Here is a 243,793-nt window from a genome sequence, read left to right on the forward strand (position 1 = left end):
CGTGCCACTGCATTCTAGCCTGGACGACAGAGCAATACCCTATCTCAAAAATATATATATATATATATAAAAAATACTTTTGAAAATAAGGAATCAACAGAATATATGAATTGATACAAGAATCACATCAGGATTGCCCTTCTTAGCAGCCAAATATTGGCTATGGCTTCCTTGTTTATTTGTTTTTAAAATTATAGCAGCTGGGCTCTACCACATGCCCCCAAAGCAACCTCTTCAAAACCCAGATGCTGAAAAAGACCTCAGAAGAGATATGAGGAAATTTGACAAAATGTTACAGTTGTTCTAGGTAGGTGTCGTTACATGAGTCTGTGATTTTTTTTCTGTACTTTTGCATATTTGAAAGATTTCATCATTAAAAATAAATATAAATTAGAAAAATTTATATAAATAAAAAATAAATATAAATTAGAAAAATAAAAAATGAAAAATAAATATAAATATAGATAAGATGCAAAATGGGGCCAGGAGTGGTGGCTCACTCCTGTAATCCCATCACTTTGAGAGGCCAAGGCGAGTGGATTGCTTGAGGTCAGGAGTTCGAGACCAGCCCAGACAACATGATGAAACCCCATCCCTACCAAAAAAAGTACAAAAATTAGCCAGCGTGGTGGTGCGTGCCTGTAGTTCCAGCTACTTGGGAGGCTGAGGCAGGAGGATCACCTGAGCCCAGGAAGTGGAGGTTGCAGTGAGCCGAGATCATGCCACTGCCCTCCAGCCTGGGTGACCGAATAAGACTCGATCTCAAAAAAAAAAAAAAAAAAAAAAATGTAAAATGGCCACCTCAGAACCTGGCCCGGAAGAGGTCTGCAGAACACCCTGGTTCCTCTCCCACCCCCTCCAGAGCTCCTCCAACGAAACCTCAGAGCAGGCACCATCCCTCACCTGTCACCACCTACCGTGGTTATTGTTTTTACCTGTTGCCAGACTTGCCCACTATCATTGCTGAAACTGTCAAGCTATTGTTGGAATCATTGGTCATTTTCATCCTTCTCTGTAGACAGTGGAGCAGATCGCCTCCATCAAGGGATGAAACTCTGGACGTAGGAACAGAGGAGCAGCAGCAGCAGCCTCCGCCCAGGAGCTCAGGCCGTGGCTGTCTCGGCTGGCATGGTGCTCTCTGGTGCTGCTGCTATTTCTACTGCAACCACCACCGTTCTGATGCAGGGCCTCCCAGGCATTCTTGGCCCCTGGGCTTCTTTATGTCAGAAATGTAAGATGTGCCTGATCACCATTCTGTGGGGATATTCTTGTAAAATAAAAATGTCTAAATGTGGAAAGAGGGGAAATCTGGAACTCTGCAGTCAGCAATGCCTATTAGTCTATTAGCAGCCTCTGACCTGGTTCTTCCAGGTGGACGCCCTGGGCTGATAATTCCCAGGACTGTGGGAGCCCAGGGTGGGGTAGGGGGAGAGCAGAAGGGAGGTGCTGAGAAACTCCTCTATTACCAGCTTTGGAAGGATTGGCTTGACTTTTTTCCTAGCCTACGAACAATCCTGCCTCACTTTTTGTTGTCTGCTGGTGGACAATCCAAGACCCCAAACCTAAGATGCCAAGATCCCAGTAGGTGCGATTGTTCTGCTTCAATTCAGGGCTTTTGAATGTTGGGTCCCTGTTGTACTCTTCTGATGCCCTGGGTTTTATTGAGAACTATCCCTCGATAACTCCTCATCCTCCTCCTTCTTCCCTCCTCCTCCTCCTCTTCTTCTCCTCCTTTTTTTCTTCCTCTTCCAGTCTCCTCATTCTTCATGCTCTGATTATCAGTCCCAACCATGCATTGAGTTCCCACAAATTTCTTGAGCTTCCCTGAGAGCTAAAGAGACTTGACAACTTCCCTGCCCATGAAAGAGCTTCTCATTTAGTTGGGACAACAAGAAACCACACGAAACGTTGAAGAGCACCCATTGAGCCTGTGGGTGTGCAATGCGAGCTGTGTACTAACTCACCAGAATAGTCAGAGCCTCCTTCAACAGCCTGGGAGAAACGTGTCCACTGAGCACCCCCTAACCAGCAAGAACTCAGCTGGGGCTGCACAAAGGTTAAATCTTCAAAGGTCAGGGTGGTACTGGGGGTTTTTAATGATGTGAGAATTCTGCCCTCATTGGCCTCTCAATTGCTTGTACTTTTTCAGAGCTAGAACCCAGATGGGATGCTATGAGGTTAAGGACATGATTCTAAGGAGGGCCTAAGACATGCTGTCTTGCAGAGGTCCAGAAATCAATAATCATCTCCAGGATACCCACCTCGCTCTGACAGAGGGATGCACAGGGTGAGCAGGGCCCTGGATTCACACCCTCAGGAAACCCAAAGGACTCCATCAGCCAAGTATTGTTCTGGAGTAGCGAAATGAGCCCTCTTTCCCAGTCCTATTTCCACTCGGGTTCCAATGAGCCGTATTAGAATAGGAGGGAGTCGTTTTAACATGACTCAGGATATAATTTATTGACTGATTCCCTTAGTGTTTCTCCCCAGAAGATTAAGGCTATAGAGCTGTTTAAGATATTGTTAGGCAATTCTTCCTTTTAAATATCAGGTACCTTCCATATTTTAGGATCCTGACTTTTTTGTTTGTTTGTTTATCTAAATTATTGCCACAAACAAGACCTAGATTCTTATTTTCATTCAAAAAGCAAAAAGACCTGTATTTGCCCTCTACAAATACACACTTTTTCCATGTTCAACAAAGAATATTTACTGCTCAATATTAAATAACACTTAAAAGTTATGGGTGCTAGCAATGACAGGGTAAGAGGGTGATGAGAAGGGTGAAATGGGAATAATGAAAGACCAGAAAGAAATATTATGAGAAAAACAACCTCTCTCCAAAATAGTGTCACAGCCACATGGACAGCCTTCAAGAGGCAGACAAATTACAGAGTCCGTGCAGCAATTCATGAGAATAAAATGACTGAATATTGCATAGGAGATGGATCACACTTAAAGTTTATGAACTTCCTAATTTGGGGGAAAAACAAGCTAGTTTCTGATACATTTTTAAAAGGTTTATGTTAGTTTAGAATCAATGTGAAGCTTTCCCTGTTAGTAATATTTTACTTATTTCAATTTTCAGTGGTTGGAAATGCTCTCTGTCGATAAGATTTACAAAATATGTAGCCCGATTTTATAATACATAATCCTCTCATTCACTAAAAAAAAAAAAAAAATGAAGCCGGTATGGTGGTTCACGCCTGTAATCCCAGCACTTTGGGAGGCCGAGGTGGGCGATCAGGAGGTCTGGAGATCGAGACCATCCTGGCCAACATGGTGAAATCCAGTCTCTACTGAAAACACAAAAAATTAGCCGGGCGCGGTGGCACACGCCTGTAGTCCCAGCTACTCGGGAGGCTGAGGCAGAGGAATCGCTTGAGCCTGGGAGGCAGAGATTGCAGTGAGCCAAGATCAGCCTGGCGACAGAGCAAGACTCTGTCTCAAAAAAAAAAGGAGTAAAATCAATATAGGAGGTAGCACCAATCATCTTTGACAAACACAGAGAAATGTGTAATAATTACCTATGAAGGAATGCTTAAAATGGTCAGGAGTTCTTAGGAATTAATCTAACAGATGTCCTGATATTTCGGGTATTTGGCCCCAAATCTGCTAGGTTCAGCCCATGTGAGAATAAGCATAGGCTAGGGACGCGTAGAGACAGCGACAGCGGCCCCTTCCTTGCTTCAAAAGGTTTGAGGGTGTTTTCCACCAATTTTAGGTTAGTGCAGATTTTTTTTTAATTTAGTGCAAATTCTTGTAAATATATGTAAGGCAACAAAACAAGAAAATGAAAGGACTGATCAAAAGCAAGTGACAGAAACTAATCCGTATTTAAATGAAGCATTGCATAATCAACTCTCAGAATGAAAGTACTTCCATTTCTCATCACAAGGTGGCGATAGCACCCCGCTCATTTACTACAAATGCACCCAAGGCCCTGGGAATTTGCAAATACTCGTTAAAACAGTGAGAGTATATATTGTGGATGTGTGACACCTTTTCCCTGTGCAGGTCAAGATTTCTTCAATGAAATGGAATTAATTGTGTAAATATTTACTGAATGCTACGCTACAGGAAGCCCAAGGATTCTTGGTTTTGATATAGACCTGACGGGGTTACCTCGACACATATTTTAGTCTTCTAAACCAAGATAGACTCTTGAGTGGGTTCCTAGCATAGTCTCAGACTATATTGGCTTGGATATAACTCCAATAAGACATGGTCTTGGAATTTTCCAAGATGCAGATAGTCTAAAATTGGCTTCCTTGTGACAAATTACCACAAATGGTAGGGATTCTTTAAGGCCAGTTGGAGTGGCCTGGGTACCAGCCTCATTTTCTCCATCTTTGTGCCCCCGATGGCAGAATTGCAGGTGACCTGGCTTAAAGTGGACATCCCACCATCACATCACCTCCACGCATCCTGTCCCTACTCTGACCCCTCGGAAGAGATATCTTCTCTGACCTGCAAGTGGCCATGACACTTTGAGACTTTTGGCTGAGGAAACTGGCAAAACCCACCCACTGCTGAAGCCAAGTCCCCTTCCATTTTTCTTAAAAAGTACATTTTGGCCTGGCAAGGTGGCTCACGCCTGTAATCATAACACTTTGGGAGGCCGAGGCAGGCAGATCACGAGGTCAGATGTTTGATACCAGCCTGGTCAATATGGCAAAACCCCGTCTCTACTAAAAATACAAAAAAATTAGTCAGGCATGGTGGTGCGTGTCTGTAATCTCAGCTGCTCGGGAGGCTGAGACAGGAGAATCACTTGAACCTTGGAGGTGGAAGTTGCAGTGAGCCGAGACCGTGCCAGTGTGCTCCAGCCTGGGTGACAGAGGAAGACTCCGTCTCAAAAAATAAAATAAAATAATTTTTAAAATTTAAGATAAATAAATAAATGAAAAGTACATTTTAATGTAAGGCAATTAATTTGAGTCCATTTGAACAAATGGAGAATAAACATCAGAATGGAGTATCATTAAGAGTATACACTTCTTTTAGCTTAATGAAATTTTGTGTGTACATATATTTCATTCATTAGAAACATATTCTTTCATTCTTCTCTCCATTCGGATGAATGCATAGTCCACTTTGCACCCACCCTCTCACTAAGCTCATCCTCTCTATGATGCTATGTTCTTTTAACCACCCCATGCCACCTGCATTAAAAATGTTTTCTGGCCGGGTACAGTGGCTCACGCCTGTCATCCCAGCACTTTGGGAGGCCAAGGCGGGCAGATCACCTGAGGTCAGGAGGTCGAGACCAGCCTGGCCAACATGGTGAAACCCCATCTCTACAATAAAGACACAAAAAATTAGCCAGATATGGTGGTGCACACCTACTGTAGTCCCAGCTACTCAGGAGGCTGAGGCAGGAGAATTGCTCGAACCCAAGAGGTTCAAGTGAGCCAAGATCGTACCACTACACTCCAGCCTGGGTGACAGAGCCAGACTCCATCTCAAAAAAAAAAAAAATCTGTTTCCTTTTGGTTCTCAAGAGACAGACTGTCTAGGCTGGTACTCCTAATTTAGAAATTTACCAACAGAATGCTGTTGGGCAAGTTGAAACAGCACAACTCCGAGGGGCGTGTGGGATGAACTGGGTTCACAGGTGCACAGCACGTGGCACAAGACCAGGCACAAAACACTTTTTCTGGGCGTGTTGGCCGGTCCTATTCTGATTGTTCTATATGTCAGGCAGCAGTTTCCCCACTTGTATTGTGTCTTTTCATTCTGATGCTTTGACATCTAGGACCTTGCTGACTCTAGAGAAACTGCCTGAATCAAGCTAGTCAATTTCTAGAAATAGTAAAGGACTCACCTGCAAGTGCACATTTCAGATGCCAAGCAACTGCCCCAGAGCCCACACCCAGCCACCTCCTTTAGTATCTCTCATAGGACCCTCAGGCTCAGGCCACTATTCCCCTGCCCTAATCACCCCAGGGCCAAATACCAGACAACCAGACACAGTCCCTCCACCCTAGAGCTCACTGGAATTATTCAAACTAACCAATCCTGAGCCTGCTTAGCCGGCCCCGCCAGGGAAACCAGGATAAAGGTTCTTGCCCACTAGTCCCCTCACCCCTTCTGCCTCCTGACTTGTCCTGGTGCTCCCCCATGTGGCCCTAAATGGTGTGGCATGGCCCCTCCACCCGGAGCTGTGAGCAATAACTATCTTTACAATGGCAGTCTGGCAGTTGTCTCCTGATCTGTTGGCCTCACCATAATTAAGTTATATATAATTGAATCATAATATAATCATGAATAATATTCATAATTGAATAATAAAATCTACATTTTAAAACATCATTTTAATAATGTTCAAGACAATTTTGAAATATTGATATTTTCAACATGATTAGAATAAATTTATACCCATAGATATGATTGCCAACTATCATGCATAGAATTATTATTTAACATCTGTTATGAGCTAAACATTCTACTGTGTAATTTAGAGAATATAAGAATTTTTAAAATAATCTTTAGTCTTCATCACCCCTCATCACTCCTTAGAGGAATCAGGTACACGTACAACATAGCATGGATTATAAGACAAACTGTGATCATTGCCATTAGAGAGATACAAGGAAATATGAGAGGATAGGAAAAGGAGAGATTAATTCTAGGAAGAGATTTCCATTGTGGATATAATCCAACATTTTTAGGCTGAGTGCAGTAGCTCACACCTGTAATCCCAGCACTTTGGGAGGCCAAGGAGGGCAGATCACTTGAGGTCAGGAGTTCGAGACCAGCCTAGCCAACATGGTGAAATGCTGTCCCTACTAAAAATACAAAAATTAGCCAGGCGTGGTGGTGCATGCCTGCAATCCCAGCTACTTTGGGAGGCTAAGGTAAGAGAATCGCTTGAACCTGGGAGGCAGGGGATCCAGTGAGCCCAGATGGCACCATTGCACTCCAGCCCAGGCAACAAGAGCAAAACTCTCCCCAAAAAAAGAAGAAGAAGAAGGAGAAGGAGAAGGAGAAGGAGAATCCAACATTTTTATTTCCTTTTATATGTTCTACATTTCTTTATTCAGTGTTAATTTGGAGATTTATAAAGACTTAAAAATCACTTTTTTAAAACTAGTACATTCTTGATTAATTCAAGTAAATCATTGCCACCTGACAAGCTATGTAGCCTCCTATAGAACAAATTATGAATCTTTACTGAACACAATTCCTTCTAAGAGTGAAATGAAACACAAGAACTTGTTATAGTTGGAGAGCTCAATTATATACGTGGGCAACTTACATTCTGTTGCCAACTAACTTGGCCTCGTGACAATCTAGTAGGTTGCAAGTTCGCTTGGCATAAAGTTTAACTAGGAAGGAAAATTAGCAAAAGTATTTAGAAATTTTTTATCCTTCTATAATACAGTTTGCTTCTGTGGATTATTGCTTTTCCACTTAAAGATAATTTTTATGATCAATAAATATAACACAAACAAGAATCCACTTAACACTAACATCGGTTAGACATCAGCATGTCCCTGTGATGTACGTGAGTCATCTTACATAAAAATGACTGCAGTGATTTTTAACAAAGGATTTCTAGGTAGTCCCACTAAGACTGGGACTTGAGGCTCATATGCAATGATAGGTGCCTTTCTTGCCTTTTCTCAGTTGCTGTCTTCACCTCTTTTGGGTACAAATGGCCTTGATAAGGCCAGTGTTTTCTACCACTGGCCCTTCCCACCATGTCTGTGCAAACGCCCTCATGGCCTCTGGTTAGCCTATATGGCATCCTTGCGTAAATTGGAAAAAGGAAACATTCCTCTGCTGTGCTCAACTGCCCTCTCTGAAAAATTATCTTAACTAACATGAATCCAAAACTGCGAAAACAATGAAGGTAGTTCCTCAAGTGTGCACACCCAACATGTACAACTATATGATAGGGCCCTGGTTGCGTGTGCAAAAGAGAAATGTACCTTCCTGTCTATCCCAAGGGACACTGGATATCTGTATCCATGGCTGTTTGACAAAATGCTAGTGTTTTACAATTAATAATAGAGAACCAAAGTTTACAGTTTTTATCAATTAATATTCCAGGTTACTCCAATCATAACCCTACTTCCCACCACTTGCATTCTGATCACCTTAGCTCTAAATTAGAGCTAAAGGATACAGTTTATGCTGGCAGAATGAAAACATCCCTGAACCCCAATCCCTAATGGTGACCTGGGATTGACGTACAGAATTGTGAATTTTGTTTTTATGTCCCTTTTCCTCATCCTTCTAACTGTGGATGCATCTTTATTAAGAAAAGGATAAGAGGCCAGGTGCATTGGTTCACACCTATAATCCCAGCAGTTTGGGTGGCCAAGGTTGGTGGATTGCTTGAGTCCAGGAGTTTGAGATCAGCCTGGCCAACATGGCAAAACCACATCTCTACTAATACAAAAATTAGCCTGGCATGGTGGTGCACACCTGTAGTCCCAGCTATTCAGGAGACTAAGACAGGAGGATCAATTGAGCTCAGAGGTTGCACCACTGCACTCCATCCTGGGTCATAAAGTGAGACCCTGCCTCAAAAATGGAAGGAAGGAAGGAAGGAAGGAAGGAAGGAAGGAAGGAAGGAAGGAAGGAAGGAAGGAAAAAGGAAGGAGAAGGAAGGAAGGGGAGAAAGAAAGAACTAAAGAAGAAAGAAATGGAAGGAAGGAAGGAAGGAAGGAAGGAAGGAAGGAAGGAAGGAAGGAAGAAAGAAAGAGGGAAAAAGAAAGAGGAGGAGGAGGAGAAGAGGAAGAAGGAGGAGGAGGATGGAAGGAGGGAAGGAAGGAAGGAAGGAAGGAAGGAGAAGGAAAGAAAGAAGGAAAGAAAGAAGGAAAGAAAGAAAGAAAGAAAGAGAGAGAGAGAGAGAAAGAAAGAAAGAAAGGAAGGAAGGAAGGAAGGAAGGAAGATATGGAAAGATTAAAAAGTAAAGTAGACCATCTACATTTACATTTTTACATTTTTTGGAGTGAAAAATCACGCTGAGAACATTTCTGTGGGTGTCAGTGGAAGTTAATTATCACCAAATCAAACCAATAAGGTAAATAATAAGTATATTACTACAAAAAAATCAAATAAGGTTTACATGGGTTTATTCTTCAATGCTACCTTGTCTTAGTCCATTTTCTGTTGCTATAACAGAATACCTGAGACTAGGTCATTTATAAAGAAAGGAGGTTTATTTAGCTCATGGTTCTGAAGCCTGAGAAGTTCAATAATGGGAGACAGCATCTGATGGCTTCTGGTGAGGGCCTCATGCTGTATCAAAAGATGGCGGAGAAATAAAGGGGAACTGGATATGTGAAAATAGGGAAAAACACAAGAAGCAAACTCATGTTATGACAACTCGCTCTTGAAAGAACTCATGTATTCCCTTGAGAACTAACCCAGTCTCACGAGAAAGACATTAATCCATCTTAAGGACCCACCTCCCACTTAAAGGCACTACCTGCCAACACTGCTACATTGAGACTAGGCCTTAACCTGAGTTTTGTTGGGAACAAACCATATTCAATCCATGGCATTAGGTATGGTAGGTACAAATAGGTATATTCCTTAATATGTATTATGGAGTCAAAATAATAAGGTTTAAAATGATGTATCAGATACATATTCACATTCTCTTAAAAAATGAATTTTCAGATCTTTTATACTATTGAATCACATACTTACGACATGTGTTTATCATGCCTTGCCCTCACCAAATACACACACACACACACACGCTTATCCACAAACACTACACACTATGTAATTGGGTGGGAGTCAAGGGTGTCAACCTGTGGGTGTGCCTATGAACGTAAGTTCACCCTGGGAACATCGTCTCCATGTGTTTATGTGAAAAGATTTGAGAATTACAGTGTATGAGTTTCCCACGGCTGCTATAAAAAAATTACTACAAATTGAGTGACTTAAAACAACATCAATTTATTATCTTACAGTTCTGGAGGCCAGAGTCCAACATGGATCAGACAGGGCTAAAATCAGGACGTTGGCCAGCCTAGCTCCTCCTCGAGGCTCTAGGGAAGATGTGTTTCCTTGGCTTTTCTGCCTTCTAGAAGCCACCTGCATTCCTTGGTTCATGATTCCATCCTCACATCCCACCACCCTCTTCCCCTTCGGTAGTCAAATCTCCCTCTGCCTCCCTCTGTAAATTCATTTACACTGCAGGATCATCCAGAATAATCTCCGCATCTCAATACCTTTAATTTGATCACATCTGCAAAATACCTTCTGCCACGTAAAGTAATATTCACTGATCCGGGGATTAGGAACTAGGCTTTCTGTGGTGCCAGTGCTCAGCTGGCCACATATGGCAACGTCAAAAAGAGGCAGGAATCAGTGAGTCAGACAGCCTGGGCTCCACTTACTAGTTGTGCATGATTTACACTCTCTTTGCTTCAGTTTCCTCATTTAACCAATGAGGAATAGTATCATACTACCTCCCTTGTAGGGTTGTAAGAATTAAATGAGTTAATAAATGTAAAAATCTTAGAATCTGAACTGTACACTTTAAAAAATCTTGTTTCCTCAGACATACCGAGTGCCCATCATGATCATTATTATTCTACCAAAGAATTGCACATCCCAAAGACAGACACAGACACACACAACCCAGGCTCATTTTGTCTTTTTATTTTTCTACCCTTGGTTCCAGGCCCACAGCCAATGGGCGCTGGCTCTCCTCTGTGTTTTCCAAGCCCAGTGCTTAAAATGCCCAGAACCCTCCAATTCTCCCTATGGCAACCCCTCACTGAGTGCCAGGGACCTTGGTTCAGCTCCTGTCACACTAAGCAAAAGGTCCTGTTGCCATGGCCATTTGGCAGCTGAGAGTGAGATCTTGGACCAATTCCTTTTTCCCCATCCTGCTCCTGTGATGTGATTTCTCCCCCATCAGGCTCAAGCCTTCCTTCGCCCCTCCTCTGCATTACAAAATCACCATCCAGAGACACATATTCCTTTTTTCCTTCAGTGTTTCTCACGGAACAGACTTGTACCACGCAGTCACTGCCAGCTCCCAAGTCATCCATCTGAGAGCAGGTGACCTCACCACGTCTTTCTGCAACTCTGACTCAGGGATAACTAAACAGAAACTACAGAGCTATTGGCAGGGCACGGTGGCTCACACCTGTAATCCCAGCACTTTGGGAGGTGGAGGCAGGCGGATCACGAGGTCAGGAGATCAAGACCATCCTGGCTAACACAGTGAAACCCCATCTCTGCTAAAAATACAAAAAGTTAGCCGGGCGAGGTGGCGGGCGCCTGTGGTCCCAGCTACTTGGGAGGCTGAGGCAGAAGAGTGGTGTGAACCCGGAAGGCGGAGCTTGCCGTGAGATCCGCCACTGCACTCCAGCTGGGCAACAGAGTGAGACTCCATCTCAAAAAAAGAAAAAGAGAAAGAAACTACAGAGCATCAATTGAAAAAATAAAGCCTTTGCCTTTGTGTGAAAACTGAGGCTCTAGCACTTCTTTCTTATTATGTTTAAAACGTGGCCTTCATCTCCTCTTCCTGGGTACCCTCCTTTTCATGCCACTTGGGCAAGAAAACTGGTCATGGCCTCATATGACAGCTGAAAGGATAGAGAGTATAAATTTATTTCATCACGTACCTTTCTATTTTCATCCACTTCTGTAGGCTTTCTGCAGAAGCAACCCAACAAAACCTAACACAGGCACAGGAACTTAGAATCTTAATGTTACCACGATATAGAAACATGCTGGTCTGTAGTGTAACTGAATGGTGCCCCACCATATTGAATTCAAGTGCTGATAAAGAGTGCACTTTTTAGACTTCATCAAAACTGCCCAGGACACTGATATCCTTTTGCCTTTTTCTTAAATGATGCTCACAGCAAAAGGGAAAAATTTTCCTTATGACACTGACTTCAGCTGCCTCACTGGACTATCTCTTCTTTCTACGCAAGCTGCAATATTCACAAAGTCAAATTATGCATTAAATTCAGACTCGCCCAGACTTTCATGGGTGTGACTGAAAGCAAACTCTGGCCCACATCAGTGTGGTCAAAACAGATGAGTAACCATCGAAGGAGGTGATATGCTCACTAATTATGTATCTTGTGGATCTGATCCCAATCTGGCTTTTGTTCCTTAGGTTTTCATTCCTATGGCAGGCTTTTTTAGGGCAACATTTACAAAAAAGACGCTTATGTTTTTACACTTTTGCACTTGGGAAACATTTTTGTGGTGTCTGCAGTGCCCCTTTAAAGCTTGCTCATTTAGCATAGCAACGTACGATGTAATTGAAACCTGTTTCTCTGGAGTACACCTACTGCTTTCTTCAAACACGGGAGAACCGTTCTCTTGCAGAAAGCTCCCAGAATCCATTTAAATCCCTGTGATTGCAAACCAGGCCAATATTTCCTCAGTGAGCTACTTGCTAGCAGGCAATCAAGACAGACTTCAGGGGAGGCTGGCTGGAAACCTTCCATGTACACAGGGTGGACACACGTGAACCCTCAAAGCGGTGGGGCATCAGTGCTGTCGTTTAATTATCTCTGAGGCTGTGAAGTGTCTCACTAGAAATTATTCCATTAATACTTCTTCCTAGTAGGTGTTTCAGACTGATGAGGCAGCGGCTTAGGTGGTAGAACATGGTAACTCTGATTTTTTGAAGGACTAGGTGGAAGGCAGTCAAACACAAGTTTTAGTCTCTTACTTTTCAATTTATTAGAACCACTTTACTGTCTCTATGAAGGCTTCTTTTCCTGCCTCACTTGTTCTGGGCCAATTTAAGAAAATTAAAAATTTGGCAAAGTGATTGACTTGAAAAAGAAGAGTTCGAGTAAAAACATACTTAAAGGTTCTGGCCACACGGAGTTCAATGCTTGGTAGCTTACCCTGTAATTTGATATGAGAAAAATATTGGGAGGAACGGGAGAAAGCTAAAATTATTTACAGCTGGAATTCAAATAAAACCAAACCTATGTAATGTGTGGGCTGTATTTATACTTGTCTTTATCTCTTATTAATAACCAAGTCAGCATGTAGCATAATACTTGGCACATACTTTTATTGCTGTGAATTATGAGGCAGAAATGATTACCTAGAATTATGAAAAACAGGCCTCGGGGAGTGCATATTAAAACCAGGGATCCATATGCATGTACATACATACCCAGCACTGACACAATAGGTTAAGAGCAGCACCAAATTTATGGATAAAGTGCTAAGGGGCCACAATCCAAGGAAATCCAGTCTTTCATTTCTTCTTTCCCTGGTTCAGGCACTGTTTTATGTCCTATGGATACAGTTATGGAGATGATGGACAGATCCTAGCTCTGATGGAGTGAAAAAGAGAGGAGAGTTGGGTGGGGAGAGAGAGAAAGAGAGCAAGCAGGGGAGTGGGCACAGAGACGGTGACACATAATACAAATAAATGACTGAACCAGAAAAGATTATCTAAGAGTTCTGTTGTAAGTTGATGGTAGCCCCCCAAAAGGTTATGTCCACACCCTAACCCCCAGAACCTGTGAATGTGATCTTATTTGGAAAAAGAGTTTTTGCAGATGTTATTAAATTAAGGATCTTGAGATGAGTTCATCCTGGATCATCTGAGTGAGCCCAAAACCAAATGACAAGTGTCCTTATAAGTGACACAGAGAAGATACAAAGAAGAGAAGGCGATGTGAAGGCGGGGCAGAGATTTAAGGCCTGGAGCCTCCAGAAGTTGGAAGAGACAGGGGAGTCTTTCTTTGGGTCCCATGAAGGCAGGAGGGCCTGGCAGCACCTTAGTTTTGGACTTCTGACCTCCAGAACTATGACAGAATAACTTTAACTTTCTGCTGTTTTAAGCCATGAAGTTCACGGTCACTTGTTACAACAGCTCTAGAAAACTAATACAGGTTTTAAAGAAAACAAAACAGATCTCACAAGGTCAAAAGGCATGGAAACATGAGCAAAGTCCACATCCAAGGACCCTGATGTGGCTTGGCTGTGTCCCCATCCAAATCTCATCTCAAATTGTAATCCCTATAATGCCCACGTGTAGAAGGAAGGACCCAGTGGGAAGGGACTGGATCATGGGGTTCCCCCAGGCTGTTCTCCTGATAGTGAGTGAGTTCTCACAAGAGCTGATGGTTTTATAAGGGTCTAGCATTTCTCCTGTTTTCTCTTCTCTCTCCTGCCACCATGTAAAGAAGGTCCTTGCTTCCCCTTCGCCTTCCGCCATGATTGTAAGTTTCCTGAGGCCTCCCCAGCCAGGCAGAACTGTGAGTCAATTAAACTTCCTTTGTTTATAAATTACCCAGTCTCAAGTATTTCTTTATTGTAGTGTGAAAATGGACTAATACAGACCCCCTCACAGGGGACATGCAAAGTGCATTCCTCTCCTACTGCCAGGTACAGTTTTGGCCAGAAGTGGATGCCTGCTTTTGCCGTCTCCTCTCACGTCTGTCCCTTTCCTGCTCAGGGTCCTTCCCTGTTGCTCTGAGGGGGCTGGCTCCCTTCCTCTGGTCCCCTCATCTCTATTCCAACAAATGGACCTAGAGCCACGGTCCCACCAATCAGAGAGCCCTGCCATGCAGACCACCCAATTGGCCCAGGAATGGGTGTGTGACTCACGCCAGGCCAATCAGAGTTCTCCCTGGGGATTTTCTCCTGGAGCCCTCTGAAAAGACATAGTCTTCCCACTTCAGGGCTGAGCTGGTGGGATGTGGCTCTGGGGATGTGATCCCCCGACAACAGCCTTTTTAGCTACATGACCAATAACTTTCCTTCTCTCCCTTTTTGTTTAAGTAATCCATTCTCAGTCACTCTTGTTTATAAATGAAAGAGCCCTACACTAATTTGAAGCTCTGTCCTGGTAACCTAGGTCAGACCACATGTGGCCTGCAGGATTTGTCTTGTGTAGCCTGGACAAAAGTTAACAGGAGGACCTACTTCTCCAAAGGGACCCTGCCTCCATCTTTGTGACCCCTCCTGCTTCCTTCTTAGCCTGCTGAAGGAGTAGGAGCCAGGCCCCTTACTGTCAAAGCTATGGGAAAGGAGAAAGGAGCAAATCAAAAGGAAAAGAGTAAAAGAATCAAAGCCAACAGAACATCCAGGAGACATGGAACCCCCAAACAATTTTTCAGATCTTTATCTCCCTGAAAATTCAATTTCTTAACATTGTGCCCCAATTTTGTACTTGGCCATAACCCAATCAGTGCTGCACCTGTATCAGCCTCCGTTATTTGCTGTAAGAGCAGAACTGATTCTGGCTGATTCAGGCTGACAATGAATTTATCAGAAGGCTGGAGAACTGGGCTCAGAAAACACACGAGAACTTTGGCAGAATCACAAGCAAAATCAGGCCCAGAATCAGGTGGGTCCAAAGCCTCTGCCACCCACACAGTCAAAGACTGGACTTCACTTCTTCCTTTGACCAGAGCAAGGCTAACCACGTCCCCTCCCCACCCAAAAGAAATCTGCCCCATTCTTGTGTGTGAGCATCAAAACTCCAGGTAAGACTAGCTGACTGGCCAAGTGTAAGTCGTGAGCCCAAGTCAGGGGAGATGGGGATGGGACATCTTTCAGGTGAGCTCTGCCTCCCACCAAGACTCCTATGGCGCAACTTTCTAAGCATTAATTAACTTTTAAATATCTACTATGCCTTCTCTTGGGGTGAAGTGGAGGGGGAAGAAAGGGTTTGGCGATTCTGCCTCAGTATTTTAGATAGTGTTACAACAGTGCCCTCTAATGACAGACTTTTGATAGGGTGAAAAGCAAGGTAAATAGATACACACTCCCTAAAAAGTCCTGCTGAAATTCAGTCCTTCTTAATTCTGTGATTTAGATCATTGCACAAAGCAAGAGAAGATTCCCAAATGCAACTGCAATCCCGTGAGAGGAACATAAAGGAACCATGACTTTTAATGGGTGTTAGCTTGAATCAACCACCGTCAGTGCCTGCAGGAACTCAAACAGCCCTATGTCATGAGAGTGACAGCATCATTTCTGCTGTGACCCTTGAGCATCGTTTGACCCAAGAGAAAAACTGCTCCTTAGAAGCCCCCACATCCCCAGATCCCCTCATTTCAGCTGCACCCAGGGCTCCTGCAGTGATCCTGGCTGGTGGAGCCCCGTGAAGCCTGAATGAGCTCTGGGATCTGGCTCACAGGACATGCCTGTGGGACCAACAGAGGAGGCCCCAACCTTGGGAGTGAGCTTCAGATAGAGCACAACAGCACAAACCATGAAAGACACGTGCAGTGGTGCTTGTACACTAATAAGGATGAGATGAGAAAGAAGCCACTGCTGCTGTAATAGCTCTGCATCCAACAGGCAAACTAGGAAAAGTATGTACCTGAGAAAAGCAGAGAGGGCTCTCTGGAGTGGGCCCAGAACTTGGGATACAAACATGAATGATACAGTTCATGTCTGCTACGGTCTGAATGTTTTTGTGCACCACCCCCCTACAGAGTTCATATGTTGAAGCCTAACCCCCAATATGACGATACGATGATATTTGGAGGTAGGACCTTTGGGAGGTGATGGGGTCTTGAGTGTGGGGTCCTCATAATGGAAGTTGTGCCTTTAATAGAAGAGGCACCAGAGAATTGGCTCCCTCTGTCTCCCTCCACCACATGAAGACACAGTGAGAATGTGGCCATTTGCAGGCCAAGAAGAAAGTCCCCACCAGAACTGGACCATACTGGCAGCCTAAACGCAGATGTCCAGCCTCCAGAACCATAAGAAATAAATTGCTGCCCAGTCTATGGTTTTCTGTGATAGCAGCCTGACATGGTTTGGCTGTGTCCCTATGCAAATCTCACCTTGAATTGTGGCTCCTATAATTCCCATGTGGGAGGGTCCTGGAGGGAGGTGATTGAATCACGGGGGTAGGTCTTTCCACTGCTGTTCACGTGATATTGAATAACTGTCACGAGATCTGATGGTTTTATAAAGGGGAGTTCCCCTGCACAAGCTCTCTTGCCTGCCACCATGTAAGACGTGATTTTGCTCCTCATTCACCTTCCGTTCTGATTGTGAGATCTTCCCAGCCATGTGGAACTGTAAGTCCATTAAACCTCTTTTCTCTATAAATTACCCAGTCTCAGGTATATCTTTACTAGCAGTGTGAAAACAGGCTAATACACAGCCCAGACTCACTAAGACTATCTCTTACTTTCTGGCTTCCAGAGAATGGAAGTTTCTTCCACATTCCTATTCCTTGCTGTGCATTTGTTGAACAAACTATTTGTAAAAGCAGCTACTCTGGTCCTGACACTGGGCTAGGGCTTGGGTGCCAGGGTTGTTCTAATAAGGTGTCAGCTGGTCAAGCCCCTGCAACAGGGATTTTAGCCTGAAACTCCATGACAACAAGGAGCCCACCAGGCAGGTCTGGGCAGAAAGCTCCAGGCAGATGGAACAAGTAGAGCATGCTAGAGGAGCAGAAAGGAAACCAGGGTGGCGCCAGTTGTGTGTGTGCACAGTGTGGAGGCAGCATGGACCATGTGAGGCTCAGGTCACTCTTCTTGCACCCCTCTTCCTAATAGATTGAAGCCAGGCTGTTAGGCTAGTGGTCAGAGACACAGACTCTAGCCTAATAGCCTGGCTTCGAATCCTAACAGTGCCCATGACTCATTGTGCAGTCCAGGATTAGGCTCTAGACCTCTTTCTGTGCCTCAGTTTTCTCAACTGTAAAGTTTGGATCATCATAGCACCTACCCCACAGGACTTTTGTGAAGACCAAAATGTTCAAGAGGGTGCCTCGCATGTGGGAAGTACCAGACAGCTCTGTCATCAGTATCAACTCTAATTCAGTATTATTGTCTCTCCCTAGAATTATTGTCCTCAACATAAACAGACACTTTTCAAAAGAAAACATACATGCAGCCAACAATCATATGAAAAAAAGCTCAACATCATTGATCATTAGAGAAATGCAAATCAAAACTGCGATGAGATACCGTCTCATACCAGTCGGAATGGCTATCATTAAAAAGTTAGAAAATAACAGATGCTGGCAAGGTTGTGGAGAAAAAAGAACGTTTATACACCGTTAGTGAGAGTGTAAATTAGTTCAACCATTGTGGAAGATGGTGTGGAAAGTCCTCAAAGACCTAAAGAAAGAAATACCATTTGACCCAGCAATCCCATTACTGGGTATATACTCAAAAGAATATAAATCATTCTATTACAAAGACACACACACACGTAGGTTCATTGCAGCACTATTCTCAATAACAAAGACATGGGCTCAACCTAAATGCCCATCAATGACAGACTGAATAAAGAAAATGTGATACATATACACCATGGAATGCTATGCAGCCATATAAAAGAATGAGATCTTTTCCTTTGTAATGACATGCATGGTGCTGGAGGTCATTATCCTTAGCAAACCAATGCAGGAAGAGAAAACCAAATGCTGCATGTTCTCACTTATAATTGAGAGTTAAATGATGAGAACACATGGACACATAGAGGGGAACAACAGACACGGAGGCATATCAGAGGGTGAAGTGTGCGAGGAGGGAGAGGATCAGGAAAAATAACTAATGGGTACCAGGCTTAATACCTGGCGTGACGAAATAATCATACAACCAACCCCCACGACACAAGTTTACCCATAAAACAAACCTGCACATGTATCCCCAAATTAAAAGTTAAAAAAAAGAAACTCAGTTAAGAGCAGCTTTTTGCTTGACAATGCAGATGTTTATGTAAGAAAGGCCTAAGTTGCATTTTTGACATACGGAAGAAATTTTGTATATGACAAAATTATTTTGAGCTATAATCAATGAAACTGATTATGATAATATTCAGAAGTGAATGTCTAAAAACAAATAAAAAGTAATAGTGTCCAAGAAAGAAATAGACAATGAATATTTATTTTATTAAATTTTGAATATGTAGTCATACCAATTAAAGATAAAAAATAAGTAACAAAGTACAAAAGAAAAAAAAGAATTATTGTTCTCAAAAGACTCACCTCAGAAACATCTCTGGCACAACTGGGATTTGTGAAAACAATACGTTTCATCTTCCAACAAGAAAGACCTTGTGTCTCCAATAACCCGGCTAGGTTCTCTGGAATAACAAGACTTTTAAAATAATTATATTAGAAAATAAATTTTGATGAAACCAAGTTTTTAGTAACATACATCCTAATTATGTGGCCTGGGGACCATAAGCACCTGGGGGCCATAAGCACCTTTTCCTCTTACCTGCTACAGTGAATTTTAAACATTGCAAATTGTGAGAAATGTTTAAGAAACATCTCAAACCTCAGGTAAGGGTTTAGTAGATGCAAAACGAGGGAGCTGTGGATGCAGAGATCAGCTTGTTTCTAAGTGATGTGGGTTTCGTTGACTCAGAGCAGAGTCCTGAAAATGAACTGGAAACCGGGGAGAATTTCCTCAGAGACCTCTTCTTTCTCATTCTCTGAGCTTAGCCGAGGAGGCCCATTTAGAAGTTGCAGCTGCGTCTCAGTCCCTTGAGAGAATCCTGGGAGATACAGAAAAGAAAAGGTATTTTAAAACAGAGCAAAGAATAAAGAGAGGATCAAATTGAAGCACAAAAAGAAGGGAGAAAAAGAGGGAGGGAAGGGAAAAGAAATAAAAAGGGAAGAAAAGGGAAGAGAAAGAAACAGAGAGAAAGGGAAAGATCAATCCATGATGGCTTAGAGAAGATAATAGGAAGTCACACAGTAGTGAGTTGTTTCTGGAACTTCTGAATACATTTTGTAACATGCACATGTAATTGAGGAGCTTTTAATCAACAGAAAATGCAGTGAGTGCTTGTGGCTCTGTTCTTCTGTTTTATGTTTCCCTTCCCCTTTCTCCATCTTTCTCTGGGAGGGAAGAAAGGGGCCTTTCCACCGGCACCTCTTCCATGCGTAGCTGGAGTGACCGAGCAGGTTGTTGAAGGGGCAATGGAAAGACCAAGGCTGTCTTACAAAGTTCCCGTCGAGCAGAAGGCACATGGCGGCTGCTGCTGAGGCTCCAGCTTCACCTGCCTTTGTAAACCAAGGTGTGTCCGTCTCTTCCTATCGTCTCCTGCTCCACCCTCAGATCTCGCATCCCTTGCTCTACTTCCATTAACAGACTAATATGTTTGCAAGCTTCCAAATGTTACCATCTCTGCTAACGTTTAGCAATGAACAAATAATACCTGCAAAGAGTGTGGAATATTATTAATAAGATTAAAAATAGCCAAACAACTGCAATGCAACTGGTTTTTAATATGCCTATACAGGCATACCTTGTTTTATTGTGTTTGCTTCATTGTTCTTTGCAGATACTGGTTTGTTTGTTTTTTAATTTTACAAATTGAAGGTCTGTGGCAACCCTGCACCAAGTGATCTATTGGCACCATTTTTCCAACAGCATGGGCTCGCTTCATGTCTCTGGGTCACATGTCAGTAATTATCACAATAGTCCATACTTTTTTATTAGTATTATATCTGTTATGGTGATCTGTCATCAGTGGTCTTTGATGTTACTATTGTAATTATTTGGAGACATAGCAAATAGCGCCCATATCCATCAATGTCATATGTGTTGTAACGGCTCCACTGAACAGCCATTCCCATCTCTCTCCCTCTCCTCAGCCCTTCCTACTCCTTGAGACACAACAATGTTGAAATTAGGCCAGTTAATAACCCTTGGGAGTCAATGGCTCCCAAGTGTTCAAGTGAAAGAAAGTGTTGCACCTCTCTCACTTAAATTAAAAGCTAGAGGCCATGCACGGTGGCTCATGCCTGTAATCCCAGCAGTTTGGGAGGCTGAGGTGGACGGATCACCTGAGGTCAGGAGTTTGAGATCAGCCCAGCCAACATGGCAGAACCCTGTTTCTACTGAAAAAAAAAACTACAAAAATTAGCCAGGCGTGATGGTAAGCACCTGTAATCCCAGCTACTCGGAAGGCTGAGGCAGGAGAATCGCTTGAACCCGGGAGGCGGAGGCTGCAGTGAGCAACTCCAGCCTGGGTGACAGAGCAAGAGACTCTGTCTCAAAAACAAACGAATAAATAAATAAATAGCTAGAAACGGTGCATCTTAGTAAAGATGGCATGTCAAAAGCTGAAATAAGCAAGGTTTCCTGCACCACACGGCCAAGTTGTGAATGCAAAAAAAAAAAAAAAAAGTTCTTAAAGAAGATAAAAAGTATGACTCCTGGGAACACATGAGTGATAAGGAAGCCAGACAGCCATATTGCTATGTGGAGAAAGTTTGAATGGTCTGAGTAAAAGATCAAACCAGCTACAACATCGCCTTAAGCCAAAACCTAATCCAGAACAAGGTCCTAACTCTCTTCAATTCTGTGGAGGCCGAGAGAGGTGAGGAGGCTGCAGAAGGAAAGTTTGAAGCTAACAGTGGTTGGCTTGTGAGTTTGAAAGAAGGAAGCTGTGCCCATAACATAAAAGTACAAGGTGAAGCAGCAAGAGCTAATGTACAATCTGCAGCAAGTTGTCTGTAAAATCTAGCTAAGATCGTTAATAAAGGTGGCCACACTAAACAAAATATTTTCAATGTACATGAAACAGCCTTTCACTGGAAGAAGATGCCATCTAGGACTTATATAGAGGAAAAGTCAATGCTTGGCTTCAAAGCTTCAAAGGACAGGTTGACTCTCTCTTGTTAGGGGCCAATGCAGCTGGTGACTTAAAGTCTAAAGCAATGCCCACATACCATTTTGCAAATCCTAGGATCCTGAAGAAGTATGCTAAATCTACACAGTCTGTTCTCTATAAATGGAACAAGAAAGCCTGGATGACAGCACATCTGTTTGCAGTGTGATTTACTGAATATTTTAAGCCCACTGTTGAGACCCATTGCTCAGGAAAAAAAAAAAAAAGTTCCTTTCAAAATATTACTGTTAATTGACAATGCACTTGGTCACTCAGGAGCTCTGATGGAGATGTACAAAGAGATAAATGTTGTTTTCGTGCCTATTAACACAACATCCGTTCTAGCCCATGGATCAAGGAGTCATTTCTACTTTCAAGTCTCAGGATTTTAAAAATCTAGTTTGTAAGGCTATAGCTGCCATAGATAGTGATTCCTCTGATAGATTTGAGAACAGTAAATTGAAAACCTTCTGGAAGGGATTCACTATGCCAGATGCCATTAAGAACATTTGTGATTCATGAGAGGAAGTCAAAATAGCAACTTGAACAGGAGTTTGGAAGAAACTGATTCCAGCCCTCAAGATTGACTTTGAGGGGTTCAAGACTTCAGTGAAGGAAGTAACTGCAGACTTGAAAGTAGAACTGACTCTTTGAACCGTGGGCTAAAATGAATGTTATGTTAGCAGCATGAAAACAACAGTCATCTCCTTGTACATCTCCATCAGAGCTCTTGGGTGACCAAGAGCATTGCCAATTAGCAGAAGAACTGCAAGAGAACTAGAATTAGAAGTGGAGCCTGAAGATGTGACTGAATTGCTTCAGTGTCATAATAAGACTTGAACAGATAAGGGGTTGCTTTTTGTGGATAAGCAAAGAAAGTGGTTTCTTTAGATGGAAATTACTCTTGATGAAGATACTGTGAACATTGTTGAAATGACAACAAAGGACTTGGAATATTCCATAAACTTAGTTGATGAAGCAACAGCAGGGTTTAAGAGGATTGACTTCAATTTTGAGAGAAGTTCTACTGTGGGCAAAAGGTTACCAAACAGCATCACATGCTACAGAGAAATCTTTCATGAAAGGAAGAGTCCTGATGTAGCAAACTTCATTGTTGTGTTATTTTAAGAAATTGCCACAGCCACCCCAGTCTTCAGCAACCACCACCCTGATCAGTCAGAAGCCATCAACATCAAGGCAAGACCCTCCACCAGCAAAAGGATTATGACTCGTTGAAGGCTCAGATGATCATTAGCAATTTTTAGCAATAAAATATTTTTAATTAAAGTATGTACATTGGTTTTTTCAGACATAATGCTATTGCACACTTAATAGGCTACTGTATATTGTAACCATAACTTTTATATGCACTGGGAAACCAAAACATTTATGGGACTTGCTTTATTGCAGCAGTCTAGGACTGAACTCACAATAGATATGGATTTTATTTATAGAAAAGTAAAGTATTCTGATCATCAGAAGGTTTTCAGATTTAAAAAGTGACACATTATACCTTTTTAGGGAATACTGTATAATTTAATTAAGATTAATTTGATACATTGGATTGAGCTAGTTCATAGATTATCCCTGTTGTATATAATCTCTATTGAACTTTGGGATGCATTTGATTATTTGTTATAAATAATTTTATTCTTAGCTATAGAAACATAAAGTAAATGGCACATGTTGTACAAATCTCAGAAAGGTGAATTTATTTTTATTGCCTCGTTGATTTCACTAAAACTTGTTTCAAAAAAAGCCCTTTGTTCTCATGACATTTTTAAACTGTGGGTCCGAAGGACCAATGGTATTAATAATACACTATATTATATAATATACAAAATAATACAATAATCATGAAAAACTCACATGTTTATAATGCTTCATGAAATCCATATGCTTTCATATACATCATCTTGATTTCCCTAACAATCTTTTGTTACAGGTGATAAAGCAACAGAGGACCAAGGAGCCTGACATGCTCAAGGTCACATCAATAGTAAATTTAAAAAGTGAAACCAAAATCTGGGCCTCCCCCGCCTAGTCCACTAGTATTTCCATCCCATCATGTTGTAAATTGAATTCCTATATTGAGTAGTGTGATGGTTAATATTGAGGATCAACTTGATTGGATTGAAGGTTGCAAAGTATTGTTCCTGGGTGTGTCTGTGAAGGTGTTACCAAGGGAAATTAACATTTGAGTCAGTGGACTGAGTGGACTGGGAGACGCTGACCCACCCTGAGTCTGGTGGGCACCATCTAATCAGCTGCCAGTGTGGCTAAAATAGAGCAGGCAGAAGAACGTGGAAGGACTAGACTGGCTGAGTCTTCCGGTCTTCATCATCCTCCCGTGCTGGATGCCTCCTGCCCTTGAACATCAGACTCCAAGTTCTTCAGCTTTGGGGTCTTGGACTTACACCAGTGATTTGCCAGGGGTTCTAGGGCCTTCGGCCACAGACCGAAGGCTGCTCTGTCGGCTTCCTTACTTTTGAGGTTTTGGGACTTGGACTGGCTTCCTTGCTCCTAAGCTTGCAGATAGCCTATTGTGGGACTTCACCTTGTGATTGTGAGTCAATTCTCCTTAATAAACTCCCTTTCATATATACATCTATCCTATTAGTTGTGTTCCTCTAGGGAAGCCTGAATAATACAAGTAGGATAGAATAGATGACATTTTAAGGGTATATTATTTTACAAGTCAATTTTGTAAAGTGCCTGATTCACATTTCTCAATATTCTTTATAATTTTCAGGTATTATATTAAGAAAATTTAGATAACATCAAAAAAAGTGGGAAGTAAATTTCAAAACTTCTTCCTGCTGTGCTTATTCAAAGTTGAGTAGTGCAACTTCCTTTTCTTTTTTTTTTTTAAACTCTTATTATAGAAAGCTATACCAAAGTTAAACTCTTCATCCCATTTTCTAAAATCAAATTGTAGTCTAGGAGAGAGAGAGAGAAAATGGGAATGAGAATATGTTGATGTTTTAAGGACAAAAAATATCAACTGAGGAGTCTTGTCTTTGTCCATTTACAACTCTCCTCCATTTCTATCCCTTTTGCCGAGAAGAGCACCCAAAATCAGCCTAGACTCACTTTTGCAAGATTTGACTTTAGGGCTGAACTCATCTCTGTCTCCAGTTAGGTGTAGTAAGTATCCAAGTCTCCAAAAGATCCAGCTAAATCAACATTTATACTCTTATGTAACATCTGTTCTGAGAGTGAAGTTCATGCAACTGAATAACCTTATAAATGAACTGAAACACAGGACTCAGGTTTTTTAAAAACTGTGTGTACAGACATAACCAAAAAATTCTGCATATGGGCAACTGAGAATTTGTCCATTGCAATTATAATTGCAATTCACAATATGCCCAGTCTCCATCTGCAGGTTGCAAATGCTTATTACACCATTATGTGGCAAGTGTGGGCCTCAACTGTGGAAAAAGTTTTTGGAGGAAGGTATTTGGAATTCAATATCTTTTTAAGAGTTGGTAGAATGAATTTATTATAGTGGTGAAACCATAAATACTTTTTTGGGTTTCATGGCCCCTGAATGTATATGTACCATATACACCATGTCTTATTCAAATATAGGCATTCAAAAAATGTTTATTGGATGAACATATATAAATGAATGAATGAGTGTGTTTTGTAAAGGAATCTGGGAGTCAAAATGTGGCCAGAAGAACCCAAGTCCTGCTCCAGTGACCAGATTAACCAGTCCAATTTTCCCACTGTGCTCAACGTTCCTCTTTGGTTTGTAGCAAGAACCACTGTCCTCTTTGACATAGTGCAGAAACAAATGAGAAGCAGATGAGCAGGAAAACCCTAGAGCCTAGCGTTCATTTTTAACCTGATTTTCTGGCTTCCAGTATTTTGGCTCATTAAACAGGAAAACAAAATTAACTGTTTATAATTTTCAAAACTCTTTGCATTTTCACTCTTTCCAGATACAAACAACTTCAAAGGCAAAATCACAAGAGGGTATGTGGTGAACAAGGCCTAGTTACCAAAAGAGGTCACATGAAAATTAAAAAGCATTGAAGGATAAATAGCAGTCCATATTGTCCAGGGGGATGAGCTATGCAACCTAAGTAAAAATTAAAACCAAATTACAGACACTAATTAGTGTTGTATAACATACCGATTCATTTGCATACAATGCAATTATCCTGATAGGTGCTGGATTCAACACATCCAGCTGGGTTAGTGCATCTCCAGGGAACAAAGGCATTCGGTTTTTTCCCTGTGTGTTGGCTGTGTTCTCTTATGACTGTGATTGCAAATAAACAATCATTCCCAGCACCTTTAGACTTTGAACATTTGAAACACAATCAATACAGATTGTGCATGGGGAGCATTCAGACCCTCTCAGATGAACAACTAACAGGTTGATTCTGGGTCCGTACTCCATTTCTAGAACATTCTATCTGATCTTGTGTTTTAGAAAACCACATTTATTTTATGCTATATAAAGAATTCTTCTTCGTCTTCTTCTTTTTCTTCACCCTGAACTTGCAGATGAAAGAGACATTTTGAAATTGTCTTCCTGGTACCAAGGTCCCTTTGGCCAGCAAGTGGCAAAGGAGAGACTCTTTCCTTAAGGACACTGTTGTTTTTGGAGGTAGCCACCCCCAAGGAAGAGGCTGGCAAGCAGAATGGTGGCTGGCTGGTCTGCAAATCCCTTGGAAATCCACCAAAATAAATCTGCGTGGGTTCAGAATTTATGATGGTGAACCCAGTGTCAACATTCGTCTCGGCCTCAAGCTTCTGAAAGTTGTTTTCCCGGTTGAGGACCTTCATTCTGGCCCCGGATTCAAGGTGATGAGAAGACAGGTGTAGGTGGGAACCCATAGCTGGGTTGCTGGTCTGGAATGACCGGCCAGGGCTTTTCCACAAAGTGCCACCACAGCTCTCTGATGTGGGGCTCCCAGTGGGTTCAGGAAGCTCCAGAGAACGCCCCTGGGACCTCTTGCCCTGGTTCCTCTGGATCCTGGGTTCTAAGGTCCTCTTTGCAGAGATAGAAGTCAGCCCGGAGCCCAGGGGAAGCATGCCAGCTCCCAAGGTGCCATTCTTAACACCAAGTTCTGGATTCAGCTGGACCTACAGAAAAAGAAAAGGAGGAACATACAAAACACAATTTCCATTAACTAAGTGCCAAGAGCTGACTATGCCTCATTCACCCTCTGCCATGCCATGTCCATAGCAGACTTTCAGTAAATTTGGTTGAATTGAACAGAAGTGATAAGTACAATATAATTATGAGGTATCTAATCAGCCCCAGTTCCAAATACCTCTCTCTGAGACTCCCTAAATTAAGTTTTTGATAAGGTTAAGACTTTGGGAATCAAATGGTCAATTGACAACACCACATTTCTGGTACAGCAAGTTGTTCAAACAATGCAGACATTCACACATGTCATTTAGTGACCTCACTGGATGTTGTTAATGATGTATTTATTAGCAACCATGCAAAAAAAGAAATTTAAAACGCCACCAAAACATGTGGTTAAAGTTAAGGATTGAAGTAAGAATTCAATCTTCCAAAGCTGGTGATCCTTCTAATAAAAATATGTATCTTGGGCCATTCTAAGACATGGGACCACTCCAGGCAGGCTAAAAATTTGGCAGCAATGTCCTTTAAATTCTTGGGGCACCATTTATTTAGATTAGAGGACTGGTATTGTGGGAGAAAACAAAAAGGGGGCACATCTTATATGGAACTTCAGGTGTTTTTAATTCTTAGCAATTCCACTCTGGTTACAAACTTACAGACCCCACTCAGCAAAACCCTCACCCCACAGTTGACTGCATTCTCCCTCCACAGAATGGAGTTCACTGACCTCCCCTTTAAGACTTTGACCCTTGGGAGCCTTGCATCCTAGTCCATGCACAACACTCTTCCCAAGAAGATTTCTGGAAAAAGTCCATTTTTTCCATTTTAATAACAGCCCTTGGAAATTGGTATCCAGGATCCATCCCTACCTGGCCCAGCCCTTAATCAGATATCAAGAAGAATGATACGGAAGAACTTGAAATAAATACTACTAACTGAAAGACGCCCATCTGGGCTCATGCCTGGAATCCTAGCCCTTTGGGAAGCTGAGGTGGGAGGATTACTTGAGGCCAGGAAATCAAGACCAGCTTGGACAACTAGCAAAAAATAAAAACATTAGCCAGATGTGTGGTGCACACTTATAGTCTATTCAGAAGGCAGAAGCTATTCAGAAGGCAGAACAAGGAGGATCCCTTGAGCCCAGGAGTTCAAGGTTAAATTGAGTTATGACTGTACCACTGCACTCCAGCCTGGGTGACAGAGAGAGACCATATGATGCCAACTATACGACACTCTGGAAAAGGCAAAACTATGAAGAAAGTAAAAAGATCAACCAGGGGTGGGGAGAGGGAGGGTTGAATAGGTGGGGCATGGAGGACTTTAGGGCAGTGAAACTACTCTGCATGATACTGTAATGGTGGATGCACATCCTTATACATTTGTCCAAACCCACAGAATGTATGACACCGAGAATGAACCCTAATGTACCCTATGGGCTTTGGGTGATGGTGATGTGTCATTGTAGGTTCCCCAGTTGTAACACGTGTACCACTCTGATAAGGGATGTTGACAGGAAAGGATGCTCTTTTGGGAGGGAAGGTGGTATATGGGAACTCTCTGTTCTTTCTGCTTAATTCTGCTGTGAACCTACCACTGCTGTAAAAAAAAATGAAGTCTATTTCAAGGGAGAAAAAAAAATGATACATATTTATCTTACGAGGCAAGAAGGCAGAAATCAGGGCAGTGAGAAAACAGGTCTAGAAATTAGTAAATTCTCTCTTTCTCCCTCTCTCTCTCTCATACACACACACACACACACACACACACAGAACGTATTCGTTGTACAGATGACGCACATGTACATTCTCTCAATTTTCTGATAGAAATGATGAGATGCCTATTACCAAACTGCAAAAACAAACACAAAAAAACAAGGGCTTCCATTGATTCTTTTAGAATAGAAGTTGGCAAATATTTTCGGCAGGGAGCCAGACAGTAAATATCTGAGGGTTTGCCGGCCATATGGTCTTTATCCCAACTACCCAACTCTGCCGCAGAGCAGCCATAGACAATATATAAATGAATGGCTGTGTTCAGTAAAACTCTATGTATGAACCCTGAAATTTGAATCTCATATCTTTTTATGTGTCATGAATTTTTTTTCCAATCATGTAAAAATAGAAAACTATTTTTAGTTCCCGGGCCACAGTTGACCAAGCCCTATTCTAGATCAATGATTCTCTCTCTCTCTCTCTTTTTATATGTGTGTGTATATATATATATATATAGAGAGAGAGAGAGAGAGAGAGAGAGTTTCACTGGAGTGCAATGGCGCAATCTCAGCTCGCTGAAACCTCCACCTCCCAGGTTCAAGTGATTTTCCTGCCTCAGCCTCCCGAGTAGCCAGGATTACAGGCATGCTCCACCACGCCCAGCTACATTTTGTATTTTTAATAGAGATGAGGTTTCTCCATGTTGGTCAGGCTGGTCTCAAACTCCCAACCTCAAGTGATCCACCTGCCTTGGCTGGGATTAACTGGTAGTCCAAAAAATGAAACAATCTAATTAGAGCAGCCCTGGTTGAAGTGCAGAGGGTAGCCTCTGCCTACTGGACCCCCTCTCTAGTTTCCTAGGGCTTCCCAGAACCAGCTTGAACACTACTATTCTAGAATATCTAAATTCAACCCCTGGGCCAAGCCAGTTCATTAGAGAGCCACACACACCTGAAACCCCCATCCCAGATGTGTTTGTACTGAACCACAGCTGAGTGTGGTGCCCCAGAGTGTGTTGAAGAGAGCTTCCGCCAGCATCAGAAACTCTCTCTAGGGGGCGATACTGTTGAAGGGATGCCCACTGCACTGCGGCACGTGACCTTATGCAAACCCATAGGAGAAATTTCTGTTCCCAAACTTTGCTGCACAAGGGAACGTCCTGGAATCATTAAAAAACAATGAAACCTGCTCCCAGCCCACGACCTCCTGATTTCATCAGTTCAGAGTACGCCTGGCTATCACAGTTGATAAATCTTCCCAGGTAATTCTAATGTGCAACAAAGTTTGGAAACTACTGCTATGGAGCCAGAAAAGCTAGGCTTCGAGTAGTCAGTTACCTTGCAGTTGCTGTGAGTCTGTTTCTTATCACATACAGCCGAACTTCTCCTCCACATTTCTGAAAAACTCTTTGCCTAATTTCATTTAGCTATCTCTCTCTATATTTCCCTTTGCTCTAATTCCACACCCCCGCCCTCCCTCCCTTCCTTTCTTCCTTCTCTCCTTCCTTCCTCCTTCCCTTCCTTTCCTTTCTTTTCTTTTCAACTGTTTGTGTTTTTTTTAAAAAAGTTTTATTATAAAAGTAGTAATTTATCACCATAAAAATAATTTCATTGTACCAATGAGTAAAATAAAAAGTAAAGCCTTCTCCCCACCCCAACCTCAAATCACCCCCAAATTCTCACTGTCCAATGAAAACTATTTGCTTATCCTTTCAAAATCAGGAGGAAAAAATTCTATCTCCGAAATGTCAGCTGGGGTTTCCCTTCCCCTGGAGAACAAACTCCCTCAGTCATTCAAAGGGCCAACTACCATCATTGCCTCTTGGAGAATCATTTGACACTGTCCTTGTATCATAATGTACCTTTTTATTTGACCCAATGACATCTTTTTCTTCTAGAAATGGAAACTGGCATGGATATTTCCATACTCAGAAATGGTTCAGGGTTGATATTAGATTATCCAATCTGGAGAAAGAAATCAATAACTTTGACTCTGGGGCTTGTATTTCATTCTCTAGCAACTGTGAACAGGGAGAGAAGCCTAAGTAATCTCCCTCTTGCCACCTAAATCAATGTCAGATCACAATGAAATTGGTCCTGAAGCCCCAACCAGTGCTGAGACATCTCAGGGCAGCCAGGAAGCGCCCTCCTGGGCCAGCCCAGCTCACCCCTCCACTCACCTCTGTCACTCAGTCCCACAGCCCCTCCACTGGGCCTTCTCCACCTGCAAATGTCCCATCTTTGAAAGATTCTATTTAAGCCGGGCATTCTGAGGCCACAAGCTCCAGCACTCAATTCCCCATCACATCCACTCTTCAACATCAACATTCCCAATCCCCAGCTTCTCCCTGTCAACCCCACCCATCCGCACTGCCTTTCAGAGCCAATCTGAGTCCAAAGACTATCACTTCAACCATTTCTTCGCCAATACCTCCAATTCCCCTCGCTATTCCCATTCTGTCACAGACTCCCACAAAATCTCCCCACCTTTCATCCATCTACCTGCCCACATTTTCTGAACATGTGCTCAGGATGCCACAGAAACGCATGTGTCTGTGAAATGGTTGCCCCATGATGGTGTGGTTTCCAGCCTCTCCCAGGCTATCTGCCAGTCTGCCTGCTTCTTTCGTCACTTCTCTCCATTTAACCAGCAGCTGTTAAAACCTTCAGAACTGTCCTGAAACCTTCAGCGGCACCATCGCCCCCGCTCTGTCTCATCAGGTGGTCTCACCATCTAGATTACCAAGAAAGCAGATGCTGTCACCAGTTAGCAACACTCTCGTTGCTATCGCGAAACTTACCTGCAGCTTCACCATTCTCTCTAGGTGAAAGTGACCGGTCCCTGGGCCAAGATTCCCATCACCTCCCACCTTCTTGGTGACCCCGACTTATCAATTATTCATTTTTCCCACTTTCTTATCTTGGATGTTTAATCTCTCTCCCTCTCCTCTTTCTCTTTCTCTGCCTATTCCTTTCCAACAGCAATTAAACTTGCTCAAGTCTCCTGTCTTGAAAAACACATTCTTTCCACCCTCTCTTTCCCTCCAGGTTTCTCTCTCCTCCCCTTCACTGTCAAACCTCTATAGGAAATTTGTGTACAGTCATGTTTTTCTACAAACCTCCCCTTATTTTCTCTACTCATGCCACTGACAAGATAAAATCTAAGCTCTTGGATGTGGCCTGCCTCACCCTTTACTGTCTGACTCTTCTTACACCACGCTGGTAATTTTCTCCTACCACTCCACTGAAATTGCTCTTGCCAAGATCATCTACAATCAGCCCACTTGTCCTTCATTTTTCTTGAGTTCTTGGTAGAACTTGACATTGAAGTCTGTACTCTTCGTCCTAAAGTCTTTTTCTTCAGCTTCTTTGCCAACAAATTCCACTGGATTTTCTCCTGCCTTTCCCTCCGTCCCTTCTCCATTTCCATTAAGGGAGCCTCTTCCCTTGTTGGTTCATTTAATGTTTTCGTTCTTCAGAACTGGCCTGGTTCCTCTTTTCTTCTCACTTTACCTGCCCCAGGGCAATCTCATGGGCATCTAGGCCTTCAGTTATCATCTAAATGATGAAGGCTCCCAAAAGTGTAACTACACCTCAGATCTGTCCCATAAGCTTCATCTGTCTCTTAAGCTTCATACCTATCTATCCAACTGCCTTCCAGCCACCAATCCCTCAAACAAAACCTGCCCCAAATCATCTGCACCATGAACTCATCTCCCTCTCACACCAAGTCTGTTCTGCTTTCTCTTTTTCCTATCTTAAAAGATGGCACCATTAGCTCCCACATGACCCAAGCAAGAGCATCGGTCACCCTTCTCCATACCCCAGGTACAACCAGCCACCCATCCCCATGGACACTTCCTCTTATAGATCGCTGACATTCCACTCACTCACTCTGCTCCCACTGGCATTCACCCTGGAGCAAGCCGTCATCAACTCTTGTCTGAATTACAGCAGTGGCCATCCAGTGGAAGTCCCCACAGATGCTGTCACCTCCCACAAATCCATTCTCCGCTCCCCTACCAGAGGATTGGATTACACCGTCATCCTGCCTCAATGACGCCCTACTCTTCTGAAGATAAATATCTAAGCCCTTGGATGTGGCCTGCCTCACCCTTTACTGTCTGCCTCTTCTTACACCACACTGGTAATTCACCACTTTCTCCCTTTCAGCCTCCACCTGCTGAAATTGAACATGATTTGCCCTTTCCTATGCCAGGGTTTATATATATTATTCCTTCTATGTGGGATGTGCCTCCTCTAGCCCTTTTTCCTGAAACTTCCTCTCATTGTTAGCTCCAAGCTTGCACAGCATTGAGAAGGAAGCCTTCTCAATATCACTAAATCTGATTTAGGTGTCACTAAATATCCACTCTGCCACTTATTAGCAGTAGGATTTTAGACCACTTACTTAATATTTCTGTCCTTCAGTTTCCTTATATGGAAAAGAAGATAAATAAGTGCCAACATCGTAGAGTTGTGGAGATTAAATGATAGCCGTGCCATGCGTGCATTTGTTATTATCATCATCATTAGTATTATTACTAGCTCTCACAGCACAGTTTGAACTTCTCGTATTTGAGTACTAGCCACACCATTTTGTACTTGGCTATTTACTCCTGTGTATCTTCCCATAGACTTTGCAATCTGGAATAGCAGGGTTGTATACACCTTCTTTGTTATCATGTCCAGTGCCTACCTGAGTGCCTAATATTCAATAAGTAATCACTAAATATCTGTTATATAAATAAACAAACTTAATGCTTAACAAAATATGAATTTTTGCACATAGAAACGAATGAGAATGTAGCATCTATAAACTAGGCCCCAAATTATTCTATATTAGGTGGACATAAAGTCTTAAGAAAATTCATAATGATTTTTATTACTATGGCTAGACAATTGCACAATCTTCTTAAGAGAGGAGAATGTCCACTTTTTTTAAAGAGAAGTCTAAGATCCTTAAAGCATAGGGCAAAAGTGAGTGTAACATTATTAACATAGAAATGCAGATGTTTGGCATTGGAATGAAGAATTTCCAGGAGAAACATCATGCTGAGTGAATGAGATGAATCCCTTCAGGGAGAATTAAGCTCTTGCCAAAAAACAAATTGAAATGCATTTGTAGGAATTCTGATCATTTAGAGATCATCTTTCTAAGAAATACTTGTAAAATGTTACAGATTGAGAGCTAGGTTCTTCAAGTTCAAGGAACATCAGCATTATGTGATTAACAGAAAGATTGTCACTCATTTATAATTCTAAACTCTTGAAAAACAAGAGAAAGTACATCATTGAAAAATGATTAAGCTGTTAAGGGGCAGACTCCTATCATGAAGGGAAAACAATGTTTCTTTTATAAGTGATTCCAAGAAGATATAGCAAGAGAGGATTTCTTCAACACTGGGGAAAAAAATGACTTCGTGGAAACAATTTAGGTAGATAATAAGAAACCTCTAAATAGTGTCAGGCTCACTTTAGAGTTGAAACCAGACTTTTGCAATTAACTGATCCTTGGAAAGGTACTTATTTTCATCAATTGGCCAAAACCACCAATGGCAACGTGCTCTCCTGTAATAGCAGGACCCTCCTGAGCAATGCCTCTTTCACAGCAACATAAAGTATTGAGCAAGGGTGTAGAAGTGGGAGTGTGTGTGTTTGGGGTGGGGGTATGCTGCGGGTGGGGCTGGAGAATGGGAGGGGAATGAGAGAAACTAAGAGGGAGTTAACAGAGCCTGAGAGTGTACAGCTGAGAGACTCAGAAATGAAAACACAGAGCCCTCAAGAAATGCTAGAGAAGAAGAAAATAAATTACTTACTTGCAGAGCCACTATGTTCTTTTATTCTAAATGGCTAATAAAGAAAATAGAAACGAATACAGCTAAATATCTGTTGATAAAACAAAATGAAACACACACTTGCTTATGCCAAACCAGTTTCTGTATATACCTTCTTTAAAGAGATAAACTGATTTCTGAAAACAAGTAGTCAGTCAGTCAACAAGTATTTCAGAAGCAGCTGTCTGCCAAGTACTCTACTGGAAAGAAACATGCGTAATAAAATACTGAAAAGAGAAGGAGAGTCATAAAGTCCCACATTATAAAATACAAGAAAGGGAAAATATATAATCAGTTATGTGTTGCAAATATTTAGGTATGCAATGTTCTACTCAGGAATGGGAATTAATGTGCCCTTGAGCTTCGTGGGAGGTTTCAAAGAGGAAGTGGAGTTTGATCAGAGCCTTGAAATTGGATAATTGAAGATTAAATGAAAGGCATCGTTGGCTAAGGAGTAGCTCAAGTAACGCACGGATACAGATATACATAGCAGGGAATAGTATTCAGCCATAAAAGTAAATGAAATTGTAATAAATGCTACAGCACTGATTAACCTTAAAAACATTGTGGTAAGTGAAGTCAAACACAAAGAGACAAATATTGTATGATTTCATTTATATGAGGTACCAAGAATAGGCAAACTCAGAGACAGAAAGTAGAATCGAGGTTACCAAGGGTGCGGGAGAACGGTGAGTTTGATTTAACGGGTACAGAATTTCTGTTTGGGATGACGAGAAAGTTCTGGAAATGGATAGTGGTGATGGTCACACAACACTGTGAATGTGCTTAATGCCACTGAATTGTACCCTCGAAAAACAGTTAAGATGGTAAAAGTATTGTTATGTGTATTTTACCACAATTTTTTAAAAGAAAGAAGGCTTCCTAAATTTTTTTAAAAGGTGAAAATGGTAAGTTTTTGTCTCACATATTTTACCACAATACATAAAATATAGAAAGCAAAGGTGTGGGAGTGAGCCCAGAGCTCTGGAGGGAAGAGGAGGGTAAGAAGGCTGGGATGGTGAAGAAGTGAGGTGGCAAAGGGAGATCCTTTTTTTTTATTTTATTTTTTGAGACGGAGTCTCGCTCTGTTGCCCAGGTTGGAGTGCCATGGCACGATCTTGGCTTACTGCAGCCTCCACCTCCCAGGCTCAATGAATTATCTGCCTCAGCCTCCCGTGTAGCTGGGATTACAGGCAGGCGCCAACACACCCAGCCTAATTTTTATATTTTTTAGTAGAGATGGGGTTTCACCATGTTGGCCAGGCTGGTCTTGGACTGCTGGCATCAAGTGATCTGCCTGCCTTGGCCTCCCAGAGTGCTGGGATTACAGGCGTGAGCCACCACAACTGGCCTGCAAAGGGAGATTCTAGTAGAGGTCTGATGTGAAGGTCTTTAAAGCCAGGCAGGGGCGTTTTAATTTGATTTTCTCACCTTTTGTTATTGAACTGAGAAGGAACATAAATTTGGCAGTCATTTCAACATGTATTTTGATAGCGCTGTGCAGGAGGAAACAGAATGCCTGCAGCCAAGGCGAAGAGCTAATGCTGTCATAATAATTTGCGTTTGAAGCAACGTGGGCTTAAAGCAGGAAGGCAGGAAGCAGAAATGACTCCCAAGGAAAATTAGAACAGCTGGGGACTGATTGGATGTGGGGGTTCTGAGAAAAAAACGAGGCTTTAAAAACAACTGGTGTTTCAAAATCTGGCCAAATGGGAGAAGAATGAACGGAGCTGGAGAAGTCGGGGGTGGGGAGAGGAGGGCTGCAGATGATGACTTGGTTTTGCCTGGATTCAGTTTGGGATGGGGATGAGACATTATGTTTAAATGGTCTTACAGGGAGTAGGAAAGAGGCTAAAACCTCAAGAGACAGAGGAAATTCAAGTACAGGATTAAGTTGAACGAAAGTGATAACCAAATCCACAGGGTGATTCTTATTTCATAACCTCAGTGGGGAGATCTTTGGTGCAGGGCAGTGGTCCTCATTTGGGGTGATTTTTGTCTCCCAAGGGACATTTGGCAAAGTCTAGAAACATTTTTGGTTGTCACAACTCAGGGGTGAGTGGGCCAGTGTTACTGACATCCGACTGATAGAGATCAGGGCTGCCACTAAACATTCTGCAACGCACCAGACACCCCACACAACAAAGAATTATCTCATCCAAAATATGTCAACAGTGTCAAGGTTGAGAAAACATGATTCAGAGAGAGGAAGAAACAATTGAGTCTTTGAACACACACACACACACACACACACACACACACACAGAGAGAGAGAGAGAGAGAGAGAGAAAAGGAATAGTCAGAGAAAATAAACCCCTTAATTAAAAGAACTGGGTTATGGCAGCCCACAGAGGAGAAGATTTCAAGACGGCAGGAGTGGCCCACATGTACCAGTGCTACTGATGTCTTGTCCTCAAGCACTGCTGGCCCTCCAGAGAGCAGATTCATCAACTGCTAGAGGAAGGCTCAGCGTGCAGAATGGCAGAGGGAGAAGCACCATCAGTTTGCAGCAGAAGGGGGCAAAAACAGACAGCTCAACTGAGAAGCCAGGCATAGAAAGAAGGCAAGATATCAGAGCCATCGAGCCAAGGAAAATCTGCTTGTTTGAGTTTGAAGGAGATGACGAGGGCCTCTGGTAACAGAGAAGAGAGACTGAAAATGCCTGAGTTCATCGAGTGAGCAAACAAATGGGAGAGCAAGGTCCACAAAGAGGAGAAACCACACAGGAAGGAATCCCACCAGCGGGCGTGAACATACACCACTCGGACGTTTACCAATTAAATCAGTTGGAGGAAAGATTCCCCCGATACTTGTCAACAAACTTATTTTTAATTGGAAGCTGGAAAAGAGCCTCTAATGAAAAGGAAACACTTGGCAGGGTACGGTGGCTCATGCCTGTAACCCTAGCACTTTGGGAGGCCGAAGTGGGCGGATCACGAGGTCAGGAGTTCGAGACCAGCCTGGCCAAGATGGTGAAACTCCATCTCTACTAAAAATACAAAAATTAGCTGGGCATGGTGCCACACACCTGTAGTCCCAGCTACTGGGGAGGAGGTCGGGGCAGGAGGATAGCTTGAACCCAGGAGGCAGAGGTTGCAAGGAGCCGAGATTATGCCACTACACTCCAGCCCAGGTGACAAGAGCAAGACTCTGTCTCAAAAAAAAGAAACAAGGACAGAGAGAGAGAGAGAGGGAGAGGAAGGGAGGGAGGGAGGGAGGAAAGGAAAGAAGGTACATTTGTTGGTAATCTTGCAATTTTAAAAAATGCTGTTTGCAACCTTATCCAGTGGGTTATTCTTATTAAAATCTTGCTAAGATATGAAACGGAAAGTGCCGTCAGAGAAACTAACTGTCATTAAACTTGGTAAGAGGAAAAAGTATCAAGTGTCGCTACAATGTTAGAAATGAAAGAAGCTGATGATCTAAAACAGGCTGAATTATCTTGTTTTGAAAGATCAATTCTAGGTGCTATATTCGTTAAAACTGTAATGGAAATCAAAACACTATATATTAACAACTATTCTTTTTAAAAGAAAACAAAAATTATGTAAGCGTTAAAAGCTTGAACTTTGGAGACAGAGAGACCTGAGTTTGAAACCTGACTTTATCCTTGCTTCCTGGTTGACTATAGGCAAGTTGTTTAAACTTTCTAAACCTCGATTTCCTATCTTTAAAGTGGAGATATTTATAATGAAACAACACAACACAGTGGCTGGTATATAAGTGTTCATTAACTGTTATATATAATATCATATTAGATTATCTGTTGTCCTTAGGTAGATTATGAAAAGCTATACACAGCACTTAAAAGATTGATAATTGTGTCAAATATTTTTGGAACTTTTTTTAGCAACCTGAGTTTCAGAATCTGAGACAATTCTCAGGATAGAGAGGTAACATATGTTGTACTCTTAAAATATAATATTAAAATATCTTCAACTATGTACCATATTCAATACAATTAATGCTAAGTATCTTTTGACTGTTTCCAAAAATTGAACTGAATTCTACCCTTAAGAGATGAGGATCTGGGCCTGGCACGGTGGCTCACATGCCTGTTATCACAGTACTTTGAGGCCAAGGCAGGAAGGCTGCTTGAGGCCAGGAGTTCAAGTTCAGCCTGGGCAACATAGCAAGACTCCCATCTCTATAAAACATTAAAAAATTATCTGGGGACTGAAATGAGAAGATCACTGGAACCCAAGAGTTTAAAGCAGTGAGCTATGATCATGCCACTAATTCTCCAACGTGGGTGATAGGATCGGACCCTCTCTCTAAAAAAGCAAAGAAAAAAGATGAGATAGGCCAGGCATGGTGGCTCACACCTGTAATCCCAGCACTTAGGATGCTGAGGCTGGTGGATCACTTGAGCTCAGGAGTTTGAGACCAGCCTAGGTAACATGGCAAAACCCAGTCTCTATAAAAAATACAAAAATTAGCTGGGCATGATGGTGCACATCTGTAGTCCCAGCTACTCTGGAGACTGAGGCAGGAGGATAGCTTGAGCCCAGGAGAGGGAGGTTGCAATAAGCCGAGATTGCACTACTGCAATAAGCCGAGATTGCACTACTGCACTTCAGTCTGGGCAACAGACCAAGACTCTGTCTCCAAAAAAAAAAAAAAAAGACAGATGAGATAAGAGATAAAGTTTTGTCACCAGTAAGGCTATACACAGTATAGTTACAGAAGCTTCAAGATGCAGGAGACCTTAGAAATGACTTAGGCCAGGGCAGTCCAATAAACTAGTCACCAACCACATAAGGCCATTTAAATTGTTAAAATATAATAAAATTAATAATTCTGTTCATCAGTCTCACCAGCCATATTTCTAATGCTCAGTAACCACATGTGGTGAATGGCCACCACACTGAATAGCACGGATATAGAATATTTTCATCATCACAGAAAGTCCTATGATGAACAATACATTCATCTAGAGAAATGGGTCTCAGTTGAGAAATGGGTCTCCATTGAGAGCGTATGTATTAAACCAAATCTTTCAAAATCACATGATTTTCTCCCACATGGCTGTCTTGGAGAGTTGCGTGGATTCTAGCTCAGGTGCTGATTGCAGGGGATCCAGAGGTGAGGCCCCAGGACTGCAAGAAGGCTACACAGGTATGAGTTTCAGCTCATCCATATGATTAAGTCGGGAAAAGCTTCCAGAATGGATAGCCGGCAACTAACATGTGTTGTCGAGATGGCACACCGCAGATTGTACTGATGTTGTACTCTTGTGCTATTACTGATCTGTCCTGCCCAGGTCGCAAGAATAGGACACCACCCTATTCTAAAACCTCCCTAGCTTCCAGGAAGGTTTTATCTTTTAATTTATAAAGTTTTGCTACTGAACATCAAACAATGGGGGTGGGAGGCGAGATGTGTGTGACCTTTCCCATCTAGTCAACTTGGGAAGCAGTCACCCTTATCAAGGAAAGAAGACCTGGAAAGGACCTCAGAGAGGAAGAGAGAAAACCATCCTCCTTCACCGTGTGAGTTTGGTCTGGAGCACCTCCAGGAGAAGGGAGTAGAGAAGACTTGGAGGAGACCTGGAAGGGACCTCAAGGCCATACCTTGCCTGGGAGCTCTGAGAATAACGACATCTAGAGGTGCTTATAAGTTATTCTTCTGGACTAGAATTCTTTGGGAGGTTTTTCCCCACCTCAAGATCTTGTTGAAATGACAGCTTGGTCTTAGCAGTGTTTGGGGATGGTTCCATAAGCCCAGAGTGGTGGCAGTAGCAGTTACTGGTGGAGGACACAGGGCCTGCAGCAGGTGCCAACATCTCAAGGCGCAATGGCAACACACAAGCAACTGGGGGCCCGGTGAGGAGACCAGGACAGAACCTGAAGGCTCTGCTCTAGCACACCTGAGAAGCCACATCTTAGGGACTGCAAGCCACCAAGCGACATTGACTTCCATGACACCATGATCTCCTCACCCTCCTGGTTTCTTCTCAGCGTCTCGCTCTGGTTCTTCTTCCCTCTCCTCCGGAAGTGCACACATTTTCCAGGCACTGTCTTTACCTCTTCTCCCTCTACACTCTCTTCCTTGGTAATGTCGATCCTTCCCAGGGCTTCAGCCACCAACCCCACCTGTGCACATAGCCCATGCCCCATCCTGAGTTCCAGCCCTCAGAGACCACCTGACCATGGATTCTTTTCATCTGAAAGACCTGCAAGCACTTCAAGCCCAATGCGTCCAGACTCATCATCACCTTCCTCTTCTTCACCCTCCGTGTCCAATTACTGCCAAATTCAGTCAAGTCTACCCATGAAATTTAACCTCTTATTTCTATTATGAGTTCCCTATTTCAAAACTGCACCTGCTTTGACTGGAAAATGGAAGTCCCCTCTGAAGAGGTCAGCCAAGCCCCCTTCCAGCGTGTCCTATTTGATGCTAACAGGATTATGGTCCTAAATTACGTATTATAGGTATGAGTATGTCTGCCCCTTCTCTAAACACCATAATAAATGGATTTCTTCAAATCCCATTTTGTGTCCTCCTGCACCCATTTTCAGTGGACCAAAAATTTTCTAAACTCCTTTGAACTCTCCAGCCCTACACTTCGCTATAGCCCATTCGATCATCCCCCAAGTCACACGTCCTCCATGTTACTTGACATCCTCGGTCAATTTCACCTTCTCCTTCCCTACACACAAGGTGGGTGGCTGCAGCTCTACACTGCATTTCCTGCAGGCTGCCTGGTACTGCAGGTGCTTGCAGGAGGGTCCAGCTCCTCATTAGACCACCAGGGCAGTGGGATCCCACACAGAGCACCCACCCAAAGGCTAACAAGGGCATGGCTTTCACATCTCCCACGGGGCCATGAAATATAGACCTTGCTGGAGCATTTCAAGGGGCTTTGAGGGAGGTTTATCATTTCATTTATAAAGTTTGCCTACTGCACATCAAACAGAATGAGAAGGTCATCAATGCTAACCAAGTGACCTAGAATTCAGAGTCTGCCAGAGCCCAACACCAAAGTCATGGGCTCTCCCCTTGGATTGCCCATGCCAGGGGGTGGCCAGGAGATGAATGCTTCAGCAGGTGAATCAGGGAAGAGGAACCATAATGTGAAAAATTGAAAAAAAAAATCTATAAAAAGTATAAAAAACGCAACTTTGGACATGGGGCTCAGCTGTGGAAAGCTGAAAGCCTGCAGTAACTGACTAGAGATACTGCATGTGGTTGATTTGACAAAATAGCTTATTTGACTGAGGGCACAGTTTAAGTTGCAGGAGGTTTTATAAAAGAGCGGGACATCATCACCCATGCTACCTTCCCTCAGAACACGCTGACACTGTCCCTACCACCAGAGGCAAAAGCACAGGGAGAAAAGCAGAGGGACTGTTTGAACGAATAAAGGGAAGGTTGAACCCACTATCATTTTGCACCCACTAAGAACTGAGATAGCAGAATTAAAACTGCCAAAGGAAAAACAGTGTCCGGCCCAGAGCAGGAACTCAACAAAGTTCTGAGGAATGAATAAACATGGACTTGCCTTCTCATGTATTCATACATTCATTTACTGAGCATCTATTTGATACCCTCATATCACTCTCATCAAAACCATCCATTCTAGCCTCTAAGAGGCATCAGACGGTCTGCAATGGCAAGAGGTCACGTGGAAAATGCATTGCTCATGGGTGTGCTGGCGGAGACAGCCGACAGCCTCTCATATGCACAGATGACAATTGCACCACAGTTACATGGTCTCCAGGAGCTTCTACTTCACCAAGCACCTCCATGTACATTCTCTCATTTGACCCTCATAACACAAATAATCCATGTCAGTTCCATTCATAGGATCCATCAGTGACTGCTCATTACACCAAGGATGGAATAGAAGCTACTTAGCCTGGGTTCATTCATAGAAGGATGTTTTTGCCTACCATGTGTCAGACACTGACCTTAGGTTGTGGGTTCACAGGAGCGAGCCCAAAAGGTCCCCCCGCTCTCGGCGCTTACTTTCCAGTGGCTAACCATGTTCCCGCTGATCCAGTCTCAGGCCACCTGCCCATCCCCTTCCCCTGATTCCCCCTCCCTTCACTCCAGCCACATGAAACCTCAGGAAGTTTGCTGAGCATGGCCTGCTAAGCAGCACCATACCAACACCGTCACCCACAGTCACCTGTTTGGGACACCCTTGCTCCTTTCTCCAACTGGCTAATTCCTCCTGGGCCATCCAGCTCAGGCAGATCTGGGCATCGCTCCTCAGGAAAGCTTTCTCACCGCCCCCTCCTCGGCCTAGCTCCCCTCACACTCAGGCCTCCTGCTCACACGCCTCCATCCTGGCCATGTGGAGGGATGGTCTGCAGAGAGGTTAGTTTGTGGTTATGGTTCTTCCTTTAGTAGGTATTATTTTCTTGCTTTTTCTGAACATCAGCCATTTGGGGCCACTCTATATTTGTCTCCTCTGCCCTGATCTCTGGAGACCCACAACCTTCCCTAAGAGTCCCACAGAACACCACACAGCATCTAGGGGTAGAAGGCAGAGCCTTTGCCTCAGGGCTAAACGGATCCATATAATCTCACTTTCCTGCATGTAATAATTGATTTAGAGAAGAGAATCTGATCCAAGTTGCTCCAACTGAAGTCCAGACATTTTGATGGGCCATGGTGGGGCAAGGCATTGGGAGCCCACATGGAGGATGTAGCCCTCAGAGCTGCTGGCAGCCAACTGGCAACCCTGGGGGATGCCTGTCTGAGGATAGGGCCAAGACAGCGGTAGCAGAGCTGGGATCTGGATCCTGAGCACACAGTGTAAGGCCTGGACTACTCACTTAAAGAAGTCAGACTTGCTACCCAGCCCCTCTCCCCAGGACCCAAGGAAATTTAGGCTGGATTTTCTTTTCTTTTCTTTTCATTTTGAAACAGAGTGATATGGTTTGGCTGTGTCCTCACCCAAATTTCATCTTGAATTGTAACTGCCACAATTCCCATGTGTCATGGGAGGAACCCAGTGGGAGGTGACTGAATTATGGGGGCAGGTCTTTCCTATGTTGTTCTCATGATAGTGAATGAGTCTCACGGGATCTGCTGGTTTTAAAGACGGGAGTTCTCCGCCCAAGCCCTCTCTTTGCCTACCACTATCCACGTAAGATGTGACTTGCTCCTCCTTGCCTTCCACCATGATTTTGAGGCCTCCCCAGCCACGTGGAACTGTGAGTCCATTAAACCTCTTTCTTTTGTAAATTGCCCAATCACAGGTATGTCTTTATCAGCAGCGTGAAAACAAACTAATACAGTAAATTAGTATCAGTAGAGTGAGGCATTGCTGAACATATACCTGAAAATGTGGAAGCGACTTTGAAACTGGGTAATAGGCAGAGGCTGGAACAGTTTGAAGGGCTCAGAAGAAGACAGGAAAATGTGGGAAAGTTTGGAACTTCCTAGAGATTTGTTCAATGACTTTGACAAAAATGCTGATAGTGATACGAACAATAAGGTCCAGGCTGAGGTGGTCTTAGATGGAGATGAGGAGCTTATTGGGAACTGGAATAAAGGTGACTCTTGTTATGTTTTAGTAAAGAGACTGGCAGCATTTTGCCCCTGCCCTGGAGATTTGTGGAACTTTGAACTTGAGGGAAATATTTTAGGGTATCTGGCAGAAGAAATTTCTAAGCAGCAAAGCATTCAACAGGTGACTTGGGTGCTATTTAAGGCATGAGTGAATGAGTAAATGAATTCACTTATAGTAAATGAGTCTCCCAATATCTGATGGTTTTAAAAATGGGAGTTTTCTGCACAAGCTCTCTCTTTGCCTGCCACCATCCATGTAAGATGTGACTGTTCCTCCTTGCCTTCTACATGATTATGAGGCTTCCCAAGCCACGTGGAACTGAGAGTCCAATTAAACCTCTTTCTTTTGTAAATTTCCCAGTCTCAGGCATGTCTTTCTCAGCACTGTGAAACAAACTAATACACAGAGTCTTGCTCTGTCATCTAGGCTGGAGTCCACTGGCACAATCTCGGCTCACTGCAACCTCTGCCTCCCTGGTTCAAGCAATTCTCCTGCCTCAGCCTCCCAAGTAGCTGGGACTACAGGTGCACACCATCATGCCCAGCTAGTTTTTGTATTTTCAGCAGACAGGGGGATTTGCCATGTTGGCCAGGCTGGTCTCAAGCTCCTGGCCTCAAGTGATCCACACACCTCAGCCTCCCAAAGTGCTGGGATTACAGGCCCGAGCCAACACACCCAGGAATTTACTATCCTGAAAAATTCACTCCATTCGAAGAGTGAAAAGCTACCTGGGAGCTACAATGTGTTGTCTTTGGATTAAGGCCGAGCCTCTGCACACTTTCCTCAGGCACTTTTATTATATGACACCAGAAGCAGAATTTTCCAGAAGGCAATCTCCCACTCTGTTTGCAAAAGCTTAGACTCATTGACTTAACAAGAGGAGATCAAAGCATGTTTTGGAGTGAGGCAGCAGAAGTCCCTGAGGTTTGGAGGTCAGGACAAAGGTGATGTATAAGGCGGCTATCAAGAGTGAGAGGCAGCTGGGCTTGGTAGCTCATGCCTATAATCCCAGCACTTTGGGAGGCTGAGGCAGGTGGTCACTCAAGGCCAGATGTTTGAGACCAGCCTGGGCAACATAGTCAAATCCCATCTCTACTAAAAATACAAAAATTAGCTGGGTGTGTTGGTAGGCACCTGTAGTCCCAAGCACTCGGGAACGCTGAGGCACAAGAATTGCTTGAATCCAGGAGGCAGAGGTTGCAGTGAGCTGAGATCACGCCATTGCACTCCAGCCTGAGCAACACAGTGAGACTCTGTCTCAGAAACAAAAGAGTGAGGGGCTGATGCCTGAGAAGTGGCCAGGCTCCTGGGACAATCCAGAGAGCAAGAGGGCTCTCTTCATGCAACTCATGGAGTTTGTCTTTATCCAAAAAACTCTTCTACCCTCCCCAAATATGACTCAACTTTCCAAAGTAACTAAGTTGTTTAAATTGTGGTTCCAAAGCAAAAATGTCAGTCAGCCTTAAAGACAAGAATGATTAAAATCATGTCCCTTGCTGCGCACGAACATTAAATTTTTGTTTGACAATGAGGTTGATTTTAAGTACTAGAGAGTCGCTAAAACTGAAAGAAATTTTAGGTGCCTTGGAAATTACGGGGTTTTATAATAGGCAACTAACAGAAACAGTGCCTATCTACCTTATGTGAACAAGAAGGTGAATAATTTAGAAATCATTTAATGTAGAATCAGTATGATTTATATTTTATTAACAAGTCAAAGTGATGACAACAAAATTAACCAAATGGAAAGACATCTCATCTTGTAGTCTCTTATTACTTTATCCAGTAGGCCTTAAGGAGCTTCTGACCATTTCTTAAGGACAGAAGCCACAGGATATTTTGCTGTGAACATCACATTCATCCCCCTGTATGCACATTTACACACATGCACTGGACTGCAGCAGCTGACCACATGAACTTTCAGGGCGGATAGATACTTCCTGTCTTGGGCAAATAACTGACCCCCTGGAGAGTTCAGTTTTCTTATCTCCAAAATGGGAAAAATAGTTACTTTGTAGGTTGTTATAAGCTTTAAATAAAATTATCAATTTAAAATCCTTAGTATAGGGCATAATGGGAACAATAGTAGCTAAAATTGAGTTATTGGCACTATCTTAATTATGTACTTTATGAGTGTCAGGTCATTTACTGTAAATGAGAGAGGAAGATGCTAATTATCTGGTGCCTTTATTGTGCTAATGAAGAAACTGAGGCCCACAGTCATACAGCTACTAAGCGCCCAGGCTCACATACCATGAAAGGCAATGCATGGCAGCTATCGTGACTAAATACACACTTGCTATGTTAGGTTTTCAAGGATGGTTACAAAGGAAGGCTTTAATTTCAAGATTTTTTAAAGAAAGCATTCTGTCTAACTTGGTATGTGGTAAAATTTGACAGTGATGCAAGATGCTTAAAAATTAAGTCAATACGAGTTGATGGGTATAGCAAACCAACATGGCACATGTATACCTATGTAACAAACCTGCGTTGCGCACATTTACCCCAGAACTTCAAGTATAATAATAAAAAATAAAAATTAAGTCAATAGCACTGCAAACTTAACATCCTTAAACAAGCTCGGCCAACATAGTAAGATCTCGTCTCTAGAAATAAAATAAAATAGCCAGATATGGCGGCACGTGCCTGTAGTCCCAGCTAATCAGGAGGCTAAGACAGGAGGATCATTTGAACCCAGAAGGTGGAGACCTCAGGGAGCTATGACGGCACCACTGCACTCCAGTCTGGGCAACAGAGGAAGACTCCCATCTCTAAAAAATAAAAAAATTAAAAATTAAAAAAAAGTCTGTAAGCATAAGTATGACTTCAACTTCCTTCGGTCAGATGAGAAGAGCTTATGACATTCTTGAGCCCAAAGAGTAAGCAAAGGATATGGGTATAGTTAACAGGCATTTAAACAGCAAGCCTGAGAAAGGAGGCTGATTCTTTGTAAAGATTCTGATCTTTATAGTAGAATCCTGTCTGATTCTACTATAAAGTACCTGTGTCAGCTGCGAATTCATGGAATCTGAACTTTCTTATCTGTCGGATGAGATTTTACGAGATTAGTGATTCTCAACCCTGTTACAGATTAGAGTCATCCAAGAAGCTGTAAAAAAAGTTACCCAGGCTTGGATGCTCCCAGAGATTTGGATCAAACTGGCCTGGGGTGGGAATTTTAAAAAGCCCCTAAGGGACTCTAATGTGCAACCAAGTCTGAGAACCACTAGCTTAGGCCCATTCCAATGTAAAATTACACAGCTCCATGAGCCTCTACAAGATCTAAGATGAAACAGGAATACCTGAAGCAGAATCTTGTTGCCATCGTAATCCTGAGTCTGCCACCTCGTGCTGCTGATGGGAATGCATGGATTGGGTAGCAGAGGCACTAACTGGCCGATCTCTCGAACCTTAAACTGCAGCACCGAAGACTCTTTAGGGTCCACTGACATTCCCGGGGGCAGCTGCTTCAGGGAGAGCTGCAGAGCAAAGCTCTTGGTGGCATACAGCACGAAGAAACAAAAATTGTTCTTTTGCAAGGTGGCTTCTCTCTGCAGGATCATCTCATAGAGTCTGATGGCGTCTTCATAGTTATCAAAACTGCAGTAGAGCGTCACCCTCAGGATCTCGGAGCCACAGTGCACCTGCCTCACCCCCCAGATGGGCATCTGGCTGTCCAGGCTGTAGAACTCCTGGTTGGCAAAAAGGTAGGGACACAGCCTTCCCCAAGTGTCCTGGGTGGGGTAGCACTGCCATGGCGAATGCTGGAGAGAGTCCAGGACGCGAAATAGCCGATCCTCTCCCAGGCTTTTGTGCAGGAAAAGCAACACGGACATCCCTGGAAACCGGTGCCGCTTGGAATGGGACTTTTCACAGTATTTCACAGGACTAGCCCGTTCAGACACCTGAAAGAGCCGGACCTCTGGGCAAATGCAATCCAGGAGCTGGTCCAGAGTCCTCTGCAGAAGCGAACCGTGCCCAGAGTTGGCAAGAAGATGGACAGTCATGGCCAGAGGCCCCTGTGTCTCATCCATGGAGGAACTGCCTGAGGATGACAAAGACAGCGTGTGTAGAAGGCCCACTGTTCAACTTCTGAAATGAACGAAGGAGCAGCCCAGCCTTCAGCCCACCCGAAAACCTTCAGCTGCAGCGGCTACTTCTGAGCAGAGCTCTTAACCAGACTAACACGTGCTCCTGGCCACCCCTGGACTTGCCGCAAGAGAAGCTCACACAAGCTCGGGTTCATCAGCCTCTGCTCCACACAGCAGCAGTGGAGTCACGTCATCCAGCTTGTGCATAATGTAACTGCTTGTATTTAGCCTTTTCAGGCGTTCCCCAGGGTTTCTGTATGACCTAAAAACCTATAATCCTGAGAAACACCCAAATGGGCGGCTCTTACAGACACTTAGTAAAGGAAGTGACCAGGCAAAAAGGAACATGAGTTGGCTCTGTTGGGCTGATAGCAATCTGTTTAGTTGAAAAGACATCCATTTTATCAACCCACAACGGGTTCTCATTTCCTACTTACGGTTTACAGTAGCCTGCTCCACCAATCTGAACACAATGACTTCTTGAAAACAATTCTCAAAACTTGACCCCTTGCCAGTTTTTTTTTTTTCCTTTGTCTCTTTATTTCGTTTTGTTTCTGAACATTTTCTGCTAGGGCATGAAGAGAAGATTTTATCTAAATAATTTTGACTTCACTGAAAATTATTTGCTGTACTGAAAATTCTGAGTGTACTAAAAAGACATTGAGAAAATTAGTCTTCCTTTATTCATGCAAATTCTTTAGAAACAGTGAGAGCTTTCCAATAATTGCTCATATAATTATAATAATAATTATAATTAACAATTATAATTTTAACTTTTAGTGTCTATTGAGGATCTACTATGTACCAGTCATAAACTGTTCTAATTCTTAAAGTAAATTTTTTTTTGTAGATGGAGTCTTGCTCTGTTGCCCAGGCTGGAGTGCAGTGGTGTGATCTAGGCTCACTGCAACCTCCACCTCCCAGGTTCAAGAGATCCTCCTGCCTCAGCCTCCCCAGTACCTGGGACTGCAGATGCCCTATCACTCCCAGCTGATTTTTTTTGTATTTTTAGTAGAGACTGGGTTTTGCTATGTTGGTCAGACTGGTCTCGAACTCCTGACCTCAGGTGATCTGCCCACGTTGGCCTCCCAAAGTGCTGAGATTACAGGTGTGAGTCACCACACCTGGCCCTTAATGTAAATTAATTTAATCTTGCAACAAACCTATGAAGAAGAGATTACTAGCCCCAAATTACTGATGAAGAAACTGGGGCATAGAAAGGCTAAGTAACTTGCCCAAGGTCACACAGCTAAGCAGTAGCTGAGGGAAGATTTGAACCCAGGAACCTGCTGCACTGCCTCTCTGGGGCCTTGAAGTCCCAGCCTGGGTTTTCTTCCTCTTGTAAGGAAAATACAAAAGCAAGTTCTGGTTAAGGATCTAGATTTGCAGACTCTTGAGCTGTTGAATCTTAAATGGAATATCTTCAATGAGAATGTTGTCAAGCTCTAAACAACACTCACCCTAAATGTGTTCTAAATATTGATTTAAAAATTATTTGTGGCCACGCATAGTGGCTCATGCCTGTAATCCCAGCACTTTGGGAGGCCGAGGCGGGTGGGTCACCTGACATCAGGGGTTTGAGACCAGCCTGGGCAATGGCAAAACTCCGTCTCTACTAAAAATACAAAAATTAGCCAGGCACAGCAGAGCGTGCCTGTAGTCCCAGCTACTCAGGAGGCTGAGGCACAAGAATTACTTGAATCCGGGAAGTGGAGGTTGCAGATGGCACTACTGCACTCCAGCCTGGGTGACAGGCAAGACTCTGTCTCAGAAAATAAAAAATAATAAAAATAAATAAATAAATAAATTTTTTAAAAATCATTTGCTCTCCTGATAGCTGTGCTCCTCAACAGGTATGAACAAGCACTTTTTCTGAACACAATTCTTCTTAAAAGAGGCAATTGGACCAGGCGAAGTGGCTCACAACTGTAATTTCAACACTTTGGGAGGCCAAAGCAAGACAATCGCTTGAGCCCAGGAGTTCCAGGCTGCACTGACCTAAGTTCGTGCCACTGCACTCCAGCCTGGACAACAGAGCAAGATCCTGTCTCAAAGAAAAAAAAATGTGCTTTAAAAAGGCTTGTAAAAAATTAAAAGAGGCAATTTGTGAATCCTTATAATGAAACATAGTGTGACAATTAAAAAACACTTTTCTGATGAAAAAATAACACCTTTTACTTTCTATATCTGGATTCCTTTAATACTATAATAACCTAATTTAAAGTAAAATATTATTATCCAAGAAAAGGAGTTATTTCTATTCAGATTCACTATCTAAATCTAACCTACAATTCTAATCATTTGTGTCTCGTAATTCCTATACTTTTTGCATGAGAAAAATACATAAACACAATTTATAACAGAAGAATTGTTTTCCAGTTATCGTGAGCAGCTCAGTAATTAAATTCATCTTGTTTCAACTTTTCAAAAAATCATTAGATTTTTTTTTTTTTTTGGCATTACAGATCTCAAGCTTTTTAAGAAAACTCAACGGCAGTCATGTCATGCATGGGCATTGGAAGCAGATAACCTTCTCGTCTCTCAGCGTGAACACTCTCCCTTCCGCAGCCCTCCCATTCACAGAGCTGACTGTCCATTCGACAAAACTATAGTTTTTGAAATAGGCTTTGAAATTCTGGAAATAACTCTAAAGATTTGAGGAGAAACATTGTTCCCCTGAGACCACAATATTAACTCACAACATTTTGTACAAGGCAAGTGTTAAAGCTCTTACATAGGAAAAGATTTTGTTTCTTGATATTATCTTCCATTTAATGCTGAAAACATACTTTTTTCCCCATGAGGTTGTCATTTCTTTCAGGACTGAAAAGATTTCATTAATCTGTTGGCAGCCAAAGTGCCAACAAATCCAGGGGCAGGAGGCCAGGGAAGAGGGGGACCGGCTTCATTTCGGACTGTCTGTCTCTGTGATTACTTCCCCAGGAACAACATGAAATACTGACCTTCCCCAAATCATCTCCACCTTCGGTCGTGGCCTTCCACCCACCACAAATGTCAGATTCTCAGCTGTGCACCACAACACTGTTTTAGCATGGTGCTTCTGTTGCAGGCATAGACGAAAATACTAAGAGAAATCATCAGCTTTGACTCTCAGCACCCGGACAGCTGTCACTCCAATTCTTTACCTTATTTTTCTTAAACTTGGCAATGATGTCCAGGTTTCTGCAGTTACCAGCTCCTGGATGGCAGATGGTTGGTCCACTCCTTACAGCAAATGGAGAGGCTGGTGATGAGTCGTGCAAGCAAACCTAGAAAATCTGAGGCTCTGTTGGAACCCATAGAAATCCTCAGGGATTTGTCCCTTCTACAAGATACAATGGGATGCATTATAACCTCGAGATTCCCACCCACCCCCAACCCAGGAAAACTCTGAGAAAGAATTTCTTTCCATCTTTAATTTCTAAAATATGCTTACCTCACATGTCGAGAGCCAGGCGTTGCACCAGGAGCGGAAGATAGAATCATCAACATCCCCCACTTTGGAGGGGCACCCTAAATGATGTGGTCAGTGCCATGATAAAGGGCACTGCAGGATGCATGGAGACCCCATGGGGAGACACTGAGTTAGACAAGGGGACCAGGACTGTCACCCACTGGTGCAACTGCAAGCAGTTCAAGGTGGCTGGAGTGGAGGTTCAATGAAGAGGAGGGTGGAAGGAAGCCAGGAGCCTGATCAGGAAGGGCCTTGCAGGCCACTTTATTCGAATATGACCAGAACCACCTAAAAGTCAGCATGAAAAGGGAAGTGATGCTTTGAGGAAGCCACAGGTCCAGCGAGATATGCAAAGTCAAAGGGCAGGTTTGTTGGCTGGTTGGATGCGGGCAGAAAACCACAGTGGCTAGTCCAGGAGGCATTCCAGGGTGGTACTTGCAGATGTTTGGATGAGGCTGTCCGTCACCAAATAAGGAATACTGGAAAGGAAGGCAGTTGGGAGTGAGGATGAGGAGTGCAGGGCAGTTGTGTTGTGCGTGGATGCCCGTGGGACAGCCAGAGTTGAGATGCCCAGTGGCCTTTTCACTGCAGCTTTGAAGGGAGCAGTAAACCAGAAAATAGGAATTGGGGAACCGCTAGTATTCAGGCAGCCATGGGAAAGGATGTGACTACCCAGAAAGAGAAAACACAACAAGGACAGAAGAAGGAAGAGGATGGGATTCCAGGAGTACCCAGTTTAAGAGACAAGCAACGTTTAAGTGGCACCCAGGGCAAAATGGTGAGTGGAGTGTGTTATGAGGACTTCAGAACGTGGCCTTGGCTGGGCAGACAGCATCATTTAGTGTTTCAGGCTAACATTTGTGACTCATTCCCCCTTCTCAATTAGGCAAACTCAAAGAAGCAGCTGTCACCAAGCGAACCTCAGAGCCATTCAAGCCTCTGTTTTCCTTGTTCCCAAACAACCTTAACTCTGGTTCTTTGTGTGATGCTCAATTGCTAACCAGGGGCGAGGCATTCTAGAACCTGGGGCACTACTTGGAGAAAAGGTGTGGAGAAGGGACCACATGGTGCTTATTTTTTTAACCCCTGACTGCAGCCTCTAACCCTGAACCTACAGCACAGGCACTAAATGGATCTGTCATGAATGAAGGAATCTTGGCATCTCTTAAGTGATCAGAATCCCAGGGAGGCTGAGAGACTTTCCCAACACCACACAATTGGTTATTGGCAGAGCCTGGATTTCTGGGGTTTAAACCATGCTCCCTCACCACTCCTAAGGGGACAATACCATGTAGCTATTCAGGTAGAGACATTTAGGCTCAGGACACATAAAAAGGAAAACCAAGATCCAAGGAGTAGGGATTATTCTCAGAGCCCTAACATTATTCCTGTCCCATGCTCTAGATGCCTCTTGTCTTAGTCCATTTTTATACTGCTATGAAGACATACCTAAGACGGGTAATTTATAAAGAAAAAGAGGTTTAATTGACTCCCAGTTCCACATGGCTGGGGAGGCCTCACAATCATGGTGGAAGGTGAAGGAGGAGTAAAGGCATGTCTTACATGGTGGCAGGCAAGAGAGCATGTGCAGGGGAACTGCCGTTTATGAAACCATCAGATCTCGTGAGACTTACTTACTATCAAGAGAGCAGCATAGGTAAAACCCACCCCTGTGATTCAGTTACCTCCCACTGGGTCTCTCCCACAACACGTGGGGACTACAGGAGTTACAATTCAAGATGAGATTTGGGTGGGGACATGGCTAAATCATATCACTTCTGGTTAATGTGTGCTTCCCTATGATGGGCACTCCTAAGCCAGTGCCATCCTTGTGCTCAGCCCTTCCTCCACCACACACACATACACACACACGCACACCAAAGGCCTTTGGGTCAGAGCTCCGGGCTTCTCCTGGGAGTTTTGGCAGAAAAAGCACCAGGCAAACAATGGAGAGCTGTGCACTCCCACGGGCTCCGGGCTCCTTCTAGGGCAGAGGTGGGGAAGGAGGAAGTGGCCACAGTAAGTGCCTTTTTCGTGCTGCCGTGGCTCTTAGCTGAAAGCTTCTCTCCTGGTTTCCCAGAGGACGCCTCCTGCCCAGCCCCAAACAATGCTATCAGGTTCCTCTTAAATTGCCATCTGTTTCCCCCTTTTCCAGGACAATGCAGCCCAGTCTCAGCCTGTGAGCTGATACCCTCTGTTTTCACAGGTGCACACAAAGAAGGCATGTTTCCTCCTCACCCTTTGTTGTGGTCTTCTGCAGTGACTTTGTTTCCCGAGCTCTGGTCAGTTATAGTTCTCAGCTAAGGCAGAGAAGTCACGTGGAACACGCCATGAGTCAGAGGGCTGGCCGTTCCACCTGGTTCTGCTGCTCACCCAGTGAGGACCTGAGATTCCTAAATTCTTGGGTTTGGTTTTATCATTTGTTGAAGACAAGTAGCAATGGTGGTAAGTAACCTGACTTTCTCAACAGAGAGGACCAAAGGAGTTAAATACCCCAAGTGCCCAAGTGCTCTACTACTGTAGACATCCCAACATGAAAGACTTTACATTTCATATTGTTTTAACTCCTCAAATGAAATCCAGTAAGTGCCATAGGGAATAGATAAAGTAGTGTACATTATTTTAATGAAATACTATGCATCTGTAAAAACAACAACAACAACAAAAGCAGCAAGGCGCAGTGGCTCACGCCTATAACCCCAGCACTTTGGGAGGCCAAGGTGGGCAGATCACCTGAGGTCAGGAGTTGGAGACCAGCCTGGCCAACACGGCGAAACCCCATCTCTGCTAAAAATGCAAAAATTAGCTGGGCAAAGTGGTGGGCGCCTGTAATCCCAGTTACATGGGAAGCCGACAAAGGAGAATTGCTTGAACCTGAAAGGCAGAGGTTGCAGTGAGCCAAGATCACACCACTGTACTCCAGCCTGGATGACAGAGCAAGACTCCATCTCAAAAACAACAACAATAGCAAAACCACTGAAAGACGCTGAGCACGGTGGCTCCTGCCTATGATCCCAGAAAGTTGAGAGTCCAAAGCAGGAGGATTGCTTGAGCCCAAGAACTCAAAAACAGCCTGGGCAACATGGTGAGACCCTTGTCTCTTCAAAAAAAAATTTTTTTAATTTTAAATTAGCTAGATAGGGTGGAACACACCTGTGGTCTTAGCTACTTGAGAGACTGAGGTGTGAGGATCACTTGAGCCCAGGAGGTTGAAGCTGCAGGAGCCATGATTGCACCATAGCACTTCAATCTGGGCAACAGAATTAGACCCCATCTCTAAAAAAAGGAAAGAAAAAAAACTTTGGAGATGTAGGGGAGTGAAAAATTACTTCCCTCTACCCTTATAGGTTCTTTGGCTAGGCTAAAATTAAATTGACGTGAGACAGATTAACGAAGAAAAACCATATTTAAATATGTATGTGTACATGGAAGTCCCACAAAATATGAGGCTCAAAGAACAGTATGAGACTTTCAGATAATTAAAGCTTCTGTAGCATTGTGAGCTACAGAAAGGAACAGAAGCTTGGTGCATCTGGGTAGTGGTGAAGGCACAAGTTATGGGAGGGTGAGAGGAGGAAATGTCTGGTGAATAAAGGTTGTCTTGCTATGCCCTATGGTTAACAATAATTTGTTGTATATTTCAAAATAGCTGGAAGAGAATATTTGGAATGTTCTCAATACAAAGAAATGATAAATGTTTGAGGTGATGGCTATCCCAGTTACCCTGATTTGATCATTACACATTTTATGCATGTATCAAAATATCGTGTGTACGCCATAAATACATACAATTATTATGTATCCATTTTTCAAGTAAATTAATTAATTAAAAGTCTCCCAGGTGATAAAAGCTGTCTCAGAGCAGCCCTCTTACTGATACAGATACTTTTACCTAGGGAGACTTCCTTAATAGATGTAAATTTCTTCTATAGGACAGCTTTTCAGAGCTACTCCTGTGTCTGCAGTTTCTCAGAATAACCAGCTCAAAATATGCCAAAGAAGTATATTTTGGGGTGGCATATTCTAGTCTCCTAAGTCATATTTTGGAGTGATGTGTTCTCAGCCTCAACAGAACTAGATTTGGCAACAGCTAATAAGGTTGAAGATTTACATAACCTGTACTTCAGCACTTGCCCTCCCAAGCATAATCTCTGGAGAAATTCTGTGAACATGCACAAAAGAAGACAGATTCAAACTGTTTGTAGCTGCATTGATTGAAATACCAAAAAAATAAAAACCAAGGAGGCAGGGGTGAGGAGAGAGGACTCTCTAAAGGCATACTAGACAAGGCACAGTGACTCACATCTGTAATCCTAGCACTTTGGGGGATCAGGGCAAGTGACTCACTTAGCCCAGGAGTTTGAGACCAGCCTGGACAACATGGCAAAACCCTGCCTCTACAAAAAAAACAAAAAATTAGCCGGGCGCGGTAGTCCGTGCCTGCAGTCCCAGCTACCTGGGAGACTGAAGTGGGAGAATCACCTGAGCCCATGCCCAGGAGATCAAGGCTGCATTGAGTTATGATCATGCCACTGCACTCAAGCCCAGGCCGCAGAGGGAGATCCTGTCTCAAAAAAAAAAAATTAAAATTAAAAAATTAATGTGCACCAATAGAAAAATAGATCATCAATTATATGATATTCTTACAGTAACACATTTATGTTAAGGAAAATAAACGCTCTCCATTTTAGTTTGAATGAAACTTGCAAACACAATGTTGAGTGAAATAAGCAAGTTGCAGAAAGTGCATACAGAATTATACCACTGATATAAAATTTGGAAATATGAAAAAACCCTCCAATGGTTATAGATATAAACCTCAGTAATCAAAGAATAAAGAAAAACCTGGGGATGAGAAACACCAAATTCAAGTCGAGGGTTGCCTCATGTGTGTGCAGGGGAATAAGACAAGTGCATTGATAATACTTCTTTATTAAGAGGGGTAGTAAGTACAGAAGTGCTCATTATATGATCTTTTAGACCTCTTTGTTATGCACAGACCTCAAAAGATGGCTTCATCGCAGTGTTAAATGAAACAAAAGCACATATAGCATATGATTCTATTTTCCTATAAGAACTATATATGTGCATATGTATATGTGTGTATGATTGGTAAACATAGAAAAAAAGCCTGGAAGAATATAAGCCAAACTTGTATTCATAGGATATCAATAGTGACTACCTCTGGGAGATAAAAATCACAGGGTCTAAGAGCAGGTTCATTTCTTACTTCCTATATTTCTGCATTATTATCACAGATAAACTTATCACAGATAAATTTCACATCTAATAAACACCATGTATTAGAGGTGTAATTAAATAATAAATAATACATGAACCAATTTGAATAACACATGAACTATAGCCTTCAAACCCCAATTCTAATGTTTCTTAACGACTACTACGTAGTTCAGAAACTGGGCTAGATGCAGCAGATATCATGATTAACAAAAATTGATACAGCCCTGGTTCTCATGGTGCTTATATTCTGGTGGGAAAGTCAGATATTAATCAAATACTTTAACAATTAAATGTAACATGGCACCTGTAATAAATACTAAACAAATGGTACATAAGATTTGACCTATTCATGGAGGTCAGAGACCATCTTAGCAGAAGCTTGAGCTGTGCTCTTTGAAGAGGAGCAGGAGTTAACTGGGAGAATTGGGCCAAAATTGGCCTATGCAAAGGCCCTGTGGCAGGTGGGAGCATGGTGGAATGAAGGGCTGGTTTACCTGACTGGTGGTACCATGTGCTAAGATAGGAATTTCTGCAAGAACAAGTTTGGCTAGGGTGTTGGCAAAAAGGCGTTTGATGGAGGAGCCTCTGGAAAAATGCCATGTGATTCAGAATGCTCCCAGAAACCCAAAGAAGCAGCAAATCCAGATAATTACTGGACAGACGATAAGAACAGTGGCTAATACTGATTGAACACTTAACTTTGTGCCAGGTATTGTTTTAAACACTGATACATACTAACTAATTTAATCCTCACCACAACCTTATGAGGTAAGTACTATCATTATGCCCATTTTACAGATAAGAAAACTGAGAAACAAGTGGAAAAAATGGGAGAATAGAAGTTTTCATCATATGACATCTAGATATGTAATGCCAAAAGAATCTCTAATTATTGTAGTAGAAAAAAGAATGAATATATATTTTTAAAAATATACACTTTTTTAAAATTTTACAAAAAATGGGATTCACTGAACTGGGGAAAACAGCTGTGTGCTCCTGGAGGGCTAAGATCACATCTGTGCAACTAACCATTGGCACAATGCCTAGCACCTAGTGGGTACTTCACAAATGTGTGCAACCGTAAAGTGGGAGCTGAATATATGTGGCGAATTTTCTGCTTGAAGCATTACATGACCCCTAGTTCCCTGATAGAAAAATGTTAGCTCTTTGTCCACGATTTGACTCGTAAGTCAACCATCATTAATCAGCAATAGCAATCCTCCCTCATGAGAAGTTTAAGAAATGATCCCTCCTGAAACAAACAAAAGAAAATAACAAAAACAGAAATCCTTCCAAGGGTGTGCAAGAGAAATTACAAATGTTGTTATAAATGTTCACTTTGCTTTTAGACAAGCGCCTTTCCAAATTCAGGACTTGCATTTATGAAGTGACACATATATAAATTGGTAAGGATGACGCCAACTGACTTCGAACCATAAACAATTTTTAAACACTTAAGGTGCACCTTTAAAAATAAGCTAGAGAGGGGCTAATTCCACACCTCGCTATTTGCCAAAGATAATGCTCCGTCAAAAAGTCTGGCTTTAATTACCATGTAGATTACAAATAGAGATGGACAGTCTCATGGCAAGAAACAAAGCTTCTTATGCCAACCTGTAAATCATTAAAGCCTGTTCCACGTAAAGCTGACTAGTCAATCCAACCGAAACCAGCGTGCCTGGACGGGTCGGTTGGCCCTGCAGAGCCCGGGGCTTTGCTGTGCTCCGTCAGCTGTTCTTCTTCTACTCCTAATGGACCTCCATTCCCACTTTATATTTATATCCCAGCTGCTTGAAAAGGCCACGGCTGTGCCGACCAGACAGCAAAAATAGAAGAGGAGGAAATAACCATTCACATTAATAACCAATCCATTTTTAAAGCCTGAAACAGGAATTTTGGGTCTATTCCGCTTCATGAAAGAATTTTTATAAGACACAAACTGAGACTGTGGTTTCTATGGCTGCCTGGTACAAATATCTTGTGGCTGAATTTTCCTCCAAATATGAATCATTTTGAAAAGCTTTCTAAAGTTATCTGTGGTATCTATTCCGTGGGATAATATATGAGAAAAATGGGGGCAGCTCTTGAATTACACACAGTCTAAATATAAACAATAATATTGCTCAAATACACAACTTTAAAAGCTGAGTTTGAACAGTGGGAAGAGAACTGGTCTGGGTGGGAAGAGGACCCGAGCTGGAATCCTCACTGTGTTATGCACAAGGCCAAGTGGCTTTGCTCACTCCCAAAACAGGCCAGTCAGCTCGTGGTGATTAGTGAGATAATGAGCTTGCATGTCCCTGGCACAGGGTCTATGCCTGATAATGCCTTCCTTTCCTTAGCGTAGGCAATGTGTGTACTGAATTTCAGTGATTTCATTTGGTACTACCGTATGTGCTTGCTCCATGTTTTTAATCCAACCAGTTCTAAGCGACTTTATGAGAACACACATTTTAACATAAATGCATTTGGATTTACTGTTCTTAAGTAGAAAGCTGAGTAGTTTCTATGTAAGGGAAATCTAAAGCCTATGGGATAGAAATTATCTGTTCAGCAAAGTCCTACTTGAAGATTAAGAACAGGGACCTATTTTTTTTTGTGGGGGGGGGGTGGGAGGGATGGAGTCTCCCTCTGTCACCAGGCTGGAGTTCAGTGGCATGATCTCAGCTCACTACAACCTCTGCCTCCTGGGTTCAAGCGATTCTCCTGCCTCAGCCTCCCCAGCAGCTGGGATTACAGGTATACACCACCATGCCTGGCTAATTTTTGTATTTTTAGTAAAAAATGGGGTTTTGCTATGTTAGCCAGGCTGGTCTCGAACTCCTGACCTCAGGTGATTCACCCACCTCAGCCTCCCGAAGTGCTGGGAATACAGGTGTGAGCCACCATGCCCAGCGAAGAACAGGCAGGGACTTCCTGACTCATGGCTCCTTAACCATTACAGAGACTCCCTACACACAGAAAGACAAGAGCTTGTCAGAAGAAGCTACTAATGGGAGGAGGGAAGAGACAAAATGAAAAAATTGTAGTTGCTATTAATGTCTTAAGTCATCAAGCTCAACAGCTGTATGGGATCTTAGAAGTCTAGTCCAGGGCCAGGTGCAGTGCGGCACATACCTGTAATCCTAGCGCTTTGGGAGGCCAAGGTAGGTAGATCACTTAAGCTCAGGAGTTGGAGACCATCCTGGGCAACATGGTGAAACCCTGTCTCTAAAAATTACAAAAATTAGCCAGGCATGGTGGCACGCAACTGTAATTCCTGCTACTCAGGAGGCTGAGGTGGGGGGATCGCTTGAATCCGGGAGGCGAAGGTTGCAGTGAGCTGAGATCGTGCCACTGCACTCCAGCCTGGGCGAGAGAGTAAGACCCTGTCTCAAAACAAAAACAAACCTCCCCACCACCCCGCAAAAATAACACAACAAACAAACAAAAAAAGAAGTCTAGTCCAATTTCCTGACCTTTTAGATTGAGAATGTAAGACAAAGGAAAATAGATCGCCTCAGCTCACCCGAGTTTAATATGGTTTTAACTGTAACTAGAAAACAGTCTAATTGAGGCACTTTAGTCCAAAGATTAAAAAAAAGAAAAAATTCAACCCATACTAGTTAACCAGTGGGTGTCATTTTTTAAATATTTCATGTAGGAGTTATACATAGAGTGAGAAAGACAGGGTCCCGCTCTGTTGCCCAGGCTGAGTGCAGTGGCATAATCTTAGCTCCCTGCAGCTTTGATTTCCTGGACTCAAGCGATCCTCCTGCCTCCGCCTCCCAAGTAGCTAGGACTACAGGCAGGTGCTACCATGCTCAGTTAATTTTTTTTTTAATTTTTAGTTTTTGTAGAAATTGAGTCTTACTCTGTTGCCCAGACTGGTCTCAAACTCCTGAACTCTGGCTATCCTCCCACCTCAGCCTCCCAAATTGCTGGGATTACAGGCATGAGCCACCATACCTGGTCACATTATTTTAACAGCAATTTTCTTTCATTATGAATGAAGAACGCTTGCCCCAGTGCATGGCCCTGGAAAATTTAAAGTTATTGGAGAGAATACTAGCACTAATTTGCCATTCTGTCATGGGGGCTTTCTTTTCCATATAAGAATAGGGTAGAGAAGCAGACCAGATATAACCCACTGAAAGGTAAATTCAGGAAACATCTTCCCACTTAATACATTCTTCTTACCGGGGAGATAACTTATACAGCTGGGAGGGAATTGCATACCTAAAAGCACCAGGGTGTAAAGATTGCTGGCTGTCTGCAAAGTGAACTGAGAATGAAGAACAGGTAGAAGGAAATCACAGTGGGCATTCGAAGGAACTGGGCACCAAATCAGTGAAAAGTGCCCATTGACTCAGATTCATGGAACTAATCAAAGGGAGTTTGCCACGGAACTATCACATGTAGAACGGTACCCAAGTCAAGGTCAGGGCTTTTATTTATCTATTTATTCATTCATTCTATTTTGAGATGGAGTCTCCCTCTGTCACCCAGGCTGGAGTGCACTGGTGTGATCTCGGCTCATTGCAACCTCTGCCCCCCAGGTTCAAGCAATTCTCCTGCATCAGCCTCCCAAGTAGCCAACACTACAGGCACGCACCACCACACCTGGCTAACTTTTGTATTTTTAGTAGAAATGGGTTTTTGCCATGTTAGCCAGGCTGGTCTCGAACTCCTGACCTCAGGTGATCCGCCCACCTCAGCCTCCCAAACTGCAGGGATTACAGGCGTGAACCACCATGCCCGGCCAGGGTTTTTATTTTGTTTTACATTTTCTCTGTTCTTGGGTTTGGGTTTCAATAAACCCTAGGTTAAAATGATCAATTATGTAATAAAGATACCAAATTTTATTGAGATGGCAAGACTAGTGTGCCCATTGTTGATTTCATGCTTAACAATTAATAAAATAAGGCTAAGTGTTACAGAATAGCTAGCCAGATTTCCTTGTTAAGTCAGTGATGTGGAGAGAGAGGGAAGGGCCTAGTCTAGGTTAAAGGAGACTTAAGAGCTATAATAACCAAACACAATGTGTGGACCTTGACTGGATCTGGTTCAAATAAGCCAACTGTAAATGACATTTAGGGACAACTGGAGAAACTTGAAAATAAAATGAGTATTAAATGCTACTAAGGAATTACTACTAATTTTGTTAGATGTGATGATGGTATTGTAGGTGGGTAGGAAAACGGTCTTACTTTTCAGTGATGCATAGTCAGTATTTAGGGAAGAAATACCATGATATCTATGATAACTTTAAGAAAAATAGTAGATTAAATAAATTAGCTAATTAGAGTCTACTATGCTCATTGGCCATCCAAAGCAAACAGACCTTGAGATTTCATTAAGGAAAAGAGCAGCCATTATTTGACATCCCTTGAATTGCTTTACCATGTCCATTTACTCTTATAGGAAGTGGTGAAACTCTGTAGTACCGTGGAAGCTATATTTCTTAAAAGAAATGAAACACTTTACATTTGAGTATTAGGATCATTTGAAAGTAGAGATTACTAATTTCATGAATGTATATTTTTATAGCATTGCTGTTAATTTTTAAAATGTCTCCAGACGGTCGCGATGGCTCATGCCTATAATTCCAGCAATTTGGGAGGCCAAGGCAGCCGGATCACAAGGTCAAGAGTTCAAGACCAGCCTGGCCAATGTGGTGAAACCCTGTCTCTACTAAAAATACAAAAATTAGCCATGTGTGGTGGTGCACGCCTGTAGTCCCAGCTACTTGGGAGGCTGAGGCAGGAGAATCACTTGAACCTGGGAGGTGAAGGTTGCAGCGATCCGAGACCCCGGGTGACAGAGCGAGACTCCATCTCAAAAAAAAAAAAAAAAAAAAAACGAAAGAAAGAAAAAGAAAAAGAAAAAAATATCTCCAACAATACTTGGTTTTGGCTGTGTGATGGTGTCAAACAATAAAGCAGTAATAGTAAGCATGATGGGAGAAAACATGAAGGAAAAACAGCCACAGTTAGGTTCTCCCAATAAATTACTTTTTAAAGTGTTAAAGACATGATCAGAAAATCCTTTCTTAGCTTCCTTTTCTCCACTCATAGGTTATGCCAGCTATGGATTCTCCTCTGGACGGGCTGGAAGGTGGAGACACAGTCAGATGTGGTTTTGAAAGGGCAGGCATCATTGTCCCTGATCTCATCAATGAACATTTTCTGACTGCTTGCGATGCAGTGAGAGCCATGCCCGAAGCAAGCTACGGACTATTGGACAGGAGGCGTATTTGCAACTGCCACCCCCAGGGCTTCCTGCAGGCACTCAACACCTTGCCTGTCCTCCCTCTGTAAGCACAGACTGTGTCCTCTTTGTGTTCACCCGAAGTATTAGCTGATACCTGGCATTTGCAAGGTAAAGCCACGGTTAATTTATGAGGCATATTTTCAACTCTCTGTTAACTAAAAAGAAAGTCATCATATTCAAAACGGTCATGATGAAAACTCATCGCCGGGAGGAGAGCCACGGGGAAGGTAAGTTTGGGCTGCTCCATTTTCTCCCCTTGACCCTGCTCCTCTCATGACAAACAGCCTCAAGTTTTGAAAAAGCTGGTGAGGGTTGGGAGAATTATCCATTTGGCATGGATAGAATTGTTTTTCTGGGCTTCAGGGAATGGTGCCCTCATTAGCACCACATTCTTGTCAAAAGAGCTAACACCACTGCTCTCCACACTACCATTTATATTAATTTTATCTCTGATTTTACAGAAGGATACTCAGAAAACACCTTTAAAAGATTTCCTTAAATAGCCTAATCATAATATCAACAAACACGCTTTTAAAAAAATCTTAAAAACAATAGTCCATTTGCCTAGTAATTAGTTAACACCCAAGCATGCCTTCAAAGGAAAGCATGACACAAGCATTGTGAGATTCCTATCTCTGTGATCAATGCAGGCTCCTGAACAACAGGAAATACAGTGTTAAAGGAATTTAACTCTACTGGAACTGCAGCTTTGAAGATAGAAGTATTTATGCCAGGCTTTGTTGTTCTGGATTTACTGACTTGTCCCTAGTCACCACATAGGCTCTTAAGGGGTCTAAGAAGAAACTTCCAACCTACAGGGACATATTGGATTCCATGATCTCCAGAATATATAATTCTACACTAAAGCTTTTTGTCTATAAACACACACACACACACACACACACATACATACACACACACAAGACTTTGGTGTTTGTTTGCTTGCTTGTTTTTTTGAGATAGGGTCTCACTCTCTCACCCAGGCTGGAGGACAGTGGCACAGTCGTGGCTCACTGCAGCCTTGACCTCTCAGGCTCAAGTGATCCTCCCACCTCAGCCTCCCAAGAACTGGGGCCTCAAGTCCACCACCACACCAGGCTAATTTTTTAAAAAATCTTTTGTAGAGACGAGGTCCCACTGTGTTACTCAGGCTAGTCTGGAACTCCTGGGCTCAAGTGCTCTTCCCACCTTGGCTTCCCAAAGTGCAAGGATTACAGGCATGAGCCACCACGCTTGGCTCTGACATTGTTTACCTTGTTATTAATGCACTGTATTTCACCACAATCAAACCTGTGAAAAATTCCTCCCTGTGTTCAGTCAACATAATTTTGAAATTAAATACTTTAAGACACAGATGGAAAAGCCAAAAATACTTATTTGACTCACACTAGTAATCATCTACCTCATTAAGAATAAAAATGACTACTTTTCCAGAAAAACCTATCATCCTATTGTAATTTCAGTTGTTCATTTGCTTTCAGGTTGAAAAATACATATCTTATGCCGAGCACGGTGGCCCATCCCTCTAATCCCAACACTTTGGGAGGCCAAGGCAGGTGGATCACCTGAGGTCGGGAGTTTGAGACCAGCCTGGCCAACATGGAGAAACCGCGTCTTTACTAAAAATACAAAATGTAGCTGGGTGTGGTGGTGCATGCCTGTAATTCCAGCTACTCGGGAGGCTGAGGCAGGAGAATCACTTGAACCCGGGAGGCAGAGGTCACAGTGAGCCAAGATAGAGCCATTGCACTCCAGCCTGGGCAACAAGAGCAAAACTCCGTCTCAAAAAAATAAATAAATAAAAAATATATATATATATGTGTGTGTGCGTGTGTGTATATGTGTGTGTGTGTGTGTGTGTGTATCTTAAATGTCAATGATATTTTCCATTGATATCTTCCATAGATGCTCACCCAGTGGCCTAAATCTGACAGGATGTGTAGCCATGACTGTAGAATTCACAAAGCTTGAAATCCTGTTTTCAGGCTCAACACACTACATTTTCTAGGTCTTGACACTGTTTCCTTTCATCTCTTTTAATCATGCCCTAAATTCCTCTGGCACCATGGGACCAGCCAAAATGCAGGTATCTATTCAAAAAATTTAACTTTGCACTGATGCAAAGGAATGCTCTGGAAATTTAAATTAACCCATTGCCTCCACTTCTCTCTCCAACTTAAAGCTCAGGAAACCAGAACCAAATACTAACATTTCTCTCCAAAAAAAGTAAGGAAATAAAAGTGCAGGAAGCTTAGGATAATATTGTCACAGTGCGAATCTGTAAAAGTAGAAAAAAAATGCCTAAATTTCAAATATGAAAATAATAAGTTAGAATGTATCCATACACTAGGAGAACAGTGAAATAAATTATGGCATTATCTTTTTTTGTGTAGGGAGGATGCAGGAAAGAGATTCTTACTCTGTCGCCCAGGTTGGAGTGCAGTGGCACAATCTCTGCTCACTGTAACCTCCCGCTCCTGCGTTCAAGGGATTCTCCTGCCTCAGCCTCCCAAGTAGCTGGGTTTACAGGCGTGCACCACCACACCCAGCTAATTTTTTATTTTTAGTAGAGACAAGATTTTGCCATGTTGGCCATGCTGGGCTCGAACTCCTGACCTCAAGTGATCTGCCTGCCTCAGCTTCCCAAAATGCTGGGATTACAGATGTGAGCCACCTCTCATGGCCAACATTATCATTTTAGAAGCTACTTTCTAATACTACCCACTGATGTAAAACTGCTTATGTTAATGTTAAATTTTAAAAGTAAGGATATAGTTTGAGCGTGGTGGCTCATGCCTATAATCCCAGCACTTTGGGAGGCTGAGGCAGGTGGATCATGAGGTCAGGAGATCGAGACCATCCTGGCTAACACGGTGAAACCCTGTCTCTACTAAAAGTACAAAAAATTAGCCAGGCGTGGTGGCGGGTGCTTGTAATCCCAGCTACAGGAGGTTGAGGCAGGAGAATGGCGTGAACCTGGGAGGCAGAGCTTGCAGTGAGCCAAGATTGCACCACTGCACTTCAGCCTGGGTGACAGAAAAAAAAAAAAGGTAAGGATATAATATTTCATACATAGTATATTTCTAATTTTGGTAAGGAAATCTATAGGAAGAACAGTTAGAAAAAAAACGGTGAATCTCTGAATAATGGAATAACTATGATGTTTTTCATTTTTATCTTTTTGTGTTTTCCAAATTATCTGAAATGTACATTTAGAACTTTTATAAAAATAAAACAATATTGTTTTAAAATAAAGTTGTCTAAGCTGGGCATGGTAGTGTGCACCTGTAGTTCCAGCTACTTAGGCGGCTGAGGCAGGAGGATTGCTTGAGCCTAGGAGTTTGAATCCAGCCTGAGCAAGAAGTGAGACCCCATCTGTATAAAAAATTTAAAAATAAAAATATAAAGTAGCCTAACTGCAGTACCTCCCTCTTTTATCCTGCATAAAAATGTCAGGTAAAATGAGTCCAAATGAATTCAGAGTTCATTTGTGAAAACAAAATGTTTAGATTTTGCAGTAGTTCGTGCATTCGTTTTATAATAGATTGCAAAATTTCAAAGCAAATAAAACATAAAATAAAACTGTACATATCCATGATATATATGTACATATCAAAGGCAGAATCTTAACTGTACATGTGCGCACGCACGCACACACACACACACACACACACCAGCAACGTTTTACCAAACACGATACCCTGTGTTAATTCGAATTTTAGCAAGCTCTTGCATGCAACTTTTTGAAAGCTCCCTTCAAAACTGATATCCCCATTTTCTGGGACCCTAAAGCATATTTATTTTTCTTTCTTTCTTTTTATCAATAACGATGAATTGAGCAGATTATAGGCCAAGCACTACACTAGTGAACAGGAATACATTAACAAATAAAGCAGAGATGATCTCTGCATTTGCTCTTGCTCTCACTAGAATGTAAGTATCAATGAACACTACGCTAGTACTCATTACAACTCACAACAGTTCTGTTAAGGAAAAGAACCGAGTGGGGCTCTGGTATACATGAGATGTCAGTAAAGACTTCTCTGAAAGATGAGGAAGAACCAGCCATAGGAATAGATTCTAGGCAGCTGGGGCAGCATACACAATGTCCTGGGACAGAAAGGCATTTGCTGTGTTTCGGGAACTGCTAGGAATACAGTGTAGCTGAGGCAGGGTAACTGATAGGAGAATGATATGGGGTGGGTGGGGTTACAAAGGAGGTTGGCAGGAGTCACAGCAGGCAATGGCTTCTGCAGGCTGTGGTAAAGGGTTAGATTTGCTGCAGCAGAAGCCAATGGATGATTGCAAATGTTTAAAAAACATTTTTTTTTAACTAAATATAGATTCACAGGAAGTTGCCAAGTTAGTACACAGATTTCTGTGTACCCTTCATCCAGCTTCCCCCAGTGGTGTCATCTTACATATATACACACACACACACACACACATATTGTACTATACATATATTGTACTATATATATGTGTGTGTGTATATAGTATATATAGTATAGTATATATACACACACACATATATATAGTACAATATATGTATATATTGTATTTGATATATACTACATATATATTGTATCTTATATCAAAATCAGGAGATTCACATTGGTGTAATACTATTAACTAGATACAGGTCTCATTCAGCTTTTTTTTTTTTTTTTTGAGATGGAGTCTCACTCTGTCACCCAGGCTGGAATGCAGTGGCGCCATCTCAGTTCACTGCAAGCTCCACCTCCCGGATTCATGCCATTCTCCCATCTCAGCCTCCCAAGTAGCTGGGACTACAGGTGCCCGCCACCACGCCTGGCTAATTTTGTTTTTGTATTTTTAGTAGAGAAGGGGTTCGCATTAGCCAGGATGGTCTTGATATTCTGACCTTGTGATCCGCCCTTCTTGGCCTCCCAAAGTGCTGGGATTACAGGTGTGAGCCACCGCACCCGGCCTCAGCTTTTACTAATGTTTACATGCATTCATTCATTTGTATACATGTATATAGTTTTATGCAATTTTATCCCTTGTATGGATTCTAGCAAAGAATTCTAAATGAGTGATATAATCTGATTAATGTTTTTGACATCAACTGCTAAGAGGAGAATGGGTTGTGTCAGAAGACCAGTTAAGAGGCTGCTACTTTAATGCCGTGAGGGCCAATAGTGGTTCAATCTAGCGTTAAGGCAGCAGAGATGGTGAAAATAAATGGAATTATTTGGGAGATAGAAGAGGTGGAGCCCGTAAGGCTTGGGGTAAACTTGATGTGAGAGATGAGAGAAGGGAAGAAATGAAAATGCTCACAGGTTTCTGGCTTGCACAGCTTAAACAGCCAGGTGGGTAGTGATGTTTACTGGGAGGATGCTACTTGGTCAACGAGAAGGTTTGGTGGAGGGTGTCTTGAACGTATAAATTTGAGATGCAGATGAAAGAACATTGGGTGGAAGATACACATTTGAGAGTCAACAGCATAAAGACACTATTCAAAGCCAACAAAAGGCCTTGTGCGAGGTCACCAACAGGGTAAGTATAAAGAGAGGAGACAAGCCAGAGCAGAGTGCTGAGCAACTCAATATCGTAAATAACACATGCTCTTCTGGTCTCTCATTTGCTGGTCATTGCATCAATAATCTCCTTAGAGAGACTATAAACCTCAAGCTGCAGAGATCTTGCCTTATAATCCTGCTCTGTTCTTGACAATGCCTGGCATGGTTCTGTGCACATGAGGAATGCTCAATGAATTCACTTCTGTTCAGTAAATATTTGCTAATCATGACCAATTACACTAGGGGAACGAGGAAGACCACTGGTTAATTGGTTCAACAGAGTTACTCCCAACTTCCACCTGTATTAAAATAATGAAGTGAATGGAGTCAGATTAGACATTTTCCTCTCTTCTGATATTGATTTGACTGTATAAAAAAGAGGTCAGGCCAGGCACAGTAACTAATGCCTGTCATACCAGCACTTTGGGAGGCCAAAGTGGGAGGATTCCTTGAGCCTAGGAGTTTGAAACCAGCCTGGGCAATACAGCAAGACTCCATCTCTACAAAAAATATTTTTTTTTAATTAGCTAGGTCTGGGCACAGTGTCTCACACCTATAATCCCAGCACTTTGGGAGGCTGAGGTGGATGGATCACTTGAGGCCAGGAGTTTGAGACCAGCCTTGCCAACATGGTGAAAACCCATCTCTACTAAAAATACAAAAATTAGTCAGGCATGGTGGTGCATGCCTGTAATCCCAGCTACTCAAGAGGCTGAGGCATGAGAATCGCTTGAACCTGGGAGGCGGAGGTTGCAGTGAGCCAAGATCATGCCACTGTACTCCAGCCTGGGTGACAGAGCAAGACTCCATCTCCCGCCCCCCCAAAAATTAGCTGGGCATGGTACCACACATTTGTGGTCCCAGCTACTTGGGAGGCTGAGGTGAAAGGATCACTTGAGCCCAGGAGGTCAAGGCTGCAGTGAGCCATGATCACGCCACTGTACTCCAGCCTGAGTGACAGAGCAAGACTCTATCTCAAAACAAAACAAAACAAAAGATGTTAATTTAGAATGTTTCACATTTTCTTCTCAATACTGACACCAGCCACCTCTAACAATGTTTTCTAAAGTCTTAATATCTTATTGAAGAAGACACACAAAAAATGGAGAGACATTCCATGCATTAATTCTGGCATTAATTCTTCTGATCCATAAATCAGAAGAAATAATATTATTAAAATGACCATGATAACTAAAGCAATCTAAACATTGAATACAATTCCTATTAAAATTCCAATGACACTCTTCGCAGAAATAGAAAAAATAATCCTAAAATTTCTATGAAACTAGAAAAGACCATGAAGAGTCAAAACAACACTGAGCAAAAAGAGCAAAGCTGAAGACATCACACTATCTGACTTCAAAATATATTAATAATACAAAGCTATAGTAAGCAATGCAGCACGGTATTGGTATTAAAACAAATACAGAGACCAATGGAACAGAATAGAGAACTCAAGAATAAGTCCACATATTTACAGCCAAATGATTTTTCAACAAAAGCACCAAGAACAAACACTGGGGAAAGGGCAGTATCTTCAATGAAAGGTGCTAGGAAACTGGATATTCATATGCAGAAGAATGAAATTAGATCCCTATCTCCCACCATATTTAAAAATGGACTCAACATGGATTAAAGACTTAAGTGTAAAACCCAAAACTGTAAAACTACTAGAAGAAAACACTTTAGGACCTTGGCTTAGGCAAAGATTTTATGGGTCAGGCTTCAAAAGCACAGGCAACAAAAACTAAAATAAACAAATAGGACTATATCAAACTAAAAATATTCTGCACAACAAAGACGAGAATCAACAGAGTAAAGAGACAACCTGATGGATGGGAGAAAAGTTGTGCAAACTATTCATCCGACAAGGAACCAACATTCAGAATATACAAGGAACTCAACTCAACAGCAAAAAACACAAATAACCCTATTTTTAAATGGGCAAAGGATCTGAACAGACGTTTCTCAAAAGAAGGAAGACCAATGGCCAATAGGTACATAAACAATGCTCAACATCACTAATCATCAGGGAAATGCAAATCAAAACCACAATGAGATATCATCTTACCCCAGTTAGACTGGCTATCATCAAAAAGACAAAAAATAACAAATCCTGGCAAGGATATGGAGAAAAGAGAACTCTTATACACTGTTGATGGGAATGTAAATTAGTACAGCCATTATGGAAAACAGTATGGAGATTTCTCCAAAAAAAAAAAAAACTAAAAATAGAACTACCGTACTATCTAGCAATCCCACTACTGGGTATTTATCCAAAGGAAGGGAAATCAGTATATAAAAGATAAATCCACACCCCCATGTTTATTGCAGCTCTAGTCACAATTGTCAAGAGATGGAATCAACCTAAATGTCCATCAACAGATGAATGGATAAAGAGAATGTGGTGTATATACACAACAGAATACAAGCCAGCAATAAAAAAGAATAAAATCCTGTCATCTTCAGCAATATCAATAAATCTGGAGGCTATTATGTTAAGTGAAATAAGTCAGGCACAGAAAGATAAATACCACATGTTTTCACTCATGTGGGAGCTGAAAAAAATTAAACTCATAGAAGTAAAGAGTAGAATTGTGGTTATTTGAGACTGAGAAGGATGGAGGAAGGGGAGGATAGAAAGAGATTGGTTAATGGATACCAAGTTACAGCCTGATGGGAAAAATACGTTCTAGTGTTCCGTAGCACTGTAGGGTGAATACGATTAACAATAATTTACTATATATTTTCAAAAAGCTAAAAGACAAGAATTTGAATGCTCACAACACAAATGATAAATGTTAGAGGTGATGCATATGCTAATTATCTTTATTTGATCATTACACATTGTATATATGTACCGAAATATCACTCTATCACATAAATATGTACAATTATTATGTGTCAACTAAAAATAAAAGGAAAAAAGAACACAATTATTAAAATCACATTTTCGGCCGGGCACGGTGGCTCACACCTGAAATCCCAGCACTTTGGGAGTGCTGGGAGGTGATCTGAGGCAAGGCGGATCACCTGAGATCAGGAGTTCAAGACCAGCCTGGCCAGCATGGCAAAACTCCATCTTTACTAAAAACACAAAAAAAATTACCCGGGCATGGTGGCACACACCTGTAGTGCCAGCTACTCGGGAGGCTGAAGCAGGAGAATCATTTGAACCCAGGAGGCGGAGGTTGCAGTGAGCCAAGACTGCACCACTGCACTCCAGCCTGGGTGACGGAGTAAGACTCCATCTCAAAAATAAATTAATTAATTTAATTACATCACATTTTCTTCATAAAAATATGTATTTTTTATGAAAAAGAAGTCATAATTTTAAGAGTAATATTCCTCATTTTATTTGTTCATATTCAATGACATTGCTGCACAAATGGAAATTTTGATGTTTGGGGGAAGAAAGTACAAATTTCCTAGAATTACCATATGCCAAAATGACAGTTGTTTATTAAATACTTTTGAGAGTTTTTGGAAACTATTAAATACAGGATGTTGTGGGTATACTATAATTCTTAAATGATAATGGCAAAACAACTTATTGATTAATCAAATATTTCAGATACTGTGGAAACAATTGCCAGTATGTTGGGTGATATGGTTTGGCTTTGTCCCCACCCAAATCTCATCTTGAATTCCCGCATGTTGTGGGAGGGACCCCGTGGGAGGTAACTGAATTAGGGGGGCAGGTCTTTCCCATGCTGGTCTTGTGATAGTGACTAAGTCTCATGAGAGCTGATGGTTTTAAAAACAGGAGTTTCCCTGCACAAGCTCTCTCTCTCTCTCTTTGCCTGCTCCCATCCATGTACAATATGACTTGCTCCTCCTTGCCTTCCACCATGATTGTGAGGCCTCCCCAGTCACATGGAACTGTAAGTCCATTAAACCTCTTTTGTAAATTGCCCAGTCTCGGGTATGTCTTTATCAGCAGCATGAAAACAGACTAATAACATTGGTTTCAAATATCACCACTGTGAGAAATTATCTAATATATCAAAAACAAGAAAAATATATTTTATATTTCATAGAGTGCCCTTTGAATCTTCTGTCTGATAGCATGGGCTGTGTGATGGGTGCTATAGCTTGAAACTGAATACACAGTGAGAAGGCATGAGGGTGGTGTGAGTGGCTCCTTGCTATGAACCTGAAAAACCTTTTGTTGGATGAATGGACTAGAGAAACTTCTCATTCTTCAGAGATTTCAGAATTTTTGTCCCTTTTCAAAATATCTGTAATTGCATTTGCTTCTTTTTTCTGACTTACAAATCAATACCATAATTTTATGTATTAATTCAGCGACTAGTTATTGGGTACTATTATGTGCCAGGCATGGTTCTAGAGACACAAAAACAAAAATCCTTGTTTTCTCCCCATTCTAGTGGGGTACTCAGAAAATAAACAAAATGCATCTCATGAAGGAATTCAGGAATAAAATCTGAATGCAGAACAGAGACATACAGTTGTGATGGTGCTAAAGACCAGAGCCAAAGCATAACCCATGCTTTGTGGAATCTAGCATCCAAATCAGTTTGGTTAGACCTGTGGAATGACCATGTCTCCCCTCCCCATCAAAATTCATATGTTGAAGCCCTGATCCTCAATGTGGTTGTATTTGGAGATGGGGCCTCTAAGGAAGTAATTATGGTTAAATGAGGTTGATATGGTTTGGTTTTGTGTCCCCACCCAAATCTCACCTCAAATTGTAATCCCTATGTGTTGCAGGAGGGGTCTGGCGGGAGGCAATTGGATCACAGGGGTGGATCCCCACCTTGCTGTTCTCATGATAGTGAGATCTCATGGTTTAAAAGTGTGTGGTACTTCCTCCTTCTCTGTCTCTCTCTCCTGCTTTGCCATAGTAACACATGCTTGCTTCCCCTTTGCCTTACGCCATGATAAGTTTCCTGAGGCCTCCCAGCCATGCTTCCTATACAGCCTGCAGAACCGTGAGTCAACTAAACCTGTTTTCTTCATAATTTATCCAATCTCAGATCGTTCTTTATAGCAATGTGAGAACAGATCAATATAAAGGTCATAAGGGTGAGCCCCTGATCTAGTAGGATTCATGTCCTTATAAAAAGAAACAACAGAGAGCTCTTTGTCACTCTGTTTATCATATGAACATACAGAAAGAAGGCAGCCCTCTGCAAGCCAAGAAGAGAGCCTCACCCGAGCCCCACCATGCTGGCACCCTGACCTTGGACTTCTAGCCTCCAGAACTGTGAGAAAATACATTTCTGTTGTTTACACTACCCACTCTGTCGTAATTTGTTATGGCAGCCTGGAGAGACTAACACATTTAGTAAGCCAGATAAACCCTGGACCATCACCTACTGCAATGGTCTTTAATAACTACTTTCTGGTGTTTTAGTTTTATGGCTATTTGACAGGTAATATCAGAGCAACTAAGTCTGATTTGGGGAGAAAAAAAAAACGATGCGTTATTTACATCTTACATTCTCCATTCTACTCTTTTATAATAATTTATCCTCTACCCCCTTCCAAACAGGTTTGCAACATCCTTAATATTAAAGTTATAAATTGAAATAATGATGACATGGAATGAAAGGAGAAACCAAAAGCAAGAAAAGGTGGAAACATGTTCAAGGTGGAAGAACTAACACAGTCATTTGTGTTGAGCCTCTTGATGGCCAAGCAACATTTAAGGAAGTGAGAACCAGATTGACCATCCTAGAACCAATCTGGGGACTTAGGTGCCATGTGTCATGTGTGATCCGTGCAGGGCCAGCAAAGCCACAGCTGGTGGTCAGCAGATGAAAACTATTCCCCACAGATGCCATTCCCCCAGAGAATGTCTGCATGATAATTTTCCACTTCCATCTAACTTAGCTTCCTGTTCATTGTAAGACCTGAATAAATGCTTTTTCCTCATATTAATTTTTACAAATGAAGGAATGAGATTTCAGAGCTACCCAAATCAGAATTTGAAAACAATACTCTTTTGGGTGTTCTTGGGAGGCAGGAAGCATACTAAAACCACCCGAAGGCACCATATGAAAGGTTACACAAAGATCACCACTGGTCACTATCTTCAGGATCTATGGTGAATTTGGGAACCTAGCCACCTATCTCCACGCTCTAATTTTGCTCTAATTCTGTAGCGAGTTCATCAAACTGTCCTGCTTTCAGCCAGCTATCTAGGACCAAGTCATAATGTAAGGATCTGGGGAGGAATTAGGTGCTGATAAGAAGCGTGCTGTGTGGGCACTTTGTTTAGGAGTGCAGTCTGGCTCTGATGGCAGTTTTATCCTATCTCACTTCCAGCACATTCATTCATTCATGTATTCATTCATTCATTCTCCCTCTCTCTTTTCTTTTTTTTTTTTTTTTTGAGATGGAGTCTCACTCTGTTGCCCAAGCCGGAGTGCAGTGGCGCGATCTCGGCTCATTGCAAGCTCCGCCTCCCCGGTTCACGCCATTCTCCTGCCTCAGCCTCCGGAGTAGCTGGGACTACAGGCGCCCGCCACCAGGCCCGGCTAATTTTTTGTATTTTTTTTTAGTAGAGACGGGATTTCACCGTGTTGGCCAGGATGATCTCGATCTCCTGACCTCGTGATCCACCCACCTCGGCCTCCCAAAGTGCTGGGATTACAGGCATGAGCCACCGCACCTGGCCCCATTCTCTCTTTGTATACAATGCCTACACATAGTCACACCCTCACACATACATATACACAACACAGGCACACACACATACCCACACACACTCACACACACATACAATACACAGGCACATAAACACGTCTCTTTTACCCTGAAGAAAGCAGACAGAGCCCTTCTAAGTGGTCTCCAGGTCAGAGCCCAGTTTCACATTGCTGACATGCACTTGACTGCTGGGAATGCCCTGGAAAAATCTGACAGAATTTCCTTCACAAGTGTCATGAAATGCCATGTAGGGCAGGTTGAGGTTCTGGGAGAGGAAGTTCTTGATGTGCCAAGTGTGGCGTTAGTCACTGTCAGTCCTCTGGGCCCTGGAGCTGGGCAAAGATGCCTAAGGGGCTTTGTAGTGCCTCAGTGATACCCTGGGCTGGATCTCCTCGGGGGCTCCTCGTGTCTCATTCCAGTTCACAGCCAGAGGTGCAGCTAAGTTTGCCTGACCCCGGCCCCAGCATGGCCTTATTTCCCCATTTCTCTCAGCCCCACTCCCTTGGCCTGACTGTGCTGGAGGCTTCCACCTGTTCTTCCCGATCACTCTGCACCCTTCTCCTCCCTGGTCTGTGCCAAGACTGGCCTCTTGCCCTTTGGCTTCTGCTTGAGTTTGGCCAGTGAGGAGCTACTGCAGGACTACAAGAGCAGGAAACTATTTCTCAGTCTCCCTCCCTTCCTGCAAGGTCATCTCAGGCTGATCAACTCCGCAGGTCCCAACTCCTTGTGTCCCCCTTCCAGGATCCCATGGCTGCCTCTCCCCTCACCCTTCCAGAACTAAGTGCTGCCATAGCACCTCCTGGTTCCTTGCCCTGATGTCTTGCATTATTCCTTGTCGTTTCCCTACACCCTGCTCACACCATCAAAACTTGTCACTTAACTCACCTCAAACCACCCAATTTGGAAGTGCCATCTGTTTCCTGATGGAACCTTGGCCCACAAGAGATCATACACAGCCTCAGGAGGTGGACACACCTGAAACTGCCATTCACTAACAAGGGACCTCGGGCAAGTCATCCTTTTAAGACTTTCTCTCTCTCTCTCTCACTCTCAACAGTCTCATTTTGTTGCCCAGGCTGCAATTCAGTGGCACAATCACAGTGACAGAGGCAGGAGGCAGAGAAATCCTAGACTCATAGGAGCAGGTCCCTGGTGAAATCCCACCTTCAAGCCAAAAACAGCCTGAAACCCATGGATCAGAGTGAGAACTTATATTCCTGTTTACCCACGCTCTCCCAGTTGATTCTTTCTGAATAATGCCTTTTAGCCAATTAAATGTTGCCTTTTCCAATACTACCTATGGTCTGCCCCACCCCCATCCTGTGCCTATAAAGACCCCATACTCAGTTGGTAGAGGGGAGATGGCTTGACTTTGGGGCAGAGACCACCTGACTTTGGGGGAAGATGACCTGCCCTTCTCATCTCCTGTCCAGCTCCCTTCTCTGCCAAGAGCTGTTTTCATCCCTCAATAAAATTCTCTGCCCTCATCATTCTTCAATTGTCAAGCATGACCTCATTCTTCTTGGACACTGGACAAGAGCTCAGGACGCACTGAGTGCAGGTACCCAGAAAGGCTGTTACACTGGTACTTTGCCCTCACCGGCAGGGGGCAACCACTCCATGCAATGGGTCAGGGGCCAACTGAGCTGCAAACACACTGCCATCCGCTGAGCTGTGCACGGCAGAACTAAAATAACTAATTAGCATACTAACACCTACTCTGGGGCTTCGGGGTTGTGAGCACCCTTGCCTGGGTGTCGCTGCATTCTGCTTGAGGAGACACACCTGGTCTGGCCCTGAGCCCTGCATGGAGCTTGCTCCTGTTTCAGCAGAGTGACCAGCAGGGTCCTATACTCGCTTGCTCATGTGCTCCTTCCTGCAAGGGGCTGAGCATGGCAGGCCAAGTAGACAGGGTGCCCCTGCTGGGAGTCCAGCAAAAGGGCTGAGAAAAATCCTGCATCTATAACTCACTGCTGTCTTGACCTCCTGGGATCCTCCTGCCTCAGCCTCTGAAGTACCTGGGACTACAGGAACGCATCACTCCACCGGTTATTTTTATTTGTAGTAGAGGTGAGGTCTCAGTACATTGCCCAAGCTGGTCTTGATCTCCTGGTCTCAAGCAATCTTCCCAACTAGGCCTGCATGCCCAGCCAGACTGTTTTCTAATTGATACAACACAGATGCTAATAGTATGCACTCAGAAGGTTGCTATGAGGACTAACACATTCATCTGAGAGGCCCAGCACCATGAGGGGCACACAGGAATGCTCAATAAACAGCAGTTATCTGGGGGAGCAGCTGCCCTCCAGTCAGCATCTAGTTCCCACTTTCCCCATCACCCACTGCTCTTCATCACCACCTGCCCAACACTAACAAGCAATTAGTTAGTTCACGCCTCAGCCTCCCCAGTAGCTGGGACTACAGGCAGCCACCACTACGCCTGGTTAATTTTTTGTATTTTTAGTAGAGATGGGGTTTCACCGTGTGAGCCAGGATGGTCTCGATCTCCTGACCTTGTGATCCACCCACCTCAGCCTCCCAGAGTGCTGGGATTACAGGCATGAGCCACCGTGCCCAGCCCTGCCTGGGAACATTTCTACAGGGACTCTGCTAGCTCCTCAAATGATGAGGTTCAGGACACGCTACTCCAGAATATTTTAAATGAAGGAATATGAGAAAATGCAGAAGAAGGAAGGTCTTCTGATCTTCCCCAGACCTTCTCTCCTGAAGCAAGTCATACAACCCTCATGTGAGGGGTGCCTTTCCTGTACCAGAGGAAAGGTACATCCTTATCTCTGAAGATGAAGGGGCACAGAGAAGCATCTGGACAGGCGGGCCTTACTTAGTTTCCCCCAGTTAATTACCGTTAGATCACAATCTTTGTCTTCTCTTATTTCTCCATGACTATCCACTCTTTATCAAACCTACTATAGAAAACACTCTGGCACTTTGGGAGGTCAAGGCAGATCGTTTGAGCTCAAGATTTTGAGACCAACCTGAGCAACATGGTAAATCCCTCTCCCCACAAAAAACAGAAAAATTAGCCGGGTATGGTGATACATGCTTGTAGTCCCAGTTACTTGGCAGGCTGAGGTGGATCACCTGAGCCCCGAGCCAGGGGAGATTGAGGCTGCAGAGAAACATGACTGTGTCATGACTGTGCAACTGTACTCCAGCCTGAGCAACACAGTGAGACCCTGTCTCAAACAAACAAACAAACAAACACTGGCTTAACTGTTTCTTCAGGTCTTCACTTCCTTATGTAAAACTTACGTTGAATAAATTTGTATGCTTTTCTCTTGTTAATCAGTCATTTGTTTTAGGAGCCGTAGGCCATGAAATTAGGATGAAAAGATATTTTCCTCCCTTATAATCCCTAGACACCATTTCCAGTCACTTGGAGATTCTTTCTTCCCCTCTTGTCTCCAGCAGCCATTCCCCCGTGGATGGGCTGTCTTCCTGATGGATCATTCCAACACAAGTAGAACAACTTTGGACTCATTCTAACCTCATCATCACTCCAGAAGAAAAGGGTCCAGTGTTCTCTTGATCCAGACCTCCATGGAGATGCTGCTCACATCTCTGTGCCCCATCTACATGGTACCAGCTCAACCATGCCCATGACTTCCCCTACTACCCATGTCGTGATGAGTCTCAAATCCAAATTCCTATGCCTGATCCATAGATCCAGGCTAGCATCTCCACTTTGGTGTCCCACAGATACCTCAAATACAACATGTCAAAAACTGAGCTCATTCCTCCCCAGCCTGCTCCAAACCCTCCCTTCTTCCTCTTTTCCTTTCCTTGTTATTAACACCTCACTCCCCCAGACTGCCAAGCCAGCAACTTGGGGTGTCACCCATGATTCATCACTCTCCCTGTTCACATCCTGTCAGCTGCCAAATCCTGAAGAATTTATCTTTTAAATATCTTTTGAATCAATTTTCTGGTTCAATGGTGTCTCATCTGGTGAACTTCAAACACCTTCTCCTTGGCCCTTTTCCCCTAAACCTTTCTTTGCTGGGCCACCAGAGCAAGCTTTCTGAGTTCATATTCTATCACATTGCAGGCTTCTATTAACAACAGCTACTGTTGACAGTGATGGGCTAGATACTGTTTTATCATGTCTTACATGTATTAAATCATTGAAACATCTCAACAATTTTATAGGACAGGCCATATTCTTATCATCTTTTTGCTTTATTTATTTATTTATTTTTGAGATGGAATCTCCCTCTGTTGCCCAAGCTGGAATGCAGTGGCATGATCTTGGCTCACTGCAACCTCTGCCTCCAGCATTCAACCAATGCTCCTGCCTCAGCCTCCCGAGTAGCTTAGATTACAGGCATGCACCACCATGACCAGCTAATTTTTTTGTATTTTTAGTAGAGACAGGTTTTACCACAGTGGTCAGGCTGGTCTCAAACTCCTGACGTCAAATAATCTGCCTGCCTTGGCCTCCCAAAGCCCTAGGATTACAGCCGTGAACCACTCCACCTGCCTATCATCCCTTTTTTTTTTTTTTTTTTTGAGACAGAGTCTGGTTCTGTCACCTAGGCTGGAGTGCAGTGGCGCGATCTCGGCTCACTGCAAGCTCCGCCTCCCAGGTTCACGCCATTCTCCTCCCTCAGCCTCCAAAGTAACTGGGACTACAGGTGTCCACCACCACACCCGGCTAAGTTTTTGTATTTTTAGTAGAGACAGGGTTTCACCGTGTTAACCAGGATGGTGGCGATCTCCTGACCTGGTGATCTGCCCGCCTCAGCCTCCCAAAGCCCTGGGATTACATCCGTGAGCCACTCGGCCAGGCCTATCATCCCTATTTTTTAAGGTGAGCCAATGGATAGCCTCTGCCCATAGCGTTATTTACCTCTGTGTTTCTTCTTCACCACCTATCACAACCACCACCACTTTTACTTACAGAGCCTTAAAGCCCTTCAGGGTTCCCACGGTCTGCCCTGCAGAATAAAGCCCCAGCTCCTGGGCTTGACACCAAGGGGTTCCAGAGCCCCATTCCTGACAGGCCTTCCATGGCTGGCTGGCATACCTCCCAAAGAGAACAGATCTCCAGCTGCATCCAATTGCTTGCAGCTTCCCAACAAGCTGCATTCTTCTGCGTTTTCACATGTAAATTGCCTCTTAAATGTCTGTGCCTAAACCTCATCCCCGCTTGGCACCTGGTGAATTCCTGCTCCTTAGAGATTGGCATAAGCATTGCTCCCTCCAAAAGTCTTCTCTGACGCCTGTAGGCCTCACCACATTCATATCCATGTTACAGAACTTAGCATATTGCAACAACTACCCTTGAACATCTTTCTCCAAAGGGGAAGGGCGACAGTTCTATTTACCTTTAGATTCTCAGTGCCTGACACATACTAGGTTTTTCAAAGCTTGGTGAATAAATAAATGAAGAAACAAATAAAGAAACTCATGGAGGGCAAACACAAGGGGACAGCTGTGGAGACTGATGTGATGTATAATACCCATATTAATTGGGTTTTATTAACTACAGAAATGATTCTAACTTTTACAGCTCCAGAACCTCGGTAGTTGTCACATTTCCTGATTATACATGTAGGCTGGAACATGCATGTGAAATTTTTATTCTGTAAACCATACTTGATTAGACAAATAATGTAACTATATTGGGAGGGTTTCCTTTTTAAAATAAAAATCACCAGATAACTCTTGTTCAAAGTTAACTTTATCCAGTCAAATACAAACAGCGCCCAGCCCTAAAACATAGTTATGTATACAAATCCTTTCTTTCAGAGGGTATCAAACGTCTAGTGGGGAAATGTGTGAGAGATAAAAGTTTCAACTGAAATGGAAGTTATAAAAGAATGTGTTTAGACAGACATGCCTATTTACTATAATAGCCCAATAAAACTTCACATCCCCTATTGCTCAGAGCCTTCCTTTTAGGGAGAACTGGGATTCCGTGTTGATATAGACCAATCCCATATTAATCACTTCTTTCCTCTTTAAGAGTCAGACAAAACAAGGGTAAAATTCTCCAAGATTATAATGATAAAATAGTTTCCCTTCATTTGGTATAAAGAATTTAAGTGTATAGTAAAATCTCCAGGTAGATAGCATTTTCGGATAAGAGTGGCTGCCTTTAATTTTTATCAGAGCAAGGAAAGTTATACTAAACTAATTCAGCTTTGTCAACAAAGCCACTTCCTGAGTGCTTCATCTTCAGGCCACAGGCACTGGGTCCTGAGGCAGGAGAATAGGGTCTGGAGGCAGGGAACATAAGGCCAATTCTGCTGATTTCCTAGAACTGAATCTAATAGCTATGACAGGAAATATCCTCTCTATTTACATAGGGCGTACACCAAGTCAATGACTTTGTAACTTTACTTCATCCTCTTCATTTATATAGGGTGTATACCAAGTAACCAATGGAAACCTCTAGAGAGTATTTAAACCCCAGAAAATTCTGTAAACAGGCTCTTAAGTCCCTATGCTCAGGCCGCTCCCACCCTGTGGAGTATACTTTCATTTTCAATACATCTCTGCTTTTGTTGCTTCATTCTTTGCCTGCTTTGTTTGTTCCTTTTGTCCTGGACACCCTCCACCGGTAACAGTCCCGCTACAACTCCCTCAAAAAATGATGTGTTTTTTTGTTTTGTTTTGGTTTGTTTTTTAGACAGAGTCTCACTCTCTCGCCCAGGCTGGAGTGCTGTCACGTGATCTCTGCTCACCGCAATCTCCACTTCCCAGGTTCAAGCGATTCTCCTGCCTCAGCCTCCCAAGTAGCTGGGACTACAGGGATGCGCCACTATGCTCAGCTAATTTTTGTATATTTAGTAGAGACGGGGTTTCACCATGTTGGCCAGGCTAGTCTCGAACTCCTGACCTCAAGTGGTCTGCCCGCCTTGGCTTCCTAAAGTGCTGGAATTATAGATGTTAACCACCATGCTTACACTGGACAGAGAGACATTTGCTTGTGAACCAAAATTCAAATATGTTCATATACTATGGTTACAAAGGCAAGAAATTAAATAAGTATGTTTTCTAAAATTTTTGCAACAGGAGCTGAAATGCTAAGAGCTAAATATTCAGTTTACCATAAAAATCTAAGCTCTGGGAGCCCACTGCTGAGCATTCTGATGGCTCTGGCTTTCCTAGAGTGTTTCTCAGTGTACTATGCTCTGCAAAAATAAGAAACGTGGAATGCTATCCAATTTCTTTCTCTGATAGTTCATCAGCTGAATCCAGGCCAAAAAAAAAGAAAAAGAAAATAGTTAAAAAGAAGCATATTCCAAAGGGTAGGAGATAAGAGGAAAATAATCGTTTGGAGCTATGAGCATCACCATTTTATGTGAGATAAGGCTCTAAAGACAAAGTATTCTAAGGGCTTTCTTTGCAATATTTTCTTGTTCTGTGACCCCACCCCGACCCCCAGGGCAGAACCACTTTATAGCAGAAAAGGGTGTGTGTGTGTGTATTTATATCTCCTTTAATACTGGGGTCTTCTGCCACAACCATCGTGAGCTAATCCTTGACAAGGAAAATAGTTCATTTCATAACTATAGGAAGGTTTAAAGAGCCTGCCTAAATTCATATCACCACCCTGGAATGGGAATTAGATTTCAACTAAACAGAAAAAAATTCTAACAAATACAAATGTCCAATTTTGACTGGGCTGTTACTGGAAATTTGAGACAATTTTCAAGCAAGGACTTGAGGGTCAGACTTGAGGAAAGAGGTAGACCTGCCACCTTTAGTGAGTGTGCATCCTTGGGGTAGTTGGTCTGCAGAGATGGCCACCAACTGTTCCTCCCATCCAGAGGGGGCGTCTGTCTCCCCTCCCCTTGGATCTGGGCTGTCCCTGTGACTTGCTTGACCCAATAGGATGCTTCAGAGCAGCACCATGGGATTTGCAGGGCTCCTTCTTAAGAGACCCTGCAGCTTCCACATCTGCCCTCTTAGAAGAGAGCCACCATGTCAAGAAGATTAGGCTAAACTACTGAAGGATGAGAGACCAGGGAGAGAAAGAGAGACCATTCAGGAGAACCCAAGCCCCTCAGCCTGTAGCCAGCACCAAGGCCCAGACCTGTGAGTGGGGCCCTCTTGCATCCTCCAGCCCCACTCCAGCCAATATCATGGCAGAGCGACCCAGCCATCCCAGCCAGCTCAGCTGAGTACCTACCACCATTAATGACCTGCTGAGCCCTACCTGAAGCCCTGACCCACAGGATCTGAACAAATAAAAGAGTAGTTCTTTGAAATCCACTAAGTTGGGGGGTGGTTTGTTACACAGGAATAGATGATTCATCCAAAAGGTGGCCAGTTATATCAAGAGTGCTTACTTCATCACATTTATAAGAATCCGTGAATATGTGTGATTCTGTGAGCAGAGAATCATATAGGCAGGTATAGGCTTAGCACTGTGCCTATACCTGCCAGGCAATGAACACTCCATAAAAGTGAGTTATTATTTACTATTGTCATTTTCAAAGAGAGCCTGAGTGACCTGCCAGTAATGTTGTAAACAGAGTGCTATGGTTTAAATGTCTCCTCCAAAACTCACATTGAAACTTAATCTCTTAATGTGGCAGTATTGAGAAGTGGGGCTTTAAAAAGCAGTGACTGTATAATGAAGGCTCTACCCTCAAATGGATTGATCCATTCATGGGTTAATGGATTAATGGGTTATTGTGGGAGTGGTACTGGTAGCTTTATAAGAAGAGGAAGAGAGACCAGAGATAGCGTGATAGCAAACTCAGCCCCATTGCCATGCGATGCCCTATGCCAACTCTGGACTCTGCAGAGAATCCCCACCAGCAAGAAGGCTCTCACTAGATGCAACTCTTCAACCTTGGATTTCCCAGCCTCCATAACTGCAAGAAATGAATCACTTCCCTTTATAAACTACCCAATTTCAGGGATTCTGTTATAAGCAACAGAAAACAGACTAAGACAGGGGGTTGTTGTTTCAGACAAAGAGTGTTCCTTATACCCACTGAAGTTCCTTTTCCTCTCCACATATTCATTAGGTGCTGAGGCAGGGGAACTTGAGCATGTTTTCCAGTCCTTTATGCTCCTGATCTGAGCTCACTTTCAGAGTAGAAATCAATACATTTCCTGGGGAAGCCTCAGCCCCTTCTATGGAGGTCTCTCCTACAGGCTTCTGCTGAGGCAAGACAGTTTTGAAATCACAGACTTCTGTAGTGACCTCCCTCTCCTGCTACCTATGAAGGGTAGGGCACCTATCCTGACATCATGGTAACTAAATTGGACCAGTTGGGTATTCTTTATAGAGGGATATTAATGGGCAACACAGAGACAGGCAGTTGATATCAAAGAGATCCCAGAAGGAAGATGAATGGCAGAGGATTTGGTGCCTTAGTGAGCAGCAACAATGGCGACAAAGACTGTAAATCATGAAAACAGAGGATAATCAAGGATGCCTGCAGTAATCTGGTTCCTGGTTCCTGCATTCTGCATCACCAACCATGATTCTTTTACAGTGTGTGTGAGGGCTGCTGGGTCTCTATGGGAAGTAACTAGGGCCATAATCGCCCTAATATCTTTATAATAAAACTCCACTTTTTGCAGTTACTGTGTGGTTAATTTATCTGTCAACTTGACTGGGCCATGGGATGCCCAGATATCTGGTGAAACATTATTTCTGGGGGTGTCTGTGAGGATGTTTCCAGAAGAGATTAGCATTTGAATCTATGAACTGAATAAAGCAGATGGCCCTCCTCAATGTGAGTCAATATCACCTAACCTGAATACAACAAAAACGTGGACAAATATTGACTCCTCTCTCTCTCTCTTTCTCTCTCTCTCTCTCTCTGTCTGACTGCTTGAGCTGAGACATTGGTCCTGCCCTTGAATTGAGATTCATACCATTGGTGCTCCTGGATCTCAGGCCTTCACACTTGGATTGGAATTTATACCATTAGCTTTCCTGGGTTTCCAGCTCACAGATGGAAGGTCATGGGACTTCTCAGTCTCCATAATCACATGAGCCATTTCCTTATAATAAATATCATTCTATTTATTATTTATATATACTGTTGGTTCTGATTTTCTGGAGAATCCTGACTAATGCAGTTACCTTTTCTTCTCTTCCTCCTCCTTTTCCCCTTCCTCCTCTCTCTTTTTCTTACAATTTAAAAGATCTAAATAACACAAGAGGCAGTTGGGGAAAGAAGGAGTGTTTTAGCCACTGCATTCTCCTTAATCAACAGCCACCCACTCCAAATAAATATGCAATCTAAGTAAAATCAGTATGTTTGCCTTGCAGATGAGTTCCAGAGAAATAATCTTAGGCATTCCTAAGAAGGTGGCTGCCCCAAATTACCTGCTACACTGGAAATTCTAGCATGGCCACAGAAGACACACTGCCTTTCTTTTGAACCTTGTCATTTTTTTCACATTTGCCCCTGGCATCACACAAAAATTCCTGTCCAGGGCTTTAAGCTTATCCATAGCCACCATTCCTTTTCCCTCCTGCCCTGTCCAGCATGGCTAAGTGCTCTGGCCTCTGGATTTGTGAGCTAATTCCTATTCCCAGTGCAAGTTCTTCTACCTCCCAAACTTACACCATCATAAGGATGGTCATGTCAATATAGAAGTTACTCTACCCTTGACCACAGAACTCTCCTCTCCACTTTCACAGACCCTATGTCAAGTTTTTGTTCATACATTCTACCCAGCTGTGCCTTCTCCCCACCACCACCCCACCCTCCCACCTACCAAATCCTTTATTTACTCCAAACATAATTCATCACATAGAATTGGGATACTTTATGAGTAACATTCAGTGAGACAAGGCAAGTCTTCGCAGGCCTTTGCTTGAGAGGGTTAGTTATAAAATGCCTAAAGGATTTCTTTATAATATGAACTCAACCTTTGCCATGTGAATCCCTTAATATGGCCCTGAAAGCAGAATGAGAACATTATTAATTTACTTACTGTTTAATTATTCTCCCTTTTCTCTATCACCCCTGGAATGCAAAAATTTCAGAGGCAGGAAAAATAGCTTCCACTTTTTCTGACATCCAAAGCTCCTTTGTACCCTGGGAAGGCTAGCCTTGGGAATGACAAGAAAAATTGGGAATTTCCTGAAGTCAAAATGGATTTTGAAAGACATATTGTCCCTCTATGTAGTCCTGACTATGGTCTCCTTTCTCATTCTTTCCTTTTAATTGATCGTAACTTTGATTACAGAGCTGTTACCAGCTCCTTTGTGCCACAGTATGTAAACTTTTCTATTATTCTCAAATAGAACCAATTATAACTAAGAAAATGCCAACATTTAGATTAGTTTGTGTAATATAGTCAGCCCTCCTTATCCGTGGGTTCTGCTTCCATAGATACAACAAACATTGGATCAAAAATATTCTGAAAAAAAGAATGAATGCTGTACTAAACATATACAGACTTTTTTCCTTATTATCCCTTAAACAAAATAACTATTTTCACAGCATTACCTTATATTAGGTGTTATAAGTAATCTAGAGAGATAATTTAAAGAGGATGTGCATAGGTTATATGCAAATACTGCATCATTTTATATAAGGGACTTGAGTATCCTTGGGTTTTTATATCCTGGAACCAATCTCCCATGGATACTCAGGGACAACTGTACTGCTTTTCCGATAAAACAAGAAGTATGTGACTATGTATAAGACATAGACAGTATTACTAACAAATTGGGGTCATTTGTTTATTTTTTAAAAGTATATATTGAGTGCCTATTAAAGCTGTGGTATGATTTCTACAAAAAATAGTTTAGTATTATGAATATCCATTTTAGTAATGACAATTTTATTTTTTAATAGCAGCTACCAGGAGTACATAGATACTTAATATCATTTAATTCTCACAAAAATCCTATTTAGCAGATGAAGAAGCAGAGTCTCTGAGAAGTCAGTAACTTTCTCTCCCTACGTCCTATCCTCCACCCCTAAACCCCACTGGATCATGCATCTTAGAAAGGCCCAAATTCAGATTTGAATTGATTTCTTTTGATCACAACTTCCATATTCTCCTACAAAGTCATAATCCAAAGAAGAGAGTAATGGAATGAAATATCCTCAGTCTACAAAATATTTTGTATGGTTCATCATTAAAGCCACATTTCCCATCTGTGGCTTGCAAGCAACCATCTAATCCATTAAAATTACATTTCTTGTATTGAGTTTACTCATAATTGCTTTCCTTCACCTCTTAGCTCAACTCGATGCTTTAAAGTATTTCTCCATATTTTTTCTTTTTCTTTCTTTCTTTTTTTTTTTTTTTTTTTTTTTTTTGCCCGACACTCTCAGCTTAACGCTGTGAAGTAATGACTCTTCTGCATTGCTGGGGACCTGTTCTATTTGTTTTCTAGCTACTTAACCCACTCACTTGAACTGGAATCCCTGTTGATCAGTGTCAAGATTCAAAGGGTCAAGCTATTTCTCACTCCTACAGTTTACTTTCTACTCCCCAGTTATTCAGTTATTGGGGGGTAGGTCCCTTCTAGCTCTACCCATTTTTCTCTAAGACGTTAATTTTGCAAGCAAATGGCAAAGTCACCCTTTGAATGTTTCTTTTCATTGGGTGAGCATTACATAAGCAACCTGTGACAATGTAGCCTTTATGAATCAAAAACCATATTCACCCAAGTGAGAAAGGGGAAAAAGGAAGCTTCATCCTTGATAACGCAGATTACCGGAACTTCCAGGTTCTATTCTGGCTCAGGTAGTCGGTGCTCCCTGCCTCTGCAGGCTTGTTGGCTTGTCGTTCAGATACCTGTGGCTTCATCCCAGCCACACACCTTCACCTCTTTGACTCTTCCTCTAACAATAGTGCTGGCACCTTTTAGTGCAAAGAGGAAAGAAGGAATAAGCTTTTCAGTATCCAGGACAGCACACAGTCATAACCACAAGGGGAAAAATAGGAATGAAGAAGAGTGGATTTCCACAAACCCCATCCAAAGGAGATTGGTCGGGGGGCCTCAGGAGACTGTGGGACTGACTGTTCCAGTTTGACAGCCCACTTAGAGAACCGCTGTCTCACCCATCACTGGATCTTTTCATGATGGACATGGGGGAGGGGTAAGGACTGGGGGCAGTAGGGAGTAAAAGAAGACAGTTTCGGCCAGGTGCCGCGGCTCACACCTGTAATCCCAGCACTTTGGGAGGCTTGGACAGGTGGATCAACTGAGGTCAGGAGTTCAAGACCAGCCTGACCAACATGGTGAAATCCCTGTCTCTACTAAAAAAAAAGTACAAAAAAGTAGCCAGGCCTAGTGGTGCGTCCCTGTAATCCCAGATACTCAGGAGGTTGAGGCAGGAGAATCACTGAAGCCCAGGAGGCGAAGGTTGCAGTGAGCCCAGATCGCACCACTGCACTCCAGCCTGGCGACAGAGTGATATTCATAAAAGAGAGAGAGAGAGAGAGAAGGAAAGAAACAGGGAAAGAGAGAGAGGGAAGGAAGGAAGGAAGGAAGGAAGGAAGGAAGGAAGGAAGGAAGGAAGGAAGGAAGGAAGGAAGGAAGGAAGGAAAAAGAATAAGAAAAAAATATAGTTTCCGTGACTTTTTGTTTGTGTAGGGTGCAAAGTGACTGCAGTGTGCTGTGAAAGACGGGACAAGGCGCTTTGAGCTCAGGGGACACGGATTTGGGGGGAATTCAAAATGTGAAGCCTAACTCAGGATTCAGGAACCAGACTAACATCGGGCAATGAAACAAAACCAGAGACCTCGGGCCCAGAGCCAGCGAGGGAGAGGAAGGACGCCGAATCCTAGCTTCCCGCGCCGCCCCGGCCAACGCGGGACGTCGCAGGCCCCCCAGAGCCGGTGTCCTGCCCCATCTCTCCGGGCGCCTGCAGGAGGGGACCCGCGGGTCCCATCGCCCGGACCCCGGGCCGGCAGCGCGGCCAAGTCCCGCTGCTTCCCCACTCGCCCCTGGCCCGGCCCCGGCCCCCTGCCTCGCCGCGCGTCTCCGCCTCCCCGCCGGCCGGGGCCACGTGTAACGCCGCGGGGAAATCCCCGGGGACACCGGGCTGGCTGGATGCGCCTCTCGGCCACAGCTCCGCGCTCCACGAGCTGCTCCTGCCCGGTCCCCGCAGGACTCGAGACCGCGACACCTCTGCCGCGCCCCGGCCCCCGCGCCCCGCCGGGGTCACCCCCTGACACTGCCAGGATCCCCGCCCGGCTGCGGGCACCACCACCCCCGGGCCTTCGCGGTGGACCCGAGGGCCAAGACCTAGGACGCGCCGAGCCGAGGCTGCCCGGGGACCTGGTCCATCCGGTTCTGATGGGGTCCGCAGGGAAAAGGCACTACCCCGGAAAGCTTCCTGGAGGAGGGGAGTGCGAAGGACGAAACTGGGCCTCCCTCTAGGCGGAGCTTAGTGTTTAAATTTGGCCGGCCTTTCTCCTTTTCATAGTGATTATTCTCTCACTAAGCTCAGGAAGCCCCCCTCCACCATCTCATTAAGCGACCCCGCTGTGGCTGACTCTCCCCTCCTCTAACAACTGTGGCTGCTCATAGCCGGCACAATGACGTCCAAAGCTGTCGGCTCCGGCACGGGTTCCTGCCTTTGAGGCTTGTCTTTCGCACTCCTTCCACCTGCTCGGAGAACTGCTAGGTGGGTTCAGCAACCAGCACGTGGCATGAAGAGACCCTCGGAGAAGCGGCCGGCCTACCTGGCGCCCGTTCCCCCCTTCGCCGCAAACCCACTCCCCTGAACTGTTTTGCAGTGCACAGCATCGCTCCCCCACTTTAAAAACTAAACACAAATGAACACTGAAGAGCTCCAGCCTTTTTTTTTTTTTTGAGACGGAGTCTCGCTCTGTCGCCCAGACTGGAGTGCAGTGGCTGCAATCTCGGCTCACTGCAAGCTCCGCCTCCCGGGTTCACGCCGTTCTCCTGCCTCAGCCTCCCGAGTAGCTGGGACTACAGGCGCCCGCCACCACGCCTGGCTAATTTTGTGTATTTTTAATAGAGATGGGGTTTCACCATGTTAGCCAGGATGGTCTCGATCTCCTGACCTTGTGATCGCCCGCCTTGGCCTCCGAAGTGCTGGGATTACAGACGTGAGCCACAGCACCCGGCCCCTCCAGGCTTCGTTTTTTAATTTTTTCATTCTTCCCTTCCTCCTTGAGCATCAGGAAGTTGCAAGGGTTTTGCTGCTTGCACGCTCAAATAAATGCACACGGCTCACACTCAAGCAGCTAGGGAGGGATTCGTCTCGCCCATAGCTCTGCGGGCTCCACGAGCTGTCACATGTTCCTCAGGAACACGTGTTCCTGTCAGGCCGGTCTCTTCTGTTTCCTACCCCCATCCTCCTCCCTCTGGGATCTGTTCAGCAGATACCACCATGCCAGACTCCTGCCACTTTTCCCACCCACCCAGGAGATGGGAGAACAGATGTCAGTTTTCCCTTAGCAGTTGAGGCCAGCCAGGGTTTTCCAAAAGGAACATTACTCCTGAAAAGTATTTAAGAAAAAGTAATAAAACTTGCTTCAAAAAGTCCATCTTGGAAGTTCTGGTTTTTAGCCCTTCCTTCCTTCCTTCCATTTGCTCTCCTGAAGGTTTGATCCAGAGATGCCCTCCAATCCTTGTGTGTTCTCCTCCTCCTCCCAAAAGTCCTTCCCCAGGAGGGGTGGGGTCTCAGCCAGAGCCTGGTAGCTGTCATGCCTATGAGATGATCTTAAGTTAAATGTGCCCCGAACTGAAGACAGTTAACTTGATGAGTTGCTTGTTTTATAGGCCAAGTCTTAGATATCTTCAGCGTATAAAAGCCACAGCCATGCTCAGTGAGAGTTACTAATTTTCTTAGAGTGACATCATGTGGTAAAGACAGGACCACCCAGCCTGGCTTTCAAAGTGCTGTGATATGTTGAAAGATGCAAGATGTGGGAAGTGAGAACCCAAAGGCACGAACCGAAGCCAGAATCATGGAATCTCAGCAGTAGAAAGGGACTAAGAATTTCTGACTCCCTCCCACCCATTTCCAGAAGCCCCTAGTAAGTCTTCCCCCAGCGCTCCCTTAAGACCTGTGCCTAGACCTGGGGGCTGGAGGGTATTGTCCAACCTTGCCTGCAAAAGAGATGAGCCACCCACACCTGAAGAGAGGGAAGCCAGACCAGTTGTGATTGGGCTTCCTCTGTTGCACCTCAAGAAACAAATCAGATGTTGCCTTACAGATGGAACACTCAAAAAGTTCAAAAGATGTTTTTATGAAGGGTTGCCTGATCCTAACGTGCCACGAACACTGGGTTCCTTAATAGTCTCACCAACTAAAGACTAAAAACATTTTCCCAAGTGCGCTCTGTAGGATTCAGTAGGTTTTGGGTAAATAAAAGGGTTCCATGGTCAAACACATGTGGATTAAACAAATATGGGACTTAAAAAAAATTAAACAGGGTAACATGAAGGTTGCTTGCAGTGTTAGAGCGGTTCTGTGTCTTGGCTGTATCAAGGTTAATATCTGGTTGTGATAATCCACTATTGTCTTGCTTGTTACCATTGGAGGAACTAGATGAAGGGTAAACAGGATCTCTTATTTATTTATTTATTTACTTATTTTTGAGATAGGATCTCACTCTGTCGCCCAGGCTGGAGTGCAGAGGAGCGATCACATGTCAACGAAGCCTAAAACTCCTGGGCTCAAGCAATCCTCCCATCTCAGCCTTCTGAGTAGCTAGAACTACAGGTGTGTGCCACCATGCCTAGCTAACTTTTTTTTTTTTTTTTTTGAGACGGAGTCTGGCTCTGTCGCCCAGGCTGGAGTGCAGTGGCACAATCTCGCCTCACTGCAAGCTCCACTTCCCAGGTTCACACCATTCTCCCGCCTCAGCCTTCGGAGTAGCTGGGACTACAGGCGCCCACCGCCACACCCGGCTAATTTCTTTTTTTTGTATTTTTAGTAGAGATGGGGTTTCACTGTGTTAGCCAGGATGGTCTCGATCTCCTGACTTCGTGATCCACCCGCCTCAGTCTCCCAAAGTGCTGGGATTACAGGCTTGACCCATCGCGCCCGGCCCCTGACTAACATTTTATGTTTACTTTGTAGAGACGGGGATCTGGCTATGTTGTCCAGGCTGTTCTTGAACTCTTGTTCTTAGGTGATCCTCCTGCCTCAGCCTCTCAAATTATTTTGTTTACAAAATAAATAAAACAAAACAAAATACTTACAGCCTCTCAAATGTATTTTTATTTTATTTACAAAAAATAAGCTATGGCACCCAGCCCATGATTATATCTTACATTGTTTACCTTATTATACATATATGTTTATATACATACTATGTTTTTATATGAATCTATAATTATCACAAAATAAAAAGTTTAACTTAAAAAATAAAACAGTTTGCAGTAGCACTTCTTAGAGAAGTTAATAACCTATGTAGATTTTGGATTTTTTTTTTAAGATGGGGTCTCACTCTGTCACCCAGGCTGGAGTGCAGTGGCATGATCTCGACTCACTGCAGCCTCCACCTCACTGGTGCAAGCAATTCTCGTGCCTCAGCCTCCCAAGAAGCTGGGATTACAGGTGCATACTACCATGCCGAGCTAAATTTGTATTTTTAGTCGAGACGGGGTTTCATCATGTTGGCCAGGCTGGTCTCGAATTCCTGAGCTCAAGTGATCCACCGCCTCAGCCTCCCAAAGTGCTAGGATTACAGGTATGAACCGCCACTCCCAGCCTGATTTTTAATATGTAAAAGGGTGCCAGTCTCTATGTGCCCCACAGTTATGCTGGTGTGGGCAACTGCTGCGCTGAGTCAGAGCTGGTGTGCATGACCAAGAGAAGACATCAGGGTGTGACTTCTGAGGCCAGGTCAAAATATCCCTTAAAAGTTCCACTTTGGCCTCTTAGATATATATAAAGCTGAATTCTATTTGCATTTGCCTATGACTTTCTCTTCTTCTGCTGTCCTTGTGCTATCTGAGTATCAAGGTTATATAAGTTTCATAAAATTAGCTGGGTAACTTCCCCTCTTTTTTTCTCTGAAATGGTTTAAGATAAGACAAACGGACCAGGCATGGGGGCTCACGTCTGTAATCCTAGCACTTTGGGATGCCAAGGCGGACGGATCACAAGTTCAATAAATCAAGACCATCCTGGCTAACACAGTGAAAGCCCGTCTCTATGAAGAATACAAAGCATTAGCCAGGTGTGGTGGTACGCACCTGTAGTCCCAGCTACTCAGGAGACTGAGGCAGGAAAATCTTTTGAACCTGGGAGGGGGAGGTTGCAGTGAGCCGAGATCACGCCACTGCACTTCAGCCTGGGTGACAGAGCAAGACTCCATCTAAAAAAAAATTTTTTAAAAAAAAGTAAAAGATAAAACGGTAGGACGATAGATCCTTGGAAGTTTGGTAAGACCTTCCCTGTAAAAAATCATTTGGCCTGGATTCTAGACACGTCTAGAAGACACAATGTGTTTTCATGGGGTAGAGAGAATGCTAGGAGAACCTTCTGAGGGCTACTTTAACTTCTGTCATGGCTGTGGGTTTATTCAGAATTTCTTTGTCGTTTTGGATTAGTTTCTGTAATTCATATGTTTTTTTAAGAAAAGTAAATATTTTATGTAAGTTTTAAATGTTCATGTGCAGTTTTTAAAATGCTTACTAAATCAATAGATATAGCCTCTTCTTATTTCTTATTATAGACAAAAAAATGGCTTTTGATTTTGTTGATTCTCATTCCTTTTTTTTTTAATACTTTGTTACTTTCTGCTTCTGCTCCTGTTCCTTTTCTTTTCTTTTCTTTTCTTTTCTTTTTTTTTGAGATGGGATCTCTCTCTGTCACCCAGACTAGAGTGCAGTGAAAGCACCTCAGCTCACTCCAACCTCCGCATCCCGGGTTCAAACAATTCTCCTGCCTCAGACTCCCGAATAACTGGGACTATAGGCACGCGCCACCACATCTGGCTAGTTCTTGTATTTTTAGTAGAGACAGGGTTTCACCATGTTGGCCAGGCTGGTTTCAAACTCTTGACCTCAAGTGATCCTCCTGCCTCGGCCTCCACAATACTGGGATTTAATCCCACAAAATGAAATTCTAATAACTTTTTGCTGAATTCCACAAATGTTGGTATGTAACACATTTATTAGTATTCTTGTCTTACACATGCTGTCATTTCCATGGTGCTATCTTTTTAAAATTAATCCATAAATTATTCAGGATTACATTTCAGAGTTTCCAAATGTGCGTGTATATTACTTATTTTATTAGTACTTTTATTTACTCATTTTGCTATTTTTTATTGTTAAATTCTTATTTAGTTCCTTTTTTCTTTCTTTCTTTCTATTTTTTTGAGATGGAGTTTCGCTCTTGTCGCCCAGGTTGGAGTGCAGTGGCTCAATCTCAGCTCACCGCAACATCCACCTCCCATGTTCAAGCAATTCTCCTGCCTCAGCCTCCCGAGTAGCTGGGATTACAGGCACCCACCACCACGCCTGGCTAATTTTTTTTTTTTTTGTATTTTTAGTAGAGACAGGGTTTCGCCATATTGGGCAGGCTGGTCTCGAACTCCTGACTTCAGGTGATCTGCCCTTCTCGGCCTCCCAAAGTGCTGGGATTACAGGTGTGAGCCATTGCACCCGGCCTTCTTTTTTTATTATTTAGTTTCGGTGTGACCAGAGAATGAGTATGGTCCAGCTTTCAGGTGCCTATAAGTTCATGAGTACTATATGTTTCTCTTACTTTTAAATTATTTCCTTTTTTATTTATATAATATTTTATGTAAAATTTAATGTATTTATCTATTATAAATTATATTTTTGTCTAAAATCTATATCGCTATTCCAGCTTTTTAGGTTTATTATTTTATTACTGTTTGCATGAGACAAGTTTCTCCATCCCTTTAGTTTCAATTTATCTCGTTGATTTCATTTTGTGTGTATTTTCTATAAGAATACTATATGCTGCCAGGTGCGGTGCCTTATGCCTGTAATCCCAGCACTTTGGGAGGCTGAGGCGAGCAGAAGGTCAGGAGTTCGAGATCAGCCTGGCCAACATGGCAAAACCCTGTCTCTACTAAAAATACAAAAATTAGCCGGTGGTGACGCACACCTGTAATCTCAGCTACTCGGGAGGCTGAGGCAGGAGAATTGCTTGAACCCGGGAGGCGGAAGTTGCAGTGAGCTGAGATCTTCCCACTGCACTCCAGCCTGAGTAACAGAGTGAGACTCTGTTTCAAAAAAAAAAAGAATTAGAATTTCTGTATGCTATAGTCTGAATGTTATACCCTCAAAATTTGTATATTGAAATTTAATTACCAATGTGATGGTGTTAGGAGGTGGGCTATTTTGTCAGTGATTAGGTCATGAGAGTGAAATCAGTGTCTTTATAAAAGAGGCTCCAGGGAGCTGCCTTGTCCCACCATGTGAGAACATGTCTAGAAGGCTCCATCTATGAACCATAAAGTGAGCGTTCACTAGAAAACCTGTCTGTTGTTGCCTTGATGTTGGACTTCCCAGCTTCCAGAACTATCAGAAATAAATTTCTGTTGTTCATACCGAGTTGACTGTACTTTGTTACAGCAGCTGGAACAGACCAAGATACTATGCCTAGAGTTTTTTAAAACTTAATCATACAGTCTCTTATTTTTTTATAGCAAGCTGACTCCGTTTTCTAATTTTGCATTATCGATTGATTTAAAACGATTTCTACCCTCCTAGTTTTGATTTTCTGTTCACTTTCATTTGTCTTTCTTTTCTTTCATTTTTTAAATAGTTTATTGAATTAGTGAAGTTTGCTGTATCACCCCCTTTTGTTTTGGAAGTTGCTCATAGTGTTTTCATTTTTTGCCTATTTACCTTTATTCACCTTTTCAATATATGAAAAATATATTCATCATATATTTTTCTAAATAATACAAAATGTTTAGTAATTTTATTTTCTTGTCCTGAACAACAGCAAAAAGTCCTTAGCACCTGTTAACTTCCCATTCACATTTCCTCTTCAATTTATTATTATCTAGAGAGTTTTAGTTTTGCACTTCTTAGAGCAAAACAAATAAAAATTGAGAATATTTTTATAGTCAATGGTTTATAAACATTCATTTATACTTTATCCATTTCTGTGATTCCGCATTCCATACCTTTACTCTAGGTTTTTTTTTTTTTTCTTCCTACTGAAGTATATTCTGCAATAATTATTTTAGTGAGGGTATTCATGTGGCTTTGGCTGTTGTATAGCATTGCATTTCTGATCAATTTCTGGTCCATGAAATAATTTATTTCATTCTTCATCCAGACCCTCTCACAACACTTTTCCTTTTTTATAGGCTATCTGTATTTGCCATGGGTTTTGTGCAAGGGAAATGAGTTGAAAGGTTAACCTGTGGAGTCATCTTCGGATGAAATCAGGGTTAATGACTGCTTAGTTCCTGGTCCTTAGAGGGAAGGACAGAAGCAACAGAAAACAAACATAAATATGGCAACTTGCCTGACCTGAATGGAAAAAAAAAAATTACGGGGCAAATGCACATTTCAAAGGGTATTTAGCTTTTCTAAGCTTTCTACATTTTTTTTTCTTTGTTCACTTCCTGTCAATATTGGGGTCATAATACTTGGTGTGCTGACCCCTGGTGGATTCAGTGAGTGCCTGTTTATGACAATTTTTGAAGGTGAAGTAGGTCTTATTCCAGTAGCCTGATTCAAATGCTGTAAGAGGCTAGGCAGGTTATATAAATGTGTCAGGTGACCCCATATGACCATAGATCATGGTGCCAGTGTAATGACAAATATGCCCTGTATATGACCATACACATGGCACCAAGTGTTTATGCGCCAAGTCACATAAAACCAATGGAAAAAAAAAATGTTGGCAAAACACATACACATAGTGAAAATTTGATCGGAGAGCTTGATTGGACCAATCAGTCTGGCCCTAACTACCTTGTATAAGTTACACAGAGAAAGGCTGTGCCCCTGCCCTGAGGTCTCACCCTAAGCTCGGTTTGTAAATTAATAACTAATGTTCTTTCCATGATCCACTCTTAATCCTATAGCAAAAACTAATCAGTGCTACAGTGGGCTCTTTTTTTATAACCTACTACTAAACATTTGCTGACAAGACCAATGGGTGAGAATATTATTCTTCAAGTGAATGCATGTATTATTGTCTGTTTTAAGTAAAAACTTTTGTGGTACATATTATTTGGGACCTTGTAGAGCAAAATTTTCTTCTATAAAACATTAAATGTTATACTAAATAAATATTTTTTCTCTAGCTTTTATACAGTCAACTTAAAGTTTAAGAACTTAAAATCAGATTCAAATCCTGATACGCTATATTTTTAACTGGGGAGCATGATTAGAATAAGAATGAATCATCTGAAAGTAGTAAGACCAGTGGTTTTCTAGAATCAAATATTTTATTTTTGTTGAGGTTGGGAAAAATCCAAATTATATTTCTACTTTGGATATTTTAATTAATTTTAATTGTGATTGTTAAAAGGCATTTAATCTTTTTTTCCCCTGGTCGATTTAAACTTACTTTTCTAGTTGTTTTCCAGGATCTGTCTGATAGATACCTCACTTGGAAGCTACAGTGGCTTCCTATTACTCATCATGTTAAGTCTGAAATTTTCCACCTGCCAGTTCCCATCCAACTAACTTTCTTTCTTTCTTTCTTTCTTTCTTTCTTTCTTTCTTTCTTTCTTTCTTTCTTTCTTTCTTTCTTTCTTTCTTTCTTTCTCTCTTTCTTTCTTTCTTTCTTTTTTCTTTCTTTCTTTCTTTCTTTCTTTCTTTTCTTTCTTTCTTTCTTTCTTTCTTTCTTTCTTTCCTCTTTCCTTCTTTATCTTTCTTATCTTTCTTCCTTCTTTTCTTTTCTTTTCTTTCTTTTGTTTCTTTCTTTTCTTTCTCTTTCTCTTTCTTATCTTTCTTTCTTCCTTCTTTCTTTCTTTTTCTTTTCTTTCTTTCTCTTTCTTTCTCTCTTTCTCCTTCCTTCCTTCCTTCCTTCCTTCCTTCCTTCCTTCCTTCCTTCCTTCCTTCCTTCCTTCCTTCCTTCCTTCCTTCCTTCCTTCCTTCCTTCCTTCCTTCTTTCTTTCTTTCTTTCTTCCTTCCTCCCTCCCTCCTCTCCCTCCTTTCCTTCCTTCCTTCCTTCCTTCCTTCCTTCCTTCCTTCCTTCCTTCCTTCCTTCCTTCATTCCTTCCTTCCTTCTTTTTTCTTTTATTTTGACGGAGTCTCGCTCTGTTGCCAGGCTGGGGTGCAGTGGCAGGATCTCAGCTTACTGCAACCTCTGCCTCCAGGGTTCAAGCGATTCTCCTGCCTCAGCCTCACGAGTAGCTGGGACTACAGGCACACCACCACATCCAGCTAATTTTTGTATTTTTAGTAGAGACGGGGTTTCACCATGTTGGCCAGGATTGCCTCGATCTCTTGACCTCACGACCCGGCCACCTCGGGCTCCCAAAGTGCTGGGATTACAGGTGTGAGCCACTGTGCCTGGCCCCTTTCTTTTAACCACCGTATTTTTGGGTCTTAACTGTGCCACTCAAGAAAATCAGACTGCTCTTCTCATGGGAAGGGCATCCTGTTCTCAACCCTTGGCCTTCCCCATGTCTCACATGAATGTGAAGAAGTGGAGTGTGGCATCCCCAGGCAGATCTCCAATTCCATTTTCAAAGTCATAGTAGATGGATTTCTTGGTTCTCATCTCTCCTTCACACTCTCTTCCCTTGATACACCATTGTTCTCTCTTATCTGATTCCTCTCACAGACACTCAAGCTCCTGACAAAACTTTATGGTAGCAAAGAAACTTCAGGAGTATGTGTGTGTGTTTGTGTGTGTGTATACATATATATACACATACATATGCACACAAATACATATACACATACGTATACACACAAATACATATACACATACATATACACACAAATACATATACACATATATATACACACATATTTGCATATATGTTTAATGACTTGAAATAATTGTCTAAGAACAATGATAAAATTTAAAATAAAATATTAATACATAAATTCTTGGCGGGGCACAGTGGGTCATGCCTGTAATCCCAGAAATTTAGGAGGCCAAGGCAGGCAGATCACTTGAGGTCAGGAGTTGGAGACCAGCCTGACCAACATGGTGAAACCTCCTCTCTACTAAAAATACAAAAATTAGCCAGGGGTGGTGGCACGCACCTGTAGTCCCAGCTACTCGGGAAGCTGAGGCAGGAGAATCACTTGAACCCGGAAGGTGGAGGTTGCAGTGAGCCAAGATTACACCACTGTACTCCAGCCTGGGAGACAGAGAGAGTCTCCATCTCAAAAAACATAAGTAAATAAATAAATAATTATATAGGACAATAACTCAAAAATGCCACCATTTTAAAAAATCACATATGCATACAAACTCTAACATGTACAAACGCCGTCCATCCATGACATTTACATACAAATTTTAATAGCTGTCTAAGGCAGTGTTTTCAAGTTTTAGTGTGCAATAGAATACTTTGTGGGGATATTGTTAAATTTAAATATTCCCAGGCCCACCGTTCAGAGATTCTGATTCAGTGGTATGGGAAGAAGTCCAGACATCAGGGTGTTTTTAGCGAGCATCACAGATAATTTTGAGAAAAGTAGCTCATGAATGACACTTTGAGAAACACTACCATGAGAAATATTTTTTCCCCAAATAAAGAAGCCCCTTTCCTGTTTCTATATTTATGAATGATGAGATTATTCTATAAGTAAAATTGTGAAATAGAACATGTTAATTTCAAAATCTTCAGTCTCAACCTTTTTAAAATTTTTTAACATAATGTTTGAAGTTTTAGTTTATTTTAAAAGTCAATTTTAATTCTCTTAAATTGGTTTTCATTTATGGTACAGTTGTGTCATTTATGAGAATATCTCAGAGATTTTTCCTTTCATTTAACATGTTTACTTAATTCTCAGAAATATTTGAGGCTGCATGTTAGAGTCCCTTTTTAAAATATGCCAATAAGGAACATGTCTGAACTTACTTTTTAAAGTTTACTGCATTATTCACTTTCCTTGGCATGTCTCCATTGGAGTTAGAATAGATAATCAAAAACAGTCATTGACCTGATTCTAGGATTTTAACTGGATATAACTTTTTTTTTCTGAGACAGGTTCTCACTCTGTTGCCCAGGCTGGAGTGCAGTGGCACCATCTCAGCTCTCTGCAACCTCAGGCATGCACCACCACATCCAGCTAATTTTTGTATTTTCAGTAGAGACAGGGTTTCACCATGCTGGCCAGGCTGGTCTCGAACTCCTGACGTCAAGTGATCTGCCCACCTTGGCCTTCCAAAGTGCCAGGATAAGAGGTGTGAGGCACTGTGCCCAACTCATATCATTATTTTGAAGAGAACATATCATACGAAGAGGGGAATTTTTAGGAGAACTACCTCTTTTCCTCAATTAATGTCAGAACTTTGATGCAAATTCTCTTTTTCTTAAAACATCTCCTAATCCAGGAGGCTGAGCAAGGCTGATCTTCTACCTGAAAAAGTGGAAGAAGTGAGAGGTCACAAGTCACTTGGACATCACTATACCACCTAACGCCCAATGGACAATGAGTAAGGCTACCATAAATATGGTTTTTATTTGCGCTGTAGGAATGCAAAACATTGTTTGGTGTCAGAGTTTGCAAAACATGCTTTAGCAACTGAAAAATATAACTTGTAAGGCTGTAAGACACTGGAGAAACCATCTAAGTCATCTAAGCCCAATGCCTTCATTTTACAGATTGCATAAGTGAAGCCCAAACTTGCAGGCATCCCAAGATCTCATTGAGAGTGAGATTGAATCTTAATTATCATTACAAACCTATGCATAACTTCCAGAACATAATAAGCATTAAATTAATAAATCAGGTTTGTTTGATTAATCGTGAATGAATTGAAATAGCTCCTGGATTTTCTAGCTCTCAACTCCAATATCGAACCCAGAACAAGACAATTTGACACCAGAATGACCTTTGGTATCTCCTGCAGGTAATGTGGACCCTGGTATATTTTAGTTGTTTCAAACAACTGAACACTGTGTCTGTTTTCCTGTATCTTTGCCAACACTGAGCAGTATTAATATTTTTTATTTTTTCTATGTAGTTATTGTTGTTTTAATTATCCTCTTTTATTACTGATATCGAGCAGCTTTTTTTGTTTGTTGGAAAACTGTCATTCTCCTGTGAATTTGAAATGCACTTCTTTATTGTGCATTTCAAATTCTTTATTGTGTTCTACCTTCCAATGTTACTGTCAAGAATATCATTCATTCTCACTTTTGATATTTGTATGAAACCTTTCCCTCTCTGTCGGAAAATTTGTAAGCTCTTTTCTCTGTTTCCAGTGTTATGAAATTTCGTATCATATTGATAGACTTTGGATTGTGTCTACTTCGAGCACTTGGCAGGCCCATGCCATGTGAAAAACTCATTTAACCCTCAGACAAAACTGTTTCTTTGCCTTTCCTCTCTCTCTTTTTTTTCCTATTCCCTCTTTCTGGAATTCCAGTTAGATATCTAACATCCTGAGCCGGTTCTCAATCTTTTTTCTCGCATTTCCTCCTTGCTTTCCAGTAAATTTCCTTAACTTGATTTCTTCTATTGAGTCTTTCATTTCTATGATGATATTTTTAATTTCTAAGAGCTCTTAACTCTCTAATATCTTTTATTTTTAGAGCATCCTTCATTGATATTATCCTTCATTGATGGTATCCTTCATTGATACCATATCTTCTGTTAGCCCTCTGAAGGTAGTCCTTGCGCATTTTCCTTCTCCCTGAAGAGTCTCTCTGTGCTTCTAAGTAAGTTTCTCTGCTTGTCTTGGTCTCTCATATTTCATGCTTTGTCGTTAGCTGTTAGAATAGGCATCCAAAGGCAAATTGGAAGCTCTGAGTGTGAGGTTTGTTGACCATTGCCTTCACTTTGCAAAGCTCTGGCTGGGCCATTTCTTTAGGGCACCCCCGATGTAAACATCTCTGTTTCTCTTGTGTTGGGGGAAACCCAGTCGATCTGCCTAGAGGATTCATCTGCCTGGTGGCCAGCATTCTGAGAGCTCTGCTGGGGAAGTGGGCTTCAGTCTCAGGTTTAATACATCAACTTTCATTTACCCCTCCATTTTCAGAAAGATATCTTCACCCTCAACTTGTCCTGGTGCCCTCCGTTTTACTCTCTCCAGGAAAACCAACAACTTCAGTCCAAATTTGAAAGTGGAAGAGAGCCAGTTAAAGGCTCTGTGGAGAGCTAGAAAAGATACTGAAGGTCTAACTTCTTAAACAGACTGGCAAATAATCCTCTCTGGTCTTTTCATCCACTTTCATGACTTCTTGATATGTCCAATCCTGAGAGTTTGGAAGGTTCTGTAAGAGTCAATCAATTGCTGCTTGATTTTCTCCACTGCCCATTGATGAGTCAGCTTTCTAGGAACTTCTCTGCAGATCCTAACTTTCCTTACTGCTTTCTCTTGCCGTCTTTGTCCTTGAGGATTATGCAAAAAGCAAACAAACAAACAACTAAAAACTCCTTTACTCTCATTTTTGTAGAATGTCAATAGGGAGTGGAGATTAAATGTATGTGTCCAATCTGACCTCTTTAACCAACAGTCTCCATTTACTTTCAGATGAACTTGAGAAACAGTTTGTTTCTGTCACTGACCTACTCACTCCCACCTAAGGCAAAAGTTTTGGTTTTATCCATCACTTCTATTTTTGTTTGCTCACCCATTTGTTTCTAGTTTTAATTTTAGTGTATCATTTTCTTTTCTTCTGACTTGTTTTGTGATTGTTTTATTACATGCTTGAATTGAATGCTTAGTTTCTTTCTTATTTAATAACAAAAGCATCAGCCGGGCACTGTGGCTCATGCCTGCAATCCCAGCACTTTGGGAGGCTGAGGCGGGCATATCATCTGAGGTCAGGAGTTTGAGACCAATCTGGCCAACATAGTGAACCCCTGTCTCTACAAAAAATGCAAAAATTAGCTGGGCGTGGTGGCACACGCCTGTAGTCCCAGCTACCCGAGAGGCTGAGGCAGGAGAATCGCTTGAACTTGGGAGGTAGAGGTTGCAGTGACCTGAGATCTCACCATTGCACTCCACCCTGGGTGACAGGGTGAGACACTATTTCAAAAATAATAATAATAATAAAAGCATTTTACCCTGAATTTTCTTCAGTGTATGGCTGTGACCAAATTCTGTTGTTATTGACACCTAATATTCTCATTGTCATTCAGTTGTAAAGAGATCATAATTTCAATTTTTATTTCCTTTCTGACAGGAGTGTTTTAACTTTAATTTGATTTTATTATTTTATTTTATTTTTATTTTTTAGAGATAGGCTCTCACTCTGTCACCTAGGCTGGAGTTGAGTAGTGCGATTCATAGCTCACTGTAGCCTCAAGTTCCTGGGCTCAAGTGACCCTCTCACTTTGGCCTCCTAGTGTGCTGGGATTACACACATGAGCCACCACACTCAGCCTGATAGGAGCGTTTTAGAAGAGCAGTCTTAAGTTTCCAAATGGGATAATTTTGTCATCTTTTTATTTATTAATGTCTAACCTTGCTTCACTGCCCATGAAGAGAAAGTAGGTCTGTAAGAATTTTACTATTTTTTTTTAACTTTTTTATATTATGCCACTCTTATTTTTTAAATTCTTTTTTACAGCCTATAAAACTTCATAATCCCCCTATGAAAATAATTTAGACTTAATCTTAGTTTAAGTAGCTAATGCAGACAATGTTTTTTAAAACATTTATATGCTTTGCTATTTGTCACATATTTGAATCTAAGGTGTTCATTCACCATCAAGAGATGTTTTAAAATGAGAATTATTAAGATTCTTCCATAGAGAAGAAATGTAATGATGAACAAAGAGTGTTCAGTTTCTGACATTTAAATGGCATTTTGCAGTAAGACAATAGGCGAATAAGCTTGAAAGTCAGTAGAAAACAAAGAAATGCCTAAACTCCTTTGCTACCACTTAGTATACCAAATGCTAGGCATAGATCAGAAAGTTGTGGAATTTTTCCCAGAATTCATAGAAAATCATCTTGTCTGCCATTGGGGTTTAACCAGGAGGCTACAATCAGACAGGTGGAGGATAATTAACAGAGGGAAGTAAATGGGGGGTTTTTCCCTTCTAGTCCTGAGAATGTAGTTGGAAGAGCAAGACAAAGATGCAAAAGGAGACTAAGGCACAGGGGGAGGAAGTCACACGGGTGTCCCAAAGTCCTCTTCTTGGAGCCTTGGCTTGGTGAGGAAAACCGTGTTAAAATGACCATGAGGCCTCTATTCCCAGCTGGGATGTGGAAGGAGCCTGAAGGCCAGGACGGCCCAGTTCAAACAAGGGAAGTCCTAGCAAACGTAAGAAGATAGGCGGTGTAGTTATGCAGCCAGGAGTGGGGACCTAAGTGTGAGGCCCCCACCCTTGTTCACATCTTCAGAGACAGGGACACTGAATTAACAAGCAGCAGGTAGGGCAAAGTCTGTGGTGGGGGCACATGAGCTAAAGTGGGGATGGAGGATGTGGGTGAGGGACTGCAACTTCACTGAAAACTGAGAGCAGGCCTATGAGGCAGTAGGGAGGGGCAAGTGAACCTCTTGGAGCCTAGAATGAATAAACCATGAGTTGACCCCTTCCAGAAGCCAGATGCAGTGGATACTGGGAGTTGGATGGGACCATCCACCTCTTGGCAGATTCCAGTCAGTGCAGACCTGTATTAGTCCGTTTTCACGCTGCTGATAAAGACATACCCAAGACTGGGCAATTTACAAAAGGAAGAGGTTTAATGAACTCATGGTTCCACATGACTGGGGAGGGGCCTCACAATCATGGCAGAAGGCAAGGAGGAGCAAGTCATGTCTTACATGGATGGCAGCAGTCAAAGAGAGAGAAGCAGCAGCGAAAGCCGAAATCCCTAATAAAACCATCAGATCTCGTGAGACTTATTCACTACTATGAGAGCAGTATGGGGGAACTGCCCCCCAATTCAATTATCTCCTACTGGGTCCCCATATGGGTGGGGACACAGCCAAACCATATCAACACCCAAGGACCAACTCAAGATCAGAAGGCTTTTTTCACCCGAAAACAACACAAGACTCTCTCAGCTCCACCCCATGTTCCAGATATCAAGCTAGAAAAGATCAGGGGAGGTGCAACGAAACCAAAGTCTGCACAGTCATGCCCCCATAAACCAAGTTAAGCTTAGAGAGTGCATCGAATGTTGTTCTAAGCCAAATTGGCATAAAACTAAATTGGACTAAAATTTAAAATTTGTCCTACCATTCAGCAGATGGCGGTTGGAAGGGAATTCAGACTTGCTTTAAGCAGAGCTTCTCTCCTAGGAATCAGATTAAATGGAAGTTTCTGATACAGTAGGTCTAGGTCAGAGAGTGAGTCTTTTTGTTCATCATTGTTATATGTTCACTGTCTAACGGTTTTGCAAATTTGAATTTGGATACAAATTTACTTTTGGCTGGAGAATTCCAAAATAACTCTGTTTAGAAAGTTTTGTGGCTGATTCATAAGCAGCTTTCTTTTGCCCTCAGAGATGCCCCATTGTTTGTCTTGTATAGAACTCTCAGCAAATGTGTTTTCCTCAGAAATGGCCAACTTTGCTCCACACTGCATTTGGAATTTGGTATTGGAGACAAGAATTCTGATGTCAGTCAGCTTCTTTCTCCCTTGTAGGCAAACGGTTTATTGTGTGTGTTAGTTTGTTAAAATGTGTGAAAACACATTTTATTCTGAGAAATCAAATGTATGTTTTTCAATTTGTTTCAACTTTTTAAATATTCAGGCTGAACATTTATGAGGCATTTTGAGTTAGAGTTCATGCCATTCTTAAACTTGGGGAGTTTTTTTTTTTTTTTTTTTAGACAGGGTCATGCTCTATCACCCACATTGGAGTGCAGTGACATTGATCTTAGATCACTGCAGCCTTTAACTCCTGGGCCCAAATGGTCTTCCCACCTTAGATTCCCAGTACATAGCACTACAGGCGCACACCACCATGTCTGGTTAATGTTTTTATTTCATTGTTTTAGAGATGGGTTCTGGCTGTTTTGCCCAGGCTGGTCTTAAAACTCCTGGGCTCAAGCCATCCTCCCTCCTTGGCCTCCCAAAGCACTGGGATTACAGACGTGGACCACTGTGCTCAGCCTGGAAATTTTCTTTCTGTTTGTTTTGGAGGGTTTGTTGTTGTTGTTTTTATTGTTTGGTTTGAGACAGAGTCTCACTTGGTCACCCAAGTGAGTGCAGTGGTGTGATCATGGCTCACTGCAGCTTCAAATTCCTGGCCTCAAGTAATCCTCCCATCTCAACCTCCCTAGCAGCTGGGACCACAGATGCATGCCACCATGCCCAACTAATTTTAAATTTTTTAAAAGAGACAAGGTCTCCCTATGTTGCTCAGGCTGGTCTTTGTGTTTATTTATGGCTTATCATCCCTTTGCTCGTTTCCTGACACTCCTATTTCATGAATATGGGGCCTCTTTAGTCTATTCTTTATGTCTCACCCTTTCTTTTATTTTCTAAATTCTCTTTCTTGGTTGTTTAGCTCTGCACTCTGGAAGAGTTCTTTACTCTTAAAAATATTTTCATTGCTGGGAATGTTCATCCTATTCAGTACTTCTAATGTGCTAAGGAATTTTTTGACAATTATGTTTATTTCTAAGAAGTCTTTCTTATTTTTTGTATTTATTTTTTGGTTGGTGCTTTTTCCTGACCATAAAGATTTATTGTTGCAATATCCTTGAGGACACACATTTAAATATTGTTAAATTATCTTTTGCTTTCTGCATTAATTCTGTCTTACTGGGGCCATTTATCAGCTCTTCAGTTTGGCATCCTGTCTTCCAGTGGCTGATGCTATTCAGGACCTGTGCGTGGTTGCTGCTGGCCCCATCCTCACCTGCAATCATAGAGCCTAATTGTATTATATTGTTGGGGACATGGGCTGTCAGTCTCCATGGTGGTCTGACTGCAGGAGGCCCCAGCTTAGGTTTTACCTTAGGCCAGTGAGTATGTTGGGGCAATTTTCTCTCCTATAATTTAGAGGTGATCTGCCCTGAGCTTTGGAAGCTCATGGGAGTTATTATTTTCTTACATTGGCCTGAGGAAATTACTTGGTAAGTGAGTTTTCCCCTGCAAGATAACTGATGGCAAATATGTCAGTCTCATTTGTATCATCTCAGTTGACATTTGTGGCACCAGGGTTGAGGATGGTACCCATCTCTAGTTTTCAGTGGTGAGAGAGCATTTTCTTTCCATATCAGTGAGACACGTGGGTGAAGAACTTGGAGAAGGATAGAGATCAAGATGGCATGTTCTTAGTCTGCATTATGCTCACATTTGCCTGATAATAAGAATTGTGGGGTGAGAGCGGCTTAGGCATACTACATTCAAGGTTACAATCCATTTTATGCAAACAATCAGAGTTCAGAAAGAGGACTACATTTTTTCCCTTACTAGGTAATAATCCTTTCCCATTCAGAAAGGATTGATACCAGTCAAATACTTCTGCAGGTAAATGAGGTTAGAAAGAAAATTTCCTAGAATTTGGAGCTGTAATAAAATGTAACATAACGGTGTTCACCATATAGAAAAAAATAAATTTTTCAAGAAAGAACTTCTAAACAGTCATATTTCATGGAAACATGTAAGAGCCATATCAAAGACTAAACATTCTAGTTAGAGGCCTGACACTTCCTGACTTCAATAATTATTATAGAGCTATAATAATTAAGACAGCAGGGTATGGGCCAATAAATTGACCAATAGATCAATAGAACAAAATAGAGAACACAGAAATACATACTCAACTGATTTTTGACAAAGGAACAAGAGTATTTCAATGGAAAAAGAGAATTCCTGCAATAAATGGTACTGGACATCCACATGCAAAAAAGAAAAAATAACCTAGACACAGACCTTGCACCTTTCACAAAAATTAACTCAAATGGATTATACAATTGTCCCTCAGTAAACACTGGAGATTGGTTCCAGGATCTCCACACCCCCACCCCATGTATTCCCAAATCCATGCATGCTCATCTGACTTTGGCCCTGTGGAACCCGTGTATACAAAAAGTCACCCCTCCATACATATGGGTTTCACATCTCACAAATATTGTATTTTAGATTTTCCATCCACATTTGGATGAAAAAAATCTACGTATAAGTGGAGCCTCAAAATTCAAACCCATGTTGTTCAAGGATCAAGAGTATATTTAACATAAAATGCAAAACTCTTAAACTTTCAGAAAATTACTTGGAAGAAAATTTATGTGACCTTGGGTTTGACAATGAGTTTTTAGATTCGACATCAAAAGCGTGATCTATATGAGAAACAAATGAAAGCTGGACTTTACTAAAATGTCAGACTTCCCTGTAAAACACACTGTTAAAAGAATGAAAGACAAGCCACAAATTGGGAGGAAATATTTGCAAAACATGTATCTGATAAAGGACTTACATCCAAAATGTACAAAGAACTCTTAAAACTCAACAGTAAGAAAACAACCCAATTTTAAAGTGAGCAAAATATCTGAACAGATAACTCATCAAGAAGATCTACTGATGGCAAAAAAAAAAAAGAAAAAAAAAAAAAAAAGAAAAGATGCTCAACATCATATGTCATTAGGGAACTGAAAATTAAAAATAACAATGAGATACCATGACATGCCTATTATAACAGATAAAATCCCAAAACTGATGATAACAAATGCCAGTAAGTATACGAAGCAACAAGAACTCTCATTCATTGCTGATGGGGAATGCAAAATTGTACAGCCAGTTTGGAAGACAGTTTGGCAGTTCCTTATAAAGCTAAAGATAGCTTATAAACGCTATCATCCAGGAATCCTGCTCCTTGGTATTTACCCAAGTGAGTTGAAAACTTACACCCACACAAAACCTGCACACTGACATTTATAGCAGATTTATCCATAATTACAGAGAATCTGGAAGCAACCAAGATGTCTTTTAATAAGTGAATGGGTAAAGAAACTATGGTACATCCATACAATGGAACACTATTCCATGATAAAAAGGAAATGTGCTATCAAGCCATAAAAAGACATGGAGGAACTTTAAATGTGTATTGCTAAGTGAACAAAGCCAGTCTGAAAGGCTACATGCTGTATGATTCCAACTATATGATGTCTTGAAAAAGGCAAAACTATAGAGACTAAAAAAAATTAGTAGATGTTTGAGAGGAGGAGAAAAGGAATGAAAAGATGAGCACGGGGCACTTTTAGTGCAGCAAAACTACTCTGTATGATACTGTAATGGTGGATACATGATGTTATGCACTTGTCAAAACCCATAGCAGGAGAGAGAAGGGGTATATGGGAACTTGGGAACTCTGTACTTTCTGCTAAATTTCCTTTAAATCTAAAATTGCTCTTAAAAAACAAAGTATTTTTTTTTAAAAAACAGTATCTTCCTATTCACTCTTTATTTTTTAATTTTCCCCAATTGTAGGTATGTGAAAATGAAATATTGAAGGAGCAAGGAACAATACAAAGTCTTTCTGGATTTATTGCCTCTTTCCTAAGTAGTGCTTGAACTTCCCATATTGCTATAAATTCATGTTATTTGTCTTGCTTCTCCCATTCAATGGTACATTCTCTAAAGTGGTTGGTTAATGCTATGGTTTGAATATGGTTTGTCCCCACCAAAACTCATGTTGAGGCTTCGTCCCTAATGTGGCAGTGTTGGCAAATGGTGCCTGTAAGTAGTCATTGGGTCATTAAGATGAATTAATGTTTTTCTCTTGAGACTGAGTTAATTCTCATGGGATAGATTAGTTCTTGTGGGAATAGATTAGTTCCTGAGAAAGTCTTGTTATAAAGCAAGGTTGCCCCTCATATTTTTCCTTTTTTGCACTTGCCTGGCTCTCCTTCCATTTCTCTGCCATGTTTTTACGCAGCATGAGGCCCTCACCAGAAGTCACTAGAGGCAGCTGCCCAATCTTGAACTTCCCAGCCAGCAGAACCATGAGCTAAATTAACCTATTTTCTTTATAAATTACCCAGTGTCGGTATTTTATAGTAACACAAAACAGACTAAGACGGTTGGGTGCCTTGCATGTTGTGGATTATTGATAGCTACCATGCTTTTACACAACTAGATCTCATGAGAACTCACTCACTACCATGAGAACAGCAAGAGGGGAATCCACCCCCATGATCCAATCACAATTTGCCAGTAGATTTGGGTGGGGACACAAATACAAACCGTATCACTTGGGTTCTACATCAGGAAACAACTCATACCTAACCACAAGAAGTTGACTTATAATGGTTGGACTTCCATTAAACCAAGAAAAATACAAATGTTCATCACTATTTGTAGATCAGAATTTTCAAAAGAAAATGCTACATAGTGGATGAATTCAATGCAATTAAGGAGTCAAGTGTCCTGGACTGGCAACCAGAAGGCTACATCTGGCAGTTGTACCAATTAGACTGTGGTCAAGTCCCAAGTTCTTTTCTCTACGGTGAGAATGTGTCTTAGTCTGTTCAGGCTGCTCTAACAAAAATACCACAAACTTGGAGTCTCACTTGGTCGCCCAGGCTGGAGTGCAGTGGCATGATCTTGGCTCACTGCAACCTCTACCTCCCAGATTCAAGCAATTCTTCTGCCTTAGCCTCCCAAGTAGCTGAGATTACAGGTGCGTACCACCACACCTGGCTACTTTTTGAATTTTTAGTAGAGACAGGGTTTTACCGTGTTGGCCAGTCTGGTCTCAAATTCCTGACCTCAAGTGATCCGCCCGCCTCGGCTTCCCAAAGTGCAGGGATTACAGTTGTGAGCCACCTCACCTGGCCAGTAATTTTAAATTATACAGTTACACATCATTGATCTGTAGGTTAGATTTTCTCTGCACTTCAGAATCTAAACCCAAATTATCTTGCCACATCCAAATGAACTCTCACAACACCAAGTCCTTCCTTGCTCCCTTCTGTTTCATCCTCATTGACTCCTGTGTAGCCATTTTGCCATGTTAGTGATTTTGCTTCCCAGTCTCCAGCACGAGAGAAGCAAGGAGGCTTTGAGAGTCTAGCACAGTGAAAAGGGGGGCAACTCACAGCCATTGCATAAATCATGTAAATCTTTGGCTGTGTTAGATAAACAACATTTTTGTATATATGTAGACTTCTTTCTATATTTTATATATTTCTAGTATTTTTTTTTTTAACCAAGAAAGGGAGGTATTCACAGCATGTCACCTGATAATGATGCACTTAGCAATGGGAAATTAACTTAAAAACATTTTATTTCTTAGTAAACACATTTCCTAAAAAGTTCCATCTATATGGCCTTGTTCGTGTATATATTTTTCTGGCCTAATATAGAATTTTACTTAATAATACGCTGTTTCTTAACAAAGGTAAAAAGGTAGTGAAATAAAATCAGGGTTTAGACTCATTTTATTACTAATGTGTTTTGTCATTTGGTGAACTATATCTAGTCCTTTATAACAGAAATTATCAATCTAAGAAACAAGAAAAAATTACCAATCTGCCCTTCAGCTGTCTAGTTTTAAGATGTAATGTCATTCATCACGCATATACAAATGTGAACACTAATGTGCACACATATGCATACATGCATACAAGTGCAAAACACATTTACACAAAAATAGATTTCAGTAGTGACTTTTCACAGCTGTTTTAGTTCTTTTTAGGCCATATTCATTGCAAAAAATGAGGAAAATGGGATTTTTAAGGACTACAGGAAGTTCTTAGTAGATAATTTGTATACAAGAAGTTACACTAGCAAAAGAGAGGGGAGAATACTATGATCTGGCTTCGTTTATAAATCAAAGTTTCTACACAATAAGCTCAGTTGATTATAGCATGATGTAATCAAGCTAATGGAACAGCTCGGGTTCATATGCAAGACCAGTAACTCTACAAAAGTAGGGGGACCCTCCCCATTGTCTCATAAATGAATGCTGTTGTCATTAATGGGTCAGAATGAAGTTACCATTTATTGAGAACTCACTAAGTGACAGATACCCTGCTAAGAGCTGTTACAGTGACAGCATGCCACCAGCTGCTCCTTTGGGAATTTAAGCTTCAATCTTCTAAGAGAGGTGGTAGAAGGGAAAGTCTCCCACAGTAGTGACAAAGCCATGCATCACTCAGTACTGCCATTGGATGTATTGTTAAGTCCCATGGAAAAGGAAATTTATGTGGAGAAGTTAACATTAATAGGCTGTGTATCCACATGCAGGCTGAAGCAGCAATTACTGTGGCCAGGGTCATGAGAACAGCAATAATTACTGAGTCTCCAAAGGGAAGGTGCATCTTTCCTGCACCTTCCTGCTTAACCAACCTTGAGAATTGGAGTTTTGATTTTGCCAAAGAGTTCATAGGTTTTCTTACATATTTAAGACCTTAATCTATACCAATTTGATCACAGTTTTATGAGTCTCATTTTGGTTACAAGAAATAAAAGTTTTACAAACATGTAATTTTTCTTAATTTGTGGCTCAAGAGAATATGGATCATTCTATGAAAGCTCATTAGTGAGAAATAATCTAAAAGTTGTTTGGGGCCAAGTGTGGTGGCCCACATCTGTAATCCCAGCACTCTGGGAAGCCGAGGCGGGTGGATCACCTGAGGTCAGGAGTTCCAGACCAGCCTGGCCAACATGGTGAAACCCTGTCTCTACTAAAAATACAAAAATTAGCTGGGTGTGGTGGCTGCAGCATGCCTGTAATCATAGCTACTTGGGAGGAGAATCGCTTGAACCCGGGAGACAGAGGTTACAGTGAGACAAGATCATGCCACTGTAGTCCAGCCTGGGCAACAGAGCAAGACTTTGTCTCAGGAAAAAAAAAAAAAAAGGCAAAAAAAAAAAAAAAAACAAAAAAAAAAACCCAAAAGTTACATTTGAGTATGAAGGAGTTGGAAGTACCATGGTTCTTAAGGGAGTCACCTCCTGTCAGATTACATTGACGATCATCAAAGACTAAATCTCAGTAGAAACACTTCACCATCTAGGCTGCAATAAAAATAGCCAAGATTACGGTTTATACTTAAGTTTGTGATCTTACAAAGCTGGTGGCACAAACATCTCAATTTTTGTCACCCAGATCTCACTAAATTGCTTCACAACCAATGGTTGCTATGGGGAAAAAAAAAGAATCCACATCTGTTCAGTAGGCACTTGCTTTTTTCTTAGACTTAGCATCCCTCTTTCAGTTTTGCTATCTAAATGGGATAGAGGTCACTGAGCTTTGAACACTTGGTTTCTAAATTCGACTTCTGCCAGTGGGAATACCTAATTAAAATTGTAAGATCACAGGTTGCCTTTTGCCTGTGAAGACACTATTACCAGTTCTCCCTCTTCCTCCCCTTACCCATTAGGACCCACTGAGAGTTGGTTAGCTGTGATTAATACTATGATCTGTGACCGCGAGTAGCTAGAAATTAGCTGGTCCACTTTGTAATCAGACCTCATTTGATCAACATGTTGCCTTAACCAGATGAGGCATTGTAAGTGCAGATAAAGTATGTTAAAGAAAACCCCACAACTTGCAAATCACATCAACATTCTCATCTAACCAGTGAAACTGGAAGTTTATGTTTTATTGTAACATGTACAATCTAAAGCGATGGTTCTCAAAGTTAGCTGCCCGCAAGAATCACCTCAGGTTTATTAAATAATAATCTCCACAAGGGACATTACTTTTGTGTTTCTTTGTAAAGCTTCTCTAGGAAAATCTGGTGTGCAGCTAGGTTGAAAAACACCAAAGCACTTGCCACACTTCTTTTGGAATTAAAAAAAAAAATCTATAGCACTTTTGTATAGCCTTAATGATTACAAACTTTCATTTCTTTGAAAATGGCTTACTGTTTTTTTGAGTTTCACTCTTGTTGCCCAGGCTGGAATGCAATGGTGCGATCTCGGTTCACCGCAACCTCCGCCTCCCGGGTTCGAGCAATTCTCCTGCCTCAGCCTCCCGAGTAGCTGGGATTATAGGCATGTGCCACTATGCCCGGCTAATTTTGTATTTTTAGAAGAGACAGTTTCTCCATGTTGGTCAGGCTGGTCTCAAACTCCCGACCTCAGGTGATCTGCCCACCTCGGCCTCCCAAAGTGCTGGGATTATAGGCGTGAGCCACCACACCCGGTGGCTTGCACTTTTAATTAGCTCAAGGGAAGTCTGGAGAATATGGAGGCCTTATTACAAACTTGGATAATACTAATTTTGGTGGAAAAAAAAAGTAAGGACTCTTAGGAGTATTGCGTAAGAGTCTGTAGGCAAGCTTAAGAGGAGAATCTTTAAAATGCGATGAACACAGTATGTATACAGACTTTCTTGCTCTGAGGGGTACCCTCCTCAGCACCCTCTCCCCCATCAGATGTAGAAGTTGCAATAGATTTGTGACAGTCTATTCTAAAGTTACATACACACATTGGTTGCCTAAGGCTAGAGTTGCACTGGAACAAATGCAAATTCTGTCCTTTTCCTCACTTCTTTAGGTAAGTTTCCTCAGTCTCTTTCAGTCTACAATTCCATTCCATTAGAAAAATCATTCTATTTTTTAAATACAGAAGATAGCATTATATAGAAAATAAAAACGTTAATTCTGTAGGTATTGATATCTGACATCAGTTGTATAAATTAGAAATACTTCAACTATACCATATACCAATATGCATGGCTGATATTACCAATTTTTTCTTGTGAAGGATGTATTAAGTTTTACAAGATCAAATTCTCCAAAAACATTTTCTAATAAAACAATGCAAACTTTCACCAAAATACGTGCCAAGAAAATCTACCTTCAGATTCAAATTCAATTTACAAAGTTCTGTGCAGTCCGCCAAAACAGCCAGTAATTGGGGACACACGTTTTTAAAAGCACAGGTTTTGGAATTAAGAGAACTGGGTCTAAATTCCTGCACCCCATTAACTATCAGTGGGATTTCATAAAAGTTTTTATGTCACTAAGCCTGAGTTTTTTCATAGGATCTACACAGGACCAAAGGATCTAATACTGGTAAAGTTCTTATCACAGTGATGCTATGCAAGAAGGCTTAGAAGTCAGCATTTAACAGTATATGCCAGCTGGGCATGGTGGCTCATGCCTGTTATCCTAGCGCTTTGGCAGGCTGAGGCAGGAGGATTGCTTGAGCCTAGCGGTTTGATGGCAGCCTAGGCAACACAGCAAGACCTTGTCTCTGCTTAAAAGACAAAAAAAAAAAAAAAAAAAAGAAAAAAAGCTTTCATAGTGGCATGCACCTGTGCTCCCAATTACGTGAGAGGCTGGGGTGGGAGGATTGCTTGAGGCCAGGAGGTTGAGGGTGTAGTGAGCCACGATCATGCCAGTGTACTCCAGGCTGGGCGACAGAGCAGGATGCTGTACACACACACACACACACACACACACACACACTCTCTCTCTGCAACCACCCAAGAGCTGGGCGACAGAGCAGGATGCTGTACACACACACACACACACACACACACACACACACTCTCTCTCTCTCTCTCTCTCTCTGCAACCACCCAAGAGCTGGTCTGTATTTTCCACGTTTTATCTAAAAGTATCAAATAACTTCTATTTATAACAGTATCACACTATGTCATAGTCCCAATAGTGCAATACAAATTTTAATTTGTGAAGTTCAATTATTTTAAGATTTTCTTTCAAGACACTTACTGATCATTTAGCACATTCAAATGAGGTTTACTGAGTGCCTACACCCACTACATACCAGACATCATGCTGAGGCATTTATTCAAGAATCACAACTGCAGAAAGAATTCTGAGACTGAGAATTTTAATTTTCCCACATTGCAATAAATCTTATATGCAATAAAGTTTATTAGTTGAACTGTCCTGTTATTAAAATCTTGGAATTTGACAATTTCATTGTTACTAAAAAATACACAAGTATACTTTGAGCTCCTCATGTATAATTTTAAAGCTATTTTTGCATGGCTCACTCGAGGTCAACTTAGACCCTAAAACTTAGGATCAACTTACTTACATGACGCACTTAAAAATTTGCCATTTCTAAAATTAAATGCACGGGTTTCAAGACACCCTAGCTGTTTTTCTCCTGAGCGCGTAATGGCCAATCTCTGTATCATTACCTGTTAAATTTATCTGACATTCTTACATCTCCTTTTCCCTCTAGCTAATTTGACATCGAAAAGGTACACAAAGGAAAACATTTTGTAAATTTGTAGATTTGAATTTAAGGTACACACCTACCTGTGGTCCCCACTTAAGTATGTAAAACTTTCTCTAAGATTGCAGGAGACAAAGCGCCTATTTTCTTTTCAATGGACACATTCCAGAATGGCAGCCATCACCTTCCCTGTTTTCCTTCCTACCAAAAGTTGGTATCAGCAAATAACATAAAGCTAACAAAATTATGCAAAATTCCATATTGCAATGCTTCATGTATTAACTTTAGTTTGTCACATTACTATTCATGAGAATGAGGTACAAAATAAATGGAAAATTTTTAATATGGAAAATCGTTGTCAATTTGTAACATGGAATATGGATAGGATTAAACCTAGGTCTAACTCGTGGCTCTGCCATTTCCTACTAGCAATGCTGGACAACACTGGTATAATGACGGTTCTCTCACATAAAGCCAATATGACAACTAAATGAATGTACATAAAATATTCAGAATAGTATCTGGCATATGATAAGCACTTAAATGTTACTAACATTTCTAATTATTTCTGCTTTGAGGACTAGAAATGACTTCTAATTTTGCTGACCTGCAATGTTTTAACATTTGCATTTATAGAATGCAAAATACTATGCAACATATAGTAAAATACATGACCTACAATCGATATGTAACAGCTTTCCTTCCAAGATTGACATAATATACCACATACTTTATAAAAAATTATGCTATAAAAGTCATGTCTTAAGTTACAGTAGACAAAGATAAAAATCCTTTATTATGGAAAATGAGTTAAACTGTAAACATTAATACTGCTTTCCAAACTGAGGAATTAAATAATTATTTAGAAGCCTAAGATGATGCTAGTGTACTAGTCTTCTAGAGATGTAGCCATCTTAAAATCAGTTCTAAGCCTTTCCTGCTACCCAACATACCCAGTGAACAAAACATCAACAGTGCTTCACTATGAGAAGGATTCTTACTGAGAAGCTATATCATCATCATCTTGGGGGTTTGATAGCACATAATTACAATGCTACACAGGTGACTTAACATATCCTTTAGAAAGGCATGCATCCCTTCCACCATTCCCTTTTAAACCTTGCAATCACAACCACTTTTTTGTGAGGTTGTGCATTCTCTAATTGCAATGAATTTTCAGTCTTTAAATAATGTAACGATTGAAAATAAACACTGTCCTGGACTTGATAATGAAGGCAGAGAATTACACTTTAACAATTACTGAAGAGATGACATCATTTTTGCAGTTGAAAAACTATGTACCCATCCTCTTCAGAACTCTTTTAATAAATCACCAAAATTTCTCCGTATCAACAGGACAGAATGGTTAGGATGCATTTTTCTTTCAAATTAAAGCATTAAAAACTGAGAAAAAAAATAGCATCTGTGACCTCTTGCTAAAAAGAAAGCAGTGTTAAAGTGTATTTTGTTATAACCCTTATGACCTAAAATAATACTTATGAAGTCAAACATATAAACGTTTTGTGTGACCAATTTTTTCAGTGCAGCATCACATCGTCAGCATTCTCTAACCATTCAACTCAACTGCAATTCAGAAATGTTTTAATATATTTAGAAGCATAAACATCAAACCTGTGCTCCAAAATTAACAAGTATGTCTCTAAACTCTAGATCTGATTTTTACAGCCACACTTGAGACAATGATGTAAACTTAACTTTTAATGGCTTAAACTAGCACTAAAATGTTTAATGTCTCAGGAGATTTCAAATGTAGTTTTTTCATCATTCATGTTTACTAACTCGACAATCTGAGCTGTCCTGTTTTCCCAGGTGTTAAGTATCATTTAATTGGGAAATGAAAGCAGTAATAAAATTCTCACACCTGAAATATCACATTACTTTCCTATAAACACCTTACCATTATAGAAAATTTCCAATTATGTCAAAATTAGAAGGTGAAACCCTTAGCTTTCCATGTTACACCTGACTTAGTACTGTTCAAGTATGGTAAAAGTGTCCCGAGAACAATGTTCACAATATTTTTCATTGGCATCTTAATTGCATCATGTAGGAGTGGAAAATGCAGAGATAAAGAGCACAAGGCTTATAATTCTACAGTACAGATGGAGACAAAACTGCAATAAAAACATATTTGCAAGTCTAAAAGGAAAATTATAACCCAAGACGCATGGGGAAAAATATTTATGTGGAGTTTTTAATCCGTATTAGAATTCAGTTGTTTTAACTTGACCATAAATTTAAACAGAAACCATCTTCTGAGACATACATTCTAATAAATGTATCAACAGTACTGATAGTCAACGAAGGGTCAATTTAAACTTATTAGTAACATTTCATTTTTCTATCCAACAGAAATCTATAGTGGTTTGCCCCATTACATATCTGAAACATTGTCTTATGAAAACAAAATGAAACAAAATTAAATAAAATTGAAGATAAAAATACTCTGGAAGCACAGGATATCTGACAAGAATCTTCAGCACAAAGCACATCTTCGAAAACGTGAAACGATGGCTCTTTGGAGGACAATAGCTAAATATCCAAGAATCATCAGGTTTGAGAAATATTGCTTAATCACTTTCCAAAACACAGCTGCAAGAATTGAAGATTTCATTAAAACTATCAAGGTCATCATATTTATTGCATCTTTAGATTGCATTTTGAAACAGAAAATTAATAGTGCACCACAGCTTCACCAAAATATATATTTAGGGGCAGGGAGGACCTAAGATATTTATAAACAAAGTATAGACTGTATGTGCTTTTCAGAGGGGCTGAATTAAATATAACCAGCTGCCAACTTTGTGCTCTGACATACTTGATTTAGTGGGTTTGTGTATACTAAATTCATTTATTTTTGTCTACAATAAATGAAATAAAAACACCACCCTATACAATCCACTATTAGCAGTGAGTACAACAGCAAAAAAATTATTGTACAATTTATACATACTAAAATATTTTCTTTCTCTAGAAATAACTCAGAACAAAACCTAATCATTGTAAGACTTAATCTGGGAAATCTCAAATTACAATAGGGAAAAACCAAATCAGGATGTGTACTTGAGCCCAAAACAAAGGTTCCTGGTCATAAGGCTAGAAGATTAGTAAGTGCAAGTGGTAGAATACAGCATGCTCAAATTGTATGCTTGGGTCTTTGTATATTTATCAAACCTTTAAATTAAGTAAGACTAGCTAAAGAAATGTCTTCAGAGCAAGATAACTGGGAATTCTGCATTTCTTTTGCCATTTTTGTTACCCAACTTACACAATGCGCAAAGTGCTAAGCAACACTACAAAAACACATTTACATCAACACTGAAGACCTGGGGAAATGAAATCCAACAATTTTATTTTAATGAGCTGTATTTTCTAAATTTTTGTTTTATTTTCCTGTTTTCATACAGTAAAGAAAACAAAACGCAGCACATTCACATTTTCCCGAGGAACTGTAAAGATGATCTCTACAGGGATAAACGTTGTAAAGCCTGAAGCTCAATCAACTGATGTTGAAAACTCTCAAAGGGAGTAAAGGCTTGATCTCAATGGTCTAGAACATGTACTGTAATTTAATAGAAGAGATGGTCGTCTTAATATTTAATGATTTAAAAGAACTTCCCAGTCCATGCGAAGAGTACAGTCCAAGAATAAATCAAATTTCTGAACGCATTTTATGCTACATATGTGTATACTTTGCGATCCTCAGGTGTTCGTGCCAAATATTCTCTCTCAATAAGTCCTTCAATACGTTTCTTAATAACAACTGGACTTGGTAAGAATCGAGCCTTCAACTGCTGAGTTACCTAAAAAAGAAAGTAGACAGCATTTTTATATAAACACATACAAATTCCTACCTTTCAACAGAACTGATATGTCATTTTAACACTGAGAGATTAAACTTTACTAACTGGATTAACAAAGCTAAAAGCACAGAAACTTTAAAAAGGTTCTGTCTGAAAATGTAATGTATGGTTACAACACACTTCCTCAAATCAGAATGTGAATGCTAAGGATAGCAGTTGAATAGATGAATTAGTTGGAATTATGTTAGTGTGAGTATATGTCACCTATAGTTTAACCTTTTGATGCTGTTATCTACTGACTTCTGGGTTACACTCAAAACTTACAGAACTTGGGTAGCCTATGTATTTAAGAACACAAACTCTGGACTCACAGTACCTGGATAAACTCAGCTCTACCACTACTAGCTCTGGGACCTTGGCCCACTGGCGTGTACACTCAATGTGTTAACAGACATAATGCCTTAGAATAATAATGCCCAATCATAAGTGCTTCTGTTGTTCCAAGTACGATCAGATTCTAAGTACTGTGCTACATATAATAATAAAACAGTAACTACAGTAGCAGTCACAGTCTGTCTATGCATCAGTCATTTTGCATGTATGAGTTTATGGTTTGGTTTTTTTTTTGAGACGGAGTCTTGCTCTGTCGCCCAGGCTGGTGCAGTGGCGTGATCTCTGCTGACTGCAAGCTCCATCTCGCGGGTTCCCACCATTCTCCTGCCTCAGCCTCCCGAGTAGCTGGGACTACAGGCGCCCACCACCACGCCCGGCTAATTTTTTGTATTTTTAGTAGAGACAGGGTTTCACCGTGTTTGCTAGGATGGTCTTGATCTTCTGACCTTGTGATCTGCCTGCCTCTGCCTCCCAAAGTGTTGGGATTACAGGCGTGAGCCACCATGCCCGGCCTATTTAATTAATGTTCTTAACCCTGCGAAGTTGTCTCATTTTACAAATGAGGAAAATATGCCAGAGAAGAAAACTGACATCAACAAGTAGTAAATAACAGAGCCAGCAGAGATGAATCTAAACCTTTCTGACTTCGAAGTCCATGTTCTTTGCTCAAATCCATCCGTGAGCCAGCTTTGCTTCTACTCTTGTTGATCAGCTCATTTCCCAAAGCCATAATGGATTGGTAATTCTTTGAAATCTGGAAATTCAGCACTTCACTCTGCAACTACAATCTATCATCCTTCCAGGATTACCACTCCAGTATCTACAAACTTGCTCTCAACCCACCACCTGAGACCTCCCACCCTTTGCCCTTCTTTTCTTCCAGCCTATTAACAGCTCCGATAGACTTGCTCTCTCCCCTGTAACAGAGCCTAAACTGCATTCAAGATCACTTCAGCTGCACTCTCAACAGGACCTTCTACTCCTGATTCTTTTGGTCCTATCTCATAAACACTATTTGATTAAACCTATATTCTATATATACTATATCATTATCAACCTACCACAGAGCTCTTTGCTGAGTAAAGATGTAGTTGTTACACCACTTGTGTACACCAGGAATCAGTAAACTGCAGTCACAGGCCAAATACACCCCACTATCTGTTTCTGTAAAATTTTACTGAAACACAGTCATATGTATTTATTTTTATTAATTTTTTTTGAGATGGAGTCTCGCTGTCGCCCAGGCTGGAATACAATGGCACAATCTCGGCTCACTGCAACCTCTGCCTCCCGGGTTCAAGCAATTCTCCTACCTCAGTCTCCCGAGTAGTTGCAATTACAGGCACCCACCACCACGCCCGGCTGATTTTTGTGTTTTTAGTAGAGACGGGATTTCGCCATGTTGGTCAGGCTGGTCTTGAACTCCTGACCTCAGGTGATCTGCCTGCCTCAGCCTCCCAAAGTGCTGGGATTGCAGGCATGAGCCACTGTGAGTCACATGCATTTATGTATTATCTATACCTGCTTTCATGCTACAATTGGCCATTTACAAAAACATCTGCCAATCTCTGGTGTAGACTGATAACACAAATTTATAGTATTCAAAAGTTCAGCAAGTTCCTGAGCACCATTCTTCGACAAGTATTATTTCAAATTTTTGACAATCCCCTTAAACTCCTCAACCCAGTCCTGCACCAAGCTCATATCAGGTTTTACATAGAGAAAATAAGCCATTTCAATCTGAAGTTCTTCAAATTCCCACCCTACACATGTACATTTATCCATACTTACACTAAACCTTGCTTAGCACATACCCCTGCACCCTGCCCTGGGTTCTCAGGAAGAGGCATGTTCAGTAACATCTGTGTCAGTACACTACCATCATCATACTCCCTATACAATCCTCACGTTTCCTTTTCTAGAATGTGGTATTGGTCCCTTCATCTCATTTCTTTCCATTTGTTTTTAAGGATCCCTTCCTTATTCTTAGGATATAAACATGCTCAGTATCCTCCCATTGTGGGGGGAAAAAAGCCCAAACCCTTCAACTCTACAGTGAATCCTCTAATACTGCTCTCTCTGCCCTTTCCCTTGAGCCAATACTTCAAAGAATAAGCCACTCTTGGTAGTTTCCACCTCCATTTCCCTCTCAAGGCACTACCACTGAATATACACTTTCACGAGTCCAATGAAAATGTCTGAGAAAGTTAACCTGTCACATAATTGCTAAAGTAAGTGTTTATTCAACTTGGTTTTTCCATGATTTTTGATATTACTGACCACTCACTCCTTGTAATTCTCTTCCCTTGTCATAGGGCACTGACACTTTGTTTTCTTTTCCTCCTAAAGCAGTGTTCTCAAATTTGAAAAAACATCAGAATCGCCTACAGTTCGTGTTAAAAAACCAGACTGTTGGGCCCTATCCCCAGAGTTTGATTCAATTCTCAGGCTCTGGTGGAATCTAAGAATCTGTGTTTCTCATGAATTCCCAGGTGATGCTGAGGTAGCTGCTCCAAGAACCACAGTGTGAAAACCAGTGCTCTGAAGAGTTTCTGTTAGTTGTTACACTCACCGTTCCTAAAATGATGAGGGAGGGGTCTATCCCATAGTTCTTTCTTGCTCTACATGCCAACACTGAGCAATTTAATCCACACCTGTGGTTTTAACTGCATTCTCATATAGCTAATTCCCAATGCAACTTCTAGCCCTCGTGTCTATTGTCTTCCACCTGCCCCTGGATGTGCCAATATACAATAAAGTCAACTTGTACAAAACAATATTAAGTGACATCTGGACCACAGCGGCACATTACATTACCCTTGTCTTTTTGGTTACAGAAACCAATCTCTATCTACTCATTCAAGCTAGAAACCTAAAAGGTGTCTTCAACTTCTCCCTCTCACTTCCCATTATCAATCAGTAAGCCTGTCAATTCTACTTCCCAATTATCTTGATTCAGCTTTCTACCCTCTACCAACACTTTACCCAGGTCCTAATCCTCTCCCACCTACCTTAATGGCCTCTTAAGGGGTCTTCCTCTCCTTAGTTCCCCAATTTGTAAAATGAAAGCATTTAATGAATGGTAACCATTATTAATTTTTAGAAATAAAGGGAATTTGTTTATACAAAGGTATTAAATAGCAGTGAAAATTTTTTCTTAATACTTCATGTGACAATATTCTACTATTATTTTTGTTATAAACACATTAATTCTGGGAGTGTGCACATATTTGGATGTATCATTATGTTTAATTACCAAGTGAGTACCATACATTTCGTAAGTGTTACATCACTAGAATTTCTTAATTGTAAAATTGTTTTTAAAATTAGTTGAATACAATGATTTTAATTTTTTTTTCTATATTAGCCCAGTCGTGAAGAGTCCTCACCTCTGCTACTAGAACATTGTGCTGCATCTTCTTTCTAGATTTCATTATCCGCACTATAGCAGCTTCTATCTCATGTTTTCTGTCGTCGTCTACTTTCTGCCTTGTTTCTTTTCTCTCTGGGTCTGATTCACCTTGTTTGGCAGCAACTAAAATAGAAATAAAGACATTGATCATAAATATAATTTTAAAATTTGGTTTATAAGCAAGCTTAATATAATTCAATGTAATCCACAGACAAAAACCAATTTCAGCCTCTGAATATACACACAAGTATACATTCAAAAAGTGTCTCATTTAATGTTTACTTGAATACTAAATTATCCTTTTCAAAAATGAGGAATTTAACTTTGAGATAATAAAGTCAATTTTGTTTTTATGCAGAATATAATTTCTTATCTGGAAGAAAAATAGTAGCTGAAAATATTCAGTAGTAAAATTACCAGTAAATAATTTTCATTGCTTATGACTGTCAGAGGTCAACTGATTATTTTATTACCATGGCTCCAAGTTAAAACTCACCAAAAGTATCTCAGATAGGTGAGTATCTGTTGTCTTACTAACTCAAAATGTAGCTGTAATCTCTAAGGTTTTATGCGGAGACAAGAGTAGGTATTGCCAAGATTCAGTGAAATAAATAATTTAAAAGTACCACTAGGATGTCAGTTCCTAAAATCTCCTTGCCAAAAATCTCCCTAGAGTTCTGTTACCTAACCATTTCTTGCCGTATATTTTATTATGCTTTTTTATGTCACGACCTCATCACAAATTCATACCAGATTCCAATCTTTAGAAGTCTTACTCTATTCTTCCCTATAGTCTTCAAAGAAACTGCTAAGGGATTAAATACAGAAGTCTTCTTCTCCTGCAACTCTGCTCCAAATGAAACAGCAGAAAAAGAAAACTGATGTTTTATTTGTTCATCAAAAGGAGATAGATGTGAAGTTTCTGGAAGTAGAAATTGTAAAATTGCAAAGCAGCACATGGGGCATTGCTGACTGAGGCATGGGCATAGATAGCCATGAGACAGCAGACTGTACAATTTAGAAGATCATTCTGGTGTGCATATCCATTCAGCTGTTTCTAATTAGAATCCTTTGGATAAAAATACTGCTTTCAGTGTCATTTCCCCAGTGTAAGATAATCAATATCTTAGTAAAAAAAAAAAAAAAAAAAGAAAAATCGATGAAAATAATCTACTAAGAATGATGCTTATGATGCTTCTCCTCAGAAGTTGACGTCATGGAAAAAAAAAAAAGATAAGAGGTACTGGTTTAAATGGAACTAAAAAGACGTAAAAATTAAATGTAATATGGAAATCTTGAGGGAATCATGGATCCAAAAAGTGAGATACAAAAGAAATTTTTGAGACAACTGAGGCAATATGGGTGTAAACAGATGACATGTAATTAATTTTCTTGGATATGATATAGGAGATGTGTGCTAACATTTTTTAGGGGGAAACTTGAGATATTTGTAAATTAACTTCAAACGCTGTAGCAAACACACACACGGGTTCGTATACACACAGAGGAAGGCATGGAAGAAGACAAAATTCTAATGACTGGTAAACGTAGGTCACAGCCATACTGATGTCCATTATGGTGCTTTTCACTTTGTGGATTTGAAAATAAAAAATACAAAGTTGCAGGGAAAAAAGTAATTGTTTAAACAATCCCTTTGGCTCATCTGGATTTGGTCACCTAAATAAGCGTCGTCTTAAATACCTGCAGAAAAACATAGATGTCAGATTGTGCTAATGATTCAAAATGAGTATTTTTTTTTTAAATGTGAGGGGAGGGACTCACTCTGGAGCCTAACACAATACTCCTCACTTGAGTGCAGCAGAAGGGGTTGCTGTGCATGTGCCTATACATGACCTATACGCATGCTGAGGGATGGAATTTGAGAAAGGCAGGTGGTGAAGACTGTCAACTCTGGAAACCCCCCAGATTAAAATTAATCTAATTTTTTTCAAAGGCAGTGTTATTTTAGTAATTCCTTTAACTTCTTTGCATGAACTTTTATTACTGGCTACAGTAAAAGCAGCATAAATACGTAGGGTCTGAGTCTTTGAATATTTATGTTAGTGAGCCTTTGACAATAAAACCAATGCGGTCACAATGTTTACCACCAAAGAGAAAATTCTGACTTAAACTATGAGTAAGAGCCAAAATCATTTAAAAACCATTCCCAAGAAAAAAACATTGCTTCACAGAATTTTATTGCTTAAAAGAACTTTTAAGCTCCTCTAGTAAAATTCTTCATCATATATGTTTTGAACATACCTATAACACTATATACATGTACTCCAGAAACACAGGTAAGTGTGCACACTTAACATGAAAATCTAAAAATCTATGAAGACTTCTTTTTTTTTAAACATAATACTAATATCTGATATTATTATTGCTGGGCATGATAGAATCTGGGATAACAAAGACTGTTAACTTATTTAGGGTACAGTAGGGTGAGGGTAAGGTAATCCAGATAAATATTCCCACATATTTTCCTCTAATTCTAGGACACAAATGAGCCCCAAAATCCAAAACTGGTATCTGCCCAAATGTATAGTTATGTCTTGCATTGGAAGAAAAATAAATTTTATTCCATGACACTCGCTAGTATAGTTTGCTTTATTCTTAATATGTATTTATGTCAAGACATGGGCCAATCTTGGCTCATGCAGATTACTATGATACAGTTTACAACTACAAGACAAAGGGGGTAAAACCCTGCCAGAGACACTACTCTGCTCTACAGAGTATACATACAAAACAAAAAGATCAAAGTGAAAAAAAAGAAATTTAAGTGTGCATATAAAGCTCTAGAATCCATGTAATCTGGTAATCAATTGTATATTTAACATTACTTTTTAAAAGACTATCATAATATACAATATAAATAACTTTTACTATCAGCAAATCAGTCATTTGAAAGATCATCTTATTTATCTTAGGACACTGTTTTATTGCACACATATTTGGCTGTAATGAATATATTAGGACTAGGAAGCCTATCTAATACTAGTTTTTCAGCCAAGTAGCAATTAGTTTTAAACATCAATCAGCAAGGGTGGAGTGCCTTCTTTCCCCTTTAAATACACAGAAAACAAGCATCCTACATTATGTTAAATACTTAATGAATAGAATTTTCACTATCAACTTACATGGCTCTACTAAAAATCATTCACATCAGTATCATTGCTGTTTTTAAATTAAAGATGATAAGAGTTTTAAGATTTTGAAACAAAAAATATTTATCAAAATATAAATAGCAACATCCAAACATCAAACTTTTACATAGGTCTCCCAATTCTGAAAAACCTCTAAATCAGCTTTAAAAAGACTTCCACTGACTATTAGTTAACCAGTTAAAAACAATTTTAAGTACTAATAGGTTCATAAATTGTATTCTATTTGTTAAAAAAAAAAAAAAGGAAATAAGTGCTTTGTTCACACCATAAATTACTTTTTAAAATGCTTACTGTACTTGGATTCAAATGCATTTTCATACAAATACTTATCAACAAAAGCTGCTTTTTTTCTTAAGCCTAAATACCATGCAGCACCAGAAAAGGAGTATTTTTTAAAGACAGAAATCCAACAGATGAGATTCTTTTTCTAAAGAGAAAAATATATAATTTTTTGAGAGGAAAAATGTAATTCCAGATACCTGTTTGAATCTTGACTCTGTGTAGTTTGGATGTGAACTGATCATTAACTGTAAATATATGACCATTTTCTATTTCCTTTGATTTGGGTTCTTTTGTTAGAACCCGCTGTGTTGGTTTACCACAGGCGAGGGACTGTAGGGCTCTAACAAGCTCTCTTTCAGGGATATCTGTCTCTTGCTGAATTTCCTGAAATTTCATCAGATTAACATAATTAGACTTTTTGAAAGATTAAAGTTAATTAGTTAATTAGCAAGTAAACTGACCAAGCAGTAGATAAAAAGAGGTAATTCCATTAAATAAATAATGCACAAAAAAGAATTATCTTGAGTATTATGACACATCATTAAAATCTCATTATTTGAACAAACTAGAGGAAAGGGTGATTCAAATTATATAATATTAAAAAGACAAGTAACTTTTTTGTTTCAGGAGATACAATGGTTAATCTAAAAATGTTATCCAGCAGAGATTATCAGGAACCTGCTTTAACATTTAGTTTTGTAAAAATAAAGTGTTAACCAACATATAATTGCTAATTTTAGAAATATTTTATAGTCTCCCATCCAAGTTTATCCATACTCCTCTTTTGCTTAGTAATTTCCTTCATAGAAAAAAGGAAGATAAGCCTGAGCTCAGGCTTACATACCATACAATGAAAATTTACCATCCAAACTGACCATATGTAAGCTTCTATGACCAAATGAAGAAAAAAAAAAAACCCTGTAAATTACATTAAACATAAAAATCAACAAGCAATCTGTGTTGGAAGTTCAGGTGATAATCTTTTCTGCATATTATGGTATGAATAAAATGTAATACTAGGGGAGAAAAAGCAGCTCGGTAAAGAATGCTGTGTAATTTTAAATTCACTATTCTGTTATGTCAGTGGGACAGCAAGAAAACTGTAGTTCTATGATTTAGTCTCTACATGTCTATAGTGATACGTGATTTTGAGTTTTAAAAGTCTTGAACACTAGGATTTATTGTTTTGATGAACCGTATACAGCTGTCTCTTTCTCAAAAGCAGCTTACGAAGAGTGGGCATGAAGATGGTGATATTCAGATTATGCGAGTAACTGATCTGGAGAGTCATTCTCTCTAGAGAAGTCTTTGAGCAACAGTTCTGTTCTTCTAAAAAACTGTCAGGTAAGCAAGGATTCAGAGAAATGTGATTTTCAGTGATTCTGCATATTCATTTTCTTCAAATAATCTCTGGTTATATCTACCTACTTTAGGCATTTCAAATACTATAAATGTTAATCCCAGAAAATAGGTGCTATTATTAGAATGAAGATGTTTATTACACACTAAGTGATTTATTTACATATTTTAGTTATTGCTTAATCATATTCAATGAACCAGAAAAACCTTAGGTGATATTTTAAAATTACAGATCATTCCCAGAGGTAACTATTATCAAAAGTATTTTATAAAAGTCAGTCCTCAAACTTTATAGTGGGGAATTCTCAGCTGCCTTAGAATGAAATGCCCCTAAAGTCGTAAGGTTGTACATATAATGAGAGAGTTAAGCGTAACAGTAGTATACTAGACATCTTTCTATTAGAGTTAGGAACAACATAAGGATGCCTATCTTTACTATTACTATTCTACCTGCACTCTGCCTTTTCCTATTCATCTATATATACACATGAATACAAGCATATGCATATACATGAATGTACGTGAACACATCCACCTATACACCAGTATTAGTGTTAAATGAGATAACATGAATTTTTGTATTAATTTCTTCAGATTTTTCCGCTTGCAAAAAGAGATTAAAGCTACAAGGAATTCCACAGCACTGTTCTATTATGACACAAGTGGAGATTGAGACTAGATCCAATGTTCTGTCGGTACATGCATTTCTGACTTTGAGCACAAAAGCCTGTTCTTCAGAAGCAAATTTCTAGAAATGCACTTGCTTCCTCAAAGTTATAAATATTTTATATTTGTGCCAGGCATGGCGGCTCATGTCTGTAATCCCAGCACTTTGGGAGGCCAAGGTGGGAAAATCACTTGAGCCCAAGAATTCAAAATCAGCCTGGTCAACAGAGCAAGATCTGCTCTCTACCAAACATTTAAAAAACTAGCCTGTAGTCCCAGCTACTCAGGAAGCTAAGGTGGGAGGATGGCTTGAACCTGGGAGGTCGAGGCTGCAGTGAGACATAATACCACTACACTCCAGTGTGGGCAAGAATGAGACCCTGTCTCAAAATTTTTTTTTTTGGTATTTGATAAATACTAATGAACTGCTTTCAAGTTGCTTAAAAATTTAACCCCCCAAAACAACAGTACATGAATATCCACTCCCTCACATCTTCTTCAATACCAGATTTTCTTTTGCTCATATGTTTGGCTAAAAATGAAATTTCATTATTTTAATTTGTACTTCTCCATGACCACTATGGGAAAAAATATTTTTATATTTACAGGATATCTGTAATCTTCTATGCTTTCTCTATCTATATTCCTTGCATGTTTTTATACTCAATTGTTTCTCTTCATACTGATTTAACTGATGCTTTTTATAGATTATGGTTTTCAATTTTTATACATTATAAATAATTTCTCCTAGTCTCTATTTTTAACTTAATATATCTTATATAGATGTGTTATCACTTATGTGGTTACATCTGTTAGTCTCTTCCTTTGTTATTTTTGTAATAAATTTTTAAAAGATATTTCTCACATTAAGGTTACCAAAATACTCAAAATTTTCTTTTATTATTTATATAGATTTGCAATTATATTTAATTTTCACACTTATCTGGAATTTTGTAATGATGTGATCCATGGAATTGAGGTCTTAATACTACCCTCTTCTCACTCCCACAAATAAACAAACAATTAAATTCAGTTTTTAGAAATGACAAATTTGAGATCTGGCAAGATGGTCGAATAGTTAATAGCTCAGGTCTGCAGCTCTCAGTGACACTAACGCAAAAGGCGGGTGATTTCTGCATTTCCAACTGAGGTACCTGGTTCATCTCAATGGGACTGGTTAGACAGTGGGTGCAGCCCATAAGTGTGAGGAGAAGCAGGGCAGGGCATCACCTCACCTGGGAAGCACAAGGGGCCAGGAAATTCCCACCCCCAGCCAAGGGAAGCCCTGAGGGACTGTGCTATCCAGCCCAGATACTATGCTTTTCCCACAGTTTTTGCAACCCGCAGACCAGGAGATTCCCTTGTGTGCCTACACCACCAGGGTCCTGGGTTTCTAGCACAAAACTGGGTGGCTGTTTGGGCAGATACCAAGTTGGCTGTAGGAGTTTTTTTTTTTTTCATATCCCAGTGGCACCTGCAACCCCAGCGAGACAGAACCATTCACTCCCCTGGAAAGGGGGCTGAAGCCAGGGAGCCAAGTGGTCTTACTCAGCGGGTCCCACCCCGACAGAGCCCAGCAAGCAAGCTAAGACCCACTGGGTTGAAATTCTCGCTGCCAGCACAGCAGTCTGAAGTCGACTTGGGACACTCAAGCGTGGTGGGGGGAGGGGTGTCCACCATTACTGAGGCTTGAGTAAGCGGTTTTCCCCTCACAGTGTAAACAAAGCCTCCAGGAAGTTCAAAGTGGGCAGGTGGCAAAGCTGCTGTGGCCAAACTGCCTCTCTAGATTCCTCCTCACTGGGCAGGGCATCTCGGAAAGAAAGGCAGCAGCCTGAGTCATGGGCTTGTAAATAAAACTCCCATCTCCCCTGGGACAGAGCACCTGAGGGAAGGGGCAGCTATGGGCCCAGCTTCAGGAGAATTAAACATTCCTGCCTGCCGGCTCTGAAGAGAGCAGTGGACCTCACAGCATGGCACTCCAGCTCTGCGAAGGGACAGACTGCCTCCTCAAGTGGGTCCCTGACCCCCATGCCTCCTGACAGGAGACACCTCCCAGCAGGGGTCAACAGACACCTCACACAGGAGACCTCTGACTGGCATCCGGCAGGTGCCCCTCTGGGACAAAGCTTCCAGAGGAAGGAGCAGGCAGCAATCTTTGCTGTTCTGCAGCCTCCACTGGTGATACCTAGGCAAACAGGGTCTGGAGTGGATCTCCAGCAAACTGCAGCAGACCTGCAGAAGAGAGGCCTGATTGTGAGAAGAAAAACTAACAAACAGAAAGCAGTAACATTCAACATCAACAAAAAGAATGTCCATGCAAAAACTCCATCCGCAGGTCATTGGCATCAAAGATCAAAGGCAGATAAATCCACGAAGATGAGGAAAAACCAGGGCAAAAAAGATGAAAATTCCAAAAACCAGAATGCCTCTTCTCCTCCAAAGGCACAAAACCGGATGGAGAATGAGTTTGACAAATTGACAGAAATAGGTTTCAGAAGGTGGGTAACAATAAACTCCTCTGAACTAAAGGAGCATGTTCTAACCCAATGCAAAGAAGCTAACAACCTGAATAAAAGGTTACAGGAACTGCTAACTAGAATAACCAGTTTAGAGAAGACCATAAATGACCTGATGGAGCTGAAAAACATAGCACGAGAACTTCGTGAAGCATACACAAGTATCAATAGCTGAACTGATCAAGCAGAAGAAAGGATATCAAAGACTGAAGATCAACTTAATGAAATAAAGCGTTAAGATTAGAGAAAAAACAATGAAAAGGAACAAAGTCTCCAAGAAATATGGGACTATGTGAAAAGACCAAGCCTACGTTTGATTGGTGTACCTGAAAGTGACGGGGAGAATGGAACCAAGTTGGAAAACACACTTCAGGATATTAACCAGGAGAACTTTCCCAACCTAGCAAGACAGGCCAACATTCAAATTCATGAAATACAGAGAACACCACAAAGATATTCCTCCAGAATAGCAACCCCAAGACACATAATCATCACATTCGCCAAAGTTGAAATGAAGGAAAAAATGTTAAGGGCAGCCAGAAAGGTTGCGTTACCCACAAAGGGAAGCCCATCAGACTAACAGCAGATCTCCCTGCAGAAACCCTACAAAAGCCAGAAGAGAGTGGGGGGCCAATATTCAACAATCTTAAAGACAAGAATGTTCAACCCAGAATATCACATTCAGCCAAATTAAGCTTCATAAGCAAAGGAGAAATAAAATCCTTTACAGACAGACAAATGCTGAGGGATTCTGTCACCACCAGGCCTGCCTTACAAGGGCTCCTGAAGGAAGGACTAAATATGGAAAGGAAAAATTGGTACCAGCCACTGCAAAATCATACCAAAATGTAAAGACCATTGACACTATGAAGAAACTTCAACAACTAATGGGCAAAATAACCAGCTAGCATCATAATGACAGGATCAAATTCACACATAGCAATGTTAACCTTAAATGTAAAGGGGCTAAATGCTCCAATTAAAAGACAGACTGGCAAACTGGATAAAGAGTCAAGGCCCATCAGTGTGCTGTATTCAGGAGACCCATCTCATGTGCAAAGACACACACAGGCTCAAAATAAAGGAACGGAGGAATATTTACCAAGCAAATAGCAAAAAAAAAAAAAAAAAAGCAGAGGTTGCAATCCTAGTCTCTGATAAAACAGACTTTAAACCAACAAAGATCAAAAAAGACAAAGAAGGGCATTACATAATGGTAAAGGGATCAATGCAACAAGAAGAGCTAACTACCCTAAATATATATGCACCCAATATAGGAACACCCAGATTCATAAAGCAAGTTCTTAGAGACCTATAAAGAGACTCAGACTCCCACACAATAATAGGGGGAGACTTTAATACCTCACTGCCAATATTAGACAGATCAACGAGACAGAAAACTAACAAGGATATTCAGGGACTTGAACTCAGTTCCGGACCAACAGACATCTATAGAACTCTCCACCCCAAGTCAACAGAATATATATTCTTCTGAGCACATCACACTTATTCTAATATTGACCACCTAATGGGAAGTAAAACACTCCTCAGCAAATGCAAAAGAACGGAAATCATAACAAACAGTGGAATCAAATTAGAACTCAGGATTAAGAAACTCACTCAAAACCGCACAACTACATGGAAACTGAACAACTTGCTCCTGAATGACTACTGGGTAAATAACACAATGAAGGCAGAAATAAATACGGTATTTGAAACCAATGAGAACAAGGACACAACGTTCCAGAATCTCTGGGACACGGCTAAAGCAGTGTGTGAGGGAAATTTATAGCACTAATTGCCCACAGGAGAAAGCAGGAAAGATCTAAAATCGACACCCTAACATCACAATTAAAAGAACTAGACAAGCAAGAGCAAACAAATTCAAAAGCTAGCAGCAGACAAGAAACAACTAACATCAGAGCAGAACTGAAGGAGATAAGAGACACGGAAAAACCCTAAAAAAAAAAAAAAAAAAAATCAATGAATCCAGGTGCTGGTTTTTTGCAAAGATTAACAAAATAGGTAAGACTCCTAGCCAGACTAATAAAGAAGACAGAAGAATCAAATAGACATAATAAAAAAATGATAAAGGGGATATCACCACTGATCCTACAGAAATACAAACTACCATCAGAGAATACTATAAACACTTTTATGCAAATAAACTAGACAATCTAGAAAAAACAAACAAATTAACGGACACATACATTCTCCCAAGACTAAGCCAGAAAGAAGTCAAATCCCTGAAGAGACCAATAACAAGTTCTGAAACTGAGGCAGTAATAGCCTACCAACCCAAAAAAGCCCAGGACCAGAAGGATTCACAGCCGAATTCTACCAGAGGTACAAAGAGGAGCTGCTACCACTCCTTCGCAAACTATTCCAAACAATAGAAAAAGAGGGACTTCACCCTAACTCATTTTATGAGGCCAGCATCATCCTGATACCAAAACCTGGCAGAGACACAACAAAAAAAGAAAATTTCAGGCTAATATCCCTGATGAACATCAATGTGAAAATCCTCAATAAAATACTGGCAAACCGAACACAGTAGCACATCAAAAAGCTTATCCACCATAATCAAGTTGGCTTCATCCCTGGGATGCCACGCTGGTTCAACATATGCAAATCAATAAACGTAATCCATCACATAAACAGAACCAATGAGAAAAACCACATGATTATCTCAAGAGATGCAGAGAAGGCCTTTGATAAAATTCAACATCCCTAGCTGCTAAAAACACTGAATAAACTAGGTACTGATGGAACATATCTCAAAATAATAAGAGCTATCCATGACAAACCCATAGCCAATATCATACTGAATGAACAAAAGCTGGAAGCATTCCCTTTGAAAACTGGCACAAGACAAGGATGCCCTCTCTCACCACTGCTATTCAACATAGGATTGGAAGTTCTGGCAAGGGCAATCAGACAACAGAAAGAAATAAAGGGTATTCAAACAGGAAGAGAAGAAGTCAAATTGTCTCTGTTTGCAGATGATTTAATTGTGTATTTGGAAAACCCCACTGTCTCAGCCCAAAAACTCCTTAAGCTGATAAGCAACTTCAGCAAAGTCTCAGGATACAACATCAATGTGCAAAAGTCACAGGAATGCCTATACACCAATAACAAACAGCTAAATCATGAGTGAACTCCCGTTCACAATTACTACAAAGAGAATAAAATACCTAGGAATACAACTTACAAGGGACGTGAAGGATCTCTTCAAGCAGAACTACAAACCACTGCTCAAGGAAATAAGAGAGGACACAAACAAATGGAAAAACATTCTATGCTCATGGATAGGAACAATCAATATTGTGAAAATGGCCATAGTGCACAAAGCAATTTACAGATTCAATGCTATTCCCATCAAGCTACCATTGATTTTCTTCACAGAGATAGAAAAAACTACTTGTAAGACCTAAAACCATAAAAACCCTAGAAGAAAACCTATGCAATACCATTCAGGACATAGGCAGGGGCAAAGAGTTCATGACTAAAACACCAAAAGCAACTGCAACAAAAGCCAAAATTGACAAATGCAATTTAATTAAACTAAAGAGCTTCTGCACAGCAAAGAAACTATCATCAGAGTGAACAAGCAACCTAAAGAATGGGAGAAAATTTTTGTAATCTATCCATCTGACAAAGGTTTAATATCCAGAATCTACAAGGAACTTAAAACAAATTTACAGTAAGAAAAAAAGAGCTCCATCAAAAAGTGAACAAAGGATATGAACAGACACTTCTCAAAAGAAGACACTTGTGTAGCTAACAAACATAAGAAAAAAAGCTCATCATCACTGGTCATTAGAGAAATGTAAATCAAAACCACAATGAGATACCATCTCATGCCAGTTAGAATGGTGATCAATAAAAAGTCAGAAACAACAGATGCTGGAGAGGATGTGGAGAAATAGGAACACTTTTACACTGCTGCGGGGAGTGTAAATTAGGTCAACCATCATGGAAGACAGTAAGGCGATTCCTCAAGGATCTAGAACTAGAAATACCATTTGACCCAGCAATCCTATTGCTGGGTATATACCCAAAGGATTATAAATCATTCTACAAGACACATGCACACGTATGTTTATTGCAGCACTATTTACAGTAGCAAAGACTTGTAACCAACCCAAATGCCCATCAATGACAGACTGCATAAAGAAACTGTGGTACATATACACCACGGAATATTATGCAGCCACAGAATGAGTTCCTGTCCTTTGCAGGGACATGGATGAAGCAGGAAACCATCATTCTCAGCAAACTATCACGAGAACAGAAAGCCAAACACCGCGTGTTCTCACTCATAAGTGGGAGCTGACCAATGAGAACACATGGACACAGGGAGGGGAACATCACACACCAGGGCCTTTTGGGGGTAAGGGGTAAGGGGAGGGATAGCATTAGGACAAATAACTAATGCATGCGGGGCTTAAAACCTAGATGATGGGTGATGGGTGCAGCAGAGCACCATGGCACATGTATACCTATGTAACAAACCTGCACGTTCTGCACATGCAATCCAGAACTTAAAGTACAATCAAAAAAAAAAAAAAAGAGAGAGAAATTTATCACATTCCAGACACCTACAAATATAACAGTTTGCTTCTGGACTCTCTTTTGTTCAAATGAGCTATCTATGATTTACCCTGATGTGATTATTACACACTATATGCTTGTATCAAAATATCTCACGTATCCCTAAATATATACATGTACTATGTACCCATAAAAACTAAAAATTTTTAGAAATGTGATACGGTATGTTTTGTTATTAGGACAAATTCCTTCCCCTTTTACTGAGCTTTCCTACCCAAAACCCCATTCCTTTTCAAAAGTAGTTTTGCCTAACCTTGTGCATTTTCTTGTCCAGATGAATTATGGAATCAGCTTGTCGAGTTTTATTTAAAACAATGTATATTTTGGAAATTTCAACTCAGATTTCCTTGAATTTATAGGTGACTTTTAAAAACAGCACACTTACAACATGTAATTCTCCCATTTGGGTACATTTACCCTTTCATATTCTTTAGCTTTTACTGTCTTCTTAGTGTAAGCGGCCTGTCCACACATTTCTTGTTAAAATGATTCCTGGAAGGTTATGATTCTTAATAAAACATCCTTTTCTTCATGTCATTTACTGATTAATGCTGGTTTACAGAAAGGGTATTTTTTTTTTCCAACAAAATTCTTCTAAAGAAATGTTTTCTCACTGATTATCATGTATTGCCAAATTGACAATCATACTGTCTACAGATTTTGACAATTTTTTCAATTTCTTCCCGATACTTATAAATTTCATTCCTTTTTTTTTCTTAGTATATTAGGACCTGCAGAGCAAGGTGTAACAGTAGTAGTAAAGATAGGCATCTTCATCTTGTTCCTAAGTCTAATAGAAAGGTGTCTAGTATTGTCCTACTATTATAATGCTTAAGTTTGTCATCAGATACAACCTTATGACATTAAGGGCATTCCATTCTAAGGTGGCAATGAGTCCCCCACTTTTATAAGGAATGAGGACTGACTTGTATCAAATACTTTTTGTTCATCTGTACAGATCAAATGGTTTTCTCCTTAAAATGGTGACTAGCAATTAGGCAACTGCTTATTTTGCAATTATTACAATATCTTAATAATTAAGATCTTTTCAAAAAGTTTTCCTATGCTGATCCTTCTTTGTATTCTACGGATAAATCCTTTTTGAACACAGTGCATTATTCTTTCAAAACACTACTGAAAATGACTTGCTAATATTGAGATTTATACTTTCAGTATATTACTTAGGATCTAAGGAGCAAGGCAGAATAATGAACAACCTTCAGCTTTCTCTTTTGTATTTTCCTTGCTCAGTTTTAGCAAAAAAGTTATGCTAGCCTCAGATATTTTCTGTGAGCAGTACGTCTACTTTGCTTTCTGAGTTCAAAGTTCGCTAAACAGCCTTCAATTTTAACTTGCTAACTGTGTTATTCAAATTTTCTGTATCCCCCTTTTCAATTGTCTGGTTAGTCAATAAATTTGTAAGGGATTTCCATGATTCCAGAGTTGTCTACTTTCCCTTGTACTTTCATTTTCCTTTTCATATTGTGAAGTTATGTCACTAATGATTGCTATAAATTATTGAAGATCAAATATTACTGTTAAGTTTTCTATTTAAATTCTGACATTAATAGTGCTATTGTCCATAGTTTTTAAATTTCAGGCTCATTCTCATAAAATAAAAAATAAAGAACATTAAGAAAAATATGTATTAATAGTTCTTATCCATACCTCTTTCAAAAACCCACTGCTAATTACTAAAGTCCAAGGTACAGACTACCACTGTATGTATTTCCTATTTTTTAGCTGTTCTAAATCACAATAAACTTACCTTTATCCATTCAAAAAACATGAAAAGAAAAAACCTCAGCAGCAGCCTGACTACTACAGATTAAATATGACACTACAAATTAATGCCAACTGTTGTAGCCGGCTTCTATGACAGCATGTAATAATCCTGGTATATGTTAATCTTGTGTGGTCCTCTCACTCTATCAGGGCTAACTTGGGCAACCAAGAAAATGAGAAGTGACACTAGGTGTCTTCCTGGGAAAGATAAAAAAGGCACTGCAGGTTCTGCCTGGGTCTTCTGGATTGCTCGCTCTTGGGAAAACCAGCCACCAAGATTTGAGGACAAAGAGCTACATGAAAAGGCCCATGTGGAGAGAAACTAAGGCCGCTTAACAACATCCAGAACAAAGTTGCCAGCCATGTGAACCACCTTGGAAGTGTATTCTCCAGCTCCAGTCAAACTGTTAGATGACCAAAACCCCAGACAACATCTAAATGCAACCTCATGAACCCCAAGCCAGAACTACCCAACTGAGTATCTTCTGAATCCCTAACCCACAGAAACCATGAGAGATAATACATTGTTAGTGGTTGTTTTAAATCACTAACTTTTGAGATTTGTCATGTGGCATTAAATAATACACCATCTTACTGAACTCATAGAGAATATTCAAAAATAAAAGTTCACCTTCCTTTAAATTATTATAATAAAATACTTTTAACTATCTCCACTAATTTGTGGAGGTGATTTCTGTAAAAAAGTGGCTAATAAAACATAAGCAATGGACTGTAGAGAAACACATGATGTGAGCAAAGATGCATTTCTCGTGCCTTCTCACAATGCCCCAGATTTGAGGTGTCAGCAGCCAGTAGGCTTTGGAGCCATATGCATGGCATCCTATATACACGACAATCAGTTTCTGCTTTGTGACTTAGCTAAAGTTGGAAAACTTAGAGAGATTTTCTACTTAATTTTAACTTTCCATCTAATAACTGCTCATTAGCATCAATGATCCCAAGTCAGATGGGAAAGAGAAAAGCTTGAACCACTAAAATTTCCAACAATTCTGATAACAGCTTTAAAAAATGAATTTGTATTTTTGATTATCTCATTATTTTTTTTTTACCAGTTCTTTATAAGCCAGGACTCTGAAAACCAACTCTTGCATTTACCAAGTAGCTAATTTGATTTAAAATATATTATCCATTAAGAGCTGCAGATTAAAAAATGACTACACAAACACAGCTGTTAGAGATAATTTAATTCCACCTCTGTTTGAAAAGCCTAGGTTTGAATAAGGTACTCAATGCTTGCTTAATCAATATTCTTGGGACTCAATCAAATATAACTTGTGCTTGAAAATCAAGGTTATAATAAAATAAAAATAAAAGTAAAAAAAAAAAAAAAAATCAAGGTTATTCCCTAGGTAAGACTCACATGGAAATACATGAGAAAAACTTCTCAATTTAGCAATTGAGCTACTAAAATATCTAGATTTCAAGCATTCCCTTTAAATATATCACATAAAAATGATGCTCTCTTAATTACACTAATTTCCATACTCTCACATAAACGGGACACATAAATGGGAGTATGGACGTGAATATTAAATAGGCCTAGAACTTACTCTTGCTCTTAATTTCAAACATACTATTTTTTTTCCTGTGTTCACCTGTATACGAAAATTTTCAAAAGTTTTCAATTAAGTAAAAATACGGAATTAATTTTAAGAGTCTTTCAAAATGTTCATTCATTACCTTAAATTTCAACTTAATATGAATCACATGACCTTCATTTTAACCCCAAAACACCCTTTAAATGTACAGGAAATGACTAATTGGATTTAATGTAATCAAATCATATTTTAATTGCGAGAAAAGGAAAAGAAAAAAATAAAAAGCATATTATAATATTAGTTACTCTAATGAAACAACATGGGTGTGAAGAGAAAAATGATTGCACTATCAAGACAGCAAAAAACTGGCATAAAGACAGACACAGAAATCAATGAAACAGATCAGACAGCATAAAAATAGACCCACCCATATATGATCAATTGATTGTTAAATAATGACGACAAGGTAATTCAGTGGGAAAAAACAGTGCCTTCAACAAATGATGCTGGAACCAACAACTGACTGCGTGAGGGGAAATGTATCTTAATCCTTACCTTATACTAAATAAAAAAATTAACTTAAAATTCATTGTAGACATAAATGTAAAAGCTAAAATTATAAACTACTGAAAAAATAAAAGTAAATCGCTAAAATTTCAGGGTAGGCAATAATTTCTTAGGACTTAAAGCACGAACTACAAAAAGTAAAGTGATGAACTGGACTTTTTCAGTATTTTAAAACTCTGCTCTTCAAAAGACACTATTAAGAAAATGAAAAGGCAAGCAACAGACTGAAAAAAATACTCACAGCACATATATCTGACGAAGGACTTGTATCCAGAATTTATAAAGGACTTTTATAATGTAGTAGGACAACAACCCAAAAAAGATAAACACTTCACCAAACAAGATATATCAGTGGCATATTAACACAAAAGATGCGCAACATCATAAAAAAAAAAAAAAAAAGAAAATTAAATCCAAAATGAGACACAATTACACACCAACTAAAGTCGCTCAAAATCTAAAGACTGCAGAGGATGTGGAGCGACTGGACCATCTTGCACTGCTGGCAAATATGAGAACTGGTATAGCTGCATTGGAATACAGTTTGGCAGTTTCTTAAAATGTTAAACACTTAGCTCTACTTATAACAGCCTAAATAAATCCAGTATCAACCCAAATGCCCATCAACAGGTGAACTGACAAAAGGATTAAAGCATACAGACAACATGCATGATTCCATTTATATCAAAGTCTTAAAAAACCAAAACTAATTTATAGTGATATAAAGCAGGTCACTGGCTGTCTGGGGCTCGAGGTGGTAGGAGGGAATGAACTGGCAAGGTGTACAAAGCAATTCTGGAGGTAATGCTCTATATTTTTGGGCAATAGTCTTGTGATGGTAGTTACACAGGTGCACTCATTTAAAACTCATCAAATTGTCTACTTATATAAGATATGTTTTATATAAAAATACTTCTATAAATTTAAAAATAATAAAACACAACTCAATAAATGTATGATGTTCACACAGTTCCATGATCCATTTTACACAGTTTTCTCTAAAGGTATCCAAAGAGACTCTCTAAGGGTTACTCAAATAAGAAACAAGTAACAAGTGAGTTAGAAACAACACAGTTAAAATGTATATCACCACAATCCATACCTCAAATGTGTATTTTTCTCTATTATTAAAGAGCATTAATATGGTCATCTGGAAAGTGGAAACTTGCAATATGTGCTTCCGTGTATTAGAGCCAGTTACTTGTGCACCTCCAACACCAACTTCAGATCCATCTTCCTGTTTCATTTTTAAAAAAATATAAACAAGGATACAATCATTTCCTGGTAACATTTATGTACCTATGTGTGTACATATGTATGTATGTACGTTACAGGGTCTCACTTTGTCATCCAGGCTGCAGTTCAGTGGCGCAAACATGGTTCACTGCAGCTTCAACCTCCTGGGCTCAAGCAATCTTCCTGCCTCAGCCTCCCAAGTAACTAGGACCATGGGTGTGTACTACCATGCCCAGCTAAATTTTTGTATTTTCTGTAGAGACCAAGTTTTGCCATGCTGCCCATGCTGGTCTCAAACTAATGGGCTCCAGTGATTTGCCCGCCTCGGACTCACAAAGTGCTGGGATTACAGGCATGAGCCACCACTGCTGACCAATTTCCTGGTAACTTTAACAGCATGTTTCAGAAACAGGTCCCATAATCTCCATCCTCCCCCTCAACAAAAACTATGTAACTTATTTCTATAAAGAAAATCTTTTTTTTTTTTTTTTAGACAGTCTTGCTCTGTCGCCCAGGCTGGAGTGCAGTGGCGCGATCTTGGCTCACTGCAAGCTCCACCTCCTGGGTTCATGCCATTCTCCTGCCTCTCACACCCGGCTAATTTTTTGTATTTTTAGTAGAGATGGGGTTTCACCATGTTAGCATGTTAGCCAGGAGAGTCTCGATCTCCTGACCTCGTGATCCGCCCGTCTCGGCCTCCCAAAGTGCTGGGATTACAGGCGTGAGCCACCGCGCCCGGCCCGGAAATCTACTTTTTAGTAGTAGACGCCCCCCCCAGCCCACACACACATTTAGGACTGTCTCCTGTCCCCCCACTGTGAACATTTTAATGTTATCTGAGCAAGTAACTAATCAATTCCCTATATTTAATGCTAAAATTATTTTAACAGTACACTATGGGATGATAATAATAATGGACTTACAAAACATCACTACTGTTATACTACCACCAAAAGTAACAGGATTAGGTTTCTTTCTGTGTGACCTGATCACAGTAAGAGATCAAAAAATATCATAGCATAGCATGGGGCCCAAGGGAGCAAGGGGCAAGCGCCATTCTCAAAGCCTATTCCTGCTTTATGATTTAAGGATACAAAGTGGAACTTTCTAATTCTTCAAAAATTAACATATGTGTATGTTTTAAAAATCTACTGACCTGCTTAATAAACTTTAAAAGAACATGAGTATTTAGGGAAAGAAAACCTCTCTTTTAAAACAAAAGCAGGCAGTAATTAAAAGCTAAGTTATTTAGTTTCCTTGTCCTTCCCACTTACACTTAAATATATGTGTCGAATATTATTTAACTAAATGAACTATAAAGTACTATTTCCCATTTCAATTAAATATCAAAATTAGAATGTTTTTATAGGCATTTTCAGCAATACTTAAAAACTGATGTTAACAGTGATTCATCATACCAAACTAGTAAAATTCTCATTAAAATCTAAAACTTATTTGTTGCCTAGATGACAATTTAGGTATATTTCTACAGTTTTTCTAGAAGACTTAGTATTTTTTGAAGGCAAATAATCCTGATTCACATCAAGTAATGAAAATAAATTATTCCTCTAAACCTCTCAATCTAGATATAAAAATGTGATTGCTTTTTAAAAGTGAAGGCAAATCACTGGTCCAATACTAATTTTTAAAATGACTTTAATAACATTTGTATATTTAACAAACCTTGAATGTTAATCTTCCCAATCTTGATTTATTAGAAATAAAGATTATAGGTAACAGAATTTTGAAAAGGGGCTCACAGCTTTGTATGTCCTGAAATCAACTTACATTTTACTATTTTACGCAATATTTTCTCAAACCTAATTTTATAAATAAAATATGTAATTTTCCTAATGTTTAGTCCTTAGTGACGACTATACTGGTGTAGTCTTCATATTTTCAAAGTTGCAGTTAGCAACTGAGAGAACGTAAGTAATAAAGCTAGGATTTTTAACCTTTCTAACTTGTGAGACAGGCAGAGAAACAGGAGAAATAAATAATTTACCCAGGTCAACATAAATCACAAATCAGCTCTAATAGACTAACTTTAAGTTACATAATATGTTCAAACTATCAATATTTACCTTTTTAACTGGTCCATAAAATGTGGCATTGAGATCTGCAGAACCCATATGATGCTGGAGTGTGAGCTGTCGACCACTGTGTTTGGCTAAGTAGAACCTTCGGCAAATCAAACCAGGTTTTAGCAAATCAAACAAACTTACACATTTGAAATTACAAACCACAGGATAACATCCCTTAAACATGTATGTGTGTGTGTGTGTGTGTGTGTATATATATATGGACTTTAAAAGTTTAAGGAAACCTTAGGAATCAATTCAGGTGCAACTTTCTACAGGAGAGACCTTGAGAGAGCCCTAAGTAACTCAGCTAGATATTAAATGACAAAGGCAGCACACTAAACAATTTCTACTGTACACTCTGGCCCATCCTACTGCTGCTCAGCCCCTGCTGTTCTTAAGACCACCTTTCTCCACAGTAACCCAATAATCAATTTGTCCTAAGCCAGTAGTAGACATCGACAGTACAAAATACACTCCTATACCACAGTACAAAAAATACTCAATGCACTAATGCTGAACAAAGGGCATTTATAAAATATTCCTCTGAGAAAAGTTTATGTAACTTTTTCTTACATATTAAAATTATAAAGGATAAACTCTCCCTTTGTTTTTGTTGTTCAGAACTGGTACTTTTTCTTGAATTTTTATATTTATGTTTTTTTGTCACTATCCACACTGTATTTTTTCAAAGCCTGAGCCACTCTGTGGTTCTTGCCCCAGTATAACCACCATGCCTTCACTCTTAGAATTCCTTTTCCCTTGTCGTTTTGCCCTTCTACAGTTTCTAAAAAATGAGGACTTTGGGGAGGGAAAAAACCCGACATTTCTGTGAACTCAAGAGACTATAAGCAGTGCCTAAACCAGTAGGATTAGGCAAGTAAAACTAGTTGGACAGCAGATATTTTGTGAACTCTTGCAACAGGGTGTATCTGTGTGCATGTCTAAAGGTTATACTGATTCACTATTACAATAAGGATGATGCAGTTGACCAGGGTGAAGCAGGACTGTCCACAGGATTATGTGAATTGTGGTGGTGGAGACAGTATACAAGATTCATGGATTAAACACCTAGCTGCTTTCCTGGAAAATCGCCTATGTTCTAAAAGACAAATCTAGTTTTTATTTTTTTTAATTTATGAAGCTACAAGTCAGTAATATGCTAGTGCTTCTGGTTCAAAATGAAAGCAACTGGCTATGGTAATGTAGAGAAGACAGCTGGGATAGCACCAGAATGTTTGAGGCTTTTTAAGTTAAATTCTTAGTTACCTTGCCTTACAAAGATACATGTCAATATGCTGAATACTCAAAGATCCAGGATATGCGCTACTTAAAAATATATTATCTCCTGGATCAGCACCAAAAATATCTTTAGTTTCTGTACAACCTACGTCAAGTTTTTAAGTATAGGCAAGTTGAAATTATTTCTGATGAAAGTCACAAACTCCACAGAAATCATTCAAGAAGATATAGTCAAACAACTTTCAAATACATTTTGACATCAAGGTCAGGCAATTCACCTGGAAGAACATCTTAATGAGTACCAATGAATTTTTTGTAGTAAGATGTTTGATGTCAACCTTTTATTATGGGAATATTTTACATCCCACACAAAGAAGGCACTGGTACTTGGAAACTTAAGACAATTGCTAGAATCATTAAGACTAAGGTGAAGAATTTGTACAGTGCCTTCCACGATTTCAAAGAGGTCGTGACAGACACTTGTCCTCCTGACAATATCAAATGCAGTTTCTTCCCAGTTGTTTTTTCAGATCTGGTTCGAGGTTAACAGCTCACGAGCAGATGTTCTAGAGTATCTCTGTTGTCTCTGATTCCAGCAGCAAGATTCAAGGGGGTCAGGAGGCCTTTTGTTTGGTCACTGGTAACTGATCTACACCATGCTGAAGAAATAAAGAAGCCACTCTGGTATTATTCCACTTATAAGCACCTTGCAGGAGTATCTAGCTATCCACAGTCACTGCAAAAACATCTGCCCCTTGCGCAATCAGCTCACAGACAATGTCTAAGTGTCCACCTTAGGCTGCTCGATGAAGGGGGTGATATACTCATCTTCATCCCTAGTGTTCACATGAGTGGTCTTTTCACAAAGTAGTCTCCACACTGGGTAAATCAATTATTTTCAGCAGCCCAAAAAAGATATTTGCTTGGATCTTTTTCTGTTTTTTTTCTTGCATATCACTCTTGTTTTTTTCATCTTGCTCCTCTTCCTCATCAACACTGCTATCTCAGAGCCTCTGAGTACTAGTGGGAATAAGGTATCCACGTATTTCCAACAATGCGAATTGGCTGAAGTGTTCAGAAAGTTCAAGGAATTCTCTGGGTCTGGTTTTCCATCATCATTTACTTTCTCTTTTTCCATTTTCACTACTGCTCTAAATAAAAGGCATTTCAAATGCCGGCATATAAACAATCTTTCTAGAGATAAATTATGCCTGCTTTACTTTATTCATCAAGATCCTATAGAGGGGGAAATTGCTGCATGCCAGGATAAATGTTCCTTTTGAACATGAGGTAATAAATGGAATACATTCATCCTCAATTACGGATATTAATGTTCGAATTCATTTTAATTTTGAACACTTATTTGTACATAGTAATACAAAGTCTGATTTTCATTTACCTTCTGAATATCTCAAAAGCGTGTCTTGGTGCTGGTGGGATGTTGCACTTTGGTGTGGCTGACTGAGTGGGCCAATATCCTGTCGTGAGCACCCGGACTGTAAGATCAACACCACCTAAAGATACCTATGTAAAACAGAAAGAGATAGTCCCCTCAAAATTAACTAGGATTTGCTTTCTGTTCTGTTAAGACATTGTGTTAGATTTACTGAAACAGTTAGTTAGCTCCATGTCTAATATCTAACAAAAAACCATTTTCTTTTTTTTTTTTTTGAGACGGAGTCTCGCTCGTTGCCCAGGCTAGAGTGCAATGGCACGATCTCGGCTCACTACAACCTCTGCCTCCCAGGTTCAAGCGATTCTCCTGCCTCCCGAGTAGCTGGGATTACAGGCATGCCCACCACGCCTGGCTAATTTTGTATTTTTAGTAGAGACGGGGTTTCTCCATGTTGGTCAGGCTGGTCTCGAACTCCCGACCTCAGGTGATCTGCCCGCCTCGGCCTCCCAAAGTGCTGGGAATACAGGCATGAGCCATCACGCCCGGCAAAAAAACAGATTTTCTTAAATGTCAGACCCACCCAGTGTTTTCCGAATTTTAACTACTATGGCAAATAGTTATAATTATTGCTTATGATGTTAATTTAAAAACACTGACCAAAGAATAGTTTTTGGCACATGAATCAAGTCTTACTGTTATCACTGAGAACAGAAAAGTTTGGGCCTTTTCAAATAAAAAGTCAAGGGGGTCAATTATATCATTTTACAGAAAATTCTAGCATAATATCCTTCATCTCAGTTTTAAAATATTTTTGCCATCTTAACACATATTTCTAATATTCCAGCACCTATTTCAACTAAAGTAACTAAAACTTTTGTGTTTTAACATGTAGCTCACATTCCAACAACCTCTGCATAGTACCCTATAGACCCAGTGCTACAGAGCAGGTGCTCTACAAATATCTGTACAATGAATAACTACTTCTAAGCTAGTATCACTGTCACAATTATTTTCTTCTTTTAAACAAATTTTTAAGTAAACAACGAAGCACAACAAAAACTCTTAAAGATTAAATATTATCTTTATTATTGATACTCAATGTGTTATAAATCATCATTTCATTTTTATCTTGCCTCAATGATTTAGTAATATAAATTTTTAAGGGGAGGAATCAGAGTTTATGAATATCAAGAAGCATTCTACACTCATATTTCTTCACAAGTATCCACTAAATTATTACTTTAAGGAAACTGGAAATAAAAAACTTAGATGACGCAGAGAAGAGAGGACCATAGAAAAGACTCTTACATGGTGTATTGGGGGAAGTGGAGAACTGTTTATACATTTGCAAGTTGGTTAGGGGAAGGGAGGGTAACAAAGTGGTCAGTCCATTCAACCCACATCAATATGCATGGGATCTACCCCAATCATCCCTATAGCTTTCAATGTGTAAGATTAGTGGAAGAAAAAAATTTAAAAACTTACTATAGCAAACAAAAAATACAAGAAAATATATCAATATATTAGATTTAACTACACATTCCTAAACAATCTAAAAAAAAAATCCAGGATAATTGCACTACTCATTTCCTGTCCACCTGAAATTTGTCATGGACTTGCATCTTTCCTCCTCTCAGCTCTTCTCAACTGTAAACACTGATATTTATAAAGCAAATCATACAACTATTTACATTAAAGTCAGAATGTTTTCACAGAAATAAATGGTTATTCTACAGAATTAGGTATTTTCACATATCTGGTTTGCAAGCCTATGAAACCAGTAGAAGTGATGATCTCATATTCAGATATCAAAGGAAAGACCCACAAATCTGTTAAACGGTTGTGACGCATTTTAACTATAGAGTGGTACGTGGTGATTTAAAAAATTTAAAAACTGTACTATTCCCTAACTTAAGATTAAGTTGAAAATCAGAGTAAAAAAATGAAACTAAATTCTGAATTTCATTAAATGCTCACAAAATGCCCATCAGACTCCAAAGCCATAGAAGTTCCAGCTCACCACCTTTGGGAAGTTATACCAAACACATTTATAATACATTAATTTCTATGTTTTTATAGTCTCAGTTCACCTGCTACGCACGCTTAGGATATAAGGCCCATTTAAGCTAAACTGACAGAGGAGAATGACAGTAGTGAGGTATAGGAAGGTCAGGTGACTATCCCAAGATGACACAATCTTGGGGTAAAGTGAAAAGAATAATACTGAAACTTAGTAAACTTGTGTAAGCCCAGTACTCTTTCCACAATTTATAACAGATTTGTATTATCTTTATTAACAACAGAATAATTCTCTTTATTAAATTGTCAGTGTATTCCTTCAAGTGGGAAGAAGAAACTAAATTTTAAAAGAATAAAAAATTTTAACATGAACATAGAAAAAGAGGTAATGTGAAGGAAAATAATTTAAGTACAGACAAAACACATGTTGTCACTAATGACATTTAAAGAAACAACTGTCATCTGCTAAGTGGATGAAAACGCCCATTACAAAAGACTTTACATGAATATCTAAGTAGATATTAATGCAGAATCTTACACCAGTTGCCTGTAGATGTTGCCTGAATTCATCCATCGTTGTGTTTGAGATGCTCATATCCCTAAACATTCCTTCCAGTTTTGACGTGAACTGACATCCACATTCAGTCTGTGGAGGAAAAACACAAATTTACACAAATAAATGGTAGATTTTTCTGTGAGGAAGTATTGAAAGAAATAAACTATTTCATGTTATTGCTATCCCTCATAATCTTCTTGTAAATTTTTCCAGTAGTTGCTCTATGCCTGTGGCTAGCAAACTTCAGGATTTTAACACGCAAATTCTCAGATTCTTTCAGAGAGTCCAACTTACGCCCTGAAAGGTAGGGCCCAGAACTCTGTTTTTAATTAGCATCTCAGGTGATTCAGGTGCAAGTATTCTATTCTATGGACCACATTATGCGAAAAAGAACTACATGGCAAAAGCCTCTGTTTCCCTTTTACTAATCTTCCCCTCCAGGCCTCCATGAATGTATCCTGACACACCAACAGAAATTCTAGCAAACTATGAACGTCCCTGAACTTGAACAAATGTTAGTGTAGTCTGTGTTCTTCTCCAAAACAATCTACCTTTATTTCTAGAAATAAACACTTAATAATCAACCAAATAATTTCTAATCACGTTGTCAGTACACAACCATGATAAACATCAGTTAGGTGCACTCTATTCCATCTAAAACATACCTTACCTTTAACTTAGATATCATGTTTTTTTCAGAGTCATCAGAAACACTTTTATTTGTGAGAAGTCTCCTTGCCAAGTGTTGTTTATAATAACGTTCAAATACATCTTTTTCTTGCATAAACCTAAAAAGGACCATTGCTTTATCCAATATTGTTTCTACTTCCTGCTCTGTTAGCTGCAAAATGAAGATGATTTAACAATTACACAATTTTAATTCTACAAAAGTAGTACTACAGTTCACTTACAGCTTAAAAACAATATTGTTTGAAAACACAGGTATCTGATTGACATACATCAGAAAAAGGGACATGGTTTGATGAGGGTCTCCTACTTCACATAGTAGCATCATTCTTACATTCTCATTTAGTGCATCATGAATGAGGTGTTGGAGTGAATTCTATTCCATAGAGGGCTACCACTGAATTGGAGGCATAAGGTAATATAGCGCTGGGTTAAGGGATGACTGAGAACAGATGAAATGAAATTTTAGTCACAGAGATTATTTTATGAAGGCTTTGCATATGCAGGCAAAAACTTACACAGCCAAAAGATGGAATTTTTCATTTAAGCTCACAGCCTAAATTGTGCAAATACAAGGCAATAATTTGTTATAATCCAAACAGTAAAAAGGCCATTGCCCTTACTTTATTTTTTTATTTCTATTTTTTTTTTTTTTTGGAGATGGGAGTTTCACGCCTGTTGCCCAGGCTGGAGTGCAATGGCACCATCTTGGCTCACTGCAAACTCTGCCTCCCGGGTTCAAGCTATTCTCCTGCCTCAGCCTCCTGAGTAGCTGGGATTACAGGCATGCACCACCATGCCCAGCTAATTTTGTATTTTCAGTAGAGACAGGGTTTCTCCATGTTGGTCAGGCTCGTCTCGAACTCCCGACCTCAGGTGATCCGCCTGCCTTGGCCTCCCAAAGTGCTGGGATTACAAGCGTGAATCACTGCGCCCGGCTGCCCTTACTTTTAAATAAGGGCAAAAGGATTCTGTGACAGGTTGTATTAATATATTTAGAAAAATGGAAGACTAAATGAATGAGTAAATTAATAGACTTTTCTATTCTGTGCATCCTTAGTGATTCTGTTTCCTTATTGCAGCTACTGCCTGTAAAACCTGTGACAACATGTTGCTTTTCCCTTTGGTGTCACAAATTCCAACACGAAGTCAGAAGAGACCAATTCAGATGTGAGCAAAACATGCTTCAGTTAATTTTCCATGCTGTCGTGAGCTCCCCAGGTTCCAGAGATATCATATATCATAAAGTCTTGAAATTAAGCTACACTAACTATTTTCTGAGATCTACTCTATCTATGCCTTAACATTCTTGGCATCCAATTACTGTTTGACACACAACCTCCAGAACCAGATGAGAGCAAACAACACTCTGTACTACTAGAAAGATTTCTAGTTCTTTATTTTCAACATGCCTAACTCTCAGTCACAAAAATGACTGTTTAAAACCAACTACAGCTGTGTAGTTGTTCAGGGTTTTTTTTTTTTGAGACGGAGTTTCACTATTGTTGTCTAGGCTGGAGTGCAATGGCGCCATCTCGGCTCACTGCAGCCTCAGCCTCCCGAGTACCTGGGATTACAAGCATCCAACTCCATGCCCAGCTAATTTTGTATTTTTAGTAGAGACGGGGTTTCACCAAGTTGGTCAGGCTGGTCTCGAACTCCCAAACTCAGGTGATCTGCCCACCTTGGCCTCACAAAGTGCTGGGATTACAGGCATGAGCCACCACACCTGGACGGTTGTTCAGTTTTTTTGAGACAAGGTCTTGCTCTGTTGCCCAGGGTGGAGTGCAGTCGTGTGATCATACCTCACTGCAGCCTTGAATTCCTGAGCTCAAGTGATCCTCTGCCTCAGCCTCTGAGACAACAGGTATATACCACTATGTGCCACTAATTTTTTTCTTTTTTGTAGAGATGGAGTCTCACTATGTTAACAAGGCTAATTTCAAACTCCTGGCCTCAAGATATCCTCCTGTCTTGGCCTCCCCAAATGCTGGGATTACAGGCATGAGCCACCAAGCCCATCCACAGTTGCTTGTTTTTGAAGCCAATTACACATTAAGTGAAATGTCTAACTACTTTTGAGCATGTCAAGTATTTCAAACTATTTTTTAATACACCATGGCACACATTTAAGCACAGCAATGGGTCATGCTTAATTTTTATCTGTGAAATGTCCTAATTTTACATATAATTTTGTATCTTTAAATAAAATTAAATGTTATTTTCAAATGCATTACTACTTACCCCTTTGACTCCCTTTTTCAGCTTATCATCAATAAATAATGAGAGGTATTCAGGAGACCTGGAGTTGAGGTTGAGAAAATACTCAAAGTCACCCGCAATAGTTTGTTTAAAGAGCCGGTCATTGTTGAATGATTCCAGGAGGAAGCGATCGAACCTACTCTTCAGATCCAATAAACCCTTAGAAATAAAAACAAAATTTAGGACACATTATAATAATTTTTCCATAAATAATACACGTATGACCATGTATGTTTATCTTAATTTTGCTGGTAATAAACATGTATATTCATTTTTAAACTTACAGCTTTGATATTATTTAAGCCTGTATCTAAGCCTCTATTAAAAATGTCAATGAGAGAAGTATTATAACTTCCATATATGTATTAACACAATGCAAACGAACCAAAGAACCTCCTCACTGCTTCTCATTCTCCTGTCTTCATGGAATAGGTTAGCCAGGGAAAAAATTAGCTTAAAAAATGTACCAAAAAAGCTGATTATATTAAAGCACAAAAACATGGCATATAATTTATTCACAGTACTACTTGAAAACAAAACGTTTTCAAACAAAAAATAAACAGTTGTTTATTCCAATATACCACAGTATAGAAACACTAAGGCATACCAAAGAACCTCACATGCACTATTGAGACTATTTAAATAAGGTCTTCATCAGAGAAGTTAAACGAAAAGTAGCAGTTGAATTTTAGCTCCCTGATGTAAATATGCGCACCTTGCAAAATCCTAAAATACTTAGGATAATTACAACTATTAATTTACTACTGGGACAATTAAGTTGAAAATACGTTTTAGCACTTGTCAAATTGCCTTTATTATAAATGTAGAGCATCTTCTGGGTTTACTTACCTGGATATAGTCAACGGGATTCTTTCCTTCTCCTTCTTCAGAAACAAGAGCTTTACCTTGCTCCCTCAAATAGGAACTCATACACTCACACATTGTTTTCAAACCATTTGGCACACGACTAAATAACTTGTACATGCAACCAAGATCTACAAATCAGAAAACACAAATTGGCTACATTAAAGAAAAAAACACGAATCTGTGTTCAAGCTGTAATACTTAGAGAAGCTTATTTCTCCATTACCCCCATTTGCTGACCACATGACTACTAAAAATATACATGTATCAAAATGAAAACATGAAAAAGTAGGCTAGTTAATGGTTATTACTGTAATTTATAAAACACAACTTTTAGACGAGATGCTTTGAAAGTATCAATTAAATGTCCTAGCAAATTTAAATTTACATGGAAGACAAGATGCCAAAAACCGTAACAATGTCACAAAAACATGGCAACTGCAGTTTTGAGTTCATAAATACTTTATCCTACATAACTCTAATGCAGACCTAATGACACTACAAAACGTCTACAAAAAGGGTCACTAATTAAGATATAATTGGTAGTCCCTGTAATGAGGAAGAAATTTTAAAACCAATTTAAGTCTTGTGGGTATTTCCAAAGGTTTAACTGATAATCATGAAAACAAATAAAATGAACTATACTAAGATTTACTTCATTACACCTCAGGTAAAGTTTTTATGAAATGTATAATATAAACACCACTTCTTAAATATTTTCTTCAGAGCAATCCCTAATGTTTCCCAGGTGGCATCCTAAGCCAGTATCTGTACTTCAAAATTTGGTCTCTCTCACTACACTTTTTAAATTTAGAATGAAAACTCTGGATCCTATCCATTTTTCAATATCATTTTTCACAAGACTAAAATATAGATTTTAAAATACAGTTTTCCCATATGTCTAGTGTTTCTTTATAATAACAACTTATTGGAAGAACACAGTGTCAGAACTTTACAATGATAATTTTAAAAGTTTTACAATCAATAACTTTTTAAAATGGAGTTAGAGTTTCTAGATCAGAGGCTGACCAATGTTTTTCCTGTAAAGCATCAGATAATAAATATTTCTAAATGTGAGCCATAGATCTCTGACTTAACTACTCTACTCTGACACTGTAGCAAGAAAGGAGCCACAGACAATACATAAATTAATGAGTGTGACTATGTTTCAAATAAAATTTTATGGGTATTGAAAATTTATATAAATTTTCATGTGTAATTAAATACTAGATTTTTTTTTTTTTTTTTTAAACCAAACTGGTAGTGCATCAGATTTGGTGGACAGGCCCTAATTTGCCTACCTTGGTCTACAGTTCTAAGAGTAGTTTAGAGCTTAAACTAAAGTTGTATGTATTTTAAAAATATTTCGAAGCAAGTCTGACAAAGTTTTACTAAACTTTATTTCAGTGACTTTCGGCAGCAAATTTATTAGTTTCCATTAATAATATATGCCCATAGTAACCTACACATGGCAATTTTACAGCTTCTCACATGCTTAGCATAAATTACAACCAAGTTTCCCATGTTTAAAACAGGTATTACAAATGCAACAACAATGTATGGACATATACTACAGTAAACGTGGCACACCAAATACCTCTAACAAAATGTCTATTTCATTCCTTTGTTGTAAGTTTTGCTTAGATATTACACGTTGTGTATTTAGTTGACATAAATGACTACAATTTTATTGTATTTAAATGTCAGGGTAAAGAGAATGTAAAAGAGTAAGTGGTAATCTGGCATTCAAAAATTATATATCATTATTTCTATATACACTTAATAAAACAGTTAAGATACCAGCTGGGCGCGGTGGCTCACGCCTGTAATCCCAGCACTTTGGGAGGCCGAGACGGGTGGATCATGAAGTCAGGAGATGCAGAGCATCCTGGCTAACACGGTGAAACCCCATCTCTACTAAAAATACAAAAAGTTAGCCGGGCGTGGTGGCAGGCGCTTGCAGTACCAGCTACTCGGGAGGCTGAGGCAGGAAAATGGCATGAACCTGGGAGGCAGAGCTTGCAATGAGCTGAGATCGCGCCACTGCACTCCAGCCTGGGTGACAGAGCAAGACTCCATCTCAAAAAAAAAAAAAAAAGATACCATTTGAACTTAATTTCATAGCGCTATCTGCATCTAATAACAATCCAATTTATCCTCCGTTCACAGTGAGAAAACTGTTTTTCGTTTTCTGATTTATGAGAATTTGGCTTCATAATGGTGAAGTTGCCTCTGATATGTTCTCAACAAGAGCAACTTTTTTCCAAGAGCGGGGTCTACCACAATTAAGACCTTTTGCCACTAGGTTTCTAGTGGAAGCTCAGAAAAATTAAAGACAACATTTCCCCTTTTTTTTCTTAAGACAGCATCTCCCTCTGCAACCCAGGCTGGAGTGCAGTGGCATGATCTTGGCTCACTGTAGCCTTGACCTCCCTGGCCGGATTCAACTGATCCTCTCACCTCAACCTCCCAAGTGGCTGGAACTATAGGCATGTGCCATCACGCCCAGCTAATTTTTATATTTTTCATAGAGACAGGGTTTCACCAATTTGAACTCCTGAGCTCAAGCGATCCACCCACTTCAGCCTCCCAAAAGTACTGAGATTACAGGCATTTGCCACACTGCCCGGACAAAAACAGGATTTTAAAATTTAATTTAGAATCACAGATAGCTACTGTGTTGTTGGAAACCTATGGTACTAAATAAAGGAGAACTCTGGTGAGTACTATTATGATATTCCTTCATTCACGTTAAGTGCCTGCCATGATAGGCACACCTGACACCTTTTACATATATCTCCACACAAGTTACAGAGATGCTGTAATTCAGGTATGCCCAACAACCTCTCCATCAAACATTTCCTAGCCCCTCATCTCCAGCCCATTTAATCATCCCTCCCTACATGCCCCTAAGGTAGGTAAGAAAGCATTCACTCAATACCTAAACAGTACATTACATAATTTATCAATACTCATTTTGTTTAAGCAGGGCAAATGCTTTGCATGAAGTCCTAGTCTACCAGAGACCATTTAGAGAAGGGTCATCAAATCAGAACCCGTGGGGCAAATAAGCCTGCCACCTATTTATGTACATACAGCTCATGAACTAAGGATGGTTTTCACATTTTTAATCGCTGAGGAAAAACTGTAAAGGATACTATTTAGTGACACATAAAAATTACATGAAATTTAAGTTTCAGGGCCCATAAATAAAGTCTTATAGAAACACAGGCTTATTCATTTGTTATTGTTTATGACTGTTTTCTCACTATGACTGCATGGCTCACAAGCCATTTTATTCAACAAGAACAAAAAAGGCTTGCCAACCCCTGACTTAGACCTTAATTTTAGCAAACACGGCAAACATACTAGATGACTTGTTTTTTTTTTTTTTTTTTTTGCTTTTACAAAAAAAAGGTTTAACAGAATAGTCTTTTAAAAAGGAAGTCTCTCTAGTTTTGTTTTTTTTTTTTAAATTATATATCACTTTTCAGGGATTTATCATATATACAAAAATTTAACAATTTTAAAACACAAGGTAAGGATTCCACTAGAGAGAAACGTGGCTCAACTTCCCACCAGCTTTCTTTTTCCCTTCTCTTGTATCCTCCTCCTCTTCATAATTCTCTGTTAAAAAACTTTTTTTCATTCCCTACATAGCTCATGACCCCAAGAGGCAATACGTATTTCTTTTACTAAAAAGAAGTGGATAAAATATCGCTCAGATTTCATCTACGAAGCAGGAGAACAAGGGACCATGTTTTTTTATTTTCTAATACCATATCACTGATAAAGGCAAAGTTTTAAATCAAAGCATCAGAAACTAAGAATAGAAGATATGGTTATTGTTCTTTTAACTTGTAATTTCTTCTAGGATACTTGTCACAATTTTTTTTTCACCCCAGGGAAATAAAGATAAATAGCTACAAAAAATAAATGTTAGTTATCTCAATAATGTTTTTTACTTTTATGCACTCCTCCTTCCTCCTTTTCCATTCTGTAACTTCAGTGTTCCCCAAACCAATCTAATTTATCTAAGTGTATCAATATGGAAGACATACATATTTTTGCATTTTTGGCACCCTATCACAACTAAATCCCAAAGGAAAGTCTACAAAAATCTAAGGTGGAAATTTAAGATTTTAAGAGAATCACAAAACCCCAAGAGTATGTAGGAATAAAGACAGCCCACACCCTTTGGTATACGACAAGTACAGGAATGAATGAGGAGCTCACTGGGCTCACCAATACTGTTACACTTTTTATCTTCTGGATTAAGAAAAACATAAAATGAGACTTAAAGACAGGAAATGCTCAATTCATTAGAAATATCTAAAACCTTCACTGGTAAGACAGTATCGAGCTTGGAAATCCCACCCAGGTTAACAGCGGAGACAAATTAACAATATACACAACTTCTTGAAAACTGATACCTGCTTTAAATGTAGGAAAGTTTTAAAAATATCGATAAGGCAGAATAAGGATTTAATTATTTTTCAATCGGTAACACTTACCTTCTGTCTTTCCATTTTTCAACATATGTACTAGCCCAGAATTCTCCATTTCTACTATAGTCTTCATGTGCTTGGAAATGAGTTCCCTCTCAACTACCTTCACAATTGGTTCTTCCGTTGATTTGTCAAGGCAGTGCATCACTCGTTCTATCTCTTCATTAATTCTAGCTTCTACTTTCTTTATATATACTGAAGCACTATTTTCTGCTAAAAATTTCTGGCTCTCCATCTGCAATTTAAAAATGTAATTTTTTTAATATAGAAGAAAAAGGTGTTTTTGCTCTTAGCTGGGGTTTCTATAGTGTTTATAATAAATCAGCCTAAGTAAAATAAGTACTAATAGGATTTTGTGTAATCTCTCATTACAAAGATTGATATAGTCTGAATTATATCCTTTAAAGCCTTTGGTATTTACATAATACTAAATTAAAACATTACCTGTAAACAATGTTTTTCAAACTGTGCCAATGCACTCCAAAAAATAGCCAAAAAAGTAAATATATATGCCAGTGAGGGTCAAAAATATAGAAGCATCTGACTCCAAGATAGAGTGGGATGTTCTTTTTTGATTTGTCTGAATGCAAAATTATAACCAGAAAGATTTATCATGTTTATCATACGCTTTGCTGGCATACTGCTGGTTACTAAAGTCTTCCTGCCATCCCACTCCCAGTCTCAACGGAGTAAATATATACACTAACGTTTGAGAAAAAGAGTTTTTAAATAACTAATAATCTTTTTATTTATTTATTTATTTATTTTGAGGTGGAGGAGTCTTGTTCTGCCACCCAGGCTTGAGTGCAGTGGCGCGATCTCAGCTCACTGCAAGCTCCGCCTCGCCATTCTTCGGCCTTAGCCTCCCGAGCAGCTGGGACTACAGGTGCCTGCCACCACGCCCCGCTAATTTTTTGTATTTTTAGTAGAGATGGGGTTTCACCGTGTTAGCCAGGATGGTCTTGATCTCCTGACATTGTGATCTGCCCGCCTCGGCCTCCCAAAGTGCTGGGATTACAGGTGTGAGCCACTGCGCCCAGCCAACACTTTAGCTTCCTACTAATACATCTGTTTTGGCAACACTACAAAATTCCTACTGTTATGGAATGTTATGTTATGCTACGTTATGTTATGCTCAGATAGTTACGGTTTTCAGGAAAAATGCCTGGTTACAGTTACCTTATAAATACTATCTTATGCTTACTGGTACTCAGTTATTATTGTTATCATCATTTTATTACAAATTAGTACCAGTTTAGCTTTACTTTTAGCAATTTAGTTGGTTTGGACCACTGTTGCAAATTTCTATCAGTAGTACTCACTGGCCTGTAACCTTTTAATCAACAACCTTTAAGGCAAATATGCACTACAGAATCATTCATATCCTTATGTGTGTTTTACTAGTAATTTAAGTGACTAAAAGCCTGCAAATGAGACTTTGTTGGTGATGTACTGCTGTGAATTTATGGTACTTAAATAATTCATAATATTAGATATAGTAAAATGTTAAGGATATTTCTAAGTTTACAGTTTTATAACATACAGTTGACCCTTGAACAACACAAGTTTGAACTGCACAGGTCCATGAAGTGGATTTTCTTCCTCCCCTGCCACCTCTGAGACAGCAAGACCAAGCCTTCCGTCTTACTATTCCTCAGCCTACTCAATGTGAAGACGAGGATGAAGACCTTGATGATCCACTTCCACTTAGTGAACAGTAAATTATAGTTTATCTTCTGTATAATGGTCTTAATAACACTTCCTTTTCTCTAGCTTACTTTTTTGTAAGAATCCAATATGCAATACATATATAAAATATATGCTAATCAACTGTTTATGTTATGTGTAAGGTTTTCATCCAACAGCACACTATTAGTTAAGTTTTTGGGGAGTCAAAAGTGTTATGTGGACTTTCGACCACACAGCAGGGTCAGCGTCCTTATACCCCACACAAGGATTATCTCTGTAATTTTAAAAACCATGTGTGTAAGTTCAAGCTCTCCAATTTGTTATCGATGAGTTGCTTAAGTGGAATGGTCAGAATGTGAGGTAGGTGTGCTGATGGGCATTTTTTGCATACACCCCTCCCTCAATGGGCCTCAGTCAAAAAAGGTCAAAATAGTTAAATTAGTAACTAAATAACATTAAGAACATCTTAAAAGATTATTAACATTTTCACAGATTACCTGAAAAAATTCTGCAGACATTTCCAAAAAAGGAGCCTCAAAATCTTCTTCATAGACTGATCTTCCTTCGAGACCTAAAATCATTAACATCTGGCAAGCATTTCTTATTGCGCCTCTGTTGAAAAAAGTTGTATCACTTGATAATTAAATTACATTAAAAATTCACATAAAAATTACAAAAGTAGTAAGTAAAAGTATCTTCAGGACATTTAACTTCTATTGAAGTGACCAATCTCCCACAGGCCACTCATGTAAAACAGAAGGATTTCGCCTAATTTTAAGTTGGAAAGCATATCTTGACTGCACGGCTATTTATCTCAAGGTGTTCTTACTCTGTTACAACAAAATTTTTAAAGAAAATTAAAATGTCTAAATATTTCTATGTATTTGAAAACACAGAGAGGTTGTTCATCAGGAAGGAAGGAGGGAGACAGGCATATTAAGCTGTACTGCCAGACATGGGTCCAATATATAGCTACTCCTGGGCAATATAACTTTTTGCACTAAATGGATTTTGGACAATCCTGATCAAGCACCAAAGCTGAAATAAAAAGAACTTTACACGTTTTCATCTAACAGCTCTTCTGAAAACAGATAAAGAGAGAAAAAAAATCTTGTATTTCAAGCCATTCTAGCTGCAGCATCACCAAAATGACACTGCCATCATTGTTATGAAGGGGGAGGAACTCTGAGTTAAAAGGGGCACAGCAGTTCTTAGTCATTTTAGGCTATGTTCGACAGTTTTCTTCAAAAATGTTAGGAATGATGGACAGACAAAAGCCCTTAAAGAAAAAGATCAATAAAAAAAATTAAAAGTTATTATACAGAAAAAAAGAAACAAAATGCTGGCATGAAAAATAAATGAAAAGCCAAAAGTGATGACTAGCTGAAAAGCATATTAAATAAAAGTTTAGGATAGTCTCTTCTAAAAACATAAAAGATGTGTGCTTTCAAATTAAATTCTAGGTAACTGTTAACTCTGATACAAAGTTTCTGAGGATTTTCCCAATGTGCTGAACATTCAAACTTTTATTTATTTTAATAAAACTAAGACAGAGAATTGTTCTCAAAATATAATCACTAAAACCAAAACCACCAGAGTAAAGAGAAATTTTACCTGTCTACAACTTCTCCTTTCCGCTCTCTTGCAATCATATCCAACAGAGTTTGCCGTAGATGATCCCTAATACACCCATAACGTACAACTTGATCTCGAAAAATAATTAATCCCAAATTGTAGACATTCTCCACATTATTTTGTTGTACATATACACGGTCCTACAGTTAAAGTCATATAAATATGAGTACAATTCTTGTGAACATAATAATTACTGTGTGCTACAATAACAAATAAAGGAAATAAAACTCCAAAAGCAATCATTTTTCAGGTGAGAAACATTTCAAACGATCTTAAGTAATGTGGAACTTTCTAGCACCTCTCAAGTTATATAAAGTTAAGTTTTTACAACTGACAATGTATAAATGGTGGCCCATTTACCTTAAGAAAAAGGGGAAAAAGCAAGCATTACAGTCAGGAACAAAAAAGCAAGTAAAAAAGGTAAACAGGCAGCACACTTTCTCCCCAAAGCCACAGCATATTCAAACAAGGTTCATTCTTAAATACTGTACTTGAAGAACATACTCTTGGAAGTAAAATTGAGAGCTGAATAAAGTAAGGATTTATACAACTTAGACTATTACTGGTAAGTATTAAAAGGCTCTAATGCATATAATAGAGCAGCATTAAGTATTACATAATTAAAACACCTCTACTTACTGGCACTTCAAACAGATTATACTTTCAAGTTCTTACCAACATGATTACAGATATCTCAGTTAATAGAGCACAGATAACCCAGAAGTGTTGGTTATAAAAGTTCGGTCTTGTGCATTCCCTGAAAATCCATATTGATAGCAAAACACACTGAAATAAAACTACTGTTTAATTCCCTTCTCATCTCAACAAGGATCTCTCTGGGCTTTCGTGGGTCTGTAAGTCTTCTAAAATTATTAAGTTATTATATGTTTGTTCACGCTTAAGTACTTTGGAAAGAAAGCCCATAACTTTCACCAGATTCTTGAACATGCATCTATAGGTTATAGCTAACGATAACGTGAACATGAAGAGAGCTCTACCATATTAACAATGTAACCAGAATATTATTAATCAGCTTTCCAAACTTTTTTTTTTTTTTTTGAGATGGAGTCTCATTCACTCTGCTGTCTGGGCTGGAGTGCAATGGTGCCATCTTGGCTCACTGCAACCTCTTCCTCCCAGGTTCAAGCAATTCTCCTGCCTCAGCCTTCTGAGTAGTTGACATTACAGACATATACCACCATGCCTGGCTAATTTATTTTTTTGTGGAGACCGGGTTTCACCAGTTGGCCAGGCAGGTCTTGAAAGTCCTGACCTCAAGTGATCTGCCCACCTTGGCCTCCCAAAGTGCTGGGATTACAGGCGTAAGCCACCATGCCCGGCCCCAAACAATTTTAATTAAATTCTCTACATGCAGTCCTTGCTTCCTATGACATCATTCCTCCAACCTTCTCCTTTCATTCATCTTGTATGATGGTATACACCTAATAACAAGGAAAGCTATTTTTTATATTATCTTCTTTAGTGCTCACATTTCTACATTCTATATAATCTCAGCACGAGCTCACAGTTTTCAAGTCTTAACATCAATTTTCATGAGTTCAAAATTTTCATTGATGACTTCGAAGTTTTTGGACTTCACACTTCCATCCTCAAGATCTTAAATTCAAAGTTTCCCTCTGACCACATCCCTCTTTTTTTTTTTTTTTTTCCGGATACGGGGTCTTGCCCTGCCACCAGGCTGGAGTGCAGTGGTGCGACCTTGGCTCACTGCGACCTCCACCTCCTGTTTTAAGCAATCCTCCTGCCTAAGCCTCCTGAGTACGTAGGACTACAGGTGCCTGCCACCACGCCCAGCTAATTTTTGTATGTTTAGTAGACACAGGGTTTCACCAGGTTGGCCAGGATGGTTTTGATCTCTTGACCTTGTAATCCGCCCACCTTGGCCTCCCAAACTGCTGGGATTACAGGCATAAGCCAGCGAGCCCAGCCTCCTTCCTTTCTTTTGATGGCTACTATTCTTTTTTTTTTTTTTTTATGAGACAGAGTCTCACTCTGTTGCCAGCCTGGAGTGCAGTGGTGTGTTCTCAGCTCACTGCAATCTCTGCCCCCCAGGTTCAAGCGATTCTCCTGCCTCAGTCTCCCAAGTAGCTGACATTACAGACACCCGCCACCATGCCCTGCTAATTTTTGTATTTTTAGTAGAGACGAGGTTTCACCATGTTGGCCAGGATGGTCTCGATCTCCTGACCTCGTGATCCATCACCTGTAAACCTCCTCTTTCATCTCATAAGACCTCCAGGCCCAACCTTTCCCTACTGTCATGGTAATTGTGTTTTACTTCTCAGCGCAGAATATGTACATAATAAAAACTGGCATAAATAATTCAAAAAGCAACAAGAATCCCTTTTATTATAAAAATAATCACTATTACTGCTTAAATTATTTTACAAATTTGATTTTTCTAAGTTCTACATATAAGTATATATTGTACAGAAAAGCACCAGAGACAGGAGAATACCTTTTAACCAATGTAATCAAAACCACTATCTGAATGGTTAAAGACAGCTAGTAAAAACAGTAAAACTATTATAACATATACAAACACTTGCATCTTAAACATTTTAATTTAAAAATATAAACGTTCATTCAGACATCAGGACTTTCTCTGAAAGTAAGTCCTGTGACTGAAGTTCAAGATTGTATACGTACAGGCCAGGCGGGGTGGCTAACGCCTGTAATCCCAGCACTCTGGGAAGCTGAAGCACTCGGATTACTTGAAGTCAGGAGTTTGAGACTAGCCTGTCCAATATGGTAAAACTATGTCTCTACTAAAAATACCAAAAGCTGGACGTGGTGGTGCGCGCCTGTAGTCCCAGCTACTCGGGAGGCTGAGGCAGGAGAATCAGTTCAACACAGCAGGAGGAGGCTGCAGTAAGCCGAGACTGTGCCACTGTACTCCAGCCTGGGTGACAGAGCAAGACCCCGTTTTGAAAATAAAATAAAATAAAATAAAATAAATAAATAGTGTGCTTATAAACACTCACACATAATAAATTGTATAGCATTCCTAGTTCAGTTTCATTAAGGTGAAGCATGAACTAGAGGCATTTATGAAGTAATCTCAATGTAAAATCCTTCTAGAGTTTTTACTGCTTTCACTCCAATGTCTTAAATTACCTACACTTAATTCAAACCAGTATGTAGCCATTTGCTTTTATGAAGTCTTTACAAAGCATTCAATCTAGCTTGCCAAAGTTTTATTTTTTCACAAGATTTTATCAATTTACACAATATTAAATTATATATTAATAGTAAGAAGTACAATTCAAATACACAGGTTTGAAAAATACCACACAACTTCAATAAGCACAAAGTTAAACTGGTAAGTGAAGAATATGGAAGATTATACTGGAAAAGTAGCCTAACAGTAGTAAGAGAACCCTTCATCAGGATTTGCAGCTAGAACAGAAAGTACTGCAATTCTGACAATTCCTTTGTTCACTCCTGCTTTCAGTCTCTATTAATTTCCTTTTCTGGTCATTTCATAGAATTATCCTGTAATACGTAATCTTTCGTGTCTGATTTCCTTCACTAAGCATAAAGTTTATAAGGCTTATTAATGTTGTAACATATAACAGTATTTCCTTCTTTTTAGGGCTAAACAGCACTCCACTGCATGGACACACCACATTTTGCTTATCTATCAGCTGACGGATATTTTGGGTTATTTCCATTTTTTGTCTATTATGATTAATGTGGCTATAAATATTTGGGTACAATATTTTTGTGGACATATGCTTTCATTTTTCTCGGGTGGATTCTAAGAGAGGAATTACTGGACTGTATGGAAATTATCAAACTTTTCTAAAGGTGATCTAACAGTTATGGTAAATTTTTTAATACAAAACCTCTAATAATAGTAACATTTGATGTGAAGTTAGGAATTCTTTATATGATCCTGGCTCTATTGTTAACTGGCTATGTGACCTTAAGTAAGTCACTTATTCATTGTAGCCCTCAGTAAAACAAAGTGCTGGTAAAGATACTCTCTAAAACATTAATATATTTCCTATGAAGCTTAATCCTCTCACCAAAAAATAACATACATGCAGGATCAAATACAAATACACTTCACTACTTCTTCCCTTTCTATTTGTTATCGGTCTCCCATGGCTTGGATTTCCCCCGTCCCAACTTTAAGCGCAGTGATGGTATGACTACTAAAGGAGGTAAATCTATTACCTTATGGCCTATTATGTCTGCTATCTTAAGCCCTCTGGCAAAAAGGCAGAAAGACACCAGTCACAACTGATGAATTCTTCAGGTATGCTGTGTATAGAGGAAAATGATGCTTCAGTAAAGGAAGCCAAGGCATGAGATGAGAACACATACAGTTTTGTGCACTCCAATCCAAAAATCTGAAATCTGAAATTCTCCAAACTCTGAAACTCTGAGCATCAACATGATGCCACAAGTAAATTCCACAACTGACCTCATGCATCAGGTTGCGGCCAAAACTTTATTTCATGTACAAATTACTTAAAATATTGTACAAAATTACGTTTGGGCTATGTATATAAGGTGTATATAAAACAGAAATGATTTTTATGTTTAGCACATGGGTTCCATCCCTACAATCTCTCATGTATATGCAAATATTCCAAAATCCCCCAAAAATGAGAAATCTGAAAACACTTATGGTCACAAGCATTTTGGATATGAGATAAAATCAACCTGAAGCTGGAAGGTGCAGGCAGAACATACAATGTTTAAAGCCATACGATACCGTGGTATAAGAGCTAAGCCTTTGTCTTTCAACTTGAGACAGTCAAGATGTGTGTGATTATAATTAAATGACACATAATATTAAGAAAAACTTGATAACTCTAAAATTTCATTATAGATAACAAAGAGCTAATAAATGGAGAAGAAACACAGAAACTTAAGTGTGGCTCTATAAAACTATTAATAGTAATACTAAATAACCATTTATATTAAATGTCTGACACATATGATTAATTACCATCAAGTACAATTAAGGGTACAGATGCGTAACCCTTGAGTATTTATGTGTGCATATGTTAAACAGAAATGTAGACATATATTCACAGTAAACTTGTGATATGCACATGATATGATTCTAGTATCACTTAAATTCTTGTGAGGTTTTAATTTTTATGTGTCTATTTTTAAAGATTTTTTAAAAGCCCCAGCTCCGGTTAACCTCTAACTAGCAATCTCAAAGTATGAAAAAGATTTTAAAAATCATTCCAAAAGAGAAAAAAAAAAATCAAAGACTGACTTTAAAGTGTCTTAACCCCACGCTCTGACCAAAATGTAGTATGAGTTTGACATTAGTCCTTATCTACTAAAGAGAGCTTAGCAGAGATAGAAAGTTGGTGGCTGCTTCTATCTGCCTTTTTAAAGCCAAAACAGGCATTTTAAATATAAAATGTTCTGAAAAACATGTCTGAAAGCCTAATGTGAGTCAAGCATTATATTTATATAAAGAGATGTGAGTTTCATCACCACAGAGATAAATCACATTTTAAATCTCTATTTACAGTTCTCTCTCAAGGGTTGCTATTCCTTGCCCAAGCAGGCCTACAATGAGCAAAAACTTTAACAAGCTAGACAGGAGCCAATGGTGGGGACACATCTCATGACCCCTTTTTCACAGCTGGTTCTGCATCGGACTTCATCCATACAGTAAGCTTAATAAACCAACTTCATTTGTAACATAAGCACTTCATTTGTAACATCTATCTCACAATGCTATTCCACTCATTTCCACTTCTAGTTCTGAAAATAAATAGCTTTTAAGACCAACTTCCCTGCCAAGAACTATAAAGGCTGGATAAAAAATACAAAAGCACCACCTGTTTTAAAACATCAACTAGGACAGGCAGGTCTCCAGGAGCTGGAGTGGAGGGAAATGGAGTCTTTCTAAGCCACAAGAAAAGGAAAGCTCAACCAGGTGACCTCCATGGACAACTCCGCAAATGCTTACTCAAGACCTAGGACTCTTTGCGTGCCCAGAAGACACGAGGACACCAACAAACAAAATGCTTGGCCCTACAAGACCACAGATAATACTACTTCCACCATCTTGGCAAAGATGTGCCTTTTCCTCTTCACCTTACCAACATACCTAAATAGTTAAATGATGTATAAGAAATCAAATTCAACACATAAAAGTATGCTCAAAGGTGTCAAGACACAAGATGCAAAAATACAGTTCCTTTTGAAGCTAAACCTACACAAAGTCAATGGGTGTCTCTTCAAGTGCGCTAAATAGCTTCATTACTCAGGGAATGGCATTACCAACAAATCAAAATAAAAGTTAAAATAAAAACAAAGTTGAAAATGAAGTACAAAAAACAACTTAACTCTTATTACTCTTAATTTACCCGCAAAAAAAGTTTAGTAAATATTTTTCACAGTCATTATGTTACAGAAAAGCAAGCTAGGATAAATGGGTTCTGGGCAAAATTAATGGTACACCCAAGGAAAGAAACAACTTAAAAATTGTTATTTTATCATTCCTATCGTAATGTTTCATTTGTAACTATGAGTAAACAGGTGTTCGAGAAGCAAATTCTAAAACTAACCTTTAGGTCACATTCAACTCTGAAAGTTTAGTATAAATACAAGAGTCCTCTGGTTCTATTACAAAGTTTAAGGGAGCTTTTAATAACATGTTTGCTTAAAGTCCAGTAGTTCAGTACTTCTTTTTTTTTTTTTTGAGACGGAGTCTCGCTCTGTTGCCCAGGCTGGAGTGCAGTAGCACGATCTTGGCTGACTGCAACTCCGCCTCCTGGGTTCAAGTGATCCTCCTGCCTCAGCCCCGCTAGTAGCTGGGATTACAGGCATGTGCCACCATGCCCGGCTAATTTTTGTCTTTTCAGTAGAGACGGGGTTTCACCATGTTGGCCAGGCTGGTCTCGAACTCCTGACCTCATGTGATCCACCCACCTCGGCCTCTCAAAGTAGTTCAGTACTTTTAATACTACTACTAATAGACCAAGGATGGTTATTTGTTAGTACTCATTCACCTATACTCTGCCTGGTCCCACATATGGCCAGTAGTAGCTATTTATTTAGGGGGAGGAAAAAAGAGTTAAACATGTGTGAATTGCTGTGAAAGTTGGTTTTTTAAGTTAACTGTCAAGCTGCTTAATCAAACTCTTAAACAGTTCTTTCAGTTTCTTATTCTCATACTAAGAACATCTATAACTGTTTTTGTCTACTACTGTGAAAGAGGACAGGAAAAGACAAATGTAAACAGGGTTAAAAAAATCTTTATAAATATTAAATACTTATTCTGCTAGTAAGCTAGAGATAAACCCTGAAAAGTTAAACTTGTATTTAAAATTTAAAAAAAAAAAAAAAAAAAGAGGCAAATAACTATAGCAAGTCTATCAGAACATGTTAGAACCTGCCTTACCAAATGCAATCACTAGGGTAATCCTCTATTAACAAGTAATAAAACATTTTCAAATAGAGTTCACTTTCAAATAATGAAATAAATACAGATTTAAAAAGGTTTAACACAATGAAGACAAATAGAAAAATTTTAAATGAGCAGAAAAGTAGCAAAAAGTTTCTACTGCAGAATCATAGTAGGGGGGAAAAAAGTCTAATTATAATTAGATCCACGTTTAAAGAACTGTGTCAACACTTTCCGCGATGCCAGTAACTGACTACATTTCTAAAACAGCACCAGTAACTTATGAATTAGTAAATTGTACAGACAGATTAACATTTCTAGATATAAAAATATTACTGATAAATTTGGTAGAGAAGCATATGATATGGTGTAAAAAAACCTGGTGTAGACTTAGCCACTACTGAAAAGCTCAGAGTTTCCATCACAGTAAAATTTTCTTAAAATCTTTCTTGGGAGGCTGAGGTGGGTGGATCATGAGGTCAGGATAGAGACCATCCTGGCTAACACAGTGAAACGCTGTCTCTACTAAAAAACACACAAAAAATTAGCTGGGTGTGGTGGTGGGAGCCTGTAGTCCCAGCTACTTGGGAGGCTGAGGCAGGAGAATGGTATGAACCCGGGAGGCGGAGCTTGCAGTGAGTAAAGATCACACCACTGCACTTCAGCCTGGGTGACAGGGCGAGATTCTGTCTCAAAAAGAAAAAAGAAAAAGAAGAAAAAAAAAATCCTTCTCAGGGGTCTGAAAATTTTTAACAAGAAAAACATAGTTGTGAAAAAATTCTATTTAAAAATACTTTCCATTTAAGAATTGTCTACCAAGGTATTAGACAAATCAAACCCATGTTTCTCTAAAGTTGTGTAAACTGCAATAAATCATAAAATAAAAACACTGTTCTCTACTTCTACTTCAAATTTAATAATCTAGAGGTCAGAGGAAAAAAAAAGTTAATCACACTTTGAGGTCTTACAGCAATGAATTTATAAGACTATCTTTTAGGAAAGAAGACCTGTATTAGAGAAGCAGTACAATTCAGTGGTTCAGAGCACTGATTCAAGAACCAGACAGACTCTGTTTCAGTTTTGTCTCTGCCATTTACTAGATGTGACCTTAGCATCTGTCTCAGTTGCCTCATCTGTAAAATAACATCTACCTCAAAATGTTATTCCACCTTTAGCACTGAAAGAAAAGCTTTTGTAAGACCAACTCCCCTGGAAGGAAGAACAACTACAAAAGCTGGATGAAAATAAAAAGCTACTACCTCATACCCATTAGAAGAGTTACTATCAAAACACACACACACACACACACCACAAAATAACAAAATAACAAGTTCTGACAAGGATGTGGAGAAATTAGAGCTCTCGTGCACTGTTGGTGGGAACCTAAGATGGTATAACTGCTGTGGAAAGCAACATATCAGTTCCTCAAAAATTAAAAAAACAATTAACATAGGACTCACTAATTCCACTTCTGGGTATACACCCAAAAGAAATGAAAGCACAGTCTTGAAGAGGTATTTGTACATCCGTGTACAATATCACGTGTACACGGATATCCGTGTACAATATATATCCGTGTACAATAATATCAGCATTATTATTCACAGTAGCCAAAAGGTGAAAACAACTCAAGTGTCCATCAACAGATGAACAGATAAACAAAATGTGGTCTACACATACAATGCAGTATTATGTAGCCTTAGAAAGAAAGTAAACTCTCACATAAGCCGTAATGCAGATGAACCTTAAGGACATGCTAAGTGAAACATGCCAGTCACAAAGGGACAAACATCTTATGATTCCACGTACATGAGGTAATGAGTGATCAAATCATAAACAGAGAAGGTAGAATGGTAGCGGGCAGAGGCTTGGGCGGGGGAGGGAAATGTAAAGTTACTGTTTCGTGGGTATAGAATTTCAGTTTTTGCAAGATGAAAAGAATTCTGGAGAGGATGGTGGTGACAGCTGTACAACAATGTGAACATACACTTAATAGCTCTGAACTGCACACTTAAGGATAAGATGGTAAATTTTACATGTATCTGACCACAATTAAAAAAACAAACCAAAAATCCGCCGTGTTTAAAAGCATCAAGAGTAACAAAGGCAACCCAGACTTATGGGGCCAAGATTCCGGAGAAAAGGCAAACATACTGAGAGGAGCCCCATACCAGCCTTCACTGGTTCCCTTCCGTCATCTGCTGTATTTGGAGGACTGGAAATAAGAGCCCAACCAGAAAGACAAAAGTGGGGTTGGTTACCAAGCAGCTAGGACTTAAAGAGGGTCAAGGTTCTGAAGAGGAGAGAAATACAAAGAGCCACCATTTCTGCAAGAAATTTTTCACTGAGATGTTTACTGATACAGCACCCCAAGCGAGGGTGATGACACCAAGAATCCAAACAGAAAGTATCAAAGGGAGGCTGAAGATCTGTGCTGAAGAGACAACTGTTAGAATTCTAGGAACATTAATTCAGAAGGCAACCTGGCAAACGCTTCAGGCTTTCTTTCAGTTCAGACCCCAGAGGAACTATGCTCTGTGAATAGGTATGTCCTGGAAATAAAGGCAAACTGTTAACAGACCAACACTAACAAAGCCTAAAAGCTAGCCTCAACTACATCATGGTGATCTGACTCTACTTTACCTGCCTGCCAGAACAAAATTAAATTTACTTTGGAGGAAGATATCATCCAGGGCCTCCACAATTTTTTATACACAATACTGGAATTCAAATTTTAAAATACCATGCTTGCCCCTTTCCCCTACAAAACAAAACAAAAACAACCCAGGACCAAAAGTATAAAAACCAAAGAAAAAACCCCAAGAAGTCAAAATGTTCTAAGACCTTTACCCTACCCAGAAAGTGGTAAGAAACAAAACAAAAAACTAATATAATGCATATAATCTCTATGGTAACTACTAAAATAACAACAACATGTAAATAATAAGCTAATGGGGGGTGGGGATAATAAAATACACTTATGAATCTAAAGAAAGCAAAAAAAAAAAAAAAAAAAAAACGCTGAGAAAAGGAAGAACAGATGAGAGAAAAAAATAGGACAGTAAATTTAAACCCAAATGTATCAATAATTATTTTAAATGTAAACAAACTAAATGCTTCAATATATGGAACAAGTGATATATGTTAAAACTCTGGGTTCATCATAAACTCTATTAAACAGAGTCAATTAATGTAATTCTTTTGCACTGAGGCAATTGATACAGCACAGTAGTGAAGACGATGAGCTTTAGAATCAAATTTTAAATTCAAATTTCAATCACAATCAAACACTGCAAATTCAAAGGCTTAAACCCAATGTTCTACTCCAGTTATTTAGCAAATGTATGATTTTGACAGGTTAGTCTCTCTAACCTCAGTTCTTAATCTTTCTAACCTCAGTTTTTCATTCACAAAAATGGAGAAAACATTCAACTTTAAGGTCAAGTTTTTAAAACATGTGGCACAGTGATGAAGGTATGTAATAAATGATATTTGTTATGTATTCGGAAAAACATTTACTTTCAAAGAAACACAATACATTTTTTTGGTTTTATTGATCTCCCAAAGTACTGCTTAAAAATAACAAAAATAATAATAAAATAATATTTTTAGGATTAAATAAATCAATCTACATAAATTGCTTAAACAGTGCCTGGCACGCACCAAAGGTGACAGTATTATTTGCTCTTTTGAGTAGCAGTACTGGGGAGACTATAGCCAAGGAAGGCTTACATTAACCCACTCGAAGAGTTCCTAAAGAAACTGTGATCAACTTAATCTACCCACATCTCCTGTTTTCTTCCTTCATTATTGTAATTCCTCAGGCACCACATCTAGCTGTTCACTTTCAGTTTTAAGATGGTATAAAACTTTAGAGCTAAAAGGGCTCTAACATTTAAAATAATCTAATCAACATATCCTTACAGATTCCTTAGACAGGCTTTCAGGCACCCATAAACCCCTTGAAACTGCACAAAGTATGTGTTCTGTGGTATGTGGATGCACATATGCCTGCCTCTTCCAGAAGACAGTTCATGAAATATGATCATTCTCCCAAAAGATAAGAATCAGAGCTCTTGTCCAATAATTTTACAGATAAGGAAACAAGACTCTTGAGAGGGTAAATAACTTAAGCAAATTAATGACAAAGCAGGAACTAGTTTCTTAATTCACATTAAACATTTTTCTCACTACTCCAAACTTCCTATGCACATTGTCAGAGTCCACTTTATGTACAAAAGTTCATTCCCTTTACTCTATCAAGATGTGATGTATTTCTGGGCTGGGTGCTGTGGCTCACACCTGTAATTCCAGCACTTTGGAAGGCCGAGGCGAGTGGATCACCTGAGGTCGAGAGTTCGAGACCAGTATGGCCAACATGGTGAAATCCCGTCTCTACTAAAAATACAAAAAATTAGCTGGATGTGGTGGTGGGTGCCTGTAATCCCAGCTATTTGGAAGGCTGAGGCAGGAGAACCGCTTGAACCAGGGAGGCGGAGGCTGCAGTGAGCTAAGATTGCGCCACTGCACTCCAGCCTGGGCGACAGAGGGAGACTCCATCTTAAAAAAAAAAAAAAAGAAAAGAAATAATGTGCTCTATTACTTAACACAGGGTCTACACTTCATGTTAGGCAGCAATAAACACCAAATACTTGCCTTCCTAAACTTAATGGCATGGACTGCTAAAATTATCACTGCATACACTCAGAAAAACAGTTCACAAGGCACAGCCTGGGCAACAGAGCAAGACTCAGTCTCAAAAAAAAAAAAAAAAAAAGTTTACTGTTCTACTTTTCTATTAGTCTGTTTCAGATAGGAGCTGAAAAATATTAAATAACATTTTTAAATAGCAAGAAAAATTAAATAAAACAAAAAAGAAGCAGGAATTTAAGGAAGGAAGAAACTCTTATCATCAGGCACATTATTAACCTTCACAGTATTTCATGATGCCCTGGTTTCCCAGACATAAGGCCTAGTACTTGGCTTCTGACAAAACTATAAAAAGATGCCAGGATATCGGACACCGGTCAGTCATAGCTATAAAAATTAGAGCACGAATGGGGAAAGCCTGTCTTAAAAAGACCTTTCTTACAAAAGCAAAGTCAAGTCAGACAAAATGTTGAAGAGGTATAGCCGAAAAGTCACTGTATCCTGTTTTCTTCTAGTACATCATTCTGAAAGCAGAGAAGGTGCCAGGAAAATTCTTAATCTATCTGTGCTTTTCCAGAATACAGTTATTTTCAAAATTCTCTAAATGTGCAACCTAGAATACTGTGAACAAACTTTTTAAAGAGCTAAAATCATCAAAATCTAAGGAGAAAACACAGACCCACAGACTCCATCATCTCTATGTTCTCATCCTATCTTCTGGCCTCCACAAAGGCACACAAATTCTCCATGGTAGCTTTAGCAAATAGCTTATAGTATTCATCTCAACTCTGCTCTTTGCCACCTATTACCTTTGGTAACCACAACATTTGCACTAACGAGCAATCTGACACACTCCTTACAGATGCCTAAATTTTAATCTTCCATTTTATCAAGATTCCCTTCAGCCACACGTTGATATAAGCAAACCTTGAACCTCATCATTAGAAGACATCAAATAACTTTGGCATTGAAGATCATCTTTTTCTTCCCACCTCTCCTACTCTGTTACACTTGAAAGATCCCGCTTCTCAATCTCACTAGATCTCCAGGTCTACTGATTCCAAATATGTAATACTTCTATTTCCTGGACCATATGAGATTCACGTCCTTCCTTTAACAGCAAGGACCCACAGCAACCATTTCAAAAATGCTATCTTAGAATTCTCCCCAACACCCAAGAGGGAAAATTCTATCAGTGAGTTTTCCTTATTTTGAACACTCTTCTCTGAGACTGCGAAGTACCCTGGAAAAAGTACAAACTCTAACTGGCTCCACTATACAAAATTTGTGCCAACTCACCTAAATCAGCCCCTCACAACTATAGATAATCCATTTATTTACACTTAGTTGATCACAGCACAGTGAGCATTCCATTTTTTTCCTTGTATTAGTTTCTTATATTGTTGCTGTAAAAATTACCACAAATTTGTGGTTTATCTATTCTCTTATATTCTAGAATTCAGAAAACTGAAATCAGTTTCAGTGGGCTAAAGCAAAGATGTTGGCAGCGCTGGCTCCTTCTGGAGGCTCTCAGGGAGCATCCATTTCCTTGCTTTTCTAGTGGTCATCTGTCTTCTTTGGCTGGTGCTCCTCCTCCAGTTTCAAAGTGCATCACTCCAGTCTCTGTTTCTACAATCATATCACCCTTTTTCCCTGACTGACTCTTTCATCTCTCTGGTAAGAACCAGTATGATTACATCACGTCCAGGGGAACAGCCTGGGATAATCTCATGTAAAAATCCATAACATAATCACATGTGCAAAGTTCCTTTTGCCATATAAAGCTAACATGCCCAGGTTTCAAAGATTAGTCATGGACATATTTTAGGATTGGGGGGCTGGGGGGCAGCCTACCACACTCCTTAAGGGCTCAACAACTCATATGCTTCTGTCACCCTAAACTGATGGTCCTATCTTCTACCTTACTAAGGAGACTAGAATACCAAAAGAGAGTTCCTCAGCTTCTCTCCTTTTCATAAAGTTATTGTTACACTCCACTTCATCTCTTTACCCATCTTTGACAACTTTCCAAATAGCTCAAAGAAGCAGTGACCCTCCTTTCTTGGGTTACTCTCTCCCCATTCCTTTGAATTTATTCCCTCTAATCTCCATTCAGAATAATTTGCAATACTACTCTACCTTTGCTGTTTGTCAAAATGATTAGAAATATAGACAAATTCAAGAAGAAACACAAAAATACCTTTGAAATTCTCCATAAAGTTTTGTGTAGCAATTCTTCTATTAGCCTTCTTAATAGAAGATCAAGATAGAAAATGATTTTGTTCCCTTTGACATTAATTGTAATTGCCTGAGTAGCCTATGGGACACTATCTATAATTTTCCTTAATATTATATTCATTTTCATAGCTTGAAAGAGAAAAATGAACCAAATATTAATAAATACTTATGGATTGTATCAATAATTCAGGCTGTAACATAATGTATATAACAGACTTTCTGTAACATCAAATCTTTTCCCAATCATTAATCATTTGAATAATTAAAATGAAAGTGAAACATATTAACCAGTCCCAAACGATCTCATAAGCTAAACACGGAGTTACTTCTTTAATAAAAGAATGAATCGGCCGGGCGCGGTGGCTCATGCCTGTAATCCCAGCACTTTGGGAGGCCGAAGCGGGCAGATCACGAGGTCAGGAGATTGAGACCATCCTGGCTAACACGGTGAAACCCCGTCTCTACTAAAAATTAAAAAAAAATAAAAAAAAAAAAATTAGCCGGGCGTGGTGGCAGGCGCATGTAGTCCCAGCTACTTGGGAGGCTGAGGCAGGAGAATGGCATGAATCTGGGAGGCAGAGCTTGCAGTGAGCCGAGATCCAGCCACTGCTCTCCGAGACTCCGTCTCAAAAATAAAAGGAAAAAAAAAAAAGAATGAATCGAATTAACAAATATAAGTAAAGCAGGGATTACAACTCAGGAGCCAAACAGGTAATGCAAGTCTCAAACATTAGGAAGGGGTGGAGTGGCAGAAACTAGAGGCCACATGTTCCATCAAGAGACATGTAGACCTGACTTTTTGCAACACCAAACCTGCCAAACAACAAAGTTATGTGGGGCAAATTTTGAACAATGCATATCTCCACCACGTAACCCGTGACTTTATTTACATTTTCAAGAGGCAGTGTGTCCCAGAGTATCATGCATAACATTTTAGACATAGACACCTCCTTGTCAGAGTAAAAGTCAGCTAGGCCGGGCACGGTGGCTCACGCCTGTAATCCCAGCACTTTGGAAGGCTGAGGCAGGCGGATCACAAAGTCATGAGATGGAGATCATCCTGGCAAACATGGTGAAACCCAATCTCTACTAAAAATACAAAAAATTAGCCAGGTGTGGTGGCGGGTGCCTGTAGTCCCAGCTACTCGGGAGGCTGAGGCAGGAGAATGGAGTGAACCTGGGAGGCGGAGCTTGCAGTGAGCCAAGATCATCGTGCCACTGCACTGCAGCCTGGGTGACAGAGTGAGACTCCATCTCAAAAAAAAAAAAAAAAAAAAAAGTCAGCTAGCTGAGTAGGTAGTGGGTGGGCAGACAACGAAGTTTCTTCTCTCCTTCTGCTCTGGGCCTAAGATCTAAAATCCCAATAGTTAGAGCCAGTAATCACAAGAAACCTGCATACTTGGTAATATGACCTAAGAGTCTAGGTTGAGGGTAAAGACTTATGAAAAAAAAAAAAGGAAAAAAAAAAGTGGAGATGTCCACAGAAAACTTTGATTTTTGAAAAATTAAAAACCTATTTTATCTTAAATGAGGTATTGGTTAGGTGCATATGTTTGTCAAAAATCATTTTGTACAGTTTAATTCATTTCAACGTATATTAAATTTTACCTTAATTTTAAAATGTACTTTTGGTTGGGCACAGAGGCTCACGCCTGTAATTCCAACACTTTGGGAGGCCAAGGCAGGTGGATCACTTGAGCCCAGGAGTTCGAGACCAGCCTGGCCAACATGGTGAAACCCCATCTCTACCAAAAATACAAAAATTGGCCAGGTGTGGTGGTGCGCACCTGTAGTCCCAATTACTCAGAAGGCTGAGGCAGGAGGATCGCTTCAACCCAGGAGGCGGAGGTTGCAGTGAGCTGAGATTGTGCCACTGGACTCCAGCCTGAGCGACAGAGCAAGACCCTGTCTCAAAAAAATTAAAAACATAAAAGTGTACTTTTAAGTACATTTTAATTAACCCTAGAACACTACACATAAAAAGGCAATATAAGTAAATGAAGGATATGAAAAATTTAAAAAATTTATCTTGTAGAACATGAAGGTATCAACACTTTCTTTTTGAATCTAAAATAGCCTTTTTTTTTTTTTGCAACAGAGTCTTACTCTGTCACCTAGGCTGGAGTGCAGTGGCATGATCTTGGCTTCCTGCAACCTCTGCCTCCCAAGTTCAAGCGATTCTCCTGCCTCAGCCTCCGAGTAGCTGGGATCATAGGCATGCACCACCACACCCGGCAAATTTTTTGTGTTTTTAGTAGAGATGAGGTTTCACCACATTGGACAGGCTGGTCTCAAACTCCTGGCCTCAAGTAATCCACCCACCTAGGCCTCCCCAGGTGCTGGGATTACAGGTGTGAGCCACTGTGCCTGGCCTAAAATAGCTATTTTTAATAAGCGTTTTTAAAAAGTGTAGTTTATTTAAAAAAAAATACTATATAACATCTGCACCAATTCATTAAACACATATGTAAGTGCCTAGTTTGTACAAGGAGCTGTGGTAGGTATTAAAGAAGTAATAGTGACACAAACATTGTTTCCATCCTCATACAGTCTAGTGGGCAAACTACACACTGAGCAGTTGGGTCGTTAATGACTGTGATAAATGTTGCAAAGGAATAGTACTAGGTACAATGAGAGCAACTGCAGCCAGCTAGGAGTACGTGGGTCAGGGAAAGCTTACCAGAAATATAAGGTAAGACATAAAGGGTAAGTAGAGCAAGTGACATTAAGGGAAAAAAAAAAAAAAATTCTAGAAACATTTCCAGACAGAAAACATGTAAAAGAATTCCAAGATGAGAGGTAAGGATTTCAACAGGGCAGTAACATGATCAGATTAGGCTTTAAAATAGTAATCCTGGGAGCAATACGGAAAACAGAAGAGCCCAGTGAACACTGTAAGACTAGCAACACTGAATATTTCAAGAAAGAAATGAAGGTGGTTTGATGTTGAATAATAGACAATAAAGAGAAAATGGCAGAGTCTAGCAACAGATAATGTAGGGAGAAAGAAGGAACTTACAAGAATATAGCCGGGCGCGGTGGCTCACGCCTGTAATCCCAGCACTTTGGGAGGCTGAGGCAGGAGAATGGTGTGAACCCGGGAGGCAAAGCTTGCAGTGAGCCGAGACAGCGCCACTGCACTCCAACCTGGGCGAAAGAGCGAGACCGTCTCAAAAAATAAAAAAAATAAAAAAGAATAATTCTCAGGTTTCAGTATGAACAACTGAATGACAGTGATTATGAGCTCATTTGGACGTGCCAAGTTTGAAGTACTTCAGAGAATGAAGGCTCCATTAACTAGACAAATGAATATGAGTCTGAATCTCAGAAAATGAAGCTAGAAACATAATTTGGGAATCATCTGCACAGAAGCACATGAAGCTCCTGAAGGTGAAGAGTGCACATACCATGAGAAGAACATCTAGGACTAAATCCCAAGAATGCTTCTATTTAAGGGGAGATGGTGGGGGCAGTTAGTAGTAGTTGGAGGAGGAGAGGCTAAGGAACAGTAAAAAGGCAGGTAGGAGGCATACAAAGAGAGTTCTTTGTTACAGAAATCAAGGAAACATGTTAGAAGAAGGAAGGAATGACCAACTATGACAAATGCTGCTTTAAAAAAAAAAAAATGAAGGAGAATGGGGATTAGCAGTCTCTTCGTATTCTGACATGCACAGATACCATGGTGATACTAGTAAGGGCAAAACCAAACATGATAGTTGAGGTAGAAGCTTAACTATAATGTATTCAAAGTGTATGAAAGATGAGAAAAGGAAGATGGCAAATGTCAACATTTCTTATGACACATTTAGCTATGAACGACAGATGAGAGATCCCGGGAGACAGCGCAGGGGTTCACCAGAGAATTTAATGGAATTATACTCTGAGGATTGAGTGAGTGGCCTGAACATGTTTAATGTTGGTTAAGATCCAATATGAAAGGCAGAACCCTAAAATACTTAAGGTTCATGACAAGGTAGAAGGGGACTGACCTATAGCACAGGTTGAGACATGGCCTCTGACAGAAGAGGACACCACCCTCTACTAAAAGAGGGAAAAAGAAAAACATAAAAGAGGAGAAAATACAAGTAAAGTTCTAGATTTAGTGGCAAAAAATAAGCATAGTTCCTACCTGATGCTTTCTCTTTTCTCTGAGAAGTAGAAGGCAATATCATTTACTACAAGGGAGAGAACCCAAGGCAGAGCTGGAGGTCTGAAGAGAAATAACTGCTGGAGCAAGCTGACTAACGAAAGAGAGTGAAACTGCTGGGCAGTGTGAAGGGTTGACCACAGGTCTTTGATGCGACAAACAGTGGCATCAATCTACCCTGTATGAATTTTCAGTTCATGCAGCACTGTGGTACAACCAAATGGGTTTGATGAAAAGATGAAGGGACAAGAAATAATACCAGTTAATCTCTAATGAGCATGTTACTATGGGCCAAGCCCTACAAGTGCTTTACATGAATAGTTCTGCTTAATCCTCATGACTACTCTACCCCATATTATTTTCATTTTATAGACAAGGACCCTGAGGCATGAAATAATTAACTTCTTGACCATATGTAGACCTAGAATTCAAGATTTGAGATTTCACAGCAAAAAAAAAAAAAAAAAAAAAAAGAGGAAGAAGAAAAAAGAAAGAAAAAAAGGGAGGCAGAGGACTAAAACAAAACAGACTTTAAAAATAACATCAGAGGCCGGGCGCGGTGGCTCAAGCCTGTAATCCCAGCACTTTGGGAGGCCGAGGCGGGCGGATCACGAGGTCAGGAGATCGAGACCATCCTGGCTAACACGGTGAAACCCCGTCTCTACTAAAAATGCAAAAAATTAGCCGGGCGAGGCGGCGGGCGCCTGTAGTCCCAGCTACTTGGGAGGCTGAGGCAGGAGAATGGCGTGAACCCGGGAGGCGGAGCTTGCAGTGAGCCGAGATCGCGCCACTGCACTCCAGCCTGGGCGACTAAGCGAGACTCTGTCTCAAAAAAAAAAATAAAAAAAAAAAAAAATAAATAAATAAAAATAAAAAAAATAATAAAAATAACATCAGAGTATGCATGTGTATAAAATTTTAAAATACTTCTTTTGTCAACAGAATAAACTGTAAGATTACAAGTGGTTTTTTATCTTAATGTTAGATAGTTAGGATGCAATTTAAATTAGACTCACCATATCTAGAACTTCGAAAACAGCAACAAGCTAACTTATTTCAAATTTATATGCCAGAGATTATGATACATGTTGTCTCATACCATCTCATTTAACTTCAAAATGATAACACAAGGTTAATTTATAACTGGATGAGAAAAATGATGCTCAGAAAAGCTAAATAATTTGTTATACCTTTTATCAAATCCCTTAAAAGTGAAGTGACCTCTTCCTGACCCCCTTTGCCACTAAGCCCTTACAAAACCAGGGGTAACAGGCCTGACTGAAATCACAGGGCAGAACAAAAAACTTTACAGTTGTTTGTTCACATTGGAAATTCTTTCCAAACATTGCTTTATTCTACCACATAAAAGAAACTAGGACAAGCTCTCATCACTACATTAAAACTAAAAAAACTAGAAATAAAAATATACAAAGGCAAAACTTTGGGAAAAAATAATTATATCCAATACACAAACATAAACCCTGAAGTAAAACAAGTCATTAACTTGCTAATTTTAGAGTGATACAATAATTAAACTTAATGAATCTAGAGTCATTCTATAACACCAAATTTTTTTTAACTGATAATTTAATCTCTCTGAAAGTTATTAAACAGCTTAGATCAAAGTCAGTGTTTTCCAAGTGGTCTTGCTGAACAGGATTTTTTTTCTTGACTGATAAAAATAAAATACAGCAACAGCCGGTGAAAAATGGAATATACACGTGGAGAAGCTAATATCCTTAAACAAGACTAGCTGCAATAGTGCACTGCAATAATTTACTATTAAGAGAAATAGATGGCAGCTATGAGAGTATGATTATCAGGAAAAATACTTGTATTAATATGACATCCTCTCTCACTGACGATGTAAGAATTTAGGATTTGGGTTGCGTGCGATGGCTCACACCTGAATCCCAGCACTCTGGGAGGCTGAAGCGGACAGATCACGAGATCAGGAGATCGAGGCCGTCCTGACTAACACGGTGAAACCCTGTCTCTACTAAAAAATACAAAAAAAATTAGCTGGGCATGGTGGTGGGTGCCTGTAGTCCCAGCTACTTGGGAGGCAGAGGCAGGAAAATGGTGTGAACCCAGCAGGCGGAGCTTGCAGTGAGCAGAGATAGCACCACTGCACCTCCAGCCTGGGTGACAGAGTGAGCTCCATCTCAAAAAAAAAAAAAAAGAATTTAGGATGTAAAAACTTGTAAGAGAATATTCAGCTTTTGTTTCTCATACTGTCATTCAACAACTCTTAAGAAGAGATGTTAATATGGTTTTTTCCACATTTTTCACTGACAAGTGCTAAATACTAAGAAAAAAATTAAATCATTCCCTTTCAGTTTCACATTCTAAGCATTCACTAACTATGTGAACAATTAAGATTTTTATTCACATAGGCTTAGGCTGGCCCTTACAAAGAAAGTACTGTCTATTTAAAAAACAAAAACCACCTTCCACACTGAGATGTACTATAAGTTAGACAGAAAGTCATTGTGTTTTCAAATGTTTAATTTCCTTTTTTTTTTGAGACAGAGTCTCACTCTGTTGCCCAGGTGGGAGTGCAGTGGCACGATCTCACCTCGCTGCAACCTCCACCTCCCCGGTTCAAGCGATTCTCCTGCCTCAGCCTCCCAAGTAGCTGGGATTACAGGTGCCCACCACTGCACCTAATTTTTGTATTTTTAGTAGAGACACGGTTTTGCCAGGCTGGCCAGGCTGGTCTCAATCTCCTGACCTTAAATGATCTGCCTACCTTGGCCTCCCAAAGTGCTGGGATTACAGGCCCAGCCTTCAAATGCTTAACTGCTTAAAGGAAGAAAACATTAAAAAAGCTCTACTTACCATGTACATTAGTATGTCTCTAATCATCACCATAGCTGTTTGATGATCATTCCAAGCTTGATTTAGCGTTTGAAGAAAGTTGTTATTCAATGAATTTAGTACATCTTCTCGCACCTAGTAACAGAAGAGTTCATTAGTTTGCACACACACATCCACACACTCATATATATAGGCATGCACATATCTGTTTAATAAAATAATGAAGTGGAATCCTTAATTTTAAATCAAAGAAATGTTATAGGCTAGTAGAAATATTTTAAGCTATAACCTATACACAGATGAGTATCAAATGTATATGTATAGTACAGACTTCTCTTCTGATCTCCAGAACATAAATCAACTTCCTAGGTATTTCTCAACCCTCCAATGACTTAACATCATTGTCAGAGTAAAATCCTATATTCTTATAGTAAGTTACAAGGGCCTGTAAGACTGGCTCCATGCTACTGCTAAACTTCCTACTACACCTTCCCTTCCCCAACTTTGAATGATGGTTAAGAACACTGATTTTGGAGTCAATTACCTGGGCTCCAATCCCAGCTCCCTAACAAACTGGGTGACCTGGGATAAATTAATCTCTGTGCCTGTTTCCTTATATGTGAAATAGCATTCTTCTTGTAGGATTGTTTTAAGAATTGAATTAACACTAGTAATATACTTAAAACAGTGCTTAGTACTCAGTAAACACTCTATAATAAACTACTTAGCACACTTCAGCTACAATGGCCTCTTTACTAAACACAGCAACTGTGCTCTGCCATTCCTTCTGCTGCAATTCACATGGCTCGTCCCACTCATTTTATTTTGTTCAAATTTCGTCTCTGGAGAGGTCTCTCCCAACCAATTATTTCAAAGAACCCCTAGCTCTACTTCTTCATCATACAATTTGTTTCCTGTCATAGTATTCATCATTACCTACAATATTACAATTTATTTATTTATTGTTTCTTCCACTAAAATGTAAATGTCTCCATGGTGGCAGGATTTCTGTCTTTTCCATGTGTATATCCCACACCTAGAATAGTGCTTGGTATATATAATACCATTTATTTCATATCCCTGCCCTCCAATGCCATGATTCACCTCCAACGTCAGCACTTTCAGGATATCTGCTTTTGCACATAAAGTTCCCTTGAGTCTGAAATGTCTTTCTAATCCAACCCTGATAAAGACTACTCAAGACTTCAAGAATTCCTTTCCACAGTCCACAAGCTTAGTACCATCCTGATAAAATGTTACTGACCACTACTCCTTCCTGCTATGCTAGCTGCCCAGTAGAAAGACCATTTCACTCAGAAACAGAATCCAGACTCTGGTTCTCGTTTTATCACAAAGTCGTTGTGTGTTTGTCCCTAAGTTCCTGTAACACTTTGGGACTATACTGCCAACTTCTACAGTTATTCAAATCCAACCAACCTTCCATAATCCAGCTCAAAAAACTCTCAATAACTCTAGCCTAAACAATACTATTTTATCTCCAAATATCCTTTACCATAGAGAATTTCTAATAGTGGTTACACTTTTTCAGATTAGGAAAATGCTGAAGTTATGGTGCTTTCTGAGAAACATCAACTACTTAACGTATGTTGAGATATATAGACACCTCTGAAACAATTATAAATACACATAAATAAAACACCATTCTGTTATCAGATCTAATATGAACAAGTGGCTAAAAGTGCCAAAGAAAATACACACAACACACTGTGGAAGAACAAGTTCAAACTAAGAAAACAGAATCTTTTCCTACATATTGGGGAAAATGAGGTTATTAGATTTAATGATGAGACAATACATCTAGTCTACTAAATGTACAGTATAAAAATCACTAGGCCTATACCACATAATTTAGAATTTTATCATATATTTAATCTTTTGTTGACAAGACTAAGCTCCATGACTTCAAGTTACATCATCCAGAAATTATTCCGAAAATTTTAACTATATCGTTAGTTAATAAAAATACTTATACAAAATGAATAATGTATCACTTGTTTCAACTCATTAAATCTAGCACTTGTCAGATGCAAATCTCCCCCACAAAAACCCAGCAAGTTGAAAACGTGCTTATTTTCAAAATTTTACACCAAGCTTTGTATTCCTTTACTGAAGAGTAGCAATTAAATTAAAATCATGACAATGCAAAGGCAATCTATACTACACACACAAAAAAAACGTATTTGAAACATCAGATTATCAAGTCCATTAATTATTCTTAAGGACTTACATGAACTTCTACATACTGCTACATTATAAAATTAAGTTAAATGTTAACTACATTAAAATCACCCTGAATTTGGAACACAAAAATGTGCCTGCATGTTTGTTGAATGAATGAAACACTGACCAATTAAATAAAAAGTTAACGTTATAAAATAAGGCAAGTTCTTTAAAATCACTGATTTGTACATTTTATGATAAAATATATTAAGTATTTACATATTTGTCATTTATATTTATACCTGCCTTTCAGCAAAATGTGATCTACTAGTACACTGTGTCATAAATAACTGCCTTATTTGCATCATACCTCAAAAAATTATCCTGACCAACCAATAACAGTGAATTTTACTAGCAGAAAATAGCTGCAATTAAGAGCTAATTTTATGTTTACTTTTCAATTATACACACACACACACAAACTCATGACTAAAAGAAATAAAATGAATGCCTTAGATACACTACTGCAAGGTCTTCTTATTCAGATTACACTATGAACAAATAATGTTTCCTCTAACATTTCTGTAGAAAAGTAGTTGAAAGTGAACAGATATTTACTCAAACATACACAATAAAATGGTAGGAATGAGATGAAGATTATGAAGATTAAAATAAGCTTTTAAAAAGATGGTTAAGTTGGCACATAAACTACACATTAAGTGAAAAAAAAGATCTTTATTTTACAAATTATTAACATCTTATAAAAAATTGAAAAAGCAAGCAAGCATGGGACATATGGTGGAAATACCCCTCCCAGGGTAACATTGTTAATCTCATGGCCTAACACAATTACCTACTTTCTGCACCAGCAAGGCAAATGGGAGGGAACCCTGCTCTACAGGTGGTACCAGAACCAAAAGGACCTACGGATTAAGTATGAACAGATAATTAAAGAAAACCTATAATGAAATTACACAGATAAAGAGTTGAAATTTGAAGGGAGAGACATGGAAGAACAAGTAGCAACACCAGAGAAATTGAGAGCAGGATGGGACCAGCTGTGACAAAAAAGATGAAATGACGTATGAGTGATGGAGAACTGATGGCTGTGCCTGGCACTAGCATTGCAAAGGAAGAAAGAGAAAGCTCAAAACAGTGGATCACAAATCAGGCAGAGAATTAGAGTCACTCAAGAGCTTTTACAAACAGATTTAAGTATGATGCAGTAGTGCATCTGTGGTCTCAGCTACTCACGAGGCTGAGGGGGTAGGATTGTTTGATTCCAGGAGTTTGAGGCAAGCCTGGGCAACACAGCAAGACCCTATCTCTAAAAATAAGTAAGACTTCAGAGAAGAGAATGAGAAAACAAGCCACAGACTGGGAGAAAGTATTTGCAAAGGACAAATCTAATAAAGAACCATTATCCAAAATATATAAAGAATTCTTAAAACTTAAAAAGTAACTCAATTTTTAAAACCAAAGAAGATATACAGATGGCAAGTAAGCATCTGAGAAGATCATATGTCATTAGGATACTGCAAATTAAAACATCAATCTGATACCATTACATACCTTTGAGAATGGCCAAAATACTGACAACACCAAATGCTAGCAAGGACGTACAGCAGCAGAATATCTCATGCACTGCCAGTGGGAATGCAAAATGGTACAGTCACTGTGGAAGGCAGCTTGGCAGTTTCTAACAAAAGTAGACACACTCTTACCATATAATCTGGCAATCACACTCCTGAGTATTTTCTTAAATGAGTTGAAAACTTATGTCCACACAAAAACCCACACACAAGTGTTTAAAGCAACTTTATTCATAATTGCCAAAACTTGGAAGAAACCAAGACGTTCCTCTGCAGATGAATGGATTAATAAATTGTACTGTATTTAGAAAATGGAATATTACTCAGCACTAAAAAGAAATGAGCTATTAAGCCATGAAGAGACATGGAGGTAACTTAAACGCATATTACAAAGTTAAAGAAGCTAACCTGAAAAGGGTGTATACTGTATGATCCAACTATATGACATTCCGGAAAAGGCAAAACTAAGGAGACAGCAAAAAAAATAGGTATATGAGTAGGCAGAGCACAGGATTCGCAGGGCAGTGAAACTATTCTGTATAATACTATACTAGTGAATGTATGTCTAATCGCATAGACTGAGTTCATTACAAAAGTGAGCCCTCATGTAAACTATGGACATTATGGAGTGATGATGACCTGTCAACGTAGGTTCATCAACTGTAATAAATGTGCCACTCTGGTATGGGATGTGCACAATGGGGGGAGGCTGTGCATATGTTGGGGTAGGGGTGTATATGGGAAATCTTAGTATCTTCCGTCCATCACTTGTTTTTTTTCCCAGACGGAGTCTCGCTCTGTTGCCCAGGCTGGAGTCCAGTGGCGCAATCTTGGCTCACTGCACCCTCTGCTTCCCAGGTTCAGGCCATTCTCCTGGCTCAGCCTCACTAGTAGATGGGATTACAGATGTGCACCACCACGCCTGGCTAATTTTTTGTATTTTTAGCAGAGACACAGTTTCACCTTGTTAGCCAGGCTGGTCCTGAACTCCTGACTTCAAGTGATCCACCCGCCTCCGTCTCCCAAGGTGCTGGCATTACACTGTGTCCAGTCTCTCCACTCAATTTTGGTGTAAATCTAAAACTGCTCTAAAATCCAAAGTTTATATTTTTTATAAAAATAACTTTATATATTTATATATATTTATATATATAATAAAGTTTATATTTTTTTTTAAAAAAAAAAAAAGGGAGAGGAAGGAGGAAGAAGAGAGGAAGAAGAAAGAAAAAAAGAAGAAAGAAGAAACATTTGGGGGCCACCCAAGATCAAAAGACAACCCTAATTTTAAAGTATCTACCCAGGTGATTCTGATACACCATCCAGGACTAGGAAACCACTGGTTCCCACACTAGCCATTTCTGTTTCTTTCCTTTGCAGAACTTCTTCAACATGAACATGTTTTTATATTGTTGTAATAATAGCACTTATGCAATTCTGAGTCCTGCTTTTTTCTTCTAAAAAACAAACAAAAAAACACACACAGGATCCATGTGCAGAATGTGCAGGTTTGTTACATAGGTTTATGTGTGCCATGGTGGTTTGCTGCACCTATTGACTCATCCTCTAAGTTCCCTCCCCTCACCTCCCAGCCCCAAACAGGCCCTGGTGTGTGTTGTTTTCCTCTGTGTCCACGTGTTCTCAGTGTTCAACTCCCACTTATGAGTGAGAAGAGTCCTGACTTTTTAATGCCACTGATTAACATTTAATATTAACTTTTGGTTTAGAAGAAAATACCTAGCTGTATCATATCATTTCCAATGCACCATAGTAGTCCAAAGAAAAAGGTTATATTACAATAAAATGTAAGAAGAAGATGTCATCTGATAATTTTAAGCAAATGATACCAAAAGCATAATTTATAAAAGAGAAAATGCTAAACTGGACTCTACTGAAACTAAAAACTTTTGTTCTGTAGACACAGTAACAAAGAGAAGCTACACACTAGGAGAAAAACCAAATGACTTGTATCCAGAATATATTAAAAAAAAAAAAAAAACAAAAAACTCTTAGAACTTAGCAATGACAGCTAATAAATTAAAAAAGGGCAAAAGACTTGAACAGACACTTCACGAAAGAGGATATAAAGATGGCAATTCTGTTCATGAATAGAACAGTTGGCAGTTCTCAGGAAGTTAAATAACATCACATGACCCAGCAACCCTACTTCTATATATTTACTAGAGAAATGAAAACTTACATTCACACAAAAATCACACACAAATGTTCATACCAGCTCTACTCACAATCACAAAATGTCTTTCAACAAGTTTACAGCTAAATGAATAAGCAAATTGTGGTACATTCATACAATAGAATATCAGCCATAAAAGGGAACAAATTATTGATACAACAGTTTGGATCAATCTCAAAATAATTATGCTGAATGAAAGAAACCAGTCTCAAAAGATTTCAAACTATAATTCCAATTATATGACACTCTCGAAAAAAAAAAAATCCAAAACTATAGTGTTACACAGCAGATCAGTGGTTGTCAGGAACTAGGAATTAAGAGAACTATAAAGGGTAACAGGAAGTTTACTGGGGTCAATCGACTGTTCTATATCAACCGTGACAGTGGTTACATGAATCTATATGTGTGCTGAAATTCACAGAGATATATGAATATAAAGGCCAATTTTATTATACACTAATTTTAAAAAATTTGAAGTAATTATTATTTGAATATTGTTCTGTTTTATGATTTTATCATAAACATAAGCTATGATGCCACAAGCTTTATTCATAAAAGCAATTTAAATTCCAAACAATGAAAGAATTGTTAAACAATTTGAGTGTATCAACCTTATGACCCACTCTGCAACAATTCAAATTTGCCTATTCTTTGTTTCTGTGGATATAGCTTTTCTTGCATTTTTAAAATTTAAATCCTTAGCAAAGATTAAAGTGGAATTACTGTCAAAAGGAAACCTTTTTCTTTTTTTAAGAAACAGGGTGTCACTCTTTCACCCAAACTGGAGTACAGTGACACAATTATAGCTCACTGCAGCCTCAAGCTCCTGGGCACAAGTTATGCTCCCACCTCAGCCTCACAAGTAGCTAGGACTTCAGCAGCGCACGCCAGCACTTCTGGGGCGCGCACGTGCATGCGTGTGCGCGTGCGTGTTTGTGTGCATGTGTGTAGCTAAGGGGTCTGTTTTGCTCAAGCTGGTCTCGAAGTCCCGGCCTCAAAATGATCCCTCCACGTTGGCCTCCCAAAGTGTTGGGATTATACGCATGAGTCACTGTGTCTGGCCTATTTTCAACTGTATAATAAAACCTGCTTAATGATAAATTAATGTCCAAGCCGCAATATACACATCCTCAAGTCAGTCAAATTACTGGTAAAGAGAAACAAAAGGAGTTGGAAAGGAGGACGACAGGAGAGAACAGCAGGCATTGGCATGACCAGGAGCTACATGCTCCCAAACTTTGCCCTTGAGTTTTCATTCTCAAGGATCTCCGTGGATTGACAAGGAAGCTGATACTGGGCCAGCAGCTCTTGGGCTAGCTGAAGAGCTAAAGGACATAATGTGCACAGTACTCCCATACCCCACAACGCACAGAATTGCTTTTAATCATTAACTAAAATTTTTTACACTCTAAATTTCAATGCCTGGGGCAAAATCCCAGCCAGCCAATCCTAGTTAAACGTCTAGGTAAAACAAAGAAATCATCAGCTAAAACAAATTAAGAACTTTAATCCTAAAGTTCACTGAAACTAAAACAGAGTCACATAATCAATGATGATATGGAATATTGAAAATTGAGGACTTCCTTGGTAAACAAGTCTCCAAATTCAGGACAACATTAGGTCCAAATATAGACAAATTCCCGAAGTACAGAAATTTATACTTGGCATTACTGTCCATCGAAAAAATACTTACCATGTATTAAAAACATAAAATGAGACATAATAACATGGAGCACATCCTAATTATACCAGGACATTAAAAAGTATCACAAAGGTACAATAACTCAAAGGTATGTCATTCTATAAATCTATAGTATTTTAACATTCACCCAGAAGCTAAGATAATCAAAATCATCTAAGGTTGAGTATCACTTACCCAAAATGCTTGGAGGCCACTTGTGCTTCGGATTTTTGACTTTTTCAGATTTTTGGATATAATACTTACCAGGTGAGCATCCTCAATCCGAAAATCCAAAATCTGAGATGCTCCAATGAGCATTTCCTTAAAGCATCATCTCAGCACTCAAAAAGTTTCGGATTTTGGCCAGGTGTGGTGGCTCAATGCCTGTAATCCCAGCACTCTGGGAGGCTGAGGTGGGCAGATGACTTGAGCTCAGGAATTTGAGACCAGCCTGGACAACATGGCGAAACTTTGTCTCCACCAAAAATACAAACAATTAGCTGGGCGTGATGGTGCGTGCCTATAGTCCTAGCTACTCAGGAGGCTGAGGTGGGAGGATCACTTAAGCCCAGGAGGTGGAAGCTGCAGTGAGCCAAGATCATGCCACTACACTCCAGCTACGGTGACAGAGTGAGACCCTCCCATCTCAAAAACAAAACAAAACAAAACAAAACAAAACAAAACAAAGTTTCAGATTTTGGATTTTTGGATTAGGGATACTCAACCTCTCTGCAGACAACTGCCCAGGAAGTCACTAAGGACTTTGACCAAGTCACCTAACCTATCTAGTCTGTAGCACCTCTTTACCTGTGATATGACTATGGTTGATTAGATCAATGATGTCCTGTTCCACTGAAATGCCTTACTTAGTACTAGTGCCGAAAAGACTTCATTTCCCGATTAAATATGATTTATAATAGTTTTGTATGATTTTTAAAATTAGGGGTTCTATTTTAAAATAACTGACAGCCACTGGATGCCTGCTATCTTTCTGGCTCTAAATTCCAAAACATGTTGCCTGTTTCATCTGTTAAAGACAGCGCAATACAAAAACATGCAACATTTACTATGACCTACAAAAACAGCACTTAATGCCATAATTTCTTCAATCACTTTATTAACGATGGATAAGTTGCTTTTAGTTTACCATTATAAATAATGTTACAAAAACATTCTTACACATATAAAAAAAAGTTTAAAAAAATAAAAATAGCATTTAAATTTCCACTTAAAACATACTTTTTTCAGTCCTGCATTAATCACATGTGGTCTGGGGGTCTGTCGCTTTAAAATTTTGCCAGTTATATAAATTTTATTCTCCCAAGGAATGCCATTAAATATTGCTTGAAGATTTCAAAATTTTTCCACCTTATCACACCACAGCGATATGACACAAACCTATCAATAAAAGTGGCTTACTACAGAAAGTGAATCACAATGGGAGTCAAGTCATAAGGTATAGAGGACAGCTGACAACTGTTTGGAAAAAAAGCTTCATGGCTCTTTCCCTCACCCTGAGAATTCCTGAACTAAAACGTTAAAAAGAAACATTGCAATGTTTTGCGATTTTTACAGAAGTCATATATAATAAATAGGGGCAGGTCAGGAACAGGGACGCTTGCTTTCTTTTCCTCTAAAGGACAGAAATTTCTGAATAACTGGAAGGAACTCTTTTACCTCGTACTTTGAGGAATTCTTAACGCAGCCAAACTCCAATTATTTGTACAATTAATATAAAGTTGGTTAACAGATATTACTCTCACAATACATAAGCAATCTTAAGGTTTCTGTAACTCAAACAAGCTTCTACTAAGGCCAAGATAATTAATTTAAAGTTTTGTAGATATTTTAAACTTTCCAAGAATTAACTAATGATGAGATTCCTGAATGACATAAAATTCACTGTCCTTTTCGTACAGTAGACTGTGTTATTCTCATTATTTCTAATTAACTTTAAGAATTAAGATGGCAATGGTGATCAGGAAAATCATACCAGTATCCTTAAAAAAAAAACAGTAAGATAGCCACTGTAGGGAAAACATTTTCTCCACTGCTGCCAGAAGATTCTTCATTTTAAGTAACTTTCTAATATACACAGTAATGTAACTTACAGCATTTCACAAAAAACACACTAATCTCAATTTCAAAATCAAATTCATTCTTAGTGGAAATATTCCCCATTCTTACTCTTTGCTTCAAGTGTCCAAAATGAAGCTCTTAAAGAAATGAAGTCCTATTATCAGACATCAACCACCCATTCAAAAGTATACAAAATATTTCCCCAGACTGACAATTTATGTATTTATGTTTGCTTCCAGCAGGCAAAGCAGGGTGCTAGGCACTATGAGGAATACAAGACACTTTCAGCCACTTTACAATCTCTGAGGGAGAGGGGAGAAGGGGGAGCCGAATATTAGCATTCAAATGACCTCAATACAAAGTAGAATACAATAAATAGCACTACAAAAAAGTTACAAAGTTTAAAGAAGGAACACAGAACAGGTGTTAGGACAATACACTTTCACAATTTCATACATAATCTGCTACATGTTGAAGCAAATACTATTTTTAAAATCACATGAAATTTGACATTTTTTAAAGGCATTCTTAGTTCAAATATGCTTTGAAAGTGTTCTTAAAATAGTATGACTTAGAAAAATCATGATTTCTCAATCAGTACAAAATACTACTATGAAAAATGATAGCTTTTTACTTACTGGTTGGAAAGGGATGCAGATAGAAAAATGACAGTACACCACAGAAAAACACCACTATGACTTATTATTTGTAAAGTATCCTATTCCCAATGGTTAAGATATACATTAAAAACTATTATAGCATTAGTATCATGGTTAAACTTAGTAACAGGCACACTGACAGAATTAATCAGGAAAACATACACAAAGCATGACAACACAGCAACTCGTCTTTTGTTCTCTTGAGTATGATAGAAAAAAGAACCACGGTTTCTCAAGATTATATGATCTGGTTCTAAGCCGACTGACAGACTTCAATCTCAAAAAAACAGAGGCATATAGCCCGATAATCACCTGCGCTTCTAAATGGTGGTTAGGTTTAGTAATTAACTTGAGTAGGGAGAGGTATTACCCAACAGAGAGAGAGAAAAAAAAAAAGATCTCAGCTATTTTTGGCTACAAACCATGGTGGTTTCCATTTTGACTGCTGGTAGTATTATTCTCAAAGATTCATTTCAACAGACAACTGAGTGCCAATCACATGCAAAGAGCAGGAGACACAAAGATAAATGAACAGGTCCTACTTCATCTATTCACTTACTTAGTAACAGTAGAAGAATATCACTAAAAAATACAACAGAAATAGGATGGGGGGGGGGCGGTACTTGCCCTCAAAGTACTTACAGTCTACCTAACAACTTAAGCAGAACAGCTGATACTTAACATGGGCAAACTTGTCAAAACAACACTTTTAAGCATCACTCTCCCCCAACATCATTTCTCTTCCATCCCTTTCAAAGTAGAAGCCATTCAATTTCCAAAGTCCTTCATATCCCACGGTTGCTGTTTTTCTGACTCTCTAATAATATCTTCCATACACTATCCCCAACAGTCTCTGTCTCTTTTGGGATTACACTATTTATATTTAGGTCACTATCCCCGTATCATACCCATTAACAGTTTTTACACCTGGCTCACAGTCTCTTCTCACTCCTGTCACCACCATCCCAAAAAAACATAATGGGTTGAGTACCTTCCAACAACTTTTAAGTTAAACATCAAGACAAGACAGCATGAGAACTAAACATGAGCAAGCAGCAACAAGGCACTGAAAATGGCACTCATCCTGAATACCTGACTACATCTTCTCCACTGCAGTCAGCCTTTCTAAGGCTTATAAAGCAATGGCTCCCACCACCAACAGAACAAAACTCAAATCTCCTACAATGGTTTTCCAAATCTAGCCCAACCCACTTTACTATCTTCATTTCCTACAAAAACATTCAAAGATGCTTTTGTTCATCTTTACTAAGAACAGCACGTTCACCTTCCACCTACACTGATCTATCTCACTATGCTCATACCTACCTGCCATTTTTCTCATTCAACTTTCTCTCCTTGTTATCGGGATAATATTTTGGCTTTGTTCACATGATGAATCTTGAGTAATGCTTAAGTATAATCGAAAGTGACAGTCTCTTTCTACCTTGCTCTGAATTCCTCAGGCAAAATACCACCCCCCCCAAATCTGATTACCTCACTAAAATTATGGGATTCTTGCTGGCAAGAATCATGTCTTATTTATTTTTGGGTGGCTGAAACATAGGAGAAACTCAATCTCTGTGGGCCTCTGAAATCAATCTGTCTTTGCTAAGGAAAATCTTAGTCCCAAGTGTTTCTATCAATATCCTTAACTCACTGTAGTCATTACATATTGTATGTAAATACCATTAAAAACATTAACTTTAATGTTTTCCATTAAATTAATTAATATTTGCCTAGAAAGGGAAAAGCACTCCAAAAGCTTTATTATAAAAGTAAGTCTGTTTAAGAAATTGACATACAGAAAACTTCATAGTTTACCTTAAAGTTACCAACTTCATTTCCACATAAATAACTTACAAACAAATATACAACTTAAAACTGGTTTTTCTTCCCCCTCTAGAAATAGGGAGAAAAATATATTGAAAAAGTAGTTTACACAGAGACAGCATTTTCAGCAAATAAAACCCTCAGTACAGAAGATAAATGGTGAGGTATTATTTGTTCTACGAAAAGACACTGCAGTTTACAAAGAAATTCAAAAAAGAAAGTCACTTAAAACTTGAAACTATGTCCCCTTTAAGGTTGCAATTTCCCTACCGGTAAAACAGAAGTTCTTAGAACAGATTAAGACTACAAGGCATAGATCCAAGTATGTAAGTCTAAAACATAACTTCCACAAAGGCAGGAATCTTTGCTTGATATAGTACAAATGCTTACACCAGTGCCTTGCTCAACAGGCAGTTTTCTGAATAAATGAAAACGGAGCAGGATGAAGCTCCTCTTATTCTGGCTTCCTCCCATTTGATGGAAGTAAGATACTATTTGAAGAATAGGACATACAGATAGAAAAACTTTGAAAACCACTAGAATAAATGTTCTTTCCAATAATAACTAAAAAGACAAGTTAATTTTAAATGTTAACTTTTTTTTTTTCAGCTATTTTTCTAAGAAACCAACTTTCAAAGTTCAGTAATTTTTATAGGTTCATTTATGAGGTTACCATGTTATTTGATTATTACTATGGAGTATTAAAAATGAAATTAAGCATAAGGTAAATCTAAGAAAACCGCTAAGCATTACAAAATTGAGATAATAAAGCTCTTCCCATATTAAAACTAAAATTTCTCCCCTGACTTCAAGAAAATTAAAAATTGAGGCCAGGCACAATGGCTCATGCCTGTAGTCCCAACACTTTGGGAGGCAGATGGATCACTTGAGCCCAGGAGTTCGAGACCAGCCTGGGCAATATGGTGGAAACCCTGTTTCTACAAAAAAAAAACACAAAAAAATTTAGCCGGACATGGTGTCATGTGCTGATAGTCCAGCTATGTAGGAGGCTGAGGTGAGAGAATCACTACAACCTGGGAGGCAGAGAATGTAGTGAACCGAGATTCCGCCAATGTACTCCACCTGGGAAACACAAAAGCCTTGTCTCCAAAAAGCAAAAACAACAACAAAAAACGCTGGACACCATGGCTCACGCCTGTAATCCCAACACATTGGGAGGCCAAGGCGGGTTGATCACTGATGCTAGGAGTTCAAAACCAGCGTGGACAACTTGGCAAAACACTATATTTACTAAAAATACAAAAATTAGCCAAGCATGGTGGCACACGCCTGTAATCCTAGTTACTTGGAAGGCTGAGGCAGGAGATTTGCTTGAACCTACGCGGTTGATTGCAGTGAGACAAGATGGCGCCGCTGCACTCCAGCCTGGGCGACAGTAAGACCTTGTCTCAGGGGAAAAAAAAGAAAAGAAAAAAAATTGAAATGTTTTTATTCCAAACACATGGCACAGGAATAAACAGCCTTAGAGACTATTATCTTCCTAAGTCTTAATAACCTAAGCTTATCAAGACACATAATCATAATTTTTAAAGTTCTTTGGGCTAAAACAACCAACCCCAAACTCATTTTATAGATTAATACTTTAAATTCCAGAAAGGTTTAGTAATTTGTTCAAGATTATTAGTGAGAGAATTAGTCCCAATGCTCAGTTCTATTTTCTACCTAGTACTTTTCCCACTGCAGCTGCATCTAGGTTACTTCTTACTGTTAAAGTGCTCAACAGGAGTTAGAAGAAAAGGCAAGTCCTTTGTTACTCTACGACAAGCTTAAAGACTGTCAAGTTTGAATCCCAAATAGGAACCTTATGAAAGGAGAATGAAAGAAGATGGCTCCACCATTAACGTGCCCACAAGTAGCAAAACTAATTATTACTATTCCTAAATTTAAAACCGTGCTTTAGTATCTGAAATACATACACATACACATACAAGAGCGCGCGCGCACACACACACACGCAAAAAGGCTGTGAAAAACTGTAACTCTGCTAAATACCTGTCAAATATTATCATCTTATAATGTAAGGTTAGAGCTAAGTCTTAAGTACCACTAACTGGCAACTTTTCAGTCTCCACTGCAATCCTCAATGTATCTGAACACTAAGTGTTTAAATTCATCAGGGTGCAATCCCAGGCCCTCTTTTCTCTTGTCTCTGTGACTTCATTTACTTCCAGGGCTTTAAATACAGGTTGGGTACCCCTCACCCTAAATGCATGGGGACCCGAAGTGTTTCAGTTTTCAGATTTTGAGTGTCTGCATATACATAATGAGAGATCTTGGGGATGGAATCCAAGTGTAAACATGAAATTTATTTGTTTCATATACACCTTACACACATAGCCTGAGGGTAATGTGATATTTTAGTAATTTTGTCTGTGAAATAAAGTTTTGGCTATGCTTTGACTGTGACTCTCTCACATGAGATAAGCTGTGGAATTTTCCACTGTGGCATCGTGTTGGCGCTCCAAAGGTTGTGGATTTTGGAGCATTCTGAATTTCTGGATTAGGGATGTTCAACCTGTACCATATATATGTTCACAATTACCAAATACACATTTCCAGTTCAAACTTCTCAGGTAATTTGATTTGCATATCAAATTTTATAGGTATCTTAAAACTAACCTGTTCAAAACGGAGCTCCTTTGTCTGCCCCAAATCTGTATCAGAAAATTAAATCACCTAGCCAGTTAGCCAACAGCCAAAAACTTAAAACTGATCTTAGATTTGTCACTGATTCTTATTCCCTATAATCAATCTGCTAGCAGGTAACTTTCATTCTATATCCAAAATATATCTTACATTTTAAAATTTTCTCAATCATAACTGTCACTATAGTAGTGTAAATATCACTGTTATTCACCTGAATTACTGGATTACTCCCCTTATTTCAACTGTTAAGCCCTCTAACTTATTGATCTTGCTTAAAATCCTTAAATGGCTTCCTAATGTACATATAATTAATTACAAAGCCTTCTGCCACGGCTTCAGGGCCTGGCATGATCTAGCTTTTGCTTCTCTCTGCAATCCCACCTTGTCCCATTCTTCTCCATTACCAACTCTTAGCTCCCCACTTATGACAGGATTTTATTCAATAACTTTAGGAAGTGGCAAAGAATAGCCTCCCACTTTCTTTTCTTTTCTTTTTTTTTTAAACTCACTCTGTTGCCCAGGCTGCAGTGCAGTAGTTCAGTAACAGCTCACTGCAGCCTCAAACTCCTGAGCAACTGTGACTAAAGGTGTGTGCCACCAAGGCCGGCTAATTTTTTTTTTTTTGAGACAGTATCTTGCTCTGTCGCCCAGGCTGCAGTGCAGTTGCGCGATCACGGCTCACTGCAAGCTCTGCCTCCTGGGTTGACACCATTCTCCTGCCTCAGCCTCCTGAGTAGCTGGGACTAAAGGTGCCCGGCTAATTTTTTGTATTTTTAGGAGAGATGGGGTTTCACTGTGTCAGCCAGGATGGTCTCGATCTCCTGACCTCGTGATCCGCCCACTTCAGCCTCCCAAAGTGCCGGGATTACAAGAGAGAGCCACCAGGCCCAGCCATATTTTTTTTTTTTTTGCAGAGACAAGGTCTCACTATGTTGCTTGGGCTGGTCTCAAAACTGCTGGCCTCAGGTATTCCTCTCACCTCAGCCTCCAAAGTGCTAGGATTATAGGTGTTAGCCATTGCACTCAGCCTGCTGCCTTTTTAAAGTTTTACTGGAATACTGCCATGCTCATTCATTTACATTTGGTCTGTTGCTGCTTTTGTGCTACAAAAACAGACTTTGAGGAGCTGTGCCTGAGAATGTATGGCTCAGAAAAACAAAAATGCTATCTGGTCCTTTACAGAAAAAGGTATTGTATAGCCATTTACTTTGCCTAGAATACTCTTCAACCCACTTTTCTTGTGAGCTCTCTCTCATTCTTGCAATCCCAGTTTAAACACTACCACACTTCCTCAAACAGCCCTTTTTTGACCTATGTAGTTGTCTTTATCATTTTTCCTCTATCACTGTATCCCGTCTTCTTGATTATATAACTAAATACTTGTTTACCTGTTTACTGTTTCATAAGTGCAGGAACCAGATGTGTTCTATTTACCAATATATTCCTCACACCTAGCACAGAGCCTGGCAAACAGTTTTGAATGCTGAATTCTGGGATAGGAAAAGTCTTACAGGATACCTTTGACACTTTGACAAAATGATATATATTCTAAACGTCTTTAAATCTGAAAAACAGAACTTTTTTCCCCCATTACTATGTTTTACTTTAGAAAAAAAGTTAAAAAACAAATTCCTGTGTAAGTTGAAATGTTTTCATTTTCTAAATCAAGATTTTTTTTATGGTGAGGTATAAAGGCCACATTACACCCTAAATTTTGCCTTGTGGTCTTGAGAAATGAACTAAATTCCTTTGGATGTCAGTTTCCTCAAAGGAAACACTCTTCCAGAGACAAGAAAAATAATATCCTACCAGAAGTGCTTTTATTAGAGAAACAATATTTATATTTTCTATGCCTCCTTCAATTTTGTGAACTTATTTTGAAAGCCAACAATAAGCTACTTTCATCCCAAAGAGATGTACCCTCTGAAGCCTCCCGTCATCTGCTGTCTGGGAGTTTGTGTTGTGCTACTTTACCAAAATGTTTGACTATGTTCACTATCTTCACCTTGAAATCAAAGTACCAACAAATTATATATCAAACCAGCCCTCAGTTCATGTAAAAATTGTATTTCCTTGGAATTCTTCAACGTCAAAAGATGGGTCTTGGCTATGTACACCATAGCACTAAAAGCACTCCGCTTTAAAATAAATAAATATATGGTTTGTCAGGCAGTTCAGCTAATTGCCAAAAGCACTGTGAATTAAAAACTGATGAGCAGACCAAACAGTAATGCTTTCAGAGCAACAACAAAAAAAGATATATTCTGTGAGATTAAAGGTAGGTATTCTGATACCACAGAACCCTGAAACAATATCTTACCTTCTAGTCAAAAGATGCAATGCAGAGATAGGCAATACTGATTTTCATGCAAACTACGCTTTTGCACACTGTATCAGTAACATCCCTAAGTCCCATTTAGTAGAACAAACTGAGACTTACTACCTTAGGAGACAAAGGTAGTAACTGATGGTCCTACCTATCAGTTAATAGTTCTCTTTCGGTAGTGTCCCATTCAATACAGTAGTACTGCGTTTATATGATTATTAAAACTGTTTCATAAAATAGGAGTAAACATGAAAACAAAAGCACAGAAACTAGCAGAGGCTTCAAAACCTAATTCACTTTAAATAATCAATGAACAGACATGCTGAAATTGGTACATTTCCTAGTAAAAAACTGACTAGTCAAATGAGTGTGAAAGAAAAGAAAAAGTAAAAGAACATTTTCAGATGCTGGCAATGATCATTAATGACTATGTATAAGGAAAGTAAATTTAAGAATTTAGCATATACTGTATATTTTAAAATTTATTTACTACAATCAACTTGAACGTACATTTTGGGTAATATAATATAAAAATTACCTATATTCTGAAATGATAATTGTTATGGACTGAATGTTTGTGTTCTCCAAATTCATATTAAGAAGCCCTAACCCCAAATGTGATAGTATTTAGCGGTGGGGCCTCTGGGAGGCAATTAAATCTTGAGAATGGTACCCTCATTAAGAGGATGGTACCATTATAAGATACATGAGAGACACGACCTCCTTCTCCTCCCTGCCTTGTGAAGACACAGCAAGGAGGTGGTTGTCTACAGACCAGGAAGGGGATTCTCACCAGAAAAATGAACCTCCAAGCACCTTAATCTCGGCAAGTGAGAACCTGCCAGAATGGTGAGAAATATTGGTTTAAGGCACCCAGTTCATGGTATTTGTTACAGTAGCTTAAGATGATGAAGACAACAGTTAACCTTAAATATGGGACCACTTTAAGCAACTCATAATACACTAAAACTCAGAGTTCTCATGGAGTGACTGCTAACATAACTTCAATACCTACTGGACCATATCTTCAACATCAAACTGACCATATTTGAGCCCAAAACTCGGTCACCTTAACACTGATCTCACTCTCTGGCCTTCTCTCTTCTCCTCACTTTCTGGATGAGCCACTTCTCAACCCTAACACACAACTACTGATGTTTTCATCTGCATCTATGCCCAAGCTTTAAAAAAACTGACACTGCACACAGGCCAACTCCTACTAAGCTATCTTTTTCTTCACTTGCCAATTCCTTAGTATATCCCTTACAAAGGCTACTCCAAGTCTCTTCGTCTCATTTGCAGAAAATGGATGGCTTATTAGATTCAAAGTAATTTTAGAAATAAAGAATCTCAGGGATATTATTTCCAACTCCATTATTGTACATATAAGTAAATTTAAAGGATTCCTAGAATTTAAAGGACTAGAGCTTTACAGTCAGTTAACTTGAAGCCCCTTTCACTGAATTTCAGCATACTCCAACTTGATCATTCTACCTTAGGAGCAGATCCACAGAGAATTCAAGGGCTCAGACTAAAGCCACATTGCCTGAATTCAGCTCCAGTTAGGTCGCTTAATAGTTACACGTATCTGGACAAATGACCAATTATCTGTGCCTCGGTTTCTTCATTTGTTTTCAGACATAATAGTAGTATCTGCAACATTGGGCTGTGACTGTTAGCTATGTTAAAACATGTAAAAGCACTAGAACTGGGTCTAGCACACTGTAAATGCTAAATAAAAGTTGTGTTCATTATCATTCCCTGTAGAACCTCCGGCAAATGAGAACATGCCCCTCTTCTAAGTTTACTTCTTTTCCATTGTTCTTAATCCCATACTCTCTATATCCAATAACTCGGCTGTTCCAACCTTCTCTCCTTCAGCAGCTTTAAACAAAACTCTTCCACTTGTCCTTCTTTTGATGCCAAATTTCTTAAATTGTTTTTTTCCATTTCCCACACCTACTTACTATAGTTTGCTCCTAAGATTCATCCTTTGGCTCTGGGCTCTTTGTTTTCTGAACTCCAACACTTGTTCCTCAGTATATGTTACCAAATGCCAAATCTCCACATCTAATTTTCAGTTCCTGCCCAAGCTCTAAATCTATGTGTCTCCAAACATATGATATCTCTACTTGGGCATCTTACTATGATCTCACACTCAATTTTCCTCACATGCAAAATGATTTATAAGGTATCTTCCAAGTGAGAATATATTTTCAATATAATCTAAACAAAACATCATATTCTCTATCCATTTCAAGTCAGCTTCCCACTATTACTTCATAGTATTTGCTACTGGTGGCATTATAATTCTATTGGTGGCACTGTAATTCTCCAAGTAAGCAAGCTTTGTCTAGACTTAGTTTAGAATTTCTGACATCATCCATTCATTTCTAGCCTATCACTTTACCCAGATCTTTCCAGGTCTTCTCCTGATTTTATAAACCTCCTCTCAATTTTACATTTAAAGCATCCTCATAATATTCTGCCACATAATCACCCACTTTAAATCACATCTTCAAATATTCTGTCACATTATCACCTACTTAAAAACCTCCAATAACTGTCTACAGTTTAGTCCACATTCTTTAGCCTGGCACCCAAATTTTTCTACAATCTGTTCCCAAACCATCTTTGTAACACTACAGTCTACTAATCCCCATAATTAATATATGCCTCAAACTCTACTTACCACGTAAGTTTAACCAACCAGTTCATCTCTATATAATTTCACAACATCTGCCATCCTGGAATGCCTTCCACCACACTGTTCATATATATCCCAAATATTTTTCAAGGCTCAACTCAATTTCATCCTTTCCCATAAAATCTTATAGCCCAGGGCAACCTCTCCTTTGTTTGAATTCTTAAGCCATTTATTGCCTAAGGAACTCACGTGCCACTTAATTATATAATGCCTCACACAGTTATCTAAATGTGTGTATCATCCATCTCTCACATCACAATAAAAACCCTAGGAAAGGACAGTATGTATCTCTTTGCATCCACTATATTATCACTGAAAGCTGTGCATAATAGGCACTTAATAAAAAACTGCTGATTGTGTGAAGAACAATCACCTTGCTTCATAAGATACTAACTGCATGGCTCATGTAATTCCCTTTAAGAGAAAGAAATTACAGAAGAAAGAGTAGAAATAGAAAATTACTGTTTTGGAACCACCATAGTAATAATGATTCATGCAAGAATCATCAATGGACGCCAAAACCATCACATGAAAGTTTCTAGGGAACAGGATTATTCATACAGTGTCAAAATATATCTCAACAGATTACTTATGAATTACAAAGGGAAAAAAGGTACCTTCACAGTGGAGAAATCTGGCGGACACCAATGATCAAAGTTAACATCACCAATAATGGGATAAACTGACATCAAGTGCCTCCTGATGTGATGCACTGAGGACACAACATCACTTACGTATTATTCCTGCCAAAAATGCATAACCTGAAACTAGTCATGAGGAAACAATCAGACACACCAAAAACTGAGGGATAATCTACAAAACAACTGACCTATACTCTTCAAATATGTCAATGTGCTGAAAGACAAAGAAAGGCTGAGGAATTGAACATGAGATCCTGGACTGGATCCTGGATCAGAAAACAAATTGCTATAAAGGAAATCACCGCTCTACAGGACAATTGGTGAAATCTGAATAAGGAATGTATTAGGCAACAGTATTATATTGTTAAACTGCCTGATTTTGATCATTGTTCTTTGGTTAAGTAAGATAATTTCCTTATTCTTAAAAGAAATGTTGCAAAGTCTTTAAGGGTAGATGAAATCTAAAACTTATTCTCTAATGGTTCAGCAATAATAATAATGATAACAGTAATCATAACACATATCAATAGAAAAAGTGGCAAAAAAAAAAAACGTAGCAAAATGTAAACAACTGGTGAATCTAGGTGAAGGGTACACAAGAGTTCACATCGTGCTATTCATAAAACTTTTTTTCAAAATAAAATTAAAAAAATAAATACCCCAATACCACATAAAGACTATGAGAAGTTTTTATCAGTCTGTGTGGTATTTTACATTTTATTTGACAATCTTAAAGCAAGGCATTGTAACAGAAGTTATTTTCTAAATGAAATTACATTTTACATGCAATGGAAGAGTTCGCTCTATAAAAACATTTGTTCTAAAAAAAATATATCATTCTGAAATCAGAGAACCATTTGTAATAATGTGAACAGCCCACCAATAATTTATCTTTTAAAAAAATTCACATGTACCACAGAACTCAGTTAAAATAAAGTGAATTTTAGTTAGCGAACTGTCTTAAAAATACTTTTAAACAACGTAGTTTTATTGTGTTCAAATATACAGAAAAATGAGAAAGTAAAAATGGGCTGATTAAATCATTTTAAGGAAAAAAATTCCTTGTAATTAACATATTAACAAACATTTGTGAATTACTGAGTTTGCTTCATTATGATTTATAGAATGCATTTATTATAGCTCACAAACTTCATTTCTCAATTATCAAAATTTTCGATTTAGCTGATTATAAATTTTTCATGAGTGCTTATAATAGTCATGAATTAGTAATTTCTATAGGCTTCTGGTGCCTTTAAAAATAATAGTTCCAGTCAAAGTGCAATATGGTATAAAGGATTTTCTACATTCAATATAGTATTAGCAATAGTCCTTTAAAGTTTGATACCTTATTTATGAGATGTTCGGTAACAACTTCTCTTAGTCCAGTGTAGAGCTTTTCTCCATGTTTATGCAAAACCATTGTATATGCATTTCTATAGAGCTCCTCAAAACTAAGACCACTGTTATTCTTACGCTGGATTTCTTGAATTGCATTTTTCAGAAGGTCCCAAATGCTGTTTACATATTTTTCATCCATGGTCATCTGTAATATCCAAGAGAGAGAAGAGACAAAAAAAAAAAAAAAAAAAAAAAAAAAAAACCAATGGTTGAAAGTCTTTCTATATTTTGTCCATATATAGTAAATATTTTATAATTGTATGACACATAAGAACATTAACAACCTGTTTTAACAGGGGGGAAAAAAAGGGATACATTTAAAAATAGTTTCTAAATCTGTTAGAAGCAATTTCGAATCTTTTAAGACCTCCCTCCAATCTTACCTGGAGCAGAACTCTTCACTTTAAATAAAATCATAATGATTTATATACCTGGAAGTCACTTACCCCTTCTCTCTCTCCCACCAAAATACTTGCCATGTTAAATCCCAACAGCCCACATACTCCTGACATATATCCGTATAGCTGAAAGAAAACGAAGAATAACATATGCCCATATTTTTGGTCCATGTAAGTTTAAATTCATAACCACTAACGTTGTAAGTGCAGCCTTCATGCAACCTCACAATTCCACTAGTCAGTCTACTGACTCTACTCTTCTAGATGATTTTATACCATATCCTCCATCCTCATTCTATGATTATGACTGCTTCCTATTCCACTGAGAAAGGAAAAACAACCTGATAAGACACTATACAAATTCCAATCATATTCACACACCAACCAATCTGATTTTATGCCAATAAAACCTGCTAGGATCTTGAGCTCAAAGTGCCAAGTTATTGTACTTGAAGTATAGCGTAAGGACCAGACACATAAGCAACACCTAGGAACTTGTTAGAATTGCAGAATTTCAGGCCTTACTCCAGACCTACAGAAACAGACTCGACATTTTAACAAGAACCCAAGGCAATATTACACAGAATGAAATTTGACAAGTAAATCTCTAGTTCTACGCCAAACCACCTATTGAAAAGGTCTCCCTTTAGTAATCACTCATCTCAGCACCATCAGAATTTTTCCTCTGGTAGACAATTTCCATTCATACTAAAAACTGTCAGTTTTACCACGCGGACTGGCTCATGCCTGCAATTCTAGTATTCTGGGAGACTGAGGTGGAAGGATCACTTGAGCTTAGGAGTTTAAGACCAGCCTGGGCAACATAGTGAGACCCTGTCTCTACAAAACAAATTTTTAAGTATTAGCTGAGTGTGGTGGCGCATGCTTATAGTCCTAGCTACCCAGGAGGCTGAGGTAGGAGAATCACTTGAGCCCAGAGGCACAGGTTGCAGGGATCCAAGATCACACCACTGCACTCCAGCCTGGGTGACAGAGCAACATCGCGTCTCAAAAAAAAAAAAAAAAAAGATTAAAAAATTGTCAGTTTCCTATGTCAAAAACAAATCCGCACAAACTCATATATTCCTTCAGCACCATCTAATCTCTCTTTCCATTTATGGCAAAACCACAGGCAACGAGCAGGGGAGATTCTACATACACTGTCTCCAAGTTCCATCTTTCCATTTTATCTTGAATCTACTCCAATAGGGCTTTCATCTCTACCATTTCACTGAAACTGCTCTTGAGAAGGCCACCAGTCACTTCTATATTGCTAAAATCTAATGGTCAAAGTCTCAGTTCTCCTCTTACTTGACCTATCCAGCAGCATTTGAAAGAGCTGATCACTTCTAATACTTGAAACAAATTTGGCAAGGCATGGTGCCTCACACCTCTAACCCCAGCACTTTGGGAAGTCGAAGCAGGAGGAGAACTTGAAACCAGGGGTTCAAGATCAGGTTGGGCAATATGGCAAAACCCCGTCTCTACTAAAAGTACAAAAATTAGTTGGGCATGGTGGCGTGCACCTGTAGTGCCAGCTCCTTAGTGGGGCCGAGACAGGAGGATTGCTTGAGCCCAGGAGGTTGAGGCTGCAGTGAGTGGAGATTGTGCCATTACACACCAGCCTGGATGACAGAGCAAGACCCTGTATCAAAAAAGAAGAAGAAGAAAAAGAAACAAATTCCTCACTTACCTTCCAAACACTACAATCTCTTGTGTTTCTTCTATTTCTGTCTCCTATTTGTTCGTCTGTTTTACTGGCTCTTAATTATCACCTAAACCTCCAATCCTAAACCTCAAGTTCTTGATTCCTTATCTAGCCACTCAGTTTCTTTTTTTTTTTTCTTTTTAGCCACACTCAGTTTCTAGGTGGAGTTGATGTTATCTATTCTCATGGTTTTAAATCAATCTCAAAATTGATACATTCTCTGTTTAGCCCCCTGTCACATGCCAGAGTCATATATCTAGCTACCTACTCAGCATTTCCATCTGAATGCCTAGAAGGCATCTCAAACTTACCAAGTCTGAAACAGAACTCCTAATCTTTTCCCTCAGTTGGTTTCCCCTGAAGTCTTTTCCAACTGAACAAACATCTACTCCATCCTTCCAGCTGCTCTGGCCAAAAAGTTTGTGATCATCATCAACTACTCTCTGATCCCACTACTAGAAAATCCTGTTGTCTCTAACTTCAAAATGTATCCCCAGAATTCAACTCTTTCTCACCACTTCCACTGCTACTATCCTGGTCAAACCACCATCACCTCCAACTGGTCTCTATCTCCACTACTGGCCTGCTATCATCAGGCAAACCAGGGTGACCTTCTATAAGCATAAATCAAATCATGTCACTCATTTGCTCAAAAAATCCTCAAATGATTTCTCATTTCCCTTGGAGTTAAAGTCAAAGTCCTTACAATGTTCTATAAGCTTTATTCGATCTGATAACCTCTCAACTTCATCCATTTTTCCCCTTTGCTCACTCTGCTCCATGCACTCCCTGGCACACATCAAACAAGCTCATTTCAGTGTCTTTGTATTTGCTATTCTTTCTGTCTGAAACGTTCTTCCCTCAGATTCCTACATGACTCAAACCTCTACTCAACTGTCATCTTACAGTGAAGTTTTAAATGCCCACTTTCTTTACAGTAACAGCCTCACCTCACTACTGATCCCCAACTCCAACCCATATTCTTCATTATTTTCCTAGTCTCTCTCTCTACAACCAAATGTCAGCTTCACGAAGGCAGGGATCTTTTTTTCACTGCCAAATTCCTCAGCCTCTATCTGGCACATAACAAGCATTCATACTTGGTGACTGATTTTCTGCTAGTATCTGACAAATGACCCCTCTGTAAATGCCACATAAAATCTCCAAGTTCTCCATTTACAACCAAAGCAACACTGATCAGCTTCACAGATACTTCTGATCTGAACTGGATAAAAATTACTGAGTTAGTGGAATACTCTCCAAGTCATGTCTGATGTGTATGAATGTGAAAAGAGGAAGGAGTAGGCAAAATAGTTATTTTAGTCACCCTGGCAGTAAAATACCAGCTCAACTCTCAATCCAGAGGATCCTTAAGCAAATGACTCAAACTGAGTCTTGTTATTCTAATCTTTTCTGGAGAGCTTAAGAAGGAACTTTAACAGAACAATTTCTTTTCTTTTACCGAAATCCTATGCAAGACCTAAGTCTGTCACAGACTTATGTCAAATGACTGTAAAAGAATTTACCCCTACACCTATACTGCTACCTATTTTTAATCAGATATCCTGATAGACAGGATGTCATCCATATTAACATGCACAGATATGGCTATTCACAAACAGAAGATTCAAGGCCATGCAATAATGATGGCCTCAAATACCATAGCTATGTATGTGCAATGTGGTTTTAGTTTGTTGACTGCATATGCTGAGGTTCTAATAAAGCAAACTAAGACACTACCCCTTGACATTAACAAACAGATAAAACAAAATACTCAGAACAATTTCAAAAAAAAGCAAAGTTAATGTCAACTATAAGCCTCAAAGATACCTATACTGCTAATAGCTGAGCAAAACATCAAATGATCTTTTCAGGCTCTATAACCTAAAATCCCCTGAAAGCCAGAAAAAAGTACGAAAAGGTCTCTACCCAGAGCAAATTACTGAATTTTTCCACTAGAAGCTGAAGAATTTTAAAACTATAAACCAAGAGGCCTCAAACATTGTACAAGTACTCTCACATTATTATAACATAACCATTTTCATATATATACATCAAGAGTTGTTTTACTACACAAGGTTGTACGCAGTTTTTTGGTTTTTTTTTAATTCATGCCTTATTGATAGATAAGAGATGGGGCTACAGGAAAAAATGTTCTTCTGGTGATAGCTAAGGTTAAAAATTTTTCTAACAAATGAGAAGTAGAGCCAGGCACAGTGGCTCCCGCCTGTAATCCCAGCACTTTGGGAGGCCAAGGTGGACAGATCACTTGAGGTTGGGAGTTCGATACCAGCATAGCCAACATGGTGAAACTCCATCCCTATTAAAAATACAAAAAAACAGCCGGATGTGGTGATGCGTGCCTGTAATCCCAGCTACAGAGGAAGCTAAGGCAGGAAAATTGGTTGAACCCGGGACGTGGAGGTTGAAGTAAGCCGAGATCGTGCCAGCCCACTCCAGCCTGGGCAACAGAGCAAGGCTTTGTCTCAAAAAAAGAAAACGAAAAAAAAAAAGACAGCAACGAAAATAGACCCAGAGAGATTAAATGACTTACCCAAAATCACAGAGCTGGGATTAGAGCTTATATATCCCCAAACCTAGTCCGTATCAGTGGACTAACGTCACATTCCATTGTGCTAATATGGTAAAGTAACATCACAGTATGAGTCACTGATTATCTTGGTAAACATAGTATATTGGTAGAGAACATAGGTTTTGCTGTCAGACAGGCTTAGGTTTGTGCCACAGCTTTGTTACTCACAAGCCATGTGACCTTGAGAAAATTAAGTCCTGGGTTCAATAACAGTATCTATCTCAAAGGGCTGTCATGAAGATTAAATGAGAATGTCAGTAGATTTAATGCAGCCAGGGCACAATATAATCCCTCATACATCAATTAAGGAAAGTGCCCAATGATAGAATCTCTTGAACTCTCATCAACAGTCATCAAATAAATGTCAGAAAGAAATACAGCCTTTTCAAACTTAGCAAATATACAGATATGCACTAAAACAAAGGCACCTTAAAAGTACCACTATGATAAATGCACTTCAGTATAATGTAGCTTTCTTTTAGAAAACATTATTCCCCTACATCTCTTATATACTACTTTTCCAGAGCCATTTAAATCACTTTCCTCCTCAGAACTCTGTCCTTGGCTCTTTTCACTCTCTACTGGGTCCCTATGTATTTTCATTCGTTGTCATGGTTACATCTATTAGCCGTACATGTAGGGTTCTAAAACTTAAGAGACTCCAGATTGACTGCAAGGGATTCCAGAGGTTCCTAAAACAATAAACACAACTTTCCAAGTATACTATGAGTTCACTTTTCTGGAGAGTAGGTCCCTAATTTTTATCAGATTTCCCAAGTTTGTCCATATCTTAAAGAAGATAAACTATAATAGTACTCTTATCTACAGTTTCACCTTCCTTGGTTTAAGTTACTTGCAATCAACCACTGCCTGAAAATATTAAATGAAAAATTCCAGAAATATCAATTCATAAACTTTAAATTGCATGCCGTTTTATGTAGTATCATGAAATCTCGTGCCATCCCACTCAGGATGTGAATCCTGAATTATATCTTTGTCCAGCATTTCTACACTATGTTACACACCCGTAAAAACTTGGTAACTTAACAGCCATCTGGTTTATCAGATCAAAATCACAATGCTTGTGTACAGGCAATATTTATCTTACTTAATACTGTCCCCAAACCACAAGAGTAGTGATGCTGACAATTCAGAAATGCCAAAGAGAAACAATAAAGTGCTTCCTCTAAGTGAAAAGGTGAAAGTTCTCTACTTAATAAGGAAAAAAAAAAAGATAAGCTGAGATTGCTAAGATCTATGTTAAGAACAAATCTTCTGGCCAGGATGGTGGCTCACGCCTGCAATCCCAGCACTGTGGGAGGCCCAGGCGGACGGTTCACTTGAGGCCACAAGTTTAAGACCAGCCTGGCCAACACAATGAAACTCCATCTCTACTAAAAATGCAAAAATCAGATGGGTTCGCTGGCACACACCTGTAATCCCAGCTACCTGGGAGGCTAGGGCACAAGAATCACTTGAACACAGGAGGTGGAGGTTCATTGAACTGAGCTGACATTGTGGCACTGTACTCCAGCCTGGGCAACAGAGCAAGACTCTGTCTCAGGAGAAAACAACAACAACAAAAAAGAACACATCTTCTATCCATGAAACTGTGGAGAAGGAAAAATAATTTGCACTAGTTTTGCTGTCACAACTCAAAACTACAGAAGTATGGCCACAATCATTCACCCTACTTCATCTCATCACATAGGCAGTGTATCATCTCATACTATCACAAGGGTTAAGTACAGTACAAGATATTTTGAGAGACGGCATTCATGTTGTTTTTTTACAATATAGTTATAATTGTTCTACTTTATTATTGTTGTTGCTAATCTCTTATTATTTCTAAATTGTAAATTAAATGTCATAGGAAAAAACAGTACATACAGGGCTCAGGGCTATATGGTCTCAGGTATCCACTGGGGATCTTGGAATAAACAGATTCCCTGTGGATGGGGGGGAACTTCTGTACTGGCATTTGCATTAATGACTCCCAAATCTATACTGCCTGCCCAGATCTTCCCCCCAACGTCTAAAACTCTTGTTTCAACCACCTGCTACATGTCTCCAATCAAATGCTCCAGACACAGATCAAACTCAACACATCAAAAATCCCTGGTGAACTCACCATTCAAACCTGCCCAAACCTTCTTCCTGTAATCTCTAATTCAGTTGTGGCAATACAAACTACATAATTATACAAGCTAGAAGCAGAAGACTTACATTTTTTCTTATCTCTCATCTCCTTCTTATTCAATCATCAAGTACTACTGACATTAAGCCCAAGATATTTCTCAAATATGTTCCCATTTTTTCATCCCGAATACAGTTGACCACTGAACCATGTGGGAGTTAGGAAAAACTGACCTCCTGTGCAGTCAAAATACTGTGTGTAACTTTTAAGTCCCCCAATTACTAATAGCCTACTGTCGACCCAAAGCTTTACCAATAACATAAACAGTCTATTAACACCTATTTTGTATGTTACATATATTACACACTGTATTCTAAGAATAAAGAAAAAGAAAAAATATTAATAACATTGTAACACAGAGAAAATTAAGAACATTTTAAGAAAAAGAAAATGTATTTGGTATTCAATAAGTGGAAGTGGATTGCCGTAAAGTCCCCATCCTTCTGGTCTTCACATTCAGTAAGCTGAGGTGCAGGAGGAAGGGAAGTAGTTGGTCTTGCTGTCTTAAGGGTGGCAGAGGCACAAGAGATAGAGGAGGTAGAGGTAGAAGGGGAGGCAGGAGAGGCAGCCATGCTCTGTAACTTTACAAAAACACATTGTAATTTGTCTAACTTTTCTGCTTTTTCATTCCTCTAAAAATGTTTCTATCTGGTCCCAATCCTTTTGCCACTTTTTAAATTTCAGTGCCCACCATCACAGAAGGGTTCATGTCATAAAAGTCAAAGCATTTTTGAGTATCAGAAACCTCCTGCCAGATTCTCTAATGTCAATTTGGTTTTTGGCACTGCTTCTTCTACATCTTCCTCATCATCTGTCACTGGTTCAGAAGCACTCATTTCCATCAAGACATCTTCTGTTGATTCTTCTGGTGTGACGTCCATTAGCTCTTGAATTTTTTCAAGATCCATATCCTGAAACCCTTCACTCCCCACTTTACCACAGCCACACTGTCTTTCAGGATTCTGACTGGCTCTGTCATAAATCTTGCGAAGTCATGTACAACATCTGGACACAGTTTTCTCTAGCAAGAATCTATCATTTTGGGCTAGATGGCTTTCACGGCTTTTTAACAATGATGGCATCTTCAATGGTGTAACCCTTCCAGACTTTCATCATGTTCCCTCTATTGAGGTTCTCTTCCATAGCAATGACAATCTTTTCCACAGATTACTACTACTGTGTTTAATGAGCCTTAAAGGTACGTATTAACCCCCCACCTTCCCCATCTACAGGCTGAATTTAAAACACTTTATTTAAGGTCAAGGATACAATACCTTCAGTGATGAAGAACTCATGAGGTTCTGCGTGGCTAGGTGCATTGTCCAATAGAAAAAATACTTAAAAGGCAGTCCCTTACTGACAAGGTACTTTCTGACGTCAGGGACAAAGCACTGATGGAACCAATTAAGAAAAAGAAGTCCAGGCCTTCTTGTACAACCAAAAGACTGGCAGCCAGTATTTATCTTTTCTCTTCACGGCTCAGAGGTTAGTAGATTTATAGATAAAGTCAGCCCTGATCATAAACCCAACTGCACTTGCACAAAACAGCAGAGTTAGCTTATCCCTTCCTGCCTTGTACACCCTAGTATGTGCTTCTCTTCCTTACAAGCCAATGTCCTTTGTGGCACTTTTTTCCAGAATAGGGCCCTTTTGTCTACATCAAAAACCTGTTTAGGCAGATAACCTTTCTCTTCAATGATTTTCTTGATGGCGTCTGGGAACTTGTCTGCTGCCTCTTCATCGGCAGAAGCTGCTTCTCCTGTTACCTTGATACTTTTTAAGCCAAACTTCTTTCTAAAATTATCAAACCATCCTTTGCTGGCATTACATTCTCCAGCTTTAGATCCTTCACCTTCCCTTGACTTTGTCATGTAATGACTTCATTTTCCTCAATTCATATTAGAATCACTAACTATACTTTCCTTACAGCAATTCTGCACCCACATACAAGCTGTATATTCAATATGAGATAAAAAAGTATTTTGCAGGCCAGGCGCAGTGGCTCACGCCTGTAATCCCAGCACTTTGGGAGGCTGAGGCGGGCAGATCACGAAGTCAGGAGCTCGAGACTATCCTGGCTAACACAGTGAAACCCCGTCTCTACTAGAAATACAAAAAAATTAGCTGGGTGTGGTGGCGGGCACCTGTAGTCCCAGCTACTCCGGAGACTGAGGCAGGAGAATGGAGTGAACCTGGGAGGTGGGGCTTGCAGTGAGCTGAGATCACGCCACTGCACTTCAGCCCGAGCGACAGAGCGAGATTCCGTCTCAAAAAAAAAAAAAAAGGATTTTGCAAAAAGCACAAGGTTTTTGCACCAGCTGGCACAGGTGTAGTGACGGCTTCACAAACTTCCTTTTAACAATGGTACTGGCTTCATTTACCTAGAAATGGCAGGTAACCACAGCTGCAGAACTTAATCTAGTGCACATCAAGCAATTCAACAATTTCTTGTAATGTCATGACTTTTCTCTGCTTTGTAGGAGCACTTCCAGGTTCACTAGGGGCACGTCGAATGGGTTCCATTGGGTTATTCCAGGTTTACAGTATTCCACTAAACATAAAGAAAAATATGTGAAAACCGCAAAAGAAAACTTCTTACTGCACTACAAAGAGAAACTGCTCAACGAAGATGTTAGTCACAAGATGTTTTTCTGTTTTAGACAGGGTCTTCCTCTATCACCAAGGCTAGAGTGCAGTAGTGCAATCACAGCTCACTGCAGCCTCAAAGTCCCAGGTTCAAGGGATCCTTCCGCCTCAGCCTCCTGAGCAGCTGGGACTACCGGTGTGTGCCACCATGCGTGGCTAATTTTTTAAATTTTTCTGGTAGAGCTGGGGGTCTTGCTTTGTTGCCCAGGGTGGTCTTAAAACTCCTAGGCTTGGGCCAGGCACGGTGACTCACGCCTGTAATCCCAGCACTTTGGGAGGACGAGGTGGGCAGATCATAAGGTCAGGAGATCAAGACCATCCTGGCCAACACAGTGAAACCCTGTCTCTACTAAAAATACAAAAAAATTAGCCGGGTGTGGGGACGGACGCCTGCAGTCCCAGCTACTCGGGAGGCGGAGGCAGGAGAATGGCGTGAACCCAGGAGGTGGAGGTTGCAGTGAGCCGAGATCGCACCACTGCACTCCAGCCTGGGCGACAAAGCGAGACTCTGTCTCAAAAATAAATAAATAAATAAATAAATAAAACTCCTAGGCTCAAGCAATCCTTCTGCCTCGGCCTCCCTAGGTGCTCCAATTACAGGTGTGAGCCACTGCACCTAGCCACAAGGCATTTTAAGTGCATACTTGCAACATCTGATTGAGCTTACCCTGTTAGCAGTAAGAGGTGGCTATAAAATGTATTACAGCAGTACAATATGTACTACAGTTAATTTTATGCAGTTACAGCTTAATACTGCATCTTTACACTTGTTTACATTTCTCTTGACTGCAAATGGCACCATGTACAATCTGTAAGCGTGTGCCTAAGTTTTAATAAATTTTAGCTTTTTGTAATAGATTTGTGTATATTTTATGGTCGTAAATCACACACAGACTAGCATCTACATACACTGTATGCATTCGTAACAGTTTTTTGTTGTTGTTATTTTGAGGCTACACATTTAATCTGTGAGTATTTTCAAATCTCCATAAAGTTTTCCAATATATTCATTGGAAAAAACCCATGCAGTAAGAGAATCCATGAAGTTCAAACCCATGTTGTTCAAGGGTCAACTTTACTACGGTGTTAAAACTTTCACCTGGGCCAGGCGCGGTAGCTCACGCCTGTAATCCCAGCACTTTGGGAGGCAGAGGTGGGCGGATCATGAGGTCAGGAGTTCAAGACCATCCTGGCAAACATGATGAAATCCCATCTCCACTAAAAAATACAAAAAAAAATTAGCTGGGTGTGGTGATGGGCGCCTTGTAGTCCTAGCTACTTGGGAGGCTGAGGTAGGACAATGGTGTGAACCGGGGAGGTGGAACTTGCAGTGAGCAGAGATCGCGCCACTGCACTCCAGCCTGGGCAACAGAGTGAGACTCCATCTCAAAAAAAAAAAACCAAAACCTTTCACACTTCATTGCAAAAGCCTTCCAAACACTATGAACTCCAACATCATGGAATCTACTTCAAAATCACAATCAAAATAAACATAGGCATACCACGACCCTATTCAAAACCCTTCTATGGTAGCATAGTAGGCATAGACCTAGTTTATGCTCACTTCTCCACACCTGTCTGACATGTATTTCCTAACAACATTAAACCAATGGGAATTCTTACACAACTTGCTGTTTCTCACTATATTTCCATCACTGTCACAGCCCCTCCCCACTTATTTCAGTTCCCATATCTTTTTTTTCCCCCTGCTTTTGGTCCTCCTTTGCTTTGCCTTTTCTTTATCTGATTCTTTACATATCTTCTGAACACAGCTCAGGTGTCATAACCTCCAGGAATCCTTCGCTGAACTCCTCAAGCAAAGTTAACAACTTCTTCTCAGTTCTTCCCTGATATTTTATAGTGTAAACTATATTTACCTAACTATACACTAAATAAACTGTAGTGTATTTTTGTTTATATGGGAATGTGGTGATAGTCTATAACTACTAGTGATAGTTTGTAACCACCACTACACTCCCATATAGCTTAATTATCTGTTTATGCATCTTCTTTCACTAGACTATGAACTTCTTAAGTGATTATGCATTTTTCTTCAATGCCACATTGAAGGTTGTAAACAAATGTCTGTTGAATAAATACACTTTACTCATGTTATACCAATGTAATTTTGACAACACAAACATTTTACTTATAAGTCACAATGATACGGGAAAATGGTTGAATGTGTTTACCCTCAGCAAGTAATCTAATTTTTAAATAATCAAATATTTTTCTAACAGAAGTAGTGTACAAGTAACACACTTTTACATTTTACATCAAGCAATATTTTCAGATTTTTCCCATTCACCTAACTAAAGGCCTCACTCAGAAGGCTGCTTAATCATTAATTTTACTAATAAATATTAACTGGGAAAAAAATGGCAGACGAAATAGGCCCTTCAGAAGCGGATCAATAAGCTACAATCTTTCCCTAAAACAAACAAGTCCAAAAACTACATATCAAATGAAATGGACTTCAAGTGCAGATTAATACATCCACACGATGGGGTCTTGGCATCAAATACACGTCAACAGCCTTGGCAAAATAATGATGTTACTAATGAACTTTAATCTTTCCACTTGCCCATCCCTGACACAGAAGCAACACTAACTGCTATCGAAAATTGTTTTAAATGACTAAATGTTCAACTCTCACCTCATCAGTATGTTAACAATAAAAACTTTAGGCTACACTTCATTCCAGGAACAATAAAATTTAAAGGCTCTAACTTTATGTATTAATGTATTTTTTTAAAGAGTAGTAACATTCTTTTAAAGTAACATTCTAAATTATTTGAGCAGGGCTTTAATCCCATTGACAAAACTGATTAAGTTGCAATAACTGCAAATACGCTAAGGGATCTAGCAACCAATGCTTCAGCAAAACAATAAACTGCACACATATTTATCATCTATATATACAAACATATAATATTTGCTATCTAATTATTAGATGTATACAGGACCCTTCCTCAAGAAGGCCAAGTTACAAAATGATCAGCAAGCAAAGTAAATTCATTCAGCAGAAAAAGAAACAAAAGCTTTTTTAAAGGAAAGATATAATTAAGGATTCTTAAATGCATATAGTTTAGTGAGACTTTTAAAAACCAAGTCAAGAATTTAATTTTTAAAAGTGATCTTTGCCTCCTTACCTCCCTCCAATCCAGGATTACAATTTCCTCATCAGTAAAGTATCAATAACAAAAATAAGTCTGTAACGGTCTTTGTTTTCTTTAAAGCAAAATCTGTTCATTTACGTTACTTCTGATTTGTAACCTTCAAAATGCCTGAATTTGAAAGCATGTCAGTCTATTATATACTTACACATCTTGAAGTTTCTGTGATTACTAAGAGAGAAAACTATATCATGAGACAAATTAAAACTAAAATGAAAAGAAGTGAATTCTTAACATCTACTACATACAAAGGACAAGAAGTCTTCAGTCCTCTGTGAATAATTTTCTACAAGAAAAAATTTAGAACAGGGTGGGTGGGGGAAAGGGTGAGAATTTGAAATTCCAGGCAATTCAGAATGACACAGCTAGAAAAAAAATAAACAAGCAAAAATACTTGATCTTAATTTCAAGCTCCAGCCTCAAAAAAAAAAAAAAAAAAAAAAAAAAAGCTTTGGTACAAGTATCTGAGGAATGGCAGTATTTTTTAAAATCAGATAAGGAAGCTCCCTCCCAAACTCTAAGCACCTCAGAGTAGATAAAGTCTCTCTTCCTTTATGTTAGTGTATCCCTTACAATGCACAGCACAATGTATAGATAATATTCAAAAAATATGATCTGAATACAGTCCATTTGCAGTTAACGATAAGGAGTCTTATTTGATGACCAACCAGTATACAATTACTTATGACATCTGCAATAATACCATTTATCCATCAGTTATTCCTTAAGCAACATCAACCATCAAAAATATAGCCAAAGATCCAAGCTTTGAGAAAAACAGACCAGCGGGACACATTCAAACAGACTTTGAACAAATTAACCTTTCAAAGCTCACTTTCCTCATTTGCTCCTGGCCAGAGAAATGTGAGATGGTGAACTGTGGGGTAATTAATAAAGTCTGCGAAAACATCTGGCACACAGCACTTGCTCAATAAATATGTTTGTTTATTTCTTCCCCGCCCATGCAGAAGAGACATATAGCCTTGATTAGTGACTTAAACCTGCATGTAAAAACTACTGATGTTTGGTTAACTGGTTTCTCTGGTTACAGTGGAGAACAGATGGGAGTGGAGGAGTGCTGCCAAAAAAAGAGCTGATGTCAAGGAAAAAGAAAAAAAAAAAGATTATCAATTAGAAAAGCACAGCAGCATGGGACAATTCCATGAAATCACAACTTGATCAAAATTCAATTGGGCTCTAATATCATTACAGAACAGTAACATTCATAATGAGAAAGTTAAATCCTCAATAGAAGGTTCAATTATGATTTGCATTTCAGTCCTCAACATGAGTAGGCTATCCAAAACTCAATTTGAGAATTTGGGAAATTTGAAACAATTTTTTCAAAGACACAAGGTCAAGCTTCCAGATTAGCCTGTTTAAGTGCATTTAAGTCACGGAGCAATTGAGCTAAAAGTACTAACAACTCTTTCAACTATATCTGTGAATGACTTTCGCATATATGGAAAAAAAAAGTATGTATAACATTTCAAAATGTGATAATGATCACAACAAGTAAGATACAATAATGTAAGTACTCTCATTGAGGTAAAAAGCTTGTCACTGTTCTACGATTGGTGCTATTTTTACCCATAAAAAAAGAGATGTTACAGGATTCCCTTAAACACATTTTATCCAAAAAACACAGTAGTCATCATAACTAGAATTCAGACATCATACGTACAGACCCTCTGTATTAAGAAAATGAGTGATTATATCTAAAATCAACACTATAAAATTTGTTGTATTTCCCAATATACTATGAAATCCAAAACACTACTATTTATACTATTTAACACTACTATTTATACATGGGTCACATGTATATAAAATTACTCTTTACACATTCTTCTATGATAATGTATAAAAACTCTATAAACTGTAAGACAATGACAAATTGACTGTACCTAAATCAATTACACATAACCCAAAGGGAAAGGAAAAAAACATACAAAATACTGAACTGCCATAGTTTGCTGTCTTTGAATGACTCTTAACTGTAATCAAATAAGATACGACAGCAAAAGATCTATGACATAAATTTTGTTACAAAAATCTGCTATAAGCCTGTTTAAAACTTTCCTGCAACTGTCAACTCACCAAAAAAATGCACACAAGAACACAGCTAACTTTCCCACTGCTTCACAATGGAACTTAACCATCATCACTGAAATACACCATTCGTACTTTAAAGAAAAATCTAAGACTAAAAAAGTAGGTAATTCTTGCAACATCACACAAAACATTTCAAAGGCCACAGGAAAACACTAGTAGTTGGTGCCTAGATTTATGTACAAACACATAACTGTCTTTTACTGAAATTTTTGGAGCTCAAATGAGCCTAAGGTAACCCCAAGTTAAAACCTCCTCATTTTACAACGAAGAAACTGAGGCTAAGGAGCTTATCCAAGATCACACAGCGCAATGAAGGAGTCCAAGGGTCCTAAGCTGAGTGTCCCTCCAGAGTACCATGTCAACTCAAATCATCAGAGTGCTCAATACTGAGAAACCATTTTATAATTAAATAGGCCAGTGTTTAACACTGAGTTACTATGGCTACATGTTTGTTTCAGTCTGCTAAAGAGAAAGAGCTTTTAACCAGAAATCAAGCTTCTGGTCATGGTTCTTCCATAAATTCAAGTCAGGAGTGTATCCCTTGGTAAACCACTTTCTCTAGACCTCTGTTCCTCATCTGTGCAAGAAAGAACAGATTCTCTCAAAAGTCTCTGCCACGGTTTGAATGTCTGTGTCTCCTCCAAAATTCATGCTGAAATTTAATCATCAATTTAGCAGTATTAAAAGGTACGGTAATTCAGGTGCAATAGCTCACGCCTGTAATCCTAGCACTTTTGGAAGCCAAAGTGCGTGCAATCGTTTGAGCCCAGTAGTTTCAGACCAGCCTGGGCAACATAGTGAAACCCTGTCTCTACAAAAAGAAAAAGAAAAAAAATAGCTGCTGACCTGCACCTGTTGTCCCAGCTACCCAGGAGGCTGAGGTGAAAGAATCCATTAAGCCCTGGAGGGTGTGGCTACAGTGAGCCAAGATCAAGCCACTGCAATCCAGCCTGGGTGAGAGTCAGAAAAAAAAAAAAAGGTAGGGTCTTCAGGAGGTGATTAACTTATAAGGGTAGAACCCTTGTGAATGGGATTAGGTGGCCTTATAAAAGAGGCTGACAGAGTTTACTTTTTTGCCCTTCTGCCTCTGCCATGTGCAGATACAGGATTCCTCCCCACCAAAGGATTCCGAGAGGAAACTGCATCAAGACGTCGTGTTGGAAGCAGACAGCAGCTCTCACCAGACAGCAGAAACTGCAGCACCTTGATCTTGAACTTCCCAGCCTCCACAAGTGTGAGAAAATACATTTCTGTTCTTTATAAATTACTCAGTCTGCAGGATTTTGTTATAGCACCACAAAAAGATTACAGGAGTCACTTTTAGTGCTTAAAAATAATAAGAGCACGCAAATTATTTTATTTGGCTAGTGATAGCATTCATCAAAAAAGCATATTGCTTTCATGTCTCATTTGCATACACCAAAAGTAGCAAATTATTACTAGGGAATTTAATCCTTGTATTTCCAATACATTTTACTGTTTAATCTATCACTTTAGTATATTCTTAGAGACAAAAAATTAAAAATCAAAGTATTTTAAACATATTAACTTCAAGGAATCACTTTTTGCTAAGTATACACTTAGATTTCTATTAACCGATTTTTTTAAATGTGTGTAGTCAGCCTTACAATTTAGAGTAGCAAAGTGTTAACTCATAAATAGGTCAACTAATAATAATAAGCCTTTCTTACAGGTTATGCTTTTGACTGTTTTATTCAAGTCAATACACACTACGGTCCCCGTAAACAAGTTATATATTCAAATGTTACTGAACAATGCACATTTCCAAAGTTTTTCCTTTTATAAATGGTCCATTTACTTAAAGCCATTACTTAAGCTTACAAAGGAAGCTTACGAAGTCTCCTTCCAACACCTGGAACCTAAAGTTAGATTCTTTTTGTAAAGAGAGTAGTGCACTGTATAAGCTTCAGGGTCCCCAGATCTGCCCCTGGCTAATAATTAAAAACGTAACCTTAGAATTAATTTTCTGTATAATGAAAACAACACGAACTTTTCAGTCAGACATACCTGGAATTTGAATCCCAACTCTGCCCTTCTCCAGCTGTATATGTAATATCATAAATATTTTACTAGTCCTCCCCGAGACCCAAATAGATTTAAAACAAGAGTAACAACATCATACTTAAAATTGTTTTGGGGATTTCAGATAATTAGTTCAAAGTATCTAAAACAGCCTACCACAAGTCAGACATCCAACAAGTTGTCACTAATCTTATAAGACAACCTCTAGCGGAAATGGAAAGGAATTGGAGATGAAAAAGAAAAAGGAATTTTTCACCATCACTTTGGAGAGGACAGGGCAAACAGAAGAGGCTAAGAGTTTCTCAGTTAAGAGCTGTTCTAGGTAAGAATGACTTAAAAACACATATGTCAAAGAATTCCTCTTAGCGGTGATGGCTTGCTTTTATAAAAAAGTATCGCTAAGAAATCTTGTATTTTCTTAAAGTAGGTAAAAATTCCCCTTTGAAGTCGTTTTATTCATCTGCTCAGCAGTAACATTTCTCATTTAAAGAGTAAATCTGGGTCCATTCCTTTCTCAATGATTACAAGTACTAAATGGAGGTCAAATTAGGAAGTTTTGCTTAGTTACACTTTCAACTTTAAAACCGAATTTAAAAAAACAGAATGCTGTCTAGTAGCAACAGACTTGGATTAGGAGTTAAGGCAACTATAGGATCAGTTCTCAATTTCCTATTAACTGTTATCAAGTTGAGCAAATAGTATTCTCCTCATCTTTAAAAAAGATTCATTAATAACTAGTGATTTTGAAGCAATGGTTAACAGAATTTCTTAAAATGAAATCTTTTACAGAACCCCACATACAAATGGTAACACAGGAGCTGCTCTTAAGGACCACAGAGGGAGATCTGGAAGATCTCTACTTGATACTTCCTAGGCCTCCTGGGTCCTAGACACCCTCCAGGCTCCCTGTAAACGTTTGAAAATAACTGCCCTACATGAAACAGAATTATAGTTGAAAATTTTGATTTTATCATTGGGAAATTCTTTTAAATGTCTTAGTGATACCACTATTAGAAAGCATTTTCTGATATGATTTCATTTAATCCTCAACAATTTGTGAAAGACCGCTGTAGTTCTCATCTTAAAGAGGAGGAAACAAACTTAAAGAGTCTGTTAGTTTCTTTATTCAACATTGTGTACTATATGCTGGGTGCATACTGCCGTACTGATCAAAGTCATAAAAAAGACTGAGGCCTCAAGAAAATTATGCTCTAAAAAAGGAAACACAGACTCCTCTCTCAAGAATCTTGGCTGTGAAAGGAGGTAGTTACTATAATGCAGAAGACAGGGAAAAGACATCTTCCTTCACTGAGACCAGAGGGAAGGAGTCGAGAATGAATAAGGATGCAGATTAAATAATATAATTGAAAGGGAAGAATGCTGAAAGAACTTTGAACTTTCACCTAATTACATTCCTTTTCACAGTGATGTAGTAGTTAGGTTTCTTCAAGAGCAGTAAGAGAATTCTCAATAGAGAGCTTAGGGACAATGATTAAAGTCTGGAATAGCTCAGGCAAGAAAGGGGAGAGGAAGTTGACCTGGGACACAAAAGAAACTGCTCAGAGGCAATGAGAGTCCAGCTAAATTAGAGACCACTGTCTTGCAATTTTCTCCAGGAGCAGCTAGAAAATAAGTTCAGTGGGAGCAAATAGGTGGAAGGATCCAAGATACTTTCTGATGCTATTTCTGGCCTTGTTCTGGGGAGGTAGTAAGAAAGAGGCAACTGGTAACATAGGTGGAAGTGAAAGCACCATGGCTTGGGAGAATGAAAGGGTCTTCCCGAGATCAAAGGGCACATTAATGTGAGAAGGAAGGAAGCAACAAGATAGAATAATTAAATAATAACAGCTTGAATTTATTTATAATGCTTAGTATGTGCCAAGTACTATTCTAAAGAGCTTTATATGTATTAACTCCATCTTTAAAACAATTTTATAAGGTAGGTATCATCATTTTTTCCTTTTTACAAAAGAGGGAACAGACAGACACTAAGTGATTTGCTCAAAGTCCTACATCTAACAAACAGAAGAGCTAGGATAGAATGTAATATTGGAGCTGGAAGATTTTTAAAGCAGTAGGATGACAAGCTCTAAGACAGCGTGAAGATCCCTGCAATACAAGCCTGACTGACTGCCACTGTAGATCCAGTACCTGACCCATAGCAGCAACACACAATAAATGTATTTTAAATTGAATAAATAAATGACTTCCACAGGCAATGAACAAAATTAAGATAGAGGCCAGACATATCTGTGAGGAATGTATTAACATAGTATCTGTGAGGAAGGTATTAAACTCCTCAATGACTGAGGAAGCATGAGTTCAGGAAGTCAGATGGTCATAGGGAGAGAGCAGCAGGGTAATTCTCAAGCCAAAAAAGATGATGAACATGGCAATAAACCACATCTGGGCCCAATGATTCAAGGACTGTAAGAAAAATAAAAACCTCAATTCAAAAAGATAAACCTGCATCCTCAGGGCAAAGCCATGTTTCAGGTGGAAAGAAATCAAGAGAATTTTAGGAATAGGCTGAAGATACAGGGAAATTAATCTGCAAGAGAAATAGGGGACCAGAGTGTACAATTTAACAGTGTGACAGAAAGGGATGAGATGAGAAGGGGAGTCATGGTGGAGGAAGTGAAATGTAGAGCACAGCTAGTAAACAGAAAGACTGGACCACAGACTAAGCCTTCTGACTCCCGATTCAGGGTCACTGATAATTTCAACTCATTTTTCCAGGAGACTAGGCTGACTACTCTGCTACATACAGAAAGTGCCACAAGATCTTTAATGACACACTACTACATCTTAAGACTTCACTTAGAGCTAGAAAACTTCAAACATTTCAGAGCATCATTTGTACTGACTTACTGAATTTATCAATTACTATGGTTTAGCTTAGAGGACTAGTTTCTCATTTAATCAATCATTCACTAACCACCCACACTACGCTAAATGCTGTGTGGGTACAAAAGGGTGTCTAGTATAAGATTTGGACAGGGACCACAAACTAGTTCAGGAGTGGGGAAAAAAAGGGGGGGAAGGGGAGAAGGAGGAGAAAGGGAGGAAAAGAAGGAAAAAAGAAAAACTAGATGTGTTTTTAGATGAACATTTAACGTACATATTATAGAACATGCAAACCAAATGAGTATTTACTCCTTCAATAAAGTTACGAGAGGTTACACACTTATTCCAAGGATTATGTGTGAATCATATAGTAACTTCTGTTTTTGAAGCCACCCCTCAAGAGCCAACAGGATTCTTTAAGTGTCCCAGTGGTACTAAACCCATATCCTTTGAGAATGCTTTCTTAGCACAATTCACAAACTGGCTCTGCAGGCTTTTCAAAACTTAAGTTCTAGAAGTTGTACAATAATATGACAGGACCGCTCAAATAAGTGTATGGCATTCAATGTAACTGCTTGCAAAAATAACATCCAATTTTTAATATTGGCCTAATCATGGCTAAATATTGGTATAACAATAGTTAACTATGTGCTAAGTTCTGTTTTAAAGCTTTATTTATCACACAACAAACCTGTAAGGTGGGTCTTATTAGCAGTCTCGTTTTACATAGAGGAAAACTGAAACTACAAGAAGTTAAGTTAACTTGTTAAAAGTTATGCAGCTAGAGGCCGGCGCGGTGGCTCACGCCTGTAATCCCAGCACAGTGGGAGGCAGAGGCAGACAGATCACGAGCTCAGGAGATCAAGACCATCCTGGCTAACACGGTGAAACCCCGTCACTACTAAAAATACAAATAATTAGCCAGGCGTGGTGGCAGGTACCTGTAGTCCCAGTTACTCGGGAGGCTGAGGCAGGAGAATGGCATGAAACTGGGAGGCGGAGGTTGCAGTGAGCTGAGATCACGCCACTGCACTCCAGCCTGGGTGACAGAGCGAGACTGTCTCAAAAAAAAAAAAAAAAAGGTGATGCAGCTAGAAAGACGTGGAGCTGGTATTCAAGCCCACACTCTTAACTACTATGCTTTCAGTCTCTTTACTTTTTAGTCACATCCCTATATTCATATGTTGAATTCTCCAGTGCAAAAGTACATGAAAATTCTCTATTCACAGTTTTGTTCTCCTAAGTAGTCAAAGAAATGCAAATTAAAGCATTAAAGTACTATTTTTTCACCTATAAAATTAAACATACATTATGTTGGGTAAGACACTGCTACACAGAAGTTAAACTGATACAACCTTGGGAAATACAATTAATTCTTAAGAGTGCTCACTTCAGAGCCAGATTGCTTGGGTCAGAATCCTAGTTCTGCCACTTGGAAGAATATCTTAAGCAAATTATTTAGCCTTGCAAAGCCTCATCTGTAGAACAGACAATAGTAGTATTCTATAGAGTTGCTCAAATGAGTAAGTTTAGACATGCAGAGTACATGATAAACATTTAGAAAGTGTTAGCTATTATTATTACCTTTATGGAGGTCAATTAGGTAATATATTTCAGTTATGTTCAGCTCAATAATTCCATAATCAGAGACGGGCTCAAATATTTATGTGTCTAAATAGTCACAGTTGCAATCTTCTTTAATAGAAAAAATATGGACTCCCTGGAATCAACCAAATATTTGGCAATAGGGAAACAGTTAAGCAAACTGAAGTAAAGTATGATAGTCATGAAAACCTATGTTTTCAAAAATTACAGCAAATTTTTAACAGCAGCATATACAATGATTATTTTAATTTTACTGTGTGTTCAGCCAAGAGTATGAAATTAAAATTCCAAAAACACATGAAAATGTTAATGTTGTTTCCAAGTGCTAGGATTACAGGTGATTTTTTTTTATTTCCCTATTTATACATTTAGATAATTATCAATTTTTCTACCAGGAATATACGTCATTGTTATAATTAGAAAAGTTACTAAAATAAATTCATTGCTTTAACAGACTATGGTTGAATAGTTTTCACAAAACACTGATAGACTAATAACTAACTGTAATCCATGTGTTAACTCAGTGATTTGTTCTTACTAGTAATACCTTTACATTTTGTTGACCTTACAATGGGCCAGCAAGAACTACTTTTTAAAAAAGTTGCATTATTTAAAACTACAAATTGTCCAGTAACTTTTATATAAACCTAACAAAACTACTTAAGAGCATCCATGTACTCTGGAATGAAAATAACAAAAAATTACCGCTGAAGTCTCCCAATGTACAATATAACGAAAAGGCATACCACTTTTTCTAGCCTTAATCATATAATCTTCCCGAACTGGACAAATGCTTTCATCCCTTAACTTCATTTAATGAATGATGTACAAACAAATGAAGCAGTCTCTAATTTGTCTGAATCAAGTTTGTGACTTACGTATTACTTAAAAAGCCAAATTTTTACATTATATTTCATATTACTTAAATAGTTTCTAATTCACTATTGGAACTAATAATTTTCCAGGTTCCTCTGAATTGCTATCTAGAAAAACAAGGCAAAATAAATACTTTGTTAGTAACAACTGTATGCTTTTATTTTTCTAACTTCTAAAGTCAGAGGGGTACTAACAGCTATGACAATACTGGCTGTCCCAAAACTATAAACAGTATCAGTTTGAGTGTAACACTTTAATGAATCTGTTTCACCTTGTTTCATAACATGAAAAATGAAAAACAAATTTATAATTAATTCTCTGCTCTGTGTGATCTGCAAGACTACCATCCAGCTTTCCTCTATGTACCAGTCCAGGTAGTACTATGCAACAACTACCTTCCCTAAGAAAGAGAAACCTACTATGAAGATAGAGGCTGTTCCCTCAAATCTAGCAAACATTTCTGTAGCTCGAAGAAAAAAAAACAAAAAAAGATTAACTGTACCCATCTGCCCTTAGACTCTTTCCCGTTAAGTATATCACAAATGAACATAAAACTGTTTCACTAATGTGAGTCTCTGTATGTTCCAGCCAACAATCACTTCCAAACAGTTGCTGTCCATGCTACACAGGTGGAGTTCATCTAGCATTAGGGAGTGGGCATTTCATCATAACACTCTTTCTCATGGTGAGTTAGCAAGCTTTTTATAAACTAACTGAAGCTACTTCCAGGACCCCAAGGTAGAGATCTTAAGAGCCTGATTACATTCTGGAGACACTCACCTTCATAACAGGTTTCCCAAACTCTGAAGGCTAGGCCAAGAAAGGCTTCATTACTGTTTGACAGAGGACAGGGCAGCATTTTCATTCAAATGTAACCCCTCCCATTCTAATCAAGCTCCTCAAACCCATATGGACAAAACCCCATACAGTAAAAATGGTAAGAAATCACTTTTCAAAGATAAAGATAATAAAAGATTTACCTGACAGCAACTAATCCTACATGGTGGAACAAAGCTCAGGAGTAAGAAAGAGACTCCCTGGGGCAGATTATTTGATCCAGACCCACATTATTTCCAGGAGTTTCACAATTACTGCCTCCTTTCTTTAAAAAGTTATATGGTCCTTGTTGTTTCTTCGCATGCAAATAAAAGTTTAAACATTATCAAAAAGATGTGAAATAATATACTTTGTGCAATGCACGAAAGCTTATAAACTGGAATAAACTTTTGCTTTGTCAACAGCTTACAAAAACAGAAACTTCCTTATTGTCTTCCATCTTAAAAAGAATTTCTAGGAAAAGGTCTACTTAAAAATGCAAATTGTGCATTAAACTGTGTATTATAACTTCTACAGACAATGATACTTAAAATATGCACTAAGGCTGCATGCGGTGGCCCACACCTATAATCCCAGCACTTTGGGAAAGAGAGGTGGGCGGATCACCTGAGATCAGGAGTTCAAGACCAGCCTGGCCAACATGGCGAAACCTCATCACTACTTAAAATATAAAAATTAGCCAGATGTGGTGGCACAAACCTGTAGTCCCAGCTACTCGGGAGGCTGAGACACAAGAATCGGTTGAACCCAGGAGGTGGAGGCTGCAGTGAGCCAAGATCATGCCACTGCACTCTAGCCTGGACGACAGAGCAAGACTCTGTCTCAAAAAAGAAAAAAAAAATGCACTCAAAACACTAAAAAGAATCTGACATTATTGATGGAAATTTATCTGGAGTAGCATCTATAAAATATCCAGTAAGTTCAATTACCACTCTATTTTGCAATGAAAACAAAACAATCTCAAAACATAATTCTATACTTTTCTACGAGTTAATTTTGTAAAACAACCTGAGAAGAGTGCTTGAGACTTTTTATTTTTATTTTTTTTAAGACAGAGTCTTGCTCTGTGGCCCACGCTGGGGAATGAAATAAATGGGGGGGTGGATTTTGATCAAAGGGTACAAGTTGTAAGATGAATAAATTGTGGACATCAAATGTGCAGCACGGTAAGAATAGTTAATAACACTGTATTATATACTTTAAATTTGCTAAGGAAGTAGATCTTAATTGTTCTCATCACGCAGACAAAAAAACCAGAACTATTGGCCAGGCGCAGTAGCTCACACCTGTAATCCCAGTACTTTGAGAGGCCAAGGCGGGAGGATCAGGAGGTCAGGAGTTCAAGACCAGCCTGATCAAAATGGTGAAACTCTGTCTCTACTAAAAATACAAAAACTAGCCAGGCGTGGTGGTGCATGCTTGTAATCCCAGCTACTCGGGAGGCTGAGGCAGAAGAATCGCTTGAACCCAGGAGGCAGAGGTTGCAGTGAGCCGAAATCGTGCCACTGCACTTCAGCCTGGCCTACAGAGCGAGTCTCCACTTCAAAAAAAAAATAAAAATAAAAAGAGGTGATTTTGTGTTAAGCTTGATGGTAGTAAGCATGTCAGAATGTATACATTATCAACACATCATGTTGTCCACCTTAAACACAATTTTTCTTTTTTTTTTTTTATGAGACAGAGTAATCTTACTCTGTTGTCCAGGCTGGAGTACAATGGCATGATCTTGGCTCACTGCAAGCTCTGCCTCCCAGGTTCAAATGATTCTCGTGCCTTTGCTCCCGAGTAGCTGGAATTATAGGTGTGTGATCACCACACCTGGTAAATTTTTGTATTTTTAGTAGAGACAGGGGTTTGCATGTTGGCAAGGCTGGTCTCCAACTCTTAACCTCAGGTGATCTACCCGGCTTGCCTCTCCCAAAGTGCTAGGATTACAGGTGTGAAGGTGTGAACCACCTTCTCCAGCCGAGTGCTTAGGACTTTTGGTGAAACTATAGTTTCCCTTAAATTATAGTAACTATATATCCAAACAACAGATGTAAAATACAGTTATTTTAAAATACGTACATATGTGGATCCATAAACAATTAAGGATGTACATATGTATAACCATAAACAATTTTTTTTTGAGACAGTTTTGCTTTTGTTGCCCAGGCTGGAGCGCAATGGCGCGATCTCAGCTCACTGCAACCTCGGCCTCACAGGTTCAAGCGATTTTCCAGCCTCAGCCTCCCAAGTAGCTGGGATTACTAGGCATCCACCACCACACCCCGTGATTTTTTTGTATTTTAAGTAGAGATGGGATTTCATCATGTCAGCCAGGCTGGTCTCAAGCTCCTGACCTCAGGTGATCCACCTGTCTCCGCCTCCCAAAGTGCTGGGATCACAGGCGTGAGCCACTGCACCCAGCCATATTTTTTCCTTATGGCATACTATGCATTAACTACTTTTGACCAGCAACTCATGCAGTCTGTAGTTATGCACAAGACTGCTAATCTGGAAGACAGGAATTCTGAAGGTCCATAAGCACACGGTTAACAAGATAAAACTATGAAATATCCTACCACTGAGACATATATATATTTGTAACAAAGGGTCATAAACTATAATAGTTCTTTTCAATGGGAACTACTTATGAATGTTATTAATACTTATTAAACAGTAATGAAAAATTCTTTTAGAAATCAGCAGCTATTAACTACTGAGTATCAAAACTAGTCACTTACTTCTGTAAGGTTTTCAGAAAAACCTGCAAAAGTCATAGACAGAATGGGTCCAAATTAGCTCATAATCATAACGAAGCTAAAAAAAAATTAAGTTCCAGTATTATGTGGTAACGTATCACACAACGTTATTATACTAGTCAGCTAAAGGAATAATGAAATTCTCTCCCACCTCTTCTTCCCAACAATATTAGCTCCAGAAGGCAGGGATCTCGGTCTTTCTAGCTATCCTGACAGACGCCCAGAACAGTGCCTGGCACATAATATTCAATATTTACTGAACAAATTAAATGATGGCAAAACAGGCAAGAGCAGGGAAACCTGAAGTGGTCAGAGTTTGATTACACATAGATGAACGTACAGCTGGTCAATCAGAACGCCATTCACTTGAGTGAGTTGATGTCAAATTTGAGTTCCTCCACATTTTAGCAAAAAATCTTATTCAGAACGTAAGACTTCAAGAATTGAGTAGCGTAAGGCCGCAAACACTCCTAGAAAATCTGTTGTATAGGCCGGGCGCGGTGGCTCACGCCTGTAATCCCAGCACTTTGGGAGGCCGAGGTGGGTGGATCACCTGAGGTCGGGAGTTCGAGACCAGCCTGACCAATAGGGAGAAACCTCGTCTCTACTAAAAATACGAAATTAGCCAGGTGTAGTGGCGCATGCCTGTAATCCCAGCTACTCAGAGGCTGAGGCAGGAGAACCGCTTTAACCCAGGAGGCGGAGGTTGCTGGGAGCTGAGATCGCGCCATTGCACTCCAGCCTGGGCAACAAGAGCGAAACTGTCTCAAAAAAAAAAAAAAAAGAAAAGAAAAGAAAAAGAAAATCTGTCGTATAAAACTATTAACTTCATAAAATTCTAAGTAATTCTAAACTCTAAAGTGATCAGAATTTAGCAGGAAAATTAATATTAATCACAAATTCATAACCCAGCTCTGTGCCCAATCATAAGGGAAAACAGACTAGTAAGCTTCGTTAGTACTCGCTTGTCAACATTTCTCATGTTTACTTAGAAAAAAGTTCGAAACATTCCAAAACTCTTTATTATCAAAACACTTAATTCTCCTAAATACACCGTACCTATTTACACAAAGCAGAGGTTTTCGCACACTGATTTTAGTATTTATGTTCTTGCAATTTCAGAATTCTGCATGAGCTGTATCCTTTTAAATTTTAGGAATTCAGAGAGGTCCTCATGTTCTCTGAGACTAAATTACTTGACTCAACTGGGGCAATCATATTAATATAAGTCTTTTCTCAGGCAACTGCACTTCAGGAAAAGCACTCTTTAAAAAGTGACAACAAACCTCCCTCTTTCGCCTGCACATCATACGAACTATTTATGAATCTAAGAAGGGAAGACCAAGATCTTTCTCTAATTTTGTTTTTTAAAATCTTCTGTCCGATTGCTAGTTCGTCTGTCTTGACGTACGCCTTTTATTGTAGCGACATAGGCAAGTATGTCCAGTTTGTTAACAACAATACATTTTAATTGCTTGCCATAGGGTGGACGAACCAGATATGACACCCAAAGTTATACCCTATATGCTAAACACCACAAGGCTACGACACAACGTAATGCCAAAAAAGAAAAGGTTTCTGAACAGAACACGTTTGCTGTCACTGAAAGTGATGAAAGAAAGCAACTCTGCAAGGCGACTACACTCATTCTTCGGGCTCCCAAGGCTGAGAAATGGAGAACCAATTGTCCGGTTTGCTCTCTGTTGCTTCCTCCCACCCGGCCTTCCTCCGAGTGGCGAGGCAATCCTGCACAACAGTTTGTAAAGTGCTTAGGAGGCTTGTAGGATGAAAGACGCTATAAATACACCCAATGTTACTAGTTTATGACCACTGAGCATTCCGTGGAACCACTGTCACTGCTTCGGGGGCAGGTTGATGGCACAGCCCTGCCTGGGGAGGGGGGCAGAGTGAGAGGGCAGCCCCTTCATCACCTTACAAGCTAGACTGGGTAATTTTTGAAAGTGTAACGAAACCCCACGTGAAAAGTTCCACACACGCCCCACACAGGGAAGACTTCGCCGCTGCTAACAGCGCCGGAGCCTGGGCCTACAACCACGGCAACGTGGGGAGGCGTGGGGCGGCCGAGGGGCCCCGGCCGCAGCCGACGCCCGTGGAGCGGCTGAAGAAGCAACTCCCGGACGGGGGCGCGGCGCCAGGCCCGGACTCCCGGCGCGGGGAACGGCCCGGGAGGGCGGCCGCGCCGGGGCCCCGCGCCGCCAGGTTGCCGGGAAGGCTCGCGCCCCGCGGCCGGCGAGCGTGGGGGAGGGGAGGCCGGGCCTGCGGCCTGTTGGGGGACTTCAGCCCGGGCCTCGCGTGCGGCTCTCGGCCCGGCCCCCGGCCCCGGGGTCCCGGACGCCGAGGAGAGACTCACCGGAAAGGCCCGGATCCGCATCTTGGTGTCCTTCCGGCTGCCCGTGCCTTTGCTCAGATTCGACATGGTGCTCGTCCCCTCCCCGGCGGCGGCTTCAGGTCGCGCTCCGCGACGCCGGTGTCACATTTAAGGCGGGCAGGCAGGCGAGGGGCGACGCTGGGGGCGGCGCGGCCCCCGGGCAGGGCTGGGGAGCTGGCCGGCCCCTGGGCAGCCGCGGCGGCGGCGGGGGCGGCGGCGGCGGCTCGGGCTCCGGCTGCTCCGACGCGGCTGGGGGGCTGCGCTGGCGCGGTGGCTCCGCAGGGTCCCCCTCACGCCCGGCTCTGCTCCCTTTATCGCGCTCCTCCGCGATGGCGGCGGCGGCGGCGACGGACAAACATCTCACTGCGCAGGCCGAACGTCGTCCTCCTCCTCCTCCTTCTCCTCCTCCGCCTGAGCGAGACGAGATCCGGCCCAGAGGGTGGAGGGGGGAGGAGGGAGGGAGGAGAGCCGGAGAGTGAGAGATGTCGGGGGAGGGAGGTGGGAGGACGGGAGGGGGAGCCCGGCGGCCGCGGCGGGGAAGCTCAGATCTCGCGAGAAGAGAGCGAGCGCGCTGCCCCTGGTGGGGCGGGGCGAAGCCCGGGAGCGGGAGGGCGCCACCGGAGGGGAGGAGGGGAACAGGGAATTGAGGGAAGTGGGAGGGACCGGCGGGGCGGGGAAGCGGAAAGGGGGCGTGGCTGAGGGCGGGAGGATTAAGCTGCCTTTTTGAAAGAGGAGCGCCAGGTCCCGGATTCTGGGCGGAGGTGGTTGCTGATTGGTGGAACTCGAGGCGGCGGTTGGGAGGGTCCTGGTCACGTGGGGAGAGTGGGCGGGGGAAGTTCGGAGAGCGGGAGCTGGATTGTAGTGGGCTGGGCCCCACTGAGCTGGGATGGCAGGAGGATAGTCTTGGGGAGGAGCGTAGGGTGCTGGATGGATAACTACGTCCCGAACTGGTTCCTATGTTTTTCTAGGGCATGTGGGCTAGGGATGGGTACTTGAGCAGAAGCCAGCAACTTGAATGAAGAGTCTGTGCAGGAGTTACCTGCAGTGTCGGAAATGACTGTCCTGTATGCTCAACAAGGTATTCGGACTGAGGGTGTACACCACAGCTCTCAGGACTGGAGGGTGGAAATTTAATCTACAGAGTTACCTTAAACTGCATAAACCTCAGGACCTCTTGATTCACTGTTATTTTCTGGTGGACCCAGGGCTTATTCATGTTAAAACCTGTTTTTCATTACTATCAGAATAAACTGACAGCTCCATTAATGAAATGCAGCATTTGGTAAATGATGTTAAGTGGAATGATAGATACCTAACTTTAACCTACCAGATAAATCATTTCTAGCATTACCAAGAGTATTGTAGATTTTTAAAGCCAAAATTACCGTCTGATTCAGTTGCTGTATATTTGAAAAGGTTGTGGCTTTTGGTTTTTGGGGAGAGGCGTTTGGTCGCTTTATAGTCAAAATGTCTAATTTGACTCATCGGTTTTGCTGTCCATTTATTATGAATTGTACTTCCTCATTTACCTACTTGCCCAATTGCTGTTATGTTTGGGTTTCTGACTCTGCAAGGGAATATGTGAGTTTCTACTAAAGTTTGTGTTCTTCCTATTTTAAAGAAGCATCTGTTTGGGGGATGGATAGCTACATTTAGAAGCTGGTATTTTAATACTTTTACATAACAAACAATATAAAGTGAAATACACTTATTTGTTGACTATAAGGTTGAATTTGCCCTAAATTAACTTAATCCTGATGTCTAGGCTTTTGAGTGTTGCGCTTAAAGCCCCTTCTTGGTTGAAACACCCCATTGCAAATACCGTATTTTCTTGGTTTTTTCTTGTGGGAGTTTTTTGGAATTGGCTAATTAAAACAGGAGCTTAAGCAACAATGTTGCTTAAGACAATATCTGCAAATACTGAAGCTAAAAATAGGTTATCAAGAATTAAGTTGATTAAGATTGGGAGAGGCTCTGACTTCAGTGTAAGATAATGTCAGTCTTGAAGAGGAGTTTATAATCTCTACGCTAATTGAACCTCCATTTCCATAACATTATAATATAATAACAAACAATGTTTTTCTCTTGGTTGTACTCTCATATGACCCAGTTTCTTTGTAATGTAAGAATATATGTTCAGAGTAGGGATCTCTGAGGAATCAAAAAAAGAAACCAAAAAAATACATTTTAAAAAAGAATATATGTTCTTGGAGCCATTGTTTGAATCTCAATTCTGCCACTTTGCTAGCTGTGTTGTGCATCCTTTGGGGCATGGAGTTGACAATCCTTAGAATTCCTCATCTGTGAAACGGAGACAATAACAATACTTCCTCCTTGGGCTACTGTGAAATTTAAATGGATGAATACGTTTTGAAAAGCCCTGAGAGCTAGGCATGGAGCAGCAACTTACCACCTGTTGGCTGTCATTAACATGGGCATTAAAGCCAAGGTTATACTACTTCCTTTATTCAATAGATAAGTTTCTAAAAAACAACAACAACAAAAGCACTTGTATGCTTTTATAAAATGAGTCATATTTTGAAACTAAGCCAGTCGCCGACATTTGGATCTCTCAGACTAATAAAATATTTTCTGATAAGCAAGGGAGTCAATATAGGTTTGGCAACTTTATATTGGCAAGAGTATTAAAAAGGAACAACTAGCATAGATTATGCCCATCATTTATTAAAAAGTATTTTAACCTCAGAAATGGGGGAAGATTCATTTTTGAATAAAGGACAGTTCCTTGAATTGAACAGCCTCATGATGAACAATATGTCACACTAATTTTTCATATTTAACTGTGAACCTAAGGAGACCTCATGGGCCAGCATTTAGAAACCCACTACATTAAGGTATATTTCAACTTAATTGTAAAGCATATAGTAAGTATAGTAACTCTAATGTATTTATTTTGTGAACCCAGATTTTCATATATTGGTGTTGCTTAACCAAAATTTAGCTGCATCTAAAAGAATCACTGTGAATTATGGCTTCCCTTAGGCTTTTAACCACCAAGGATCAGAAAAATGCTTCAAAATGAATTTGTCATTAAGAAATCTGCTCATTTATTTGTTCAGTTATTCATTTATTCAATAATTATTATTGAATGGCTACTGTATGTCAGGAACTAGGGTGAATGAAACAGATGGGACCTGCCATCACATCCTTTTTCACATCTCACGGTTTGTAAACGACAGACCCACGTTGGATTTGGCCCCAACTTTGTATATACTTCAGTCCAGAAATCAGATATTTTCTTTCCTATGGAAGCAACATCCTCAAAATGTCTATGAAATACTTTCTGAAGCAGCAGTAGACTATTTTTCTGTGCCCAGTCATATTCCCTGACTTGCAAATAGCAAATAAACTTTCAGGATGTTGCTTTTCTGCAAACTGCCACCTGATCTAGCAGAGAAAGCAGCACTGGAATAGGAACTCACTAGATCTTGCATGCCTGGCGATTGATATTCCTACTCATGCTGACAGTGTCCTGACACAGGAAAACAGGAAAACAGTGGCCTCATTTCGATTTATTCTTTCCATTTATGCATATGGAGCACGTGCATTCAGAGAGATCAGGCATTTGGGTGGGCCAGCCCCTTTTCTACATCCCAGTCTGTAAAAGAGCAATATAAGGTGTGAGGAGCTGGTAAAAGGAAGTAATAGCCTCTTCTCGACCATCAGTTTCTAGGTATTCAGGATACCAAGTCACTTTAATCAGGGTTTCAGATCTGCTGATTTTATTGTACAGATATTGGTTATTAAAATAGCTCGAAGCCTACCATTTCCATTTGAAAGACCCGTTCAATGGTTTTGAGTAGACCAAGACTATGTTAAGAGAAAGAAAATGTTTTTCAAGTTGGAAGGCAAAGATGTATAGATATTATCAGCTCCTGGAATGGAAGGGCTAGATCTTCTACTTTCTTGTCTCTACTAGGCAACTAATAAGTATTATAGGCCATTAGATGTGGAGTTGTATATATTTAGGGTAGTAGCATGTACATGTGCATTATAAGATGACATATTGTCGGTGAATACCCCATTGAGAACATAACCACAAATGCTTAAATATGTGAAAATTGTAGGCCTTCTCCATGCAACTTTTCTACTGTGTCCTTAAAATTTTTCTTATATCATTGAGACAAGAAGCATATGAGACACATAAGCATATGAGACAAGTTACATCTTAAACTAAAAAATGTTAAATGTCTGATTATATCATAAAAATCCATCTCAGGTTTTCATCAAATGGTCATACAAAAGAAAATCATCTCCCTGGCAGCTCTGTAAATGTTCTGGTTGGCTTGGACAGTCTGTTTGTTCCACATGTACCCAATAAATTAACATTTTGTAAATAAAAATATCTACACAACCAACCAAACCAATTTAACATAATATAGATTCTCAATTTAAAAATATAGGCATGGCATCTATGTAATCTTATTTCAAAGAAAAATAATTTCTTCTTATTGATACCATTGTAACAGTAAATGTATCAAGAAACCTCTAGGGGACAGTTATGAGTATGTATTGCTTTCATTCATGACAAGTAAAGTATACGTTGAAGTTTGTAACTCATCAGCTCTGTCTTGGTGAAGTAAGTTAATTTTGGAGTTGAGATAAACATTGTGCCAAAAGAGCTATAAAAGTAATGGTCTAAATTTTATGTTAGATTTAGTAATTGTATGAATTATAAATACTACAGTGGACAAATGTAATAGAATAGCATTATCTTTTTTTTTTTGAAATGGAGTCTCGCTCTGTTGCCCAGGCTTGAGTGCAGTGGTGGGACCTCAGCTCACTGCAACCTCTGCCTGCTGGGTTCAAGCAATTCTCCTGCCTCAGCCTCCCGAGTAGCTGGGACTACAGGTGTGTGTCACCATGCCTGGCTAATTTTTTGTATTTTTAGTAGAGATCGGGTTTCACCATGCTGGCCAGGCTGATCTCAAACTCCTGACCTTGTGATCCACCCACCTCGGCCTCCCAAAGTGCTGGGATTACAGATGTGAACCACCGTGCCTGGCAGTGGCATTATCTTTAAACCTCTTTAATAAGCTATTTGTCTTCAGTTCCTAAAAAAACTATATTCTTAACTCTTATATCTAGAGCTGGTAGAAATCAGAATCTGAGAGAAGGAGCCCTCATAAAGAAAAGAACCTTTAAGAGACTAAAAGATATAAAAATTGTTGGGGCCAGGCCAGGCATGGTGGCTCATGCCTGTAATCCCAGTACTTTGGGAGGCTGAGGTGGGAGGATCACCTGAGGTCAGGAGTTCAAGACCAGCCTGGCCAATGTGGTGAAACCCCGTCTCTACTAAAAATACAAAAAAAAAAAATTAGCCAGGTGTGGTGGCGGGCACCTGTAATCCCAGCTACTTTGGAGGCTGAGGCGGGAGAATTACTTGAAACGTGGGAGGTAGAGGTTGCAGTGAGCCAAGATCGTGCCACTGCACTCCAACCTGGACCCTAAGAGCAAAACCCCGTCTCAAAAAAAAAAAAAAAATTGTTGGGACCTATTTCTAGCCTGAAATAGATGACATGAATTCCTAGAGTAAATTGATTTTTAAGTTATTGGTCTCTGAGTCCTCTCATTTTTTCATGGCTGGATATTGGGCAAAAGAATCCCTTTAATGGGCAATTCTGCAATGGTGTGACAAGTGGACACCTTATTAGGATAAAACCAGCAACTTGACATCAAACCTAGTTAAAAACCTTTTAAAGAATTTTCATTTTTGAGACATTGGTTGAAAATGGTATGGAACTTCTCTGTTACTGAAATTCTCATTGAGAAGTGGCTATCTCTACATGAATCTTTGGGTTTTTTTGAGGAAAAAAACTACTTTAGATGCTTGTTGTAAAGGCGGTTTCATATTCTTCTGTTAAGTAGTATAGTGATGTTTGTCCTTTCTTGGGGAGGGGAGGAGGTATTTTCTATTAGTACCCTGGTCTCTTGTTTTAAAGGAATCACCCACTGGGTGTGGTCTTGGTGGATAGTGGCTTCCACTTCCTACCACGGTAGTCAGAGGGGCCTGATCTTTCCTGTCCTCTGCCCAGTTTGGCCTGGGAGTGGAGGTATAGGGAGACACAGGCAATCAGACTCTCTCCTAGAAGCTCTGACTGTTGAGTAGGTAACTGAAGGACACAGGATGGTTGGTGGGCACTCAAGCAGTGGCAGTGGGTGACCTGGGCTCTTGCCACAGAATCACTTTAGTTGCAATTCCTGCTCCTCGACTTTCCAGCTGTCCTCTGGTTCCTGCTTCATCTCCAACCCTGGTCCTCCTACCTCCCCTAGTTTCTGTGACTCCAAACATGCCTTCCCCAAATTCCATTTTTGCTTAAAATAGTGAAAGTTTGTTTCCCCCATGTGTCACTCAACGTCCTGGCAGGAAACAGATGGCTCACTCCAACAGGGAAATTGGGAAGTTTAACTACGGGACTTTCATAGAGTATGGGTAGAGATAGAGCGTGATCAAGGGATGATGAAGCATCTTAGGACTAGCAACAGCGGGGGACCTTGCACCGCTTCCAGACTTGAAGGGCAAAAGGGGAGAAGTGGCCCACCAGAGATTCTTGCTGTTACTGTGGGAGAGAGCTGCCTGACAAACTGAGGCGTTAGCGGGGAACCAAAGCTACTGATGCTTTCTGGCACAGTGAGAAGGCTGCCCACAGACAAAATACCCGCCTCACTTTCCTCCTTCTGTGGGATTTCTGACTGGTGCCTCCCGTTGTATGAACCTAACTGGAAGCCAGAGCTCAAGGGAGCCATTGATGGAATCCATAAAAGTCACAAGGGTACAACTGTCCAGGGTGGAGAAAGGCGGACATTAGATCTGGAGAGGCTAACAAGGGATGTTCGTGTGGAGAGCTTGTAAACAAACCCTTAGAGTGGTAACAGTAAAAAACGTACATTAATATAAATTATGGTAAAGCCCCTCATAGAGTTATAGAGTCTGTACACTGTAGGGAGGTGTCTAGCTAAGGAGGCAAATGGAGACTAGGCCTGTGTTTCCAAGGCCTGTGCCCTGCAAGGGCCGTTATCACCTGGAGGACGTAGCACCTGTTTGCTTGGTCAGAGACGCCACCTCCACTCGAAGCTTTGAAGCTGTGGAGCTGCATTTGCTCTGGAGGTGGGCAGGGCCTTTTGTTTTTTTCTGATTTGCACAAAGCCACCACGTAGATTAGCAGTGGCTCTGTGCATTGCCATGTTAACTCATACTTTAAAGTGTGAAACTAAATAGAGCACCATGGTTAAAAGTGCCAGTCCTGGAGTCAGACTATCTGGGTTCTAATCCAAATTCTGCAGTGTGTGAAGTGAGCCCCATTTATTCTCGTTAGTAAAATTAGGCTGATAATAGTACCAACCTCATAAGACTAGTTTGAGAATTAAATCAAATAATGTAGATAAAGTATTTAACACAACACCCCACACATACTTTGAACTCAAAGAATATTAGAAGTTATTTTATGATTAATTTCTAATCTCGTCTTTGTTTTTTCAATCTAGGTTTGGTAAGTGATACATGCATGTTTACTAGTTTCTGCCTTTTTTTTTTTTTTTTTTTTTTTTTTTGTGGAGAGAGTCTTGCCCTGTCTCCCAAGCTGGAGTGCAGTGGTGCGATCTCAGCTCACTGTAACCTCCACCTTCTGGATCCAAGCATTTCTTATGCCTCAGCCTCCTGAATAGTTGGGACTACAGGCGTGGGCCACTATGCCCAGCAAATTTTTTGTATTTTTAGGAAAGAAGGGTTTTTTTTTTTGAGACGGAATCTCGCTCTGTCGCCCAGGCTGCAGTGCAGTGGCACGATCTCAGCTCACCGCAAGCTCCGCCTCCTGGGTTCAGGCCATTCTCCTGCCTCAGCCTCCTGAGTAGCTGGGATTACAGGTGCCCACCACCACACCCGGCTAATTTTTTGTGTTTTTAGTAGAGATGGGGTTTCACAGTGTTAGCCAGGATGGTCTCGATCTCGTGACCTCGTGATCCACCCACCTCGGCCTCCCAAAGTGCTGGGATTACAGGCGTGAGCCACCGCGCCTGGCCCATTGGTTTTTGATGAATTTTCATGGCTACCCCCAGTGTTACACTAACCAGTGCTACATGCTAATGAGCAATTGTGGGAGGGATAGAGAAGGATTACAAATTAGTTGAATACAAGCAATATTGCTTTTTATGTTATTATTATTTTTTATTTTTTTATTTTTTGAGACAGTCTCACTCTGTTGCCCAGGCTGGAGTGCACAGGCGTGATCTCGGCTTACTGCAAGCCGCGCCTCCCAGGTTCATGCCATTCTCCTGACTCAGCCTCCTGGGTAGCTGGGACTACAGGTGCCCACCACCATGCCCAGCTAATTTTGTTTTTGTATTTTTAGTAGAGACAGGATTTCACTGTGTTAGCCAGGATGGTCTTGATCTCCTGACCCTGTGATCCACCGGCCTCGGCCTCCCAAAGTGCTGGGATTACAGGCGTGAGCCACCGCGCCCGGCGAAATACTGCTTTTTAAAACAAGTCAGCAGACTCTCCTCTATATCAACAACTAATACCTTTGAACTCAAAGCATATTAGTAATTATAATTACTCAAAGCAATAGAGTAGATGAGTAATTGGAGAAATACATGACATTAGATGACTGCTAACAATTAAGTTTGCCCGTGAAAATTATACTGCATCTGCTGTAGTTTGGATATGGTTTTTTTGTTTCCATCAAAAGTCATGTTGAGGCCGGGTGCGGTGGCTCAAGCCTGTAATCCCAGCACTTTGGGAGGCCGAGACGGGCGGATCACGAGGTCAGGAGATCGAGACCATCCTGGCTGACACGGTGAAACCCCGTCTCTACTAAAAAAATACAAAAAACTAGCCGGGCGAGGTGGCGGGCGCCTGTAGTCCCAGCTACTCGGGAGGCTGAGGCAGGAGAATGGCGTAAACCCGGGAGGCGGAGCTTGCAGTGAGCTGAGATCCGGCCACTGCACTCCAGCCTGGGCGACAGAGCGAGACTCCGTCTCAAAAAAAAAAAAAAAAAAAAAAAAGTCATGTTGAAATGTGATCCCCAATGTGGCGGTGTTGGAGGTGGGGCCTCTTAGGAGGTGTTTGAATCATGGGGGCGGATCCCCATGAATGACTTGGTGCCATTCTTGCTGTAGTGAGTTCTCACTCTCACAAGACTGGACTAGTGCTCCAGGAATAGATTCCCCTGGCTAAGTGCAGTGACTCAAGCCTGTAATCCCAGCAATTTGAGAGACCAAGGTGGACGGATCTCTTGAGCTCAGGAGTTCAAGACCAGCCCGGGCAACATGGCGAATACCCACCTCTGCTAAAAATACACACACACACACACACACACACACAATTACCTGGGTATGGTGACGTGTGCTTGTAGTCTCAGCTACTTGAGAGGCTGAGATGGGAGAATCACCTGAGTCTGAGAAGTCAAGGCTGCAGTGAGCCATGATCGTGCTGCTGCACTCCAGCTTGGGTGACAGAGTGAGACATCGTCTCAAAAAAAAAAAAAAAATCCTCTGAAAGGAGGTTGTTATAAAGTGAGGTTCCTCCTCCTCCTTGATCTCTCTGTACACATGTTCACTTCCCCTTTGATCCTCATCATGTTTTGACCTAGCTCATGGCCCTCATCATAGGCCAAGCAGATGCTAGCACCATGCTTTCTGTACTTTCCAGGCTACAGAACTGTGAGCTAAATAAACCTTGTTTCTTTATAAATTGCTCACTCTCAGGTATTCTGTTATAGCAACTAAATAGCATCTGAATCAGCTAAATTGCTTTCCACCGCAAGTAACAGAAAACCTAACTCCAGCTGGCATAATCAAATATGTCATATAGCCGAAGTCCAGAGGCAGAATGGATTCCAGGCATGCTACATCGCAGGGCTCCAGCCCAACGTTGTGACAGTTTTCTTGGCCCTGGCCTCCTACTTGCCTGGTGGCAAGGTGGCTGCAGTCATTATAGGTATCCCAGATACAACAAAGTCCAGACCAGAGGAAGAAGAGAGACTGCCTCCTTCTTGTGGGTCTGTACTATGAGGTGGGAAACTGTTCCCAAAGGCAGGAGACTCTCTCCCATGGCTCATCAGCCAAGACTAGGTTACATTCCTGTTTTAATCCATTCAGTGCCAAGGGGTACGGGCATAGTTAATACTAGTCATAGAGGTGGAATAGATCTTGGGAGTCAACCACTACCGCTTATTAGTACAGAGCATGTTTGTTTATCTGTTTCTGAAGAGATTTACATGGAGATTAATGAGTAGGAAGGGAAATGTCGAGGAAGTGTGTGTGTGTGTGTGTGTGTGTGTGTATAAAATAGTGTTTGGCTAATGAATGTGCATGATCTCAGGCTTCAAACTGCACTGAAAGAATAGTTCTCATCCACAACAGTTCTCGGATGATGAGAGCAAAGAAAAGTACCTCATAGCCAGGTCCCCACGGAAAGGTGAGGCCTGTTGCAGAAGTTACCATGGGCATGCACATTTCTGCAAACACCTGCACTCTCCTGTCAGGGGTTGTGGGCTGCTCTTTCAGAAGCTCTTGGAGAAACCTTATTCCCTGTTACCAGCTTTTATGTGATCTATAGACTAAACTAGCCACAGGCAAATGAGAACAAGGTGGTTGCCCACGCAATGCAACTTGGGGAGCAAGCAGCCCTTTACCCTCTAAAGCGCTCTCCTCCAAAAATAAAGCAAACCAAATACACAAAATCACAGAAACCAAATTAGCTTCATGCTCAGGTAGACTCAATAAATAACTATGGGACCAGCCTGGGCTACATGATGAAGCCTCATCTCTACAAAAAAAAAAAATTGTTATATATTTTTTTAGATGGAGTCTTGCTCTGTCACCCAGGCTGGAGTAAAGTGGCGCCATCTTGGATCACTACAACCTCCACCTCCCAGGTTCAAGCCATTCTCTCGCCTCAGCCTCCCAAGTAGAGTCAGGGTATTTTTAGTAGAGACAGGGTTTCACCATGTTGGCCCGCTGATCTCAAACTCCTGACCTCGGGTGATCCTCCAGCCTCGACCTCCCAAAGTGCTTAGATTACAGGTGTGAGCCACTGCACCCAGCCTACAGAAAAATTTTTTTTTTCAAGTTAGCCAGATGTGGTGTGTGCTTATAGTCCCAGCTATTCAGGAAGCTAAGGTGGGAGGATCACCTGAGCCCAGGAGGTCGAGCTCCAGTGAGCTGTGATAGCAACACTGCACATCAGCCTGGACTATAGAGTGAGACCCTATCTCAAGAAAAGAAAAAGAAACTGCCTTATCATTTTGCCAAACTTTCTAGTAAGACAGACACATCTATATAAAACACGTGAAAAATAATGTGACAGATTCAAGTATGTGTCCTACTTGAGCCAATATATGGGTAAGAAACCACAAATATAAGACTCTCAGGAGAGGGGCCCATGTGGCCTTCTGGGAGCTCTTCTTCTCGTAATCTGCCTCCTGAGAAGGAGGCTAGGATTCAGTTCTTCATTTCCTGCTTGTTGGTAAGAAACTGGCACATTACATTACAAATTAATCAAGACATCTCCAAAGAATAAAGTGTGATCTTGGGTTCATTTTGGACCCTCCTAAGAAGAGTGAGGGGGTATGTGAGAATTTGGTATTGGGATGTTTAGTGCAGAAATGTTTATACTTGACTGATGCAAAAATGTTTTGCATTCAGTCATTGTGGAACCCCTCAAGCGCTTGACCCTGTCTTTACTATTTGGTAGCAAAAGTGCATGTGTCTCCCTAAGACGTGAACAGCTGGCATAACAAGGAAACTTCCCTTTGGGAATAGAAGTTCGTATTTCAGGTCAGATTTATTTGTAATTAATTGCTTCTTTTTTGGGAAACATTTACTAACCTCCTTTTTTTCTTTTAATTGAGACAGAGTCGTGCTGTGTCACCCAGGCTGGAGTGCAGTGGCACGATATCAGCTCATTGCAACCTCTGCCTCCCAGGTTCAA

At 40.0% G+C, this 243,793-nt stretch overlaps 2 protein-coding genes, 1 long non-coding RNA gene and 1 pseudogene across 6 annotated transcripts; all 4 read right to left on the minus strand.

Moving 5' to 3' along the window:
- Window positions 1–25,161: 25,161 nt before the first annotated feature.
- On the minus strand, window positions 25,162–48,736 carry FAM124B (family with sequence similarity 124 member B). Its single transcript, XM_021924415.2, has 2 exons — window positions 47,063–48,736; window positions 25,162–26,673 (listed from the first exon to the last, which is right to left on the minus strand). The coding sequence occupies exons 1-2, from the start codon at window positions 47,792–47,794 to the stop codon at window positions 26,038–26,040; spliced, it is 1,368 nt and encodes a 455-aa protein (XP_021780107.2). The 5' UTR covers window positions 47,795–48,736; the 3' UTR covers window positions 25,162–26,037.
- A 67,060-nt stretch (window positions 48,737–115,796) lies between these two features.
- CUL3 (cullin 3) lies at window positions 115,797–232,413 on the minus strand. 4 transcript variants are annotated; one of them, XM_021924417.2, is made up of 16 exons: window positions 231,823–232,413; window positions 203,614–203,811; window positions 181,736–181,849; window positions 160,428–160,588; window positions 159,311–159,425; window positions 157,131–157,359; window positions 152,602–152,747; window positions 151,735–151,911; window positions 149,474–149,644; window positions 148,786–148,893; window positions 146,232–146,356; window positions 143,594–143,690; window positions 141,376–141,510; window positions 127,405–127,591; window positions 123,733–123,878; window positions 115,797–119,950 (listed from the first exon to the last, which is right to left on the minus strand). In XM_021924417.2, exons 1-16 carry the CDS (start codon window positions 231,886–231,888, stop codon window positions 119,819–119,821), a joined length of 2,307 nt encoding a protein of 768 aa, XP_021780109.1. In that variant the 5' UTR covers window positions 231,889–232,413; the 3' UTR covers window positions 115,797–119,818. The 4 variants fall into 4 exon arrangements, with proteins under 4 accessions (XP_021780109.1, XP_021780110.1, XP_021780112.1 ...); XM_021924418.2 differs by lacking the exon at window positions 231,823–232,413 and adding an exon at window positions 208,327–209,605; XM_021924419.1 differs by lacking the exon at window positions 231,823–232,413 and adding an exon at window positions 202,245–202,370 and having other exon boundaries at window positions 119,483–119,950; window positions 203,614–203,775.
- LOC103876566 lies at window positions 143,697–146,225 on the minus strand (annotated as a pseudogene).
- On the minus strand, window positions 224,383–230,036 carry LOC108581431. The gene is made up of 2 exons (XR_001893641.3): window positions 229,434–230,036; window positions 224,383–227,002 (listed from the first exon to the last, which is right to left on the minus strand). It is a non-coding gene; the product is annotated as an uncharacterized LOC108581431 (long non-coding RNA).
- Window positions 232,414–243,793: the final 11,380 nt, after the last annotated feature.

This window comes from Papio anubis, chromosome 10 (genome assembly GCF_008728515.1).
Source record: "Papio anubis isolate 15944 chromosome 10, Panubis1.0, whole genome shotgun sequence".
Lineage (NCBI taxonomy): Eukaryota > Metazoa > Chordata > Mammalia > Primates > Cercopithecidae > Papio > Papio anubis.

Excerpts from the sequence above, each read along its gene's own strand:
- FAM124B (XM_021924415.2), bottom strand. The coding sequence starts at position 47,794 with ATGGATGAGACACAGGGGCCTCTGGCCATGACTGTCCATCTTCTTGCC. Across the intron at positions 26,674-47,062 it reads GCAACAAGATTCTGCTTCAG|GTCCAGCTGAATCCAGAACT; the intron begins GTATTCCTGTTT and ends CTTTTTCTGTAG.
- CUL3 (XM_021924417.2), bottom strand. The coding sequence starts at position 231,888 with ATGTCGAATCTGAGCAAAGGCACGGGCAGCCGGAAGGACACCAAGATG. Across the intron at positions 152,748-157,130 it reads GAAAAATGGAAAGACAGAAG|ATCTTGGTTGCATGTACAAG; the intron begins GTAAGTGTTACC and ends TCTGATTTGTAG. Across the intron at positions 149,645-151,734 it reads TGAAAAAGGGAGTCAAAGGG|CTAACAGAGCAGGAAGTAGA; the intron begins GTAAGTAGTAAT and ends TTCATTTTGCAG.